The following is a 288,358-nucleotide window of genomic DNA, read 5'->3' as shown; positions in this document are numbered from 1 at the left end:
AATTTCCGGACTATAAAGCGCACCCATATATAAGCCGCACCCACTGAATTTGATATATATATATATATATATATATATATATATATATATATATATATATATATATATATATATATATATATATATATACAGTATGAAAGGAACATTCGAGGAAAGGAAAAGACATCGAGACAGAGGGCAGAAAGAAACCTATAGGTGAGTTTGTGGCACATAACAGTGAAGACTTTGAATATCTTGCCATTTACAGTGCATACTAACATTCTGAGAATCTGAAGAAATCTCTGTGTGCATGGGACAACATGAAATCATTATTGGATATTTGTGATCTTTAGGCCCTCAGGTGCCACTGCATTATAAACAGACATGATTCTGTAATGGAAATCACTGCATGGGCTCAGAAACACCTCCAGAAATCATTTTCTGTGAACACAGTTTGCCCTGCTATCCACAAATTCTGAATAAAGCTCTATTTTCCAAAAATGCCTTATGTGAATATGATACAGAAATGCTGCTGTCTTTTCAGGGCTAAAGCTTACTTAAAATGGACTAATGCCACACTTAATTTTTTTAATTTGCGATTGTTGCTTGTTAGACTGTACGAACATGATCCCCATGCCACACTGTAGAATCTCAATAGAGGACCATCCAGCTTGGTATCAGCATTCAGTACAAAAGCCTGCATCTCTGATAGTATGGATGTGCATTTGTAACTATGGAATGGGAAGCTTGCATATTTGTAAAGGCACCATAAATGCTTAAAGGTAAATACTGGTTTATACATATGGTTCCATCCAGATAATTTTTCTTTTTCATGGATGGATGGATGGATGGATGGATGGATGGATGGATGGATGGATGGATGGATGGATGGATGGATGGATGGATGGATGGATGGATGGATGGATGGATGGATGGATAGATAGATAGATAGATAGATAGATAGATAGATAGATAGATAGATAGATAGATAGATAGATAGATAGATAGATAGATAGATAGAAAAAACGTTATTCTCATTGCATAGTACAGATATACTGCAAAGAAATGCAGTTTGGCACCTACCAGAAGTGCAAATAGTAGCAATTGTGCAAATAGACAAGTGCAGATAAATGTGTTGCATATGTACAATATGTAATATATATGTACAGTGAATAATTACAGTTACATATATATACATATACAAGAATGTGAAATATCCGGCAGAATGTACAGTAAGGTGTATATATAGAAATACAGTATGTAATATGTACAGTGTATGTATGTACAGAAGTTATATACCGTGTTTTTTTTTTTTTTTTTTTTTTTTTACCGTGATCTAACGTTGTACTGTAGAGTTCACTAGAGTAATGGTGCATGGAAAAAAGCTGTCGCTGAACCTGCTGGTTCTGGTGCGTATGCTCCTGTATTTCTGATGGAAGGAGATTAAACAGTTTGTGACTGGGATGTAAGGAGTCCTTGATGATATTGTGAGCTCTTTGCAGACATTTGCTGTGGTGAAGGTATTTTGGTTAGTATTTGGGTGCCAGTGATGCATCGGGCGATTTTGACCACACTTTGCAAGGCTTTACGTTCACAAACAGTGGAGCCTCTGTACCATACAGTGACAAAGTTGGTCAGGATGCCCCTCAATGATGCAGCGGTAGAAACTCATTAAAATCCCTGGGGACAGATAAGCTTTCTTAAGACTCCTCAAGAAGTACAGGTGTTGTTGTTCCTTCCTAACCAGAGCTGCAGTGTTCTGGTGCCAGGACAGATCCTCAGGTATTTTAACTCTGAATTCTGAAAGTCCACAATGAACTCTTTAGTCTTCATAGGGTGAGGGTCAGGTTATTGATGGCACACTACGCTGTCAAGCTACGGATCTTTTCCCTGTCGGTTGATTTATCGTTGTTGTTGATCTGGCTGACCACGGTGGTGTCATCTGCATACTTGATGAATATGTGGTTATAAGATAAGATAAACCTTTTTACCTATACAGAGGAGCACAGTCATGGGTGAACAGGAAGTAGAGTAGTGGGCTCAGAACACAACCCTGTGGGATGCCAGTGTTCAGAATGAGGGTTGAGGATACCTGTTTGCCAGATTGAGGTCTGTTGGTGAGAAAGTCCAGTATCCATCTGCAAATGGAGGTGCAGATATCCAGGTCACTGAGCTTAGTGATCAGAACAGTGGGGATGACTGTACTGAACCAAGAGCTAAAAGTTAAAGAACTGCATTCTGCTGTAGGTGTTGTTTTTATCCAGGTGGGTGAGGGCTGAATGAAGAGCTTGGAAATCCTGTGTTGACCTGTTTGGGTGATAGGCAAACTGGTGTGGGTCCAGTGTAGGTGGTAGGCCCGCAGTGAGGTGATTTAGAACCAGTTTCTCAAAGCACTTCATAACGATAGGGGAGAAAGGTCATTCAGGTATTCGGCAGCTAAGTGCTTATTGATAGTGAAAGTGAACTGTGAGCAGTAGAAGAGTCAGCGATTGAGGTGAAATGTCCTAGGCCTTGATCAAAACGAATAAAAAAAACTGATTCAGTTTGTCCAGTCGGATGGCACGGATTTCAGCAAGACAATGCCTAATCGCATACTTCACCTAATAAAACAGTAGTTATTGAGTCTGGGTGCATAACTGGCCTGCCTGCATTCCAGACCTTTTACCTTTGAAAACATTTAGTGCTTCATGAAGGGAAAAATACAACAAAAAAGACCCAGGTTTGTTGACCAGGTAGGATCCTGTGTCAGATATGAATGGAACTAAATTCCTCTCCTAAAACTCTAGCAACTGTTCTCCTCAGTTCCCAGACTGTTGAAAAAAGAAGAGGGGCTGTTACACAGATGTACACATAGCCCTGTCACAAAATATTTGAGATTCCGGGCATCAAATTCAAAATTACCTTATTTTTGCTTTCAAATTGTACATTTCCTCAGTTTTCTATTTTTGATTGTCAGTAAAATAATGGTTTATGAGTTTAGTAAATAATTGCATTCTGTGAATATTTATATTTTACCCAGCAACTATTTTGCATTCAGAATGCAAGTGCACAGAATACAGTAGACTGTACACAATAATTAAAAGTGCACCCTATAAATCAGTAACTGTATACTGTATAGGACTGTCTTTATCATCAATAACATCAACAAAAAGTAAATGTTTTTCATAAGAGCTTGTCAGTCTCTCTCATCGCTACGAAGAAATTTTGTCCAGTCTGTTTTTTTTTTACAATGTTGATTCAGTTCATTGATGTTTGAGGGCATTTGTTTATGCAAAAAAAATTGCAAAAAAATGCAAAAAAAAAAACCAAACAAGGTGTATTGGTCAAGTCCAAAACATACTAACCATGTATGTTTTGGACTTGACCAATACACCTTGTTTGGGGTTTTTTTTGTTTTTTTTTACTTTAGAGGTAGATTTGCTGGTGTGTTTGGGATTGTTGTGCTGTTATTTGTTTTTGGACTAAATTAGCTGCTGGACAGATGGCCTCACATTTGTCTAAGAATATTGTAACGTTTAGTTCACATTTGTCCCAACGACTGCAAGTTTCTCAGGTCCTGTTCCTGACAGTTGATATGAGGTTTCTGACAAACATTGTATGTGCATGTTGAGCAAACATCTCTACCCTGGTCTCATCAGTCTGAAGAACATTATTGCAGAGGGCTTGTTCAGATGCACTTTTAAAAGTCTTTTTTGCCATATTCTCATAGAGAATTTTTTTTTAAAGACACCGTTCTATTAAAGTCATACTTTTCTTACCATTTTCTAATTGTGCTGTCATAAACAAAAAAAAAAGGGCCATACTAATCTTTTACAATTGGTAAAACCTACTGTAACTGCTACTGTCTCTAATTGGAAGTAGGAATGGTGTACTTATTTGATCCAATTCGGTTTGTGAACATTGGCTAAATAATTGGGCTAGGACCACACAATTCTAACAGCATTTGGCAGATGCCCTTATCCAGAGCGGCTTACAATTATCTTATTTATACAACCGAGCAGTTGTGGGTTAAAGGCCTTGTTGCAGAGCCCAGCACTGGCAGCTTGACAGTGTTTGGATTTAAACTCATGACCTAATGATTAGAAGTAAATTGCCTTAATACTGAGCTACCACTTCCTTGTTGATCGAACTGTTATTTATGCCCTGATAAATAAAAACCTGAAACTAAAGTAGGTTGCAGCTTCATTTTCCCATGATTGCAGATTTTGGTGGGGAAGGACGACATTAATAACAAAAGCCACAAAGAAATTCAAACAGAAGGAGCTGTTCTGGAAGCCTGTTCCCCGAGATATTCAACCTCTCCCTGAAACAGTCTGTTGTCCCCTCATGCTTCAAAGAGTCCACCATTGTTTCTGTCCCGAAGAAGCCCCAGCCTGCCTGCCACAACGACTACTGGCCTGTAGCCCTGACCTCAGTAGTGTTTTGAAAGACTGGTCAGAGACTTTATCACTGCATCACTACCAGACACATTATACCACACCATACTGCACATGGACACTTTGAGGACAATCAAACTGAAAATAACTTTAATTTGTACTCTGTCAATATCTGCCATACTCATCCATCCCTTTCAGGAATTTATACATATATGTATATACATATATTTTTCTATACGTTATACTTTTTAAAAATGTATTTACTTTCTTTTTTCTATCCTTATATTTCTTTTTTCATGTTTAAATGTTGGCAGTCATAAAAAGCATTTCACTGCATGCCGTACTCTGTATGTATGTACCGTATTTTTCGGACTATAAGCCGCTACTTTTTCCCACGTTTTAAACCGCGGCTTAAACAACGAAGCGGCTTATTTATGAATTTTTCCTGGGTTTTTCCCGGTTTCACAAACTTCAAGCCAAAAAACTGAACCCCATAACATTAGACCAATGAAATTTCCAAAGGGAAACAAAAAAAACGCACCTCACCTGTGTTCTGAGCTGCATGGCATCGGGAGAAAAAAAAGTTTTTTTTTAAACGCACGACGATGCCAAAAGATAAACTCCCGAGAGAAATAGTTCTAAAAGGAAGGAGGAAGACAGTGAACAATGACTTTCTTGGTAGGCTACTGTTTAGATACAAGCCGTTGCAACGCGTTGAGTCTGGGTGAAGGGAGAGCTCACTAACTCCAGTTGCAACAGAAATCATATAAGCACAGACAGGTTTCCAAAACTCGTGCTTTTTTATTTTTCTTGGCAACAAAGTTACGGGTTAGTCAAAGAAACTTAGAACTGAGCATCAGAAAATAATAAGGACATATTCCTCGTCTTGCACACACGCAGTAATACCGAAAAAAATGCGACGGCAGGCTATTCGCAAAATACCGCTATGCTCCTAAAGGAAGCGCAACATATTTTACCTGTTACCTGTCTTTCGTTAAAACCTGTGTAAAGTTAATTAGTTTCAGTGTAGACACCTGCGGCTTATAGACATTATAGACAGGTGCGGCTTATTTATGTTCAAAATAAAAATATTTGTCAAATTCAGTGGGTGCGGCTTATACATAGGTGCGCTTTATAGCCCGGAAATTACGGTAAATGTGACAAATAAAATTTAAATTTGATTGAGCAATGACGGATGCTTTAGGCTACTATCGAGTGCATTTTAGATAAGAGTTAGTTGAGAGATGACAACATAATCATGCAGCATACAGCAGGTTCCTTTTCTCAGCCTTTTGTGTGGGTAAAAAGGTCACTGCATTCTACCTGTATTTCTGAGGTACATACATTGTCCACTTCAAAATCTGCATTTCTCTCTGCTAATTTTTTTTTAATCTTAAAATAAAAATAATACAACCTAGACACACTGTCTGGACTGTAATATTTATAACATGCAATTCCAGTGACTGTGCAACTAAAAGATGAGCAATTCAATGGAACATCAGTTTATGTCAGTCAAAAGAGGCAATTAGTATTTTAGAAAAACATGCATGTTACTGTGGACTGGAGATTAATGTTTGTTGACTGGAGATATATATGATGAGGCCCTGCACAACTTGCCCATATTACAAAAAAACACTAGTTTTAATGGAAGTTTGTTCGGGGACATATTTGCTCAGTTTAAAACAGTATTTTAGTGCTTTGTGTGCCTTGCAGTTATTTCCTTTCTGCTGTAGTTGGATTGTGATTGATGTAATAAACACTGCATCCAGCTCTGTGCCATCATCTCATATGACTTCTCATATGATATTTCATGAAAAGCCCCCACTATGGAGCTGTGTATTTGTGCAGACATGAATATGTCATGATGGATTCTGGCTGTGAAAATCCTTTTGTGCATTCACTCATTAAATTAAATCAGACAAAAGGTGATCTATCACTCAGAAAATCCTGCGATTGGCCCACCACTCCAAAGAAAACAAGTTTGCACTTGCTTATTAAAACATATCCTGAGGGGATGCATCTAGTTTGCTTTCAGAATTTGCCCCTCGTTTTATAAACACATAAAGCCGAAAATGCAGCACAGTGAATCGATGTCTTTATTCAGTCTTGCTTTCTCTAGCTTTATCTCCTTTCATGTGTCTCACTCTGCAGTAGACTGACCACAGGTAGAATGAGGGTCAATCTGATGTGTAGGAAAAGATGGGATGAGAAGAGGTGAGAAAATCTCAGGAAGGAAGCTAATGGAAAAGCAAGATGAGGAAATTGGGGACATAAGAAAGCGTGAAGGAGGAAATGTGTGTGACATGAATGGATTTTGAAATGAGTATTGGATACACATACAGTATCTCACAATAGTAAATACACCCCTCACATTTAGCAACCATTTTATTATATATTCTCAAGGGACAATACTATAGAAATTAAAATTGGTTATATTTTAGAGTAGTCAGTGTATAGCTTGAATAGCAGTACAGAATTGATGTCCTCAACATGCAGCCATTAGTATCAAAATAACTGCCAACAAAAGTGAATATAGTGGTCGACGTTCTAAAACACCCTGTGAGTTCCGGAAATCCACAAATTTTGGACACCACCCCCCCGCAGTACCCCCTGGTTTTAAAAATGTGTATAAAATTTGTTGGTGAAAACATAGTTTAAAATGTTACTCCTAACGTTTCAGAACATTTGGTCCCGCTGCAGACTCCCCAAGTGAACATGTCAAAACTGTGTCCAATATGTTAATATTTTGTGTGAGCACCACTGTTATCCAGCACTACCTCAATCCTCCTGGGCATTAAATTCACCAGAGCTGCACAGATTGTTGCTGATATCCTCGTCCACTCCTCTATAATGACATCACGGATCTGCTAGATGTTAGACACGTGGTCCTTCTCCACCTTCCACTTGAGGATGCCCCACAAGTGCTCAATAGGATTCAGGTCTGGAGACATACTTGGCCACTCCATCACCTTCACCTTCCTTAGCAAGGCAATTGTCATCTTGGCAGTTTGTTTTTAGGTATTATGATGAAAAACGTAGTTCGGCCCAGTTTCTGAAGGGAGGGCATCATGTTCTGCTTCAGAATGTCACAGTACATATTGGAATTCATGTTTTCCTCAATGAACCACAGATCTCCAGTACCAGCAGCTCTCATGCAACCACCACCATGCTTGACTGTAGGCAATTTTCTTGGTACTCCTCACCAGGGTGTCACCACACCTGCTGGACACTATGTAAGACAAACAAGTTTACCTTCAGACCACAGGACATGATTTCAGTAATTCATGATCTTTAACAGGTTGTCTCCAGCAAACTGAATGCAGGCTTTCTTGTGAGGCAGCTTCAGAAAAGGCTTCCTTCTGGGAAAACGGCCATGCAAAGAAGCATAGAAGAGAGTTCTATGCCATGAGGTGCCATGTCGAACATCCAGTGGTCAGTATGAGGGAATTGTACTTAAAGCACCAAAAGTAACTGCTCTAATACAAGATACACACATTTGTATGGTCCTGTCAAGCAGACAAAAACATTAATGGTTGCACGGCATACAGCTGTTATCACTTAGGATGTACTAACATTTGTTGCCAGCTATTTTGACAATACTGCTGTATTTTTTATTATTTATAGAGGACAGTAAATCTGTACTGCTATACAAGCTGCAGATTGACTACTCTAAAGTATATCCAAGTTTTATTTCTATAGTATTGTCCCTTGAGACGATCTACTAAAATGGTTGCTGAAATGTGAGGGGTGTACTAACTTTCATGAGATACTGTACATCAAAATGTCCTGTAATAAATTATATGGTCAATAATTGAATTGTACTATGCTCAGGGTATTAATACTTATTTCCACATGAACACCATGTTTGTGAGTATTTTGTACTCATCTTTGACAACTTAGACAGCATATACACTATAATAATCTTCTTCTTCTTCATCTTTCGGTTGCTCCCATTAGGGGTCGCCACAGCGGATCATCAGTCTCCATACCACCCTGTCCTCTACATCTGCCTCTTTCACACCAACCACCTGCATGTCTTCCCTCACCACATCCATGAACCTCCTCCTTGGCCTTCCTCTTTTCCTCCTTCCTGGTGGCTCCATCCTCAGCATTCTCCTGACCAATATAACTCATGTCCCTTCTCTGCACATGTCCAAACCATCTCAATCTCGCCTCCCTCACCTTGTCTCCAAAACGTCCAACATACACTGTCTCTCTAATAAACTCATTTCTAATCTTGTCCATCCCCGTCACTCCCAACAAAAACCTTAACATCTTCAGCTCTGCTACCTCCAGCTCCAGCTCCTGTCTTTTACTCAGTGCCACTGTCTCTAAACCATACAACATTGCAGGTCTCACCACAGTCCTATAAACTTTCCCTTTTACTCTTGCAGATACCCTACTATCACAAATCACTCCTGTCACTCTTCTCCACCCACTCCACCCTGCCTGCACTCTTTTCTTTACTTCCCTAACACACTCTCCATTACTTTGCACTGTTGACACCAGGTACCTGAACTTCACCACCTTCTCCACCTCTACTCCCTGCAACCACACCATTCCACTGCCCCTTCCTCTCATTTACCCACATGTACTCTGTCTTACTTCTGCTGACTTTCATTCCACTTCTCTCCAGCACGTACCTCCACCTCTCCAGGCTCTTCTCAACCTGTTCACTACTCTTACCACAAATCCAATTAAATTCAATTTCAATTAATTTTTATTTGTATAGCACTTTTAACAATGAACATTGTCTCAAAGCAGCTTTACACAGAAAATGTGGTGATTAAAAGGGAATATGTTCTTTATAAGTAAGTTTGTCCCTGATGAGCGAGCCGGTGGCGACTGTGGCAAGGAAAAATTCCCAGAGATGGCATAAGAAAGAAACCTTGAGAGGAACCAGACTCAAGAGGGAACCCATCCTCATCTGGGTTGTACCAAATGTCCATTTTGTGGCAGATATACGATGTTGCGGGGTACAGTGATGATGATCACAAGCGAAAAGTAGTCCAGAGTCATTGTAGCAGACTGTTGACATTAACTACAGTCCAATCCATCCTTAAAGTGCCCGTTCTTACTCCAGAATTTCATGGAACTACCCAAGGCATTGATGAGAAACCGTCCCAAGCTGCATAGAGTGGCCTCCAGTCGAAGAGAACACAATTCAGAGGCAGGCCTGGACGAGAGAGAGAGAGAGAGAAGAGGGGGACAGGAAAAGAATGATACGGATTATTAAGTGTCCTTATTGTTGTATGAAAGTTAATATCACTGTGCAGTTTGGACTCCAGCAAGACTCGCTATGGCAGCATAACTACATAGGAGAACCAGAAGGTAACACAGACATGAGGGATCTCTGGGATAAGAGACGACCCACCACACCACCGTCAACGAACCGGAGTGAACGTGTGAATGTGAGGGGACGACAGCATACAAATATCCCAGTTCACCAAACACTCTATATCCATGTTCCCTCCAGATCTCCTTTACCTAAAAAAAAATATATTTTTTGATCAAAGGCTTGACTAAATAAATGTGGTTTCAACCTCGACTTGAACACTGAGACTGTGTCTGAGTCCCAAACACTGATTGGAAGGCTGTTCCATAATTGTGGGGCTTTATAAGAGAAAGATCTGCCCCCTGCTGTAGTCTTCGTTATTTGAGAAACCAACAAATAGCCTGCACCTTTTGATCTAAGAAGGCGTGGAGGATCATACTGGTACAGAAGTTCACACAGATACTGTGGTGCGAGACCGTTGAGTGCTTTATACGTCAGTAGTAGTATTTTATAATCAATGTGAGATTTGATTGGGAGCCAGTGTAGACTGATTAAAACAGGAGTGATGTTGTCATATTTCCTAGATCTAGTGAGGACTCTTGCTGCTGCATTCTGAACTAACTGAAGCTTATTTATGCACTTACTCGCACACCCAGACAGTAAAGCGTTACAGTAGTCTAATCTAGAAGTAACAAAAGCATGAACTAGTTTTTCTGCATCCTGTAACGACATCATATTTCTAATTTTAGCAATATTTCTAAGGTAAAAGAAGGCGATCCTGGTGATATTATTCACGTGAGCCTCAAAGGAAAGACTAGGGTCAATAATAACACCAAGGTCTTTGACTGCTGTACACGCTGAAACAGAAACACCATCCAAAGATGCTTCGTAATCGGAAAGTTTGCTTCTAGCAGCATGTGGTCTAATGTCCTTTACACGCTTCTCAACATTGTTAAGCTGATCGCTCTCATCTGGCTTTGCTGAAATATACAACTGTATATCATCAGCATAGCAGTGGAAGCGAATACCATGTTTATGTATAATTTCACCAAGAGGCAGCATATATAAAGAGAAAAGCATTGGGCCTAAGACAGATCCTTGAGGAACACCAAACTTTACCGCAGAGAGTGTGGAGAACTCACCATTTACATCAACAAACTGATAGCGATCAGTCAAATAAGACCTGAGCCAAAAGAGAGCTGTTCCCTTTATTCCAACAACATTCTCAAGTCTAGCAAGCAGTATAGTGTGATCAATGGTGTCAAAAGCTGCACTAAGGTCGAGCAAAACAAGTAAAGAGACAAAACCCTAATCAGAGGCCAATAACAGGTCATTTACCACCTTAACTAGCGCCGTCTCTGTGCTATGATGAGGCCGAAATCCTGACTGATACATTTCAAAAATGTTATTCATAAGTAGATGTGAGCATAACTGCTGTGCTACAACCTTTTCTAAAATTTTGGATTTAAAGGGGAGATTTGATATTGGCCTGTAGTTGGACAGCTGACATGGGTCAAGGTCAGGTTTCTTAATAAGGGGGTGGATAACTGCCAGTTTGAAGGATTTAGGTACATAACCAGTGTTAATGGAAGAGTTTATTATTTATAAAACAGGTTCAATTACCTCTGGAATTATCTGTTTGAGGAAACTTGTAGGCAAGGGATCGAGAATGCAGGTTGATGGTTTTGATGAGGAAATTAATGAAATTAAGTAATTCTCATTAATAGGAGTGAAGCTTTGTAATTGATTGTCTGTTATAATTACACTGCTGTCTACAGGGTTACTTGTAAAATAATTTGGATTTATATTAATCGTCTGGATTTCTTGCCTGATGTTTTCAATTTTATTATTAAAAAAGTTAATGAAATCATTACTACCTAATGATGATGTGCATGTTAGTGCAGTGCTTTTATTTCCTGTTAATTTGGCTACCGTGCTGAATAAAAATCTAGGATTATGCTTGTTATTTTCTATGAGGGTGGAGAAATATGCTGATTTAGCAGCACTAAGAGATTTTCTATAATTTAGGAGGCTCTCCTTCCATGCTATTTGAAATACTGTTAATTTAGTTTGACGCCATTTACGTTCTAATTTTCGAGTGGTCTGTTTTAAGGTGTGCGTATGATCATTATACCACTGTGCTAATTTTTTCTCCCTGATCATTTTGGTCTTAAGGGGAGCTACATCATCTAGAGTATAACGTAAAGTTGATTCTAGGTATTCAGTGGCCCAGTCGAGCTCTGCAGGGTCAGACGGAGATCTATTTAATATTGTAATTTCTTGAAGATTATTGATAAAACGCTCTGCTTTAGCTGACGTGAATGTACGCTTAACACGATAACGTGGTGAGGTAGTAATGCAATGACTGAGGCAGATTTTAAAAGTAATGAGATAATGGTCTGAAATAGCTTCAGACTGTGGAATTACGACTAAGTTTTTTTATTTTTTATCCAAATCTTCTTCTTCTTCTTCTTTCGGCTGCTCCCATTAGGGGTCGCCACAGCGGATCATCCGTCTCCATACCACCCTGTCCTCTATATCTGCCTCTTTTACACCAACTACCTGCATGTCTTCCCTCACCACATCCATGAACCTCCTCCTTGGCCTTCCTCTTTTCCTCCTACCTGGTGGCTCCATCTTCAGCATTTTTCTACCAATATAATTCATGTCCCTTCTCTGCACATGTCCAAACCATCTCAATCTCGCCTCCCTCACCTTGTCACCAAAACATCCTACATGTGCTGTCCCTCTAATAAACTCATTTCTAATCTTGTCCATCCTCGTCACTCCCAATGAAAACCTTAACATCTTCAGCTCTGCTACCTCCAGCTCCACCTCCTGTCTTTTACTCAATGCCACTGTCTCTAATCCATACAACATCGCAGGTCTCACCACAGTCCTATAAACTTTCCCTTTCATTCTTGCAGATACTCTTCTATCACAAATCACTCCTGTCACTCTTCTCCACCCACTCCACCCTGCCTGCACTCTTTTCTTTACTTCCCTAACACACTCTCCATTACTTTGCACTGTTGACCCCAGGTACCTGAACTCCTCCACCTTCTCCACCTCTTCTCCCTGCAACCGCATCACTCCACTGCCCTCCCTCTCATTCACACACATGTACTCTGTCTTACTCCTACTGACTTTCATTCCCCTTCTCTCCAGCGCATATCTCCACCTCTCCAGGCTCTTCTCAACCTGCTCTCTACTCTCACCACAAATCACAATATCATCTGCAAAAATCATAGTCCAGGGAGACTCCTGTCTGACCTCGTCCATCAACCTGTCCATCACCACTGCAAACAGGAAAGGGCTCAGGGCCGATCCTTGATGCAGTCCAACCTTCACCCTGAACCAGTCTGTCGTACCTACTGCACACTTTACTGCCGTCACACTGTCCTCATACATGTCCTGCACCACCCTCACATACTTCTCTGACACACCTGACTTCCTCATACAATACCACAACTCCTCTCTCGGCACCCTGTCGTACGCTTTCTCTAAATCCACAAATACACAATGCAGCTCCTTCTGTCCTTCTCTATACTTCTTCATCAACATCCTTAAAGCAAATAAGGCATCTGTGGTGCTCTTCCTCGGCATGAAACCATACTGTTGCTCACAGATGGTCACCTCTTCTCTCAACCTGGCTTCCACTACTCTTTCCCATAACTTCATGGTGTGACTGATCAACTTAATTCCCCTGTAGTTACTGCAGGTCTGCACATCGCCCTTATGCTTAAAGATCGGTACCAGCACACTCCTTCTCCATTCCTCAGGCATCCTCTCCCCTTCCAGAATCCTGTTAAACAATCTGGTTAAAAACTCCACTGCCATCTCTCCTAAACATCTCAACGCTTCTACCGGTATGTCATCTGGTCCAACCGACTTTCCATTCTTCATCCTCTTAATCGCTGCTCTCACTTCCTCCTTACTAATCCTATCTACATCCTGCTTCACCAACTCCACATCCTCCAACCTTCTCTCTCTCTGATTTTCCTCATTCATCAGCTGCTCAAAATACTCCCTCCATCTTCTCAACACACTCTCCTCACTAGTCAACACATTTCCCTCTCCATCCTTTATTGCTCTAACTTGCAGTACATCCTTCCCAGCTCGGTCCCTCTGCTTGGCCAATCGGTATAAATCCTTTTCTCCTTCCTTAGTGTCCAACCTCTTATACAGTTCCTCATATGCCTTTTCCTTGGCTTTCGCCACATCCCTTTTAACCTGCTGCCGCATCTCCTTGTACTCCTGCCTACTTTTCTCATCACTCTGTCGATCCCACTTCTGTTTTGCCAACCTCTTTCCCCTAATGCTCTCCTGCACTTCCTCATTCCACCACCACGTCTCCTTGTCTTGCTTTCTATTTCCAGATGTTACACCAAGTACTTTTCTAGCTGCCTCCCTCATCACTCCTGCAGTAGTTGCCCAATCATCCGGCACCTCTTCACCACCACCGAGCCCCTGTCTGACCTCTTCCCTGAACCTCACACTACACTCTTCCTCCTTCAGTTTCCACCATCTTATTCTTCTTTCAAACCTTACTTTCCTCCTCTTCTTCTTCGCCTCCAAAACCATCCTACAGACCACCATCCGATGCTGTCTAGCTACACTGTCCCCCGCCAACACCTTACAGTCTCCAGTCTCCTTCAGGTTGCATCTCCTACACAGAAGATAATCCACCTGTGTGCACCTTCCTCCACTCTTATACGTCACCCTATGATCCTCCTTCTTCTTAAAATACGTGTTCACCACTGCCATTTCCATCCTTTTAGCAAAATCTACCACCATCTGCCCTTCCACATTCCTCTCCTTAAAACCATACCTACCCATCACCTCCTCATCACCTCTGTTCCCTTCACCTACATGCCCATTAAAGTCTGCGCCAATCACCAATCGTTCTTTCCTAGGTACACCATCTACCACTTCATCTAATTCACTCCAGAATCTTTCTTTCTCCTCCATCTCACAGCCAACTTGTGGAGCATAGGCACTGATGACATTTATCATCATCCCTTCAACTTCCACCTTCACGATCATCACCCTATCAGAAACTCTCTTCACCTCCACTACACTCTTACTGTACGCTTCCTTCAGAATCACCCCTACACCATTTCTCTTCCCATCCACACCATGATAAAACAGTTTAAACCCACCTCCAATGTTCCTGGCCTTACTCCCGTTCCACTTGGTCTCCTGAACACACAACACATCTACCTTTCTCCTCTCCATCATATCAGCTATCTCTCTCCCTTTACCCGTCATAGTACCAACATTTAAAGTACCAACCCGAACCTCTACTCTCCTACACTGCTCCTTTTCCTGCCGTCTCTGTAGACGTCTTCCTCCTCTCCTTCTCCTCCTTCGGCCAACAGTAGCCCAATTTCCACCGGTACCCTGTCGGCTAACGATACCTGTGGCGGTCGTTGTTAACCCGGGCCTCGACCGATCCGGTATGAAATTCTCATTTGTGATCCGCATATTTGATTTGGCACATGTTTTACGCTGGATGCCCTTCCTAACGCAACCCTCCCCATTTACCCGGGCTTGGGACCGGCACTAAGAGTACACTGGCTTGTGCCCCCCTAATGGCTGGGTTTTATTTTTTATCCAAATGTTAACAACAAATCAAGAGTGTGTCCACCACTATGAGTGGGTCCTATAACATTCTGATTTATTCCAACTGAATCTAGAATGGACACAACTGCTGCTCTTAAGGAGTCTTCCTGATTATCAAAATGAATATTAATGTCGGCAATAATTAATGCTTTGTCTAAAGAAGTAGCTAAATTTGTGATGAAATCTGCAAATTTTATGAGAAAATCAGAGCCTGATATAGACCCTGGGGGTCTATATAATAATTAGTGAAATTGACTGACTGGACCTGCTTTTGGACACTGAATGTTTTATGTTGGTGTAAAGAACTTAAATGTTTTACATTTGTGTTTAGTCTTTTGTGTGATGTTTAGATTATTATTATAAATAGCTGCGACTCCGCCTTCTCTGCCATTTAGACGGGGTTGGTGTATGTAACTATACCCAGGAGGACTCGCTTCATTTAATGCTACATATTCATTCGGTTTAATCCATGTTTCTGTCAAACACATTATATTAAACTCCTTTTTGGTAATAATTTTGTTTATAGTAAGCGCTTTTGATGTAAGAGATCTAATATTCAGCAATCCTATCTTTAGATCAGAGGTGCTGGCTGTGCGTTCAGTCCCATATAATTTAATGTTAATCAGGTTACTAAAACAGACTTTCTGAGAATTCCTTTATTTTGGTTCCGCTCGGGGGAGAGACACAGTCTCAATTTGGTGGATCCTGAGTGACAACTCTGTGCAGCTAGCAGACGGTCGGTTTAGCCTGTCTGTCTGCTCCCTGGCCTTGGCTCTAGACAGTCACTTGTTAACTAGTGCTGTTGACTAGACTATGACCTATACTACAAGAACCTGCAAATCACAATATCATCTGCAAACATCATAGTCCAGGGAGACTCCTGTCTGACCTCGTCCGTCAACCTGTCCATCACCACTACAAACAGGAAAGGGCTCAGGGCCAATCCTTGATGCAATCCAACCTTCACCTTGAACCAGTCTGTCGTTCCTACTGCACACGTCACTGCTGTCACACTGTCCTCATTCATGTCCTGCACCACCCTCACATACTTCTCTGACACACCTGACTTCATACAATACCACAACTCCTCTCTTGGCACCCTGTCGATGCTTTCTCTAAATCCACAATTACACAATGCAATTCCTTCTGACCTTCTCTATACTTCTCCATCAACATTCTCAAAGCAAATAAGGCGTCTGTGGTGCTCTTCCTCGGGATGAAACCATACTGTTGCTCACAGATGGTCACCTCTTCCCTCAGCCTGGCTTCCACTACTCTTACCCATAACTTCATGGTGTGACTGATCAACTTTATTCCCCTGTAGTTACTGCAGGTCTGTACATCTCCCTTATGCTTAAAGATTGGTACCACCACACTTCTTTCATTCCTTAGGCATCCTCTCACCTTCCAGAATCTTGTTAAACAATCTGGTTAAAAACTCCACTGCCATCTCTCCTAAACATCTCCATGCTTCTACCGGTATGTCATCTGGTCCAACCGACTTTCCACTCTTCATCCTCTTAATCGCTGCTCTCACTTCCTCCTTACTAATCCTATCCAATTCCTGCTTTACTAACTCCACATCATCCAACCTTCTCTCTCTCTCATTTTCCTCGTTCATCAGCTGCTCAAAATACTCCCTCCACCTTCTCAACACACTCTCCTCACTAGTCAACACATTTCCATCTCCATCCTTTATTGCTCTTACTTGCAACACATCCTTTCCAGCTCGGTTCCTCTGCCTGGCCAATCCGTACAAATCCTTTTCTCTTTCCTTAGTGTTTAACCTCTCATACAACTCCTCGAATGCCTTTTTCTTGGCTTTCGCCACATCCCTCTTCACCTGCTGCCGCATCTCCTTGTACTCCTGCTTACTTTTCTCATCACCCTGTCGATCCCACTTCTGTTTTGTTAACCTCTTTCCCCTAATGCTCTCCTGCACTTCTTCATTCCACCACCACGTCTCTTTGTCTTCCTTTCTATTTCCAGATGTCACACCAAGTACTTTTCTAGCTGCCTCCCTCATCACTCCTGCAGTAGTTTCCCAATCATCCAGCACCTCTTCACCACTACCGAGTCTCTGCCTGACCTCTTCCCTGAACCTCACACTACACTCTTCCTCCTTCAGTTTCCACAATCTTATTCTTCTGTGGGGGAGTGGTGGCTCCAGCGGTTAAGGCGCTGGGTTGCCGATCGGAAGGTCTGGGGTTCAAGCCCCGGTATCGCCAGGCTGCCACTCTTGGGCCCTTGAGCAAGGCCCTTAACCCTCTATGCTCCGGGGGTCCCTTACGAGGGAAATATCAAGGTCTGTGACGTCGGAGTGACGTGGGGCCGCCTTCCCGTGGGCTCACCACCTGCAGGAGGGACCGTAAGGGACGGTGCTGTGAGGATTGGGCAGCAGTCGAAGGCGGGGGCCTGTTTAGACTGCTGCCCCCGCGACCCGGATTGCGGATAAGCGGGAGAAAATGAATGAATGAATGAATGAATTATTCTTCTGTCAGTCCTCACTCTCCTCCTCTTCTTCGCCTCCAAAACCACCCTACAGAACACCATCCGATGCTGTCTAGCTACACTGTCCCCTGCCAAACTTTACAATCTCCAATCTCCTTCAGTTTGCATCTCCTACATAAAACATAATCCACCTGTGTGCACCTTCCTCCACTCTTATACGCCACCCTATGATCCTCCTTCTTCTTAAAATAAGTATTCACCACTGCCATTTCCATTCTTTTAGTAAAATCTACCACCATCTGCCCTTCCACATTCCTTTCCTTTAGGCCATACCTACCCATAACTTTCTCATCACCTCTGTTCTCTTCACCTACATGTCCATTAAAGTCTGCCCCATTCACCAATCGTTCATTTCTAGGTCCACCATCTACCACTTCATGTTATTCACTCCAGAATTTTTCTTTTTCCTCTATCTCACAGCCAACTTGTGGAGCATAGACACTGATGACATTTATCATCATCCCTTCAACTTCCAGCTTCACGTTCATCACCCTATCAGAAACTTCACCTCCACTACACTCTTACTGTACTCTTCCTTCAGAATCACCCCTGCATCATTTCTCTTTCCATCCACACCATGATAAAACAGTTTAAACCCACCTCCAATGTTCCTGGCCTTACTCTTTCCACTTGGTCTCCTAAACACACAGCATATCTACCTTTCTCCTCTCCATCATATCAGCTACCTCTCTCCCTTTACCAGTCATAGTGCCAACATTTAAAGTACCAACCCGAACCTCCACTCTCCTACACTTCTCTTTTTCCTGCCGTCTCTGTAGATGTGTTCCTGCTCTCCTTCTCCTCCTTCGGCCAACAGTAGCCCAATTTCCACCGGTACCCTGTTGGCTAACGATACCTGTGGCGGTCGTTGGTAACCCGGGCCTCGACCGATCCAGTATGAATTTCTTTATCGTGACCCGCATATTCGATTTGGCACATGTTTTACGCTGGATGCCCTTCCTAATGCAACCCTTCCCATTTATCCGGGCTTGGGACCGGCACTAAGAGTGCACTGGCTTGTGTCCCTCTAATGGCTGGGTTATACATTATAATAATATAAAAATATTATTATTTTGGGTATAAAGATTTAAAGTGTTGCATCTTTTTGATCACTGTCATCCGATTAACTGGTTTTATAAAAGATAAATAGCTTATACATGAGTCACTCCTCACACATGATATTCCATCTGCTGCTAAGAGAATTCGTACCATCTTTTCCAGGCATGTTCCAAATGACTCCTGTTTCCCTGCCTACCTTAAGTGCACCGTCTGTAGCATAAAATAATGCTAAGAGTAAACTGAGATGAACTGGCTGAAGTTACATTACTAATCACACTCTGCCTATTGATTAACTAAACACAAAAAAACAATATGGAAATGCTGAGCTTCATGATGGTTCAGAGTGAGACCATCCATTACAGATAATAAATGAATGAATTATTTAATTCTAATGAATTTATGAATTAATTATTCAATCGTTGTCCCACTACCTTCCCTAGAAAAGAATCTGACTCGATTACAGTAAAAAGTAAAAGGCCAAAATTTCTGGATTTGAGATGTTAGGATTCAATATCTGATAAGAGCTTAGATATGTCCCAAAGCTAATATTTACCACACACACATGGGCCAGAGATTTATGGCATTGTTCATTTATGTGGCTCATAAAACAGCAAACCACTTCACTCCACCAGGGCTTAGCAGATCATAGTGCAGCTTTAAAAAGAGAATGCTCGATCCCTCTTTCTGTGTGTGTCTAAAAAGCCACAACTGATTCTGCTTCATCACCATATTATAATTGTAATCATTTTTTAACACATAGTTGAGAGTAGTCCCTGGATGTGTCTCTGTGGAAATTACAAGAGGAAACTGTAGGCTTACCAACGCTGTGAATACCTAGAACAGTGATGAATAATCAGAGGGAGGGGGATTAAAAAACTACACATGCCTTCACAAAACGAAAAAAGAATCAGTTGTATATAGTGTGCAATAATAATGTATTATTCAGCTAAGGAAATTCGCATTCATAATAATAATAATAATGGCACTTGTATTTAATTTCAATCATTTAATGGGGCTAGTAAAAGGGCTAAAACTGGTTAAAAGGGCACCTGGGTGCTAGTTGTAGTCTCTTAAATCCTATAGAAGCAGTAAAGATGTACTTTGCTTTTCCACACATGACTTTTCCATTTTGTAAAATAAATAAGGACACAATGCCATGCCATTTGTTGTTCATCTGAGGCTGTATTTAATTATGTACTGATCCTAAATTAAAAGAGTTGTACTTTTAATTTCAGTTTATATACACACATTATAAACTGCTCAAGGCTAACAGGAAACCATTCTTGATTTTACATTTGTTTTCCATGATAAAACATTCTAGTTGTTTCCTAAAAGTAAAAAAATAATTACCTGCATCATTAAAGCAAGGTTGTATGATTGTGTACTGAAGGACACTAAAATAATTTCTTTCTAAAACATCTGTTTATAGCAAAAAGATGACATTCATGTCCAGGGAAAAAAATACATGCAGCAACATCTATTTTGCCAATAGGGTCCAAGTTGTTAAGCAGTTTATTTGTTTCTATTTATAATCAAAGTCGTTTGTGTCATATTCAGCAATTCATTATAGAATTTCTCTCTATACTTCGAGTGGGTGGGGTATTTTAGGTAGCAAGTAAAAATGTTGTCCTCAAAGTTGATGTGTTAGAAGCAGGAAAAATGGGCATGTGTAAGGATTTGAGTTTAACAAGGGCTAAATTGTGATGGCTATTGTGCACTAGCTAGCCAGGGCTATCAGTGAGTGCACAGTAATTTGGCCTTGGCTACAGTTATTTATTGTAGAACACTCGGTGTCTCCTCTCATATCGGATTTCTTATAGATTTCACACACACACGATCAAAGCAGAGATTTAAGTTTGTCCCAGTGAAATACAAGCATTGCCTTCAGAACAGTAATGCAGTGGAGTGGAAATGTGAAACTGGATAGAAAGGGTGTCCCTCATGAAAAAGTTCCAAGGTGCCTGTGTATCTCTGTCTCGTCTTGGGAATCACTGGGCCATTGGAGATGCTTTGAAACAAGAGTGGGTTAGGAATAGCAATGCCACAAAGAGATGTGTTCAGAATTTTAGCTACAAATAATTTGACAAAAGATTACGTAGCAAGTTGTCCACCCTGACAGAGATATGAAAGAGAAAATGCTTTGTAGAGCTGGCACATGAGATAATCCTCCAAATATTTGGAAATATTACATTCAGAGTTGTCCTGAAAGTGAGCAGAGCTTTGAAGGGGGAATTAAACAGGGAATTGGGAAATTAGACTTTTTCCACACATAAGACTTTCATCAAGAGAGCCTAGAGACTCAGATCAGCGTCAAACACAAATCCACTGCAGACTTTTCAAATTTCAGAACAGCTATAGATCTCAGTGTACTGTTCAGAGAGCTAGTCTGGACAGGCCCCACAGGCCAAGACTGATTATCATGAGAATAATTGAGAGAGAGAGAGGAAGAGAGAGAGGAAGAGTCAGTGCGGCTTTTAATAGAGCCACTTCTATCTTCATGCTGATAAATAATGTACACCAGTCAGCAAATTTGGATTTAACAGATGGTATTGACCTTTTTGGGTGGATAGAAGGGAGATGAGGCAAGGGGGAGGGGGCAGAGAAAGAGACAGAGAGAAAGAATGAGTGAGAGAAGCATAAAAAGTGTAGGCACCAGAATTATAGAGGGGCCTTAAAGACTAATCCATCCATCATGCCTGTTGATTTGTTTTGCAGATTGTTTTACACCTGCTGTGCGACACAGATTACTGCATAAGGAAGTGAATAAATGACAAACCTCATATTAAGGGAAGAATCCTGCAGTATGGCATTTGGACCTTGAGCCCAGAGCCTCCTACTATCCTCCTGCAGTATGCACTCATAAACAGACCAGAGAGACTAGCTGTCTATTAAACCTTTGGTCAACTGTGCATTTCCATTCCGTTATCCCCTTGCTCCTTATACTCTTACTCAAACACTTTATCTTATCTAATTCAGAGTAGGTCCATCAGAGAGTCGGTGTCCTTTACAGGCTCCAGATGGCTGTCACCAAGTCTATAACTTAACATTTCATTTGGCATTTCCACACTGCATTCATAAGCAGCACTACATCATTCTATTGCCCTATTCAAATTCGCCACAGACTTATTCAGAGCTGCATTTGGGATGAAGCCATTGTTCGGCAGAGGGGAAAGAGAGGACTTGCAGTATTCATTATAACACCTGCAATGTACGCTGGAGCACCACATGGGACACCAGCAAAAAAAAAAGTATAATAATAAAAGAAAAACACAAACCACCAGTGAAAAGACAAGTGACCAACCAGAAATGTCTGCCAGGATATAAACACAGACATTAAAATTCTTTTAGCTGTTGTTCTGTTAAGAGAATGTCAAAGTGCGCACAATTGTGTAGCAACACTTGTACTATCACTTTACAGTGGAAGCAAGTTTCACAATAAAATGTAATTATACAAATATATTCCACATGGGTTCCTAGTTTAAAGCCACTTACATGACAGATTTCAGATTCAGAATTTGTATTTTTAAGCCTATCTGCAATCAGTGTATGCACATTTGGGGTGTGTGTGTGTGTGTGTGTGTATGTTTTGTTTGCTTCAGTGGTAAAACAAAAGAGCTTGAGAGAACGCTGCAGTTCGTGGTCTGAAACAGTAGAACAGTGACATCTAGTGGTTTTATCCATCCAGTGACAGATAAACTAATAAGAAATATTATTGAACGTATTCAAACGTTTAAAAGCAGAGGTGCTCAAACTGTTTCCTATTAAACTTCATTAAGGGCCGTGAAATAACCAAACTGTATTATATTAAACTCAAATTTACCATGGTTCCCCTCATTTATAATTTTATAACACAACCCGAATGGGTGAGACGTTGTTTCAATTAGAATAAAATGAAAACGAAAAGACTTTCAAATCAAATGCGACAATATTTTCTTCACAATAGAACATAGAGAACATAAATGTTAAAACTGAGAAATTTGATTACTTTTAGGCAGAAAATGAGCTCATTTTAAATTAGATGCCTGCTACAGGCATGGGGGCAATAAAGGGCTGAAAAAAACAGAAATGTTGAAAATGTTCAGCTGGAAGAACATCTAGTATTTATTCAAGATTATTGACATCAGGTCTGTAACATGATTCGCTATAAAAGGGATGTCTTATAGTGGCAGAGTCTCTCAGAAGTAAAGATGGGCAGAGGCTCTCCAATCTGTGAACTAGTCCTTAAAAAGATTGTGGAATACTTTAAAAACAACATGTCTCAACGTCAAATTGCAAAGGCTGTGCAAATCTCATACAGTACAAAACATCATCTAAAGGTTCAGAGAGAAATCTCGGTGCATAAGGGACAAGGCTAAGGACCTTTGTTTACCTTCAGACAATACTGCATCACTCATCGGCATGATTGTGTCATTGACATTATTAAACGGGTCCAGAAATACTTCCAGAAACCACAAAAAGTGTTCTATGGCCGGACAAGTTCAATTTGACGTTCTTGTTGAAAATCACAAACGCCGTGTCCTCTGGGCTAAAGAGCAGGGAGATCTACCAGCGTGTTTTCAGCGTTCGGTTCAAAAGCCAGCATCTCTGATAGTATGGGGGTTTGTTAGAAGGCACTATAAATGCTATAAGGTATAAAAAGGTATTAGAGCAACATATGCTCCCTTCCATACGACGTCTATTTCAGCAGGATGATGCAAAACCACATACTGCAGCTATTACAACAGCAGGGCTTCATAGTAGAAGAGTCTGGGTGCTGAATTGGCCTGACTGCAGTCCAGATCCTTCACCTATAGAGAACATTTGGCGCATCATTAAACGATAAATACGCCAAAGACCACCACAAACTCTTCAGCAGCTGTACATCCACAAATAAGTTTCTTATGGCAGTGCTTAAAGTAATTCAAACATGAGGCATGAAATACACACACATTCATTTACTTTCCTCCATAAATATAAATTATATTAATTAACAATATTTTTCCCCTTTAATTTAATTTCTCAAAACACATTTTGGTTTGTTTTTAAATATATCTGGGACCCACTAAACTAATTAAATCAAATAGTCAGAGATTCTTGTTTAGTTCTCACACAGACACCAAGATATGAATTCATGATGCCCCCACAAGCAAAAGCAACATCTGTTGCACTGACTGAAACAAACACGATTAAAATAAAGTGAAGTATAACAAGACAAGTAATATGTGGAAGAAAGAAAATGAATGGCGTAAACATTGCATCGTATATATAACAGATATACTGTAAAATGGCTCAGGAGAGAGAAGATATAAAGAACGTGCAAAAATACATATAGAATCTTGTAATATGATAAATGATAACATGCATGCTGTATACCGGGTTGTGAATTTGATTGCACTTATTTGGAAGCGTCATTACAATGCCATTAAAAGTGCATAATTGTTACTTTGGCCACTTTGAGAGGAGGACAATGTGTTAATATGCTGTGAGAGTAATACTGTAGGTCAAGACGACTGCAATCAATTATCTTGATTTAGACATGATGCATTTACACATTTTAATAATTTCATCAGTGTAATGGGATCTAGGAATAGGTATATTTCTATGCGAATAGGCATGGCTTTTAAACTCAAACACATTTATCTTCTCATCCCAGGGGCCTTCATCAAATTTAGTTGTTTATACTTAACATTACAGATATTTAAAATGACCAGGGTGACTCAACACACCATGCAAACCCCCAACCACACAAAGTTTGGCCAGTGCGCAGAGGGAAACGATTCATCCAGCAAAGCTTCTCTTAAAGCCTGAATTATCATTCTGCTGGAAGCCATACAGCTCACAGGAACTCTGAGGGTCTCACAGTACTGTCTAACAAGTTTTCTTGGGCTCTCAGCAGCATGGGTTTGAGCAACACTGCATACCTCAGCTGAAGCCTGCAACCAAGCAAGGGCAATCAAATGATTTTAACAAAATAAGAGTAATGTAGAAACTAAAAGATAAAATAAAAGATATGTAGAAACCTAAGAAAAAAGAGGGAAGAAGAAAGGAGAAAAGGAGGATATTGACAGTGATCCTTTCTGAAACCCAAGTACAATTCAGGGTCAACAAATGTTTATTTTTACACACACACACACACACATATATATATATATATATATATATATATATATATATATATATATATATATATATATATATATATATATATATAAACATATATTTTTAATATTTTAAATTATTAGATGTTTTACAACCCCCAGGGATTACACTGTGTGATTGTAAATGTATTGCTCGCTTCTCTTTGACAGCAACTGACTTTCTTCGAGTTTACACACAGACACACACACCCACAGAATGAAAATTGACTTCATATTGACTTCTTATAAAATTGACGTGTATATATATATATATATATATATATATATATATATATATATATATATATAAAATGTGTATGAAATCAATTTTCATTCTAACAAAGTTGTTTTACACCCCCCCCCCCCCTTCCCTTACACACACACACACACACACACTGTGTTTTAAAAGTTTTTTCTGCTTCTCTGAAAGTTTATTCTCTTTGACCGAAACTGATGTTCTTCAAGTTTATTGCTCTAACAATGTTCATCTTTATTTCAGAAGTCTTGCAGTTTCCCCTGTGACAGTAATGTACCTCCTCTGTCTGCCGCTATCGGCCATGTTGACTGCTTCTGGCTTCACTGTAGTTGTTGCAGGGGTCGAAACAAGCCGAACTCCTCCAAAAGAGAAAAAAAACTCCGTGTACGGGGGAGAAGGTGCTTCTGCTCTGAAAACAAGACATTACATAGTCAAGGTCTGAACAAGTTCGTGTGTGTTTCTTCAGTTCCTCGTGTGTGTGTGTTAGAGAGAGTTTAAGGATGAGTTTGAAGAGGAGGAAAGTTGGAGAAAAGCTGCGGTGATAAAATGGAGAGAGGAGCTGAGAGTGGGTTGAGGAGCCTGGCGGCGCTGGAGACCTCCACAATCCTGCCCTTTTACTCCCTGCGTCGAGTGCAGCACAAACAGCGATAAGGTGACGTTTACACTAAACCAATACGTTTTTAATCTTCATATATTTCTCATAGAATACATTTATTTGTCAATAGAATTGGGTTGAAATAAATCCAGCTCTTTTAGCGCGTAACCGTGTACCTTTTAGTCCAGGCCTCGGGGAAACAGTGAGGTGGTGCGGGAGCTGTGCGACATCACCGCACACACAAGTCTTTACACTGCGGAGAAATACTTATACATGTATATCGAGTTTTCTGCTCGCTCACTTTTAAACTTCCTAGAATTTTTACTTCAGAAATGTTACTGTTTATTGTGTATGACTCTTTACTTCAATCCTAAATAAAGTTAGGTAAATTTTTTGGGCTACATTCCTTTCACTCGGGTTACCGTCCACAGCCGCCACCAGCACCGTACAGCGCCGTGTGCTGTTTTCAGCGCCATGTTCCCTGTCTGTACTGCTGTTTTACTCTTTTACGTCCTGTCATTTTATTTGGTCCTCTTAGCCTGGAGCAGGTTTCCCAACTTCACACCGGGAACGCCCTGCCCCTACCATGCCCCTGCCCCTACCATGCCCCTGCCCCTACCATAAACCCTGTCTCTGCCCCTGCCCTACCATGCCCCTACCCCTGCCTTATCATGCCCCTGCCCCTACCATAAACCATGCCCCTGCCCCTACCATAAACCATGCCCCTGCCCCTACCCTACCATAAATCCTGTCCCTACCCCTGCCCTACCATGCCCATGCCACTGCCCCTACCCCTGCCCTACCATGCCCCTGCCCCTACTATAAACCCTGTCTCTGCCCCTGCCCTACCATGCCCCTACCCCTGCCTTACCATGCCCCTGCCCATACCATGCCTCTGTCCCTACCATAAACCCTGTTCCTACCCCTGCTCTACCATGCCCCTGCCCATACCATGCCCCTGCCCATACCCCTGCCCTACCATGCCCCTGCCCAGCCCATTAATGACTCACTACCACACCTGAAACAAAATGTGGCCATATTAAACTGGGCAAACACACTTAAAAGGGGACATACACACACCCGAAACAGTGTCGAGTCAAGTTTATTTCGTTTCCACTTTTCACAACAGCCCTTGTCTCAAAGCAGCTTTACAGAATTGAACAGTTAAGGTTAATGATGTGTATTTATCCTTGATGATCAGCCATGGCGACTGTGGCAGGGAAAAACTCCCTTAGATGTTATGAGGAAGAAACCTTAAGAGAAACCAGACTCAAAAAGGGGAAGCCATCCTCATTTGGGTGACATCAAGAGTGCGATTATAGTCTTTAAACAATACAAAACACTGGACATTGAGAACTAACATGAGCCGGAACCGGAATGTGTGATTATAAGTAATGTTCTTTCTACAGTCTTCTACAGTCAGTTGAGGTTATGGAACCAGGAGCTACTGATCAACTCATAAAATAGCTCAACATTTGCGAACATCACAGATCCAACACCCAACAGTGTGTGGCTGTATGAAACTGGACAAACACACCACAACAGTCTATATGACCATATCGGCCAGCAGTTAGGACCTTAGACTTCTGATCAGAAGGTTGTGAGTTCAAATCCCCCCACCACTAAGCTGCCACTGCTACTGCTAAAAACATGGTCTGACAGGCCACAGCTCAGCATATGTTAATCTAGAGAGGATAATCTATGTGAATCTTATATTTTGAACTCTTCTTTAATCATTCCTAAGTTTGACCGTATCTGAGTACATTAACCACATCTATTGCTTTGATAAAAATGAAAATATTACAGAAAAAGTATTTAATTTCTTGCTTGAAATGACTGGAAAATAACATTTCATGACTTAAGGCTTAATGTGTACATTTATGAGATTTCTAATTTCAGTTATTTTTATTTTTTTCCTTCATTATTTCAGGTAGACTGCATTCACCTCTTACCTGAGGAGAAGATCGTTCTTATGTAGAACGTGATTGTGATCCTTTATCATCCTTGACTTTTGTGGTGTCGAAAGCTTTTGTCAGTGCCTTTGGCTGGAACGGGTTATGAGGATGTGCCGCCCGTATCGGGTGCGAAGGATCCTGACGTGATGGGGTGCAGGACAAGCAAGGTCCTCCCAGAACCACCAGCAGACGTGCAGCTAGATCTAGTCAAGAAGGTCGATTCTCAGCAAACTGATGTCTATAAGAACTTTATTCGTGTGGATGACAGTGACAAAAAAAACGACTCTCCCTCCCCTCAGGGTCAAAGCCAAGCTACAGGTGCTGCCACTAATCCCCTTATGGCAGGAAAAGGCCAGCTGGAGCCCTCTGAACCACGGCGAAACAAAGTGGCCAAGTACCGGGCCAAGTTTGACCCTCGGGTGACGGCTAAGTATGAGATTAAGGCGCTTATTGGTCGCGGCAGCTTCAGCCGGGTGGTGCGGGTCGAGCACAAGGGTACACGGCAGCCATATGCCATCAAGATGATCGAGACTCGATGGCGTGAAGGTCGCGAGGTGTGCGAGTCGGAGCTGCGGGTCTTGCGGCGTGTGCGCCATACGAATATTATCCAGCTGATGGAGGTTTTTGAGACGGCCGAGCGTGTGTACATGGTGATGGAGCTGGCCACAGGAGGTGAGCTCTTTGACCGCATCATCGCACGTGGTTCCTTCACTGAGCGAGATGCCACACGTGTTCTCCGCATGGTACTGGATGGGGTGCGCTACCTGCACATGCTGGGCATCACTCACCGTGACCTTAAGCCTGAGAACCTGCTCTACTACCACCCTGGTGCGGACTCCAAGATCATGATCACAGACTTTGGTCTAGCGAGTACACGCAAAAAGGGGGATGAATGCCTTATGAAAACCACTTGTGGCACACCTGAATACATCGCACCTGAAATCCTAGTACGCAAGCCTTACACCAATGCTGTGGACATGTGGGCGCTGGGGGTTATCTCCTACATCCTGCTCAGTGGTACCATGCCCTTTGAGGATGACAACCGCATGCGCCTCTATCGGCAGATCCTGAAGGGGAAGTACAGCTTCTCTGGGGAGGTGGGAATCAATTATTATTAACTTTATTTCTTGTCTCATGCATATTTTAGCTGCCAGCTGAGCTGAAGAAGTGAAAGAGGTTGTAAACATGTTTATTTTTATTTTTTGTATAAGTTGGCATAGGAAACTTGAGTAAAGGTTTACATTAAGATTCTCCTGCGTAACATTTATATAGTGTGTGTTTTACATTTTAAAATGGATCCACGGTTATTGTAGTAGTTATTTTATTCTCTTCTGGTCAGAGACCTTAAAGAAAACATCTGGGAAACTGTTAAGTCAAAACACAGCAGGCTAAGAAGAATAGCAGCATTCTGCATAATGTTTTGGAGGTATTGTTTAGAAATCATTTCTACAGTGAGTCTTTCGGATGATTTATGGCTCATGCATCTATGGACTTGGGGATAAAGTGTTCATTTAATACAGTACTTTTGCAATGGTTTTGCACTAGATGCAGATGTCAAATGTAGGTATAAATGTATCAGATGTGTCTCATTGCTGTCACCCAAATCGTTTAGAATAACTGCACTTTTTTAAAATAGTAATTACACTTTTTAATGACAGTTTTTCCATGGTTACGCTGCTCTGTGCTGTTATGTGTTCAGTGCCCACCAGTGTTTTTTTGTGGTATAGAATAAAGCCTCTGACAGCCTGTTATAAAGCTGCATGAGGACATGCAGACATTTACCCTGTCCATTCACAATCTGCATTCCTAAGCAGAAATATACCCCAGAAGGCCACTGTCACGACACCAAAAACAACAATACCCCATGAACGTCTGGCCCCTTATTCCTCTGATACAAACTTTATTATAAACCTCCTTTACTGATTCACTTTAATGCTCTCTTGATGAATGAATTGCTTCATTGTCCAATACCAAAATTTGTGGTTTTGCTGTTGGAGTTATTTGGGTTGTGGATTCTGTGTTTGTGTCTTTGTGTGTATGAGTTCTGACTGGATGGTAACCAGAACGTTCCTGTGATCACAAATCCCACACCAAACTTTTGCTGCAGTGTTGATTTTTGCTGCTTACACAAAAAAATCTATGGGCTTTTAAGAAAATGTGTCATACAAAGCAACAAGAGCATGAATTCTGTTCTCTATGGCATGTGAGATGTAAACAGTAAGGTTAAGCATTAATGGAGAATTTAATCCGTCATATTAGTCAGGTTAAATGTTTACAGAACCTATTAGTTCTCCTTCTTCAGTGAACAAACCCATTTTCCAAAAATGACCATCTCATGTGGGCAGTAACTCTGGCTAAAAATACATTGTTGGTTATGGGTAATAGATGCAGAGTACATACAATTCTGTGTGGAAATGGTTTTTATTGGACATATTTACTTCGGGGTTATATCTGATTATATCTAACTTAAAGCATTAAGCCATATTTTATAAACGTCAAAGTAAAACATCTTGTCTGCTGGAGGCAATGTTTGTGCCTTACTGTTATTTAGTTAATTCCAGGCCATATACATAATGATAAATGGTAATATCAGACTCCAGGGCAAAAAAAAAGCCAAAATCTCCCAAAAAATAAAAAAAGGTTTTTATTGATCTTGACAACAAATCGTTAGTTGTTAAAGTATTGAACGTTTGATTTGGTGTAGTAGGTCAAAAAGGTCTGACATACTTCTGAAAATACACTTCTGGAAACAATACATATACAGTACCAAAGTTTTATATTTCAGATTCTCCAAAGTAGCCACCTTTTGATGACAGCTGTCTCAGTCAGCTTCATGAAGCAGCCACCTGGAATAGAACAATCTTGAGGAGTTGCCAAAGGAGCTCAGTGGAGCTTGTTGGCTGCTTTTCCTTCATTCTCTGGTCCAACTGATCCCAAACCATCTCCACTGGATTTCACACTTTTTTCTTTAAACAAACTAGTTCTTACAAAACCTCGAGATGTGTTTGGGGTCAGTGTCCTTTTAAAAAACTAATTATGGCCCCACTATACATTCAGGAATCACCCATTCACCCTCTAGTCGAACAAAGACATGGCAATTGGAACCAAAAATCTTACATTTGGACCAATCAGTCTTAAGGACAGTTTTCCACTGATCTAATGTCTATTCCTTTGTGTTTTTTGGCCCAAGCAAGTTTCTTGTGCTTGTTGTTCTTCTGAAGTAATAGTTTCTTCGCTGCAGTTCGACCATGAAGGCCTGACTCTCACAGTTTCCTCTGAACAGTGGATCTTGAAATATGTCTACCACTTGAACTCTGAGAAACATTTAGGCAAATTGGCTGTTTCTGAGGCTGGTAATGCTAATAAATGTATTTGCAGAAGAGGTACTGCTTGGTTTCTTCTTTTCACGAGAGCCTATTTCACCAGTTTGATGGTTTTTGCCGACTGCACTTGGAAATACATTTAAAGTTCAATGTAAATGAGTGTTTCTGGCCATGATGTAGATTTGTACAGTAGTTGTAGTAGAGCTAATAGAGCTATTTACTCTGTACACTCCCTTCTTCTGCACAAGACAACTAATGGTCTATAACACATTAAGAAATCACAAATGAACTATTAACAAGGCATTCCTGTGAAATTAAAACCATTCCAGGTGACAATCATGAATCTGATGAATGTTATTTTTAATATTAAAAATATTAAGATCTATAATATAACACATTCTTGGTGTTTAACACTGTTTGTTTGCTACATAATTCTGAACATGTTCTTTTATAGTTTGGATTTCTTCAGTATTCACATACAATGCTGAAAATAATACAAATAAAGAAAAACCACTAGAGGAGGTGTGTCCAAACTTTTTACTTAAAAATGTGATTTGTTCAGAATGACTGATCTGTTGCCATTTTCTTGCTCTCCTTCCTCCCAGCCGTGGCCGAGTGTGTCCAACTTGGCGAAGGACTTCATTGACCGCGTGCTCACTGTGGACCCGGGCGAGAGGTTGACCGCTGGCCAGGCGCTCAAGCACCCTTGGATTGTTAGCATGGCTGCTTCATCTTCAATGAAGAACCTACAGCGCTGCATCTCTCAGAACCTGCTCAAGAGGGCGTCGTCGCGCTGCCAAAGCACAAAGTCAGCACAGTCGACGCGCTCCAGCCGCTCGAGCAAGTCAGGTAGAGCACGGCGTGTCCGAGAGAAGGAGCTGAGAGAGCTGAACCGCCGCTACCAGCAGCAATACAACGGCTGAGGAACACAGCCTGCGGTCACACTGCACACGCTGGTACCGACACTCTGGGACCCACTAGACATGTGCCGATGAACTTTTCTATGATCTTTTACAAACCTATTTCAGAGTTCTGTCACTGTTCCTGAATTCTATTCAAAAGGCAGCCTGAGATTTAAAGGCCTCTTCACATGAAGGTGATCCCATAATCCTGTTCACCAAATACGGAATTAATAATAATCTGGTTTTCTGTGACTCCATAATCCTTTTTTTAGTCCTTTTTCAACTATCCTTATACCTTGTAAGAAATTATATCATGAGGGGAAAAACAAAGCGATTACCTCGATATAAATCGGCACATGCCTAGGACCCACATGCTGTAAGCAGAGGAGGTGACGCACTTTTAAGTCTGATGCAAGAACTCTGAGACGTCACCATTGCTAACCACAGAGCCAATTAGCAAAGTATATCTCACTCATTCTCCAGTCCGTTTCTGTGCTGGTGTTTTTTTTTTACTTTATGTTCATGTTATTTTGTGTCATTTCCCCCTTATTTATTTATTGGTAATGTTTTTTTTCCTTTCATTGTTATTGTCTGATTACACCTTTTACCTGATTGTATTATCTGTTGAACAGAATTTGACATAACGAAGTTGCAGGAAGGACTACTAAATCTGTGTTCGCTGTTTTCAGACCTTCCTGATTTTTGCTGTGAATTATTTTTTTAACCGTTATAGTTATTCTCTGTGAGGTGATATCGATGCTGTTAAAGGTTTCCCGTTGATCAAAGTTTATTGCACCAAAATTAATTGAAAATCGTGAAGGTTCTGCGTTGCCAATTCTTTCTCTACGAAACCACTTAGGCAAAGTTATTTTATATGGTAACTCTTTACAATGAGTTCTCTAATGATACTCCTTCAACAGTCATGTAATCCCCATCACTAAGCAATTAGATCTACAATATGTAACATCAAGTGACAGGATGTTTTTATCTTTACATGAAATGAACACTATAAGCTTTCGAACTAATATGTCATAGAATTGTTTTGTATGTTTTGTATGTTATATTACTGTGAACAAATCATTCCGCCCATTACACCAGCTAACATATGGGATTTTAAGTACTTTGGATTTGTTACAAGGTGAATGTGCATATTTTGTTACACGGATTAGTTTGGTATCCTGTCTTAATTTTGCCGCACTTGGGAAACATTCCTCTGATATTTATTAGTAACCATTACAGCCGTATTCATTTAGAAAATGAAAGCTGTTTGTTTCTGCTCCCCATTGGAAGAAATCTAAATTTGAAGCAATTAGAGCATCATAGCTTTCAACCTATTGAAAAATAATGACCATATTGTTCGCATACTTATCTGCTAGACCTTTCTCATTCAAATCTGAAACTTGTTTATCAATTGAGACAAGAATTTGGGAGGGGGCATGAAATTCTACTTTTTTTTGTTTTTGTTGGGAAAACCACTGTTTTATAATTTTGTTTCAACTGAATAGAAAGTTTTTTTTAAGGAAGGAAATATAATTGAACCTACATGAGTTTATTAATCAAATGTATAGTTTGCCAAATTGTCAAAATGAAACACCAAAAAAACTAAAGGAAAAGAAGTAGCAAGTTCCTGAATTTCTCAAGATGTACAGTATGCAGAGCTCAGTTTTTTGTGTAAACTTAGTTTGATAAATGTTTGTTTTCCTCCTTTGGTGAATCTGATACAACACTGCCTCTTGAAGGAATAGTGTAAATATCTATTGTATTTTATGTTTATGCCTTAATGAAGATTAATGGTGGATCATGTACTATACCCCCCCCCCCCCTCAAATGTCTGAATGAAAGCGTTCAATATAAAATGTTTTACATGATTGTTCTGCTGCAGTTCTGTTTTTTCTCCTGTTATTTTAACAGCATGCCTGTAATCATCTGTTATCCAATACTATCTCATCTTATCCAGACCTGACAATTGGGATCTTTGTATCCAACATGAAAATAATCAAGAGAAAGCACTTGAAAAAGCTTTTTTTTTCATGGATGGAATAGGAGATTTCTATTTTTTATTTTTTTATTTTTATTTTACTGAACCTCATTTATGTAGTATTTGTCCTCTTATGACTACATTGAAGACCTTTTGAGTGCCATCTTGTGGTCATAACGCGAATCACATGCAGATCTTTATTTCTGCTATAATTATTTCAGGTTAATGCTATACAAGAGAATGTGATGTGTAATTAACGCTTTTTTTTATTCAGACTGATTATAAATGTATTACACTACAGAAATGAAGAGTACATAAATATAATACACACAATAGCCCTGCAATATATTGTTTGCAGTTCAGTGTTCCGCACTGTACTACATACACAGCAGCACTGCTAGACATGAAGAAAATAGACCCCGCCTCCTGGCACACATCTGATTGGCCAACGCTTGCGTCGCTCACCGCCGTACTCAGCGTATCTGTTGGTGATTGGCTATCCCGCTGTCTGACTCAGGATACTGGAGCAAAGCAAACAGCATTGAGGAACCAGCTATGTCTGTTAGCAAGCTGGAGCCAAACATACCATCTAACAAAGAGACGCTTTACACGGGATTCATGAATTCGCATTAAATTGTCGAAACAATGGAGGATAACTGGTGTGAATGAGTAAGTACTATTTCTAAGCTGCTGTAGAGAACTGAGATGATGTTCACCTGAGAACTGATTGTTAGCTGTCTTCAGCTAGTTTGGGCAGCATGTCTCAATCTGTACGCATGTTAAATACTTCTATAGAAGAGACTGACTTGACTTTCTGTTCATGTATTATATAACTAGAACTATACATCGACTCTACTTTACTGCAGTTAAAGAAGGGAAAGACGAAAAGACAACTTTCCAGCCATGTTAGCTGTGCAGAAGAGGTCGTAAGATTCTTACTATTTGCTTAACCCACAGGATGTTAATAATAGTGATAACACTAATCTAAATGATCACAAAAATGAGATTAATAGTAGAAATAATAGAATATTGCCATGCTGTAGCCTTTACACCTCGAAAGCAGCTGTTGTAAAGAACAGACTCAAAGCGAGCTGCATTCAGATAAATCGGGTAAATTCAGCCTTTTGTTTTGTTCACCAACTTTCTACACTCACTTGGACTTGACTCGACACACCACAAGTGCTTGACTTCTTTATTCGTAAGCGGATGTTAAATAATAAAATAACCATAAATAAAAATAAACCTGAATTGCCGATCAACTTTTCTCATAGTAGATTATCTTGAATCTGATTATCCATAAAACACCTTTATTTACTTTATTATTTTCCTTTTTAAGGGGAAAAACCCCTGTATAAATATAAAGCATTCTTTTTTTTTTTAAGTTTGTTGATTTTTAGAAGCAACTACAACAAAACTTCACTAACATGTTTACAGATTATTTTGCTATATAATAATATTTATTATTAGGAAGCACAGGCCAATCTCCTGTTCACATTGTGCTCTGTGTGCTTTTATTTCAGGATGTAAGTCAGACATACCATCATATCACTTTGAAACTTCTTTGCATTTTAAATCGGCTAGTGGTAAGGATAAAAAAATCTGTCCCGGACAATATAATGGTTGTAATTATATACAACCATTATACAATCATTATACAAACCCCCCACCCCCCCGGACTGCCTAAGGAACACCATAAGATTCGTGTGCAGGCAAGCACTTAGAAACCATAAACACCCATGTGGAAGTACTTCCTTTGGATTGCTTTAGGATTGCAGTTGCTACGAACCAACATAGAGTCCGTTTCCGCTGATCATCTCTGTACTAAATGTGTTGCACTGCTCTGAGTTACTGCTTACATTAATGACGTTTAGCAGATGCCTTTATCCAGACTTTCAAAAGTGCTTGGAAATCTCTATCAGTGAATAAATCAACACTGGTTCACTGGGTCGCAAACAGGATACCATCAGCTTAAAACTCTGTTGGGAGGAATGATTGCTTTTTTTCCTCCCTTTTTCTATTTTTTTTAACAGAAAAAGGCGAAACAAACAATGAGCGCTAGTGCAAGTGTTTCAGGAAGAGGAAGGTTTTCATCTGTCTTTTGAAGATAGGTAGTGACCATAGCTTTTCGGACCTCTCGTTCATTCCACCACCACGGTGCCTGAACAGAAAAAAGTACTGACGTATACCTACCTCTCACCCTGAGAGATGGTGGGAGCAGTCGAGCAGTGCTATAAGAGCTTGTTTTCCTTTTTCCCCCTTTCAAATAGTTTTTTTTAATGATTTTTGGTATTTGTGTGTACATGTGTGAAAACGCACACAAAAAGGTATTGCTGGGCCTCATTTATACCCTTTCTTACTGAACACCATCACAAATTCACCCCTTGTGCTACTTTACCCAAGACTTTTAAAGGGAAACATTAATGCACTGAAGTCATCATCAATGAACAGTTGAACATTTCGACATAATAAACTTAAAAAGAGAATTTAAAAATGGCTCTAATGCTCATACTTATAATTAGTTTTCTATAAAGCACATGTTTATAGTGGAGATATTTTTTAATCCGAATTTAAAATCCTGTATCCCCCAGATGAGGACGGGTTTTGAGTCTGCTTTCTTCATGTTGTCTCTGAGGTTTTTCTTTGTTCGTCAGATCTCATTTGCTTATTAGGGATACAATTTGTTTACAATTTATCTGTGAAATTAATTTCTTCAAAGCTGCTTTATGACGGTGTCCATTGTGAAAAGCGCTACACAAATCCAGTTGAATTGAATTGCATAATGAACTGCCTGCTCAAACAGATCCTGTTACTGCTGTCTTCACCATCACGCCCCGAAATCTTAAAGGGACCTGTCTAGCCGAGTCGAGTTTGCGATGTAACTCGGCTCAAGTGTGTCCTACAGCTGCAATAGAGTCCAGTGTTGAATTGAGTTGAATTGAATAATAAATCAGCTGCCCAAACAGATCCTGTTACTGCTGTCTTCACCATCACACCCGGGATCTCAGACAGTCCTGTCTAGCCGAGTCGAGTTTGCGATGTAACTGGGCCCAAGTGTGTCCTACAGCTGCCATAGAGTCCAGTGTTTGCAGCCTTCACTACTTCTGAGTTAAATTTCTCATTTCATATAAAGATGTGGTAGCTCAAGGAACTTCTAATCAGAAGGTTCTGAGCTCAAAACCCAGTAATAACAAGCTGCTTCTGCTGGGCACTTAAGCAAGGCCCTTAAATCTTAACTGCTCAGTTGCATAAATAAGATCATTGTAAATCACTCTGGATAAGGGCGTGTGCCAGATACCGTACATGTAAGCATTGAACATTAGTGGGAAATGGTGACTGAGGGGGAAAATGGTCTTGGTTTGTTTTTAGGAGTGAAATCTGACATTAATACCTCATGGTTGAGTTTGTCTGCATGATTTTATGTTTTACTTTTTCTCTCCCATTACACACTTGTACCTGTGCCGGTAGGCATCGGCTCAGGACTACTGCTAACTTCTGAGTTTAAGCAAAAACACAGCAAGTCGTCAACAAATGAATCCTGGAATTAAAATCAATATTTTGAGCATGTTTACTGTGTTTCAGGGTCGGCTATTTCTCCTTTAAACAATTTTCCTCAGAATTACTGCCGTTCAATTATGTTTTAAGTTGTACATGACCTTGAGTATATCATGGCATTGTTGTGGTCCCTCTCTGCTCAAGTCTGAATTGTCTTTTGATTTAGCTGTAGATGCTCTTAATGGATATCATACTGTTTTATTTCCATCAACTTACCATTTCTATTCTAAATGCTGTTTTTTTTTTATTGTGCTTCTGTAGGAGAAGATTGGAGGCTCATCTAGATTCGGCACTGAGAATTATTTGACTTCTTTATCTGCTTTAATACTCGTTCACTGTGTGGAATGATGGCACCCCTCATTCTTTCTGTGCTGCATCATTAATCATCTCCGCTGGGATTCGAAAATGGAGAGGAAACGCAGAAAGAAATAAAAGCATAAGCCATGAGTTACACAGGCTTCTCAGCGTTCTGGATCTAAAGCAACCTGCAATCTTCTGCACTGTTTCTTCATTTCATCCGTTGATTCCAGCCACATTTCTACAGTGATCTATGAAGCACAGACACTTTTAAGCTTCTTTTAATGGTTATGAACTGAACTGGAGCGTCGACACCATGACACTAACAGCAGTGTGGCTCATTGTGGTCTTAGCCATGCTGGCCGGGGATGTGCCCCTGGCTGGCACCGAGGAAGATCGAGCCACCTTCAGCTCTTCTTTCTCCTCGGATGGGTTCGCGATCACCAACTGCTCTCAACTCACCCTCAAGTTAGACTTTTCCTCCAAAGTAGTGGAGCATGGTAAGTGGAGTCACTTTCTTTTGTGGAAGGTACTGATGTGTCTAATCAATGTTTCAATTATTTGGATACACTGTATGAAACTGTGGACACCTGACCACACGATTTACATTTTTCGCTTTTTGACCATCCGTCCCAATTCCACATTTATCCTTATGTGAAGATGTTCCATTAGGTTTTGGAGTGTGGTTGTGAAGAGTTGTGCTCATTCAATCAAAATGTAGGGTGAGGAGCAAACAAATAAATAAAACAAGCTTATAAATAATTTGTCTACATAGGAATTATTACATTCAAGGGTTTTTTAAAAACATTTTATGGTGCTTTTTTTTTTTTTTTTTTCCTTTTCATTTTATAAAAGCATAAGTGTGGCAGACATCTTCCCTGAAAGTCTTAGAGTTTTAATCTCAGTAATGTCACCATCATGTGTATGTGCTTACACATGGTACAAAGCAGGAGATGTCAAGGTTTCAGCATTCAGGGACACTTTCCATAGTAAAAAAAATTCCAAGGCCCTTTGCAGCAAGAAAAGAGAACAATATTTATACTTGTTTAGCTGTTAAGATGTGTGGTATAATCTATTAAAAGTCTTCGTCGATCCTGACTGAGTTCATGAATAGTAAATCTAAAATGTGTGGAAATCTTTAACAGTTAATCAGTGACATTTTTTACCCAGCTCTGTAAAAATTATTCGCATTCAGAGAATTATACCACCTCGTGTTAGACATAATTGACAGTATATTTTTGAGGTTAGAGTTAAATATCTCCTCAGCACGTTCGTGCAACTGATTTATATACAAGTTGTTTGAAAGTTGCTTTTGGCTCTTCGAGGTCTTGCAATTTCTCTGACTGTAAAGCAATGCTTTGGGTTTTAAAGTTTCATGACAGTAAAAACTGTGTCAACTCCTTCTGAATCTTTTCAAAGCTAACAGTTTAACCAGCATGATCATTTCCTGTGTTTCGGGGCTCTTGGTTTATTGGTCGTCCTCTGCAGCTCTGGCCTCGGGCTCTATGTGCTGAAAAGACCCAGTGTTGTGCACGTGTCTAAAGGCCAGAGCATAACATGATCTTTATTGTGTCGTGGTGGTGGGTCTGTGAATGTGAGCTTTGTGCAAAGCCCCAAATATTTTATTCACTCACTCCTTCTTAACCTGGACAAGCACATTATGCAACTTGGGTTTATCATAGTAGAGCCCCAGGGTTTGCTTTTCTTTCTACACACAAAATCTGGTTTGTGAAGTGAATGTGGTTTAAAAAACTGAACTGTACTTATTTACTTTATTTTGGGAAATTAAGGCCCTAAGAACTTTCAATTCTACTTTCATTCTTGTAAATCTCCTGGAGTATGGGGAAGAAGTTTCTCCTTACGATCTATTGTATTTTTCAGGTGGTAATGAAATTCTTTCAAATTTATTTTCAAAAAAATTTTTTTTAGAACTATTTAATTTTAGAAGTCCAGGATCGCTTTTTACCCTGAGGCATTCTGTTGAACTGAATTATTTCCAAACTTTCTTGAAATTATCTACTTTCAAACTATAAATGAGAACCAGGAAGGGTGGGCACTTTAGACATTGACTGTTTATTGAGTTGCATAAACAGCTAGTGGAGGAACATGAGTGTTTTTTTTTTTTATAACCTACCCAGACAAGTCAGCTCTAGTTTCAGTGGAACCATATGCTTGTTAGTTCACTTGTGCCATAAACATTAAAGTAAAAAACCTCCCCCTCACTTTACATATCTCAGCTTAGCTGCTTGAGGGCTGAACGCTCAACCGGATTTGTATTGAATCGTGATTCAAGTGTAATTTTCAAATAACCAGCTTCAAATTGATGTACCACTAGCATTATTGTTGATATTTATTAGCCTCTTATGTCTTTACATGGGAACATTTTGTAAAGAAACAAGTGCATGTGAACTGCCTATAGATCTTCTTCTTCTTCTTTCAGCTGCTCCCATTAGGGGTCGCCACAGCGGATCATCCGTCTCCATACCACCCTGTCCTCTACATCTGCCTCTTTCACACCAACTACCTGCATGTCTTCCCTCACCACATCCATGAACCTCCTTCTTGGTCTTCCTCTTTTCCTCCTTCCTGGTGGCTCCATCCTCAGCATTCTTCTACCAATATAATTCATGTCCCTCTTTTGCACATGTCCAAACCATCTCAATCTCGCCCCCCCTCACCTTGTCACCAAAACATCCTACATGCGCTGTCCCTCTAATAAACTTATTTCTAATCTTGTCCATCCTCGTCACTCCCAACGAAAACATTAACATCTTCAGCTCTGCTACCTCCAGCTCCACCTCCTGTCTTTTACTCAATGCCACTGTCTCTAAACCATACAACATTGCAGGTCTCAACACACTCCTATAAACTTTCCCTTTCATTCTTGCAGATACCCTACTATCACAAATCACTCCTGTCACTCTTCTCCACCCACTCCACCCTGCCTGCACTCTTTTCTTTACTTCTCTAATACACTCTCCATTACTTTGCACTGTTGACCCCAGGTACCTGAACTCCTCCACCTTCTCCAGCTCTTCTCCCTGCAACCGCATCACTCCACTGCCCTCCCTCTCATTCACACACATGTATTCTGTCTTACTCCTACTTAGTTTCATTCCCCTTCTCTCCAGCGCATATCTCCACCTCTCCAGGCTCCTCTCAACCTACTCCGTACTCTCACCACAAATCACAATATCATCCGCAAACATCATAGTTCAGGGAGACTCCTGTCTGTCCTCGTCCGTCATCCTGTCCATCACCACTGCAAACAGGAAAGGGCTCAGGGCCGATCCTTGATGCAGTCCAACCTTCACCCTGAACCAGTCTGTCGTACCTACTGCACACTTCACTGCCGTCACACTGTCCTCATGCATGTCCTGCACCACCCTCACATACTTCTCTGACACACCTGACTTCCTCATACAATACCACAACTCCTCTCTTGGCACTCTGTCGTATGCTTTCTCTAAATCCACAAATAAACAATGCAATTCCTTCTGTCCTTCTCTTTACTTCTCCATCCACATTCTCAAAGCAAATAAGGCATCTGTGGTGCTCTTCCTCGGCATGAAATCATACTGTTGCTCACAGATGGTCACCTCTTCTCTTAGCCTGGCTTCCACTACTCTTTCCCATAACTTCATGGTGTGACTGATTAACTTAATTCCCCTGTGGTTACTGCAAGACTGCACATCTCCTTTATGCTTAAAGATCGGTACCAGCACACTTCTTCTCCATTCCTCAGGCATCCTCTCACCTTCCAGAATCCTGTTAAACAATCTGGTCAAAAACTCCACTGCCATCTCTCCTAAACATCTCCACACTTCTACCAGTATGTCATCTGGTCCAACTGACTTTCCACTCTTCATCCTCTTAATCGCTGCTCTCACTTCCTCCTTACTAATCCTATCCACATCCTTCTTCACCAACTACACATCATCCAACCTTCTCTCTCTCTGATTTTCCTCATTCATCAGCTGCTCAAAATACTCCCTCCATCTTCTCAACACACTCTCCTCACTAGTCAACACATTTCCCCCTCCATCCTTTATTGCTCTAACTTGCAGTACATCCTTCCCAGCTCGGTCCCTCTGCCTGGCCAATTGGTATAAATCCTTTTCTCCTTCCTTAGTGTTCAACTTCTCATACAGCTCCTCATATGCCTTTTCCTTGGCTTTTGCCACATCCCTCTTTACCTGCTGCCGCATCTCCTTGTACTCCTGCCTACTTTTCTCATCACTCTGTCATCCCACTTCTGTTTTGCCAACCTCTTTCTTCTTATGCTCTCCTGCACTTCTTCATTCCACCACCACGTCTTCTTGTCTTGCTTTCTATTTCCAGATGTCACACAAGTACTTTTCTAACTGCCTCCCTCATCACTCCTGCAGTAGTTGCCCAATCATCCAACACCTCTTCAACACCACCGAGCCTCTGGCTGACCTGTTCCCTGAACCTCACCCTACACTCTTCCTCCTTCAGTTTCCACCATCTTATTCTTCTTTCAGTCCTCACTCTCCTCCTCTTCTTCTTTGCCTCTAAAACCATCCTACAGACCACTATCCGATGCTGTCTAGCTACACTGTCCCCTGGCAACACCTTACTGTCTCCAATCTCCTTCAGGTTGCATCTCCCGCATAGCACATATTCCACCTGTGTGCACCTTCCTCCACTCTTATACGTCACCCTATAATCCTCCTTCTTCTTAAAATACGTGTTCATCACTGCCATTTCCATCCTTTTAGCAAAATCTACCACCATCTGCCCTTCCACATTCCTCTCCTTAAAACCATACCTACCCATCACCTCCTCATCACCTCTGTTCCCTTCACCTACATGCCCATTAAAGTCTGCCCCAATCACCAACCGTTCTTTCCTAGGTACACCATCTACCACTTCATCTAATTCACTCCAGAATCTTTCCTTCTCCTCTATCTCACAGCCAACTTGTGGAGCATAGGCACTGATGACATTTATCATCATCCCTTCAACTTCCACCTTCACGATCATCACCCTATCAGAAACTCTCTTCACCTCCACTACACTCTTACTGTACTCTTCCTTCAGAATCACCCCTACACCATTTCTCTTTCCATCCACACCATGATAAAACAGTTTAAATCCACCTCCAATGTTCCTGGCCTTACTCCCTTTCCCCTTGGTCTCCTGAACACACAGCATATCTACCTTTCTCCTCTCCATCATATCAGCTATCTCTCTCCCTTTACCAGTCATAGTGCCAACATTTAAAGTACCAACCCGAACCTCCACTCTCCTACACTTCTCCTTTTCCTGCTGTCTCTGTAGACGTCTTCCTCCTCTCCTTCTCCTCCTTCGGCCAACAGTAGCCCAATTTCCACCGGTACCCTGTCGGCTAACGATACCTGTGGCGGTCGTTGTTAACCCGGGCCTCGACCAATCCGGTATGAAATTCTCATTTGTAATCCGCATATTTGATTTGGCACGCTTTTACGCTGGATGCCTTTCCTAACGCAACCCTCCCCATTTACCCGGGCTTGGGACCGGCACTAATAGTGCACTGGCTTGTGCATCCATAATGGCTGGGTTGTGAACTGCCTGTAGATGACTTTTAGAAATTAAGGATTACCATGTGTGCTGCACATGAAGACAAAATAGGTGCCAAAAAAACAACTATGCAACGAGCAGCTGGATATTAGCAAAAAATTAGAAATCAGAAATAGCACTTCATTTTTAGAGTATTTTGGTTTCAGAAAAAAAAAGAGCACTGTGCTGTCGTTTAGCAAGGCAACATTAAAAACCTATAGTTTAAAAGCATCGTATAAAAAGTAGGTTTGTGGAACACACAGGAGCACTGGTGTGCACACCTCCCAAGTTCTAACAGTGGCTCTCTTTCTAAAAGTGTGTATACAGTGTAGTGTCACTCAGCCTTCAGGCAACTTCTGACAGATTGAGGTGGTGTGGAATGTTCATTAGCACACCCAGAAATGTTCTTATCATAGGTTTAGTGGTAATATAATGTCTCATAATTGAATATTTGGCATTGCCCCAAAGCAGATCTGTAATGAGTATCTAGAAAGTGTACCCGTGCAGCAAGATAAGAGAAAGAGAGGCTGTTTTATATCGATAAAACATTCATTCAGTTCAAATTGTTGAATCTGCTAATCATTCTCTTTTAATGCATTAAATGTGCATCTTTAATCTTTAAATTATTTTGATTAAGCAGAAGAATTGAACATTTCCCAACTGACTTGGTTGACTTGAATATCTAAAATTGAATTTTTATTGATTTAGAACATGGTAGCTAAGTAAATAACTGATCTGCTTCTTCTTCATTCACACTGGGGTGAAATGTGAGGCTTTTATTTATTAGGATTTTTTTTCTTTCCATTTGCTGCTCCTTAAAGTTCACATGTTTGTATTACAAACAAGTTATGATTGGTGTAATATGTTTAGCTCTCTGCAAATGATCTTTGACATACTTTCAAATACTTGGCTGTATAAACCAGGGCTTAACTGTGAGGCAGAGCAACAACAACAAAAAAAAGTCAACTGTCTTGAATATCTTTCAGTGAATACCGAAGAGTACTTGTTTTTCAGGGTAACTACTGCAATAGTGATAAGGAGGCAGCTAGAAAGGTACTTGGTGTGAAATCTGGAAAGACAAAGGAAGACAAAGAGACATGGTGGTGGAATGAGGAAGTGCAAGAAAGAATAAGGAGAAAGAGGTTGGATGAGAAATATGAGAAAAGTATGCAGGAGTACAAGATGTGGCAGTAGGTGAAGAGGGATGTGACTAAAGCCAAGGAAAAGGCATACGAGGAGCTGTATGAGAGGTGGAACACTAAGGAAGGAGAAACGGATTTGTACCGATTGGCCAGGCAGAGTGGCCGAGCTGGGAAGGATGTACTGCAAGTAAGAGCAAATAAAGGACGGAGATGGAAATGTGTTGACTAGTGAGGAGAGTGTGTTGAGATGATGGAGGGAGTATTTTGAGCAGCTGATGAATGAGGAAAATCAGAGAGAGAGAAGGTTGGATGATGTGGAGATAGTGTAGCAGGAAGTGGATAGGATTATTAGTAAGGAGGAAGTGAGAGCAGTGATTAAGAGGATGAAGAGTGGAATGTCGGTTGGACCAGATGACATACTGGTAGAAGCGTGGAGATGCTTAGGAGAGATGGCAGTGGAGTTTTTATCCAGATTGTTTACCAAGATTCTGGAAGGTGAGAGGATGCCTGAGGAATGGAGAAGGAGTGTGCTGGTACCGATCTTTAAGCATAAGGGAGATGTGCAGACCTGCAGTAACTACAGGGGAATTAAGTTGATCAGTCACACCATGAAGTTATGGGAAAGAGTAGTGGAAGCCAGACTGAGAGAAGAGGTGACCATCTGTGAGCAGCAGTATGGTTTCATGCTGAGGAGGAGCACCACAGATGCCTAATTTGCTTTGAGAATGTTGATGGAGAAGTATAGAGATGGACAGAAGAAATTGCATTGTGGATTTGTGGATTTAGAGAAAGCGTACGACAGAGTGCCGAGAGAGCAGTTGTGGTATTGTATGAGGAAGTCAGATGTGTCAGAGAAGTATGTGAGGGTGGTGCAGGACATGTATGAGGACAGTGTGACAGCAGTGAAGTGTGCAGTAGGTACGACAGACTGGTTCAAGGTGAAGGTTGGACTGCATCAAGGATCGGCCCTGAGCCCTTTTCTGTTAGCAGTGGTGATGGACAGGTTGACGGACGAGGTCAGACAGGAGTCTCCCTGGACTATGATGTTTGCAGATGATATTGTGATTTGTGGTGAGAGTAGTGAGCAGGTTGAAAAGAGCCTGGAGCGGTGGAGATATGCACGGAGAGAAGGGGAATGAAAGTCATTAGGAGTAAGACAGAGTACATGAAAACGAGGGCAGTGGAGTGGTGCGGTTGCAGAGAGAAGAGGTGGAGAAGGTGGAGGAGTTCAGGTACCTGGGGTCAACAGTGCAAAGTAATGGAGAGTGTGTAAGAGAAGTGAAGAAAAGATTGCAGAAGAGTGACAGGAGTGATTTGTGATAGAAGAGTATCTGCAAGAATGAAAGGGAAAGTTTATAGGAGTGTGTTGAGACCTGCGATGTTGTATGGTTTAGAGACAGTGGCATTGAGTAAAAGACAGGAGGTGGAGCTGGAGGTAGCAGAGCTGAAGATGTTAATGTTTTCGTTGGGAGTGACAAAGATGGACAGGATTAGAAATGAGTTTATTAGAGGGACAGCCCATGTAGGATGTTTTGGTGACAAGGTGAGGGAGGCGAGATTGAGATGGTTTGCAAAGGAGGGACATGAATTGGTAGAAGAATGCTGAGGATGGAGCCACCAGGAAGGAGGAAAAGAGGAAGACCAAGGAGGAGGTTCATGGATGTGGTGAGGCAAGACATGCAGGTAGTTGGTGTGAAAGAGGCAGATGTAGAGGACAGGGTGGTATGGAGACGGATGATCCGCTGTGGCGACCCCTAATGGGAGCAGCTGAAAGAAGAAGAAAAAGATGATTACCACATTATCTGTGTAAAGCTGCTTTGAGACAATGTTAAAAGGGGAGACATGCAGGTAGTTGGTTTGAAAGAGGCAGATGTAGAAAACGGGGGGGTATGGAGACGGTTGATCCGCTGTGGAGACCCCTAATAGGAGCAGCTGAAAGAAGAAGACAACTTGTTTTTCAGAGAATGTTATACACCATGTCGATGTATTAACCAGTCAACAATGCTTAAAAAATGACATTTAAGCTGATTATTGGCAGTGTTTTTGTAGTAACTGTGACAAACTGACAAAGGACAAGTCTTTGGCGTATCTTCTCGATGTACACGTTTGTAATAGTGAGGATCCCATATTGTATTTTTGCAAGCCCTTTATTGTAGTGGCTTGCTATCTATCCATCTTTGGATTGGGTCTCTGTGTAAATCAAACTTTGCCACTGGTTTTTCATCAACTTTTATCAACTTTCAGATAAGTGACTCTTCTGTGTTTAATACATTGTATTCAATTGTTCTGCATTTTTAAACTTTCAACCCCCATTGCCATTGTAAGATGTAATGTAGAGCAACTGTGTAAAATGTATTTCCATCTGCTCTTTCTGTAGTTTATTTAAAAAGAAAAAATCAAACAGTAAGTGACAAATGTCTGATCATAAAATATGACTAGCGGTTAAACTAGCTTTGCTTGAACAAAAAGAAAAGTATCTAGAATCTGAAGGCAGATTATTCCTTCTTGCGGATATTTAAATCTTTTGAATACTACCAAATAACAGCAAAAGAAGTTCTAATTTAAATGAGTGAATTGTCTAATATTGAGTATATGAAAGTGTGGTAAAAGTGTTGGAAAACGGAATGATATGCACACGATTTTGATCTACTCTTATAGCTGAAGTTTTGTTTTGACAGCATCTCAGTTCCTTGTTACTCTCGCACAGAAACTGTTTAAAGCAGCGCTGTCTAGTCTAATTTAGATCAAATGCGCCTACAGGCAATTTATAAATTACCCCTAAGCCAGCAATAGTCCTTATGGTTACTGACTGTGTAGTTTACAGCATCACTTAATAATCCCACTTTATAGCTTACATTTAGGAGAAAATGGCAACCAGAATTGATTTTGTGTTCCTGCTGTGCTAAAAAGCATCTATCGTATCAGTGTAGTTAACAAATAAATGTGCATTTCAACATTACAGTAATGTGATTTCAGTAATTCAGACATTTTTCGCTCTTCCTCTTCTAGAGTATATAGTAGCGTTTAATGGATACTTCACGGCGAAGGCACGCAGTCACTTCATCAGCAGCGCCCTGCAGAATGCCAAGGCAGTGAACTGGAGAATTGTGCATCGTGAAAACCCGGCCAGTGATTACCCCAGCGACTTCGAGGTGGTGCAAATTCGACAGGATGCCCAAAGCAGTCTTCTCACGCTGCAGGACCACCCCTACATCAAGAGAGTCACGCCCCAACGCAAGGTCTTCCGCACACTCAAACTGCTTAATGGTATGTTCGGGTTTCCATGTAGCCATTAATCTGCACACTTCAGGGCACATCATATCACCTAACAGACTCACCACTGCTAGTCAAACACACTTCGTTATGGCAGGAAGAGCCTGAACAGAATTAGAGCTCGATGTACAAGAATGTTGTAGCTTTCTGTTTATTGACATGGCCAATAATGCACATGTAATCAAATTTGGATTGTGAATTTTTGTTGTTACAGTTATGTTCAAAATAATAGCAGTACAATGTGACTAACCAGAATAATCCAGGTTTTTAGTATATTTTTTATTGCTACGTGACAAACAAGTTACCAGTAGGTGCAGTAGATTCTCAGATAATAAACAAGACCCATCATTCATGATATGCACGCTCGTAAGGCTGTGCAATTGGGCAATTAGTTGAAAGGGGTGTGTTCAAAAAAAATAGCAGTGTGGCATTCAATCACTGAGGTCATCAATTTTGTGAAAAAACAGGTGTGAATCAGGTGGCCCCTATTTAAGGATGAAGCCAGCAATAACAGGCAAATTGAAAGCCTGAGGAAAATGGGTCGTTCAAGACATTGTTCAGAAGAACAGCGTACTTTGATTAAAAAGTTGATTGGAGAGGGGAAAACCTATAAAGAGGTGCAAAAAATTATAGGCTGTTCAGCTAAAATAATCTCCTCCAATGCCTTAAAATGGAGAGCAAAACCAGAGCAACGTGGAAGAAAACGGAAGACAACCATCAAAATGGATCGAAGAATCGCCAGAATGGCAAAGGCTCAGCCAATAATCAGCTCCAGGATGATCAAAGACAGTCTGGAGTTACATGTAAGTACTGTGACAGTTAAAAGACGTCTGTGTGAAGCTAATCTATTTTCAAGAATCCCCTGCAAAAAAGGCATGTGCAGAAGAGGTTACAATTTGCCAAAGAACACATCAACTGGCCTAAAGAGAAATGGAGGAACATTTTGTGGACTGATGAGAGTAAAATTGTTCTTTTTGGGTCCAAGGGCCACAGACAGTTTGTGAGACGACCCCCAAACTCTGAATTCAAGCCACACTACACAGTGAAGCATGGTGGCTCATGATATGGGCATGTTTCTCCTACTATGGTGTTGGGCCTATTTATCGCATACCAGGGATCATGGATCAGTTTGCATATGTCAAAATACTTGAAGAGGTCATGTTGCCTTATGCTAAAGAGGACATGCCCTTGAAATGGTTGTTTCAACAAGACAATGACCCCAAACACACTAGTAAACAAGCAAAGTCTTGGTTCCAAACCAACAAAATTAATGTTATGGAGTGGCCAGCCCAATCCCCAGACCTTAATCCAAACAAGAACATGTGGGGTGATATCAAAAATGCTGTTTCTGAAGCAAAACCAAGAAATGTAAATGAATTGTGGAATGTTGTTAAAGAATCATGGAGTAGAATAACAGTATATTAGTTTAGTGATTCACAGGATTGCTAAATCCTAGAAATAAAAATTTTTGTACAAAATAGTTTTGAGTTTGTACAGTCAACGGCATACACTGCTATTTTTTTGAACACACCCCTTTCAACTAATTGCCCAATTGCACAGCCTTACGAGTGTGCATATCATGAATGATGGGTCTTGTTTGTTTTCTGAGAATCTACTGCACCTACTGGTAACTTGTTTGTCACGTAGCAATAAAAAATATACTAAAAACCTGGATTATTCTGGTTAGTCACATTGTACTGCTATTATTTTGAACATAACTGTATATAGCAATTTGCTCATTGTTTTATTGCTGCATTTTGAGATTATGAATCTATTATGTGCAAAGAAAAACACAATTTACTCTTGCCTCATTTGCTAATTTGAACCAAATGCAGTGACTAGAATTGCTCTCTGTAAGGGGACTATTACCCCCTGGGGGGAGAAAGCAGCAGATGACTCTGAGAACAGCAGTCATTTATGCCTGGGTTGAGTGAGTGTGGAAACAGAACCCCAGGGGAGTGAGCAGAGAAAGAATTCTGTGTTTTTGAAACACACACACACAAACCAACACCTAGATTAACACAAGTCATGCTAACATGTCGCCATTTATAAAGTCCTTGTTCAGACCTGGTATCAACATCTGGATCTGGTGATCATGATAAGTAAATAGAACTAAGTTTAGGTAAGAACAGAGGTTAATGCGTTATTGCTTTTCAATAACTAAAAACGTTTATAGAGGTAGTCAGGGTCTAGGGTATTTATGACCTATGATTAGGTCTAAAAAGGCTTCACTAAAATGTGTACAGTTTTCGTATTGGACTACATGTTTATCAAGCAAACCTCGGTCACTTGACGCATTTCAGACAAGATTTGAATGTCGCCGAGGGCCTTGAAAGTTTTTTTTCATTTGCCAATGCCTACCAACAGTCATACTCGGGTTCAGTAAAAATCCATATGTAGTGAAAATCACTAGAACGGTGTAGGATCCAGAGTCTAGTTTGATATTAATTCAATATGAAGAGTAAAAATACATCTGTGTCCAGAGAACTCGTCTGAGAAAAACTGCATTATGTCATGGCTAGCTTCCCGTTACGCAGTCTGAAGTGCACTCCCACACACATCCCACTTTACTTATCAAACCTTGCAGCTGGTCACACAAGTTCAGTAAGAATATGCTGAAGAAATGATTAATTGCCTGCCAGTCAGACATGGTAGGTGTTTGAGTGGCATATAAGTAGGGCTACAACTACTCAGTGTTTGCCTTAGATATATACTTCTACAGCACTAATTATCACTACATTTCACCAGGGCCTTGTCTGTAAGAGCCAGCATGGGTGCAAAAAAAGAATCTTATTTTAGTATGTGGAGGAGGACTTGGGGCAAGTTTAAAAAAAAAAAAACCCTCATCAGGGTCCCTGGAAATGATTAGAGTGGAATGCCTACTTTCCATCTTTGGATTGCATCTCTGCATAAATAAAGCTTTCTGTGCCTCTAAATAGAATTAATAATCTTCACAATTTAATAATGGCCATGCCTACCAAGATGCAACACGTCAGCTAAGTGACTTCTGTTTTTTTTTTCTTTTTTCTTTGTATTTATACCCTCTCAGCATTTTACTACACCTGTATATCTATTTAAACAAATTGTCTAATTTATCAATCAGGTAATTAGGTGGCATCAATACCACAACTCCTCTCGGCACCCTGTAGCTTTCTTTAGATTGACAAACACACAATGCATCTCCTTCTGACCTTTTCTATACTTCTCTATCAACATTCTCAAAGTATTTATTGCATCCATAATGCTCTTTCTCAGCATGAAACCATACTGTTACTCACAGATGGTCACCTCTTCTCTCAGCCTGGCTTCCACTACTCTTTCCCATAACGTCATGGTGTGATCAACTTAATTCCCCTGTAGTTACTGCAGGTCTGCACATCTCCCTTATTCTTAAAGATCGGTACCAGCAATCTCCTTCTCCATTCCTCAGGCATCCTCTCACCTTCCAAAATCTTGTTGTGTTCTAAACATCTCCATGCTTCTACCTGTATGTCATCTGGTCCTACCGACTTTCCACTCTTCATCCTCTTAATCACTGTTCTCACATCCTCCTATCCACTTCCTGTTTCACCATCTCCACATCATCCACCCTTCTCTCGCTCTCCTATTTTCCTCATTCATCAGCTGCTCAACACACACTTTTCTCACTAGTCAACACATTTCCATCTGCATCCTTTATTGCTCTAACTTGCAGCACATCCTTCCCAGCTCGGTCCCTCTGCCTGGCCAATCAGTACAAATCCCTTTCTCCTTCCTTAGTGTTCCTAACCCTAGTGTTAACCTCTCATACAGCTCCTCATATGCCTTTTCCTTGGCTTTCAGCACATCCCTCTTTACCTGCATCACCTTGTGCTCCTGCCTACTTTTCTCATCACTCTGTCGATTCCAATTCTTTTTTGCCAACCTCTTTCTCCTTATGCTCTCCTGCACTTCCTCATTCCACCACTGTCTCTTTGTCCACCTTTCTCTTTCCAGATGTCACACCAAGTATCTTTCCAGCTGTCTTTCTTATTACTTCTGAAGTAGTTGCCCAATCATCCAGCACCTCCTCACCACCACAGAGCCCCTGTCTGACCTCTTCCCTGAACCTCACACTACAGTCTTCCTCCTTTAGATTCAGTGCACCTTCCTCTACTCTTATGTCACCCTATGCTCCTCCTTCTTCTTAAAATAAGAGGTCAAAACTGCCATTTCCATCCTTTTAGCAAAATCTACCACCATCTGCCTTTTCACATTCCTCTCCTTAAAGCCATACCTACCCATCACCTCCTCATCACCTCTGTTCCCTTCACCAACATACCCATTAAAGTCTGCCCCAATCACCTATCGTTCATTCCTAGGTACACCGTCTACCACTTCATCTAACTCAATCCAGAATTTTTCCTTCTTCTCCATCTCACAGCCAATTTGTGGAGCATAAGTGCTGATGACCATTACCTCTTCAGCTTCCCTTCGCAACCCTTCCTATTTATCCATGCTTGGGACCGGCACTAAATGCACTGGCTTGTGCAAAACTAATGGCTGGGTTCATCAGTGCATTGCATGAAAGATATATACGATTACTTGAAGCTGCTGGTTCATATTTATGTACACATCAGTCTATCATAACAAGGGAAAATTTTATATTTGTGATTTTGCCTGTGCATGATTGTTGATAATAGAGGTCAAAGGAGAATGGCCTGAATAATGGTAGCTGAAAAGTCTAAATTGACTCTGATAACCACTCTGTACAGTTCTGTCATCCATGAACAGAAAACTGGAAAAACATGTAATTTTATGTACACCTAATTTAGCATAGGTATTATATATATTTGAATATCGCATATTACAATTTGTATGAAACCGATTGTGTGTCTCGTGATTTTTATTTAATTTTTTCCCTTCAAATATTTTTGTATCTTTTAAAAAAAAAATTTCTCTTTGCTCAGCCGGAGGTGAGGGCAGCTCCTCCTGTAATGACACACGCTGGACACAGAAGTGGCAGTCATGGCAGTCCTCTCGGCCACTGAGGAGGACTAGTCTGTCTCTGGGCTCGGGGTTCTGGCATGCTACGGGTCGCCATTCGAGCCGTCGCTTGCTGAGGGCAATTCCACGCCATGTGGCCCAAATCCTGCAGGCTGATGTGCTGTGGCAAATGGGCCACACAGGTGTGTAATTACTCCATGGACTTACTGTTGACACAAATTTTTATAGAAACATATACAGTATTTTAATTCTTATCGAAATTAGAAATTTTAAACATTGCAGTATTTTCTTGATGCATGACTTAGAAGACTGTAGAGGAATGAGTGATATGTTCCTATAAAAAAAGTTATACACAGTAAGATGAGAACTAAAAATTAAGTGGAGCATTCTTCTCGGGAAAAGCAGAAAAGTTACTTCTCAAACTGTGAAGTTCTCAGTGTTTGATCTATTAGAAAATGTTTGGATTTCTCATGAACATCCATGTGTGATGTATGTCAACCTGTTTACTGGCTGCTGATTGCGTGCTATGGTGTGTCTTGCTTTTGTCAGTTACTGACCCATTAGTGGAGCTGAGAACATTCATAATCAACACATGATCACATCCTGTTAAGAAATTGAATAAAAAATTTTATAAAAATAAACTAAACAATTCAAATGTAGTCCATGTGGCTTTGGTATTACAGGTTTTGTATCCAGGTCAGAATTGAGATTTATGATTTTTTTTTCTGGCTTTTTTTTTTTTTAAGGCTCGGGAGTGAAGGTGGCTGTATTTGACACTGGACTTAGTGAAAAGCACCCACATTTTAAGAATGTTAAGGAGCGGACTAACTGGACCAACGAGAAGACACTGGATGATGGTAAAAAGTTCAAAAGAACTGCAGTCAGTCTAAATTCGCTCTGTTAATTTTGAACGTATTTACAACATGACTCATTCCCTGAACCTCTAAACCAGGCTTCTGTTGTACTGCTTTTGAAGAAGGACAAAGATCCTATAGTTCCTATAGTCCTCCATCAATGCAAAATGTAGATGCAAAGATACTGGCTAATGTATTGGCTGATCGAATTGAAAGGATTAGTGCTGGGCGATAAATCGATTTTATCGATTAACCCGATGTGTAGTTTACATCGATATGTTTTAATAAAAATCGGTTTTCTCTTTAATGTCCGCCGACGCTCCCCTCTGGGCTCCCATAGTTTCGAACGAACTCAGCCCCCCTTGGCTTGTTGTTTCTGATTGCACTTTAACCCATTTAATAAAGTTAAAACTTTTTTTTTAACATTTTCTTTGTCATATGCAGGTTGATTTTAAGCAGGGGGTGAGACAGATGTTTTTAATTGGTACTAGGGCTGTAACTAACGATCATTTTGATAATATATTAATTGTAAGATAAATCAGATTTTTTTTAAAACCCCGATTCAGACTATTTATGTATGAAAGTGTACTCAAAAAAATAAAATAAATAAATAAATTTATTTGCAAATGCTAAAAAGTTTAACTATCTTTAATTTTTAGATTTTTTTTTTTATATAAAGCCTTTAGTGGCTGCTTGTTGAGGAGTGCACGGGGGATTTCTCCTTGAACAAATTCACTCATTCTGGGTTGTTTTTCTGTTCTGATTTTTTAATAATTGCAAATGGCAAGTTAACAACCATGCTTTAAAATTCAATATAAAATATGATACACCATTGTTTTGACAAGTTTTGAAATTGTGTATATGGGAAAAAAAAGACTTTGCAAAAAAAAATTTTGTATAATAATTAAATGATATATGCATAAATTAAATATACAAACATAGAAAAAAAACCTTTTGAACGTAGTAAAGTCGCAGTAAATCACGTTTGAAAATAGGTAAGTTACTGATGTAGTAGACAAATGCTATACAAAGACCCTGGAACGCATTAAACGCAGCAAACTAACAGACTTATTAAAAATAAAACATATGCATTGGTGTACAAATGCATAATCATTTGCTAAAAACCACAACATGTGACTAAAAATGTAACCGTTTACTGCTCCCGTCATTTGCTGCTTTTTTATTTAGTGTTTGTTCGCACCGTTTTAATTGAATCCATCATTATGTCACGAATTGCGCAACCTGATGCTAGCGATGCCCTTTAAAATTTTTTATGGAAAGGTGTTATGGCTTGCCAAAACAATACTTTAGAGATATAACTTGCAGTACCAAATTTCTAGTTATATTATAGGGCTGCTCATATTTATAAAATATGTGTAATCAACCAGAATTTTGGTGGGTTTGGTCGCAAACTCAGTCTGTTACTAAATCATCTTTATTTTTTTTATTTCTACCCAGCAAGCCCTCTATCTTTACAACCAATTCTGTGGTGCTGTCGACACTCTGATTTCTGAATTGATACTATATTCTAAGTTTACTTCTTAGAATCTTTTAGCCCCAATTATTGATCATTATCTATTTCCCCCCGTCTTATCTAGATCCTACTTTTAGATAGTGGCAGAATGCGGGTGTCTCTTCAAGATCTGTATAAAGACGGCATTTTTTTTTGTGAACATGTGGATTTTAAGGAGTAAAATATATCTTTTTGACAATTTTTTTTAAACATCCAAAAAGTGCTGGGAGGACCTGTTACTTTTGGGTCTCCAGCAGAAGTCTTTAATATCAAAAATGTATAATCAGCTTCCCCCTGTTGATAAACTTACAATTGACAGAACTAAAGCAAAATGGGGGGATGAATTGGTTAATTCATGTCATCGTGTTTACAAAGCTGTGGTGGGAAAGGGCAATAGATGGAATCCATTCAAGTTCTATATGTGCTTAGCTTACTCTTGTACAATTAAAAGTTTTTTACAGAGTTCATTTTTCAAAAGCTAGGCTAGCCAAACTTTACACAAGTATTAGCGACAGCTGTGATAGATTGCAAGGTGAATGATCCATGTTACGTTCTTCTTTTGTTAAATGGGTTCTGGTGTGATTACATCAAAACTATCTGCAATTCTTAACTTTAATATTGATGTTTGTTCTGGTGTTGCAATTTTTGGGGTGCTGTTGGATTTATCCCATTACAACAAAAACAATTCGATATTTTGACCTTCACATCTTTGATAGTCAGGCACCGTCTTTTAATCTTTTGGAAATCACCTAGACCACTGGTCCCCAACCCCCATTGGCAATTGGTACGGGGCCACACAGAAAGAATACATAACTTACATTATTTCCGTTTTATTTCACTCTTGATGCATGTCATGATGCCTCGGTCACATGTCTTACCTCCATCCGCTACCTTCTTAAAGGGGCTGCTCCGGCCGCTATCACATAATACATTACCGCTAAAGTGAAACCCCCAAGCGAGCAAAATTAACAAAAAAAAACACAGTGGATTTACGTTTATTATTATAATTAGAAAATACCAGTTTTTATGCTGGTCATATCATTTTATTTTGTTGTATTTATCCACCACACCTTAAAGGCCGGTCCGTGAAATTATTGTTTGACATTAAACCGGTCTGTGAAAATATTGTCCGACGTTAATCTGGTTCGTGGCACAAAAAAGGTTGAGGTTGACCACTGCTCTAGTCCACCAACTACACCTCAGTGGCTTAAAGACAATGTCCTTTTTAAAATGTAGAAAAAAATAAGATGTTCTATTAGCGGTGGAATATTTACCAGTATAAGGCAACCATTTTTTGTGTACTTTAATACTTTGCAGTGTCTACCCCCCTGTCTAAACCCCTTGAATTTGTATCTATGTATTATTATTATTATTATTATTATTATTATTATTATTATTTAACTTTTTTTTTTTTTTTTTACTTACTCATCTATTTTATTTTTTATTTTTTTTCTCTTGTTCTCTATCAGATTTGTTTTGTTTTGGTAGAGTTGTGATATGGTTATGCGTGTACAATTAGAATTGCTTTTCCAAATAAAAAAAAATGTACTAAAAAAGGACAGCAAGCTACAGATTACATTACAGCATTGTTGCCGTGAATGTACATGTAATTGTCTTTTCTGTGTACTACATTACATTTGTGTTCATAGGTTTGGGCCATGGCACCTTTGTGGCTGGAGTTATAGCCAGCATGAGGGAGTGTCAGGGCTTTGCTCCTGATTCTGAGTTGCACATTTTCAGAGTCTTCACCAACAGTCAGGTATGGTTCTTTTATATAAAGGTGTTTAAATGATTGTGGTGGATCTATGATGTTTGAACACATGGCTGCTTGCTTTATCATATCAATTATTTGCTGCACCCTAGACTCTTCACTATTTAGTCTTTAAAGAGATTATTGATTAGTTTTCCTGTGGATGTTGACTGGTGTTTAATTTTTAAAGCTCCAATTCAGCTTTGCACATAAGGAGTCCTCAGAGTGATATAATCATCATGATGCTGAGGCTTTTGCTCAACTATGCACGAACAGTCACACAATAGGATGACGGTCTATAATATTTCCCTCAGGTGTCCTACACGTCTTGGTTCCTGGATGCCTTCAACTATGCCATCCTGAAGAAGATCAATGTTTTGAACCTCAGCATTGGTGGGCCGGACTTCATGGACCATCCATTTGTGGATAAGGTGCTCTTAGTATCTATTTTTGTCATCTCAATAATCTTATGATTTTGACACACAGATGTTTGTATGTATTTGTTTTGCAGGTAGTTTCACTTATTAAACGGAGCAAAATGATTGTGCAACTCAGTACAAACTTGATACTTTGGGTTTATTTGATTTGGTTTCATACAGCATGTAATTAAGGAAACAGAAAAAGTCACACATCACTCAAACATGGGCAAAGCAAAGCTAGTGTTTAGAAAATTATATATATGTTAGTAATGTGAATCAAATCTAATTTTTATTTCTCTTATTGTTAGGGCTGCAACTAACAATTATGATAATCGATTAATCAGACGATTTTTTTTCTGTTTATGATTAATCAGATTAAAGAATTAAATTATAAAATGTAGTGTTTTGCTTATAATTATAGAAAACAAATTTATGGTAATTATATATAAAGTTATACTTTAAAAATGCAAAAGCATTAAGAGGTTAAATATCTTTGGTTTAGGAGTGCATGGGGAATTTCTCCTTTGAACAAATTCACCCATGCTGGGTTTTTTCTTTTTGTTAAAAAAAAAAAAAAAAAAAAAAGGAAAGGAAAGGAAAAATGCATTTAAGTATGCAAGATAAAGCAATTTGTGTAAATTAACATTTGTGTTGTAGATGTATTATACATTTTGCAGATGGCAAGTTGACAACCATGTTTAAAAAAAAAAATAAAAATATAACAGCTTTGAAATAAAAGAAATACACATTTTATTCATTTGTGAAGATATAAGCATCTAAAATATAGAATTAATTTTTTTTTTTTATAATAGCTAAATATGTATAAATTTAATATACAGACATTGCAAACGAGAATTCAAACCGATTAAATATGAGCCTGGGAGAAATAAAGGTGTGGATATGGAAGCATCTTTAAAATATACGGCTACAATCAATGTCGTTTGAAACTTGTGCATTCAGATTCCTAAAATGAAACCCAAATGCACTGTATTGTCTACATGTAGCTAAGCTGATATCAGTTAACCTTCGCAGCCTAAGGCAGAATGAGAAAACGGGGCCAACAAGAACTGGAACAGGAATGCAACACATTAACATAGTAAAAGCTGGGAATGAAATCTGGCTATTTATATATTCACACACAGTTTGACTATGTATATAATAGTGTACAATCGGTAACTCTTTCCTGGCTTTACCTCAGGTTTGGGAGCTCACTGCAAATGGAGTTATTATGGTGTCTGCTATTGGGAATGACGGCCCTCTTTATGGGTAAGAGTCAAAGCTAATAAATAAATGCAATACATTTTTAAAATCTAGGCTTTGTCTTTTTTGTGACTTATCTACCGGTGTATGTGTAACATTACAGCACTCTAAATAATCCTGCTGATCAAATGGATGTAATTGGGGTCGGAGGAATTGATTTTGAGGACAACATTGCCCGGTTTTCCTCTCGGGGCATGACGACATGGGTACGTCCTGTTTCATAGCAACACCACCGAACTGTTCTTTTCACCTGAAAGCTCATGTCCAAGGATTTTGTGTTGACCTAGAAAGCCAGACACATTCTACTTAGCATCTGAATTGTAGCGCTGGTGTTTTAGTCTGCTCACCCTCAGGAAGAACACCGATTCCTGATCCATTAATTCTGTCTGGGAGCAAAAGGCACTGAATCGTACTTGAGCTGGTGCTCAAACTTAATGTTCAACTTTTCTATCTGTTCCTAATGAGAGATCTTTTGAAGTTTTTTGGCATACAAAACAATAAGCATGTTTTGTATTTTATTCTGACATGGGCATATTATGTGATAATTTCATTATGTAATATCCAGTTTTGCAACAGTTCAGAATAACTTATTGACCCTGTATGATGATGGCGGTTCAGTGTAAAGTTATAATAATGGTTTGTGTACTTTCTGTCTACAGGAGCTGCCGGGTGGTTATGGCAGGGTGAAGCCTGATATTGTGACCTATGGCTCTGGAGTTCGCGGCTCTGGGCTGAAAGAGGGCTGTCGCTCTCTGTCTGGCACCAGTGTAGCCTCTCCGGTGGTGGCCGGCGCAGTCACTCTTCTTGCCAGGTAAGACATTCCGACACAAATATGCTTCCTCTTAGACTTCCTGTTTTGAGCCAGTATTGCAGTAGACTGTTTCCAAAAGATTTAGTCTCTAATTGGTATATTTAGAACAAAAGAATAAAAAAAAAAAAAAGATGCAAGACTTGAACTCTATTAAGATTTTTGCTCCTTTTCTAGTAAAGATCGCGGTGCTGATATCAGAGCCAAGTTGTGAGGATTAAAGGATTTTTAATGACTGTCTGTAGCTCTTCCATTATGCTTTCATCCTGTATTGCTTTAAAGCCAGTTTGCATTATGTTCCACTATTTATGTCACATGATCTATATCCTGTTACTACGTTATGCCTTTGTCTGTTGTTTTATAGGGAAAACGTACCCATTTTTAGAAAAACACAAAGATAATGGCCTTTCCAAAGCAAAAGTTTGTGGTTACCATGAATGCTGCTGTATTTTTATTTATTACTTTTTTAAAGCACTGATTTATTAATTTGCAATATTCTTTAAATAGAGTTTTTATTTTTAATCCAGTGTGTATAACAGTGCTTGAGAGAGTCAAACAGAGAGTTTGATAAAAATGCAAAAGAGCAAGACAATATGTTCATTTGGATGAATCTTTTGTGCCCACACTCTCCTGTGTCACTGAAGCATTCCATTTGGGCTGCTGATGTAAAAAAAAAAGGTGAATTAAAAGTATCAATCTCCTCTTCCTTAGAGAGAAACTTCAGATACTCTTTGTCTTTTGCTGCCTTTTGTTGTGCAGGTATGAAATGGATTGCAGCAATCCGTGAGTCTTTTTTTTTTTTTGGTTAATAATTTTGTTATCTCTATTTTCATGCTCGCTGTACTTCAGTACGGTGTTGAATCGAGAGCTGGTTAACCCAGCCAGTATGAAGCAGGCCCTGATCGCATCGGCTCGCAGGCTCCCTGGAGTCAACATGTTTGAACAGGGCCACGGGAAACTGGACCTGCTCCGAGCTTACCAGATCCTCAACAGCTACAGGCCTCAAGCCAGGTAAGACACACAGAGAATACCCATTATCCATACTCACTCTTGTCCACTGTAACTTCATAGATCAAGCTCTTGAGAAGATATAGACAGTGGTCCTTGATATAATATAGTTACAGCACTAAATAAAAAAATCAGGAATTCAGGAATCAAGAAATGTTTTAGGAAAATGCTAACAAAGTTATATTATCCATTTATCAAAGAAGATAAAAACTAAGATGAGTGTTAAGATAACGGAGACCATTTGCTCAAGTTGTTAACTGAATTTGTCAACAACTCAACTAATACTGTCTAATGCATCATGTTTCAGTCTCAGTCCAAGCTACATAGACCTGACAGAATGTCCCTATATGTGGCCCTACTGCTCCCAGCCCATCTACTATGGCGGAATGCCAACGATCGTCAATGTAACCATCCTGAATGGCATGGGAGTGACTGGCAGGATTGTGGACAAGGTAAAAAAAATATCTACTTAATTACAAGTAATTGATGATGTGAACTATTTTGCTATTTTATGAAGGTGCTGTGATGCATCAATACTAAATTGCATCCATTATGATGTGTGATGAAAACCTAATGTCAAACTAAGGAACTACAGCATCTTTCTACAATAAAGTAACCTGATAAAACATCTTAACTTGTTTGAGTAACAAGTGCAAGGGTCTGAGTTAGCAGCGCTATTTCAGTAAGCATGATGCTTAAAAACAAACAAGAAGTGAATTGCGCGCACACACACACACACACACACACACACACACACACACACACACACACACACACACACACACAAAGATGCTGAGAAACTGTCATGGATTAGAGCATGTCATTGTGATGATCACTAAGATACAGTGTTCCGTTCACCAGGATGCAAATAAAGAACAATTCATGACACTGATTTAAGTTCATTTCAGTGTCTGTATTATTATTATTATTATTTTATAAGAAATAAAAACCAATCGTAATCGTCTAAAGAAACTGTATAGAGGCACCCATAATTTGTTTATTCTATTCAATTTAAAATATGTGCCTCTCGATAACTAACTGTATGTTTCTTCAATAGCCAATATGGCAGCCTTATCTGCCCCAGAATGGGGATCATATTGATGTGGCTGTGTCTTACTCGTCTGTGCTGTGGCCATGGGCTGGCTACCTGGCTGTCTCTATATCCGTGGCTAAGAAAGCCGCGTCCTGGGAAGGAATTGCTCAGGGCCATGTGATGCTCACTGTGGCCTCACCTGCAGAGAATGATGTGAGTAAATCTTTTAAAATGTCAGTCCAATCCCCAAAAACGTATTTGTTCTGAGATTTCCAGTCTAACTTTGTGTGAACATTTTTGTTGTGTGTAGTCTGCAGTAGGAGGGGAAATAACCTCCACAGTGAAACTGCCAGTGAAGGTCAAGATCGTTCCCACTCCTCCTCGTAGCAAGAGGGTGTTATGGGACCAGTATCATAACTTGCGCTACCCACCTGGGTATTTCCCCCGGGATAACCTGCGAATGAAGAATGACCCGCTGGACTGGTAGTTTCATAACACATTATTTTATATAATGGTTATTCTATATTGTTATTCTTTTTTTTTTGTAATTGTCTTTAATTGTGTTTGTTTCTGTAGGAATGGTGATCATATCCATACCAACTTTAGAGACATGTACCAGCACCTCAGAAGTATGGGATACTTTATTGAAGTTTTGGGTTCACCCATTACGTGTTTTGATGCCAGTCAGTATGGTAAGGGTACAGATTATGACTTTACAGTCTTAAATATAAAATCCACAATACTTTGTATTAGTTCAATAAGACGTGTTTAAATGCAGGTACGCTGCTGATGGTGGACAGTGAGGAGGAGTATTTCCCAGAAGAGATCACCAAACTGCGAAGGGACATAGATAATGGCCTGTCACTCATCATCTTCAGTGATTGGTACAACACCTCGGTTATGAGAAAAGTGAAGTTCTACGATGAGAACACCAGGTATCATTGCTTGCCATGTCTCAGTCCAGATATCCACTAATAAATATTCAGTTATCTGTCGTGGTGTAAAATTCAGACCGTATCATTTGGATTAGTGTCCACATAACATGGTGCTACAATCCCATAATTAATAAGTACCATCAGAACAATATAGATATTGCTCGAAAAAATGCTGCAAATTAGCTTTGCCTGCTTTGGAGGAAGCATGTGATGGCCTTCACCCTCACTAGTTGGTAGCTGTTGTTTGATGGGGAGCGCTTGATTGGTGGGAATTGGCAGTCACTAAGCAAATTAAGATCTCTTATTGTGCACTGGCAAGCAACGTTTATCTTTCGCAAGTCGTTGCCGCTCTGCACACCGGGGAAAAGCAGCAGACGGAACAGGATTTCCGTTCCACACTTACTTGACAGTTACCTCTCATGTACCACTAAATATTGCAAAGCTCTTGGCTAAGAAAAGTGATTATTAAGGCACTGTTCTGTTTTTAATGAACATGGGTTTTACTGGTTTGTTTTGTCTGGCCAGCTACATTTTCTTGCCATTTATATGAAAAAGTATTATTGATGATTAATTATTTTAGCTCCTAACCATATATTGTAATAACTTATAATTTGTTTTGGCTGTGTAAATGGACTTGTATTTGCTTTTGTAGGCAATGGTGGATGCCAGACACAGGGGGCGCCAATGTTCCAGCTCTGAATGACCTCATCTCTGTATGGGATATGGCCTTTAGTGATGGACTGTACGAGGGAGACTTCACAATGGCAGACCATGACAGTAAGATTATAACATGGTGTTTATCTTTACTACATTAAGAAGGATATGGTCATTGTAAACTGTTTACAACTGTACATGGGTAACAAGTATACAAGCACAGTACACAATCTGTTCTCTTAAACCACAAAGCTTTTGTGGAACACAAGTCTGCATTTGTAATATAAACTCTAAAGCTTCAGGGGACAAGTCTGTTTTATTATGTTGATAAAATAACTATTCAGCTCATGACCATAAAATTAGTTTAAGGCAGCTGAGGCATTAATAATTACTTAGCCTCAAACAAAGCTAAGTAGAAGATTATTGCAATTAATTTACTCCATGGGCTACTTCTAGAGTGATCATGCAACCATGAACAACATAATTATCCAGCATGCAGTATAGCAGCTGGTTTTGAGCTGTTTTAAATGTACATTTTTCATAGCTGTGCTCGATGCAGCAGGTGCATCTGCAATGCCATTAACCGTGATAGAATTTAGCAAAAGATTTATCACATCTACACAAAGAAATCAACTTAAAGAATCCAGTCATTGGAAAAGAGAAACACATTTTCTCAGTGTTTGCATGGGAAATAAGATCAGGGTGTGGTACATGCTTTTCTGATGTTTGGACACAATCCCCCTTATAAATCTGTGTGCTTTCAGTCAGGTTATTATATATATACTTTATTGTCATTTCAATTATGTACATATGGTACAGTTTACAGTGAGACATAATGTTGGTATTTCATGGTGCTAGATAAAACAATACAGAACTACACGAGGACACGCTCAACTAAAACTGCTTCAGATTCTGTCAGTAATCCCGGAGTAGAGCATTTTAAAATGGGAGCTGGGCTTTTCTTACCCTTTACAGAAAGTAGGCTTTCTTGGCTATTAGTGCTGCACGATTAATCATTCAGTTTTTTAATAAACTTGTGCGATTATATGACAGAAAATGGTGCGATTTAATGCAATAAATAAGAGCATGTGTGGACACACGCTTTCTGAGAACAGTTTGCATATTTTCTGTGCCGCTAACAAAACAAAAAAGAACAGATTGTCTCGGTTTAGGCAGTGCACGTGTGGCATGTGTGGTTACATGAATTTCTTTCATGCCTTCTTTTTGGAACCCTGGGGGTGATTCCATAAAAAAGTTAAACACATTTAATAATAACTGCAAAATTGCCTGAATTTAAGTATGTAAACATACTGCATCTTAAACTTCAGCAGAAAAACAGGTAAATAATTTAATTGGTTTATTTTACTTAGCTGTTGCTTTTGAGAAATTTTTTTTTTACATTAATGCAAATGTTATTTCATTTTGTAAAAAAAATTATAATTTTGCAAGCCTTAATAGTTTTACAAATACACATTTTAGCATTATGACTAATCTGTGTGCAATTTCCTTCAAACCAATCAAGTGGACAAGTTATTATATCTCTATCGCAATATTGACCACAATAATCGCAACATGAAATTTTTCCCTAAATCGTGCAGCCCTATTGGCTATGGATCTTGTGTTGAGGGCCCAGTCGAGGAATGTGAACTCCGCCATGTGAACACCAAGGAATTTTGTGCTCTTGACAATCTCTACAGAACAGCAAACATCAAGTGAAGACTTTTACTCTTCAAGTCAGCATCCACGTGTTTTGTTTTGTTCACATTAAAGACAAGTTCTTGGCTCTGCACCAGTTTGTTAGCTATTGCACCTCCTCTCTGTATGCTGATTCTCGTTCTTGCTGATCTGACAGACCATGGTTGTGTCATCTGCAACTTGATGGTGTGATTCGAGCAGTGCATTGCTGCACATCATGAGTCAGCAGAGTGAGCAGTGAGCACTTTCATCATACAGTAGAATGGGAAATCCTATACGCAGCTTCTTCAGCACTCAAATTTTTTTCACGTCTTGATATCAGTTTGCCAAGTGTGCGCCAGGAGAGGGTCGGTATAATTCATTTATACATTCACAACATTGTTTTCCATGTAAAAAATGCAAAATGTTAAGAACGTAAGTAAAATTAAGTATATTCTTAAAAAAAAGGTAGGTACCTTACAGTCTTTTGTGAAGAAATCTGTAAAGAAAAATTATAGATTTTTTGAAGTTTCAAGTAACTATATAAGCAATTAATGTTTTTATTTATATTTATATATATATATATATATATATATATATATATATGTATATGTGTGTGTGTGTGTGTGTGTGTGCGTGCGTATATATATATATATATATATATATATATATATATATATATATATATATATATATATATATATACGCACGCACACACACACACACACACACACACTCACCAGCCACTTTATTAGGTACACCTGTCCAACTGCTTGTTAACGCAAATTTCTAATCAGCCAATCACATGGCAGCAACTCAATTGCATTTAGGCATGTAGACATGGTCAAGACGGTTTGCTGCATTTCAAACCGAGCGTCAGAATGGGGAAGAAAGGTGATTTAAGTGCCTTTGAACGTGGCATTGTTGGTGCCAGACGGGCTGGTCTGAGTATTTCAGAAACTGCTGATCTACTGGGATTTTCACGCACAACCATCTCTAGGGTTTACAGAGAATGGTCTGAAAAAGAGAAAATATCCAGTGAGCAGCAGTTCTGTGGGTGCAAATGCCTTGTTGATGCCAGAGGTCAGAGGAGAATGGCCAGACTGTTTCGAGCTGATAGAAAGGCAACAGTAACTCAAATAACCACTCGTTACAACTGAGGTATACAGAAGAGCATCTCTGAATGCACAACACATCGAACCTTGAGGTGGATAGGCTACAGCAGCAGAAGACCACACAGGGTGCCACTCCTGACAGCTAAGAACAGAAAACCGAGGCTACAACTCGCACAGGATCACCAAAATTGGACAATAGAAAATTGGAAAAACGTTGCCTGGTCTGATGAGTCTCGATTTCTGCTGCGACATTCGGATGGTAGGGTCAGAATTTGGCGTCAACAACATGAAAGCATGGATTCATCCTGCCTTATATCAACAGTTCAGGCTGGTGGTGGTGTGGGGGATATTTTCTTGGCACACTTTGGGCCCATTAGTACCATTTGAGCATCGTGTCACACCACAGCCTACCTGAGTATTGTTGCTGACCATGTCCATCCCTTTATGACCACAGTGTACCCATCTTCTGATGGCTACTTTCAGCAGGATAACGCGCCATGCCATAAAGAATCATCTCAGACTGGTTTCTTAAACATGACAATGAGTTCACTGTATTCAAATGGCCTCCACAGTCACCAGATCTCAATCCAATAGAGCACCTTTGGGATGTGGTGGAACGGGAGATTCGCATCATGGATGTGCAGCCGACAAATCTGCAGCAACTGCGTGATGCTATCATGTCAATATGGACCAAAATCTCTGAGGAATGTTTCCAGTACCTTGTTGGCTTTATGCCATGATGGATTAAGGCAGTTCTGAAGGCAAAAGGGGGTCCAACCCGGTACTAGTAAGGTGTACCTAATAAAGTGGCGTGTGTGTGTGTGTGTGCGCGCGCGCGCGCGTGTGTGTGTGTGTGTGTAAAGACTTGAATTCAGTAAATTACCAAAAGTGGACAGAAAACCATCCCACAGTACCGGGTCAGGTCTGAAGTTTAATATGAAAGCTTAATTTTAGTGGAAAAGACCAAGTAAAACAGAAACAATAGGTTGCATTGCAGTTTCATCAGAAAATTTTGTGTGAAACTTATGGTGTGACCAACAGAAGCCACCTAATTAGTGGAAGAAAGTTGAAGTCTGTGTGTGACAAAAAATTATACATTCTGGAAAAAACCTAGTTTGTTAACGAACATACTTAAGCATTCACCATACTGGTAATCAAGGTTATCAAAACAAGCCTGAGGCAGATTTCTGGAAATTTATCAATCAAAGTCTGGCTATAAAAAACCCCCACAAAAATCATGGTTTACCATTAAGTTCATTATCAAAGAAAGCAAAAAACTGTTGTCAAGAAGCATACAGATATGCAAGTTCCAGAGAGTTCTGAAAAGTTTCTAAAATGTATAAAAGGCTCTATACACTATATACTTTTATTTAATGTTGGGTGATTGAGCCAAAGGCGTTGTTCTGTTTTGACTGTTTGTGAATAGATTTGTTAGTTTTCACTGACCACTTGTGATAAATATGCCAAAAACTTAGACATATGACCAGGCCTGGTGTAAATAGGATCTAAATAAAGATGAGCTTATGGTTATTCTAATTAGACACTGCTGGGTGTCATGAGTATTTATTGTTGGAAACTGGGTGTGTGTGTTGTTATTTTTTTTATGTTAACACAATATTTTCTGTATATTTTCCTTTCCCTCGTTAGTGTACTACGCCTCAGGCTGTAGCATTTCACGTTTTCCAGAAGATGGGCTTGTTATCGCACAAACCCTAAAGGATCAAGGTAAAAGCACCCAGTCCTGTGGCACAATCCTGCCACAGCCTCACTCTTGTTGCCATGGCTACCTGTGATTTGCTGTCATTCTTTTGTTCTCTGAGTCTCGAACACAATGCACAGACAAACCCAAGCCGTGCTTTTTTTCCTTTATATCTGTTTCTAGGACTAGAGGTGTTAAAACAAGAGACTGCTGTGGTGGAGAACGTTCCAGTGCTTGGATTATACCAGACACCTTCAGAAGGAGGAGGTCGCATTGCTCTGTATGGAGACTCTAACTGCATAGACGACAGCCACAGGCAGAAAGGTGGCGTGAAATTGTCTTTAAAATGTTCTTTGTAGTTCTGAAAGTAAACTCCGAGAGAATATTCTGGGGACGTCGCCGTTTTATAGTTTTACCGATGTGATGGTAAATTACGACCGTTTTTATGAAGCATACTGTTTGCAGGGTATTACTAATACATCCTAAACATGGTCTTTAGTATTTTTCTTTTTATTCTTTATGGCTTGATGTTGTTGTGTTTAGACTGCTTCTGGCTTCTTGATGCCCTGCTGCAGTACACATCCTATGGGGTGACTCCACCTAGCTTCCTTCACTCACAGAACAAAGTTCCAGCTCCAGCAGGCAATTACAGATCGCTGCCTCAGAGACTGGAGGGTAAGACTAACACTGGAGATCAGTCTCTTGTTGTTTCAGACTATTCTACATTTCATTCACGTTTTTGCTGTAAAACATTTAGCAGGTTACTCTTTCTGTGACCTGACATTGGAATTGGTAAAATAAAATTATGATGATGATGATAAAAGTGAATAATATCTCGTTTTTCTACTTTTTTGCAGGTAATCACCTCTACCGCTACTCAAAAGTGCTAGAGGCCCACCTGGGTGATCCTAAGCCACGCCCTCTACCCGCATGCCCTCACTTGTCTTGGGCCAAACCTCAGCCACTCAATGAAACCGCTCCGAGGTCAGTGCCTGCACAACCTTACTATTTCCATCAGGGTCTCAAGCATTGTATTTAACTTTGTTTTCTCTGCAGTAATCTGTGGAAGCACCAGAAGCTGCTTTCTGTGGACATGGACAAGGTGGTGCTACCCAATGTAAGGCCATATCGACCCCAGGTCAGACCTCTATCACCAGGGGAGAGTGAAACCTGGGACATTCCTGGAGGTGAGATAAGCTTAAGGCCAGATAAGTTTTGGGCAAAACATATCACAGCTTTTTTATAAACAAGAATGTCTTTTGACGCATTTTTAGACACCGTAGTGAGTTACATTTTGAGTATCTACATGATAAAAAATTGTCAAAGACAAAGTGAATACTTAGTAGTAAGAAGTAAGATCAGGTGGTTGGATGTACACCATTTTTTGTGTAAAGATACAGATAGCTAATTAATTACAGTAGCAATACAGCTTACAATCTGCTAGGCATCTGTCTGTAATAACACACTTTCAACAATTCCACTGTTATAGAAATGTAATTCATATCATTTTAGAGTCTGACACACTGAGGAAATTGTAGCTATTTGGCAATCTGATTAAAATCCCTCATTGAATGAAACTTGAAATCTGTTTATTGTATTTTTTTTTTTTTAGGCATAATGCCGGGCCGTTATAATCAGGAAGTGGGTCAGACCATTCCTATGTTTGCGTTTCTTGGTGCCATGGTTGTGCTGTCCTTCTTTGTGGTGCAGCTGACCAAGTCCAGAAGCAAACCAAAGCGCAGGAAACCCCGAATTAAAAGACCCACTTATCTCCAACAACAGCAGCAGCAGCAGCTCCCTCAAACAGGCAAAAACCCTACAGTGTGACATTTCCTAGCTCTGAAACCTTGACACACAGAGACTTTGAGGTGTGGGATTAAATGTGCTACAGACATGTCATGTGACGCACGACGCTTATGAAACTGCCATGTTGACCTCCATTTGTGAGGATTTCTTATGAACATGAATGTTCTTTTCTCCAAATGAACCTTTCATTCCCAAATGAGTTTTTAATTTATTAAAAATGTTTGATTGATGAGTCAGCCCTATGTCAAAATGGACAACCATTAAACACAAAAAAAACAATTTAGTACACAATGTGCAAAGTCCTGGATATTTTTTAATATCTTTTTCATACTTCTTTGCCTTCATAGTCAAAATTTGGGATTGAGTCGTCATTTTGTTCTTTGTGTCCGGTTTATGTTTTTATATAATGTGCTTCTGATAATTTTGTAAATAGCAATCATGATTTTTTCAGTTTTTTTGTTGGTGGGCTAGCATATCAAATGTTGTCTGCAATAAAGCATTTCACCTGCCTCTGCTTTCCTTTTTTTATTAAGGTGAGGCTTTCTAATCCAAGGTTACAACACCAATTTAATGTGCACCTGTCGAAAGAGTGTATGTACACACTATAGGTCTTGTTTATTAAGCGAACATGATTAAAGAGATTTCACGCCCTTCTTACTTTAAGGGGCTTCATCTATACGATAATCAGTCAAATGTCTGTCATATATTTATGTTTACTTGGGTGTATTAATTCTGTAAGCGGTCTAACACCCTCAATTAGCGAAATGGTTGAGGAAACACAAAGATCAATGTAAGGATAGTAATCCCTGGATGTAAATACTGCAGAATTCAAGGAGTTTGATTTTAGAGTTTAGCTTAAATACTTAAACAGGGATTTAAAGAAAGCTTTAAAAGTTGCTCATTTCCCAGGATCAATTTACAGTTGTCATCACTTAGCTGTTACTGGATCAGACTGGAAAAAAACAGTTTAGCAAGTAAAATATTTTTAGAAAAATGTTTAATATTTCGCATCACAAGTGAATAAAATTTCGCTTGTCTGTTCAGAACGCCCCGCAAGTGTTCTATTTGGTTGAGATCTGGTGATATGCTTGTCTACTGAATCACTTTTACCCTGTTCTTTCTCAGAAATGAACCATGAACGTAACCTTAGATGTATGTTTTGGGTTGTTATCGTGTTGAAAAAGTGCCTGGTGACCTAGGGCATAGACTCATGGTAGCATCTTCTCTTTAAGTATTTCACAATATGTCTATAGGTTTATGCTGCCATCTATGAAATGCAACCTTACAAAAGAACACTGCCACCACCAGGCTTTTCTGTTGGATTCATACATTTTTCATTGTACTCATCACCCTTGGGATGCCAGACATTTCAGAACCCATCTGAGCCAAAACGTTAAGCTTTGTCTTGTCACTCCAAAGTATAAAGTCCCAATAATCATCACCTTTGTCAACATGAGCTCTGGCAAATTCTGGATAGACTTTTTGTGCATTGGCTTCAGCAATGGCTCCCCATTAGTCCATCATTTTTTTTTTTTGTTCAAACCTTTTAGCAATGCTCTATAAATCTTTTTATAAGCTTGACCTTTTTCTGAATAAATGTATTTCTTTTTCAGGCCTTGTGCCATTTCTTTTCCAAGTGGTGCCATTTTGTCAGCATTATAGGGGACTGGATTTTCTCTCTTAAATACCACTTTTAATGGTCCGTTATCCTGTGGCCACCCGTGATTGATTTGACTCGTATGCTGGTGAATTCCTGTTAATTCATTCATTTATTAATTTTCTCCCGCTTATCCGTAATTCGGGTCGCGGGGGCAGCAGTCCAAGCAGGCCCCCTCCTTCGACTGCTGCCCAATCCTCACAGCACCGTCCCGCACCGTCCCTCCTGCAGGTGGTGAGCCCACGGGAAGGCGGCCGCACGTCACTCCGACGATATTTCCCTCGTAAGGGACCCCCGGAGCATAGAGGGTTAAGGGCCTTGATCAAGGGCCCAAGAGTGGCAGCCTGGATTCCTGTTAATTAAAATTTTATTTGATAGTTTTATTGATTGCTCCTGATTTATTGATTGCAGTGTACTCATTTTTGCTCCATGATCTCAAATTATTTGGTGAAAATAGTTTACATTTTGCCTTTGGTACTGACCAATCGAATTTAAAAATAATAAACCGTGTGTGTGTATATATATGTGTGTATATATATGTATGTGTGTGTGTGTGTGTGTGTGTGTGTGTATATATATATATATATATATATATATATATATATATATATATATATATATATATATATATATATATATAAAATAGTTTACATTTTGCCTTTGGTACTGACCAATCCAATTTAAAACCAATAAACCGTGTGTGTGTGTGTGTGTGTGTGTGTGTGTGTGTATATATATATATATATATATATATATATATATATATATATATATATATATATATATATATATACAGTACAGACCAAAAGTTTGGACACACCTTCTCATTCTTTTCTTTATTTTCATGACTGTGAAAATTGTAGATTCACACTGAAGGCATCAACACTATGAATTAACACATGTGGAATTATATATGGAATTATATACATAACAAAAAAGTGTGAAACAACTGAAAATATGTCATATTCTAGGTTCTTCAAAGTAGCCACCTTTTGCTTTGATTACTGCTTTGCACACTCTTGACATTCTCTTGATGAGCTTCAAGAGGTAGTCACCTGAAATGGTCTTCCAACAGTCTTGAAGGAGTTCCCTGAGAGATGCTTGGCACTTGTTGGCCCTTTTGCCTTCACTCTGCGGTCCAGCTCACCCCAAACCATCTCGATTGGGTTCAGGTCCGGTGACTGTGGAGGCCAGGTCATCTGGCGCAGCACCCCATCACTCTCCTTCTTGGTCAAATAGCCCTTGATGCCTTCAGTGTGAGACTACAATTTTCATAGTCATGAAAATAAAGAAAACTCTTTGAATGAGAAGGTGTGTCCAAACTTTTGGTCTGTACTGTATATATATATATATATATATATATATATATATATATATATATATATATATATATATATATATATATAACACACACACACACACACACACACACACACACAAATATGGATTTTCTGTGCAGAAAGGTTAATATATATATATATATATATATTAGAATCCGGAAGACAATACTGTGTTATTAAAGTGCAGGTTATTTCATTTTATTTCAGCCTGGTGTTGGGGGTAGCAGGATGTTCAAGAACCTGGCTACCATGGAGAAGGAGCTGATTTTTTGTAGTGTGAAGTCATGTGGGTCTTTACTGCTAAGACATGTTGTTTTGAGGCATTGCAGGTTCTAAGTAATTACTAAGTGGGAATTCCCAGGATTGGTGTTTTAGTCCAAGTCTGGTGACAGAAAATTACCTGATGATCTCCATCCACATGTGGTTTGCTGGCAGTGGAAGCAAAAACCAAGGGTGGGAAATTCATGCTTAACGTGATTTAGGAAATTCACTGAGGCACAAATAAATGTTCACAGGGTCAGTTCCCAGGTTCTTCATGTAATTAACCTCCATTGTGGGCCATCATCCTGAGGGGTCAGTGACATTTTCACAGGCTATTCTGCCCCATTAAAAGTGGATCAGGGCACAAGTTCTAGAGGCAAAAGCCTACCCCTTTCACCTTTAATGAAATCAGTCCACTTCACAGCAGGCTTGGCCAACTGCATGGGTGTTTAGAGCTCTTTGTGTGGTGAAGGTGGAATGAATTCAGACTAATTGCAGGGCAAAAAAAAAAGAAAAACTTACAACTTCCATTCCACTTCCAAATCTCAACATTTGTTTTTCATTTTGAAAGGGTATATATACAAACAAATTTTTTGTCATCAGTTTAAGTCACTTCACTGATACTAGATGGTACAACCTTTTTCTTTAAAAATCACATTTTCTTAATTGGTTTTGACATGTCAAATTGTTTTGACTAATGGACACTGCTGTCTAATACTGTCTAACAACGTACACCTTGGGTTGATCTAGTGATCCTTCTCTATCAGGAGACATGTGGATCCAAAGCATGGCAATGAAATCTATGTTTGTATATCTCTATGCTGAAGGCCTCTGTACTCTTTCTGATTATTATTTACATTTTTTTAATGTCTTTCATGCAGTTTGTTCGTGGGCTTCTTCTGCCTACTCTGAATTGGGGTTCTCCATCTAAATCTTCATCAGAACTGAGTACCACATTATTCTCTTGCCCTGCCACCTACTCTTCAACTTTATTTAGAGCTTATTAGGTCTAAGGCTCTCTGAGTGAAAGATCTTTGTATCAACTTCTCTGACTTTTTGTTTGGATTATTTTGGCAACCTACCCACACACAGATATTTATCATACAATACATCCATCAGAAAATATTAATGGATGGAATACTCTACCACTAAATGAAAAAAGAAAAAGGATGGGTAAAGGTTGGTAATATAGTTATAGAAGGGAAAAGACTGTTGCTTAAATGATTGAAACTTTCTTTTGCTTTGGGCTTTTTAGATCTAACAATATTCATTAAACTATTTTGAAATTGTGTAGTGTCCAGCAGAGTAGTGACTCATAACACTTGCTCTCATGTCCTCCTGCCAGCGTGTGAGTTTCAGATTTACTGATGAAAATGAAAGATTGCAAATATAACAACCCATAAACCACTACTATTGATAATACCTTACTGGATTGGAAATACATAATCAATATAAGTGAATAAGTAATAATTTTTTTTTTTGTTGCCTCATCTTTTAAAGGAACCAAATATTGGACAAATGGAGGCTCAGATGTTTCAATAAACAGGTACATGATAATCCCTTATTATTTCTCTTACAATGAAAGGAGCACATACAAGGCAAATGCCTGTGAAGCAAACCCTTTTTAGGCTTGACTTTTCTTTTAACAAAATCCCACCAGAAAGACAGCAAAAAAAAATTTTAATACATGAAACATTTGTGAGTTTCTGCTTAAGAAATACAGTATCTCAAAAAAGTGAGTACACCCCTCACATTTCAGCAACTATTTTATTATATGTTCTTAAGGGACAATACTATAGAAATAAAATGGATATATTTGAGAGTAGTCAGTGTGCAGCTTGTATAGCAGTACAGATTTACTGTCTGAAAAGAACACAACATACAGCCATTATTGTCAAAATAGCTGGCAACAAAGGTGAGCACACCCTAGGTAAACATGTCAAAACTGTGTCCAAAGTGATAATATATTGAATATTTTGTGTGAGCACCATTGTGTGAGCACCAGCACTGCATTAATCCTCCTGTCCATGGACTTGACCAGAGCTGCACAGGTTGTTGCTGGGATCCTCTTCCACTGCTCCATAATGACATCAGCTGCTGGATGTTAGACGTTGGGCACTTTTTCACCTTTCACTTGAAAATGCCCCACAGGTGCTTAATAGGGTTCAGGTCTGGAGACATATTTGGCCACTCCATCACCTTCACCTTCAGCCTTCCAGTCTATAAATTGTGCAACAATATCAGAATATTGTTCCTCAACATAAAATGTAAAAACTTTGAATGTCTTATCATCTACAGTACATAATATCATCAAGGGTTTTTAAGACTCTGAAAATCACTGTGCACAATGGCCAAGGGCAAAAATTGATATTGGAAGACCTTAAAGTTTTATGTTCAGTTTTATTTGTATAAGACTTTTACCAATTGCCATTGTGCCACAGCAGCTTTATAGGTACAAAGTGGTTATATATTGTTTATATGTTAGTGCCTGTAAGTTTAACCCTAATGAGCAAGCCATTTGCGAGAGTGGCAAAGAAAAACTCCCTAGGATGGTACAAGGAAGAAACCTTGAAAGGAACCAGACTCAAAAGTGAAGCCATCCTTATCTGGAAGCCACCAGATTACCATTCATTACAGTTTTATCATTGTTGAGGTGTACTGTTCAGTGAATTGTACATTGATAGGTGCTTAAATGCAATTAAAATGAACTGTTATTGCAAACTGCTGTCCACTGTAGCAGGCTGGTAATATTAATTGCAGTCCAAATCCATCCTCATAGTTCTTGAGTTGCTCAGTAACATCATGAATCTTTAGGCTGTTTATGTGGCAGCTGCACATTTAGAATAAGAAAGAAACATTCCTCAGGAATGTTTTTTTTTACACATTTATTCATTGTCAAAACCTGACTATGCATAACAAACATAGTGGGAAAACAGATACAATCAAAAATTACTAGAACACACATGAAAACAAGAAATTTGGGAAACCATTGCTCAGAAGAGAGAGAGAGAGAGAGAGAGAGAGAGAGAGAGAGAGAGAGAGAGAGAGAGAGAGAGAGAGAGAGAGAGAGAGAGAGAGAGAGAGAGAGTAAAGGTGTAACAGAAGAGAGAAACAAGGATGATTAAGTATCCTTATTTCTACATTAAAGTTAAAGACACTTTACAGTGTTATCAGGGGGCACTAGGGACTCTGGCAAGACAAGCTATAGCACGATAACTAAAAGGAAGAGCCAGAAGGTAACACAAACATGAGAGAGCTCTGGGATAAGCGACGTTCCACAACACCACCATCAACAATCCTTAGTGAATGTGTGAGAGTGGGGGGACAACATTAACCAAACATCCCAGTTCACTAAAACACTACATGTCCACGATCCCTCCATATCTGCTCCTTTACCTAAGGAAAACCTACTGACAAAAGGCTTAAATACATGTTTTCAACCTAGACTTGAAAACTAAGACGGTCTGAGTCCCGAACCCTAATTGAAAGGCTTTTGCATAGCTGTGGGGCTTTGGAAGTGAAAGCTCTTTTCCTTGAAGTATTCTTCATTATTTGAGGTACCAACAAATTGAAGATTGAAGTAGGCGTGCTGGATCATAATGGAGCAAAATTTCGCTAATACACTGTTGTGTGAAACTGTTCAGTGCTTTATACTGAAACAGAACCCTCACACCCAGACACCTTAATACAAACTTTGTACAGACAATAACACAAAGTAAATTATACCAATGAAACAGATTTATTATAGAGTCATTTAACTGCTGAGTTGTGCACGTTGCTATGCTAACACAGTCAGTGGTCACGTAGTGACGTCAGCGTCAGGGCCCACCTGGGTCAAGGCAAGCTCCGCCCCTGGACCTGCCCGTTTATTCTATTAACTAAAGATCAAACTCGCGCATTTCCTGCGTGCAAGAGCGTTGAGTTGCTGGATGCAGGTATGGAGGTGCAGGCAGGAGAAAGCCCAAGTTTTTTAAACAAGCCAACAGTGAACCCAGATAGAGCGAGGCTGGGCTTCTGCGGCGCGGTGTTCATCATGCTGAAGTCCGCTCTGGGTGCTGGACTGCTCAACTTCCCCTGGGCTTTCTCTCGAGCTGGAGGAGTTCAGTCTGCACTCACAGTGGAGATCGTGAGTAACGGTCGTTATAACCAACAGGCTAAAAACACTTATCTTCAGCTAGAGTCGAGAAATAAAGCTTTAATGAATATGAATTTAAGAAAGATTTATGTTTTTTTTATAGCACTTTTCACAATGGACATTGTTTTAAAGCAGCTTTACAGAACGTTAGAATTATAGAAGAAAACAAATATTTAATATAAGTGATTTATGCATATTTATCCCCAATGAGCAAGACTGTGGCTAGGAAAAACTTCCTTAGATTCTATGAGCAAGAAACCTTGAGAGGAACCCGACTCAAAAGGGGAACCCATCCTCATTTGAGTGACACCCAGTGTTAAAAATCCTAAAAACATTACAAACACCAGAGAGTAAGAAATATCATGAGCATGCAAGACATGAATAATAAAAAATTATGTGATAAATAAAAAAATAAAAAAAATAATAAACATGATTTTTGGATAAAACGTTTCAATATCCACCACAGTGATATAAATATATCTGAACCCTTGGCTTTAGTCCAAATGAGGTCTAAACTGTGACCAGTATTGGGATGACAACGTAATTATTTTTGTTAATTCTCTATTTTGACGTAGAGGATACTATGCCTTTGAGTAGTAGATTTATAAAGTTTAGAGTCATGGACAGTCAGGATATAATGTTTTACCTCTCTCATTTATCTGTCATTTTCCCCTGCTAGTTTTCTCTCATATTCCTCATTAGTGGACTGGTGATCCTGGGCTACTCTTCTTCCATCAGTGGCCAGAGCACATACCAGGCTGTGGTGGGTCATCTCTGTGGGCCTGCTATCGGCAAACTGTGTGAGCTCTGCTTCGTCTTCAATGTCTTCATGATCTGTGTGGCCTTTCTGGTTATACTGGCAGACCAGCTCAAGAAATGTAAATAACATTCATAATGTTCATGTTGTTTCACCTCAAGGTTTCCTAATTGTCATTTAATAGTGGAGTCAGCAAAGTATAATTTTAAATAATTTTGCAATAATTTCCTAACAGCAGTAAATCATATATTTGAATGAAGGAATTACACAGGGCAGTGCGATGCCCCAAGCTCTTAAACTGGGGAAAAAATGTATGTGACCCACTAGCATCCAACCAATCAGTATTATCAGCATCTCTAATGATCTGATAGTAAGGTTGAATGTAAATTTGGGATGCTTTTCTTCTTCCACTACGACTCAAGACTTTCAGAATGTTCAGTGCTTGAGGATACCCTCCTCATTTATCATTTATATGATTTATATTTATTTATGATTTATATTATATATAGAAATATATTTTTATTAATATTTATTATTTTATTATTCTATTTTAATTAAACAAATTGAGTGTAGGTTTTTGGGATTCAGCTTCAGATAAATTTCACTTCCAGTTACTTTCTCAGCATATATAGGTAGCAGAGGAGAATTAAGAGTGTCCAATATAATGAAAATGTAAATATTACTCAACTAATTATGTGCAAATACATAGTACTGACAATTGTAATGCCTTAATAATGCCTTTTCTTATTTGTCTCTCTTTGTGTTGACTGTATGTTAGTGAGTCTTTCCATGTATGAGCTAATCACAGGTTCAGCTGGAAATGCGATGCCTCATCATTGGTACACAGACCAGAGGTTTACTCTTTTCCTTGTGTGTCTCTTTGTTATTCTTCCTCTCTCAGTTCCTAAAGACATTTGGATACAGAAGTATACCAGGTGAGAAACTGTCATAGGTTTTCTATAATTAAGAAAGTAAACAAAAAACAGTCAGAAACCATGGCACAAACATGAATGAAGACAATTTGCTACTACTAAATCCAGTGATCAAGCTTAGATATTGATAGCATTTTTTATGGTGACATTTATAGTACACAAGCTTTAACATTCAAATCTCTTATTGCACCACTATGTGCGATTAGCACAAATGACTGTAACTAAAGATTTTGTTAATTAACTAATCTCTTATATTTTAGATTAATCCGTTATGTGGATTGCTACATAATTATCAAATACCAAAAGAAAAAACATTGCAGTCCATGAATGCCACTACAGAACAAAGTACATTTACATTTATTACACTTGCAATATGCCCTTATCCAAATCAGCTTACAAGCAGTAGAAGGTTAAGGGCTTTGCTCAGGGGCTTAGCAGTGTCAGCTTGGTGGTGGTGGTATTTGAACTTACAACCTTCCGATCAGCAGTCCAATATCTTATCCAGAAGTTATTGTATTACATGCATTTTTCCTGGTTCTGCACCTTTTGTACCTGTGTTTTCAATTCTATCTATCCAAATTCAACCTGAAAGCCACAATCCACTGTCCTTATTGCTACCTGAAACACGGAAATTCACTTTTTCAATCATGTTTGTGCAAAGTGAGTAATCTTTGGGACAAAAAAACTGTATTTATACACTGAAAATAGACACAATTTGCGATCGACTCCAGAGAATCAGTGAACCTAGAGAAACCCCCGTGGACGAGGGGAGAATAATGGAGCTCCATGCAGAAAATAATCTCATAGATATGATTGTAATGGTTTTTGAAGTCGTTATATGGCTGTGTGTATTTTATACATTTATTGGTGGAATGCAGTAAGTGCCCATCCATTATATAAATGAGTTTCAATTGACTGGGTTTTCTCAGTAGGCAGTTTTTTTTGTTGCCAATTTACTCCGTAATCACACATCAGATAAAAAAACAGTAGACAGAAATTATATTGACATGATAAAGTACTTTATTATTGCTTGATATCCAAATCGCCAAGCAGTAAATAATAAGCATTACTGTGCACATGTCTCGGAATTATTTAACAAATAATTTTTCCTTTGTGTTATGTCATCTATAGCGCGTTAGGCACAGTAGCTGCCACCTATTTGACTGTAGCCATTCTTGTAAGATATTACACAAGAACAATCCCTGAGGGCGTCCCATCCCCTTCATATAAAACTTGGTAGGTATTTGCTTATTTACATTTTTTTAATAAGCCTATGTGAGTATTTACTAGAAAAATAGAGATACTCGATTCCTCTCATGTGTGTTGACTTTCTAAGAAATATAATAAATAAGGGGCATTGTGCCAATAAATAAAATTTCAGAAAATACTTTCCTATGAACTGCTAGGGATAAGTGCAGTTAAACCAACCTTTTTCTTTATATGCACTGTAATATTAGTCCTGTTAGTCTTGCCATAGTCCACGCTCTTTTCAAGTCAAAACAGTATGGGAAATCCATACTTAAATATCCATCCACACTTTTTTATAGGATGGGCTTTTGGGCTTCCATTTTCAGTGTCATCCCCACTATCTGCTTCGGCTTTCAGGTAAATGTCTTATTCATCATTTGTTATGTAGTGGGACTAGCAGTTATTGCAATTTTCCATGCTGCTATTTAACCTTGGATTTTTACCATACTCATAGCTTATGCTACCCATTTTCACTGCAACAATCATTATGTTTGAGTGAAATGTTAGATTTTTGAAATCCCATGTATTGCTTTTTGGATGAAAAAACCCCCACAGTGGATGTGCACAAAGTCAAGTGGGAGGATCCATGATCCTTCAACAACCATGGAGTATTTCAGTTCGCAGAAAAATTGCCCTCTCTGATCCATATTAGTTTATGAGATGATCATTTTGAGATATACAGTAATTTTTTTTTGCAGAAAACCTGCCTATATGGAGGTATGCAGAGGTATACTAGTCATCCCTGCTTTATAACTTTTATATGCTGCTGCTTAGTTGAGATCCAGAAAGAGTTCCCTGTGGCACTACAAACTCAATACATTGTTTTAGTGGTTTTATTGAATGTTTTTTTTTAGTGTTGTTAAAGTTTCAGAGAGCATAATTTATGCGAACAACAGCAAAGCCATAATCTCAGCCAAAATGATGTAATTAGTTAAAAGTGTATGGTTATTGTGGGAAAACACTGCATTTCTATTGCTTTCAGTTTTGTTGTTCTTTATCCAGTGTCATGAGTGCTCTGTTGCCATCTACAGCAGTTTGGAGAATAAGAAGCTCTCCAACTGGGTTATGATCTCATTATTGTCTATGTTCATCTGCTTTATTATCTACACACTAACTGGTGAGGTTACACCTTTAATTTTTATGTAATAGCAAATAAATAATTTTATGAGATCATTCCCTTGCAATTTATTGTAAATCAAATTCATGATTTTCCTTGTTACAGTTTGTGATATGTGGCTCTTTTTGAGTGTTTACTGCCCCTTATAAATAATTTCTACTTTGATTTATTTTGATTTTTTTTTTATTTAGGGGTCTATGGGTATCTCACTTTTGGGAGGAATGTTGCTGCTGATGTTCTGATGTCATACAGTGGACACGATGTCCTTATGATCATTGCACGATTACTTTTTGGGGTCTCTATTATCACCATCTACCCCATTGCTCTTTTACTTGGAAGGTAGCATATTACAACATAAATGTTATAATAGAGTGTTGTAGCTTTATAGATTTAATTGATGTGATAAGTACATAAATGTTTTTTATGGTGCTTTTGGACTTCAGTACAGGGTTCCACCTTAAAGATGTAGGGGAAAAACATTTTTAGGTACATTTCCTGGTAATATATACCCTTTCATTTTTCAGACATTTGCACAACAAAAAGTGTTTGGAAACTATAATAAAAAGCTTAACATTATTTATCAAATTTACATTGTCAAGCCATTAAACATGAATGGAACAACCTACAGAGCCATTTTTAAGACTTTTAACTTTTGTACATGACCCTTTCACTAGATTTGATTCATAATTTTGAGGTGGGATATTCAAGAAACAATTAATCTTTACTGGACAGGTGCAGTACACAATCTTTCAAAGCAGACTCTCAGCCTAATGATAAGTAAGGGAAGAGACAGCAATCACTGAAACATTTATAGAAAGACCTAAAAGCAGCAGGATCAAGAGTTACACAGAGATCAATAAGCAGTGAACTGCACTGTAATCACCTCTATTTCTACATCCAACACACACAGTGGTGGACGAAGTAAACAACGCATGTATTTTAGTAAATGAGATACAGTAGGTAAAATATTACTACAGGAAAAATAAAAGTGCTCTATTTAAACTTTCACTTGAGTAAAAGTGTATTCAAATGTCCCAAATACTATTATTTATTATGACTATAATGTCCTATTATAATGTTTATCACAAGACTCTTATTTAACTCTTATTAACTTACTTTATATAAAGGAATCTAATGTTACTTTTACACCCATCTATTATTAGAATGATATTAATGAGTCAAACGCTGATCAATATCCAATTATCATGAGCCCAAAACTTTTTCAATGACTGCTCATATGCCATGGGTGTAGTGGCAAGTTCTGCTTGGTGTTGAACTGACAGTTCTAGCTCCAATGACCCCCGGGTAAATCACGTCATGACCTAACGTCTCCCCCATTGATAAGTTTTAGTTTCAGAAACTAGAATGAATGGACATTTGGTGTCACCCAGTTGAGAATTGGTTCCCATTTTGGTTCCAGACATCTGGTTTGTCTCATGTTTACTTCCTCATACCATCTATAGGGAGTTTTCCCTGCCACCTTTGCAACTGGCTCTCATCAGGGATAAACTTATAGGAACAAATTGATTTTAGAATTTATTTTCTAATCTCTTTATTTTTACATAGGGTTTTTTCATTGTTAAAAGTGCTTTAGAAGTAACATTGAAATAACATTGACTACCAATGTTAATTTTATTAGTGCATAACTTTTCGCCATTGTATGTTTTATAGGTTAGTGATTCAGGATCCATTACTGCGGCACAGACAGATACAGTCTTCTGAGACCTGCATCAGAGTTGCCTTGACTGCAGTGTGGATCATCATCACTCTTTTTATTGCTCTGTTTGTTCCAGATATCAGCAAAGTCATCAGCATTATTGGTGGCATTAGTGCATTTTTCATCTTTGTCTTCCCAGGTTAGTCTGCATTCAGTACGTTTTATACTGCACTTATTAGTGCATCATACTGCATGACGTAGCTGAATTTGCCGTGTGATATTATATGACTTTACTAAGAGGAGAAATGGCATTTTCAGTATGCTTTAAGATTTCTGGAGATTTACTGGACAATTTGTTTGACAGTGTACTGAGTAAATTACTTTCCTCAGACTTGGAATGTTTTGATTATTTTATAATTATTGTTATTATTACATTATTATATTGTCATTTTTCGCTTGCAGGGCTTTGTTTAATATTTGCCATGCAATCTCAGTCAATATCAGGAAGACTAAGGTGAGACTGGTGACAGACTGCCTTCGTTGTTTTGATTACAATTTGCAGTTTCAACTTGTCCAATATGCTCACTTTTTGTACTTTTTTTTGCAGGTGGATTTTAACTGCATGGGGAATGATCACAATTTTATGTGGCACATTCATTTTTGGCCAAAGCATTTTCTTTGCCATTATGCAGGTCTTTCATAAGCTATGATTTCTGCTAGCATTTGAAATGCTACCTCTAAACAGAAATCTTCTGTTTTCAAATAACTGTACAAAAGGCGCAATTAACCTAATTTTACAATGCATTGCTCAATGGTGTTCATTTCTCAATGTAAGGTATTGTATTAAGCCTCAGTCTTTTGTAACTATCAATGTTTTTGTCTTTTTTTACCCTTCTTTTAACCAGGGATAGGCAGTATTTATGGTACATGCACGTATTTCAATTATAAAATAGGATTTTGTCATTTGTATTTGATAGGGTTGATGAAAATGGCTTTACATTTTTCTATTGTAATACTTCATACTTTTTTTAGTTTTATAGTTTTTATAGATTTATAGTTTTACTGTAAAATACTTTGTAAGAAGTCTACATGATAACATCATAAAAATGCAGCCTCAGATTGGTGCCTACTCAGTAGTTTGCCCAGAACAGTAAATGTATCCATATGGAAGAAGGTATTCAAGGTAAAAAAAGTTCATTTAATCATTGTTGAAATGCTAAAATGTTTGTTTTCAACTTCCAAATAGGTGTCCAATGACTGATAAATAAATATTTGATTGCTGAATATTGTACCCTAATTGAAGTGATTGCTTACCATTGCATGAACTTGATTGCTTATCATTGCATGAATGACCGAATGACACATAATATATGAATATATTTATGATTAACAATCAAATGATTAATAGTTAGAAACTAGTTGCTATGAATACTGGTGCCATCAGTTGTTTTTTTTTTTATTATTATTTTTTTTTATGAATGACCTGTTTGTCATTGAGTCAGTGTTGCTGATGCAAAGTAGAACTTTGTTAACAAACACCAAGTAAATCAGGATACAATTATGAGTCATTTGCAAACAGTTAAACTGTTGGATACTTTAAAACTAACCATCATTTAGTAGATCATAGGGATATGAATGTGAATTTTTGATCTGTTAACTGGTTGCATATGTCTGAATCAGTATAATTGTGAAGGGATTGATCAAATTATTGCAACAATCAATTGATGGAAGGTTGCAAAGAAATGTCATTCCACCTTGTAAAAGTATTTTTTTTTTTTATACAAAAATACAGCAGTTTACTTTGATACATAGTGTGGCTGCTGTATTGTGTAATTTATTATAACACACTTAAAGTTAAGGTGTTTGGTATTTTATTTAAAAATACATTTTGATCTTTCCCGAAACCTGTTTGAAACCTTTCTTCCCCATAGTTACAAAAACCTGTTCATATTTGTATGTTGTGAAATTATATTGTGAAATTGTGGCAGTGCTCCCATTGTTGATTTTTAGATCAGAGTCCCATATAAAGTGAAAATATTTAAGATCTGGCAAATATAAATTTGCTTGTAACCCTGACAAAGTTTAAGAATTAATGATTAAATTAATGACTGTATATACACACCGGCAGTCAGATGAGTTTACTTCAATTGAATCACTATTATTATAATGCCCTAAACCAAAATATACATAATAATATTCTCATTGCTCTGAGATCATAACCAGATTCTAAATGAGTGCTGTATATTGCTGTAATTAACTGTAAAATGTAAATATATGGTATGCTTTGATTCTTATTTAGCTTTTCTAATTAGTTCTAGATTGTCTCAATAAAAGGCATTGTAACATTTTTTAATATACATTCAGTTATCAAATTCCTAAGATATAAAATATAAGGTGTTTGAAACGTTTTGGTGAGCAGTGTATACACACTCATCAAGTTCATGAGCAGGTGTTCCTGTTTTTCCTAATAGGAATACCTGTATCCTATCTTGCCAACTAAATGTGGCAGCCGCATGATGCATATAATCATGCCTAAACAGGTTGGCACTTGACAATGTTCACAACAAATATCGGAACGTGGGGAAGGGTGGTAGCATTACAGTGGCTTTAACTGTGGCATTTGTGGCTTTAACTGTTGGTTGAAAGTTACCTTTCAACCAACTGTGGTGAGCAGAAAAAAGTTTTATGAGCAACAACAATAGGAGACCACTTTGTGCTTCATGTCTTTCAGCCAAGAACAGAAATCTGTTCTGCATGAAATAAGCTTGCTGACCATAAACCTTGATGAATTCACTGCCACAAAATCTACAATTATAGACCTGGATGTAATCCTTAATTCTGTCATTTTAGTTCTACAGTGCTAACATATATAAAATGTAATAGTATCACAAAAAATATATATATTTCTAATTAAGAGTGAACTAATATATGATTATATTTAACTATTGAAATTAATTTCCAGCTCCCCTTTTTAAGCTTAAGGTCCATGAGGTAATGTCTCATATTGCCTCCAACACATTTTTCACATTTATATCAACACTCCTATTTCAATAATTAATCTTAAATCATGCAGGCTATTTAGTGTTGAGTCACTCATCACACTGATTGCCCAAAGTGTGGTAAGATTTTCACACTGCCATTCATTTATGTTAATGGATTAATTCTTAAAGTTAACAGTTAGCCTTTTAAAAAAACATTTCTGTGGTTTATTTGAAACAAAATGTGTAAAGACCGCAAAAGGAGACCGTTTTCATTCACGTTAAACCTTTAATTCTGTTGAATTACATCACTACATAATCTAGGTTAACAAAGTTAAGACAAATATAATATTTGCATCCCTGCAATAAGTCTCTACAATCAATTTCAAGAGAGAAAGCTATTTCTTTACGGAAACATACACAGGTATAAGAATTAGTGTTCTGTTAAACAATGCCATAAAAGTGCCTGTTCATACATGATTTCTAGTGTTTTTTATGTATTTCTCAGTTCCGGTGTTTTTAATTTAAGTAATATAAAATTAAGAAATGCACAAAATCCATTGAAAGTAGCATATCTAAATACTACAGCGAATAAGTTACTGGACATTCATTGAAACATGCACTCACGTGAGGGATGGGGAAAGTGAAGCCAAGTTTCATGGGGAAGAAAACGGTTAGGAATGTACCACAGCATTGTGGACATTTGCTTCACCTCAGACCAGTTCACATCATACGGGAGCCCAAGCAATTTGACAAATTTCCATTCACAAATACATAAAACCTGCATGCCATAATTAGTACAAAGGATGTTTGGTTAGAGGTGGTAAGATTCTAATTGTTAATAATTAATAAGGATTAACAGTTCATTTTCAAATCGTGTTGTATAAGTCTCTTTGTAAACAGTAAACCGCTCATTAAATTATGTAATGAAATGCACAACAAAAGATTTAAGGGATTTAGTGTTAGAGGACATGAGTTCATTCGACTCAGTATAAACGTTCAACAACCAATATATTTACTATCAATAAACAATCCATATACTGTGGTTCTGTTTTAAGCTAAAATATTTTAAGACCATTTTTCTCTCAGCATGTCAGATTTTGACTAGATCTGTAAACTTCATGTAAGTAAACATTTATTACACAACATTCTTTGCTGCTGCTGTTCTGCGTCTCTGGTTGTGTACCTTCCCCCAGTAGATTAAAATTGTTTTGGCTGAAAAAAGCAGCTCAACTGGCCATTAAATCCTGACAGATCTTCGCGTCCATAACATGTAAAAGTCCTCAGCTGCTGGACAATTTCAAGAAAAGCAGACTATAGACATTAAATTTACTTAGTTTTCTGTTACTCTAACTCTTATTACAACCAGAGACTACTGATAGGTACATTTTCTTTTCACTGTTTTGATCCACCCAGAAGACACAAAGCAGTCCAGAGAATATTTTATACGATTCCTGAAAGCAACCTGAATAGCTTTAGGGAGGTGTTTTATGATGTATCACATTCTCCGCAGTCAATCCAACAGCATGTAAACAGTAGATACAAAAGAGAAGGGGAAAGGGCAGAAGAGATAGAGAGAGCTTTGAGAGATCATGGGAAATATGGAGGCTTAAGGAGAGGGGTATATATGTAGGGAAGGCGTGTGGCTATTCAGCTGTAAGACGAGGCCTTCCTCCCTGGCCGTCCACACTGGCTCTGTTCCATTCAGTCTCTGCTAACGCTGCACCAGGCGGCTAGAAATAGCAAGAACAGAATGTATCAGAATCATTGTGGTCAGACTTAATATTATGAGATTATATGATACACATCATGAATTACATTTAAATGTATTTGTATTGTAATTTCTAACAATGAACATTGTCACAGTACAGTTTACAATAATATTTAGGTTTAAAAGTTTAATGAATGAATGAAATGTATTCCTTTAAATATAAGTGTTTTAGTAAAATGCATTTATGTCCTATTGAAAAACTTCAATGTAGCAGTCAACCTTACAGTATCTTACAAAAGTGAGTACACCCCTCACATTTCAGCAACCATTTTAGTAGATCTTATCAAGGCAACAAAAGTGAGTACACCCGAAGTGAACATGTCAAAACTCTGTCCAATGTGTCAATATTTTGTGTGAGCACCACTGTTATCCAGCACTGCCTTAATCATCCTGGGCATGGAATTCACCAGAGCTGCACAAGATTGTTGCTTTAATCCTCTTCCACTCCTCCATAATGAAATCATGGATCTGCTGGATGTTACACATAGCACTTCTCCACCTTCTGCTTGAGGATGCCCCACAGGTGCTCAATAGGGTTCAGGTCTGGAGACATTCTTGGCCACTTCATCACCTTCAGCTTCCTCAGCAGTTGGAATCTTGGCTGTGTGTTTGGGGTCATTATTATGTTGGTACAGGGCGTCACCTCACATGCTGGACACCATTTGAGCCAAACAAATTTATCTTAGTCTCATCGGACCACAGGACATAGTAACAGTAATTCTTGCTCTTGGACAGGTTGTCTTCAGCAAACTGTTGTCAAGAAACACGGGTGATTGGGTGGACCCAAATTCAGGATGCGACAGGGTAAGGAGAAAACAGGCTTTAATGGGGAACAGGCAAACAACAAAGACAACAGAAAGGGTAATGGGTCAAAGGCAAAAAACAAAGTCCAAAAAAAACAGTCCAGGGTCTAAACAGGGCAATGCAGGCAGAGACTAAACCAGATCCCCCCTAAAAAAAAAACAGTCCAATAGAGCCTGCAAACAGAACAATGAAGACAGAGCAAAAAACACAAACCAAAAACCAAGTCCAAAGTCAAAAACAGAGCAGAGCAAACCCGGGGTCAGGAACAGGAGCGGAAGCAGGAAGAGGAGCAGGAGCAGAAACCAGAGCAGGCAGGGTGGCAATAATATTCTCGGGGGCTAGGAAACCAGTAAGATAATCTGCCCTGAGCTAATGTCTTGGGTGTCCTGAAATACGGGGAGGCGCGGTCAAAACGGCAAGATGGTTCCTTCTGGGATGATGGCCATGCAAACTGACTTGTTGCAGTATGGTCTAAGCACTGACAAACTGACCTTCTGCAACCTCTAGAGCAATGCTGGCAGCACTCGTGTCTGTTTTTTGAAGCAGCTTCTGCACCTGATGCATAGCACGAGGACTCAATTTCTTTGATCGACCCTTGCGGGGCCTGTTCCAAATGTGTTTCAAGGTGTTACTGACCTCCTTATAGTCTAGGCCATCTTTGTGAAGAGCAACAATTCTAATTCTCAAATTCTCAGATAGTTCTTTGCCATGAGGTGCCATGTTAAAGATCCAGTGTTCAGTATGAGAGAATTGTAATCAAAGCACCAAATTTAACTGCTCTAATACAAGACACACAAATGTGTATGGTCCTGTCAAGCAGACAAACACATGATTAATAGGACACATAGTTGTATGAAGTACAGCTGTTCCTACTTAGGGTGTACTCACTTTGTTTGGCAGTTATTTAGACAATAATTGCTGTATGATGAGTTATTTTCAGAGGACAGTAAATCTGTACTGCTATACAAGCTGCACATTAACTACTCTAAAATACATCCAAATTTTATTTCTATAGTATTGTCTCTTGGGAAGATAAATTAAAATGATTGCTGAAATGTGAGGGGTGTACTCACTTTTTTGAGCTACTGTATATGTATTTTGCGTAATCATGGAAAGATTGTGGTATTATGTATGTGTAGTTAAGAAAGTATGATTTCTTAAGCAGTGTAGTGATATTCTTTTATTAAATTAAAGTTATGAGCACATTCAGTAAGTAAGTTGCAAAGATGTAGTCATGGCTTTAGATTATTATACTGGTGTTTGTATAAAAATAAAGCATTTTTTTTCCAGGATACAGTAATTAGGAATATTTGGTAATTAAAGATTTTATTTAGTTTAAACTTATTGGAAAATAATATTATATTATATTATATTATATTATATTATATTATATTATATTATATTATATTATATTATTGTCAGAAATCCACCAGCCAGACCTTTCACTCCAAGCAGCTCTCCTACCTACTAATCCTCTGCACCTGGCACTCATCAGCCCCCTTGCTATATAACCTCTGTTCACACACCAGCTCATTGTCTGTTCTACAGTTTAGGCTGATGAACATTGCTGGACTACACAAGCTACAGACACTACGTTTCTGGTTTGGTTACTCTTTGTTTGCGGGACTCTGTTAGTTCTCAGAACTTTCTGGTCATAGCTTTCACCAGGTTTAGTAAACCTGTAGTTTTCGTTCTGGTTGCCGTTTTCTGCCTTGCCCGTTTGTTCTTCATTAAAAACCTCCGTGAATACTTTACAGTATGAATCTATGTACACTTAGGTCAAGTATTTAAAGAGTTACACAATATTAATTTATTTATACCACCACAATGGATTTGAAGTGAAACGGTGAAGATGTGTACAAGTATAAACTTTCCATATTTAATTCAAGAGTTGCAACACAAAATTTACAGCCATTTTTACAAATGGAAGGATTATTTGTTACTTACTGTACATTATTTGTTTATTCTAAACATCTGCATTTAACCAGCAGTACTGGTACCAACCATGCCACAGTTAAAGTCACAGAGATCACACTGTTTAATATGAATATTAATTAAATCTTTTGATCTGTATTTGCATAGTTTTATGAACTGTGCTGCTGAAACATAAATGCCTGAAATGATAACTACAAATAAGCCAGATTTTTCTTCACATTTTAAAATAACTTCTTACACCATTTGTTTCTCTGAAAGCCACCTGGGTAACATAAAAATACTGCACTACAAATAGCATCAGTGTTCAGTCAGATTACAATCTGCCTCACCTGGCACAGCCACAGTGGACATGACCTCAGGCTGGCACAATGTGTCCACTTTCACATGCTGGAAGGCCTTGCATGCTGCACTCTGGAGGTGTCTGATGAAAAAGCAGATACAGATAAACAAATAGTGGGTGTAAAAAATGACAATTGAATTCTAAAGAGATAGATAGAAAGATAGATAGATAGATAGATAGATAGATAGATAGATAGATAGATAGATAGATAGATAGATAGATAGATAGATAGATAGATAGATAGATAGTATTATATGTAAAACAATAACACAATATAAAATCAGTCAAGCTTTGCACTCACAATTGAGGCTATTGCTTTATAACATTTGGTACCAAATTTAACCATCAGCTTCCGGTACTCAATCTGCCAAAATCTATGTTTGATTAAATTATTAATAAAGCACCTGCTGCTGGTGAGAACATTACTTTCACAGCAAATCCCCTGAAGCATCAATAAGTCATAAACCCCTAATCTATAGTACAGTAGGTAAGCACTGCAGATATCACCACACAACAGCGGGGCAGTGAAGCCAGTTCAGACTTTCGATTATTATGGACAGTAGTACAAGGTGATGGACAAAAGAGCACATGCAAAAAGCAAGCTGAGAAACCTTTTCCATTCCTCCTCCCCATCCCAGAACTCATACACAACAAAAGAGAGGCCGTCAGGAAGCCGCACTGCAGTCACGCTGAAAAGAGAGAGAGAGAGAGAGAGAGAGAGAGAGAGAGAGAGGAAACAGAGCATAAGAAAACAAGGCACATAAGTAGAGTGTAAAAAACAATTCATTTTCCTGCTAGGATTTAATGTACTGGAACAAAACAGTTGTTATTATTTCAGTGAAGGAACTTAGAAATTAAATTCTTCACTGTACTGACACAAAGTCATAATTCAGAGACCAAGACTCCACTGGATGGCAGTAGTTCTTTGTATTGCATGCAGCTTACATCATATGTGTAGATAAACCTAACAATGTGTATTGACCGCCTCACCGCTTTCATTAGAGGCAGTAATCCTGCGGCTAGTGCTTACAGCTCTGTTAATAAAGCACTGCACTACTTTATTGAACACACCACCCAGTGAATGTCCTAAATTAACTTTATCAGACAACACCTGCTTAGAGTGAAAACTACTGGACTGGAAACGCTTTTGTCTCTGTGTGTGTTTTCATTTGGGCAACTAAAAATTCCTTCTCAGGTATACAAGAATGTGACTGATTTTAATAGAACATCCTACCCAAACACACACTTATGTAAGTAAATGTAAATAGGAAGAAAAAGATACTGGAAAAAAACTAAGCGGCAGTATGTATAAAAGGAGAAAGTGCCAGGAAATGAATTAAATGTCAATTCTTGAGTAATGGGAACTATTCAGAACCTGAACATTGCACTCCATCCATTATTTAGAAACCTCACATGCATCATGATGGCAGTAAAACATTCTGTCAAAAACTGTAAGGCTCTTCATTAGACCCGATCCCTGTGGATAGCCTTTGACAAATGGTACAAATGAACTATCCCAAACATAAATATACTTCTATATCTTTCAATAGATATATTTTTTAGACAGGATGATTAAGATGCACACACTGTTCAATTTCTGCTTTTGATCACTACTGTCACTACCGTGTAAGCTGTTCAGTGGATTTTCCTTTCTGCAGATGCCTCAAAATGTTCAATATTCATTCCATAATTTAAATAAAAGTGCACACTGTCTTAGCAAATCCTACCTGTCTTAGCAAAGACATCTCACCACAAACATACTTTATTAGAAAAGGTATTCTGGGTTGAGACATTCTTTATGAGATCCCTTTTTATCAAAGAAATACAGAAATTTCTGTGATTATGTGTAGTGCACAGTAGACCCCCTGTGCAAAATAAAGGCTTTGAAGCTTTGGTGTATTACGTCTGTGATTTTTTAAAAATGTGTTCCAACATTTAATCTTCAAATATTAATGACATTTTACCAAGATTGATTTAATATAAGAATAAATTATTTGCTTCAAATTCATACTGCATAAATTTTAAGGTTTTAAAACCATATCAAGGTCACAGAATTACTTATTTATTCCCCCTTGTTTTAATCATTAATTCATGAGCTAAAATAACATCTGGCCAAACAGGTTTGTCTTTGGTTCCTGGGCAGCCAGATTCACTGGAGTCTTTCCTTTGAATCAAAGGTAATAACACAGTAGAATAAATAATATCTGAAAATGACACACACCATAATTTGGTCATGGACTGCTTAAAGATTATAGGCAGTTAAAAAAAAATTAAAGTAGTATACACAAGAATGGCTCCAACCATTAATACATGCATAAACACACACAAACGCGTGTGCACACACACACACACACACACACACACACACACACACACACACACACACACACACACACACACACACACACACACTCACTGGAAACAGTCCCTCTGGGCAGAGACATTCTTCAGATACTGCTTCAGAGCCTCACAGAACTCTCCCAGCTGCTTCTGCGATACCTTCATCTCTTGGCGAATCAGGTGGAGGGACTGCAGGATGAAAGCGAGAGAGATAATAAGGAAACATATTAAAGAAATCAGTAGCACAGTGTTGGAGAAACAGACAAGATATGGAGACTCAAATTGGTTAATGAGTGCCATCTTAAACCCCTGGCAATAATAACTATGCTCCCTGGGGATGAAGTTTTATTAGTCATCATCTTTCAATTGGTCTAGAATCTTGTTTTTAATCTTGTTCTTTAATGACATTTGTTTATATAAAATTGTAACCACACCTCTCGTATTGTCCAGAGAAAAAAACTGTGAAAACGCAAAGTGCATATAATCACAAACGTTCTATAAAATTAATTAATTAAATTAATTATTTACTTTACTGTTGAGAACAAGGAGACGCTGAAATTTTTGAGAAACCCATTAAGATCTTGGCAGGGAGATCATTAGAATGTGAACTTGTTATATTCCAATGAGAAGACAAAGGTTTTGGTGCCACCTGGGAGTCACAAATTGATTCTTAAAAAGAAATTCAAATCTGCTTGATACAGCATGTGCAGTTTTTGTCAACTGAAAACTCATAAACAAGATAACTCAATAAATATGCATTGGGGAAACATCATTCCTGGACCAATGGAGGTCTATTAATACCCAGTAGACAACTCATATAAACATTTCTAAACTCTATGAAGCTAAATGGCTTAATGAGAATGCTTTCCAGTGATTGTACAGCATCCCAAACTGTGACCAATTCAGGGGTCACTCAAATGAAGTGGAAATTATTCTTTTAGAGTTGCAAAAGTAGGATGTTATGAAAACTAACATTTGTTAAATCACTGATAAATGCTAAGCAGTTGAAGGTGAAGTAAATTATCTCATTCTATTGACACCTACCAAGAGATGGGATATATTAGACACCAAGTGAATGGACAGTTCTTGTTAGTTTTTCAGAAGCAGGAAAAATGGGCATAGGTAAAGATCAAAGAGTTTCTGACAAGGGCCAATGTATGGCTAGACAATTGGGTCAGGGAATCTCAAAAAGAGCAGATCATAAGGAGTATTTGCAGTCTGAATGGTTAGTACCTACCAAAAGTGGTACAAGGAAGGACAACTAGTGAACCGTTGACAGACTTAAGGGTGCCAGGCTCACTGATGCATGTAAGAACTGAAGGCTAGCCTGCCTGATCTGATCCCACTGAAAAGCTATCCAGCAAACAGTGCTGAAAAATTTAATGCTGACTATAACGAAATGTGTCAGAACACACACCGCATTAAAGCTTGCTGCATATGGGACTAAGCAGCAGCAGGCCGATTAGAGAACCCATGCTGACCCCTTCCTGAATTGTGTATGTGTTTGAGCTCTCCCTGACCTGTGATATATAGACACCCCACTACTGTGTATAATAATTTGAATAGTTCACCAATCAAGGTTTTTTTATTTGTTAGGATGATGATTTTTATAGTTTGATGACTTGCAATCTTTTATGCAAATAATGTTTTTAAGTGTATCATCGATTATCTAACTTTTCATCCAGGGAGGAGTAATAAGGAGTAATTACAAGTATGAGAGACTTCCATTTTATGGCTCAATTATGTAGGCTAGTTTCCCCAAGGCCTGGACAAGAAACAACATGATTCCTGTTCATAAACCCTGAACTATATCAATAGCACCATCAACACACTTTAAAATGCAATTAGGAAAACTCGCTTACTGACCCACGCCCACTCTCAGTCACAATAACATGTCCCCCTGTTGTTGTTTTTTTAAGTAAGAAGAAGTTCAGTTTAATCTTTAGTACAACAATTTATTTGTGATTTCTCCTAGATATATAACCACAGAGTTATTCTGAAAGGGCTCAATTTGGATTGTATTAGTTTGTTAGTTTTCTTGCACAGCATGTAGTCGTCAAAGGCTTGGCTAAACCGCAGTGTGCTTGTCGGACTGGGTGGAAGATGCCTCATAAAATAACTATAAACAATCACTGTGCTCAATGGGAGATTTTTGTAGTCTGTTAAAACCCTGAAGGCTAGCAAATTACAGTTCACAATATTTTGCACATATTTCATATTCTTTGCTCTATTTCTATAGCACTTCCTTATTGAATTATCTGACTGCTGTTTGTATTTACTCCCGATTTGCGTGTTGCATAAATTGTAACGTGTCATGCTTTATTCAGTACAGTTTCAAACAAACAATCAGTCTTGAGCATTAAGTAATGGGAGATTTTTTAGTATTTCCCCTCCTCAGAGTATGAGGCATGCCTTTGCTATCTGCCGTCAAAACCTATATTGTATTTATAAGTATAAAAGGTTTATGAGACTACAGCGAGTTTTTGTTGTGTTTTAATAATGCATGAAATTGAGCTGTCTGAAAATGTCTATTCAAGCTTTGAGCTCTCTTGCTAGTAGAATATCCTGTGGGTCTGTACTGTGATGTGTATTCTGTAGTGTGTAAGTGGAACGAGGTACTACTGTGTGAGATAGGGTAGGACAGAGGGATGAAACCTCAAAAAAGGAGTATGGAAATTTCAGTTTCCATGGAAACTGGGGAATACCATCCTCCCTTTTTTGCTGTCTCTCCTGCATTCCACCCATCTCTCCTGCTCCCAGAACGGTGTTTAAATTACAGGTTCATTTCTCCCCTCATAATCATTTGCATATATTTAAATATTGAGCTCCTCTTAAACAGGATTAAAGGGACTAGGCTTGGAGAACAGAATTGTTTGAGCACTGATACAGTAAGCTTGCATCTTAGGCGATGTATGTGCTCTTTCTGCAACCCTCTCCATGATAATGGCCCTAAATGAGCAGGATGGCTTTCAGATAAGCTGTTATGTATTTCCCTTCAGGGTTTTCAATTTCTCTCTCCTTCTCACTTGCTCTCCTGCCAACCTTTGCCAAGCTCTTTATATCTCTCTCCTCCTGTCGCTTCTTTTCTTTTTTCATTTCGACAATCCAGATGATGCATAGTCCTACACGCTGGTCTTGAAAAGGCATGCATGGGGATTATTAAAGCCAGTGAAAGTTAGAATACTGCATAATGAAGCCTTAAAAATCCACTGAGAGAAACTGTAACAGAATACCTACTTATCATGTAGTTTTAGGACTGGCATTGACAGAGTGTCTAATTAAAAGAAGGGCTATTATAATCTGGATTTTTAGTAAACCTTCTTAATGCTAGAAACAGGAACATGAGGTACAATTTGGGTTCTGAAACTTTAGGTGTGAGCACAACTCTGTGCTTTGGCATTTTCTGTACGGCCTTCAGTAAGTCACAGGTCTCCACTATCTCTATCTGTTAAATCCTCCAAATATCTTCAAGTATTTTCCTCACTTTCAGTAAACACCTTATCCTGTTTAGGATTGAGGTAGATTCTGAGCCTATTCCTGTTATACTGGGTGTAAGGAGGGAATGAGATGAGATGCTAGCCCATCATGAGGCACTCATCTGGACATAAATACACATACTTATTTACACCTAAGGGCAATTAAAAGAGACTGACTACCTTTCACCTTCTGGTATATTTTTAAAAGGTAGGAGTAAACCAGAGAACCCAGAGGAAACACATAAAAACATGACTGTTCACATGCCTGAGCTCAGGATTAAACAATGAACCTGGAGCTGTGATTTAGCAACACTACCTGCTGTTTTAATTAAAGGTGAATCCTATCATTATGCCCCTGGAAATGCTGGACAAAACACATTAATACAAGAACAAAACTCATGACTGGTAACTTAAAATAATGTATTTACTAAATCAGGGACCTAAAGTTTGAAGCCACTTAATAATAAGATTTACTGTAGTAACTGAACAGATGATCACAATTTACTTTAACTCTGAGACATGGTGCTTCCACTGGTCCTGTCAACATCATTCCTGTATGACTTTCAGTAAAATTTCCTTTTAGCGAAGATGAAGAATGAGGAAAGGCAGTAACGTGTCACTGTACAAAGTGTATGGTATGTGCAGTCAATATAAATGGCAGCCATATAACTATCACTTTTGCGAATTTCGAGCCAGTTTGTATAGCAATCTGAGATTTTTCAAACAGTGCTTGGGTCAGGTTAATGGAGAAACAAACAAACAAACATACAGACAAACTCCCAAACCAGCAGGTTGCCTCATATTCTTATATGTATGTATTTTGTATTTGTTCACCATCTGTCCTTTCTGAATGATTTATTCATATTTAATCCCATCTACACTGAAATATAATTAAAATATTTCTTAAATTTAAATTTTATGCTGGAGTAAACACAATGAAATGTAATAAATGCATGCAAATATATTTCAAGTAGCCAGTGACAGCTGCTATGAATGATGTGGCATTTATGTCGGATAACAGCCCAAAGTGCCAAAGGGCTATAATTAAACAACCATTGAAACTACAATCATGAAAGTGATAAAAATCAGCAAAAGAATTTTTTAATGACACAGTTTAACTCAGTTTAGGACATGGGTCCTTGTACTATATTTTATGATATACACCATAAAATAACAGGAAGTTTTTTATTTTGTCTTGTAAGTTCACAAATTAATGACACTAAGTAAAGTTTTTTCTGCAAATGCTGTCGTTGTTCCATGCTCTGTGCTTTAACGCATATATCATCAGTCTCACTTTTTGATTCAGATGATTATAAACTCTCAGATGTAAATACGAAAGCATCTTTGTTGAAAAAAAAATAGCAAAAATAGTCCTTCGGTTTTGAAAACCCTACAACATGCATATGCATATAAACACACACACACACACCTAGAGCCCTCAAGCAGAGCTTGTACTAATTCTATTTGTGCTGTGACAACTGAGTGTAAAAACTAACAACAATCAATAGAGGTAAAGGAAGCGTGATTCAATTTCCTTTCAGCCCTTCATGCACCACACGCATCTTTGTGCAAATCAGAGACAGAATGCAGATAAGCTCACTTCACATGGATCTCAGACCTCTAGCATGGGTGGGGGAGCAGAAGTGCAGTTGCAGTGCTGCTCCATTAACATGTATTTTTCATCAGAAACTTTGCATAGTGCTCCCATGGTGCTCATAGCTCTCTACCATGAAAACCCTGACATCCCAAAGAGCATCAGTTCTCAAACAATCTATCATTTCTGACACATGGAGCACATTCGCTGCAAATGCAAAAAAAAATATTCACATGTAAATTATTTAACAGAAGTCAATGTATAAACTGTGAAGGTTTGAGATTTATTGGGATTTCATTTCCCATTCTTCATTTTATAAAAATGTAAGTCATTAGTTTTATGCAATTCTAACAATCACACAACCTCTGACAATTATTAGGCCTACTCAAGACCCAAATGCCTATGCATTTCTCTTCCTCTAAAAAGGATAAAAGACTCCTTTGGGACAAAAATGCAATTAAAGCTTGATGGAAAGCTCTTTCTGACGACCGCAAAAGCAGCCTTTTGCCCAGCACTTAGAAGGTTGGACTGATAATGTACCAGGCTGTTTATGGCTCTCATGCTTGCGGGCCAAAAAGAAAATGAATGTCTGAGCATGCTGTGGTTGTATGAATGGAGACCGAGCTTATTTCCTTAGATGTGGCAGGTCAGGTGCTGTTGTGTGACACTGCAGGACAGGAGTTGCTGTGTATTATCTTAAAAATAATCTGTCATGCTCATCAAGCTACCATCAAAAGCAGGGTCTTACAAATCTCATGCAGCCAATTAAGAAAAATCCACGATTAAACATCCACATAATGGATGGATGGCATGTTCTACATGCATGAGGTTTGCCCCAGTACTTACTGCGCTAGCTGTACCATCAGTGTCGGTTAGCCGCTGATGCAGGTCAAACCAGACTGTCTGTAACAGGAATAAAGACAGAAGAACCACTCGTAAAATCAGTTTTACTTCGATGTTTTCGGCTACAGCTACTTATCCACACAGACTCTGAGGTCAGAGAGATAAGTGCATGCACAAGCACAAGCTTTCTCAGTCTGGTCACAGAAACGAATTAACTAAATAGCTTCTCTGAATACAAGCGTCCTTGCTACCAGGTGATCTTCTGTCTATATTGCCTGCATACACTTTACCCACTGAAAGGTTTAAATTTTTGATGTTTTTACTTACATTTTTACTGTTTTAGGGATGATTATGAGAAACAACTGGATATAATTTATATGAAAGCATGCTATGCAAATTACATTTATTATATTACTTATATTACATTTATATTATATAAATATATTATATATTATATATATACATTTATATTACATTTATTATATAAATTAGTATTAAATACGAATTTAATACTTATAGAAATATTATTATATATATGTAACTATCAAACAAAACTACCAATTAGTGGTATCTGGAAAATAGAAATTAGTCCCATGTCATCATTGGTCAGTTTCAGACTATACTGTTCAACCTGGATTTTTTCAAATGCATACAATAATGCGGCATGGTTAACCTATCTGTCAATCTCCGTTTCAAACACCACACACAAAACGACTTTATTATTGTACTTATTATAAACATTATTATGTATTATGAATAGGAACACCTTGGTTTGGAAGCAAAATAATATGAATCCCCCCTTAATAATGCTACTTATTCATATTCATGCATTATGGTATAATTCATGAATTATGAATTCCATAAAGATAATGCACAGTTTCAACCTAATAAATAATTTGATTATCTTTTCATGAATGTTTAAGCATTTACAATGTTAAATGTTTATATCAAACATGTTTTGAACATGGATAACATTATGCAGATTTTTATGCCTAGCTAGAGACCAGATAGGACACATACAACAACTGACAGAAAGAATCGGCATTAATTACAGCTAAATCTCTATATACGTTGACAGTTCACTTCCCCAGTTGAAATGCTTGCCTGATTACTGTTGTGTTTAGCGATTCATGCAGGAGGAGCAAAGCAGATGTACTGCTCACTCAAGCACAGTAACAGCTTAAGCCAAAATGTTGCCTAAATAGACACATCTGGATGACCTGACCTTTTCCTCAGCGAGGTATCTAGAAGCATGAATTTGGAAGCATGAAATCAGATGGCAGGAAAGCATTACTTATATCAAGCTAAACATTAAATAAGGTTTATTTGAGAGGAGCACATAAGTAAATGTAAAAGCAAAAATGCTGACAATGTTTATGCAAAACATATGCATGTAAAAAATCCAGCTTTGTCTACTTTCTCATCATAAAAAGCATCTTCATACCATTAAATGAATGAGATAGATGTGGATGGTGGCTGAGATCTAGCGTCAGCACTCTCCACTTGGCTGAAAGAGCTGAATGCATAATGGTTGCTAATGATGCTATACATCTGCAGAGATCTCCTGTAGAGGCCGGAGATGATGGCTTATCTATCATGTGGTGAATGAGTTGGGATGGCTGTCACTTGGGGGGAGTGAATGGCAGGAGCTCTAGAGATTGAGGTCTTAAGGATGCCACTGCAGGATGTGAAGGAAATGCATTTTCCCTGAATAGTAGGACTGCATTATACAGATAACAAGAGCGCTGTGATGAGAGTGATGCCTCATTCAGCTGTGAGCCCAAGCTGGTCAGGCTGTTCCTCTCTAACTCACTGGTTTGTACACCATCACCTACTATGATCACCATTGCAAAAGATAGATGGGCATTTTGCTGTATCCATTTATGTATCATCAGCATGTGTTGATGATTTAGCTCCATTTTAGCCTCATAAGCTCATTTATTTTTATTCTTACCAAAGCATATTATTTATAATGTTCTGCAATTTGATTAAAAGGAAAGATATGCAGTTGGTACGGCAATATAGATTGCCATCTAAGATTATTGATTAACACAAAATTAAATTAGGAAAATGGCAGGTTTCTAAAAAGATAGAAAGCTAACAGTCATGGACTAAACTATAAAAAAACACTGTGGGGATATAGTGAATTTACAAACTTAACAATTAAGATAAATAAACTTACCAAAGATATTCATGGAAAAATGTTGACATGGGCATATTATGCAACACAGATATATTCACAGAAATGATTACACAAATAGACAAAAAAAAAGTATAGTACAAATATGTTTGGGAATGATTTAGAGGATGAAAATCAGCAAACAATACACATATCCATGTGTGTATGCATAAAAATTGCAAATGTTTTACAATAAAAGAACACTGTAAACAAATGATTAAAAGAATATCGTATCTACAGTAAACTGCATTGTCTCTGTCATCTCTCCACACTATAACACTTATCTACATAGCAACATCCATGTCTGTTCTATTTTTACTAGAGGAACTTGCAGAGGAATAATACAGTGAGCTTTCCAAAGTCAATGAATAATGGGGAATAGACTGGATTCTTCAGTGCAGCTTCAGAATTAACTTTTGGAAGGAGATTTTATTTTTTTTTTGTGGGTGAATCATTTGCCTCATTAGTTTGTTGGATTTTCAGTATACGTAGTAAAAATTAACATTCTATAGAATGGTCTTTTATTTATTTCTGTTAAGCTGCTTTGGAATAATGTAAAATAATAAAATAAAACAATGTAAATTATTTAAAAATGTTTATCAATTTGTATATTTTTAATGTACTAAATCCACTGGAAAAAAAACTGCAATTTAAATATTAGAGAAAAATCACTAGTTCAGTAGTTCTCAGACTAATGTTTAAAATGATATTTTCCATGATTTAATAAAAAAAATCTTTATTGAAAACAACCACTGCCTTAGGCTTAGAAAATTCGTTGTGCCTACATCAGTTACAAACAATGATTTTCTAATTTGATAAGTACTTAAATAGCCTATTATGTATCCTTGCCCAAAATGCTTCCTTTAACTGTTTGTTACACAGATAAATTAATACCGTTATTATTTAAATAGCTCTATTTAAGTACTGAAGAATTTTAATAAAACTAAATCTTCTGCTTTAATACAATGATTAAGAACAAAAAATTGTGTAAAGCCTTAAATATTTTGATGAAAATATACTTGAATGTTTATAAATGAAATACATATGTGAGTAGGGCATTTATAGAGATTTACAGCATGAAATTCTAATTAAATTATTTCTGCTTTGTGGTGTGTTTATCAATGTTCTCTGCTGACTTGATCTCAATGTTCTCGGCTGACTTGATCTCAATGTTCTCGGCTGACTTAATCTCAGTGTTCAGGATGCTGAATTGATGTCGTACTTTCAGACTGCTGCAGTGAATATAAAATTAGCTTTGTCTGATCTCTCAACATGAGTGAATGTCTGGTTATTTTTAGCATTGGAAAGAAACTGCTATGTCAGAAATCATAGGATTAATCAGGAACCAGATTAGAAATGGTGCAAAATGCATACATTCTCTGAGAACCTTAGCTCCACCCTATCACCCTTTTATTATTATTATTATGCTCATTTTTAACATGTTGTCACTGGCCATGCTTTGTTAGCTGGTCAAAATATTGGCATGCAATTGAACATAAAGGAATCTATGTTTAGGATTTGATCTTTTACGATGATTGGAATTTAAGTCCTACCTTGTTCTCCAAGCGTCCAATCAGCTCAGCCAGACGGTTGATCTGCATTTCCAGGCCTTCTTTCCTCACCTCAGGAGGTCCTGATAAGAATATACAGTCAATCCCATGTACTGAGTAAAGGTGTACATAATAAATGATTTGTCTCACTTGTCTTCCTGTAAAAGCAGTTTCACAGTGGGGGTATGCAACCTTCATTTATTCCACTAGACATTAAAAACAGTCATGGCTTTTCAAAAATAATGCCTATAGTTAAATATAAATATAATGAAAGCCTGATTAGTTTTTTATACAACCAATGATAGTTTCAACTTACGGTTAATAAAGTGCACAGCAATAAATCAACACAAAAAAGATACAGAGCCTAAACAAGCAATCATTAATACAATTTCCATGACAAAAAAAACATTAATGACTTTAAATCAGCACCACCTCAGATGACACACAACATTGACTGATGTGCAGGACTGAGAGGAATAAAAATCAACGCAGTCATAACAATAAGGTGACTGTGGTCCCTTTATAGACAGTCATGTATGGACTATTCGATGCAATTGAACTGAACTGTCCCTGCAGGTCAGATACTTTGTCTTATGGGTGGTTTCATAGTCTTGATTGCTGACCCAAGTGCTACTGAATCTCTTAGTGGTTTTACAAGTAGCCTCAGTTTTAGGCAGTTTAAATCAATCATTAATTATCGTTTAATGGTTTTAGAGAGTTTCAGAGAAATAAAGTTCATTATGGCAAGCCAGTGATATTTTAGGTATAAAGCATAACAGAAGACAGTGACAAAGGAAAGAGTAATAGATTCCAATATATAACCAGGTTAAAATAATAATAAAACAGGAAGGTTTATCTATATTTACTGTATGTTTCAATCACATAAAAAGAGGTGACTCACAAACAGGAAAGCAGCATCATGTATGCCATGTATAATCAGTAAGATGTGTCGAACTTGTCATTGCTTAATCTGAAATTTGAGTTTGAAGAAGCTGCTCTAACTTTAGCTTCTTTTCAGGCTGTTCTCCGTAACAGACTTGTTACTGCAAGTCAGCCATGCTGATGACAGCCGTCACTGTGCCTAGCTGCAGTAACATACGGTCAGACACACAACAGATGGAAAATCTGCACACTCATTTTCTCACACTATGCTTTAGGCATGCCGCAAAATATTAAAGAACACACAAATGCCATTAATTAACGCACCATGTCGAAACCAAAACTGGAAGGATTTAATACAGGATTCGGCTGTCACAATTAGGTGTCATCATGCTTTAAGATGAAGAACACAACTGAGAAATGATATTCAAGCCTGACAAAAAAACATAAATAACTATAGAATTTGGAGCTTATTGTCTGAGCTTTTGTTATGTATTGGTGCATCGGAAAACGCCATCATGGACATGTGGGTAAAGTAAGAGCTCTGGCAGGAATCAACATTTATCAGAATTAAACACTAATCGGCACTAATTATCATCGACTAAAATAGCTAAACTGTCCCTTCAGCTCACCAATCTGAAGCAGTCTAAAGATTTCGCTTTACTCTTAACAACCATAGAGAGATTGTCAGTCTTACAGAATGCTTTGAAAAGAAAATGTGTGATGCACAATGGTTCATTATGGCATGCCAGTTCAACCGTTTCGCTACAAGCAACGACTCCAAAACATTTCAGATGTTCAGCTAGGCTTTTATATTCATTTTTCAGGATATTGTGCCTTAAAATGAAAAGCACAGATTTAAATTTAGCTGCTCAAATGCTGTCTGATCAGTGAAAAGAGGGAAAGAGAAAATGAATACAAGAATACTTGTCATAATGAGATGATACTGAGCAGAGAGAAAGAAACTTGGATAAAAATAGACAAATTGAGTTGAGAAACAAAAATGACATGAAGACAGGAGAACGGCGAATCTGCACTGAATGGAAGACAAGGCAGGTTGAACAAAGTTTTCCCTGAGGAGCAAACAGCTGCATAAACAGCTATTACCAAAGTCAACAGACACATGTGTCTGGGGGAAATTCAAACCTCCAGCTATCCTTCATTGGTGTTAAAGGGACTATTAAATATGTCATCTCATGAGTGCTAAATTGCTGAGCTTGACAGCTTTACAAAAAAAAAAAAGAAGAAGCAAGTAACTGAACCAGGTCACAATAAATGACTATCCAAAATCACTTCAAAGAACATTACTTCTTTCAGTGTTTGCCTTAATAGGTCCCTTCTTAGCAATATCATATACACATTTGGTGTCAGTAGCTAAAATGCTGAACTACAAAATTCCAGTAAAATATATAAGCAGTGGATGATCAAGATATATCAGTCAATCCTCTAAATACCACGTTCCCAATGACCCAATGACTTGAGTGCTTGTGCTATAATAAAATAAAAATAGAAGATAAAACCTTCAGAGTATGTTTCAAATATATAGTATTATTATTATTATTCCATTGTTTTCTTGCTGGTTGGGAATTTGGATTAAATATAATTATAAATATAATTAATTATAATAAAAAAAAATTCCAAAAAGTTGTTTAAAAAACAAGACAGAGCCCTCTGCAAAATAGATTATATTGCATTACCCTTTTAAAGAAAGGAATAATCTTAATTGCTCTATATGCATATTACAGTGCATACTGAATGTTTGCTGAACCCACCGAAAATGCTGAAGTGATGCAAACACATACTGTGTTGCTGTGGACTGCTAAAACTGCAGCACTACTCCAAAGCAGAAAGTGTGACAAGTGTGGATACTGAAAACAAGACTGTGGAGATGATGGGCTTTATCGACATCCAAAGCTAATGTGGTTGTTAAAAAAGCACTCAGTTTGAGAATGTAGACAGAGACAGGCAGACCGATAGATCACGTATAGATGCTGGTGTTCTCAAAGTCTCAAAATCCTAGAGTCAGAAAACCAGACCGAGGAGCTATCAAACCAAGTCTAAGAATAAATGCTGGAGAACTATTCATGAGGCTTTGGTTATCAAATTAATAAAAAAAAGATAATGATTCAACTTTAACTCTGCTTAGAGGAAACCACAAGTCACAGAAGAAACCAGGATGCACAAGGGTAACTCTAAGGGAGCTGAAGATCAGAGGGGAGAAGCAGTTCCCAAGACATTTATAACCAAACACTCTCCAAATATCTGAGATTTATAAGAGTAGTGAAAAGAGAACAAAAGAAAACATTTTGAGTCTCAGCTAAGTCAAAAAAGTTTCTCTGCTACATTTGGTGGAATCCCAACACCGCTAACCACCCTGTAAAGACCCTCTCTGCAGGGAAGCATGCTAGTAAAAGCATCTTTATGAAGTGAAAGAATGCTTTATAAACTGAAAATATGGATAAATTTGAGGGCAAGTTGGGTGGAGCTATATACAGGCAGGTCGATAAGAAAATCTGTTGGGTGATGTGAAAGCCTGATAAACACACATACCATGTCTGCTTTTTTTTTTCTAAACCTTTAATTAACTGCTTGAGACAGCACTAGAATATGATTATGTAAGTTGAAGGCTGCAAGTGAGTTATGTATAGAACAGTTCCATTTCAAATGAGTCTTACATAAAAAGGATTCAATAATTCAATAATTGTGTTTTTCTATCCCGAAGCAACTATAAAACTTTTCAGACTCCAAGTCAATTTCTTTCTACCTGTGATCAAATAATTGAGACTGCATTAAATGGGAATAAATGATGTGGCTAGGGAAAGCATTGCATTTTTATTTTGTATTCAGTTTGATTTATGGGTGAGAAGCTAATCTTCATGCTAATCCCAAACATTGCAGTGATGTATGTCTGACATGACACGTTTAAAGATTTCTTCTCATTATTGACATTTCTGCTGACAAAGGATTATATGGTTGAATAGCTCCAGCCTCAGAGGATTTTAACTGACATAGCTATATCAGTTCAAAAACACAGCAAAACTCACAAAATATGCCACAACCTTGAACCTGCATTTAAATGTTTAAATAAAACAGAAACACATGAACACTGGCGTAATTAGCGGTGATTTAAAAAAAATATATTAGTTTTAACCAATTATTATATGTATATATTATACGTTGTCAATTTGTATGTAAAATGCTAGACATCACTGTCCTACCTGTGGCCACATTAAGATTCCTCATGCTGTCCTTGGCACTAACTCTGTTATTGGGTGGGTAGTCTGGAACTGGAGCTTCATAGTGCCTTTCAGGAACACGTGGACTGGTCTTACTGGGGTAAGATCTAGGGTAAAGGAAGAAAAAATTATTATTCATGGAAATAAAACAAGCAAAAAAAGAAGTTGGTTGTACCAGCTTATAGTGGCTGTTACTGCACTGAACAGCACCATCCATAACTCATATTATTATTACTGCACCTTCTGTACATGAATCACTCTCACCCTAATAAACAAGCTTCAGTTAGTTCAGAATGCCGCAGCAAGAGTTCTTACTAGGTCAAGAAAATACGATCATATAACCCCAATCTTATCGTCCCTACATTGGCTTCCTATTAAGTTTCGAATAGACTACAAACTACTGCTACTCACTTATAAAGCACTAAATGGTTTGGCTCCCATGTATCTATCCAGTCTCGTAACACGCTACAATCCGTCACGCTCCCTGAGATCTCAAAACTCTGGGCTTCTAGTAGTTCCTAGAATAGCAAAGTCCACTAAAGGCGGTAGAGCATTTTCACATTTAGCTCCTAAACTCTGGAATAGTCTTCCTGACAGTGTTCGGGGTTCAGATACACTCTCCCAGTTTAAGTGTAGATTAAAAACATATCTTTTTAGCAAAGCCTACACATAACACACATCACACACATCACATCACAACCTTGTGCTCCAGAACATCTGATCACATGCACATTATCAACTTGTGCTGTTAATATCATGAACAGCAGCTACGCTAATTCCTCTCCACTGCTTCTCTTTCTCTCCCCATCCCGAGGCTTCCTGAGGTTTGGCCAGCTCCAGTCACGTCCCACCTCGTGAAGATTATGGACCTATGGATGATCATGGAGAAGTAGATGCCGAGTGTTTAAAGGCCCTGGCATGGAGAAGCTGATGCTGGATCTATGATGATCACAAATTGTTCTGTATTGTTGAAAGATTTATGACCAAACTTTTGATGTCACCCATATGAGGATGGGTTCCCCTTTGAGTCTGGTTCCTCTCAAGGTTTCTTCCTCATATCATCTAAGGGAGTTTTTCCTTGCCACTGTCGCCACGGCTGCTCATCAGGGACAAACGCACACCATTCACCTTCACTGTTGTTTTCTGTAAAGCTGCTTTGAGACAATGTCTGTTGTGAAAAGCGCTATACAAATAAACTTGACTTGACTTGACTTGACCCTTGGATCTAATCTAATGACAATTTACAGACATCACCAGATGCCTAACTACATACTAGACTTTAGGCATGTCTAACAATGAATGAGTGTACTAATCTTTTTAATTGATGGAAAACAACAAATTACTGCAAACATTTCATTCATGAAAAGAAAAGTTTGTAATTTACCCTGATTTAATTTACTGCTAAAGCAAGTATTCAACAGTGTCATGACACCTGCAGTCTGATGAAACCCAAAGAGAGTATCTGGCACTGATGCACTACATTGATTAATTACATTAAATATTATTATTATAATTGTTATTATTATTATTATTATTATTATTATTATTATTATTATTATAAAGACTGGATGATTCACTATTTCAATGCTGTGACAAGTTTAAGGGTGAAGGATGCAATCATCTCAACATGAACAAGAATCTCAATGAAATGTTTCCAACACCATGGAATTTCATAGAGAGTGGAGTCCATACCACAAACAATTAAGTTTGATTTGTTTCTACCTAGTATTAGGTATAGTGCTCTTAATAAATTGGCTGGTCGAGTGTGTGTATGTGTGTGTGTGTGTGTGTGTGTGTGTGTGTGTGTGTGTGTGTGTGTGTGTGTGTGTGTGTGTGCGTGTGTGTGTGTGTGAAATATAATGAATTAAGCTCTACAAGTATGTAGGCAGAAAAGCAAAAATTGTCATCAGTGTACCTAATGAGATCTGTACCTACAGTACATGTCCAGTGAATTATTCACTGCAGGAGTTTTCTCTTCTGCATAAGATGCAATCAGCTGTACATTGGAGGAGCCATGAGAAACTGTCTGATCATTTTGCCCAAATGAATGATAACTCTCATTCACTGGTGAGACACTTCAGCAGCAACAGATACAATATTACTGACATAGCTGCAGTTGCAATTGTTACTGTCTTCGGGAGCAGTGAAGTAAGATTAAAGAAAAAAGCTCATTTATGCTATCAAAACCTTAGAATTCCATAGAGGTTTAAATTGGTAAATATCCCAATGCTAACAGAATCAACCATCCCCATGCCATGCACATCACACGTTGCCAAACTATTTTTAGCTTGTTGCAATTCTATCACATTTTAAAGCATGTAATACCATTTAGAAATATAGAAATGCTTTTACTTACAGCAAACTAGTAAAAATAACTATTAAAAAAGTTACAAATAGTAAAATTCTATAAATGATGATAGAAGTTCATCCATCATAAGTCAAAAAACTATAGACCAGTCTGAACTGGATTTGAAGTATACAATTTCTAAATCCACACACAATAAAATTTCTGGTATATTTCCCAAAAACTGTCTTTTGTGATGACAGGTTTGTTGTTCAGCAGGTAATCATGTTGAAAAAAACCCACTTTTAAATATAAAAAAAGGGAGAACTCAAATCTCCAAAGCTTGCAGTCAAGTTCACAATTTCTGATTGGATCAGTTGGATCTATGTGAACCTTCTGACATAACGGTACAGGTAATTTCAGATAAATTATTTTCTTCTCAGTGTACACAGCCTCACCAGATACAGTTATCTAATCTCACAGCTTCTGGTACCAATGCTATGTTAATGGAAGCAAATTACATATAGCCTTCCTGTTCAAAGATCATCTTGGAATCAGCATGCATTTTAGTATTCCTCAGACATCTCAGTCAGAAAGAGAGATTGGCAGATTTAAAATAGCATAATGAAGGCAGAACATTTCATCCTAGCATGTTCTGTGATTCGACAAAGCATGACTGTTAAGCTCAGTCAGATAATTGCAATGATCTCTATATTTCATGGCTTTTAATCTGGATACGCTTAGGAAAATCAGACAATACCTGCCAGAAAAAGCTTATCTATGCATTAACTGTTTCATGGCAACTCCGAATGCAACTCTCTGCTGTCCAGCATTTCAGCATCCATTGGTAACCATGGATAATCTAAGACACAAGCAGCAAATCTGGTGTGCCTCTTACTTCCAACTTAATCTCCTTTCACTGGCTTTGTTGCTGTTCACATTTAATGTGGCAGCATCAGCCTAATATGTAGGTGGAGTTACTCATTATGGCCTACATTCCATTATCAATAATAATGATGATCTCCAAGTGAATGATGCACTGTAATAGAAAAAGAAAAAGATGGAAGGAAAAATAAAATCTGCAAATATTCCAGCTTGTTAGGATACAGTCATATCACAGAGTCAGCCATGATAAAGGGGGTTAAGGGTCCAACATTGGCAGCTTAAAGATGCTGGGATTTGAAGCACTGACCTTGTGATCAGTAACCAGAGACAAATATTGAGTGCTCACTGGCAATGGTATCAATTTTTAAACCCTGTTTTTCGTAATGGTGAAAATAATTGTCCACTTTGTATGCCCTAAACATTGCCACACATATTACAAGAAACAAACATGAACTGATCTAGAAACAAACCCATGCACTATCTATCAAAGACCCTTATTATTTTTATTATTATTATTATACAGATTTTTTTTATTTAGTTACTGTATATTGTATTCTTCACGGTTACTTTATTATTGTTATTGCATTTGTACTGGGTATTACCATTATAACACAATTTATTCCCTAGTAGGGTCATCTGCCAACATCCACCCATTACAGTCATCACACTGCAGTGACAACAACCAACAGTGTAATGTAAAGGCTCATACCCAGATGCGTCTTTTCAAACTGCAGCTTATGCTGCATTACAGGGCAGTGCAACACTTGGAAGACAGATTTATCAACTGTCTTTGACATGAATAAGTGCACAGATACTGAAAAGTGGCTAGAGTTACTGTGCTTGATATGGGGACAGAGTATGCCGTCCCTTGAAATCATAATGTTTTGACAATTAGGCAAATTATTATCTGTTCTACCGCTCACAAGCCTAGTCTGAATGCTTCTGAATAATTAACTTATAGCTCTTTCACTTCTTTATACAATATTTTAATTTTTTCCCATTAAATATATATAAAAGATATATTTAATTGGTCCAATTCAATTGCTTTTTAGTATTTTAACATAATGGTAAACCTTAATTTTTTTCTAAAACTACCATAAGACAGAGATTAATAACTCACCCTGGAGGGCAATGCTGTTCATCAATAGCATCCACTGCACTCTCCACAGAGTTAAGCAAGGACTGTATTTGATTGGCTGATTCCTTCAACAGGAAGCGAGTCACAAATTGCTCAATATTAGTTCCTCTTTCATACACCTGTAAAAACAAGAGAGCGAGAGAGAGTAAATTAAAAAGAGTGAGTGGGAAAAGCAAACAGCAGCAATATCAGCACTTTGCAGGCTGCCTTATGAAAGCATGCATACCTAATGAGACCTTGCCTGAGTCCCACCAAGCTCATCAGCGAGTTGCCTTGCAGCAGAAGGCTTTTAACATAAACCATATAACTGAATGCAGACTTTGTCAAAGTCGGGTACAGCAGATGGTGAAATAATTGAACTATTTTTACAATTAGGAAAATACAAAAAGTTACCCAAGTATTGTAAAAGCAAGAAATATAAATGAGATAAAAATAATGTGATATTTAATGAATATAATTGATTTTATGATTGTTATAGTGCGTCATAAGTCACGGATTATTTTACATATTAAAAGGAAAGAGGAATTTATTTTTTTTATAGAACTAACTGGACCTTAAACTAAATGAGGTTTCTTGGCTTGCTACTTGTGATTATACGTTTATACTGTGTTTCAATCGCTTGATTGTCACAGAGAACTATACATGGTATAATGCTATAAAATGCCAAAAAACAGCAAATAGATTTATAGATAACTTTACATGGAACACACACTTATAATAATAGATTTGTTTACTTATAAAATTGTACAGAAAAATCTATAATATAAACAACATAAGGCTCTTATTTCAGGATTATTGATAATATTCGTTCTTTTAACCACGAGTTTCTATTCTCACATTCAATAATACCCACAAGAAGGATATCACATTTCACTGTCCCACTCGGCTAGACAGAGACTGCAAAACATCTGACAGTGAAAAAGTAGTGGCAGTTTTTATTTGCAACTCATGGCTATATAGCACAATGTTGAAGTGCATGATGTAAAGGGCACTGAACAGACTGGCACATCAGATGACTTATAGTGCAGTGCTATGCAGACTCATGCTGACCATGTTTTATTACATGAAAAAATGAAGACGAAATGAGGAAAAACGTGGATAACCGAAGTCGAGGACACCTGCTAGATAAAGAGTCAGAATGTGTGTGTGTGTATGTGGTTGTCTCTCTTTCTCTCTCTCTCTCTTTTTCTCTGCAATGGGGGTCAAAAAGATTAATGTTTGCGACAGGCCAGGTCAGCAGTTCTGCATTGCATTTTACTACTGCTGAAGATTTCACATACATCAGCAAGAAGTAAAGCAATGACTGGTGATAAAGCTAAATGCCGATTCTTTAAGGAAAAAAAAACCTTTAAGATAAATTTAATGGGTCGCAATGATTACAGAGACAGTATTATGGTTTTAATGCTTGAAAATGTTTAATGCAATAGCTTTACTGCAACGGATTAATAAAGTAGATGAGCATTAGAAATATTTGCAAAAAATACAACCAGCACCAAGGTCATCAACGCATTGATGGGAGTGGTGTTTGTTCAAGTTGCTGATAAAAACCCAGGATAAATGCTGCCATAGGAGAGAAACCTGTGGTACCTGTCTCAGACTAGAAGTTATTTCACCTGATTTTAACCCATTCAGACTGTCATGCATTACATAGATCTTTTACTTATATTTCACATATATGTATGTGTATTTATAAATACCTTACATACATCCTGCCTAATATTTTACACACACAGACACACACACAAATTGTTTTACTGCCATCTATTATTCTTGAAGCTCTTAGCATGCTGAGATATTTGCAGTGTTAACAGGCATTCCTGTTTTGTAAATGTTTAGTTTCCGTGAGCATTCATCTGATGTTACCAAGCCTCTTTTGTCTGCTCTTGATATTCGGGTAGGACTTTATTCCCTTGGTTTATGTGTTCTGCCTTGCCTTCTACAGCCTGTTTGATGATCACCTGATCTAAGCATGTTTTGACCCTAAAATCATCTCTTGTTTTGAATTTATCTGCCTGTCTCTCCAATAAGAGTTTCTGCAGTTGCAAACATCAGTTTTCCATTACATGACACAAACCTTTCATCGTATTCTGTTTCACATACTACTTATTGTGACCTGTTTCCCAGTCCTCCCTGTCATGGATATTGTATAAATATTAGAAAATATCCTTATTTGCATCGTTTAACATCTGACATCAATAAGATGTGGTAAGATTAAAATGTTAAAAGTGTGTAAAGAGAATTCTCAAGAGCAAAAATAACTTGTACATATTAGCATGTACTGTATTTCCCAGTATGTTATAATGCTGTATGCAGGCATGATCACTTTTTATTATTTTTGAGCACATGTATGCCCAAAAGAATTTCAGTTAAATTTTAATATAACACACAATGTCATAATTTAAATATTATATTTGGAAAACATATACTATCAAATCAATTATAGTCAATATGAGATCTTTAAATTAAGCTATTTATATACATAGACAAAAAAGGACAAAACATGAGGATGTCTGTATAACCAAAGACAGACTTAATTACAAATGGAACATATGGATCTGAATAATACTGTAGTGTACACATGTAGCCACCTGTCACTTCTAGAGCAAAATATTTACAATCTTCCAATGTTTGTTATAATTTGGAAGAATTACTAAATAACAGTGCCAAGATAAGCCAAACACACACACACACACACACACACACACACACACACACACACACACACACACACACACACACACTTGTGTTAGACGGAATTTAATGACTGGTGCTCTTTGCAAAGGAAATAGGTTCATCGATTATAAATAACTTCTGCACGTGTGTGATAAATACTACAGAAATAGCAGCAATGTCTTTGGGGAAATATAGTTCGCTGCTTTATTATGAATGGAGCTCTGTTTTCATTATAAGGGCTAAGCCAGAGGAGACAAATGGTATAATTCTAACATTGTTACATGAAAATGGTCTAACTACATTAAAGGTTAGACCAAAAAGAAGATGAATTATCAGATGTTCTGTTCACTTGAAATCTTCCAAGACCTGAATAGGTTTTTGACATTATGAAGTATGATGCTACTTCAGGCTTATATCTCCTCATGAAACAGCTTTTGCTGAGCTAAGAGTAAGCTGTTCAACACATCCAGGGCTCTGAAAGGTGTCGTAATTTGAGAGGGGAACTGTATGCATCTGTGTGAAAAAAGAAATTGATCTATAGGACCTGCCTTTTCATACATAATGCAGAAATAGCTGTTAAACTAGCTGTTAACACAAGAGAAGCAGATAGAGAGACTAAACACTCATAACAAAGAAGTCCAAACTTAATGTAATATTTTATTGGTTAAAAATGTCTCGGTAGCCTGAATTAGCTTTATGATTAATGCTATTAACTTGCAACATACCAGGGATCAACCTGCACATAATACGATGTGTGAAATACGCTGAATGTATGATTTCTGCGCAGGCCTCTCTAAAAGCAGTTTCTACATATCACCAAATGGTGTTGCTAAGAAACATATTGACTCCTGTTGCTAGGATACAATTAATTGGTTCATGTCTGAACATCTATGTGCCATCTAAGGACCAAGAGGATCTGTGGCTTAATATAGATGAGACACCACAGATATGCTTGCATATCTATTTAAAACAATGGCACACCTGCATTTTATTGTTGAGCTAACATTCATATGTGCTGTGCCCCAGAATTGTGCAAGATGCGATTGTTTGCACTTTCTTTCTGAAGTTGAATCTGAACAAGCTGTTCAGCTCAACAGGGTTGATTTTTTTCAAGGATCATCAGTATTTTATTTATTGGACCACTATAAATAAAACACTAACCCTCACATTTGTGAATTAATGCTCATTGTTTTTAGGATGATTCGTATTATTAGAGACAAAGGGTTCTTTAAAGTAGACTTTAAATGGTGCGCAATTGTGTCACAAAAAGAGACATTGATTAATTACTGAGCACTATTAAAAAAAAGTTGAAGGAAGACAGGAAATGTAAACCTGTAGCTCAGGCCAGTAAGGAAAAGCTTCAGAAAAATAAGAAGACTCAATCCTAATCACATTATGTAGCCTGAAAGATGGAGTCATGGCATAATGTGGTTATTCAGCCCAAGACACATCTATTCACATGCTGGGATCAGAGCTGCTTGAAGCTTTACAGGCTGGAATTAAAATTAGGGTTTCGTTTTCTGTGTGTGTGTGTGTGTGTGTGTGTGTGTGTGTGTGTGTGTGTGTGTGTCCTACAAGAATAAAATAAGTTATTCGCTTTTAAATGGAGTGTGAAGTATATGAAGTTGTGAATGAGGGTTTGACGATGTTGTCAATTTAAACAGATGATATAACTGGTGTTATTACATTTGTTAAAACACCGGCCACAACAGCCCAAAGCCACATCTGCCCTAGAGGGAAAAACAGCACTGAATCTTTTTAGATAATAGCACTTGTAGTAGCATATTTGTCCAGTGCTCCATAAATAACATTTAAGCTTGTTTATATCACTGTTCACTTCAATTCAGACCACAGGCTTTCAGAACGACATTGATCAAAATCAGACATTGATTTAGTGTCCCTTTAACCATTTGTTTTGATCTGAAAGTATATTAAGCTCATCTGATTAAAACCTTTATCCAGGACCATATTTGAACCTCCTGGAAGAGGCATCCAGGTTTTGAAACTGAAATATCCTGATACACAGCAGGATTCATGATGAAATTACTTTATTTAATAGGGGCCCCTGAGCCATCAGCCACAAAACACCCCAAATCAATGACTATAAATAAATTGTTCTAGTTATTTTTTCTATTAACTCTTAGATGAGTAAAATCTTCAATTTGTGTACACTATTGTTTTTTTATTTTATAAAGGACACTAATAATTGTAGAGGTTACTGTATGTGTTTATTTTGTTTTAAAGCCTGCGTGTGTTCTTCAGAATGCGTATTAACACTTGGAGCCTGTCCTGGAGGTCTGTGTAGCTTCATTTATTTTAGTGTGAGTACTAGTTTTTCTACGACAGCTTGGACACCTTTCATTTGTAATCGCATCCATTTTTCACATCTCTTCTGCTCATTCACACAGTGTTCTGTGGCAATTTTTCCTGACAAGATGTGGTACAGCTTTAGTGAGAAGTGACTAAAGCAAATGTACCCATTCATTGATAACAGAAGTACATAAATTTTTTTTTAATTAAGTATGTAATTCACAAGTTAAATTTCAATATTACAACTATGATCCCCCTTCTCAGACAATCATAAAATGATATAATATATATGATATTAAATGTTAAATTAAGCAAACCATAGAAATTCAGGGCTTAGCGTGCTTGTTAGATGGTTCTTGAATCTTTTCTCACTTCTATGCCCTAGCTTTGACCAGCACCATCTGTGGAAAGATCCTACGCAGTCACAGTTGGTAAAGTTTCATGGTAACAGATGGTGGAATTAAATGAAAAGAAACAAAACAACACCAAACAGACAGAGCAACTCTTTTCAGTAGGAATAATAAACTAGTTTGCACTCGGAATGGTGATTATAACATACAAAACCTATATGTCCCTGTGATATCTTCATCAGCACTGGTTAGTTTATACCCCTTTTTGTGGATACCAGCTAAAGTTCATTCAGTGTGGACCATATCAACCATTAGTCTTTCCCCGCCATTTAAAAGAGAAACACCAAAAACAAACAATTATGTTTTTTTTTTTCATTTAACTAACAGTGCTAGTGTAAAAGAAGGACAATATAGTCTGAATTTCAGAATAGCAGTATAGTTAATACCATATGGTCACATGATAGAACATACTGTATGAAGATCTTTTACTGTGATCCGTAACTTCCACATTAGCATATGGGAAAGTTAAGAATAAGCACCCTAGATACTTATCAATCTTGAGCCAATATACTTGCAAGAAATGATCAATTCTTAACAAGCAATATACAGTATTTCGCTAAAGTAAGTTCACTTCTCACATTTAAGCAACAATTTTAGTGTTAATCTTCTTTTCTTTTAATCTTCTTCAAGGGACAATACTACAGAAATAAAACTTGCATATATTTTAGAGTAGTCAATGTGCAGCTTGTATAGAAGTACAGATTTACTGTCCTCTGAAAATAAATAAAAATACCATGATTATTGTCTAAATAGCTGGCAACAGTGAGTACACCACAAGTTATAATAGCTATACATCGTATGCATGTTCTATTCATCATGTTCATGTTTTGTCTGCTTGGCAGGACCAAACAAATTTGTGTATCTTGTATTAGAGCAGTTAAAATTTGGTGCTTTGAGTACAATTCTCTCATACTGGCCACTGGATCTTCAACATGGCACCACGTGACAAAGAACTTTCTGAGGATGTGAGAAATACAATTGTTGCTCTGCACAAAGATGGCCGAGGCTATAAGAAGGTCAGTAACACCCTGAAACTGAGTTACAGTACAGTGTCCAAGGTCATACAGAGGTTTTACAAGGGTCCATTAAAGAAGTTGTGTCCTCTTGCTGTGCATAAGGTACGAAAGCTTTAAAAAAAAAAAAAAACGCATGAGTGCTGCTAGTATTGCTTTAGGGGTTGCAGAAATACAAGGTCCACTTGTCAGTGCTCAGACAATACATGCACACTGCAATAAGTCGGTTTGTATGGCTATCGTCTCAGAAGGAAGCTTTTTCTTAAGCTGGCTCACTAAAAAGCCCGCAAACAATTTGCTAAAGAAAACCTGTCCAAGAGCATGATTTACTGGAACCTTAATGTCTTAAGGTCTTATGTGTCCAGTATGTATGGCGACGACCTGGTGAGGAAAACTTGCCTATAGTCAAGCATAGTGGTGGTTGCATCATGGTCTGGGGCTGCATGAGTGATGCTGGTACCTCGGAGCTGCATTTTCCCCTTCATTGAGGGAAAAATGGATTTCAACATGCACTGTGACATTCTGAAGCAGAACATGATGCCCTCTCTCCTTAGAAAATGGGCCAAACAGCAGTTTTTTTAACAAGTAGCCAAGTATGTCTTCAGACCTGAACCCTACTGAGCAGCTGTGGGCCATCCTGAAGCAGAAGGTGGAGAAACGCCATGTGTCTAACATCCAGCAGCTCCATTATGTGATCATGGAGGAGTAGATGAGGATTCCAGCAACAATCTGTGCAACTCTGGTGAATTCCATGCACAGGAGGATTGAAGCAGTGCTGGATAACAGTGGTGCTCACACAAAATATTGACACTTTAGACACAGTTTTGACATGTTAACTTTGGGTGTACTCACTTTTGTTGCCAGATATTTAGACAATAATGGCTGTATGTTGAGTATTTTTTGGGGACAAGTAAATCTGTACTGCCATACAAGCTGCATATTGACTACTCTAAAATATCCAAGTTTTATTTCTCTTGTATTGTCTCTTCAGAAGATATACTAAAATGGTTGCTGAAATGTGAGAGGTGTACAGGTGGTCCTCTACTTACGATGGAGATAATTTACAACGTCCCCATCGTAAGTAAAAAATATTGTAAGTCAAAGATGGTACTATAAATGTGACTGTGTTCCTACTTCATGCTGATATATCATTTTCATTTTCTGCTCTAAACTGATGGCTTTTTCTCTTTTTTTCCCCACTACAAGCAGGAGACATACTTTGGCGATTGGAAGAAATGCTTTTATGACTAAAATTGCTGTTTGAAACTGTTTGACAAAAAATAAATACACACTGAGACAACTTTTCTCTGTCGACCGCTAGCGAGAGTGGGGCATCTCACAGGGTGAGAGATAGGTATACAACATATCGTACATCGTACGCTGCTGCCTGTTGTGCAAAATTGTGGATATTTTTCTTACAATTTTGTCGTATCGCTATCGTCATCGTAAGATAGAAAAATCTTAAGTTGAACCATCGTAATTCATGGACCATCTGTACTTACTTTTGTAAGATACAGTAATATACCTAGAATGCCTAAATACAACTTGCTACATTCTCTTCTCTTGTCTGCATTATTCTAAACAGCAGCACTTTCATTGCTGTTCATCTCTGTTTGAGGTTAAGAGTAAATGCTAGAGACTCAAAGCACTTTTGTACGTCACTCTGGACAAGGGCGTCTGCTAAATGCCGCAAATGTAAACGTAAATGTAGGAGAATTCAAAAAAATGCATCTTGAGAGATTAGTCTCCACAAATAAGAAGTTCAGTAGTTTAGAGGTATCTATATATACATGAACAGTGACGGTGAACTACTACTATTAATATAACTATAAAATCAAACCAGCAATAAAGCAGGAAGCAGTGAACAATATTTTGCCTGTGCACAAGTCAGCACAAAAAAAAATCTTCGATGTACAGTACATAACTCCTATACATTGAAGCCATTTATATTCATGCAAGATTATCTAGTGTAATTACAATCATAAAGGGTCGGAATTCTGTAACAATGATACAGCTTTTGCTTAGACTAAAAAGGAAAGCAAGGCAACAAATCTGTTTTAAAGCAGGAGCTTTTTGTAGCTCCTTGTTTGAGATAACAATTATGGAACTGACAAATTCATGCAACACTATTCCATAGAGCTATGCCATTGAGAAGAGGTTAAGTTGAGATTTTGTACAGTAGGTGGGGAAGCCCTGCATATATGCGAGTGCCAACTATGTAGGAAGATTTGAACATTGAAATCATATTTAGTGTAACTGTTTCTGGGGCTTAATATAGCTAACAACTGGGTGGTTAGACCAAAGGTCCACATGATGTCCTGTTTATTGTCTATTTTAGGTTGACAATACCCTAATGAACACATAAATGATCATGCCTCAGTTTACTAAATAAATACTTGACTTAAGAAAATTTATTTATGTAATTTAAAAATGAAATCATTATTTAAAGAATTATCATCACACCAAAGTAAGATATACATTTTGTTAATTTTGCTCAAGATATACATATTGAATCTTCGCTCTGCTTGTCATTAACAGTATATACAGAAGCTCCACTGCATTGTTTACTCCACTCATAATGTAATTCCTCCTGGTATTATTTGGAACGTACACAAGACTATGAACATACAAATATAAAACATATTTCTTATACCTAAAACAAATGTTAATCAGGTTTATTAAAACATACATATTCATCTATTATGCTTTTAAAAGATGTTTGTATATACACTATATGCCTATATGTATGTGGACATCTTAAGGTCATAATCATCCCATTCCAGAGTTTGCAAATCTTAGAAATCAAGTACTTGCTTCTTTCGGAAAGTAGCTTTGTATGGATGACAAGAAGGCAAATTTCCACTAAGTTCATTATGAGAACATCTTCCTCAGGAGGAAGTGCTCCATAAAATCAGTCTTCTATAAATGCAGCATTTTATGGAGGCAGCCATTCATGAAGTCAGTTTTTTAATGAGACAGCATTCAGTGAAGTAAAATCTCTACGTAATTGACTTTTATCGAGGCTACCTTAAAGCTTCAGATTAAGGCAACTTTCCACCAAAGGCAGATTGTAGGTTTCTCTTCACACAGTTCACAATGAACACTAGTTTCAAAAAAACATGTGCATGAAAACAGAATGCAATGACTTCCAAATCTCATAAACCCATATTTCATTCACAACAGCACATAAAACATCTAAAATGTTTAACTAAGAAAATGTAAAATTTTAAGAAACATATAGTGTAATGTAGACTTTTATGGCCACAACATGTCTTAAAAAAGTTGGGACAGGTCCAAGATCACCACTGTGTAGCATCCACTCGTCTTTTAACAACAGTCTGTGTATGTCTTAGAACTGAGGAGACCAGCCACTGGAGTTTTGGGAGTTCTTCGTTATGAAATTAGGATCATGGCATTTTGGCTAGGGTTAGGCTTAGGGTTATGGGTGTTTACTGGGTGCTGATTTTACATAGAACTACTGTTTTTGCCTAAAACGTTAATATGTGAAAAGAAAAAAGCTTTTAATAAATACATTTTATAATGTTCGTGAATAAATCCAACCAACCCTATGACAGATAAGGGTTAGTAGTAAGTTACTTACTATAGTAGTAAAGTAAGTTTTACTTTCCACTGACACAGGAGCATCTTAGTGGCAGGGATTAAAATTTTTAACAATGTCTGTGAGATTCTGTAAAGGTATAATCTGTCCTAATTGATTATGTAAATTATTGTAAAAATGTTTCTGTGTGCTGTGTGTGAAAGAAAACTAAAGATGTCTTATCCACCTATTGACTACCTGGTGCCCCCCTAAAACACACACACACACACACACACACACACACACACACACACACACACACACACACACACACACACACTTTAAACTTTTTTTATTTAGAGGTGGTACAATAAGCAACAAACTGGCTACAAACTTAAGAACCAGACAACAAAACTTGAAGCTCTAAAGAGTTACTTACAGTTCCACATTGTAAAAAAACAATGAAAAAGGCATCAATGTGTCCACAATTATTTTTAATCTAAGTATAAATGCATACTTAACAATGTTGACAAAAACATAACATTTTCTATATACCAGTTGGAAAGTATGAATTTATTTGCAGTAGAATTGCTGACCTAAATATATGCAAGATATTTGCAGATACATGTATGTTCACATCACTGGGTTTAGTCTTAAAAGAAAAAAACTTGATAAATTGTGAAAGCTTGTGGTGAGCAGTTGAATAAAGATCAATAAGAACATACCTGTATAGCATTTATTTACTTTATATGACAGAATACAAACCCATGCAATCATAACAACTGCTAATTAAATTTTCTTAAAGCACAAATATATTAAAATATTTACCTTTTGACCTACGGCTAGAGTTTTGGGTCAACTGATAATGAATATAAACCGCACATATACCACACAAATGCACATACATTTGCTCCAAATGGTGTTTATCGAAACTGCTACAACACACTGTGTTTGATTTGATACAAAGTGGCAGGGCTTTCTAAAAGCAATTAAAGGACAAGTGACAGTTTTGGATGATAAGCCAAGCTCATTAGTGATGAGAATTACACAGCGACTGCATAACATAGACAGAGACTTCTAACGAAACAACTGTATATAGCCTCATGAGTAGAGTACAAAAGAAGTGGGTTGAGCACTGAAAAATAAATTTAATTGGCATGGGTAGAAATGTGTCTGCTTATTTATACAGATTATTTGGCTTAATCCCTACATCCAGAACCGGCTGCTTAAAACAAAAATGTGCGACACATTCTCAGTAAAGAATGTGTAAAAAAAAAGTTTAACATGAACATTGGTCCTGTCTTAAACCTTTAGAACAAAAAAAACATTATGCCACCCCTTTCCATCTGATTCAGCGGGAAGTGGCATTTACAGACAGGCAAATCAGGAATAGTAACACCTGCTGAACCAATCACTTAGAAATAATTTATCACAGCATGCACCAAAAACTGCCACATGAAAAAATGGTTTAAAGCAGCAGAGGTACAAGATTGAAACCGTAGAGTGGAACAGTGACACATTTCAGGGGATCTAAATAAGCTGCTGGTCAACAGATGTACATGCACACACACAGAAACACACACACACACAGAAACACACACACACACACACACACACACACACACACACACACACACACACACACACACACACACACACACACACACACACACACAAAATCCAGAATTGGCACTTCAAGAGAGTGAGCAAAATGTTTCAAATAAGCATTTGCACACAGTTGTTTTAGATTTTTTACTCAACAACTGAAGTCACTACTTACAGTCGACTCAACATTTATCTGATCAATGACACAGTTTTGCCTCTGTACACAACCACCACAATGGATATGAAATAAATAAATACTTTTGATTTAAAAAATATTGTATTAACCATTTAGTAAATTCTAGCCATTTTTCACTAGTCCCTCCATTTTTACAGGCTCAAAAGTCATTGGACAATCAACTCATAAGCCATTTAAAGTTCAAAAGAGGAACCAATTTACTGGCTTAATGACTAGATGAATTCACTAAGGTACCATAGGGGCTCTGGGGGTGCAAATTCCAGGGGACCACTGTTGTCTATTTTTAAGATATTTAAATGCTTATAATTAATCATCACCACCCCCCAGAAGAACAAGCCATTTTGGAAACTGGTATAGAAAAAAAGTTACTATTAGCAGATAAGTCTAAAATGCTTTTGTTTATGCACACCATCAGCATGTTTGGTAAAAAATAGGCATTGCATACAATGAAAAGCACCTGATACCCATTAAGAGATACTCATGGTTTGCTGGTCCATTGGCATTTGTGGTTTGATGAAATGAAATCCACTAAATGCCAGGATAGATTAACTCAAAACTGGCTGGTTGTTTTAGTCAGAATGTACAGACTTTCACATATGATATTTAGTATATAGATATATTTGGTGATTAAGGAAGAAATGTAATTACAGTAAATTTAAGTCGAGTTAAGTTTATTTCTTTTGCACTTTTCACAACAGACATTGTCTCAAAGCAGCTTTACAGAATTTAAGAGTTAAGGTGAATGGTGTGTATTTATTCCTAATGAGCAGCCATGGCGACTGTGGCAGGAAAAACTACCTTAGATGTTATGAGGAAGAAACCTTGAGAGGAACCAGACTCAAAAGGGGAACCAATCCTCATTTGGGTGACATCAAGAGTGCGATTATACTCTTTAAACAATACAGAACCCTGAAGAGTGAGAACTAACATGAGCAACAGAATGTAAGATTGTGAGTAATGTGCTTTCTACAGTCTTATACAGTCAGTTGAGGTTATGAAACCAGGAGATCCTAAGCAACTAATAAAATAGCTCAACGTTTGCGATCATTACAGATCCAACACAGGCTTCTCCATGCCAGAGCCTTTAAACATTTAAAGAGGTTCAATGTCCAAACTCCACATGAGGTGGAATCCAAATGGTGCTGGTACGTCTCTAGATGGTTCGGGATGTTTGCGGGGTCAGCATCTACTTCTTTAAAGATCCATAATCTTCATGAGGTGGAACGTGACAAATGACTTACTGGTGCTATTTTATGCATTATATTTTAAGTAGTTTGATGGGTAACCCTATCTTCACTACTGAATCTCCAACAAATCAGAAGTAGACACACAGAACATAGTTATGTAAAAAGCCACAGAATGGTATAGAAGGCTCAGTGAATGGAGGTTTTTTAAAATGAAAATTATTTATTGAATCCTCCTGTGCTAAAATAAAATGCAAGACTCACCTGTTTTTTCCTATTTGTAACTTACTGAGTACAAATACAATGCTTAATGTTAAGTGCATTTTTTGTGCTATGAAGAAATAAGATTAACTGCAGAAGAATAATCTTTTAGTGTCTTTAATGAAACTTGAAAAATGTGAACCAACAACTTTGACACTTTTGCAAATGGAAGTCATAAACGATTTTTCACGAACACATAGTTTCCATGGAAACAAGGTAACTGAGTAACCAAAAGTGACAGTTTTGCATGTAGGCCTTTAATAATCCTATTCAATCCTATTTAGTCTTGGGTTCAAAGACATGCAGTTAACTAAGCAACAAATGCACCTGAAATGTTGCAATATTTATGACACAGACAGAGGTACCTTTGAGGTAAATTCCTGTAATAGGACAATTCATTTTAAAGCTGTGCGCATACAGCATATAAACATATGTATGTTCTCATTACTGCAAATTCATATAAAAAGGCAATGGCCAAATCTTTATTAATCTTGCTCAAAGCTATGCTCAGGATGCATTGGGCCAGTTCCAAATCTGATGCTCTCTACTCACTTGTCTCAGCTCAGTCCTACTCAGCTTCCAGTACTCAGGATGCATGTCACAGTCCAGTGTGAAAGCCCACACTGGGATTACAGAGGATCAGAGCTGACAGGTAGTATTGCTATAAAGCCTTTGAGACATGGCCCAATGCCACCCACTACATCATTCTATGTATTGCTAATAATCTCTACAGGTATAGAGGAAAGCAATAAATAAGCAACAAAGCTTCAATCTAATATACTCAGCCTCAGTGTAGATTCATGAATATCAACCTCCGGAATCAAACAAAGAACTTCAAAGTGCAGCACAAATCAGCAATTCCAACTTGCACTCCAATGGGTATCTACATTTTTGGTCTTGCATCTTTTTTTTTTACCTTCAAGTGCAGTAACAAATAAGAATGTTAATACCAAAAGTAGCAGGATTTTTTAGCCTAGTAAATTGTGTATTATCAAACCAAACACAGTACAAACATAACATCTAAATCAAACTCTTAATGATTATACTGAAATTTCAAGGGGAGACAGTTGACAGAAGAGGAGAATTTGGAAGATGGAAATGAATAGAACAGTAGATTTAGAATGATATAACATTTTTTATATATTTTATATATTTTATATATTAGAAATGCAGCTGTCTTGTCTGGGACACATCTAATTTAAAATGCACTGAGACAAAGAGGAAAACTGTTCTGTGTTTTGGCAATTCGATATTTGTTTTGCCTTGTTTGCTTCATCATCTGACCACTGCATTTACATACCTACTTTGACTTTAATTCATGATAGCTTCATGATGAAGAAAACAGCACCTGTAACTGTATCTGTAAATATTTCGCCCTTCAGAAATCAGGCTTTAGAAAAGTACCAAGGACAGTTCAAACAGCTGAAAGGATTGTTGCTGCTCCTCTGCCCACTCTTTAAGAACTGTATATATCCAAAGTAAGAAAAAGGGCTCAGAAAATCACACTGGATCCCTCACATCCAAGCCATATGCTTTTTAAACTTTTGCACTCTGGCTGACACTACAGAGCAACGAACACCAGGACAGCCAGGCACAAGAGAAGTTTTTTCAACTGTAAACTTCTGTCACCAAAACGAATTCATTGTAAGTGCAAACATACTTGGCAATAAAGCTATTTCTGATTCTGGTTTTGATTATTTCAGTCCACCATTAACCATGTTCTAAAAACTATTAACATTAACATAATAGCCTACAATATTTTTCATGAAAATTCCTGTGGTGGACTGGCATCCCATCTAGAGTGTATTCCTGCCTCTCACCAGTGTTCCCAGAATAGGTTTTTTGACCCTGGCCAAGATATGTGGGGACATAAGTAAGTGAGTTTTATGAAAACACAAAAACAACTATATATAGTTTTTACGCGTAGGATTTTCTTGGTTGTTGTGCAGTATTTTTAAACTAGCCCAATCTGGCAACCCTTTCATTATCTGTTCTGGTTGCTGCTCCTCTAGAGCAAGCATATGTCAGCATGAATCCTATCCCACTGGGCCTCTATTAGTACTTGATGCAGTTCCTTTTTATGAACACTCGATGCAATAATAAGTCGATGGAGCTAAATGAGCACAGTCCCCCTTTACTGTGAAATCTTTCAAAAACTACAGAAATCAGTCTATATCTTTTAAAAATTTACATTTTCGGTCACCAAAAACATGTAATTAGAATTTGCACATAATATTTTATGTATAAGCTTGTGAATGAGTAGTTTGTTAAAACTGGTTGTACATGAATGAACGATAATAAAAGGGGATTTTCCTTCGGAGCAATAACCCTTCTCCTCCTCCTCTCCTCCTCATCTCCCTCATACCAGCCTCGACTCTTCTCAAGGGTACAGTAAACATCATGTTTATTTGTTTTTATTTAGATTATTATTGTTACAAAATAAGTAATACAATAACATTACTTATAAATGTATTATTATACTTTATTACTGTATGCAATACTGTATGTTTATTTTTATATGAATAATTTTGGGTGTCTGAAACACTAACTGAATTTACATTTTCTTATGGAAAAACTCGTATTGAGGGTTCACAAGATTCACCTTTGACCTATTTTAAAGAACTAGTTGATCGTTGATTTTGATGCTATACACTCTCTTTCATAAGTGAAATCAAGATTCATCTGCACAATTCATCACGTTTACAAAAAACTATTTTAATAGAAATGTGACAAAGTTAAGCTTGACAGATTATGACAACTGGTTTAACCATTTACATTCAATGACTTATGCAATGAACTAATGCTTAGATGTTTTGGGTGTTAAGACAGGTGTGTTATTCAGGTGAAAACCAGTATAATGTATTTTGATCAACAGACCATTGTATACAATCAATTAAATGAATGTACCAAAGCATTCGCAATTTGTTTAATAAAACAAGAAATGTATTATATGATGTGCACAAGCAACTGCATTATGTAAAGGTTGAACAAGTTGTTTTGAAAATTTCACTTCTGATCAGAGAAACATTCCAAGCAACTGAGAAAAACTGTAATTGGAATGTGCACAATTAACTGTTCACTATGCACACAAGTCTCTGCTTTTAGCCCAGAAATTTGGGCAAGTATTCTCTACCCTGAAATTACTGTGATTGTGATCTGATTGTGCCTTGTCATATGAACACCGTGTCCTCTTTAAGTAGTGTAGTTTAGCTTTTGAGCTAAATAACGTTTTCTCTTTAACCCCTCATTACACACCAGTGCCACAGCTTCTGTTGAGGGTTAGCAGTAATTATTAATGCAAATGTGATATTTTCATACCACTTATAAAATATTCATGCTTTGACAGGCTCAGCATTAATTAGTAGGGCTACTGTATTTGTAGCTTGTATTTTCCGATGTGTTATTGTGTGGAAGAGCTGGCTTTATTTAAACCAGAAAAAATAAGCTTACGGGTTTGATAAGTTTTGAAAAACTTTTTTAATTTCAGTTGAACTTTTTAGCCAATAAAGTCTACTGCATTGTAAATCCTTTTCAGTAAGTCTTTAGCTATTCCACAGATGTTACGGGCATCAATAGATTTCAGACAGACAGACAGACAGACAGAGATAGATAGATAGATAGATAGATAGATAGATAGATAGATAGATAGATAGATAGATAGATAGATAGATAGATAGATAGATAGATAGATAGATAGATAGATAGATAGATAGATAGATAGATAGATAGATAGATAGATAGTTTAACTTCTTTAAACTACAGTATGACTCATTTTATTGTTTTAATTATGCATGACTATTGTGACCTTTTTGTTAACAATTTTTGTATAAAATAGCTATGTAGTTATTACCCCACTATTTTGGCCTTTCTACTTTACTTACCTATGTTTCTGTGACTAGGAGAGAAGTATGATTATAGATCATCAGCTAAGGGTGGGCTCTCACCCTTAAACCTTTCTGTGTGTCTTTATTACTAATTAAAATACTAGTAATTATTATATAAATACATTTTACTTCTTCGTAGACCGTTGTCTGCATAAAATGTCTCAGTAAGAGATTGCTAATGTCAGAATTAAGGACACTTCCCTACCTTCTGTTTAAGCAAAAGAGCAAGATTGGAGCATTTAAATGAGACAAAGAGGGAAACATTCCCTGTCCTGCTGCCAGTATTCTGTAATCACATGTGCAGGCTGTCAGCCGCATCCACCCTGTTTATTCAAAAAAGAAAAGGGTACAACCCTTATCTTCTCTTCTAGTTAGTCACAATGTCTCATAAATTCTTGCAGCACTTTTGTTGGTTGAGTCAATGTGATTAAAGACAAGTCCAAACCCTGTTTCTTTGGCTGTTCAGAAGACTGAAGATGATATTGAGGTGTGCTACATTGTATTTATGTTTGATTCACAGGCAGGGAACCAACTCAGCCACAAGCTATTGTGCTCTCAGGGCCAGTTGCAAGTCTGAATAAAATAGGAAGGTTCAATCAGCAAGGGCATCCAGTGTAAAAAAACAAGTGTCAAATCAAATTTGCGGTCCAATGATCTGCTGTGTTAATGCAAGTGATATGGAAAAGAAAACCAATGATGGCAGCTGAATAAAAGCAACAAGAATCTACTGATGTCAGAATGACATTCACCCTAATGAGTGGCTTTATTTCATTTACGCTTTTTTGATTCATGAAAATTTTTTGAGTGACATGAATCTCTTTCTTTTTTCTCACTTTTAATCACGAATCTCCTTAGCGTCTTTCAATTACAGGGTTCTTCTTCATGGGAGACATTGCTTCACTATTACAGTAATCACTACACTTTTTAACAACTAAACAGTACGCAAAATACACTGCTTTACCCACACACGTGGTCACAGTAAGAATACAGTACAGTACGTATGGTAAAGAAAACTTTTTACTGATTCTTTTAACGGTTGCTTTCAATACGGTAGCTGAGGGCAAATACTCTACACGGGTAGCTGACTTGGGTATGCGAACAGAACCAACAGCTCGCCGCATGTGATTGCTTTCCGTCGAAAAATCTTTCTCGCTCGACCCCCGTATATCATATTTTCGCTCGCAATCCAATGCAAATTTTAACAAAAATGTTTGCTCATATTACAAAACACTAGTAATCCACTTTACTCGCAAACCGAGGTTCTACTGTACTTACTTTTGAGATGAGAGATGAACTAAGAATTTTGAGAAAAGTACAGGCTTTTGCAAGAAAAATGTGTTGTGCTGTTTGTACAAATTGTTTGTACAAATTGTTTTGAGAAATGCACTTACTGGATTCCAAATATTAAGAATGATTCAAGAAATGCTCCAAAGCAACTGAGTAAAAAATGTAAGATCCTACAACATAAATACGGACTTGTAGTATAAGATGCTCAGAAATTGCATATATCATGATCTAAATCTTTCATGTCTCCGTTATGGGAGATTTTAAACTCTGCTTCTGCAAAATTGAGGGTGGAGTAGAGTGGAGCAGTATTTTGGTTGGTGCCACTGTGTGAGAGATTGATGTAACCCTAGTATGTCATTCTGATATTTTTTGGCATGCACTCAACAACTGTTGAACAATCCAACAACAAATTTTTCCATGCATCCATATGCTATTGCATATAAAAACATTTTTGTCAGTTGTGTGCTTTCTACTTTGTAACAATATTTTGGGGAAAAGCCACATACAGTGTGATGGTCAGGTGTCATCAAACTTTTGCACATATAACGATAAATATACTAGGGCTGTATATTCTATCAATAAAATAGATAATAATAGATAATGAAATTCGTTGTTGACAATTGCCATTATCGATTAGTTGGGCTGCTCACATTACGAGTTAGTGTGACCGCAAGATAACAAGGCCTTATGCAAAATGGTGGAGAGTACAGGGTCAACCAGCAGCACGAAAAGAAAACACAGTGGTGAAACATCGGCACGGTAAAAAACTAAAACTGTAGAATCCTCATCATCTAAAAATGGTATAGTTTAATGAAGTGCTATTGTGTAAACAAATTTGCTAAATGACTCGTGAGCATCAGGTTGCGCAACCTCGCTCGCAATATAGGGATTGATTCAGTTAAAACGTGTTGTGCCTGTTGTTTTACCTTCTTTATCATAAAAAAAGACATTAAATAAGATTCTGAACCGCACCACCAAAATGTTTGGGGGTGCAACCTGCAGCACCAAGTAAATCCATGGCCATTACAAATGTAGCCTAGGTTGCATTAAAGATTGCTTTTTAGTGTAGCATCAGATGTAGAATAAGTGCTAAATTCTTTATTAGGACTTTTCTTTCATTAGTATTCCTTTATGTTGTTGGCTAGGCAATGTCACAAAAAAATACCTGCTTTATCAACACTGCTCTCCACAATATCATCATTATGATCGCCAACAGTTACAAAAAAAAAAGATTAAAGAGAGTTGATTTTTTCAACACAATATTTTCTTGCACCTTTTTTCTCAGTACCTCATAATCAAAACATAATGACAGGAACCAATTATAATAGCATTCTGGTGGTGGCCAGCTACACAGTCACCTGTCATCTGTCAAAGAGCATGTGTCAGAGAGAGGGGAATGCACAAAAATAAATAAATAAAAATCTATTTAGCCCATGTACAGCAAGATGGAAGAGAAAAATTATTTAAAAGCTTGCGTATAGGACAAGCATTCAAATAATTTTTCTCTTCCATCACTACGAGGCATGAATTATATGTATTTCATATAAATAATCTAAATGTGCCTTAAACCCTGGCAATAATTGTATCTTAACACATCTTTTCCAAGATGCTGTATATTTTGACACAAGTTTTGAACTTAAGCTGCTATAATTGACTTTGAAGACTGTTGGTACATAGAACAGGATTTAGAAATCTTTAAAGGGTGCAAATTAGATTTTCTGTCATACAGTAGCCATATAGAACATGGTAGAGACATTCAATGCGAAATTAAACAAATTTCCTTCAATTTATTTAATTATCAGTTCAAGAAAGGGAACCCTTTTGGGAATCTACAATTAGTTTATGAATTATTTCTCATCAAAACATTTAATAAACCCAAATGCACATTTATTAAATGTAATTAAATCTAGGTATTTAACTAGCATTCAATGATTGAGTGCACACATAAATGAATCGAAGATACATTGGATTTATGACCAAGGTAAGATGGATCAGATGGCATAAGTGGCTATAGGAATGACACATTGGGAGACGCTGAGAGCTATATCAGATTTATCCCCCATTGCGCTCACATGCAAGACAACACAATCTGTCTCTTTATAATTTGTCTTACTCTCCATCCTCATTTGAAATGTACAGTCATGATAGAAAGATTTTCATTCTGTGTGCAGGTTGGTGCATTTTTATTAAATTCTAAACCCAGCTAAGCTCCAGCTATTCCTCTTAAAAACAACAGCATTAGAAACAGAAATGTCTTCATTACAAATAAATGAATGGCATAAAACCTTAGAAAATCACAAATGTCTATTTACCCACTCTTTTACAGTACACATCACTGCATCATGGACTGAGGTATCAGTTCAAACCAAAAAGATGTAAATATATTTTTTGTGTCCTGAAAATCAAACCATCTGCTTCAAAAAGAAAGCGGTGTCTGACTTGTGTTTTCTGTAGCTAAAGCAAAGCAGTGTACTGAGGTATCACACTGAGTGCCAGCTTGCACTAATGAGGAGCAAATACCAAACAGAATATTCAAGTAAAACGATAAAACTATGTGTTATATTTAGCAGAGTGAAAGCGACTGCTATGCCGCCACGCGTGGTTACACAAAAGCAGGAACCAAAAAAGATCTGAAAAAATATTGACTTCCTTCAGAAAACAAAGGTGCAGGTAAGTCAAAACAAAATAAAGTGCACATAAAGAACTCATACATTAATTAGCACTTGCTACACTAACCTTCTTGGTGAAATCCATGGCTTTGAGGATAGAAAGGTTGAGTGTCTCCAGGGATGCAAGCACACCTTCATAGTCGCCCATGTGTTTGGCAAAGTAGTCTGGATAATAAGGCAAGCGTAGGGTAAAGAAGGGAAGATGCCTTTTAAGAGATCATTTTATTTTAAAATGGAAAATTATTAAAATCAAAAACATCTATTGTTTAATAGTATAGTCCTAGTGAGCAGGCAGTCAAATATAAAGCTCATTCAAACATATTTTTAACATGACTGTTTTGGGTGCTGGCATAGAATTAAATGACATTTTCAACAACTTGAAAATCTATCTTGGTCATAGGTATAGTGCACTAAATAACACCTTTATATATAATTTATTAATGTTAAAGTTAATAAATAGCAATATTGTGCACAAGAGCAAACAATAATAATAACTGTGGGAGAAAACAAGTCTTGTAGATGGGAGCGAGATTTAAAAAATACCTTCACTACAAACCACCTATAGACTGTCTACCGACTGTCAGGTAACAATCAAATAATTCCACACCGTTGTCATTGTTTATGGCTGTTGATATTTAGTAGATACCCTAAATATCAGTTGATTTGAATAGCCTAACCTATAGCTTTTGATGTTTAGTGGATTATGTACAGAATAAATCAGATTCAGTACTTAGCGAGAATTCTTCTTGATATATTTTATGACAGTGGTGAAAGGCAGTTAAACATAATGTGATGCATTTTATTAGAATCAGTAGATTGGCAGACCAGTCTATATAGTTTGTAGAGTGTTTATATTATATTTATGTATCCATTCACCCATCAATATCCTTTTACACATTCATTATCCCCATGCAGATGGATCTACAAAGCTCCTGTGCATTTTTTGGACATTTCTGGAGTGACATGGTGGAGTTGGAAACCAGTATGGTGAATTTCACCAAATTATTCATGCAAAATAGTGTGCATCATTATGCATCCTCTATCCCACTGAACCAAGACACACACATACAGGCAGATCTTTTGATACTTACCACAAAGTTCCTTGGTGTCAACATTACTAATGCATCGTTGAAAAGATGGTGGCATATTTAGGGATAGAAAAGGAAAGGCAAGATGAGAGTGGGATAAGAGACACGGAAGAATTCATACATGCAGATAAATCACAGGGATAAAGATTGAATTACTAGGCAGTTACACACATTCACCTACACTGATCTTTAATGCACTCATTATTATCACTGAAATATACGCTCAAGTTTATGTGATGTCGGTGATGTGTAGACAAAATAAACCTCCTCAATAAAGCAATTTCTAAATAAAAAGGGGCTTAATGTGCAAATCAGAGCAAATCAATTACCAAAAAACAACACAAAAAGACAAGTATACTGGTGGCAGAGGTGAGAGAACATTTTAAATTAAACGTGTATACAAGTGTGTATGTACTAGAGAGCTGTCACACTCACAAAAACCAATTCATCTGAAACACAGACTGTCATCTACCAGCCTGCACTGGAAAGAAAAAAAGAAGAAACTTTTGGAATGATCGGCAGGTGTAATTCTACAATGACAGCTGTCAGCTTGTGTTCTATTTCAAATGTGTTCATCTCATAACGGTAAGCAGCACATCTGAACACCTAGAAAAGAAAAAGCAGAGAGCGAGAGAGAGAGAGAGAGAGAGAGAGAGAGAGAGAGAGAGACAGAGAGAGAGAGAGAAGGGAAAGGAAGATAATGAAAATACCACAGCCAATAAAGACTGTAGAGGACAGCACTTCACTTGTCCTTTCACCTATCCATCTGCCTCTTTCATCAGTGCCTGCTTCCATTTTTCCAACCCCACTTTTGATTTTTTTTTTATTATTATTATTCCTTTGCCCTCAACTTAAAATAGAAGCACTATCAACAAAGAAATGTAAAGAGGCACCTCATCCACCTCCACCTAAAAAAGAGCATAAAAAATAGACATGACATTTGTGGGTGACAGATGAGGATTGACAATAACCTGCTACTCTCTTTTCTGTGACTCTTGAAGTTCATCTATCTCTGCTAGCCCTTTTTAATGATGAAGCTTTGACCATGAATGGTCAATGTCGGTCAGCCACAAGAAATGTAATATAAATACCATTTAAAAACCGTAACAGAATAAGAATATTGTAATTGTACCATGGCTATATATACAATAACCATAGATATATACAGTGAGGAAAATAAGTATTTGAACACCCTGCTATTTTGCAAGTTCTCCCACTTAGAAATCATGGAGAGGTCTGAAATTGTCATCGTAGGTGCATGTCCACTGTGAGAGACATAATCCAAAAAAAAAATCCAGAAATCACAATATATGATTTTTAAACTATTTATTTGTATGATACAGCTGCAAATAAGTATTTGAACACCTGTCTATCAGCTAGAATTCTGACCCTCAAAGACCTGTTAGTCTGCCTTTAAAATGTCCACCTCCATTACATTTATTATCCTAAATTAGATGCACCTGTTTGAGGTCGTTAGCTGCATAAAGACACCTGTCCACCCCATACAATCAGTAAGAATCCAACTACTAACATGGCCAAGACCAAAGAGCTGTCCAAAGACACTAGAGACAAAATTGTACACCTCCACAAGGCTGGAAAGGGCTACGGGGAAATTGCCAAGCAGCTTGGTGAAAAAAGGTCCACTGTTGGAGCAATCATTAGAAAATGGAAGAAGCTAAACATGACTGTCAATCTCCCTCGGACTGGAGCTCCATGCAAGCTCTCACCTCGTGGGGTCTCAATGATCCTAAGGAAGGTGAGAAATCAGCCCAGAACTACAGGAGCTGGTCAATGGTTTGAAATCATGCATGGCACGGAAGGTTCCCCTGCTTAAACCAGCACATGTCCCGGCACGTCTTAAGTTTGCCAATGACCATTTGGATGATCCAGAGGAGTCATGGGAGAAAGTCATGTGGTCAGATGAGACCAAAATAGAACTTTTGGGTCATAATTCCACTAAACGTGTTTGGAGGAAGAAGAATGATGAGTACCATCCCAAGAACACCATCCCTACTGTGAAGCATGAGGGTGGTAGCATCATGCTTTGGGGGTGTTTTTCTGCACATGAGACAGGGCGACTGCACTGTATTAAGGAGAGGATGACCGGGGCCATGTATTGCGAGATTTTGGGGAACAACCTCCTCCCCTCAGTTAGAGCATTAAAGATGGGTCGAGGCTGGGTCTTCCAACATGACAATGACCCGAAGCACACAGCCAGGATAACCAAGGAGTGGCTCTGTAAGAAGCATATGAAGGTTCTGGTGTGGCCTAGCCAGTCTCCAGACCTAAACCCAATAGAGAATCTTTGGAGGGAGCTCAAACTCTGTGTTTCTCAGCGACAGGCCAGAAACCTGACTGATCTAGAGAAGATCTGTGTGGAGGTGTGGGCCAAAATCCCTCCTGCAGTGTGTGCAAACCTGGTGAAAAACTACAGGAAACGTTTGACCTCTGTAATTGCAAACAAAGGCTACTGTACCAAATATTAACATTGACTTTCTCAGGTGTTCAAATACTTATTTGCAGCTGTATCATACAAATAAATAGTTAAAAAATCATACATTGTGATTTCTGGATTTTTTTTTTTTAGATTATGTCTCGCACAGTGGACATGCACCTATAATTTCAGACCCCTCCATGATTTCTAAGTGGGAGAACTTGCAAAATAGCAGGGTGTTCAAATACTTATTTTCCTCACTATATATATATATATATATAGTGCAAGAAACACGTTGCAAGAAACACATTACCAAACCCGAAAACACAACGACAATTCAGACAAACCGGAAAAGGTAGGTATAGTTTGTGAATGAAAACTTTGAAACGATCATTGGACGAGACACTTGTCATTCACCTGGATATCTTGACTGACAGGTGTCTTGTCCAATGATCGGTAAGTTTCCATTCACAAACTATACCTACCTTTTCCGGTTTGTCTGAATTGTCGTTGTGTTTTCGGGTTTGGTAATGTGTTTCTTGCAACGATTCACTATTATATATATATATATTCTTTTTGTTTATACTAAAAGAAAATTCCCTAAAATTCGATTACCATTCTGACAGCAAAATGGTACACCAGTATACAAGAAAGGGTTAATTCAAATTCTGAGCAATACTAAAAAAAAACTAAATAATCAAACAGTATTCTGGTATGCTCATTTCCAAAATAATCAAAAATTCTGAAATACTTTTTTTCTCCTTTCTTTCCTTTCCTATTCTCCCTATAATTTCTTGCTTGTCAACATTTTTCTCTTTAACCCTCCCCCACGACACACTTCCCCCTCTACACCTCTTCTATGCTTATCTTTTTTATTGTGTGTTCATTGTCTTCTTTTCTGCCCTGTTTGCCTTCAGGCTCTAGAGGTTCATTATTTCTTAGGAAATGTGCTCTGGAATTGGAGCACATGTAGCACAGAGCACCAACACACACTCCAATTTTACATAATTCATTATGAAATGTGATTAAAGACAATGTACACAGTGGAGCATCCCTGCCACTGAAGACGTATAGAAACACACAGACACACACAAATGTGTCTGCAAAGGCTGAGAAATAAAGGACATGTGTACAGTAAACATATGATGGAAGAACAACGCAAAAGTAGCTGGTAAGGTGGACCAGGAATAAAGAGAAACAGAAAAAACAGACAGCAAGGCAAAGACAGCACATCTAGTCTATTCAGCTTCATATGTGTACATAATAAACTAGTTTAACATGATGTGGGTGCTCAAAGCTTCTTCTCATTTTAGCTGCTACAGACTCTCCCTTCTGCACAAATGTTCATTCTGTCTGTCAGCTTGACTCCTTTTCACTTCTGTTCGTGAATGTGTTCCATTATCACATTGTTTTACCATCCTCTTCACTGCGATAAAACTGGACATTCACCTGGTGTTATCAGAATCAATTGTGTGGAAAAGATTCTCCAGTTCCTCCTCATTCAAGGTCCCATCAGAGAAGAAGGCCTGGAACTCATCCAGGGAAAGCTTTCCATCATCTGCAAAAAGACAGAGTGAAAGTAGGAGAAAAGGATTTCAGCTACATGCCTTGAATTTCAGTATTGCATACTGGGACAGACAGATGTTTGTATTTGGATTCAGACAGGCGTTATATTAAGTACATGCCCACAGGAGACAACAGATGCCATAGCCTCCTGATTAATGTACAAACATTGATGGAAAAAATACACCCCCCTTTAAGTATATGTTTTATTTATCAGCATAAATAACAAATGGGTTGTCGCCACCAACATCTACGGACAAAAAAAAAATCTCAAGCGACAACAAAAAAAACATTTAAAAAAAAAAAAAAGAACATTTGCTGTTATGATCTTCACTCTTGGAATGTGGTTGTGGAGATTTTTGCTCATTCAGAACAAGGGCATTAATAAAGTCAGGTACTGATGAGGGGTATGGAGGCCTGGGATGCATTCAGCATTCCAAGTTATTCCAAATGTTTTCAATAGGGTTGAGATCAGAGCTCTGTAGCAGACTACTTAAGGTTTGCTTGAACCCATATAAAGCTTCATGGTGCAGGGTTTGTACAAAATGGCATTGTCATAATGAAACAGTTTTAGGCTGCCTAGTTCAAATGATGAGAATATTTAATGCTCTCACATCCAAAGAGAGTTTGGTAACACTTTGGAAAAGAACCACATTTGCCTGGAAAAGTCGGTTGTCCCTATACTTTTGTCTATATAGTAGTATTTTACAGTTTGATAATTGACTGATAAGCAGTTTTGACCAGTTGTGACCCGATTCATCATTTAATTAAAGAGCTAAACAATTCTAACTTGATTCCAAGTGTTACATTTGCATTTGATAGCTGTTCATGGAAATATATTCTCTCTGTAGCTGTTCTCTCAATTTTTTTAAGTTTTAAAGAGGTGAGAAAGAAGCTATCATGATGCTAAAAGAATAAAACAGAACTATTAGAGAGAATGCAGGTACAGGTGAACCCAGCTATTTTGAATGGGCAAACATATATATATATATATATATATATATATATATATATATATATATATATATATATATATATATATTGTCACATTGTCACATTGTAATTGTCAGTCATATATATACATAGTGCTTTGCTCGGATCCTGCAAAACCGATTTTGCACTTCACAGTACAGATGACTAATGACCTGAAATATACAGAGAAAGCAACATTAAGAATTTTTAATGCAATAAGTGCTTTATAAAGTCTGAAAATGCATCTCAAAGGAGTAAAAAATTGCATTTGGGAACATCAAAATATAATATAGTCATCTATGTACAATAAATCACTTCTAAATTTGTAATTATATTACTTTGTCCAATTACATTTGTGAAAATGAAGGAAATCTGTAAAAAAGTCATTCCTAAACTTTTGTTGGACTATTTTTGTCTTAAAGTTGATATTTTACAGTTTTTCATATCAAAACAGTGAAGTCACTGGTGTAAAGAGGCAACATTTTAAAAGACAGTGTAAGTATGCAAATACTTATGCACCTGATTATATATGCTCAGCAGCCCGTAGTTGTCATTACCCAGCCTTTTCTTCTAATTTTGCTTCTGGTTTCTGTTTGTTTTTTGCCCATAATCCTGTCGATTTTATGTTGTTTGCCTGACCTTTCAATTATGATTCTGTCTAATACTTTTGGATTTATCTGCCAATTACAATCTGTAATTTCAGTACACTTCAGTTAATTGCAATTAAATCCATTGTTGCTGTGTGAATATTATTGACTACACAGGTATAAACAATATGGATCAAGAAATTGAGTGAACGGAAAATACTATTTATATAGAACATTTCCAGAAAAATGTCTGATTTATACACTGAAGTAGATTGTAATTATAATCAGTTTACACAGCATTAAGTGTGTTCTGTGTAAAAATGTCATATTTGTAGACAAATATAACTTGCAATTACTTACCTAAAACTTTGCTTATTACAAAGTTTTACAAAATGCACAAATATTTTTTTATTTAGTCTGTATCTTTTATTAATACATTTATTCATTTAAAGTTTTAATAACATTTATTGTTTTTTGATATATATATATATATATATATATATATATATATATATATATATATATATATATATATATATATATATATATATTGAGTTTGTACCTTTATAATCATGTTCTTTCTGTCTTTACACTTTGACCTTGCCACCAATTTGGTATAATTAATATAATACAAAATACATCATGCAGATGCACTGGGACACCAGTGATGCATTCTGGGGTCATTGGTTTGTTTTGAGTCTTTCAATATCAGACACTCTCATCCAGGCGACATAGCCGGGGTTGATCAGACCCCGGCCTGTGTCCCAGTAGCAATTGCAAATGATCACATCTTGACAAAGTTGTGTAGATGTGATTCTGATAGGGATCTTCAGCCATTTATCTAGATCCACCTGCAATTGCCAGTCTGTAGCAGAAGTAAGAAAACCAGACTTTACTCTGGATTGTGGGTAGGCCTCCTTTCATGCTCTTAAAATTACACTGATACGCCCAAATGGTGGACGCATAGACTTTAATGGTGGACGGAGCCAACACTTTTGTGAAATGTCCCTGCAGGAACTCTAGCACTGAACCAACTGCACAGTGGACTGGGTCAAATTGGTGCTGAGCCACACAGTGAACAGTGAATACAACCTCCATGTGGAAGCAGCTCTGGATTTGAGAATAGTCTCTACTACCACGGTCGAGAGATCAGAACCTCAGAGCTGTGCAACTTTAAGGGCCACAGCCACAGCCTCCATAGCTCCGATCGGGGGTGGATTATTGTGTCCCCTGATTGACTGTGATCCCTCCTCAGTGGAATCTCCCATGGAGGGTGCTCGAGGAGGGCCCACTGGAGGATCTGGTGCGCCAGCCTGTACAGAGGGCACGAGCGGAGACCCCCCTGGTGGTTGATATATGAGACCACAGAGGTATTGTCCGAGTGGATCATAGCCTCTGTGCATAGTCGGCAAATCCCATATGACGCCGAGATAGGTGGTTCTCTGTGATGGAGAAAGCACACTCCCTGGCATTTAGCCGAAACCCCACCTTTAGATCTACTGTGACAAACCAGTCCTCGGATCTGCTCTGAGACACAACCTGCTTGAGGGTCAGCATTTTGAACCGGAGCCTCATCAGAGAGCGGTTCAGCTGACGTAGATCTAGAATAGGATACAACCCACTGTCTGTCCTTTTTAGGAACTATGAAGTACCGGCTGTAGAACCTGGAATCTCTGTCTGATGGAGGGACCACCTCGATGGCCTTCCTCCTCAGAAGAGTGTCTACTTCTTGTTCCATGACTAGAGCCGGCTTGCCTTCCACCAGGGTGGGACTGAGGCCGTTGAACCAGGGCGGACAAGACCCGAACTGAATCGTAAAGCATTGCTCTACAATGATGATAAACACAGCCGATGTGTTGTTTGCTTAGCTTAGGAGCATGCTTAGTCGGCTCTCAAGGGAGTCGACTGTTGGCATTTTTAGCTGTGTGGCTATGCAATTTCTCACAGCTCAGGTCCCACTCTCGCCGAGACAAAGCGTCGCCAAAGGTCGCCTGTGCTGTTCGAGGAGCTCCTGGAGGTAGTGACGCAGGCCATCGCTAGATAGAGATAGTTTGTCCCGATTATAAGTGGAAGCAACGCGTTCCCAGCAAGCTGGATGAGGGTTTCCTGCGTCCCACGGCACAGCCTCCGCCCTGGGGCCTACCGTTCTTTCCCGACCTACACACCAAGGTATCTAGGTCCTGGGAGACCCCATATGCGGCCCATACGTTTGCCCCACATTCGCTATATGTGAATATAGTAGGGTTCCGGTATTGCCTACAAAAGTTACTTCAGCTCTAGTAGGTAGGGACGGCCGGGCAGCGTAAAGCCCAAAAGCACAAATCGAAAGTGTCGGCCAACCTGAGGGTGGTCCTCTCCTCAAACAAACAGGCAGTGGTGCAGCAGCCCTGAAAATCAGAGCAGCCTATTTCGGGGAGGGTGGTTTACACCTTATTATACAGTGCCGGTACCTCCTCAACACCACCAGGAGGCCAGACTGTTAGCTTTCCCACAAGATGTGCCTCAGAGCATTTCCTACGTGGCACCTGGAGGCTGAGGCCCGGGATACGACCCAGAGTGCCTGTGTGGGACTTGGCCGTTGTGCTGGTGGCTCTATCTGAGCCCCCCTTTGAGCCCTTGGCCGAGGTGACCCTTAGGTATCTGTCGGTTAAGACCGCCTTTCTCCTGGCAATTTCCTCCCTTAAGAGGGTTGGGGACCTACAGGCTCTTTTCGTGGCCCTGTCTTTACTGGAGTTTGCCCCAGGCATGGCCAGCGCTTTTCTCTACTCTAAACCGGGGTATGTGCCTAAGATGCCTGCGGCTTCCTCACGACCTGTCATTCTGCAGGCATTCTGTCATTCTGACGAGTCCGTGGAGCAAGTCAGAGCAGCTGTTTGTCTGCTATGGCCCTCATAGGAAAGGTTTTCCAGCTAATAAGCAGACGCTCAGCAGATGGATTGTGAAGGCCATTTCTTCATGTTATCAGTCCTCTGGTCTTCCCACTCCCTTCGGAGTCAAGGCTCATTTCAGCCGGGTATGGCGGCCTCTATGGCCTGGTCCGCTGGAGTTTTTCTCCAGGACATTTTTAACACTGCGGGCTGGTCCACCCTGCTGACCTTTGTCAGGTTTTACGACCTGTACATCAGAGCCACTCCCGGCTCCTCTGTCCTGCATGCCGGTTGTGCTCAGACACACTAGGCAGGGACTGGTCAGTATGGCGCGATTGGATACTCGTTTCCAAAGCGTTTCGATGCAGCTCCAGTTCCTGAAAGGGAATGTCACTAGGTTACGTATGTAAACCTAGTTCCCTAAGAGAACGAGAGCTGCATCAACAGGCCATAATCCCTGCATCCCTGCAGCGCTTGCCTTCTCTTTTTTCAGTTGCTAATGTCACTACCAACGCCATTTTGTAGCTTCCTGGATTACGCTATGTCGCATGCCTATGACGTCACGACTGCCTATCAGTCGGATTTTACACAGGAACAACGCAAAGCGTTCCCAAAGCGTTTTGACGCAGCTCTCGTTCCCTCAGGGAACTAGGGTTACCTATGTAACCTATTGACGTTTGTCTCACTATAGTCTCATATTGGTGTTTTGATCTCAAACCCAAATCTATAGCATAAACAAAAACACATCTGAAGGCGACTCTACAGTACATTAGATCATTTTTACTAATCAATTTATATAAGTTTAAATACAACATAATCTTTCCAGAAGCAGGAACACACAGTCCGTAAAAAATTACTGGCGGGACTAGAGACAAACCAGTAATAATTACATTACCCCACCTCCCCATGTAAAACTAATCCAATCTGAAAAGGGCTTTAGAGGAACCTTGCTATGAGAAAGATCAATGAAATTTGCAGTACTGCTTTTCCCCAGTTAGAAGACAGGATCTTCTGCTCAATAAATGTTACAGGAGTCTGTGCAGTCATTAAGTGTAAAACATAAGCTGGTCAGTAGAACCTAAAGTTTATGGACTTCACAGAAGTTTATCACTGGAAAATTTGAAAAAACGTCCACTAGCTTTAACAATTAATTATCATTGTAGACAATCACAACAGACAAAACATGATGAATGATGGATAGATCTATTCTTCCATTCTAGATGATTAAAAAAAAAAGATAAAAAAAAAAGATAAATGATGGAGCGTTATAGCAATTACACAAATTATATACTCTTTTTATAGACCATGTTATAACAGGGTAGACAGGTTGTTTGGTAGTTTGACAGAAAATGCTGATTCCACTATTGTACCTTTTATTGTAATGCCACTACTATTGATTCAGTAGATGCAATTCCCTTGGTGGAAGACTACCCCATCCCCCAAATCTCTCTCTCTCTCTCTCTCTCTCTCTCTCTCTCTCTCTCTCTCTCTCTCTCTCTCTCTCTCTCTCACACACACACACACACACACACACACACACACACACACACACACACACACACACACGCACACATACACAAACACACACACATACATACATATTTATATATTCATGTACACTAAGGGCAATTTACAGTCACAAATCGACCAGTCAATTGTTTCCTCTGGTTGTCTGAAGGAAACTCGAGACCCCAAAGAAAACCCATGCAGACAAGGGGAGAACACCCACAGAGACAGTAACCCAAGCTTAAGATCGACCAAGGAACTCTAAAGCTGTGAAGCTGCAATACTACCTGTCCTGATGATAACCTTTCGATTTTACATCCTGAAGCTATTGACAGTAGTGGTTAAAAAAAAGTTTTTTTCTCCTTCTGATTGGCCAGCATAGTGCTTAAAACACACACACACACACACACACACACACACACACACACACACACACACACACACACACATATATATATATATATATATATATATATATATATATATATATATATATATATATATATATATATATATATATATATATATATATATACACATTTATAGCGAGAGAGAGAGCGAGAGAGAGAGAGAGAGAGAGAGAGAGAGTAAAGGTGTAACAGAAGAGAGAAGCTGCTCTTTTTCCTGACAGTTTTTACTTAGCGAGTAAATGTTTAGGAACCTACTTTGTGCTTCACTGTAAAAGCAGAGCAAAGCAATCCCTTATAATCTCACCACTGTTCTGACTGGTGGTTCTGTTTCAAGGGGATCAAGGGTAGACCTTGATGACACAAGCCCTTGCTAGTGTCTTTTCATGGGCAGACAAAATGGGTAAAACATTTGAATAATCTCAGGAACAGCGGCCAAGCTTTCCTGCCCAGATCTCTAAACTTCCCTTTATTCCAGCATGAATACAGGTTGATTACAGAGCCTTATTAATGATGTCTTTTACTGCACAGAGAGAGACTAAAGGACACTACAGGTTTTTTTTTATCCTTTAATGAATGCTTGTTCTATTCTATTTTGTGTTGTGTTACAATAGTTGATATTAAATATTTCACTTAAATGGTGCTAGTAGGTTAGATGACTGAAAGGAGTGTGTGTTTTGTATGTGTGTGTGTGTCTAGGCAGCAGATTGCAAGGGGCACAGACGTTATGCTTTCTACAAAAGGGAGGCAATTAACACTTTCCAATCTCAGCTGCAGCCGTCCATATCAAAGCCTCCTAACAGAAGTAACAAGCAGAGCGTTCCCTTTTCTCCCCCCTTATCTACCAACTCATAATATTTTCGGGAGAACAGGAGGAAGGGGAAGGGCGGCTGGTTGCTGTGGCAACCAAGCACTGAGAAGCTGACCCTTTTCAGAATGTTCTCTGAGATCACTTTTTCACCCTCTATGTCCTTTTTTATTCTAGTTCCCTACTTTCTTCTTTATTGATTATTTCATCTTTTAATTGTATATGGTTTTATTTATAAACATAGTTTTAAAATGGTTGGAAAGAGATTTTCCTGATTGGCAAGATACAATTATAAAGAAACTGATAATTAGTACTGTAACTTAATGATGTTGCCTACAGCATTACACTTTTTTTTACTATAATATATACTGTATAACAAACAGGATTACCATGGAAACCTTTCTAAGGTGGCTACAGGTATAACCACATATAATTTTAAACTTTGAAAAAGGCACCATGAAAAAGAAGCTTGATTTTTACACCTTGTTAATAATTTGTCTAATGACTAATTTGATTACACATTCTGTAAATTCAGTATCTATTTTCTGGCAATTACAACAATAATAATAATAATAATAATAATAATAATAATAATAATAATAATAATAATAATAATAATAATTTAAAACCAACAGTTTAAAGTTGCGCATACTGGCATAAACAATATACAGTCCATATCCCAAGAGTCAATGCATATGTATACAGACACAGAGATAGCTAATAAATAAATGAAAAATTAAGCTAATGCATTTCAGTTGGTCTATACCAGGAGTGCCAGAGCCACACAGGGGAGGAGTTATGTGGAGTTTAATGCAAGCCTGCCTCAGCATCCAGTGGCACCAGAGTCATTAAATGCACAATATAAGCAATCTGATTAAATTAGAGTTCACACAAATGATTCAGCAGTCCTAGACTTTCAACGTCTCACAAGAATTACGAAGGGGTGAGCAAGTGTGAGAGTCTCTCCATATTAGAGACTCCAACAGCATAAACATATCTTGAAAAAATCAGGCAGCATCTCATAATAAGTGTCTGACAAATATACTAAATATGTAGTAACCGGAGAATTAAGCTAAACGATAATTAAGATATTATAAGATTTACTGGTGAGAAAGTTAAGACTGCCTGCCATTTCAAGCTTACTGTGTAGTACAGAAGCTTGAAATGGCAGGCAGTCTCAACTTTGCAACATATTTGTTGTGTGAAGAATGTTAAGCATTATAATTGCCTCAAGTGCCAGGGTTGTTAAAATTTGTAAAGTTTAATCAGAACATGATCATAGTGTGGATATGCCCGAGTAGCAGTACACAATTTAAATGTTAAGAGCATTAGTAAGGTCAGGCATGTCTGTTGGGCGAGAAAGAATCGGGTGCAGTTGGTGTTTCAGTTCATACTAATATGTATTCAGTCAAAGTTTTTACAGATCAAGCTATTATTGTGTATAATAACAGGGATGTACATTACATTCAACTTTACAGAATATAGCCTACTGTAATATATCATTTTATTTTCACTGTATGTAGAAGAAATCAGCAAAGTCTGTTTTCAAATCAACATCATTATCTCTTATTTATAATAATGAAAGCAAGTGTATCTTTTCTGACAAACACCTCAGTTAATTTGATGGCATATGTGCCAAACAGGATACCAATACCCTGCCTTAATCGTCTACTGCAAGGATTTAAAAATATAGTCAGATAAATGCAGCCTGCTAATTCTTGGTAGTGAAGATTAATGGCAGTGAAGGTGAGCAAAATTAGAGAGGTCAATAAACAGTACAGCTAGTCTGCAATTAAATGTAATTGCATGTTTTTAGAATGGAATAATCAACATCGATTTAAATGAACATTCAGTTTTGTTTGCCAAACTCGAGTCCTTTGAGTGTCCTCTGATTAGTTCTGTTTGTTATAACAGATAAGTCTTTAACATTTTACACCCCCTCATTGTGCTTATACTGTCACTTTATTATTTCCAGTAGCGAAAAAAAAGCAATTTAACTTTCACTTTGTCATGTGTGAGATTGAAAGTGAAATATGAGATGCAAGAATAAAGTGATACATTTCTGTATTCATTTCTAGACTCTTGCTTGAACACACTATTCAGTGTCTAATCCTTTTGTTTTGTGGCCAAACCCCCCCTTAAGCACCAGCCGGGGTTGAGAACGCCATGGCAACACCATCAGGACCTAATTGTGAGGAGGAGCTGCTGTAACCAGGGGGAATGTGCGAAGTAAGGTGGGGAATGAAGAGGGAATGTCTCAAAATTAATAGTGAAACCTAGATCTGGAGTAGTTTAAAAATACTTTTTGTGATGTCTTTGAATAATTACTCTAATTTGCGTAAAAGGAAGTGCAAACTGCTTCTAGGAGTTTAAATGAAAGACTTTAAAGAATTTATGGAAAACAAAAATCATTATCAGGGACAGTGATCTCATTGAGTCTTGAATAATGGAGATTTATGTTATTTATACCATGAGTAAATGGCTCCTTGTCATAGACCAACCCATTTTTCATGTCAACGTATTGACTGCAATTGGTTTATGGGCAGAAAGCTGCTGCTGCAGCACTATATTTACTTTGCTTGTGCATTCTTGGACCTGCAAGTAGATAGATATAGCTGGACATGTACATTGAGCGTTGGTCTTTACAACTGACAAATAGCTATAGCACAATTCAGGATGCAGGCTGGGCTTTTGATCGAGACAAGATGAAACACTATGAGTGGGTTGTAAACAAATCAGTGGAGCATTAGCATTCCTACTCCATTAAGAAAGTCTTTCACTGGCAAGTTGTGAGGTGCACACACAGATACACAGATAAACACATAGGCATGCACATTGACATCTAATTAATTGACATCTAAATGTCACCCGGACTGAGACCCCAGAGAGCACCGGCAAAATATCCGCAGGATCAGACCAGGATAACACCAGCCTAACCTACACTCATTAAGGAGGAAAGGGAAAGGCCACACATTCACACATGCACAGAGATTACATGAGTACAAAGGAGTACAAAGAACTAAAGGTTTATTTTAGCACAAATATTGCATCAATCTCTGTCAACCAAATTGTTTCCATCTTCCTCAGAAATAATTCAGTGAAGGTATACTAATAACATGTTACTGTGCATATCTTCGTATGTTAAACTGAAATAAGTGTAGTGCATTTTTTAGCTTTTTATCATTAAATAGTTTTTAAAAAAATCCTCAAAACAAATTACACTGTCATAAAATGTATGTTTTCAGTGTCTAGATTATGTCACTTGATATCTTTTAGGGTTTGGGTTCACAAGGCTTTTTACAAAGAGGACCTTACAGCGGGAATGTAAAATATATGGAAATGTTACAGAGCTGATCTCATGTAAATTTCCAGATGATTATTTGTAGCATCAGTATTCTAAAATCTGAATATGACAAAACGGTGTTGATGGTATGTTAAATTTTTTATAATGATCATATAACAATTAGCAAAATAATTAGCTTAAATTTAAGGCTATAATCATGCATCTTACCAAAGTTTAAGGGTTTTCACAGCAACATATGATTTATATGACAATTTTATTTGTGAATAACTATAAATTATAAACTCTACTGAGAACAGTACTTGACATACATTTACAATTAATCTGTTTCAGTTCCAGGTTGTACACTACAAAATAAGGATTTGAGCAGGGCAAAATCTTTGATAATAAATGTTAATTGGTTTTGTATTTTAAAAATGTTCAGTCTGTTAATTAATAATGTACCTTTAAATAAGAAAAAATTGTTTTTGATAGGATTTTGATCCACTCCACTGATTTTCAGTCCAGCGACTTGACATTGAAGTACAGGTAAAATGACATATAACCAGTATTTCTCTCTTGTCCTGGCTATATTTGGGCAATAAGGTCACCGTAGACTCTGCACATATCAGCAAGCTTGTGTTATATAGTGGTTTTTAATTTTTTTTATTTAATTTTAAATGTTTGAGGTCTAACTATGAACACAGAGGAGTTTGAGCAAAAAGGTCAAATCAATGATTTACTCTTGTTCTTTTTTGTTTTCTTGACTAAATACTGTTTGGTTGACAGTTCATGTATTTTTTTATTTTTTGAATAGAAGATTCAGGTATATATATATATATATATATATATACAGCATTTCACAAAAGTGAGTACACCCCTTCAATCAAGAAGATCAAGAAGAAGGAAAAGGCCTAGAACGAGTCAATTGAGTCAATCAAAGAAGTTGAGTCCTCGTGTTGTGCGTCAGGTGCAGAAGCTGGCTTCAAAAAACAGCCGCATAAATGTGCTGCCAGCATTGCTCTAGAGGTTGCAGAAACGGAAGGTCTGCTTGTCAGTGATCAGAATATACGCTGCACACTGCAACAAGTCGGTTTGCATGTTCGTCAACCCAGAAGAAAGCCTGTTCTGAAGCTGGCTCACAAAAAAGGCTACAAACAATTTGCTAAAGTCAACCTGTTCAAGAGAATGGATTACTGAAACAATGCCCTGTGGTCTGATATGACTAAGATAAACTTGTTTGAATAGGATGGTGTCCACCATGTGTGGCGCACCAAGGAGGAGCACCAAGAAAATTGTCCTGCATACAGTCAAGCATGGTGGTGGTATATACCGTATATATATATATATATATATATATATATATATATATATATATATATATATATATATATATATATATATATATATATATATATATATATATATATATATATATATATAAAATACACACTCTGTTAGACAAAGTATCCAAACATATCTTGCTAATGTTCTGCTTGCAATATCTCTGGACATGATGTATTGTATATCTGTTGAGCTTCAGCACAATGTCTCCTTCTTTAGGTACCTTGCGGAAAACAGCGAAAAGTAAAGTTGCTCTGAGCTGTCAGTGGATAGGGGTGAGTACAGCATGCTTCCAACTCAAATTTCTGATGAGATACATTGTTCCAAGGGTTCCAGTGCCATCGCGGCAGCACATAATCTGGGTGCTGAAGTGCCAGCGTGCTATTTCCCAAATTTGGACAAAAGCAAGGCTCATCAGCAACAATGAACTTGTAAAATACACTACTATAGCTGTAAAAGTAAAGGAAAGCCTACATGCTTTTAGAGTTTTCAGTGAAAAATACTAAAGTAAAAAAGAAAGTTCCATCACACCTCCAGCAGAAAGACTTTTCCGTGTTGAATAACATCAAGTTTACAATTTCTTTTCTGACCCTGAGGCTGAGTCAGCATCTCAAGGAGAAGTTATATTAGTTTAAAAACTGTGAAGGGTAAAAGTAAAGAATATATATTCACAAATATTCATGCTATAACCTATTTATAAACCATTATAAACAATACTAGAAATATAGGTTTATTATGAATTCTAATTTCTTAACATAATAAATTATCATTTGGGTTGTTGTTTTTTTTTATCAATTTTGCAGTGTTATCACAAAAACACAGTAATCATAAGACAATAATACATTTATTATAACGTAATAATAATAATTTTTAAGTATGTTTTAAAGATATGCGATTTGATAACTTTCCTATTTCCACATTTAGTCCCCATTTACTGTTGTATTAGTCTTCACTATTTTGGGAAGATGTTCCACTAGATCTTAAAGTGTGGTTGTGGAGATTTGTGCTCATTCAGCAACAAGGACAATAGTAAAGTCAGGTACTGATGTAGGGTGAGGAGGCCCGGGGTGCAGTCAAAATTTCAGCTCATTCAAAAGGTCTTTAATAGAGTTGAGGTCAGAGCTTTGTAGCCAGTCACTCAAGATCTCCCACTGGAACCAATAACAACCATATCTTCATGAAACTTGCTATGTACACAGGGGCATTGTTAGAACAGTTGTAGATCTTCTAGTTTAAATGAAGGGAAATAGGTTTTATGAATGTTTTAAGCCTTATACATGTGACATTTACATGTCACTCATTTATATTAACAGACCAGGGCATCACTCTTCAAATGATCAGAACCCTTAAGGACCCTTTAGTTGTCCTTCTGAAGAATCGTTAAAGATTGTGTAGTACTGCGCAAAAGCCTTTGGCATATATTAAAAATTTTCTAATCAAAACTTAAAAAATTAAATACAAATAAATTTTTTCATAAAAAAACAGAAAACAGCACTAAACTAAAAAAGCAGGTTTTTAGAAATTCATCAATAATCTCAAGGACATTTTATGCAGCTGCTGGTTAATAAACCTCTTTGAGAAATTTTGCATTGTCTATCACACTTGCTTCTGTTTGTTGTTTTTGTTTTTTTTGCCATATAATTCCTAAGAGCCAGCATTCTGGTGGTCTATTACATATTTTTATTGACACTGATTTTTCTGTTACATTTTATTTGAAAGTAATAATAAAAAAAAAAAAGCAAACTTTTTTTTTTTTTACTGAACGAATAACGCAGAAGTCATACAATTAGCTCTATAAATAACAATGTCTATAAAAAAATCCAAATAGAACCCATTTTATGTTAAGAACCCTTATTTGTCATATAAACGTAAAAAGATGCCCTAAAAAACTGATTTGAAGAGTACCTGTGTGCTCTTCAGATACATATGTATTCCTCTTGTTAATAAAGCCTCAGCTATAAATAAATCATAAATTGCTATAAATAATACAAACCATAATTCTAAATGCGTTAGATGAATTATGAAAAGAAACCAAATGTAAAGACTTAATTTTGTTCACCTGGTTGGCAAACAAATTTTGCATAGGAAATAAAGTGCTACAATAATCAATCCAGGAAGCTATATAAAAGTATTAATATCAGCAAGTCAAGCAGGCAGCCAGACACCTCCTACACTATGTTCTTGTGTGAAGAATGCCAGAGCTGATGGTGCCTGCAGAGCTGTTGGCAGTTTATTCAGCAATAAGTGGTCTCCCTGAGGAATAATGATGGGACAGGCAGCATATTGTACACAGTCTGAAGCTCAAAAAACAAATGTCATTAACTTTCATCAGCAATGTAGCAATGCCAGGTATGCCCATCATACAACAGGACTTACATTAAGAGTTGTTTGGTTAAGTTAGTGTATGAAGTTGGATCTCTATAGAAAGGTTAAAGCACAACTGCACTACTGCCTCCTGCTTTAGAGTTCTATTTAGTGAAGAAATGTTCAAGGAAAGAAGCTCTCATACAATACCTGTATATTTTCTTTGCATAGGAAAACTGTGGATAAGAGAAACTTAGATCTAATTACAAATATTAGATGTAATAAATCATTATATATGACTATATACTGAATTAATAAGCTTTCAGAACAATTATACAAGTAGTAATAACAAAGGTTGTCTTGCATATTTATAAGACTTTTTGAAGAGATTATGAAAGCATAAGGGTTTGAATCAGGTCTCAGTTAAACCAGTGGCACTTTGAAGTAGAGACAGCAAAAATAAGTAGAATTGTCTCTGCCTGAAGAAGGCTATCTCCCAAAGAGCAAACTCTATTTTATTTTCAGGCAGGAATTCTCTGCTACCTTTTCCTACAGAGCTTTGCTAAAGCCGGTCTGTTCAGGTTAGACAGACTTGTTAGCTGGACTTGATTGATTTTTTTTGCTTCAAATAGTTCTGATTTGACAGAAGTGTTATAAACACCACATACCATAGCCAATATTTTCTTTTAACATGCAGCTTTTCAGCGAACCACACACGTTTATCTTATTAATTAAGCTGGAATTAGAATTAAGGCAAGGTTTTGGACTGAATTTGTCGACAGGGGCAGGGGAGCAGGACAATGGAAAAATGAGAACAAAATTTCTTTGCTGGAGGCCAGAAGTGTGTTTTAATTAGCTGGGCTCCTAGGAGTTTCGAGCTGCAGGCACCCAAACCAATTTCAAATACCTTTTGAAATGGTTCCCTGTAGACTCTTTTTTTTATTATTATTCTTTTGCTACTGCATAATCACTTAAAAAAAATCTTTTTTGGAGTTTGTCCCAGTTACATGTTCTTTATACATGTAACCAACCTTTAATTTCAGTCATATGCATATTATGTGGAAAGTAAGAAATTTACTAAAACTTCTGAGTTAAAATAAAGCTTACATTTAGAACCTATTTAATATGTAAATGGTAATTTTTAAATATAAGTAGTAATGAGTGTACCAAACACATGAGCAAAATAGAAGAGTCACATACATTAAATTATTTAAATGACACACTAACATGTTGAATCTCCACAGTTATTTTGTCCAGTGATGAAAGAGATACCTCATGTAGCCAGAGTCCCTAACAGGTGCTACTGTGGCTAGAGTTGGTAGAAGTCTTATAAAATGCAGAAACCAAAAAAGGCCAAGGACAAGAAATCTAAAAGATCATAGAGAATGATGTAAAGAAAAAACTTTCTGGTGATGTTTTTTTGTCACATTCATCAGGACCACTGTCTTTAAAGTGACAACGCTTTTTCAGACAATATGTCTCTAATATCTAAGAGCTCATATTTAAATGCATCTGTCTTATTCAGCACACTTTTCTGTGCTGTTGAATGAGACAACATAATCATTCCAACTTTCTAGACAAGAGCTGAAAATTACAGATACTGCCTGTTCTAAAGAGCTGGCCTGACAAAGAGCACTCAACAATATTACTAATTTCAGTAGAAGAGCAAAAATATAACACTGGCTGCTACATTTTGCAAAATTTTGTTCCTTAAAGCATCAGATGTAATTTAAGGTCACTATTCTACTGAGGCACTTTATACATGCTCAACTCAACAGGCTTTGTGCTGAATAAATCACGAGTGTTCAGAAATCTGTAAATGGGTTTGGTTAAATTATGGAAGCTGTGACGGCACAGGCTTAAAAGACCAACTATAGGAACACATTTACACATGGATGTGGCATTTGCTCAAGTTCTTTAACCAGTTCTTTAACCTTCCTTAAACTAGTTTTTGTGTAACCAGTGTTTACCTTCTCTGTGACTATGCATATACTATTTCAGAAAATTAATCATTTTAAAATCAGTCATAATGTTTTAACACACATGAAGAGAAAGCAAGGGTCTTTTGCTGCCAAACCCCCATTTATACACACATTCAGGGTCAATAAAGATATTTAAATGCTTGTTGCATCTATGTCTTACATGAGTGACAATAATTACCTCAACTTTAATGAGTCAGTCATTCATCAAAAGTAATAAAAATTACAAATAAAAAATCTGAGCCTTGAACAGGCAAATGGGGGACACTAGAGAAAGATGGACGTCCCCATTACTTTACTAGTCGAAAACATCATGCTGCAATGCCCAGATTTCACTTATAATGGAAAAGAGAGGAATTTATCTTATTGGAGCATGGGCAACCTCTCAGTAATGTATTCATTTAAATTAAGCACCTGTTTACATTTATGTGGCTCTGTAATCAGATGTGTGTCTATATATATATATATATAGATAGATAGATAGATAGATAGATAGATAGATAGATAGATAGATAGATAGATAGATAGATAGATAAAATTATGAGACATGGTCTTGAAGCTTATGATGCTTTAGATAGAAATTATCATTAAAAATAGCACTAGTCATTTCTACAAGGGACAAGATTTGTTTTAAACTTTTGTTTCCAAAGCATCAAATTAAGAAATGCGAGTTAACATAGTTTGGGGTTAAATTTTTTTTGATTATTTATTTAATTATTGAGTCACATCTTTAATGACTTTGGCTTTGGCCACACAAGACTTAAACACTGGTGTATGCAGTTCAGGCTCAATTTGAAACAAAGAATATCTGTGGAAAACTACCAGATTCACAGAAAAGAATAGATAATTGTAGTGCATTTTTGTATGAACAAATAGTTGTTTTGCTAAACTGTTATACTGAGACTTAGACTTTTGTGCTTGCACATATACATGGGTGCGTCTGTCAAATCTTTGACTTGCTCCTAGGAGTGCCATGCTTTAAAATGGCCGTCCATTGCACACACACACACAGAGGCACTGCAGCTGAGGCCTCTAGTTAGAACAGAATGGCTCAAATGACAGCCCTGAAGAGGTTGAATAATACATAACCCTGTCTACAGCTAAGCAAAGAACTGCAAAGAGCAGCACACCAGGTATTTATACCTCCACTGTTGAATTGTGTGTGTATACAGTAAGTGTTACATACACTACATAACAAAGTATAACTATACTTACTTATTAAAGGACCATTTTCTTGAATAATTTAAGTAATGACCACACACACACACACACACACACACACACACACACACACACACACACACACACACATATATATATATATATATATATATATATATATATATATATATACAGTGAGGAAAATAAGTATTTGAACACCCTGCTATTTTGCAAGTTCTCCTACTTATAAATCATGGAGGGGTCTGAAATTGTCATCGTGGGTGCATGTCCACTGTGAGAGACATAATCTAAAAAAAAAATCCAGAAATCATAATATATGATTTTTAAACTATTTATTTGTATGTTACAGCTGCAAATAAGTATTTGAACACCTGTCTATCAGCTAGAATTCTGGAGCAATCATTAGAAAATGGAAGAAGCTAAACATGACTGTCTATCTCCCTCGGACTGGGGCTCCATGCAAGATCTCACCTCATGGGGTCTCAATGATCCTAAGGAAGATGAGAAATCAGCCCAGAACTACAAGGGAGGAGCTGGTCAATAACCTGAAAAGAGCTGGGACCAACGTTTCCAAGGTTACTGTTGGTAATACACTAAGACGTCATGGTTTGAAATCATGCATGGCATGGAAGGTTCCCCTGCTTAAACCAGCACATGTACAGGCACATCTTAAGTTTGCCAATGACCATTTGGATGAACCAGAGGAGTCATGGGAGAAAGTCATGTGATCAGATGAGACCAAAATTGAATTTTTGGGTCATAATTCCACTAAACGTGTTTGGAGGAAGAAGAATGATGAGTACCATCCCAAGAACACCATCCCTACTGTGAAGCATGGGGGTGGTAGCATCATGCTTTAGGGGTTTTTCTGCACATGGGACAGGGCGACTGCACTGTATTAAGGAGAGGATGACCGGGGCCATGTATTGTGAGATTTTGGGGAACAACCTCCTTCCCTCAGTTAGAGCATTGAAGATGGATCGAGGCTGGGTCTTCCTACATGACAATGACCTGAAGCACACAGCCAGGATAACCAAGGAGTGGCTCTGTAAGAAGCATATCAAGGTTCTGGTGTGGCCTAGCCAGTCTCCAGACCTAAACCCAATAGAGAATCTTTGGAGGGAGCTCAAACTCTGTGTTTCTCAGTGACAGGCCAGAACCCTGACTGATCTAGAGAAGATCTGTGTGGAGGAGTGGGCCAAAATCCCTCCTGCAGTGTGTGCAAACCTGGTGAAAAACTACAGAAAACATTTGACCTCTGTAATTGCAAACAGAGGCTACTGTACCAAATATTAACATTGACTTTCTCAGGTGTTCAAATACTTATTTGCAGCTGTATCATACAAATAAATAGTTAAAAAATCATATATTGTGATTTCTGGATTTTTTTTCAGATTATGTCTCTCACAGTGGACATGCACCTACGATGACAATTTCAGACCCCTCTATGATTTCTAAGTGGGAGAACTTGCAAAATAGCAGGGTGTTTAAATACTTATTTTCCTCACTGTATATATATATATATATATATATATATATATATATATATATATATATATATATATATATATATATATATATATATAAATATATATATATATATACAATTTATTTATTTTTATGTAAAAAATGTTAATACCAGGAAGCTAGTTCTGTTTCACTTTTACGAATGAATTTGTCAAGCCCAGCAAGTCCTATTTCAAAGACTCTCCATATCCCAAGTGCCATTTAATCTGAGACTGAGAGTATAATTAGCTTGTGAAATAAACGGCAAAGCCTAGAAGTTGTCAGTGTGTGAGTTAACAAGGAAGACTGTGAATGATCAGAAACCTTCAAGAATTATATTGAGGAGAAGGACAGACTATTAAGAATGGACAAAGGTGTCTCTTTCGTGAGATCAGCATATACCTATATATAATTTTTTAGAATTTGGTTAAGAAAATTATGTATAAGTACCACCTTCAAAATAAATCAAAATAAAAAGCACAAGAGTTACTTTTTTGTGGATTTATAAGTTTTTTTCCTAACTACGACTCTAACCATCACAAACAATAAATGAGTCTTAGCTAAGACAACACATAACCACACACCAGGTCTTTCATCATACATCAGTGTTTCATGCCAATGCTCAGCTTGCCCCTCCAAAGGTTGTCCACTTGTGCTGCAAATATGTTTCTATATGCAAATTCAGAACCTCATTTTCGAGGCATCTTCTACCACAGGTAATGACATATAAGCTATGAAGGAAGGGTGCTATGTTGTATTAACATTGTGAACAAGGCTATTCTCAACCTGTTTACTTGTCACTGAAAGCGCATGCAAACACTTATTTGTTGCCAGTGAAAGCCTGTGAATACAAAACACAGAGATCCTTGCGTGTGTGTGTGTGTGTGTGTGTGTGTGTGTGTGTGTGTGTGTGTGTGTGTGTGTGTGTGTGTGTAAGAGAGCCCTCAAGCACAAAATAAGGATTTATCTATAAGCTTAAACAGGATAATTAGGTAATAGTCACAAATAAAGTAAACACACAAAGCCAGATGTTATGCTGCATTTTGTAGGACTAAAAGATTAATGAAGAACTAAAGGACACATGCAATAGGATGACAACTCACATTGGAAAGAACAGAATTTCAAAGAGGGAAGAATTACACTTCCATTACCACCCACTTCTCTATAATTATCTGTAACCCTCTCCTACACAAGAGCTCCATTTAAGAAGGTGCAATACTGAAGAGGGGGAACTATTATAAGTGTGATGCTGGGTCAATGCCACAAGGCCACTGGTGTCACATTTCTCCTGGATTCTGTGCTAACGCTTGACAAACTGGTTCAAAGGAAAAAACTGTGGAGCCAACTTAAAAACTTTCTTTTTTTCTTTCTTTTTTTCTAACGCAACCCTCCCACAATTTATCCGGGCTTGGGACCGGCACTAAGAGTGGCTGGGGATGGTTCCCTGACCGGGAATCGAACCCGGGTCGCAGCGGTGGGAGCGCTGCATCTTAACCACTAGACCGCCAACTGACCTCCATAATTACTTTAAATGAGTCCTCGGGTGTTTAAATGGGTTTGATTGTGTTGATTGTGTGTGATGTGGAGTTTAGGATGAAAGTATATAAAAACATAAGATGTATTTACTCCTGTAAATTGTTTACAGACATACAGCTATACTTAAGAATTTGTGCAGTCTGAACAGTTTTAATAGTTGCATCATTAGAGAAAATAAAACATATATGTGCAATTTTCTTCTTTGTGCATCCAAAAATGTAAATTAGCATCATAGCTCTCAGTTGATTAATTTTTCAATGAATTGCAAACTAATACCAAGTTAGGATTGGAAAAAATATATAGAAGACCTAATAATGGTTTCATCATGAGCATTGTATTATTGTATTGCATATTCCATTACAAAGGAATTTAACTAAAATAAAATACAGCAACAAAGTAAACCTGATTAATTTTTTTAGAGTCTTGACCACATGGCCATAAGGCTGGTGCAACTTAAGGATCAACATAAGGAAAAATAATTTTGTGTAAGAAAGAAAAGGTTTAGAACAAATTAAATTTATAAGAAAATACAGCTTGTCGCCGCTACTCTGATTTAGAGCAAATGTCTAGAACAGCCTGGCATCCATCACCTGCCGTCCTCCACATCTCCTCCTCTCTCTTTCCTTTTCCTTCTCATTAAAACATACAGCAAGTTGCTCTCAGGAGAGGTTTAAACATCACTGTGTGCTAGTACCACACATCAAATAGCAATTTCTTTTAAGAGGAAGCTTTTTTATTTATTTATAGCAAACTGTCTCTTATACACAGATACCACAGAGAGGGGTGTGAATATTTTTCACACCCATACTGTACCTACAAATAAACAACAAATTCATGCTTATGTTTTTTATATCAAACACAGTCTGTCTGTGTGCTTTGATATAAAAAAAAAACCTAGACTGCTGTGAGTCAAGCAAGCCAGGAATTTTTGCTTATGATAATCCAGAATATAAAATAATGAAAATGCATGAAATGTATTTACCCATGAATGCTTTACAGATTTTATAACTTGCTATAGTTGGTTTCTCATAATGATGGTTGATCTAAAGGGCAAGGAATATGCATGAGGATAAAAGGGTCTATTTGCATAATGAGACTTATCTCAAATGAAGTAGCAAGTACATCTGCAATTATGGCTCCAACTTAATAAGCATAAAAATATCCATCAATCAATTTAAGGCCATGACTGTTCATTTAAACACTAAAAAAAATTCAAATTAAAAGACCAATGTGAAAAAGAAGCAGAATTTGACATGGGCAACATTAAGTTGAATCATATGTATAAAATCAGGATGAGAACCATGAAGATGTAATTTGTTCCATTTAAATGTGATTTTTTTAGTTTCTAGATGCCATGCCTCTCTTACCTGTAGCAAAAGTAATGCAACAAATATAGAAGCCCCAGAAAGAGGCAGATCCCCGAGTCAATTTCATAACCTCTAGTTTGGAAGTAGTAATAAAAGGAGAATTATGTATTGCTGCTTTGTAGAATCATCGGAGGTTCTGAGAGTAAATGCCCCTTACAGACAAGCATAAAATTCTGATGTCACGACGGTCCTTAACTTCAATACCTTAACAACAACCCTCTTCAATCATATGTACAACACTTAGGTAAATTGAATCCGAAGGGGTTAGCGAGTAGAGCAGACAGAAGAGTTGGCTCTTGTTTTGTGTAATTATGAGGATATACTGCATGTGATAGCAAATTTCACCTGTTACAGTTTGTGTGTCAAATATAATACATTCTTTTAATACTTTTAAGAGCAAAGTATAAGACTAACCAGAGCATACAGTTGGGGCCAAAAGCTTACATGTAATGGGTCAAAAATAATGATTTATGAAATATAAGTTACGAAATATTTTAAATGAATTTACTGTAATTAAAATAATGGTTTTCTTATGGTCACTATATCACTTTTAATTTGTTGTCTTTAAACCATTGAGTTATAAATTTAAAGGTATGTTTGCCCTGCTGGAAGACCCAAGCAAAAGCTTTCCGGTTGATGTCTTGACATATTGATGCAGTATTTATAGATAATCTAAATTTCCTGAAGTAGGCTAGTTCCATTTTCAGATTAAAAGCCCCCCTTTTTTTCCACGCTGTGCTGTAATGATCATTATGGCCAAATGTTTTCATTTTTGTTTCATCTGGCTAGAGAACACTGTTCTGAAAACCTAGGTCTTCACCTTAGTCATCATCTAAAATATCAGTCTGGCTTAAAAAAAAATGCTTTTATAGAGGCTTATTTCTTGTGTGACAAGAAAGTGCAATTATGGATTTACATACTTTGGTACATAAAGCCCCTAACTCCTTCATCAGTTCCTTTGTTGAATTATTGTCTTAATATCCTAAATGTTTTGTCGATGTGTTCCAAAGATTTTTATTTATGCATACAATACAAAAGTTTTTTGTTTTATCTCAATAAAATTGCGAAGGGCCACAGCTTTTGAGATCTTAGATAAGTTGCTTGGATTTCATAAAAAAAAGTTTTTAAAGGTAGACCCTTAAACACATAGTTGGATTACCGAACAGTTGCAATGTTCCAGACTGAAGAAAGAGTACAATTTTGATCCATTGGAATTCTGATAAAGTGAATTAAAGTTTAAATAAATCTGTCTCTACCGCAGTTGTGGATGTGTAAATTCACAAGTTACTTGCAAATGTCATATGCATTTGTGAAATACTGGGAATTAATATCTTAAGCTTATGTGTACTGTATGTAAACATGTAAACTGCAGCTTTAATTACAAGTGACAGGATATTATATATTTCTCTGAGGAGACAAAATCTAATCATGATGCTATAGCGCTGAAAATTGCATATGCATAACAGCACTAAAATTCCATCTCAAATTTACCACCGCCTTGTATGTTTCTCAAACATTACATTCTAATTAGCTGGACTATTAGCAAAATACACTGCCAACCTTCCCAGCATAAGTTTAAAGGGAAATCTGCCAATTTATAGGTATCTCATCTTCATCCAATCACCTCAGCAGAATTGTTCATACTCATCCTTTCCTTATGTCTACTTATAAAATACAGGATTAATGTAACATATCTTTCTGAATAACAATTCAATTGATTCAGAAACATTTGTTATGACTAGATACATACTCACCATCCTTATCGGCTCTCCGAAATATCTGTAAAGAAACCAAAAACAGACTTTGTTATTGCATGTTAAATTATTCCTGTAGTCAAAAGAAACAAACATTTCAAATTGTTCAAATTGGTGTCTATTTGATTATTTATACATATCATTACTGTATATATTGCATATAAAATGACAAAGTCAAGGACTGTGGGTCAATGAAGTTAACCGGTATAGAGATAGTTGGAGAATTGGTACTAAAATTACTGTACTGCCTGAAGTCTTTCAGATGGGTAAAGAAAATATATGTTATTTCAGAAAATGAAATTACACACTGGGTAATCAATTTATGTTTCCATGTGAAATGATGTGTGTTGCATCATTGTGCAGGCTTGCATACATAATGGATACAAGATGCTATATTTTAGGAATACAAAGATGCTATATTGAAAAGCTATAAACAGTGACAAACATTTGAGTCAAAGGTATGGTAATGGTAGCCTAATGCTTTTTTTAATATTCTTTAAAAATTCCTCTCTGTTATAATTGACACAACTTTTCGCCAACCATTCCTTTACAGAATAACTTATTGTTGGTCAACACAATGAGAAGCAATACAGTTACAAAAAGCGTTAAGTGACATTTACATCTGATATTTACTCCATTTGCCATTTCATTCTCTGGTGAACACATTTTCATCCACCAGAAGACAAAGCAGCAATCAGGCTCAGTATAACAAACTTTATATTACATTTATATAACAAGGTACATTAGTAAGTGTTTTCCACAAAGGAAAAAGTTGTTGACACTGAAGACGTTTTAAATCACATTTTGTGCCAGTATCAAAAAAGAAGGACAGGTTCAAAAAATTTTCCTAAAACCTTTGGTTTCAATGGTCTGTGTCTTTACCTTGTGTAAGATATTTAATAATGGAAAGATTAGGAAAACTATGCACATTGGGTAAGAGCTGAAACAGGAGACAGCAACTGTAGCATGGATACCAAATGCTATAAAAGTAACACAAGAAGGAATCTATCATTCTGACTCATCCAACAAGATATGTACTATGGCAACTGACCTGACACATTCAGAAGCTAGAGCTGCAAGTGACTGCTAAAAGGTAAATGAAATTGGGTGCCAGCATGGGGAGGCTAGACTAATCAAGTATTTCTCCAGTCTAACACTGTTAAGTCAAATAATGTAGGTGACCTACTTTAGCTTTACTTCAGAAGAGCAATATCCATGTGACAGCAAAAGGGGGACAGTAACCCAAAAGTGAAAGGCATAAAATGCCCTCCAGATTTATAAGCAAAATATATACAAATATATTGAATGAATAGCTTGCAATAAATAATCTTAAGAAGTGAAATTATTGTATAGATTGTGTACCATGGTCTGCTGCTTAACAATTAAAATATTTTATAATGCCTTACCTGGAAAGAAAAAGAGAACTGCATCTATTCCTAAAACTTCTAGCAAGGATAGAAAGACACTAATAAAGATATTCAGATTTTTTCAGATCTGGAAAATGTTTGAGAACCTTAATGCATAGGTTGTTGTATGTGGCTTTATCTCTAGATTTCAGACAACAGGTTTCATGAAAATTCAGATGGTGACTGGAAATGATTTAATTTGCTTTTTTAAAAAAACTAAAATTTTCTTTGTTGATTGAAGGTATGTTTGACTAGAGTCAAGTCTAATCCTGTAAGAAAAGGCCATCGAGTTTTGCTGATATTGTAGAAATTTCAGTTTCTGAGCCACTAAACACAAAAGCTTTAAAATGTAATTTTAAGGTAAATGTAAATCTACCAGTGGCCCTATCAAAATATTAGTTAAATAATTTTTTGGGTTTATTTTAAATATTATTTTGCCCTTATTAGTCATTATTTTGAAGGGTGTAGTATATGTGATGAAAAAGTATTTATTTCCAAAACAAACATGTCAGTTGGATCATGTGTTATCTTCATAAAACTAATCTTATTAAAAATAACTTGATCTTTTTTGAAAATTAATAATAAGAAAAAGATTTAACAAATGTCAACAGGGCATCGAGACATTGAACATGATTATTCAAGTAAGACCTAAGTCTAGCCCTGATACAGGACTTCTCATTATATGTTCCAGCAGTGCTGTTATAAATACCCTTGTTAGAATGGCCAGTCAGAAAGTCAGGAATGGTCAAAATTGGAGAAATTACATGCCTGTCTACTGAAAGGTACAATGGTTGGATCTAACACAGCTACAGGAAATGAAAAAATGTTGATTGTATTTCCTCAAACATTTGCCTATGATTTTAGATACTTATTTTCATAGATTTTCTGTGGTTGGCACAGTACATTCAGCCAATTTACTAATCAATGCTATTAATATTTTAACGTTCAAACATGTATTCATGGGCAGTCACTAATTAATCCTAACTGATAGAAATATGAAAGTTAAAACAAAATTTGTTTAAGCGTTCCAGTTTACAATGATCAACACAAAATATCAACCTTTATTTAACAGAAATGTAATCCTTAAACCTAAACATTTCATCTGAAAAAGCTTGTATTGTGTTTCAGGTTGCCCTTGAATTCAATATTAACTCTTATTTATTGTCGTTTTAAATGAAAAATAAATACACATGTTAGACGTGTACTTTCAATAAATGTTAATTAGTGTCATTGATGTTTTATGCCTGCCATACTTCTAATCCTATTAGTATTTGAACACAAGGTGATTTCCACTCAAAAAGAAATTAATCAGGAATTACTGCCTGAAGTCTTGAACCTATAGACATCACCAAGTGCTCACTTTCTTCACTGGTGATATTTTGCCAGGTCTTTACTGCAGTTATTTTCAGTTCCTGCTTTTTCTTCGGGTGTCTCACCTTCAGCTTTGCCTTCAGCAAGTAATCTGATCTTCCTGTTTATAAGGCTTTCCAATGGATTATATATTGTGATAAACCTTCTGTATTTACTCTGGCAAAGATTTCACTTGGTTGTTGATTTTGAAGCAGATATAGATACCTCATGGGGGTGTTTTAATTCTGGCCAACTGTTATAAGTGGGTGTGCTTTGAAAGGAAAATAAATATTCTATGCTTCTCCAGAGTGATTTTCTGTCGTCTAGTGTGTTCTTCATATAGAAAAAAGTGCTGGTATTCTTATTGTATCATCCAATTTAATGGTAAACCCTCAAATTAAAGAAGAAATTCAGTATGTTGATTATTCATTAGTTAATATTCATTATTATTCATTATTTAATATGTAACTCTAATATACTCTGTGCCACTAGGCAATTGCCTGAGAGTGCCCTTAGTTGAAATTTAAGCCACTTCAAATTTGCTGTTCAATCTGTTTAAAAAAACAAAAAACAAATGCACTCTTGGAGACATCTTTTTTGTTCATCTGATAAAAAATAGTCTACTGTTTACTGACCTAGAGATTTGCCCTGACTATGGTTAACCCGGCCCTTTCAATGATTCCTATTTTGTGTTTTGCCCTTGAATGTGTTCATTAATATATTTGATCTTGTTATATCAACCCTGTCTGGCTTGATTTTCTCCTCAATAAATCCTTGTGCACATGGATCCATATTCTGCATCTTCTAGGGCCCCGTTCAGTTACCTGAACTAAGGTCAATTCATGGCTGATTATGAACACAGATGGCCAGTGTTAGGGAAGAGCTACTCAAACCAAAAATAATCAGTGAGTTACTGCTACAATTTATCAATGTGTCTGCATAGGTATGCATCCAAAAGTACATCTATTAATCCGTTGTGATACAAAAATGTGTATTTTTTGTGGATAAGACAGTTAAGATAAGAGTTTCTGAGCACATTCATGGGAAACCACTACATTTAGCCTAGCACAGCTGAATTCTCTATATGTGAACAGAAGTTTTAAAATCATCCACGAATAGATGCTAGAGAAATGTTGTTCATGCTGAAACAGGAAAAGGAAGTCTGCTGCAGAGATATCTTTTTTGTACACTCTTCAACCAAAGAGAACAGCTGGAACAAATCAGCCTTAAAGATCATTATGTAGCAAGGCCAGCTTTTGACAAACTGTGCTATCTGGTCGAGATGACAGACTAACCATAAACCACTTTTTCCAGGTTGCTATTTGCATGTATTTAATGATTTATAAGTCCACAGGCCCAAACTGACTTCATTTTAAACCAAGTTAAAATCTATGTCAGTGTCTCACAACAGTCTACCTGGTGAAGAGAAATAACATGTTTTGACTGCATTTTACTGCAAAAACAAAGACACAATGCCACGACCAGGTGAATCAAAGACACCCGTCATGACCAGGTGCGCATAAACATAAAACCTATGGTAGAAAGTAGACATATGTCTTTACTTGAGAAGATATCTTCATGTTCAGAAAAAACATCCCTACATTCTGGTGCTGCAGAAAACGTATCACTGTCATAGTTTGTCTATAGCTGTCTGTCCAAGACAGAAGGTACTCATCTCCTGGGATGCTTCCTGTTTTAATCACTGTCTATCTCTCTCCTGACATTCTACCCACATAGAGTGCACTGAGACTCATACTGAAGTGATGATCCTTACACAGGATTTAAAAAAGCTAAGGTATCCAGGCTGCCTCCTTACAGACCAAGGGATGGCTCCATTGAACTTCTGGTGACTTCAATTCCCCCTAGGGTATGTGTATCCCCTGTCGCTCCCTGAAAACCCAATCCATGAAGGAATATCTCACAGATTTTACACATACTACAGTCTGGGCCCAAGGCATTATGAATACCTGGTGATACGCTATGGGCACATAAATGCTCCTTTTGTGTTCCAAGCCTTCATTAATATGGTGCTAGAGAAATTTTTAAATGATTGTTTCATAACTTATATAGATGACATTCCACAATACTCCTGGATAGACACTGAACACATAGCCCAACTTAATGCTGTTCTATGTTGAGTCTTTAATCACAATTGCTGTGTTAAGCTGAAAAATAAGGTTTTCAGAAGGTCTCGGAACTCAGTAAATGTCCTAGGTTATAACACAAATGAATATGGTTGAAAAGAATTAAAAACAAGTGAAAACTGCCTCAACCACAGACAATTAAAAACCTGCAACAGAGTTCTTCTAGTAATACATTTGGTAGTGTACAATCCCCACTTACATTTCTTTTAAATGGCAAACCCAAGCAACTAAATGATTGAAGATAAACAGTGCTACAGAGATATATGGTCTTTAAAGAAAAGATTTAAAACTGCTCCCATTTTCCCCATCAAGGTCTCATGTTTTTTATGGGGTAAAAGCGCAAACTCTTCATCCCAAGTCAAGGTAAACCATCCAAAGCTTACTAGTTTGCCTTATATTTCAGAAAACTCTCCCCAGTGATAATTAATCATGATGTGGAAAACTGGGAGTTACTGCCTATTAAAGAAGCCCTAGATTGTGTTAGAGAAGAGAGGAAAAAAGTACAGGCAGGGTGGAGTGGGTGGAGAAGAGTGGCAGGAGTGATTTGTGATAGAAAGTTTATAGGACTGTGGTGAGACCTGTGATGTTGTATGGTTTAGAGACAGTGTCATTGAGTAAAAGACAGGAGGTGGAGCTGGAGGTAGCAGAGCTGAAGATGTTAAGATTTTCATTGGGAGTGACGAGGATGGACAGGATTAGAAATGAGTTTATAAGAGGGGCAGCGCATGTAGGACGTTTTGGAGACAAGATGAGGGAGATGGTTTGGACATGTGCAGAGAAGGGACAAGGGGTATATCATTAGGAGAATGCTGAGGATGGAGCCACCAAGAAGGAGGAAAAGTGGAAGGCCATGGAGGAGGTTTATAGATGTGGTGAGGGAAGACATGCAGGAAGTTGGGTTGAAAGCGGCAGATGTAGAGGACAGAGTGGTAAAGAGACGGATGATCCGCTGTGGTGACCCCTAATGTGAGAAGCCAGAAGAAGAAGAAGAAAATGAAGAAGAAGAAGAAAGAAGCCCTAGATGAATGAAGACATTAATGGAAGGAGCCAGGCATTTCTTTGTGGTGATCACTGACCACAAAGATGTGGAGTTTATGAAGAAGGCCATGAGATTGAACCCCTATCAAGCCTGTTTTGAAGATATTGGAATGCCCTCTGCAACTGCAGTCCATCAGCCTAGCACCTTTAACAGAAGCTGATCCTGGACCATTTTTACTTCAGGGCCCACCAGTTTTACTGTGCTTCTGTCTACAGTGAAACAAATTGATTCAATTAAAGCACTAGTGTTGATACAGACACTGAGTATGAGCATTGTTTTTTTTTTATGTAAGACTTCCTGCCAGCAGGCCCTATTGTCCATGGAGTTAGGGGAACACTTTAATAGAAGGGGGATAGGGGAAATAACTCTGCCTGTTAAGTGATCACATGAGACAGGCAGAACTTGGGTGTTGGAACATAGAACTAGGCTGTGGTGTGGCAGTTCGATATTATTATGGTCTATTTTGTGTAGATTTATAACATAATTCTAGTGACATATAGAGCAGTATATTCTGCAGTGCTTTTGTCAAATTCAGATTCTAAATCAAGGTCTAATCTGCCACCTCGGCATACCATGTCTGCATCACTGCACAGTCAACACAAGGGATATATGAAGCGTTAATGGCCGCCTTAAGATGGTCAATGCCAACTCAGAGAGTGCATAAGTGATGCTTGTCTTTGGCTTTCAGGGTCTGCAGAATGTGGATGTATGGCATGCAAGTGTTGCAGTATGGCTTGTTAGCAAAGCCCTGTCAAGAGAAGCATGATATAGCCACAGGCCGGCTAATTTGTGGGTTGTTGCAGCAGGGAGAACGGATGGAAAGTACATGTGCACAAAATATGTGCACAATGTAAGTCTCCTCTCTTGGGGGTTTGGAGAGGTGAAATACAACTGTCGATGTTGTAATCCAGCCTAACTGTGAAAAGATGTTATTACTATATTTCGGTAAACCAGTAAAAGACCCGTTATTCTTGAGCAAGTGTTTAACAACATTTGTAAAACATGTAAAAAAAAAAACCATGTAAAAATAATAATAATAATAATAATAATAATAATAATAATAATAATAATAATAATAATAATAATAATAATAATAATAATAACAATTCTAATAATAATAATAATAATAAACTTTATAATAATCATAATTATGTGCAACAAAAGTTACAAAACAACACAATCAAGCTTAATTGATAGATGAAAGTTTTAGCAAAAAATGTATCTATTTATCTCATCAATCTACCTTTAGCTATTGCAGATTACTTTACAATAAACATGGCCCTACAAAACACTGGTGTTGTAAGCACTAAGTATTTACCATTTACTATAATATATAACTAAAAATATAGTGCAAACTAAATAAAAGGTTTTGCTTTAATCTGTTTGTGAATAGCATCTAAATACTGCACAATTGGCTGGATTTTTCAAGCCAATGAACAGCTAAAGTTACAGTTCTCTTTCATCATCTCATGCTCATCATCTCAGATTGCCTATGGCAGGTATATCTGTAGCTGACTGCTGTACAATATTCAAATTGTGAGGGTCAACTTAAGTTTGAGTTGACCCTCAATTAATTAAATAGCCAAGAATATTTCTCCATAAGGAGTTCTGCTTGCTTCTCCAAAGACTGGAAGGAAGATAATACCATTGCCTGCCCAAAAAAGACACCACGCCATCTCAACTGTTAGGTGGCTCAATGGTACCAGTACCCCAGTAGACTGCTAATAATGTGGCTGTATAAAAATACTAAAATTATGCCACATGAGCTCGTGGATGCAAAGAGCAACATTGTCAGCAGTTTTACCTTGGGTATGATTGAATGGTCAGATATAAAGCTTGGGTTCCACTCAACTGTTTGGATGACGTCTTTTCATTTATTGCATAAAAAGTTTTGAAAAGATTATCATAGAGCACCATATTAAAGTGATGTGATTATTGCAGATTTACCCTAGTTAAATATTGTAATTTTCTTACTTAGACATTCAGACACCTTTGGTGCATTCTTGCTTAATTGTTGATGTGTAAGCTTGGCATACAATAGGATACACACACAAAAGAAATCTGATCTCCCCTGTCAAGTGTGCTGGAGAACTTTAGGTTTTGTGTTAAAGTTGTTCTTTCATATACCCTTTGTAGCTTTTAAGTAGATATATTTTATATATATATATATATAAAAAAAAAATCATGTTTCAGCTTGCTAAATAAAGGTTTACGATGATGTTCTGTGTTCCATTAATAAAAGAATGGTCTATTAACTTTTAGATTAACCGTAACCATGTCTTCACAACCTGGCCACCTGTCCAGGCATCACACGAGTAATGGAATCCACCTGCCAGCAAGAAGGGACATTGATTCCCAGAAAGCAAGTGTGCTTCTCAATGTGTGTCCCTGCTTTTCACTTCTCTCTCCCCTCTCCTTCCCTCTCTCCGTTTTCATACCAAACTCTGCATCCTGGCTCCTGCACCATTTGTCATTCTCCTTTTCCCCCGTCTGTCTGGTTTCTGGTATAATATTGTGCCCTAAGTTTTTATTTTAATGAGTTTTCTTAGTTTAATTAGTTGTATGCACCATTTAAATATATGTGTATGTCTTGCTTTATCTGGGACTTGTACTGAACTACTTTTCACTTGCAAAAGCCTTAAAGCAATCTGTGTATTGAGACATGATTATGTATAACATGCAATTATCGACCACAGATGGAACACAGTGAAGCAACACTTTGACCTACTAAATCAATAATGCTGAGACCTCGCCCTTGCAGAAATGCATGAATCCTAAATGCCTGGTTTCAGTAAAGTAATAATAATAAAAGGGGGAAAGAAAAATCAATTATTCAAGTAGGGTGTGCTTGTCATACACACAGAGTCTATTTATAGCCATGCCAAATGAGTACAGAAATACAGACTAGCACACGAGTTTATCAGCGTTATACATATGTAGTTGAGTAATAGTAGAACCGTATTGCTGCTACATTGTCTTTCGATTCATCTCATTTTGCAGATGCTGTTTATACGGGTTGCCAGATTGGACTGTTTCCACCCTACGCACGGTTTAAAAGCGAGCCAATTTACTGCAGACGACTACAAACTGTAATTACATAATATGTTTCCTAAAACACGGCAACCATCCCCTCACATAAAGTGCCTAACGGTGCATGCCAAAACCAAATTCAAACCGGTCGCAGACCAATCTGGCAACATCGGGTTTTTTTATACTATTGGCGAGAGCGCGCTTATTTGATCCAGCGGTTCCGCTTTATTCCGCTTTGGATTTAGGACACAAGAACCCAGCCCTGCTGCTGAAAACCCCCTGGACATTTAAGTAATTCCTCCTTTTCTAACACCCCTTTTAAACTATTCAGTTAATAAACAGCCCTTTCTAAGTTTAAGTGTGTTCAAGAATGTAAAACACCTAAATCAAAAGCAGGATGTAAATGCGCGTAATAGTGCTATAGGAGTATAATTATCATGGAATAAGATTAGTTTATAATATTCTCTATTGTTAAAAATATATTGAACATATCACGTTTATTTAGTGGCACAAGTGAGCTGAGCCTGTGCGCTCCTCCCTCGCAACTCATCAGCGGGAATAAAGTGCAGTTCGCTCAGCTCGCTGAATGAACAGAAAGCCGCTTACGTCCAGGATGACTGAAATGCCTTTGCGCGGCTCGGGGGCGAAGAATTGCTCTTGCGCCACGGCCGCTTCCTCCTTGCCGTACTCGCGCGTCGAGATGCTCTTGTTGTCGCTCATCTTGGTGACGATCCAGCGCACAAGCCCGTCTATGGCGCCGGGCTGTGAGCCGCCGTTCCCGGGCTGCGCGGCCGTCGCGGTCTCGCTACTCTGCGCTGGGAAGCTGGTCTGCTCGCCGCTGTCCTGCGCCCGCAGTTTGGCTTGGTCTTTGTGGAGCAGCTTGTGGACTCCGTCCCTGCAGTAGCGCGCCGCTTGCTCGCACATCCTCTTTGCCGCGCTGCGTTCATGCTGCGCGCTATGGGGGCGATGCCCTCCCCCCGCTCTGACATCAGAGCTCACGGCACACACACACATACACACACATACACAGGTTTGGCCACATTGATTTGTCATATTAAATAACTCATACCAACCAAAAACAAAACTGCATTTTCAACGAAATGCAGTGTGCTTAAATTCTAATTAGTCAGATTGGATTTTTTTTGTCCATTTATGAAAACAAATCAGGACTTAATACAAAGTGCCTAGCACAATGTAGTCAATTTCAGTGTATTTCATTTATTTCAGTAATTGGACAAATGCAAAATCAGACTAACATTTAACTTAAAATATGAAATTTCGAAACACAACAATAAGAAGGCGAGCAAAGTCTCAGACACTATTTATTCATTTATTATATGTTTCTAGATGTTTTTTACATTTTTGTTAGATTCATTCACAAGTGAGCTTCACTGTTTGTTTTCTTCTCTGTCCTTGATGTAGTCACCCCTTAGAGAACAACAGCAGTACTCCAGTCATATAGATAATTCTGGATTACTTATTCTTGAATCAAAATGTTTTACATAAAAATATGATTTCTTCAAATTTTATTCAACCCTTTTAACCTGTGTTTTTAGTTTAGTTTTTTTGTTGTTGTTGTTGTTTTTTTGTTTTTTTAAATAGGTGTATGTAAGTTGTTGCATACGGAGGTGATAATGATTTTACTGCAGGGGGTGCTGTAAAACACATTTTCATTTTTTTGGAAGCCCCTAGTGTTAATATTTAGCTGGATTTTTGGGGCAGATTAAGAACCAAAACAAGAATATTTACAAAATTACTTGTGTACAGTCTGTACACCACTAAGTGTTAGATATAATAAAACATTGAAGTGTACCAAGCAACTGCCAAAGTACTGCCCAAAATGTATCACTAAACCATTAACAATGCCAACAGGTTTACGAGGTCCAACCAAGGTCCTTCTTGGACCAAATGCATGACCTTGCCAGACGATCTTCAACATTTTGGCAAGAAGTTTGAGACAGTGATCAAGTGCCTTAAGGGCAAACAGTCTTTAGAAAGGACAAGCATTCACTGAGAATACTGATAGAAGCCTTTGGCAATTTCATTATCTAAAAGCAGTAAGAGTTCTGAACCAAATAGCTCAGTTCAGTGTAAGCCTTGAAGCATACACATTTAAAATGTCAGAGTTGTTGAAAGGTGTTACTGACAACCACAGGCCCTTTACATAAAAGCTGTTTGTATATAGACTAATCATTTCCTCAAACTCTTGCAGCCAGTTATTTACCAACAAAAAACATCATTATATAACATGGTGTTATTATTAACTTCATTTGCATTGCAATGGTTTTTAATCTCTTAATCACTGCAGAGACTACTGCAGAAACTGGTGTACACTCAGCAAAGCTGAATAACAAATATTATTTAATTGTAGTAAGAAGTCACTCACAGCAATCAGAGTAAGGTAACATTAGCATTGATGATGAGTATCTACATATGCAAATGAATCATATTGTGTTGTTGAATATTTCACACTTTTGTTCATTCCATCTACGAAATAAAAATAATTTAAGATATTGTATTTACTTATCTATTAGCTAGCAATAAATAGTTAATTAAGCAGTGAGGACATTTTTTATATCTTCAATGTCAAATCCAGTCGACATCAATGTAATTGTTAGTCCTAAATGGCTGATATGGAACGAAGAGCCACACAAACCTGAGTTTGGCTTGGGGTTCTGTCAGATTAACCTTGCAAAGAAGTTCTACTCATTATATTCAAAGAAGTTCTTCTCACTGCACTTGCAGTTTATGATATTTTAAGCTTTTAGCTATTATTGATTTCTCGTGTTTGTTGATAACCCCTTTGTTTGCTCTGCTGTTCATCTTTATTAGAAAGCTACAATATGAAGACGTTTTTGTTAAATGTCGATCACGAAAATGTTTTCCAAATATGGTCAAATGAATGCCACTTCTTGCATGGGTGGAACATGTGAATATTAAAACAAAAAGGTTTAAAAGATTGTTTGAGCTATCTAGCCTGCTTCATTTGATAGCTATTAAAATGAAACCATGCTGGGATTTATTACAGTGAAAAAAGTAGAGACCCAAGGGAGATGTGGAAAACTGTCACCTCCTCTAGTGATGCAAATAACAGCACCAGGGTAGGAAACTAATTGTCAGGCATGCCACTAAGATGGTATAAAGAACAGAATTAATCATTTAAGGGGCCACTGAGCTAAACAAGGGCCAGTAAACTTGGATTTTTTACACATTTTAACAGACGTTAGATTTAGGGTTTGGTGAAATACCCAGTAAATATGAGTGTAAACAGTACCCAAAACCTTGGTGTAGTTTTTGGGCAACCAGTCATCATTTCTTTCCATAAAGGCCACTCAGGTGCATGGTTAGTGCCTTGTCGTCTTGAAATGGTTCAAATCTTTTCATGCATACATGAAGCCCTGCAGCTGATCTAGAATCACTTCCTGTTTATATTGTTTGGTTTCTTAATGCATATATAATTAATATATACTTAGAAAAAATAAAAACTATATACAATTCATTAATTATTGATGTGCATCTCCATAACTGAGGCTGTTGCATTTCCATTTATGTTTTTGTTTGCATTTATTTGTTTGGTTAAAATTTAAAGTGCCTTCTGAATTCTAACGCATGGCCCTTTGACAAACAGGCCTTTGTAGTGCATAAAAAAAAGGAAAAAAAAAACCATTAATCCAGCCATTCTGTTCTCGTTTTGTCTGGAAGATGCAGTTCTACCTCTGCCATGTTAATCTATATTCTATATGACTCTAAGGACACGCCTCAAAGTGTTGTGATATGTCATATTCACGTAGCAGCAGTGGTGCTGAAAGAACATGCTTGAGAAATAGAGTCAGGAGAAATCTATCTATATAAAAAATATTTCTCACAAATTATTGCCCACTTTATAAATAATAAAAGTATAGCTCATCTCTAAATAATAAAACATTAACAAATTGTTTTTTAACTATGCAAATATGTTAAAAATGATGCAGCATGATAACAATGCTGACTTGTGTTCGATGCACACTTTTTTAAATCGATGCATAACATCGTTAGCCTTTATGGAGATACACTGATACGAATAAATATATATATATATTCCTATGAGTTCATTTATTAGATACATGAAAGAACAAAGAAATACCAGGTAATTACTTCTCTTTCTTTTTAACAGACAAGCCTGTTTATATTATCAGATGAATAATATATATAAAAATACTTTGGTGCTTAATTTGAGACTTGAAGCATCAGTATAACAAATGCTTAGTGATTATTTTTAGGTGGAGTTTATTATTTTTTGTTTATATCTAAGCAAAGAAGGTACATCATGGATAAATGTGTGTTGTGTTGAAAATTTTCATTTTGCCTCTTTTATATTAATTTATATTTGTAATATAAATTGTTCGAACAAAAATGTGTGCTGCATTAATTGCGTGTTAATAAAATTATTGCAGTTAAAATGAATTTGTTGTTAATTTTAACAGCCTTGTGAATAAAATACTTTTCTGCAACTTATCCTAGATGGAGGCATCCTCCAAAACCTGTTCCGGTCCACTGACCCTCAATTCAGTGTCCAGTGTCTTTAGTATGAAGACCAAGAGAGTCATGGATAAACTTATGACATGGAGATTCAATGTACAACCAATTTATACATAAACAAAATATTTATATTTGGATGGATAAATAGATTTCCTTGAATAGAAAAGAAAATGTACACTGATTTGAAAGTCTATTAAGTGTATGTTTTATGTCCAACATATAACTGTGAGGACAGCAGTAACTGGCATGGAAGCTAATACTGAGGTGGAAATAGCGATTAAGGATATATCTCTGTAGAAGGCATCGACAAGCTTCACATCCACCCATGGGCCACATTGATCCTTATCAAGTAGCCTTTAGAGGGTTGACAATGACTATTTTCCTTTGATACACGTCTTGAAAAAGATTTCAGCACGACACAGGAAGCCGGGGATGTCAATAAAAAGAACAGTTCTAAATAGGCTTGAATCAGGGAGGTTTCATTTGCTGCTCTGAGCTTATGTCTCTCTTGGTTTTAAATATTTAATTTTACATGTACATTTATAAATAAACATTAACTATTTACATATGTAAATATAGTTATATATACATAATGATATCAACCCTGTATGCAAATGAAAATTGTTTCGCATATATTACCAGGATAGTTTCTGCATGTAAAAATGCAGGTCCAAGCTAATAAGGCTTTTTATATATCTCACTGCTGCTGTTGTTTTTTTTTGTTTCCCTATTTTAGCAGGTCAAATAACTTTCTAATAATCTCTTCTATCTAATTTCTACTTGGTGGCTATATTCTTTCCACACATGGAATAACACAAGATACAAGCATGAAGCATGTATAATAAAGTTTTCTGTAAAAAGAACATTTATCAATGACTTTTCCACTGGCACAGGTAATTACATTATTCGTGCTAAAGGGTCCTGTGATTTGATTGCCCCTAAGAAGCACGCTCTCACAAATGGCCACAGTCTGAGATCATATAAGAAAGCATTCAAGAGGAAAATATGGCTCGTGCATGATTGGCAGTAAAACATTTCCTGCTTTTTGCTCCAGATGTTGGGCGTAGCTGATTTTGACAAGCTGTAATCTTTTATCTTTGCTGGAGTCGGGGACATACACCCCCACTGTTGCAGCACAGTGGTGTGCCTATGGAGACAAGAAAGCCCTTAACTAAAGTGGTTGCTCTGGATATCAGTGCTATAGGCTCATCAGCCCCTTGCTGTGGCTTTGTAACACACTGTTGGGCATATCTCGTGCACACTAAAAGATGGACGGTTTGGCATTCAGCCCCACTGGAGCTGCTGTCCGACAGAGCTTTCACTGAAAGAGCCATTTCATCTTGATTGCTCTGAAAATGGCTTATGAGCGCAAGCAGGCACATGTAGAGCCATCACATGCAACTCAAGCTTCGTTATCAGACTATTACTTAAACACACACACACACACACACACACACACACACACACACATATATATATATATATATATATATATATATATATATATATATATATATATATATATATATATATATATATATTAATATTGTCATATTGCCAATTGACCTGCTGGAGCTCAAAAGAATGTTTGGAAAAGAGGGTGCATTGAGCAAATTGAAAAACTGAGAGCCAATTTAAACTGTGCCCCTATGAGGACTACTGCTTAATGTCATGCTGCCCTTGCTTTAGCTCTCTTCACCCACTCTCTCATTAAAGTACTCCCACACTCTATGAAGTGTCTTGCCAGACTATTGAAACCATTTAAATATCTCATACTGAATAAACTGGAGACAAGCTAGGTCAGGTTTAGTACTCAAATTCATATTGCATATACAATAAAGGAAGACAAAAACCCTATATATGGAAATTTTTACTTTTAAAAATTATTTTATAAGTGAAATCTAAGTCTGCTTATATTACTTCCAGTAAAACGATTACATTTTTTCTGGGTTTGAAATAACTATACACGGCATAAATAAAAAAAATATATAAATATTAATTTCTTTAATTGCATGTGATTCATGATTTTGTAAAAATGAACATGCATAAGTTTTCTTCTCTGGACCTTGGCAGCATTTTATGACATCTTCTCTCTGTGAGGCTGCTCTGGGGATATGCCCTTCAGATAATATACCCAGGAAAGACCCTGGCCATGGCCTTCTGTGCGTGGGCTGGTTATAATAAGTTTTCCTGTGCAGGGAGTCTTGGAGGTTGGTTGCGGGCTCTCAAAGCTCACGAGTATATGGTGAGTCTTCTTTGAGCGAATGGTGTCCATGCCCTTGATAGTGAAGGCCGGATTGTCCACGTGGCAAGAAAAGGCTGTCGTCTCCATGAAGACATTCTTGAATGGGATTGAGACGTTGGATCCAGCACGGATGGTCACAGGGCCCTGGGGTTTGGGCGGTGTGCATGTTCCATAAAGAGGGAATACATAATCCCCTCCAGTGATGGATGATACAGTCAGTAGACCTCGCACCTCTCCCAATTGGCAGGGCTCAAAATAGACCTCCACACTGACATCAGTGCTTGCTGGAGAGCTTGCTGACACGAAAACATTTTTTTCCACAATAAAGTCTGGATGGTCTGTCTAAAAAATTATTTAAGAGGATAAAATTTAGTTTATATTGTTACTGATTCTGATTTTGAAAAAATAAATAAACAAAACATGATTAGGAATTCTTCTAATTTTTGAGTGACAGGAACTATAGTAATCTTTTTTTCTCCATATTTGTACATCCAGCATTTCTCAAAAAAAATAAAAATAAATAAAAAAATAAATAAATATTTCCATTTCATTTCACTCTAAAATGACAAAATATAAATTCCGAAATGCAACAATGTTTAGAATTAAAGCATTAATGTTAATTTACTATTTTAGCACAATTGGGTAATTTTGGCAAAAACCAGCAAAATAGATTAAGATCAATCCAACTTTATAATATAGTTAAACACACTGTCTAAACAACAATAGCATTTGATTTGTTTGACTTAATTATGGAATATACAATCTAAACATAGAAAGTTCAATAAAGCTGTACCTTGCAGGTGTATTCGGCCTTGACACGGGAGAAGCTGGTGAACTTGGCAGTGAGGTATTGCCCGCTCCCCAATGCTGCCCTGAAGTAAAGGGGTTTCTCAGGAGGAGCAGGATGTGCACGAAGCAAAAGCTCATAGGGGAAATAACCTAGTTCATTGTTATACAGGATTAGCCGTGCTGTAGTCTCACATGAACGCAGAGGCTGGTACTCAATCTTTAAAGTTTCCTGGGAAAGAAAATAAAAAAATAAGTAAGGAAGAAAGAGAGAGAGAGAGAGAGAGAGAGAGAGAGAGAGAGAGAGAGAGAGAGAGAGAGAGAGAGAGAGAGCGCCAAAAAGAGAGAGAAAGCATTAACAATATTATTTTAAAAATAGTCTTTTGAAACCTTCACAACAAAGTGGTAACAAAGGAATTCTATAGGCCCTCACTCAGTGGTCTAATATTGTGAGGATACAATCACTTAAAAAATTTGGAGGAAGACAAGTGTACCATAGAGAGTGCAGGCACTGAGAACTGAGGTTGCACATTGATCTCAGTACTGCGACACTCAGTTGTGAACAACAGGTTCGTGGGTAACGGATTTTCCAAGTTCACAAAGCTTGAAGTCGTCTGCCTAGTCACTGCCACCATCTCAATTGTGCTTATCACTCCTGAAGGTGTGGCCTTGAAGTTGAGGTAGTAGAACTGATATTCCCCAGTGGCTTCATTTTTAAAGGTCAGCTGTGAAATGAAGAGGTGTGTATAGGTAAATAATTTCAAACAAGCCTAATAATGTTTGACAAATGAACAACAAAACAGTAAGTAAACAGTTAACTTTTACTATTACTGTATATTGCCAAGAATTACCATAGAAATCTTATTGACTTGCATATTCATAAGAATTAAGTAGAATTAGTAGAAAAAATTACTTTGGCATTGTAGTGACACTCCTTGTAGCTGTAAAACGAGATTTTGTAGTCCCATTTACTCAAAGCTGGCACATCCACATAATCAAGCCCCTTCAGTGAAACTGTGATGTCAGGACGTTCTGGTTTAATCACCTCCACTATAGCACGAAATCTGCACAGCAAGAGCACAGCAAACAATAAACAACTCTATAAGAAGATCCTGTTAAAGCTGGGTTATTATTGGTACTATATTTAAATACAATACAATACTAAATACAATAAGTATGTGTATGTGAGTTTGTGTTTGGTACCTCTGAGGTTTGGACAACCAGTTATGAACTGGTACAATTTCTGTGTAGGATGTTTTGGAAGGTACTTCACGGTTGATTGTGCTCACAGCTTTAGGTGGCTCTGCAGTGCCCTGTAGGGTGTACAATGTGCCCGAGCCATCAGGGAAAGAGAAAAACACGGAGCCCTAGACAAACATAAAAACAGCATTTTGCATTTAGCTCCTTGAAAATAAAGGTCTCTAAAGGCAGATGTGCTTTATTTTGGAGGGGGGTTTTATGCATGCTTTAATCTATACAAGTAAAATTGAAGGTTAATGATTTTTCTAATTGCACAAATTCACAAATTGTGTGAAGCACATTTAAACAAAAATTCAAAGACAACTGACGTTAAAACACGTAATTCTATTTCAGTATTAGACTTCATATTGCTTAAGAAAAAATAAATAAATAAATAAACATTAATTTAAATTAAATAGTTGCTAATTAAACTGTCAGAAAAGTTTTTAATTTTTATTTGTATAGCGTTTTTAACAATCAACATTGTCTCTGGTGGAAACCGATTTACCTGGTGCTTTTTGCCTTCTGTGGTCATGGTCATGGGTTTATAGGTGATCTCATAGACTTTATTTTGCTGGTAAGGCTCAATGACAAGAGAGAGTAAAGCGCTCCAATATTCACCCTCAATCACTGGCTTCAGGTGCCAGCGCTGGTTCGAATTATTAGACAGTTTTACTGACTGAGTGCACTGACTACGAACTTGACACATAAAATTCAGCACCTGAAAATGTAAAAATAGACAGTATAAGCACATAGGCCACATATATAAGACAATTAATTTCCTTGATAATCACACAAAGACCATGTTTCACCTGATGGGAAACTGGGAGAACAATGCAGGAGCCCACAAGAGTAAGGGTTATAGGCTTGCCTTCCTCTATAGAGCATAACAGGTTATCATAACACAGGTCCTGCTTGACCTCCTTAGGTGCAAAGGTCACCAGCAAAGGCACCTCCATTCCTGGGCAGATATAACCTTCAGCAGGACAGATACTGAAGTCTGGAGCAAAAGCCTTTGCATCCCACTTAAACCTGATACAAAAATATACACAAGGTATTAAAAAAGGTTGTGCAAAGTAAGAATCCAATTCCTGATTTCACAAAAGCATACTAATTAGAACAAAATAATCATTTAAATCACAACACCACATAAAATAAGTTACACAAGAAAAAAAACAAATTGGAATTGATATACTAGCATGTAGTTAATAAAGCAAATGACAGAACTTTGGTGAATATAAACATATCATGATTGAGCACAAAAAAGAGCAGTGAATAAAGAGTAGCTCTTTTCTATGGTGGGAGTTTCAGATTCCAATACTGTTTTCTTCTTCAACTTCTTTACCATTAAGAAATGTTGCCATGTTTTGTCTACTTCCAACAAATGCCTCATGAGTAGAATCTGTAACTTTCAGAAAAGGTCTATTACCGAATACCATCCAGAAAAAGAAATGTTAAATCAACCACCTTTCAGGATTGGAGTCTGAAACCCCTGCTCAAGAGCATTTCATGCACAAGTTGCTGGATATTAATATATATTTATGCATATATTCACCTAGCCCCAATGTCTCCTGTATTTTGCAGTATAATATTCCGTTTGGATTGGCAATGCTGGGCCACAGCTCCAAAGGACAAGTAGTTCTGGTCCAGTGTGACCTCTACACCCTGACAGCAACCTTTCAGCACCAGTAAGGGGCGCATGCTGCCCAAACAGTTCAGTTGCACCTCCTCGCTGAAAGGGGCCATGCGTTGCTGTGGGCTGAAGAGCACCTCCACAACACATTTTCCACCTTCACCCTTCAGTGTCACCTCCCTACTTGGATTCACAGAGAGGACCTGAAAAAGATAAACAATGGAATAGCATCACATATTTTTGTCGGTGTGAAGCATGCTTGAACTGTTGTATACATTGTATATATAATTTTTTATTTAATCTTTAATTGCTTTTTTACATTAAAACATTCATTAAAAGTGACTTTGAATATTTTGTGAGTCATATTATTATTATTATTATTATTATTATTATTATTATTATTATTATTATTTTACAAGTTTGTGTCCCACCTTTGATTTGACTAGTGCCAGAGTAAAGGGTGTAAAGATGAGAGAAAATGTCAAGGGAGATGAACTGTTGTTGATCAAAGGGATGAGCTTCTTGCTTCTCTGGCCCACTTGCAGAGCTCCAAGCTTCACAGTCTTTAATTTTGGGTCTTCTACATCGATCTAGGAAAACCAGAGCCTGATAAGAATACTATCTAAAAAATCTAAACAATAAAAAAAAAAATGTTTGATGACATGTAGACCACTGACAGTGCATCATAAATTTCCTCTATCTCACCTTCATCTCAGTTCCTTGCCCCATGATCTCCACTACATGCCTGGAACACTGGTTTATCTCAAAGATCACCTTTTCATGGTATCGAATTGCTTCTCGTGGGTAGAACGTGATAGGCACCTCCATGGTACTATTAGGGAGCAGAATATCACCCAAAAAGCTCACTTCCAGAAAAGGGGTGTTGGAGAATAAACAGTTGACCCTATAATAAACACAGAGGGATACATGATTAAAAATATTAACTATAACTATAAAAAATTATGGTTATAGTTCCTGCATTATGAGCTGCACCAATTACCTGATTCCTCTTTCTTCTTTGTTGCTGATGAGCAGTGTGCAAGTGGCAGGCACCATGCCAGCAGAGTAAATGAAGGTTTTTCCAAAGTTGTACTTGAGGAAAGAAAACTCCAGGTCCAAGCTGGTGGTAGATCCCACTAGGGTGCATTGGAAAACTTGGCCGTCCTTTACCTACAGAGTATCAGAAATCAAACATCAATAATCAATATATAAAAAATAACAAATAAAAATATTTTAAAGAATAAAAGACAATGAAAAAAAAAAAACCTTGCCTTGATTAAGAAGCTTATATCTTTAAGTTCACACTTCTGCAGAGGGAAGAATTTAAGAATGCAGCGACTTTGGTTTCCCACTGGCACCACTGCTGCAGTGGGCTCCACCTGCAGATGGCAATGCAGCTCTTCTGGGCCTGTTATCTCATACTGTACATCAGCATTGAACCTCCCTGGGTTGGACACCACAAAGGCACATGTGGACTTACCACCCAGCTCCACCTGTCCAAAAAAGATACACATTTAATATTAACTGCTTCCTCAAACAATCCAGGTTTAAAGAATTTACTGCAATATACAACATACTAATAGAAGAATAGATCTAAAAAACATGTTACAATAAAATTAAATGCACTACCTACTAAAATGTACAAAATCTTCCAGAGCCTATCTCAAGCTGGCTTGCGGAGCTCTTTCAGATAAATATGCCGATTCTATAGCTTATAATTATACACCATAGCTCACCTGTTTGAAATCTACAAGATGACTATCAGCAGCAGAGAGTTCAGCCATTGTCCCTTCTGGACTTTCATATTGGACACAGACATTAATATTGTATCCATCTGCTTTGACGTTTATGGTCAGTGGCTGAGCTTTTCCTCTAATTAACATGCGTATGTTAAACGTCACCACACCCTCATGTGTAGGTGTGAAGGATATTGCCAATGGGAACCTGAGAAAGAAACATATACATAATTAGTCATTATTTCTCCTTATTAGCATTGTTCATGGTTTTCATTATTGGTGATTGGACTGTGGTTCCTTTTAAACAAATATGATGCAAAGAGTTTCTTACTTGTCTCTGGGAGGTATTGTCCCTTGCATGGGCTTTAGTTTCAGGCTGCCTCTGAAGGACTCTGAGTGTCGAGAGACCTCCTCAATGGCAAAGTGGAAGGGCTGATCTTCTCCATTTACCACATACACAGTTTTATGGGCCTCACAACCTAGATGTGTGAACACATAATATTTAATAGGATAATGTATTCTAATTATTATTTTTATGATTCTACTATAACCACAGTGTTATTTAGGAACATATACAGTGACTGGCAAAAGTTTGGGAACAACTAGCCTTTTGTGAGACACAGGTGCTTCTTTTTTTATATGCAATAAACTAGATAAACAGCAAAAACACATATTGGAAGTTGGAACTTTCTGTAAACAGATGAGTCCAAATTTGGCATTTTTAGCTCTAACAGAAGAACTTATGTTAGACAGGGAACAGTAGAGATAATGCATTTGTACTCTTATATTACATTTCTAACATAAAACTGCCTGTTATTCCTATTGCTCCTGTTTTCAATTCTACAAAACATTATAATGTTGTTAATGTAATAAACTCTTACCAATTAGTATACAGCCAAAATTAAGATGAGCATGATCAATATAAACCACTGGATCTTTTGCTTTGCCTACAAGCAGGAAGGGCACAAAGAAATTGTGCTCTGGGATTAAGAAGGTCCAAGACGATTCCACCAAATCTAGCTCTTGGGCATGGTATTTAAATGAGACCTGAGGAAGTAGATTTTTTTTAGGTTAAATAAACAATTAAATTCAGGCTAGTATATGCATTTCCTGACATGATGTACTACACAATTCCAAAAAAGTTGGGATTCTGTGTAAAATATAAAAAAACTCTCTCTCTCTTCTCATTAGTCCAGAACACGTGGCCATGGTTCAATTCAATTCAATTCAATTCAATTCAATTCATTTTTATTTGTATGGCGCTTTTAACAATGAACATTGTCTCAAAGCAGCTTTACACAGACAATGTGGTGATTAAAAGTAAATATGTTCTTAATAAGTAAGTTTGTCCCTGATGAGCAAGCCGGTGGCAACTGTGGCAAGGAAAAACTCCCCGAGATGGCGATAGGAAGAAACCTTGAGAGGAACCAGTTGACGTTTCTTTTTCGTAACACTTACGTTTAAAGCCTTTTGTTTTCCAGTTCCAACTTTTTTGAGATGTGTTGCACCCATCAAATTCAAATTAACCCTATATTTTCCGTAAATGTTGTAGATTTCTTCAGTTTTAAGTTTAAAGGGGTATTTTTTGCTAAATATAATATGCATTTATTTAATCTATTATACCTCTACTTTCTTGCCAGGCTGAATTAAATCCTTTGGTGTGAGGCAAGTGAAGGGTTTAACCTCAGAGTCTTCACATCTCCACAAAAATGAGTAGGGTTTATCAGTGGGATTTACAACACTGAAGGTCCTAGAGAATCAATAAAGGATGCAAATTATCAACACAATTACATAATAACAAAATGTCAGTAATGATCAAAAGATATATATGTAATTGATTTATCACCTGCAAATGGATGTGCCAACCCCTGTAGATGTGAATTCTATAACTTTGGTGTTGGGATCCAAGGTACCCTGCAGTGTTGACCCCTGGGAGCCAGGCACCCCAAAGTTTTGTCTGTTATCAATAAGGTATCCTGAGTCTTCCAGCTGGAAATGGCAGTACGGCATCATACTGTGTCCGGTCATTACTATCTCAGGACCTTGCTTGTCTTTTAGATTGGGAATGCTGCCAACAATCAATGCAGATTACATTAATGAGAAACAACTTAAAGGAGTTTTATGAGCAATTCATAGAAACACTGCATTTTGGTAAATGCAGTTAACAAACTTTAGTTAGGTTTGGTTAAGATAACTGAAATCCATTGTAATTATACATGTATAAAGCTTCATTTTGGACTTAAAGATAAAAGAGTTGATAATTTAATTGTGATAAATCCACATATAATGAGACAGTATTTCAATACAAAGATACATTTCATTAATAAAAACTAGCAGTTGTGTTTGATTTTACATACCTGCAGACTAGCCTGGCCTCAAAGTGAGCTACTTCTAGAGGGGTGAAGCGGATATGAAATATCTGGCAGGTTCCAGATGGAATAGTCCCTATACTGGGCTCCACAGTGAAAGGAGGAAGCTCTGGATCTCCTAACAGCAGAGTGGACAAACTCCTCAAATTGCTGGCTGGCCTCAGATCTATATGATTCTTCTTGGCAGAAGTTGAGGTAGAGTCTGTACACATGTAATGAAACAAGATAATTACTCAATTACTATAATATTACTCAATTAAATTTTTTTTCAAAGCTAGCACATTTCTATAGCTAGTAAGCAAATATCTAGCAAAAAATATACTGATGTTAGATTTTATGTCTCACATATATTGATTTCTATGCTAGTGTTAGATGCAGACTCAAGAATTACCTCCATGATTTAAGCACAATGTCTTCTTCAAGTTCTCCATTATAACCTGCCAGGAGTACTCAAGCTCCACAGTGCCTTTGTTGTCCATCTGCATTCTGGAGGCAGCAAATAAGACACGTATTATAATCAATCAATTACATTTATGCATTAATGAAATACCTCAGAACATTATACAATAGAAATTATACATTATTTAAAGCTTTTATTAACTGTTATTTAAGTATAGTATTGAACAATATTTAGTCGTACGTACTGGAAGACTCTGGTTTGAAATAGCATGGTGTCTTTAAAATGGATCGGTTCAGCATCACACTTAAACTTGGCATAATCACAGGTGGCACTAATTCTCAGTTCTAGCTCCCTATATGAGTTTTCTTCCACACAATGGGCAGGCTCTGTATCGGTCTCTACCACCTAGACACAAAACACAACAACAGTTACTATTAAATATTTCCCATGTGTATCCAATGCTGGCTTCTAAATGTTATGTTTTCAGGCTATAAGAGACAGTATGATTTGTTTGTTAATTCGCAAATATGAGCTTTTTGAATAGTGCTGTCATTATTAGAGTAGCCTATTTAGATTCATACAATTAGCAGACTTGGTATAACTGTACTTTTTAAAGCAATGAAAAATTTCAAACATTATTTAAAGATTTATATATAGTTTTTATACATTTTTTTCTTGGCTATTTGCCTTTGAGAGTCAACTTGGTCTTTTTCACAACCCACTTACCTTTTTCTTGACTGGTGTCTGAGCTGGATTTTTAACATCCACCCACTTGACAGTCCTGTGGCGGTCATCCCAATCTGGCACTTGGTCCACTGACTGCTGAAAGGTTATCTGGCAGAGTTTACATTTCATCATCTCTGCATTCAGCACTATGGGGTGCTCTGAGCTGAAGCTTACTGTCACCTCCTTTGAGCAACTGGCATGGAGGTGACCTATTTGAGGTGAGAAATGCAGTTGTGGTACATCCTGAGGCCATTGAAAGCGCAGAGCCACTGAGTTGCTGTGGTTGATCATGGTGAAAGTCTTGTGATAAAGCCGACCCACGTGACAGTCTCCAAAGTTCACAATATCACATTTGCCTGTAGGTGATGCATAGAAAAGAGCACAATGATGTGAGACATAAGAAATGCATTTTGTATCAAATGTATCAAAATGCTAACAATGGTTATGAATCACTGCAAGAAGATATTGGTTAAAACTCGTAATATATAACCATTCAACATTGTTTCATTATTATAGTGTAATCTTTGTAAAACTTTGTCTTCACCTTCGATGCTGTCCTGGTCTTGAGGAACCTTGCTGCTGATATTGTCCAAAGAGATGATGTCACGGTAGCCCTCTCCTAGGAGCTGTAACAGGGTCTTTTCATACTGGTTGTCTTTTACCAACAGCTGCAAAGTGGCTTCAAAACTCTGAGGTACTTCTGGATGAAACTCCACCTCAAACTCTGCTTGCTGTCTAGCCATTAGATTTAGTGAGGCCAAATGAGCCATCCGTTTTTCTTCTGTGAAGAATTTTACATTTTTATACATTGAAGAATGGTTAGCAATTAAAATGACAGTGTGCTTGATTAAATGCTATGTTTTATTACTTTTAACAATGTATTCTTAGGTAAAGCCAGTCACTACTCTTAATGCACAATGTGTGTGAACAGAAAGGAGGTAAAAGCTAATATGCTTTCATAAAACTTTCATGAAACAGGAGTGAAAACTGAAGCCTGCCACTGTATAGGTTTATGGTTAATCATGTTAAACAGATAGTCTAAACAATAGATCCATACAGTCTATGCATACACTATATGGACAAAAGTATTGGGACACCTAACTTTCTCAGTAATATGTGGTTCCATTACGATTATATTAAGTTTATAGATGGTTTGTATGGTATCTAATGGATTGCCAGCTGCTGTGGTATATAAACTTTATATGTACTGTATCATGTTCACCGTATTTTCCGGACTATAAGCCGCTACCTTTTTCCCACGCTTTGAACCCCGTGGCTTAAACAATGAAGCGGCTAATTTATTGATTTTTCCTGGGTTTTCCCGGTTTCACAAACTTCAAGCCAAAAAACTGAGCCCCATAACATTAGACAAATGAAATTGCCGAACGGGTTCAGGTAAACCAATGAAACTCTTTATATCAAATCAGATGCGCTCCCACTGAATCGGGCCGCACCACATCATAAATATGGATGAGGTTCCTCTGATGTTTGACCTGCCGCTCACTCGGACTGTCAACAGGAAAGGAGAATCATTCATCACGCTGAAAACAACCGGGCATGAAAAAACGCACTTCACCTGTGTTCTGAGCTGCACGGCATCAGGAGAAAAACTTCACCGATGGTGATTTTTAAACGCACGACGAGGCCAAAAGATAAACTCTCGAGAGAAATTGTTGTGAAAGGAAGGAGGAAGACAGTGAACAATGACTTTCTTGGTAGGTTACTGTTTAGATACAAGCCGTTGTAACGCGTTTAGTCAGGGACATGGGATAGCTTGCTAACTCCAGTTGCAACAGAAATCATATAAGCACAGACAGGTTTCCAAAACTCATGCTTTTTTATTTTTCTTTGCAACAGCATTACGGGTTAGTCAACGGAACTTAGAAATGAGCATCAGAAAATAATAAGGACATATTCCTTGGTCTTGCACACGTGCAGTAATACCGGTAAAATGTGGCGGCATGCTATTCCCAAAATGCCGCTCTTCTCTTAAAGGAGCCACAACATATTTCACCTGTTACACCGTGTAACAGACCCTTTCTTTTGTTAAAGCCTGTGTAAAGTTCATTAGTTTCAGTGTAGACACCTGCAGCTTATAGACAGGTGCGGCTTATTTATGTTCAAAATAAAAATCTTTGTAAAATTCAGTGGGTGCGGCTTATATTTGGGTGCGCTTAATAAATGACATATATATTATATATTGGTTGCAATGGCAAATCAATAAATAGTATGAAAAATAGGGAACATGGTAGGAATAAAGATTTCATAATTGTGCTATTTTTTACTAGCATTTGCTAACCTGAAAGCTATCTTTTTTTACCTATTTCAAATTTAGCAGCTTGCATAATAGCACTTTTTATACACTATTAATCAAGGTTATTAAACGATATTTGAATAGTGCTTAAGTGTGTAGTTAAAATGTGAACAATTATATTCTTATTTACACTTAGCTAGTAATCAGGATTTAGTACTGACCTGTTCCAGGCACACTGGCTATGTGTGAAGAAGAGATGTCGCTGCATAGAGTTCCAGGAGCTGCCCTTAAACTAAAGACTCCCATCTTGTCAAGCAGATCAATGCTAACCTATAAAAGTCATAAATCTGGTGAGGCAAAGCAACACCCTACAAATGATAGTGTTTACATGATTTATTCTTCATCTTACCTGTGCAGGTACATTGCTAATGTTCTTGATGACCAGAGGAAGAATTTGTCTCTTGTTCACCAGCAGTCGCTTGAACTGCAGAACTGGTTGACCATGTTTGGTCCTCTGGACTGGTTTTAGAATAGTTACACAGGGTAAATTGCCCTCTCCCACCAAATCAAACACCAGCACCCTGCTTCTGCCCAAAAGAAAAAAATAACAGTTAAATATGATTGTACCAAACCAACAGGTCCTGCATAAAATGTACAAGAAAATACATGCAAAGTCCAGGCAGTTTACCATTTTTACTATGACCCTGAACAACATCTGTTTTTTATGAAAATAATTATACTGAATTGCAATTTATACATATTCATTGCATATTCTACAAGCCATTATCTTAGCCAAATGATGTATAATACAAAAAAACAACAACTGGCCTGCATTAATTTTTATGATTAATTAGTTTCATACCATTGCTATAGTTACAAAACAGCCACATAAACATAACTGGGTCTTATTATTCTGAATGCTCATACTATTAAATAAAGTGCTCATTTGAATGTGTGCTTAACTTTCTCTGCATAAATATTTATGTAACTTTTAATCGAAACATCTGAACATTGCCTATGAGGTTTAATAAAGGAGAAGTCACGTTTAAACATTAGGCTTTTTTAAAATACTTTTTCAATGGATTAATGTGATCTGATATACAGTGGATAGAACATGATTGAAAACTCCAAAACATCCACCTTGCTCTAAGAAAGATTTGCATGATAGATTTGCCCTTATTCTTGGAACCCTGCTGGAATTTTCCATTCTGCCAGATTTTGGCAGACTCTGGGTGTCATCTTGCACTATCCACCTCTTAATCATGAACATAACAGTGCTTCAGGGTACATTCAAAGCTTTGGAAATCCTGTTATAACCCGCACCTTATTGTATTGGGATTGTTTTGAGGTGTCTTTGTAATGTATGCACATATATATATATATATATATATATATATATATATATATATATATATATATATATATATATATATATATATATATATATATATATATATAAAACACTTACCCAGTTGCTCCTTCTACAGAGGCTTCAAACACCCCAAGGTAGGTCTGCATGTTCTGGGGAGTGAAGGTAATTGTAGCAAAGGCGTGTGAGTGACTGGGGATAGTCATTTTAGTAGGGCTCAGCTCAAACACCTCCAAGCTACGCATGGACATCTAAAACAGCCAAATTAAAAAAACACAATCAATGTCTTAAAATATCGCTAGTTCACAGTAGCAGGCAGCAGTTATACCTTTGAACATACCCTGTTGAAGACAGCTTTCACCTGCAAACTAAGTTTACAGGGTATTTTGCCAGTGTTGGTAAGACGGAAGCGAGCTTTGGCTGTCTGGTTGACCAGCACATTGTTGAAGACAAACTTGTTCTCATCCTGGATATAGATGCCCATGGCTTCCTGATACTGCTCACATTGGAGCATGTTACTGTTTTTGCACAATCTGTGTTCTTCAAAGATGGAAGCAATATCTTCATGGGCTATTCCTGCAGCGAAATAAGTGACATACTAATCAATGATATTGCCACTGCCAAAAAATTATTGTACAGAAGAAACTATTAAATAAGCGCACCAAATCTATTTTTAGAAGTGTACTTCTGTGTTACCCCTGTGTTACCCCAATTTACCACATCTTACCACACACAAACATTTTAACAGGCTTCCCTGAAACTATACAAAACTCCTCTGATTTGAGATAACATACATTAAAGCTTTAAGGTTTAAAGATTAAAGGTGGCCCCTAAGACAAATATAAACACAAGTAGCAATTTAAAGACTTGTGCTTTGCTGTGGGTGGCCCATGCTTTGGGTCCAATTATCAGCTTAGAGGGAAGTGGGACTGCTTAGAGACACTATCATTTTATCAGCAAATATTTCTGTCCATCTCAATCCTCATTTTTGTAGGTGTTTGGGTGTTAAACCACATTAATACAAATTAAAAAAACAATTCTAGACAGCAAATGTTTTTGGGAACGCACAAACCTGGCATGCAGACCTCTGCTAACAGCTTGTAGAGAATCCCTCCTGGATTGTCAGAAGGGTCTCGATCAGTGATGTCCACCACCAGGCACTCCTCCCAGCAACCTACCTGCTCTGCCACACAGTCCACAGTTACCACCAGCTGGGCACCGGGTAGAAGGACACCAACGCATGGAGACAAAGAGAACAACCCCACAGCCAAACGAGTCTGCAAAATTGAAAATAAAAGGAAGATACAATAAAGGATGTACTTTATTTATTTTCCTTCCTTACTTTTTCCACATATTAAATGCTTGTAAGTGTTTTATCCAGTGTCAATTTCTACTGTAGAAAGTACTTTACTGTATACAATGTATATAAATAGTCCTGTTATAATTGCAGGTTTTGTGATATGAAAGAAAAAAAAAACATCAAAGATAAAACATCAAAACCAGCAATTAATAATTGTTAATTATTATAATTATAATGTAGTTTGGAAACATACAAAGGCCCTCTATTACCTGAGAAGGTATGATGTCCCTTAAAGGGTCCTTCAGGATAGAGTCAGCCTGACGTAGTTTAATGGCAGAGGATAATCGTCTTGCAGAGTTACTCTCTCTTGAAATTCTCTTGCCTATGCTATAAAAGGTAAAGCGTTCAGATAGAGAAGCACATTCATGAAAGAAAATGCTGATATTTTAATATGTGTGGATCGTGTTTGTACCCTTTTTTCTGTTGACACACTGGGAGATTTTTCGACATTTTGGAGATGGTGAAATAGAATTGAAATTCACCGCTGTTCTCCAAAGTAATTGTCTGTGTGATACGGGAACCATGAACTACTGAGCCAAAGTTGATGTCATGTGCAGGGTGGATGCTGTACTTGGAATAGAGACACTGCACAGAGACTTTGAGGGGCACGATTTTAACGGTTTCTCTACCATTATAAATATTCGGTTCGTGGACCTAAAAAAAAGCAATCACCAAAGTAATTTTTAACATGAAGCAGAAATTGAGCAAAATCTATGTTTTTAGATTTCTATAATTTTAGATCTAGATTTGCGCCTGACCTGGCATTGTAAAATTGGTTGTTGTTTGATAGACAACTCCTTGTTGAAACAGAAGATGGCTTGGGCACATGTGGGTCGGTCAGTGGGATGAAGAGATCCTTTTTGAGGTGTAATAGTGAAGGCTGAATCGAGGTTCGGCATTCCGGGTTCAGTAGGCTCCAGAATGAATCTTTAACAGAAATAGCATTGCACATTTGTAATTGTATTTCTATTCACTGGAATACTGATCATATATATTGGATGCTGATGTAGAGTATGTGGGTGTGAACATACCTGTAGGCAATGTCATGTTTGCCTTTGTTTTTCAAGTTAATAGATATCTTCACTTCTTCTGACACTCTGATGACGCCAAAGTCCAGACAATTGTCCGTACCTGAAATATTTGTAAAAAAAAAAAAATGAAAATAATTTGTTATTTATGGATATATAAATACTTGGATGGACATAAATGAGGAATTACAATTACCTTTGGGAAATGTAATTTCCAGGGCTACATCATAAGCCTCTGCCACAATATTAATGTTCTCTGTCTGGACAACACCCAGAATATTCTCCACATCTGACACCTAAACAGCACACACACACACACACACACACACACACACACACACACACACACACACACACACACACACACACACACACACACAATTTAGCTGCAAAAATCAATTTAACAGCAAACCTTGCATGCTCTGATTATTCATGACCAAAGGTTACCTATCACTTTAAAGCAGATTATGCTTAATAAATGAAGATCTGTGCTACATTTGAGCTATTGGACAGCAACCTACCTCTAATCGTATTGTTTTCTTCAGGCTAACCGGTCTTATGGCATGGAAATGTATGAACAAGGAAAACTCAGAGCGGGCCATTATGATGCCACTGTCCTGGGAAATGCTGAACTCCTCACCCAACCCCTCAAAGCCAATCACCCTCCAGGCGACTGGCAGTGCAGTAGGGTTATACAAACACAACCTGCGTGTCTCCTTCCTGAAGGACCACAGAAATTAAAAAGATGGTCATACTGTACTATATTAGCTTTACTACAGGGTAATAGAATATGAATGCTAGAACCCCAGGTTTCTCAGCAGCATATTACCCAGAGCATTATACTGCCTCTGATGTACTTCTGCTTTTTTGTTGTTTTTTTTTGTTTAACTGGAAATATTATACAATATATTTTGATAATTTTTATGCAGATTATCAATAATTTTGCAGGGCACTGCCATGATATGTTATAAACACAACTGGAAAGAACAAAAGTAAAGATTAATTTCTTCACAACTTTTTTCCTCAAAAACAAGACTCTACTGGAACCCACATTAAATATTAAGATGAGAATCATAGTCCTGACCTGTCCAGGAAAATCTTATCAAAATTAAGATGTTTGCGCTCCAATTCCAGCTCAGGCCGCACTCCTCTGCAAGAAATGGGGAAGATGGCAGGTTCCGGGTTCTCCTTAATACAGCACACAACACTGTCTTCTATAAGACCTTGGGTGGTTGGGTATGCTCCTACTCTGAGCTCCTGCAAAAAAAAAAAATGTTTAAGTGAGATTACTTTATACCTCTATACAGTGCAGTTCTCAGTGCATTAATCTAGCCTTCTATTAGAAATTTAGACAATGCCGGCTTTAGACGCTAGATGAAGACATTCTGCCTATTTTTTTCTTGTTAAACTTCTTTATTGTTTTCACCTGTCTCTGAATTGACTCCATGTATTTGCTTAGTCACTGGATTCCTTGTGTGAGTGTTGTCACTCTCTTTGTCTTTTATCACAAGTGCTTTATCTTTTGCTGCCTGCTTTTTTTTATTTTGAGACCTTTTATGATTTTTGCTTTTTAAAATTATTGTATTGATTCCTAGTGTTTAATGTTGTAATTTAGCCTGAATGTTTGTTTTCATACTTTAGTACTACATCTTTTTTTATTTAATGGTTTAATTATTGGATTGTTTGAAGTAAACAAATAAATACATACAAACATTTATGTACTGTTCAAACATACCTTTCTCTCATTGGGCCTAAGTACCATATTTAGAGGGTCCAGGTTAAATGTGGAGGATTTGGTGTCCTGGTGGAGGAAGAAATTAACCTCTGCCTCCATGGGGGAGTTGTTGTGTATTATTAGTCTTTCTATGTTTTCTGGGCAATTTCTTTCCTTGTACCTGTGTAAAGTAAATATTATATTATGTAATTCATTATATAACATTTCTCTTATTAACATAATGATGTTTGTTGCTTGCCTGTCATTTGTTTTTCCACAAGGCAGAGGCCCAAATTCATACAGGCTTGAGCGGATGATGTATGTCTTCTTTAAGCCATTCTCTTTCTGCATGACCTTTTTACAGTGGCCAAAGACAGTTCTATAGCGCACACAAACACAAAACACCATCAGAATACCAATATGAACAAACAGTTGTGGGTTCTGTTCATGAGCCTACTGCCTGTTCTCCAGACCTGCAAGTAATACTCACTTATGATCTTTGCTAATGGATGGAAAGGCACAGATGCCTCTGCAATAGAGCTGATAGCAGCGCTTGGTCCCCGTCAATTCAAATTCCATATTGTGTTTAAAATCACCAGGCACAGATGAGTGAAACCACAGTTTCAGGGTCACTTGGCCACCTGCCTGTACAACCCAGCGAAAATGGGTGAGCCTTTATGAGAACCAAAGAAAAAACATTAACAAACAGCAACAAAAAGGCAAATAATTGCGCATGAGAAGTACTTATATTAATCCTCATGTTTGCATCCCATTCCAACTTATAAATAACTTATAATTAATAAATGCAGATCATGTGGTAAAGATTAAAACAAGATTATTCTTATTGTTTTCACCTCTGACGGTGTTCTGTAAGACAATCTTCCAAAGACTTGGTGTGATCAGTTTCAGATGAAGGGGTGGCCGTGTTCAATGGAGGTGAACGCGAGTCTATGCTTTTTCTTCCTTTTTTTGCAGGAACTCGCTGCTTGTCTTTTAGGGTCCCTTTGACTGATTCCTCTTTCACTGGAACCTTCTTCCCTTTGCCTTTGTACAGTGTTGTAGCATCCTCCTGAGCAGACAAAGCAAATAACAGGGTTTCTAATTCTAATTTCTAATTCTAATTCTAATTCATTAATTCATTTCTAATTCTAATATCTAATTCATTAATTATAATTACACAGTTATAAAACTATTTAAAAGAAATTGTTAAGCCAAAATATTTCTTCCATTTGGTAACCCTGTGATGTTTCCCAAATAATAATTATGTAAAAAAAGCAAAAACAAACAAACAAACAAAAACATTTATGGTAAAGTGTCTAATTACTTTTGCAGACATAGAGGGACTTAGTGATACTGTCTCCAAGTCAACCTCCAGTTTCTCTTCAGCTGAGTCTTCCAAAAATGAGGGCATCAAGAAAGTGAAGCAGCCAGGAGTGGAATAGGAGCTGGACACCTCTCTCTTTTTGGGATATGATACTACTGAGAACAGCATGGGTGGAGGAATAGGTGGACCTAACCCATTCAAAACCTATGGACAACATCAGAGAATGAAATTACAATATAAACCAACTGAAGTTTGGACTTTCCAGGCTTTAACTAAACTAGCCATTTCCTTATTGAGGTATAATACATTCTTTCAATACAAATTCACATTTAAGTCTTCCAGTACCTCATCTAATGGTGGCAGCTTCATGCTGTCGAGCAGATTGCCTATGCTTGCCTCCTCTTTCTTGTGGATAGGGATGCAGATGTGCGGGATAAACTCAATTGCGAGCTTATTCTCTGAACCCTCTCTGCCATTTGGCATCAAGTGAGTCTGGCTGGGGGTTGGGGACCGCAGCTTAGAATCAGTGTCTATTTTCGTTCTTTCTTTCTCCCGCTCTTTCTTGACCTTCTTACTAGGTATCTTATGTTCTGACAAATCTTCTGACAAAGGAGAATCAAGCAGGAGGCCCTGAGTCCTATCCCAGTTCTGCAGCATGTGCCGGATTATTGGCTCGCTCTGCTCGTACAGATTGAAGCGGGAAATCAGCTGCATTTCAGTCTCTGGTATCTGGAAACATTACACCCCGAGAGATAAAATTAGGACAAAAGTTTGCATGCTGTATTCAAAATCCTGCAATACCATTTATATTAAGGTAAGAAAAGAGATTAGGCTTTGTATTACTCAGTTACAGTTAAAGTATTTTACATGGCTTAATAACATAAACTGTATTTACTTTGATAATTAGTATGTATGTAGCACAAGCCCAAACTGACCTGCTCTTTTTCAAGTTCATCCGGTGGCTGTAAAGACTTATCATCACCATTTGGCTTGCTGGCTTTGCCATTTTTGGCTTTCTTTTTGCCTCCTTCATCACCCTCCAAAAGTGCGTCTTTGGGTTCTATACAAGATGACAGCTTTCTGCCCCCTTTGACCTGCTGTTCTTGTTCAGTGTCAGAAGGCAGTGCAGACTATACAAAGGAAGCATATCAAATCAATCATTAATGATCTTATTTCTTGCAACAGCGTGCATGTTTGTATTATACATTTACTGTAGCTTTACCTGGGCAGCTCCCAGTTGACTTTTCCTTTCTGTTAAATTTTCTGCTTCCTTTTTTACTCTCTTGTTTTTTTTCTTCATGTCCTCCTCCTCTCTCTGCTTCTCCAACTGCTCCTTTGTCTCCTGTGTCCTCTTGCTATTGCAATTATAAAATCACATATGTTTTTATAAAATCATCATTATGTCTCTTGTTAAAATCAAGAGTCAGTTTCTAAGATTTACTTATAAGCTTTAAAATGGTTACTCACCCAGTACCTATATACTTATACAAATGTATACACTTTTATTAGTAAATTTCCATGGAGCAAATGATTACCTGTCGATAAGATCCTTTAGCATGTACAAGTGAGGGTCTGCACTTGATTTGACTTCCTCAAATACAGTTTCATACACATCCTCAACTAGTTGGTGCACATCCAGCTTTTCACCTGCAGTCTCTTCTACTACTTGCATAGTATCTGAATACATACAAAACAGGATCTTTTAAGACAGGATAAAACAGGTTTTATCTCATGTATGCATCAATTTAGTACTCTATTACTCTGTATATTATTGTATTTTCCTGGGGTATTATACACTTGTCTCTTTTCACAATTATTGTCTCTTAGCTTAACTTCTATCTTTTTCATTTCCAGTCATTATCTTATTCTCTCTTGTTCCATTATTTTCTCTTAACCATCACCTGTCAATTCCGGTTGAGCTTTCTCTCTGGATTTGAATTCAGCGTAGCTGTCAGTAAGGTTGATAAAGTAGATGTGCTGGCGATTGTTGAAGGCTTTGATGATGACATGGAGCGCAGTGCTTGGGAAACGGCAGTACAGTGTCTCCAAACCATCAATCACGACACCTCGGTTGCAGTCGCTAAGCTACGGGACATTAGAAATGCATAAATGGCACATTATTAAATCTAAGAAACTTTTTTTCTGCAACAAAAAACATATTGAAAATTATTGTTCAACATAAAGAATGATAAATAATGGATTCAAATCATTTTGTTAGTGATTTTATAGTGGCCATAAACATTGAAGCAGTTGTTACCTGTAGTCTCTCTGACAGTATCTCTACCAGAAGATCATCAGGCAGTAAACTGGTCCTGCCTCCCAGCTCACCCACCTGACTTACACTCTCACTAGGGAGCCTGTGAGTCTGACCAGCCTGCACATAATAAATACACTGTAATTACACTCACCCCAAATCCAATCTAATTTATACAGATACTGTAAAAACTGGGTTATTATGAGTATCATATAATTATAGATTATAGTCCAATGCAATCCAATGTACAAAAAAGAAAGCAATATTTTTACTTATTCAATACAATGTGATTAAGCCATGTTTCTATATAATACAATGTGTTTTAAATATGATACCATGCATTTACATTAAGATTAAATATAAATGCTACACTGTACTACACTATACTTTACGGACTGCAAAAATAATGTTCTAAAAGTACATTAATCAGAAACTCTCCCAATTTAGTATTTTTAAGTTCCTTAAAAACATTCCTTTAACCCATTCAGAAATTTGTGATTGTCTCTAATTAGTAATATTAATTAAGTTTAAAAAAAATTTATTTATGATATTCTGCCCAAAACTATTTGCAATTTGTTAAATCAGTGTACCTGTTCAGTAAGCATTTAGTTTAGTGCAGCAGTTAAGTACGAGTTTATAAGATAAGATATATAATTTTATTTGTCCCACAGTGGGGAAATTTCTCTGTTACAGCAGCAAAAAAAATAAATAAATGCAACTATATAAAAGAATAGACACATACTATAGTATACAGTATATACACAACACAATGTATAAATACAAATAAGGAAAAAAAAGAGACCACTAGTAAGGTTGTGTGTAATATATTATACGGTATATATATCTATATATCTACGGTAATATATCTACTGAGAATTGATTACCAATGAAGCAGTGAGATTGGAGTCATCATTTTTCTTTGGTCCATTGTTGTTTGTCTTGTTTGTTGAGAGAGTGGATGCAGGGTCTTTGAGGTCAGTGTCCTGAACACCCTCAGCAGTGTGTTTGGCTAATGCCTCAACGCTGAGAATGCCTGTGGCTTGACTAGCCATAGCTGGTGTTAAAAACACAGATGCACAAAGATATGGAAAAAATTATTCTTTTTATAAAATGAATAGAATAGAAATGGAAAAATATCCAGGAACATGTATATTCACCAATATTTTCTTCTTTGCTTGACACAGGCTTCATGGTATCTCTAAACAGCTCTCTGGCCTGCTTGCTTGCAGAGCTGGTCCCAGATGTCACAGCCTCTTGCACCACAGAGTCTATGTTCAGACATGCAGCACCGTAGTACCTTGCTAAGCTCACTGCTAAAGCTGTCTTACCTGTACATACATACAAACAATCATTTGACCAATAGAACAGGCAAAACCATAGACATGGTGACATTAATCTTTATATACTTGTTTTATATTTCCACTTATAGACTTGCAAGTGTGACCTTATAGCACACTGCAATTGCTGAATATTAATTAGGGCTGATAACCAATTAAAATGTTAAATCGTGATTAATTACATGATTGTCATGAGTTAACTCATGATTAATCGCAACTTAATTGCACATTTTAATCTGTTTTATATAAATCTTAAATTAATACTTTTTTAAGTTTTTAATAATCTAATCAACATGTCATGGACAAATGTTGATGTTTTATGCAAATGTATGTTTATTATTAGTGAAACCATAATCAATAAAATAGTCTTGTAAGGCAATTACTGTGTATTAAATTACATAAATCATCAGGAAACCAAGTGAATATTTTTCCTATGTTTCCACACGGAAGGTTTTAATTGCCGGATGTATGCACTATGGCAGTATTTTGGTCTGGGGAATAGGGTTATACTGTAAGTCTCTGATCCATTACCACAGTAGATGGCGGTAATGCTCTACTTAAAAAAAGCGAACCGCCAATAAAGAAACAGAAGAAGAAGAAGCAGAAGCAGAATCATGGCAGATTTTGGTGCTTGATTTAGGACTATGTTTACTGAGACTATGTTTATTGATTAAAAAAATGTTTTTCTTGCTGGATTATTATTATTATTATTATTAATAATAATAATATTATTATTATTACATCTGAGTGAAAAAAGGATGTCGTGAATAAGTGTGTGTTGTGTTGAAGGTTTTAATTTTGCCTCTTTTATATTTATTTATTTATATTCTTAATCAAAAAGTTAAAACAGAAATACGCGCTGATGCGCTGATAAAACGTGCCGTTAAAATTAGTCGGCGTTAACGTGTTATTAATTAATTCGGTAATTTCGACAGCCCTAATATTATAAAATATTTAGAAAGTTAAGCACAAAAAACTTTGAATAGTCATATTACATTACTCACTTAAAATACTTGAAAAAAAATAAATAAATATATATATATATATTGTGCTTTCTAAACACCTCATTCCACATTTGCTGTTATGTAAATATTTTACCAAGCGGTCCAAGGATTAGCAGTCTACCTGAGAGTGGAGCACCATGAACTACAATCCCAATGCCTCTGCAAATGTGAGGAGCTTGTTCTTCTGGTGATAAATAAACACCAATGTAGTTAGCAATAGCTTTAGAAACAGGGTTCACTTCTAGATCACCCATCTTATTGGTCCTGGTGTTGTCTTTGACCCTGTCTGTAAGGAAAAAACAGCATCCTCAAAATACAAATTTCTTTAACTTTTACTTATACTTTTTTGCTACCGTATTACATGTTAAGTTATAAACATTCAGCACTAAAAAGGCACATTTAATATTAACATAATGCAAGCATACCTGCACCAGTGGAGGTCCTATATTTGGATGGTACAGATGTTACACCTGCCTCACCCTCCTCCAGAGAGCCCTGTTCAACATTTGATAAGGTATCCTCTCGCCCTGCACACTTTTTCTTCTCCCCGATGTCGGAAGATTCAACCTCTTTATGAGAGCCAGTGTTGAATGCTAAAGCACAAGGAACATGTTGATTTTGCCCAGGTTTAGAACTAACTTTAAAGTTTATTCCAGCAAAGAACAACCGCTTGTTACTTCAGCGTGATATATAGTATATAATCTCTGATTGAGTTTGTTCATAGATTTAACTGCCTCTGTCAGCAATCTGTGTGACACAAGCAAGCTGTATACACTTTATCTGTCAGTGTGGAAGCCCAGTTTTATAAAAACACAAATCTACACCCAAATCATGGTATTTAATCATGCTGATTACGCTAGTTGCTATAGATTATTGGAAAACCACAGATCCAATGATTTATCTCACAAATCACTATTACTTTTGGACTGACTGCACAACTACATCTGCTTGACTAAAAACTAAATTTTTGATTGGACCACTACAAATGTAATTGGTGATATTTTAGTCAAACAAAACCTGATTAAGTGACTGCATAGTGTCACTTTGGACCAAAGATAAATGCAACAAAACATGATCAGTATTATACAGCTCTTTTAAAATAAATCACAGACATAACTACTACTAATTTATAATTTGCAGGGGGGAAATTGGCAAAATCAAGACCTGGAATTGGTATCAAAAATGGTAAGTGATAAAAAGTAAAACTTCTTTTAATTAAAGCAGTAAGAGGTCATGTTACCTGGTTCAAGATTCTGAGACTTGTATTCTTGGTAGTAGTCCAGAAGCTCAGTAGGCAGATGCTCACCAGGGGCTCGAGGGGGCAGCAGCAATATATTACGTGCATCATATCCTTTCATCAGTCGCAAGATCTGGGGAGATGGATGGATTAAGTTTATATAGCACAGAAAAGGTCCGAGAAGAGCTGACTGGTTCAATAAATTGACATTATTAAGAATTTGTAAGAAACTGGATGCAGAGTTTCCTGCTGGACTACAAGGTAATGTTTTATAATGACACATTATTATGCACACATTACAAGCAACTTCTCAGTAAAAACATGATCTAATCATTCAATATAACATTTAGAAGTATATTTCAGGAAATGTACATAGGTACAAGGTTAATAATAGTGGTAAAAATTAGGGAAAATGTCGCTAACTACAAAGAATCCTTAAATGAAAGGTCAATCCTTTGGGCAATGATGGCTGAACAGTTTATTCTCTGGGAGGCTGTTCAGATGGACAGTGGTTCAAGCCACAGCCTTGCCAAGCTAGCACTTTCAGCCCCTTGAGCAAGGCCCTTTTGTGGTGGGGCACTGAACCATGGTTCAGCTCATTACCCAGTTTCTAAGTAAATAATAAGTGAAGAAAATAATTTATCTGTGCTTCAATGTATATGTAATAAATAAAGCTATTTGTTTTGCTGTTCGACCAATTATCATTTTGATTGTCTGCAGTGAAATTCTGTTGGCTTAAAGAGGAAAGAAATTCTGGCCTAGTTTTAAAAATCAAAATAGTTTTCGGTTATGTTTTTGCAAGCAGGAGACGTGGCTGACATCAGACTCGAATCACTAGTGAATCATGATTAATAATGATCAACCACTTCTTCATCACAGTGTCAGCTAATGAGAACTATAACATAGTGAAAATGAACATATACTGTATGAGTCAGTGCATAAACTCTGATCGTCTGAGCATGGTGGATATTTAATCACTCATCTAATCACTCTGTAAACATACAGTGAACATTTTAGGTTGGCATGAACAGTTGTTTCATTTTTAACTATTGTTTGGTAAGGTGTTTTAATAGCCATTTGGTTTTTAATGCACAGTTTCATCTTCTGTTTAAAAATGGTGTACAGAACACTCACATTTTCCTCTTCCAGGTACTGCTTGTCAAAATCCAGTGAGTAGAACTCAATGGGGAAAGGGCAAGGGTTGCGGACTAACACCTCAACCTCCTCTCCATTGCTGCATGGCAGCAGAGGCCCCAGGTTGATTTTTGGGGTGGAAAACTCCAGCTGTGGCTCCAGTCCCTGACCCTGGGCTATCAGTAGAATACGCTGGGTGCTCTGAGCCACTGCTATCAGCAGCCTCTCTCTGTACATTCTCTACAAAACACACAGTCAATTCCAGAATTAATGGCACTTTAATTTAAAACTGCATACTTTCTTACATAATCATTATAGTAAATTGTAAAAGTCTCAAACAAGATGTCTGAAACAACTCTTCAGAACTTTTTTTAACATTTTATATTTGCTATTGCTAATGTTGCTAGACATAAATATGTAGATGCCTGATAGTGTATGAACCCATTCTTTTTTATTGCTTAGCCCAGCCTTGAAGTTCTGCATAAAGCTCGCTCTACAAATGGAAGCTATTAAAAGTGTCTCTAGATCAGGTCTGTGATGTGTATCATATAGGTTATATAAAAAAAATCTGGAAGCAAACATGTTGCTTCTGTGCTTTGATCCAAAGCAAAGAAGAGTTCTGGTTATAGGATCAAACCCCAGCAGTTTGTAATTCTTACCTCTTCAGCTGGACTGAATTTGACCTGTATGTTGACCCTGTCATCAGGATACAGTATGCCACTGGATGGCAATATCTCAAAAATCAGTGGAGTAGTCAACTTCTCTAATCGAACCTTCTGTTTCAGGTGAAGTGGGATGTGCTTAACACCAAAAAAAAAAAAAAAACATATCCAAAGTGGTTACTTTCCTTTTTTTTTTTTAACCATTAGCATCTTCAATTACTTCAGAACGGGATTAAAACATCTTTACATCTGGTAAATTTCATATACATTTGTAAATAAAGATTTTCTTTGCTTGTTATTAAATGCCTTTGTTATCTGCCCTACTGAGCACTTTGTGTTGTGTTAAGTTTAAAACACTATAAATGTGCTAACATGTGATAACATGCCCAGTATTATTTATATTATTATTAATTATACAAATGCCTTTGTCCAGGGTAACTTGCAGAACGTAAACATTCTGTGTTTACACGGTGTACATGAGCCATATTCATTTTCTTAAAGTTAATTCACCTTCCTCTTGATCTGCTCCTCCTCTTTGATGCTCCACTTGCAGGGCACTGGCTCAGGGTTGTGTAACTGCACTGAAGCCACTTTGCACATGCCGCAAATAACACTGTCAAACTGTAACATTTTTGTAGAGATGTTTAATGAGGGCATTACGACCACTGCACGTAGACGGACTTGAACTGTAGGACCCCCCAACACCTATACAAAACAAAAAGCTTGGTATTAAAGAAGTCCCAACAACATTTTCCTATATAACAGGAAAGCATTACAAAGCTACAATCAAATGAAGGGGAGATTTTTATGCGTTTAACTGCATGTATATTGTAATCTAGATGAACATTTCTAAACCAGTGTCAGGGGAGATCTATGGTTCTGTTGTTAAGCAACATTTTGGAAAATGTTGTCCTCTTATACATTAACTATATTGGTTTGATGTGGCCATTTATTACATTTCCTATACAAGCACCAAACATTGGATAAACATTAGTTTGAATACATTTGTAATAATTCATCAAATATATCCATCATCAGATATAATCATAATTATTATCAGTGGGTAGATTTTCTTTTCCACTGTTTTTTTAGGAAAATATTTCTAGCAGAGAAAAAGCAGAGACCTGCAAGGACTGTTCATTTAAGACTTGTTTAATAGAATTAAACAAGTCTTCAATAGATTTAGGTAAAGACTAAATAATGAATGGGCTTAGAAGGCTTGTTCATTATATTAGCAATTGCCAGGGGCCTTTATGGGGACGTTTTATGCAGTTGTTACTTGTGGGGAATAAATAATTAGCATAAAAATAATTATGGTACTTCTCACAACTTTTCGAAATGTTTATTTGCAAAATACATTAACAAAGACACAGTAATTACTTTAAATAATCGTTTTTTATAACTCTCCACTTATCAGGCATCACTGCAGGAGTGTTATGCCTCTACTAAAAGAAATGCAATTCACTATTCATCAGAAAACAGAAAACAAAAGCACACTGACAGATCATGTCATTTTACCAAAGGAATGAAGTATTTCTCCTTTCCATCAGTAACAAAAACAACAGCATATAATCTAATGTTTCCAGGGGAGCACTGTGAAATGTCATGGTAATGTTTGTCAAGTGTAAACAAGAAACAGTCATCATAGTTTGAAGCACACTAACAAAAATAGACAGGCTTTTGGCAGTGAAATCTATATCAAAAACCTCCATGAGAAAAAATGGTGTAAAGAGCACAAAGCCCTAGACTTCTATATGTCATATATGAATTAGAGATTCATAAGTCAGTTCTCACATTTCCTACATGTAGATAAATTAACATTTGGAAAAAGCCCAAAAATGGCACAAATATTTGGTTATGTGGCCTTTACTTTATGTAAAATTGGGGATAAATAATGGTAGCATGCATGTTCGTATAATAGGCAACCATGGCCACCATGGAGAAGACACCACAAAGCCCATGCCACAAAGTATTCACTAAGTATATTATTGCCTGATGTTAGCAAGATTTATATCACTTTTGATGTTATTCAGTCTATTTAGCTTCTGATTCACGTGCCTTGGCTGATTTAGACTGTCCCTTGCCTGTCTGTGACTACAATCTTGCCTCATGTGTATTTGTTTACCAGCTTTTTAATAAGGCATTCTAACCACAACTACCACCATCTCTGCCCCAAAACACACAGACACTTTCTTTATAATTTCACTTTATCCTAGAATAATAATACTCTTACATATTTTCTATACATTCAAGAGAAGTAATAAATACTAGGAATCAGTCAGTGCTTTCCATGGTCACCATAGTCATTAGATTTAAATGTCATTGAAACTCGAGGGAAAATGCTGAAGCAAAAACAGATAAGTAAATCTTATCCTTCACTCCTTCAGTGGCTCAATATCCAACCACAAACTGTGCAGGACTATGACAGCAATCAAATAAGGCTTAAGGCTCTTCTGCATAAAGGTCTTTCATTCTGATATATTGTCACATTTTTCTGATATAGATATATTTACTTGAAGTTTAGCCTTTTAGTATTATATTCTTCTAGTGTCATCAAAGACAGCTATTTTTCAGTATGAAAAACTAGTATTTCTTTCTAATAATAAGTAACAATAAATACCATCAATAATATTCAAGAGACATATAATATGGCTTGTAGTAGTGTTATGAAAACTAAGCCACCTGAAATTCTTGGATTACATTTGTTCGCCACTACTGTACATACCAATGCCTTTAAACACTATTGCAAACCTACTTGTATAGGCATGACGATGCTCATCTCCCCAAGCTTCAGATTTGCACCTTGTGGATCAAACTTCATCTCAAATGTCTCTGTCTCACAGTAGGGAAGATTCTTCACCCTATCCAACTCTGTACTAAATCCTAAAAAGATATGAACCAATTTCTGAATGCATTGTTCTAAAAATGTCACTCTATCATAAAAAATACTTTTCTGAGGCAGTACCCCGAAAAGCTGTAAGCTGCATGAACCAACCTGTGCCTGCCAGAGACTTTCGTTCAGCTCTAAAGGACACTGGGAGAGGCCCAGTGTTTGTCACTTTGACAATGTGGGTAGACACAGTGCCGTGAATCACACAACCAAAGTCCAGAAAGTACTCAGGCAAAATAAACCTATAAAGAGTGTATATTACAAAATCAGGTTTCTCATGAACAAAAACAAGAATTTAAAGTATTTTTATTATGTGATGTTACCTGCTGAGCTTTTTGCACCACATGCTAGAAATGGATCCAGGCGTTTCACTTTGCGCAGATTCGCTTTCGGATTTGATAGTAGTTACACAATGTTCCTTAACTAGGAGCCTCTCAACTTCCATCTGTAGCAGAGCATCATACTGCACATACACACACAATGTTTGTTTTTAGTAGCCTTACTCTGCATATATCCTAAAATGTTTTTTGTAGTGGAGCAATGTACATAGCAATAAAATGTAAAAACAAATTTAAACATGTTTCTAAATGAAAATACTTCAATTATGTATATATTTATTTCCCATCTGATTTCTGATTGCTGGTTTACTTTATGGGAAAAATAAATACATATTAGTACAGTAGCACAGAGCAGGGCTGTATATAAACACACTGTCCATTTTTAAAAAGAAAATGTAAAAAAACTGCATATTAATTCTATTTTCCTATCAGCTAATCGTGTGGCAGCAATTCAATGAATGAAATCATGCAGATACAGGCCAAAATTAAGTTAAAACAAAGATTAGAAAGTCCTTCTCTGTCCTATTCCTATCTTAAGTTCTATTCTTGGCTGATGACAGGTATAATAATCGATTGGAAAAAAAAAACATTTGACAGTAAACTTTGTCTTCAATGTTCAGAGGTATACTTACTCTAGGAATGTGGTCCTCTTCACAAAGTTCACCAAACTCTGTACTGGGTCTGCTTAGAATGTCATCTCTTAGGGGTTCTTTCTCAATTGCCTTCTTTGCCTCCATCAGCACTAAACTATATTGTTTATCTACAAAAAAAAATTTAAAATTAAGTTGTTAAATGCTTGACAAATAGATTTATTTAAAATGTAGGTTTTGCTAAACATGTCATAATAGGAATTCTGTTACTGGACTGCTTTAAAATAGAAAGTTTAAAGGAGAAGGAATTGTATTCACCACCCCCACTGCCATCATTATGATCCTGTCATCAGTGCTACATCATAGTGCAAAGCTTATCCACACTGCTGTTGTCTCCAAGGATTAGCTGTAATTTCCTTCCAATAACTGTTGGATACTTTTTAAAATGTACTTTTTAAACTTAAACAGAGCTTTTTCTTTAGTTTAAAACTGTTTTAAAGGCTATAGCCATATGAACTTAGAAGACATTTAAGCAACAAATTTAACCTAAAAACTTATGCAGATGTGCATGTCCTTGACTTTGACCTCACGGCTCAACAATATTCATGTTCTACACAAGTCCTGGATTGTTTTACATACCTTTACATACCTTTACATTTCTGATTGCAGAAGGGGAAACATGTATTTCTTTTTATTAGTCCAGTTAATGTTTCTATAACTGTTGTGTTCTTTATGTAATGATATTTCTTTACTTGCTTGACACTTAATAAATTGTTGAGTTTCTTGCTAAATTTGCTGCTTGTTTTATTCAATTAAATTTTTCTTGTTTTCTAATTACTTTTTCTCAAAAACATTTACTGACATTTTAACTTATAGGCATGTTCCAAAGATTATTGAATTACTTTTATCAATAGGAAGATCTGTGAACTTCTGCCCTATAGTGGGTGATTTAAGGCTGGCACACAACAGGCAGATAGATAGATAGATAGATAGATAGATAGATAGATAGATAGATAGATAGATAGATAGATAGATAGATAGATAGATAGATAGATAGATAGATAGATAGATAGATAGATAGAGAGAGAGAGAGAGAGAGAGAGAGAGAGAGAGAGAGAGAGAGAGAGAGAGAGACCCAAACCTGTTATGCATTACAAAGCCTCTGTTCATAAAGCAAACTCCATGAACATTTTTCCTGGGTTAAGTGGAAGATCCCCTGCTATAGAGTACTGACCTCAACTCTATTGAACACCTTTAGGATGAATTGGAACACTGACTACACCACAGGCCCCTTTTACCAGATCTACATCACTACCTGACTTTACCGAAACCTGTTATGTCTGTTAACACCTCTTGTGTCTAAATGAGCACAAATCTCCACAAGCACACTCCAAAATCTAGTGGAACATCTTTCCAGAAGAGTGGAGGAAGTTTTAAAACCAAATTGGGACTAAAAATGGAATACAATGCTCAAAAAGCACATACCATACTTATGACCAGGTATCCGCAAACTAATATAGTGTATGTCTCTATATAATGTGTGTATACATACATACATACAGACATACAGACATACATACATACATACATACATACATACATACATATATAGGGAAATATTTATGTGTATTTATATTCAGTGAGCTCTTACTTAGGTCTCTGGGAAGGTCCAGGTACACTCTAGGAAATACGCCCTCTCCCCTTATTATAATGCTTTCTGTCTTAACGTCTTCCACCTGTAGTTGGACCATCTTCGTAAAAACCTCTGGAATTCCAGGAAGGTAACACACAGAGGCTCTCATTTCCTCATTTCCCTTTATGAAACCCTTCAAACAAGATATGAAAAAGCAGAGAAGGAGGTATATATTTTTTTGTAGTTTCAATCATAATATACCATACATTGCAAAATGTAAGGACAAATTAAATATATTTAAAGTATAGCACTCTGATACAGTATGTTAAATATTTGAAATTATTTGCATGTACATGGTCCAAATCTAAAAATTAGTTTATAAGAATCTAATTAATTATACAGTAATTTTGTATTTGTTTTTGGTAATGATTTAATTAATTGTTTATTATTTCATGAGTGATGCTAGAATTCCAGGGAAGTACAGTTACTATATGTGGTAGAATATGGTGTCCAATCTTATCCATAATAGCCACATACGTTTGACTGATTTAAACAGCTGGAATCGAGTGTGGGTCATGCTTGGCTCGAATTAAAACCTCAACTGGGCCTCTTGTAGATAAGATTGAACACCCCTTTGGTAGAACATCATTTGATATATACATTGTCATAATCTCACCATGCTGGGAATAACAAGCGGTTGTCCAGGTAAGATGTCTTTAGTAAAAACATCCTGATCTGCCTGCAACTTAAAGCTAAAGCCAGCCTTCCCTGTGTTTCTTACAATGATCTCTGCTTCTGCCACACGGTCAAACATCTAAGAAAAAAATTAAAAGACCTTGACTGACTTATCACATATAGTATTACAAATGACTTGCATGTTATAAAGGATATCTGTAGTACCTGAGGACCAAAGTTGATCTCAGGTGTATCCAATGTATAGGTGACCTGAGAAGACTCTCCTTTTAGAGTAACCTCATATGTTGGGCCTCCCTCCACCAGGCACACGGCTTGCATTTGAACACTGGCATCATGTTTACCCATGAATGAGACTACCACTGGCTCACTCTCACCAGGCTGCAGAACTCCAGAATTTAGTGAAAGTTCAAATATCTGTGAGACAAGAAACAAGATGAAGAGAGAAGAAATACAGAAGCAGACAGTAAACAGCATCTGGGTATGGTAACACAAATTATTATAATACAGTCTAACAAATATACAGTACTCTAGAGTATTCAGTTGTTGCATTTGGTCTTCAGAACAATTAATATATAATTGTAATTAAACCCATTTAAATGTGTGGCTCTGTCAGACATATAGTATAATTGTATTTTACAATTACTGATGCAGAAAAAAATGTGCCATACTTGTAAAAGGGGTTGGATTAAAATAAACAAGGGTGGTAAATCCAACCTGATTTATTCCTCTTGTTCCCATAAAAAAAAATACAGTATATAAAAAAATAGAAGCCAAAAAGAAAATCAAGAATTTATATTAATCTGCTAGTTCTTATTCATTATAACTTTTTTTCAGTAACAACTCATTCACTGGGACTTGCATAGCACATAACCAGTTTTAAAAATGTGTTAGTGGTTTAAGAGTTTTCTGTCACAGGAAAGTTTTCAGGACAAATAATTTTGTGTTTCTTGGCAACAAGCTGCATTTATTTCTCTTATTAAGTTCAAATTAATGTGAGGAATAGTTTAGAGTAGCTGTCATGTAAGTAATAACCAGGACTAATTTTTCTTACAGGCTTTTTCACATGACTAATTGTTCAATTTCACTTCATTAAACCAACAAAGATAAATATAAAAAATACATGTCATTCTTCAATAAAATGTTGGATGTGCAGTGTGCTGCATTACATCATACTGTCATGTAACAGAACACCCTCATAGTTGGGTTTAACAGCTTACATTTAATGGGGCTAATAAACATAACACATCTCGACCCAGGACCATGGGTTTTGTTATAATACCAGATCGTGAGAGATAGTAAAGTAATTTTGGACCTAAACTTGGATAACAAACAATACTTTGTCAGCAAATTTCAGATTTACACCCAATGTTGTGCCACTCCATTCATGTTAGACACAATAAATTCTGGCCAATGAAAAATAAACACACACACACACACACACACACACACACACATACACACACACACACACACACACACACACACACACACACACACACACACACACACACACACACACACACACACACACAAAGATGCACTCAATGATGCACTCAATGCACAAGCATTGTACCATTATGTAATGTTTGGAATGCAACAAAATACCAAAAATAGAAAAAATATATAAAACTAATACAACATACATTCACTCTACTTGGTGTCGCTCGATCTTCCAGGCTGGTTGTGCTGTATATCCCACCTGGTCCAAGAACGTTCAGCTCAGTTGTTGACATCTTTTTTTTTGAGTCTCTTCTCGTTTTAGTACCAAAATCTGTGTTTATTATCTTACTGACCCCTTTTTCTTCTTGCTGAGGTTTAGAGATCCTATGATAAAACATATAAAACAAAAAGCATTTAATGACTAATCAATATGCATCAAAGTCCCATGATCAACCAGAATGAAACTGCCACACCTTCTGGTCCTTCCAATGGATTACAAGGTAAAACAAAGAGAAATTAATAAAGTCAGTCATTAAAGAATAAAGGCTTATTAAGAGAATTAGGGTCATTTATCAAATGTGTCCATAAGCATCCTTACAAAAAAGTAGATATTTCAAAGGCGAATAAAAATTTGCATTAAATTGCATTAGTGCTGTGTCATTCATGAATAAAATGCCCCAGCATGACTACTGCTCATTGAATATGTGGTCATGTGTTTGTAGTGCTTAATTTCTCATTTTCCAGTGATTTAAATAGGTTTAAGAAAATGCAGTGCAGTGTTGCAATTTTGTTACATAAAAGTTACCAATTTGGCCACTTGCCATTTCCGATCTTCAAGCTAGCTCTCCCATATTACACACATGCTATACAATTATTATTACAAATAACAAATGGAATTCTGAATGATGAGTGAAGTTAGCAATCTCAGACAAAATTCATATTTATCAACAAAGTTTCCCTCACATGGCAGGCAGTAAGTAGAAGAGAAGTTTGGGGCAAACATTCAGATTTTCATATTTTGATGTGACAGTCCTGCTACTGTCAAAAAGAACAGTTCTATGCTTTCTGTGAGGAAGCAACAGGGGGCAGTGTTGTGTATGGAATTAAGCTCATAAACACCCTCCCCTGTCATGTCGGGTAGAATGTCTTTAAAATAAATAATCCTTTTTAATACTCTTTTTTTAGAGCAATTATCCATGACACATTGTCCTTACATTTCGCAAAATATAAATGTAAACATTTACCACTGTCTTTTCCCACTGCACTTGTTTTGGTGCCAACTTATTCTAATCTCAGGGAATGTCTGTGTACACAGCAAATATTTCAATTAAACAGAGCTCCTCGTGGCTATCATTTCCTCTACATGGTCCCATTGAGAGTATATTCCTGTTTCACAACCAATGCTAGTAAGACAGAGACCAGATAAACCGTAGCCCAAACCAGGATAAAAAGTGATTACTAGAAATAAATGATTGATTGAATGATTGAAGGAAGGAAGGAAGGAAGGAAGGAAGGAAGGAAGGAAGGAAGAAAGGAAGGAAGGAAAAAAGAAAACTTTAGGCAAAGAATTCATTATTTATGTAATTATTCATTATTTACATATTTATTATGATATCTAATTAACCCTGCAATGTTTGTATATATATATATATATATATATATATATATATATATATATATATATATATATATATATATATATATATATATTGTAAATGAATGAAAGTGGAAAATGCCCAGCACCCAATGTTCTTGCAAATGTGGCCTTACTTTGCTTTACAAGTTTCATTGCTGGCTACTTGCACCCCCTTGAAAAAAGAAAGAATTGACAGTTCCCAAAACTTTTTGTTGCGTTTGTTGTTCAATTTCAGTCTCTTATGAAAAACAAACAAGTCCTAGTGGGCACCACATTTCTCCTTTGTGAGTACAACCACATTATTCCTAGCCTTTTCTTTACTTTCAGCACAGTGAAAGTAAAACTATCAAACTTCTTATCAGCCATAGATAATGAGTATTAGATAATGAATGAAGGTAGCTAACTCAGAAAAAATCCAAATTTATCAGCACAGGGTCCCTTACATGGCAGGCAGAGACAAACACCTCAGTAAAACGCTACCTACCACTGCTTTAATTACCAGTAGGCTTTTAATTAGCAGGTAGGACAATGCACACTGAACGTTTGCCAGTATTGACAGGAAAGGTCAGGCCATTATTAGATGGCTTTGCTGATGGGTGGCTGAGGAGAGGAGGGAGAGTGATTAATTTTCGCTAGCAAGCAATCTAGTCCCTGCATGCTATTGATTTGTTCAAGATGGGACATGGCAGCTGCTGAAGTACAATTTAAAAACTATAAAAACTGTAGTCCATGCAACCTGGAGCTGCCCTCCTATTGACAGCTGAGATTTAACACAGCACATTGTGCTCTGCATGCTGCTATGGGCAGCCACTGTGTATAAGTGTGTGCAGGAGTAATGACTCTGCAGAGCTCTGTAGGTCATTTACACATTTCCATTAGTTGCTTTGCAAGTAACATCTAAAGCCAAGTTTACTTTCCAACATTGAAGAAACGTTTGAACAGTGATTACAGACTCTTCTTTCAAAGGAAAATCATGGTAATCAATGAACACAAGTACAGCTGAACATGAGCAGAAAGAAGGCTGCTGACAGCTTCATTCTCAGATAAGCCATCAAAAGCTTATTCATCCATGACAGTTTATTCAATCTTTACTAATGATCCGTGAGGCTTGACTGAAGCTGATTCTGGCTCTTATCAAAAGGGATAAACATTTTCTCATAGGGATATGATCCCTGCCAACGAATTGCTCAACACTGCACTGAGATTCATTCTTGGCAACAAGCAAGGGTCATGAAGAATATAGTCCTCTGGTTATAATGAGAAATTAATGCATGCTGTCCAGACTGAAGTCCGATTTCATGTGCTTCGGTAAAATAGGTATGGTGAGCTACAATGAGAACTGTCAGTGAATAGGCAATTAAATATATTTTTAGCAAAAATAAACAATACAGTAAAAATACTATTATGTTTAGACTATTGGAGAATATCAGAGAAACAAGTCCTAAATGTCCAGTGTCATAGATGCGTTATGATTTTGTCACAGTGTTTGCACTGGATATGCTGTATGTACATACTAATCCACCTCGTATCACACACACCACAGAATCCTTATATAAGGGACATAGCAACTGGTATACATTTCACAAGACAGTAGATAAAGACTATAATACAAGCTCTAAAACCATGAATAATACAATAAAACTTGTAGATTTTATGGATGGAGTAGCAGCTAGGCTTCCTTTCTGGTGACTGTGTTTCCTAGGAAGGATGGTTAAGGCCAAACAGTACAAATTATTAAGTATAATCTTAAGGACACACATGAGCATAAGGTCAGACCAATGCTAATGTGGCTAACTTTCATAGACCAGTGAACACCAGAGTCTAATTTACATAATGCTGTCTTGCATAATGCAAACTCTAATAGATTTCAATCTTTATGAACATGAACAGTGTTTTCTCGTCCAGGAAAATTCTATATTATGAACGTTTTGGCTTACTGCTAATTTGAGTTTTTTCCTGAACTTAAGTAACATTAGTAGATTTTACTGAACTATAATTTCATAACAATAAAAGATGTCTCTTACCAGATAGGATAAATCTGTTGTTGGTCCTTTGCTAATTCCCATTTGTAGTAGACGGGGAATGGACTGGGGTTGGTCATAATAAACCTCTCTTGGACCTCTCTGCCGTTGGGGACACAGCCAAAGTCCAACTCTTGGCTAGAAAGGTGCAGGTTGGGAAAGTGTACCTCTCCTCGTAGAGCCACAGTGTCCCGTTGAGGATGCTCACTGTAGCTCACCTCCAGCACTTCCTCAGCCACGTAGCTTACTAAATCCAGATTGTACGAAGGGTCAAAGCGCACCCACAGATCTGCTTTAGCATCATTACCCATCACCAGACTCTTTGTACACAAACACAGAAGACACAAGATTGACAGTGAGATTAATTAATGCCTACATTGATGCTTAAAAAATAATTTATTACTCATAGAATGCAATTACACGTGATAAATATGCCTAAAAACTGATAGGTTAAGATCATGTACAATTATTTAAAAAAATTAAAAGATATTACTTTGCTGTTGTGTTCTATCAAAAAGCAGGTTCTTTCAGTATGCCCTTAGAATTTTATCTTACTGCCTAATTAAAAGGGGGGGGACAACTCCTATACTTTTGGAATGAGACTTTACACTTCACACTTCCTGTGTATCACAACACATTCTGCAACATTAAGTATAGTTAATTCATATAAATAACTATACAATTAAATATAATTAATACATGGACTATACTATACTATACTATACTATACTATACTATACTATACTATACTATACTATACTATACTATACTATTAGAGTTATCTTGATTGATAATCTGAATTGGAGCCCAAATCTGTTTAACCATGAGAACACACCTGTGCATAAAACAATTTTAAAAAATACATGGTTTACCAAAGTTGTTGTGCAAGAAGTTGAGTGGCCTGAGGTCAGAGCCCTGACCTCACACCACTGATCACTTTTTGATGAATTGGAATGCTGACTGTGCACCAGGTCTCCTTCCCTGACATTAGTCTTTGACCTCACTAATACTCTTGTTGCAGAGCATGGGCACAATTCCCCAAAGCCACACTCCAAAAACTAGTGGAGCTCCTTCCGCGAATATTGAACGCTTTATACTAGCAAATAAAATGTTAAAATAACAGTGTGCATTTGTATGTACTGTAGTATACTAAAATGGATATATGTATAATAAATAGTATGTATATTGTATAATGCACTTGGTTACAATTGTAATTGTGAGTTCTGTAAAATAAATCTAGATAAAGGTTTGCAAGATCACATAATAGCCAAGGATTATAATGCACCAGCTTCATAATTTTGTGATGTTTAGTGGTGAATGTAATTATGTTTAAATATTTAAAATTTTCTAGTACAATGAAATGTATATATCAAAGCTAATAACTCAATAAACTAAGTAAGCTTTTTAACCTTGATAGTCATGTGTCTCATTTACATTTTGGGTGCTCAATACAGGTGCATGCAATGCTATTCTTTTCTAATAATATCCCACCCCTTTCACTCACTAATCTTCTGCCAAACCCTTCCTGAAAGTTGGCATCCCTGCCAAAAAACACTTTTTGAAGAGATGTACCTTTGAGGAAGTGAATGAGTCATCACTGGTACAGTCAGAGAGTCCAAAAGGCTCAGGCAGGGTGAGCTCCAGAGAGAGCGGCAATTTAGAGACATTCTTCAGATAGAGCCTCTCATACAGGGGCACGAGGGACATGCATGGAACCTGGAAAGTATAGAACAAATTCATCAAACTCTAAAAACACACAAAAACAATGTGGACCACAACCACCCTGTGGAGTGTATGATTGTGAAAAAGACCGTTGTAGGTCTATACAAATTATATATGAAACAAATATAATGAGCCACTTCCTTAGTAGCAGTAATCACTGAGAATATATAAATTAAGAAGTCTGTTTTAATCTGTTTATCTTTTTCCATTATTATAAGCTATATTTCTGCAAAATATGATACATATTACCTATTGTAATAATTTTTTAATTGTATCTAACATTATATTATACAATGGCATAAAATGATTCTTATATACAGTAAATATTTTGTCAAAATAAAATAAAAAAAAACTTCTACACATGCCATACAGAGCCAAGATACAACAGAACATAATCTAACTTGACTATACGTAATCACATGAAATATTTACATATGATTAATGACAACTAGCATTTCCTCAGTGATTTTCCCCTAAGTACACAGAATCTAATAATTTGTTACTCATGGATGACTGCCCACAGTAATAATATTTTCTAGACTGCTACTAGTTCTGTAAGATCAGTGGCAATTTGTAGAAACCAAATTCATTTTTCTTTTTTCATCTAATTCAGTATGTGAGCTCTTCTGCCGTCTCTTCCACCTCTCCTTCTCATTAATTGCTTAAGTCTTTCAGGCCCTTGTGTGGGAACTGTCTGTAAATCTAGCATGAGCTGTCAACACATAGACATATGGGACTGAACCAGATAAAAGAATGCTCTCAAACCAACTTAGCATTTTAAGTTCTGAAAATGCTGCCTGGCAATGGAACTTGAAAGCAGTTGTCAGAATATCATGAAGATCTATGAAAACCACTAAAGCTGAAGCTCACAGTGTTTGTGTGTGTTTGTGTGTGTGTGTGTGTGTGTGTGTGTGTGTGTGTGTGTGTGTGTGTGTGTGTGTTTGTGTGTGTGTGTGTGTGTGTGTGTGTGTATGTGATAATAAAAGCAATATATAGCAGACAGAAAATCTGTTTCATTATAATGATGATTCCTCCTGAGCTTACAGTGAGTATTCTTTAGCTGTTTTTAACTACAGGAGCAGTAGTTATACTGTATGCCGTATGATCAGCCTGTTTTCTACACTATAGCATACCAAAGTCACCTAACAATTTACACCAAGTTATATTTTATTAAATAAACATTTTTTTAGTTTTGTGCAAAGAAAATGCACAGTCCCCAGTGTCAGCCATTTATGTTTAATGAATTAAACTGTAATTCTACTCTAAAGTAATTTCTCCACATTGAACTGACCTTAATATTGATTTATTGATCGAAAAAAAAATTGACTGCAGCACTTTCATGTCCATTATCTTCTCTACGGACTAAGCAAAACAACAAACAATTCAATGCAGAGGAAGAGGTAATTGCCATAATACAAGCATGTGGAAGAGACTGATGCCCTCACAGTATAATAAGAATAAACAAGAATAAATAAATAAAAAAGCTTTACCGCAACTGGATTCCAAACATGACATGCAACATAAATAATGCTCTCACACAATACAGAGTTATGCCTAGTGCCAAATGTGGCCTTATTTGTATGACAGAATGGCCGTATAATGAAGAGCATCCAATTACAGAGTGTTAAAGCAAAAAGTTATTTATGAGCACACAGGTTTCAGCCAGTAAGACACAAAATCTTAAGACACACAAACCTTTTCTACATAGAAGTTGATCTGCTGAGGGGAGATATTCAAGACCGGGGCAATGAATTGACATGTGATATCTGCCGTCATGATGTGCTCCTTCAGATTCTGATTCTCCAAGAAGGCATGGCATACCAGCCTTTCTCTTACCACCTACACACACACACACACACACACACACACACACACACACACACACACACACACACACACACACACACACACACACACACACACACACACACACACACACACAAAAACTCTTTTAAACTTCACATATTCAAAGCCTAAGCTGTGAGAATATGTGCCCCTTATTCATATTCACCTTATTCATATTCTTAGACAAGCCTGGCAGTACTGATCTGAAATACGGCCATGCTCTGTCAGGACTGAGCCTCAGCATACTGATATATGCCGTAAGCGGAATGGGTTTATCTCTGTGCTTCACCCACCCTCCTTTGTCACTGCCTATTCAATCAGTAGAGGCTCCAGGCAAAAGTGCCTGAGAAAGCAGGCAATACATTGCTTGGTGCAGCTTGGTGCATTTCTAACATTATTTTAGTGCGTATTCTATGTATCAGGAAATGCAATAAATGTTAATTGCTTTGGAGATATATTGTCAAACATTGTGGACAGATTACCAAAATATTTATGTGTTTTTTTTAAACATCCAATACCCACATTTAGTTCCCATTGCTGTTATAATAAACTCCAATCTTATGGGAAGATAATCCACTACATTTTGGCGTGTGGATGTGAACATTCCAATTTATCCCAAAGGGGTTTAATATAGTTTATGCTATAGGTCATTGCACCATAGCAGGCCACCCATGAGCCTCCACTCCAACCCATGTAAACTATATCTTTATGCTTACATGTTTACATATGAAAATTTATTAATATTTACATTTAATAACTAGAGCATCGTTCATCGATTATAATTTTAGGCTTTACCTGTACAATTCAGCCAAGTAAAAGAAATGTTTACCTTTGGTGTATCACTAGAAGCCTCCAGCAGCATGTCAGCTGACTGACCTGGACCAAGCTCCAACCATACGGGTGTCAGAGAGAAAACAGGTTCAGCCAAAGTCGAAGGTGCCACTGGACTTTTGAATTTGTCTTCCCTAGAGATAGTGAGTGTTTTGTGTTTTGTGATTAGTGTGCCCCTGTGTCGGAAGTGGGGAAAGCCTTCAGTGGTCCAGAGAAGCTTGTGTAACCGTTGACCTTTATTAATTATCCTAAAGTGATACTGACATGGACCAGAGCTGTAGAGTAGAAACAAAAAGGTTTTAATTCCAGTTAAATTTTTAGATTTATATAAGAATAAAGTAAATAAATACTATAAAATTATAGCTAAAAAATGACATGCCAGAAAATAAACACTGAAAAAATACAAATATATATTGCATTTAACACCATACCTAAAGTGGGTTCCAAGGTCCAAATGGGGAGCAAAGGGCCGGTCAGTGACGATGGTGGTGCCCTTTCCTGTGGCCCACAAGGGTATTGTGTGGGTTTGGCTGTCACGGATGACCAGCTGCAATTTGTCTTGAAAGGGCAGAGTATCATCTAGATGGGCCACTACTGTCATTTGTAGTTGCCCCTCTGGCGGGATCTCCCCTTCTGCTGGCTCCACCCGCCACAGAGAGTTACTCTTAGCCTGATATGAAACAAATGTGTGTTAAAATGACATAGAATTTACTTTTATGCTTTATTAACTTGTATGAATAGCTCTGGCTTAATTTTGAAGTGCTAAAGCCTATGTAGGGCACTTCAAATTATGACTCTGGCAGGCATTTGTGGGGTTGTTCCAAGTTAGACAACATACTTCTATAGATCTGATGGATTATATGACACTAAATGTGCAAATAATAAAAATACTGCAAATAGACTTTTTTGGTTTTATGTTTCCATCACCACCCACCTATTTGTATTTGTTTGAGTGAAAAAAATTTACAAATAATATTGGCATGTTTCAAATGGCTGTTCATACATGTGTATTTGTGTATTCTCTTGACAGAGTCCATTAATCTAAGGAAGCTCTTAGGAGAATGGATGCAAGGAGCAAAAGAGGACAGCATGAGAAGGAAGAGGAAATTTTGTAGACAGACAGTTAATCTATCAAGTTGTAGACAGAGGGCTAATCTATCAGATTGAGAACGGGCGCAGGCAATCAGTGTTCTGCTTCTGTTATACAAGTTTTGGGACCCCGGCACCTAGAGTGAAGGATTTTGACAGAACATAACTTAACAGGCCAGATGCTTCATGTTTATTTTTTATTTTGATCCCTGCAGATTTTCACCTTTTTTTTTTTTTTTTTTTTTTTTTTTACACAGCACCCTCCATCTTCATCCTCAAAGCAGTTTTATCTATCTGAAAGGCAGATTAAAATCAATTCCCATAATGTGCAATGCTGAGTGACATCTCTTGGATAAGGTTTTAATTGGGAATTTCAAAGTAAGAGAGAAGGGCTTTGTGGGTGTTATGCTGATTAGTAGTGTATTATTTATCTTTTTGTGCATGGCTCATGCAGATACTTGTATTCATCACATCCCACCTACATCGCTTGTTTCATTCAACTATTGTGAAATAGAAAGCTAGCTAGACCAAATCCAGTGACAGAGCTTCTACTTATCTCAATCGCATGCTGTGATGTGGAAGTACACAAACTTAATTAAATATTTAGTGACAAACTTTTTTTGGTTCAAATTCCTTCCCAGTGTAATAGATACTGTATGAATGCAGAAGCAAACTTTTGATTTAGATCTTATTGATTTTGCAATGTTAATAACCACATGAATTGATTTTCATTTAACAATTCAATATAACAGGTAAACCATTTGACTTTGTTCAATGAAGTTTCTAGTTGTGTAAGCTTTTTTTTTTTTTTTTAATGGGTTAATAGTAATCATAGTGTACATTCCTAAAGATTTGTCATAATGTGGCAGGACTATTAAGCGTAGCTTAAGCGTAAATGCAATAAACAGTTAGAGAGTATCACTGCACTGGTTGACTAAAAAGGTAATATTTCGTGTTTTGCTTACAATAATAACAAAATGGCGTAAAGTTGAAGATTGGCAGGTGCATAGCAAAACTGTCAGAAAATGTATCATGTAAAAATAGGTGAAATTAATTACGACTTTATTATAGAATACTAGAATTAGAATTGTGCAATTTTATTATCCAGCAGCAACTCTTCCAAGTTTCTTAAAGTTGCTGTGCTTAAGCCAGAATTTTACAAACTGCTTAAAAGGCACCAATTTACAGTCTGTTTGCTCTCCAGTATCACATTGGCACTTGTCTCTGCCAATGAGGAGGACGAATGGAGGGCATTGAAACTCAGAACCAGAGCCTTCACCCTGGGCAACAGTGTGAATCAAACTGTGGGCAAAGTAATAAATGTTCTTGCAAGTCATTGAGTCTAGTTTTACAGCCTCAAGCCTGTTGTCAACTCCTTAGTACTCAGAACAAAAAGGAATGGAGCCTGTAGTGCAACACAGTCAGTGATACAAACAGCTACAGAGAGTGCCCTTGGAGCAGGGAAAAATGGCATGCACACTATTCTCTGCAATGAATATGGCACTCAGCAGAGGAGACAAATCATTTCAGCCATGTGAGAATACAGAGGAATCATCAGGGAGTCATAGATCACTATGACTACTATCCCTGACTACTATCAGTCAGAGAGACAGAGAGAGAAAGAGAACGAGAGCGAGATTAGAGAGAAAAAGAAAGAAGAGAGAAAGGTAGTCAATAGGGGACTGAATCAAAAATGCGATGACGTTCCCTTGATAGAAGAATCCAAGCGAACAGCAAGAGGTTTGATATTTCAATAATGCATGCATTAGCAATGTTTAACACCATTGATTGCTTTGAAACTCATCCCACTGGAGAGGTTTGAAATGGAAATGAATCTCCTAACACTTACATTGCAGCAGTATAAAGGATCATTATAAGCACTTGATTCTGATATTACAAAAATAAAAATACATTGTGATTCGAGCTGAAAAATACTTTATTCTCCTGCTTTACATGTCGTGAGCCCTGAGATGGGGGAGCTGGGGTAACTTTCAGAATGACAAAAAGTCTACAACCAAGGACACGTGAGGTTGCCTGTATGCACATGCTTGCAAATCTTCTAAAACAGGGAAAATCTGATCTCAGGGACGATTCTTTCATTCTCTCATCAACAAGGCATTTCTGCCCAGCAAACTGCCACTCCAAACTGTTTTTTTATATATATATTTTTTTTTTTTGCTTATAGTGAACTCTAGTGATTGTTAGGTCAGCAGGTATTGAAATACTCAAATCAGCCCATCTTGCACTAATGACCATATCACTGTCAGAGTCACAATTTGTTCTGCTCTGAACATTTACTGAAGCTCTTGCCCAGTAACTGCATACTTTTATGCATTGTACAGCGGACACAATTCCAATAAGCACGGATATAGGTGTTCATATTAAAGTCACCAGCAAGTTTACATGAACTACCCTTTATATAAAAAAAAAATAGACACAGTTGGTTAGACTTTATCCTAAGGTTTATGTAGACCTGTTGTTTGGCAATTGAACCCCCAAAATCAATAACATTTTTGTAGGGGAACCTACAATAAGGATATGATAGCATGGCCTGAAAAAACTGTTCGATATAAAAGAAAAGAGCAACAATCAATGTGCAGTTGGTGAGAGCCAATTAACTACAAAGCCAACAAATCACTTAGCCAATCACCCAAATGATTGTATGCTTGATTAAGCTAAGAAATGATTAAGAGTGAATTTTAACTAGCTGTGGGCGAAAGAAAGAAAACAGACTAGTATAAAAAGAAAGAATACCTGTAACTTCTTGTTACACTTTGACTATGATTTAAATTGTGCTAAACCTACCATTTGTGCGAAGAACCGGGCAGGGATGGGGGACTGGTTGAACAACTGCAACGTCCTTGGGATATCAGTGAGCACTGGGATGTTGCCAAAGTGTAGCTCAGTGGCAGAGAGGGAAACAGCTGGACCCTTGCCAATGCAGCACAAAAGCAACTTCTGTGGGAGACAGAGAAGAACAGGAGGAGCAAGATGTCATAGTAAAAAAATTACAGCTGATTCAATATGATTACTGAAAGAGTTAAATACAGTGAGCATGAAACCAGACACTGATCAAGTCACTTTGCCTGTATCTTTGTCCAATACTTGTATTCACACATATACATGTATGCTCACCATCAAATCCTTTTGTCCTAAAATTGCAATGATAGCAGTGAGCTGCAATTTGCCCACGGTTTTAGCCTGGAGAACCAGAGGAATCTGCTCAGTACTGTATGGCTGGATCACTCCTCGTGCATGAGTAGTAGAGTACAGTAGAGGTGGATTATCCTCATACTCCTGCATATACACAGACACAGTGTTTGTTTACATGCTGGTCAAAGTGACATATTATATAAGCAGAAATATCCAATTCAGCCTCTTTAATTGTGCGGTGCTTTGATAAAAAGAGCTTTAATCCTTCTCTTGGTTATGTTTATATGATTTCCTATACTTTTCACAAGATAATGGATTCTAGTCATTTTACCTGGGATAGGAGGCCATAGCAGGCAGGAAGGTTTGTGTCATTAATCAGCCTGATTGGCTGCTCATATGGATAACCTATGAAGCAGTCGTGGAACTGAAGCATAGATCTCTCCAGGTGCACTTCAGGAACAACACAGCTGTAAAGAGAGTTGTCATCAAATAAATAACCTTTATATACATACATTTTGAAAAAAAAAAATAAAGTGACTAGCATGTGTACACATAAATGTCATACTTAGCCTTAATTGGGAGAGCTAAAACCTCTTCCCCAACTCCATCCACATCCACCACCAATGCCAGACTGTATTGCTGCACTGTATTGGAACACAAGGTCACCTGCAACACACACAGTCATAGTTATATTTACAGTACATATTATGTTACTCTTTTTCACACTACTGACCTCCAGATGTACCCAATGGGGAAAAAACATCAGTAAGCAGTATCAAGGATACTGAATTTGTTTGAATGTCATTTTTAAAATTATTGGAACTAGTCAAAAATCCAGAATTGTTTTTAAATACAGCTGTTCTTTTCTGCGTCATTCTACCACTAACCACACTAGAAGTAAACCACAGAAATACACTGGTCACTTTAGAGTTCTTTAGTTAGCATCTCCTAGTCTAGGGCAGCTGACATTAAGAGGTAAATATTAATCCTAGAATAAAGTTGAGAATATAGTATATTAACCAACTTTGATAGATTTTGTTATAATAGAAAATTGATGTACAGTATGTGTAGAACAAGTTTCGTGATCAGTGTTGCCAGATGTGTGTGACATTAGCAGCCCAATCAACAAGCAGTGACATTTCTTACATTTTGCATTAAAATATTGTCATAAGAATAATGTCCTAAGAATTAATGACATAATAATTGTGAGGATAAGTAAAATATCATGAATATTTAAACAAAAGTATTATAAGGAAAAAAATTACATAATTTGAATAATGAATGAATGAATGAATGAACAAACAAACAAACAAAAAAACAAAAAAACAGTCAATATACAGTACATCTGGGAACTGAGGAGACCAGCTGATAATATTTTGGAAGAGGAATGCAGTCCCTTTCGTGTCTGATACACGCAGATTTCACAGATTGGCATACCTCTTTCCATCTTTAATTCTGAGAGACTTTGACTCTCCAAGATACTCTTTTTATGCCTAATCCTATTACTGATCTGCTGCAAAGTAACCTAATTAGTTGTTCTCCCGCTGTTTCTTTTTAATAATGCTTACTTTTTCAGCCTTTTGTTTAACCTTTTCCAACTTTTTTGAGACATGTTACAGCAAATTAAAATCCTGATTAATTTCCTGATTTTTACATTTGATATGTTTTCTATGTTCTATTGTGAATAATAACTGGGTTTATAAAATTTGCAAATCATTGCATTTTGTTTTTTATTTGCAGGAACATTTTTCCAAACATTTTTGGAATTGGGGTTATGATTTACACCTGTTTTTTGGCCAAAAAACATGAATGAATAAATAACGAGGAACATAATTAAGAATCTCCCATATCACCACATATATTCCTAGACTTCTCATAGGTGGCAATTTTAAATAAAATGTATAAGAGCATGCAGATATTTTGCATGTTACCTCATACATGGTGCACTTAGACCCATATGCCATTTTTTCACCCAAGGACGCAAGGCCTAGCTGCTGATCCCTTAAACAGACCTTTCTGAACCACCAGGCTTCATTTACACAGTTCACACAGTTGACAGAACAATTAAAGAATAAGACAAGGACATTTTGCATACTGACAGAAGACATCCCAATCTAAGAACAGTCCACAGACACCCAGACAAAGCCAGCAGATTAGTCCTTTAAAAGTATATGACAGCTACTGCTGATGGAAAAGGACCACTGGCTGACAGGTACACATAGTAAAAGAAGCTGGGGATGAAGGTGATGGGGCGAGAGGTAAGAGAGCTATTTGAGCTTTTTTTGTCTGTTCATTCACTTTTTGTTTTAAACGGCAAACCTTTAGATATTTTGCCGCTGTCTTAAGATGATTAGGGATTAGAGGGTTGTTCTTTTGTTAATACATTTTACATTTTGAGACCTGCTTCTTCAATCTTGAAGGCAAAAGATTTGAAAAAAAAAAATTTAAATTAGGTTTTTTTTATCTCTTAGGAGAGTATATTGTTAAAAAGGCCAGACAAGACAGTCTAGCTGAAGAGATTCAAGCTAACCTTTGCATAGTGAAATAAATTCTAATTTGTCTCAAATATGCAGTGGGAGCATGCACTGAAGGGTCAAAAAGCAACACGTCATAAAGCAACACGTCCTACCTTGATGTGCATTTGGCTCTGAGCCCGGACGGTGCCTGAACTGGGTGTCACTCTGAATTCTCGGGACCTCTCAGATGCCCTGTCTTCAAGCTTCCAGTCATTCCTGTCCAGCTCTGTTACCTGTTCTGTACTGGTCACACTGTCCCTCCTCATTCCATCTCCGGGGATCCGCAGGTGAAAGCTCATTGGTACCAATGAGGTATTGGTAAGTAAGCAGGTCAATGTGTGACGAAAACCTTTTGGGGTCAATGCAAAAAGCAGCGATAATAAACAGGAAGTGGTCCTAAAGTTTTTGGTAAGCAGGTGATTTACGGATATTTTGAATACAAAGTTCATTTACCGAAGGACACCTCTCCAAAGTTGAGCTCAGGAATATCAAAATGAAACGTTGGGCCCATTACACACCCCCTGCAACAAATAGCAAAGAGCTTTGAAACTTAATCCAGTGAAAAACATGAGGAATTTATTGCATTAATTCATTATTTGATTATAATTTAATAACCAACAGGCAACATAAAAACTGAGAGAAAGATAGATTATGACAAAAAGAACAAAATAAATTGATCCATTTGTAAGATGACAGTAAAGAGTGGTGCTCTTATAATTTCTACTAAATTATACTTTCATAATTTTCAACAGTAATTAATCTTTATCTGAAAGAAGTGGCAAAAGTGACAAATGAACTATAGACCTTTCACCAAATATAGGTGAAACTATTGTGCATTTCTTTTATCAGCTTAACAAAAGGCTAGAACATACATTACAGTGCAAGCAAGTGTTTAAAATAGTATGTGGTGTGGCATGTCCAAAACCAGCAGAACAATGGAAAAAATCAGACAAACAATAAGACATCTACCTGAATGTGAGGATGAGAGGCTGGGGATTCCCCAAAACAGTGAAATAAAATTCCTCTGAAAAGGTGCCCAGTTTGTCAGAGGAGAAGTGGACCTCCAGAGCATGGCAGGCCCCAGGAGGCACAACGCCCTCAGGAGGAATGAAGGAAAAGCACAAACCCATAGCTGTAGTTGGAGGCATGAGTCTATACGGAGCATCGATAAGTCCCTTATTGCCCACAAGCACCTTGGGTAAAGGTAAAAGCAGAGCACAGAATTACAATCTGTTGCTAATAGTGTTGGTTGAAAAAGCACAGTGAGCCAAGCAGAATGCCTGCTATCCATCATCATGCTTGCTAACCCCCTGGATGTCTAATAGTTATTGCTTAGTGTTGTGATTAGATTAAAATAAAATAAAAAATTTGATTTAAACATTTTATATACTTGTGCCATTTTCAAACATAAATAAACTTTCAAAATATATATGTTTTTACCCTAAATAGCAGCAATATGTGGTTTCCTACATTGATTATCTTTTTTTTTTTTTTTTTTTACTGTTCTAAAGATTTACATGGCTTCACTTTAATTAAAAAGTAAAATCAACTTAGGGGCATCTGTCTATTGCTAGTGATGACTTTAATAAGGACAATAGTGTAGTTATTCATACCTCATAGCTGTGCTTGGAGCCAATAAAAACATTGCCAATGTCCAGTAGATCAAAGTTAAACTGCAGTTTGGGTCCTATACCTTCTCCCTTTATACGCAGTGGCAAACGAGATTCTCTGCCTGCATAAGAGCATTTGTTAAACATCATTGGCTTTATTTGCTGGAGCAATGCAGTGGATTAGCAAAAAAAAATAGATAACACATTGCAGTATGTATTTGTTCAACTACATCTTACTCTTGATGGTTTGATTGAATGACATACGCTATCTCTTTATTAAAAGATTAACTAAGCTTACAAAAGAACATAATTAAAAGTTCCCAACATTTAATTTTATATGATAAATGCAACCAACTGTTAAACAAGACAGGGTATCATAAAGTGCTTCAAGGAAATACATTTAGAACTAAGGAGCTGTGGTCTATAGATCAAAGCATTTTTTTAGCAAAAACATAGACAAATGAGTTTCTCTTAGGTTAAGAATGGGAGGACAAGGCAAAACAATAATTGACAGTATCTATGAATTTCATTTGTGAACCACAGATCCCAAAAGACAGACATTTTCTTTGGTTGCTATGCTTTCTTAAAAAAAACTAATGCAAATGTGATGTCTTCTTTGACAGATGGGCTTAAATACACACATGCAAAACTACTCAACAATTGGCTTAAAAATTTGTAGAAAGGTTTATGATGTTTAAAAAATAATTAATTTTAACTACACCATTATCAGACTTCTTTGTACCTGTGACATCGCAGTAAATTGTGTGCTGGTAAAGTCTGGCTTCTTGGGGTTTGAAGATGATGCTGATTTCTGCTGTGCAGTTTGGCCAGACATCCCCTTCCTGTAAACAATACACAGTGACGCTAAGTCAATTAAAATATTCTTTCCACTCTACTTAAAACTACACTACCAGGCACTTCAATTGCTTTTGGATGCATGAGAAGACCTGCAGGAGGGACCGTAAGGGACGGTGCTGTGAGGATTGGGCAGCGGTCGAAGGCGGGGGCCTGCTTAGACTGCTGCCCCCGCGACCCGAATTACGGATAAGCGGGAGAAAATGAATGAATGAATGAATGAATGCATGAGAAGACAATGCTGTTTTGACTGAATAATGTAAAGAGGGTAGTGCTGTACAATAACAATACATGCACATCAAACTTACTTAAATATGAATTAATGATGAGTTAAGTTGTCTAATGTACTAATCATGAAGAAAGTCATGTGTGGATAAAAGTGCACAATATACACAAAAGTACATGATAGTACATGTCTATACTTATATGAAGCTGCATTTCTTCAAAGAAAAAAATGTATTCAAAAAGTGCACATCAGACAATTTTTCACAAATAAAAAGATATTTGGAGAAGGGAACATTAACAAAATAACTTTAGCATAAGAATGTGTTTTTAGAGGTAGTATTATAAATCGTAGGCATGGGTTAATGTGCTTAATGTGCAGCCTTTAGATTAGATTTAGATAGCCGTGTTGGACCACTAAGGACAGATTCATAAATAACCTGCACCTTGGTATAATAGTCATAAGCATGCCCTCAAGAGAACAGCCCGTAATCTGGAGAGAAAATGGAGGAAAACTAAATTGGAGGTATTTAGAATTGCGTATAAAGACAGTATGCTCAGCTACAGACAGGCGCTAAAAGCTGCTAGAGCTGAACATCTGAGCAAACTCATAGAAAACAACAAAAACAATCCCAGGTTCCTTTTCAATACAGTAGCTAAACTAACTACAAATCAGGGATCTAAAAAATGTGTTCCATCACAGTTTAGTAGTGAGGACTTTATGAATTTCTTCACTGAAAAAATAGATAACATTAGAAAAACAATTGTGGCAGTTCAACCTTTGAGACCATCTCCTGAGACAGTGTTACCTTCAACTCCACAACTCCACTGTTTTACATGTATAGTACAGGAAGAGCTGTATGATGTTATTATCAAAGCTAAATCAACATGTCAGTTAGATCCAATTCCAACAAATCTACTAAAGGAAGTGTTATATACAGCTGGTGACCATCTTCTAAATATTATTAACTCCTCATTATCTTTAGGTCACGTCCCTAAATCCCTCAAGCTAGCAGTTATTAAGCCCCTCATTAAAAAACCTAATCTGGATTCAAACACGCTATCGAATTACAGACCAATTTCAAATCTGCCATTTATGTCTAAGATTTTAGAAAAGATTGTCGCTGCCCAGTTATGTTCCCACTTGCAAGAGAATAATATCTTTGAGGAGCTTCAGTCAGGTTTTAGGCCCCATCATAGCACAGAAACTGCCCTAGTTAAAATCACTAATGACCTGTTTTTAGCCATAGACTAAGGCTTCATCTCGCTGTTAGTTTTACTAGATCTTAGTGCTGCATTCGACACTATAGATCATGATCTTCTCCTAGATCGCTTACAGAATTACATTGGCATTCAGGGACAGACATTAAACTGGTTTAAATCCTACCTGTCCGATCGGTACCATTTTGTAGATTTAAATGGAGAGCTATCTAGGGTAATGCTAGTGAACTATGGCGTGCCACAAGGTTCAGTTCTAGGACCCCTGCTCTTCACAATATACATGCTTCCCTTAGGGAATATTATTAGGAGGCATGGAATTAGCTTCCATTGTTATGCTGACGATACCCAACCATATATCTCATCTAAACCAGGCGATACAGCTCAATTAACTGTTAAGTAAATAAGAGATTGGATGACCCATAACTTTCTACTTTTAAATTCTGATAAGACGGAGATTTTGCTCATCGGCCCAAAAACTAGTATACAGAAGCACCAGCATCTCAACCTGCATTTAGATGGATGTTCTGTAACCACTAGTTCAACAGTAAAAGACCTGGGAGTTATTTTAGACAGCAACTTATCTTTTAAAAATCATATCAACCAAGTTACAAAAACAGCCTTCTTTCACCTTAGAAATATTTCTAAGCTAAGAAATATATTGTCTATATCCGATGCAGAGAAGCTCATCCTACTGTAATGCGTTACTAGGTGGATGTCCTGCGTCATTAATAAACAAGCTTCAGTTAGTTTAGAATGCAGCAGCAAGAGTTCTTACTAGGTCAAGAAAATATGACCACATAACCCAAAATCTTATCGTCCCTACATTGGCTTCCGGTTAAGTTTTGAATAGACTACAAACTACTGATACTCACTTATAAAGCACTAAATGGTTTGGCTCCCATGTATCTCTCCAGTCTTTTAACACGCTACAATCCATCACGCTCCCTGAGATCTCAAAACTCTGGGCTTCTAGTAGTTCCTAGAATAGCAAAGTCCACTAAAGGTGGTAGAGCATTTTCACATTTAGCTCCTAAACTCTGGAATAGTCTTCCTGACAGTGTTCGGGGCTCAGACACATTCTCCCAGTTTAAGTGTAGATTAAAAACTTATCTTTTTAGCAAAGCCTACAAATAACATACATCTCACATTATAACCTTGTGCTCCAGAACATCTGATCACACGCACATTATCAACTTGTGCTGTTAATATCATGAACAGCAGCTACGTTAATTCCTCTCCACTGCTTCTTTTTCTCTCCCCATCCCGAGGCTTCCTGAGGTTTGGCCAGCTCCAGTCACGTCCCACCTCATGAAGATTATGGACTTTAAAGAAGAAGATGCCAAACTTGCAAACATCCTGAACCATCTAGAGACGTACCAGTGCCAATTGGATCCCACTGCATGTGTGGAGTTTGACATTGGACCTCCTGGAGTGTTTAAAGGCTCTGGCATAAAGAAGCTGATGCTGGATCTGTGATGATCACAAATGTTGAGCTCAGTAGCTCCTAGTTTTATACCAAAGACTATAGAAAGAACATTTACTTATAATCTTATACTCCAGTGCTCATGTTAGTCCTCACTCTCCAGTGTTCTGTACTGTTGAAAGATTTATGATCACACTCTTGATGTCACCCAAATGAGGATGGGTTTCCCTTTTGAGTCTGGTTCCTCTCAAGGTTTCTTCCTCATAACATCTAAGGGACTTTTTCCTTGGCACAGTTGCCATGGCTTGCTCATCAGGGATAAATGCACACCATTCACCTTGACTGTTGATTTCTGTAAAGCTGCTTTGAGACAATGTCTGTTGTGAAAAGCGCTATACAAATAAACTTGACTTGACATGACTTAACCTTTTCGTGCATGAAAGTTAACCTCAGGATCATGAAAATGTTGAGTAAAAATGTAAGACCATATTGTTTAACTGGTATAATGCCTCCTGACTTTTTTCCCAAATATATAATTGTTATGGGTAGAGTGAACAGAGGAGACAGGGAATATGATTAATCAAAGTGCTGAGCTGGTATCTTGTGGAGCAAAGTAAACCACTGAGACAGATCTGTCTCTGTCACCCAGGAAAGGTGCTCTGAATGGATGAGAAAATGAAAAGACAGGCATTTGTTCCAAACCACAGCAAACAAAACCATTGACTCACCCATCCATAACAAAGCCACAAAAAGCAATCCGCATGATGCTTTAAAGTATGGTGGTGGCCAGATGAGATAAATTAAGTATTTCAGAAGCACAGTATTACAGAAGCATCAATGGACACAGTCTCACACAAATCAGACAGTGTAGAATTTGACATTTCCACTCAAAACTGTCTGGTCATTCCTTTCTGATCTTTTAAATGTATAAGGTGTTTTGCTCATGAGATGTTTTTTTTTTCCTTTTTGCAACATTCAGAAATAAACTTTAGAGACTGTTGTTTGTAGAAATTCAAATGGATCAGTGGTTTCTGAAATACTTCAACCATGAACTGTGCCACCAATATGAAAAGTCACAGAGATCACACTTTTTTTCATTCTTATGTTTGATGTGAACATTACCCAAAGCTCAAACTGCAAATCAAACTGATAATGTTGCACGATGCTAACCGAACACTAAATTTAAGGGTATGGCATAAGACAAACCAATGTTATTTGTAAAGATTATTTGAAATCAAATTCAAATCAGAAATGCTGCAGATTTATTTCAGCAGAAACACTAGGTAGAATTGGAACAATGCAAAACCACAGAGCTATAAAAAAAAAAAAAAGACTATTGAAACTCTTGTTAAATGAAAGTTAATATTAACTGCAGTGTTTTTTAATATTCACTGCAACATTTTCTTTTATGAGGGGGAATGTAAAAATGTGATATATGCAATATACATACCAGATTGCATAACAATAATTGGTTTTCTAAAAAAAAACGGCATGCTTGTGTTCTCTCCACACACCAGAGTACAGCAGTATTTGGAGATATGCACTGATGTACTTAACATTAAAGTCCCCTCACATTCTGGCAATTATCTTAAAAAAGGTTTTATAAAAGAAACTGCACTTTTGTGCAATCTGTACTGTAAATATATACATAGATACATAGATAAAATGTAGTTGATTCAACCAATCAGTACAAGGAGGAGTCTCTATTTGCCTGTCAGATTAGTAAGCACCCCCTTAAGCATTAGCATTCAAGTGTACTTGCCTAGGCAGCACAAGTGCATTTGCTTTGGGGGCATGTCTTTGAAAGGAACACCAACAGAGGACCTTGCACTATTTGTTTGAATTTTGAATTTCAAAATAGATTCTTCTTTAGCTAACCTCTGCAAACCTATCTGCCTGCAACTTCGATTAATGATAATGGTTGCAGTAACTTATACTGGTTACTACAGTATTATAGCATTAATGTCACTCTGGAATGTATTGTGTGTGTGTTAATGGCACACTGGAATGTATTGTGTGTGTGTGTGTGTGTGTGTGTGTGTGTGTGTGTGTGTGTGTGTGTGTGTGTGTGTGTGTGTGTGTGTGTTTTCATTGAACACCTGTGGCTCTATGATGATGTGTTGGTCACTGAAAGCCAGGCTGTCCAGATTAAGCTGCTTGCGTCTATACTGGAAGGTGCGCGAGAGCACTGTGAGCCGGTCTCGCAGAGTGGGGTCAGCATCACACTCTGTTAAAAACTGTTCCATCTCATTATTTTCCTCCTGCTGCAGTTCAGAACAGGCCCTAGATATATAAAAAGGCATTGACAATGGAACAAAAAGGTAGAGGGTCAGATTTAAATGTTAAATCCTTTGTATTCATGACTGCTTCTACAAAGAAGAACATCTCAGGCCTGTTGAGTGGGGTAGCATTCTGATAGATGTAATTTAACGTTTTTTTTAAGTAGTGTAATTTTTATTATCATTTAATTCACAAGCCCACAAGCCCTGTTTTAACCCTTAAATCCCAGGACTATTTATAATTACTAGACTTTCTTATTAATTTCTCTCTATTTACCGAAAAAAAATAAATAAATAAAAAATCACTTAAACAAAAATGTTTAGAAATTAAAAATATTCTTTAGAAAGATTTAATATTCTGGAGATTTCCCATACGTTTAAACCTTTCTCAGCTTCTGTTAGATTTTAGCTAACCTGTATACCAAAAATATTACTGATCATCTTATCTAATCTTATTTGGATAACAGGGATTCATATGGATAACATAGACTGGATATCAGGCTAACATAGGCTCCTATATACTGCTGCTGTAATCATAAAGTCTATGATTGATTATATAATGTTAATTACAATCTGAATTAATTCCTCTGGGTATTTAAGGGGTTACATTTTAACAGGAAGGAATTTCTAGAGTTCTGAATTTAAATTAACAATTAGGTAAGCAAAATAGACCTTATTCTATGCTTTTCCTCCTCTTCCTCACTGGCAAAGCCCTTCCACTGAAAATGCACTATGGAGTCACTTCTGTTCAAGATAGACACCGTGCGCTGATTGGCCATGAAGATATAGGTCTTTTCCACCCACAGTGAGTTCTTTTCCAGCCTCACATTGATATCTGTGGAGGCTCCATACAAACTGATGTAAACATCTTCTCCTGTAAATGGACAAAAAAAGATAATGTGATATTTAGCATTCAGGTAATGGTTGATTTTGATAAATTAATTATGATTTGTCCTCAGCAGACTTTGTTTATGTAAAAATCAAAATCAATTGCTCTAAATGGACAAACGATTAAGCGACGGACAAGTACAGTTGTAAACGGACACCAAGGTGGCACTGTTGGACTGCTGAGTTGGCACTTATCTATTTAAACAAGTGCTCTCCAGGGTCATGCAGTCACATGATTCTAAAGCAACCAACAACATAAATAAATGTGATTCAAAACAAGGGCCTAGGTCAGGAGCAGAGTATGTAAATTATTCCAGCATTTTGACTGATTTTTGTTCATTTGGCTACAGTCAAAGCAGCAGCTTCATGCCCCACCAGGTATCCTGACCTAGCAAAAACAACGACTGAAAACACACTCACAGCTCAGCACACAAAGTGGAGAGTATTCAAATAAAAAAGCACAGGGGAGGGTTTTGGTTTGTACCGACATAACATCTAAAATAATTAATCATAAATGAACAATAAAATATTTCCAATAAGACCTCATATAGTGTAATAGTGTATTGGTGAGTATGCTGAGCATATATATATTTTTTCATATTTTTATACAGTCGGGTAAACTGTATTTTAGTAGAAGTGAAGCTTTAACGCTCAGAGGCACATTTGCAAAAAAAAACTACAAAAGAAAGGTTTAAAAACACACTCATAATAAAAAATACCTTTTTGATTTTACTATAAACTCAGAGCTCTGCAGTTTAAACACTATTTTTACACTGTCCAATTTCTTTTCCAATAAACAGATTATGGATGAACTCTGCAGAACAAATACAGTGCTTTTTTTTTTGGTCTTTCACAAATTGTTGCGTTTTAGTAAGTGTTGCGTGCATTCTTCAAGGAATACATCTATTTTTCTCATTATGAAATCAATAAAAAATCACCATGGTTCTTTCTCTTGACTGCATTCTACAGAGGCCTAGATGCAAACAGTCAGGTCACCAGAGGCTTGGAAGATGATCACTTGACACCCACTTGGGATGGTTTGGTATCAATTGCAATCTCACCCATAATAACCTCACCCTTGTGTGCCTGTTTTTCCCTCTCATTTATAATAGCAGTCCAAACAGCACTGTAAAGTTGTTTGTATTTAGGATATGTATGAATTTTGCCCTTATCCATTGCACACAGAGATTTCTCCAGATTCTCAGAATCTTTTTATATTATGCAATGTAGATCATGAGATATGCAAAATATTCACAATTTTATGTTGAGGGACATTATTCTGGAATTGTCCCACAATTTGTAGAAGCGTTTTTTTGGGGTTTTTTGGGGGGTTTTTTGCAGATTGGTGAACCTCTGCCCATCTTTATTTTTAAAAGACTCTGCATTAATAAGATACACATTTCTGACCTGTTGTTAATTTAGCTAATAATTTGAAAAATGTTCCTTTCGCTGTTTCTTTTTAGTAACACGTATTTCTCCAGCCATTTGTTGCCCTGTCCCAAATTATTATTTTTTTTAAAATATGTTGCAGCCAACAAATTCAAAATTATAAGATTGCAATACTTTGACCAACATTACCCAACATAGTTACTGTGAATTTGTTTAAATGGTTCATGTAGTGTCCACAGTACAAATATATAGCTAGCCAGATTAATGCAATTACAATTACAAAGTGTTTATATGCTATAACTGTATGGCCTGCTCTGTTCACTTCAAATATCTCTTTACTGACACTAATCCACTGCACTAAACAGCCAATAAGAGAATTCTTTTTCAATGTTAGCCACAGGGCCATATTCACAGGTGAGTTAAGAGAGCAAAGTAAATTAATGCTCAAATAGCCCAGAAATCTGCAATCAAAAAGCAATACTGAAACAATGCACAGCACATATCTTCCCAAAAACTGCATGAGATATCTTATAGACATAAGTAGAGCTGGGTTAAGAGTTTTTTTATTTTTATTTTGGTTGCCTCACTAATATTACACATACAGTGTGCACCAAAAAGCATTTGGTGCAATTTGGTTGATTGCAGCACCTCAAAAAGAGTATAAGCCCATTTAATAAGTATGTGGAAGCAATCATCCTGCTTTTAAGCAACTGAAAGGAAAGCATTATTGGAGCAGCCCTATGACATATGTTTTTCTTTTGTTTCGTTATGGTCTAATCTGTGAAAACCCACCAACTTTTTTTATTTATTTATAACTATGTAGCTGTTTTCTTTTATTAGTTATCCCTGTCTAAGTCTTGACATTTATCCACTGTTTAAGTGCCTGTAGCTCCCTTGGCCACCGCGTCCCCGAACACTGTAATGAGATTTCACTACATTGAGAACAGCGTTAATGGCAAAGGAGCTGTCAGTAATGCCCCAGACTTAATTCATAATAGAAAAAAAATTACTAAATGAGATATGCGTGTTACTTTGAATATAAGAAACTATTTGTTATAGCAAACTTGGAAATATGCGTTAATTTATTTATAGCATCAATTTGTAAAACACATTACAAGGTAATTTAGAGGTAAGGAACTTGGGGTGTTGGTAAAAGGATGGGGGAGGATTGCTAAAGTTTCTTAAATAGTGAATGTGAAGTAGCTCTTACTCTAAAAAGAGCAGTCATATTCAAGACTAACTGGTGCTGGTATGATGAGCAATGGAGCATAAAGAGACATGGTGCGTCTTTATTTCTCATACATATTTTACTGCAGCAAGCAAGCAGTCAGTTAAGTTAGAACCTAGGAGCGTACAATGGATCAACTGTCTCAACCCTGGTCAGAGCACAGACAGCCTATAACGGCTACAAATTAGCAATAAAGAATCTTCCAGAAAAACTGCAATGTCATATTCTTTAAGATCACTGCACAGCTAAGATGTAGAATGCAAATGAGGCATTAAATGATTATAGAGCTTGGTAATTTATACCAGCTAGTTTGAGACTATGGTGTGTCCTTATACAATGCTGTTTACAAGCAATGCAATTACAAGACCAATCAAGCAGACCCCTTAAAATTTAATATTGACTTTTTTATGTTTATTTGTTGCTCTTGTATATGCTATACGAGAGAAAACAAAAGCAATTAGAGTGGACATGACTACTCCAACCCATTTTCCTGCCCCCTGGCTGCAGGTCTGCTGTCTTGTTAGACTACAAATAGAGATAGCTATAGTTAAGTCAGGTAATAAAGTGGATAACCACTGTGTTATATCTAAATTCAGTCGACAGATCCAGTCATGCTCTATGTGATATTGGGAAAGCCATGAAATGGCAGCTTAATGTGAAAGCTAAAATCAGACGATATCGTAAGGTCCTAAATAAAAAAAATGAAACTCTCCTGACTGCTCAAAGTGATGGTTTTAGAAATGTGCAAATTATAAAATGCTAATAGCATTTTGCCTTTAGCAGTCTGAGACTGCTCAGCCATATTTAGCAGCGAATGTGCATTCTGTATACATACACATTTAGTGTTTTGCAAATATATTGTATGCAAAAAACAAGCACAAATCTGTCTCCTTATTCTTATTAAAGAAGAGTAATCATCTGGCTAATAGGCAGGGCTTTGCACCTACAGCTTTTGCACCATCAGCTAAATTTCATCGACTTTTAAACTCCCAAGTGCCATTTATAAAGGTCATATTTTAATGCATACAACCTGCATCTCAAAGTTGCTAACATTACTGTGATAGAAGACATTACAAGTAAGTGTTCTTTTTAAATAGCTTTTCTTTTCATTAAGCAGTCTATAAAAAATAATGTGTACCAAACATTATCAGAATTACAAATCTATGTTTATGTTGGTTGCAGAACTGATTTGGTGTGTTTTACCACAATTAACTGGTAAAGAGAATTGAAGAGAAATACCTTTGTAATTCCATGATACCAATCAAAAACAGATGGATTATGAAATTAGTTCAGTCCAACTTCAGCAGATTCAGAATTTTCAGACTTATGAATTACTTTGTATAAAATCAGCTCATGCAGTCTAAATTGTTTACCTGATTATGTGTTCGTCAGGAATATAATTTTATCATATCTGTTTGTAATTGTGGAAATACAGTATTTGCACTGAAATAGAGCAGCATTAATGGCAAGGTACAAGTGTAAATATCAAACCTGTATTGTAGTGTAGAAGCAGTTGTTGGCTGTGGTCTCCTGTAGTTTTGGGTAAAAAATCAACAGTAACCTGCATGCTCTCGCCAACTGTAAGCGTCCCCACTGAAGGTTCCACAGAAAATGGCCTATGGGGGGAATACATGTATAAACATTTACATGTATAAGCAAATAAAAACATGAAGCAAGAACAGTTTTTTCATTAAAAATGTGTGCTTACTTCTCTGTGCTGAGCTGAAATTTGGCTTCGCCTTTTCCAATATTGCGCACCAGGAGAGTTTTCTGAGTTAAACACTTGACAGGACACAAAGAAAAGTGCAGCTCATCTGGGAAGTCCAGGATGGCACGAGGCCCTATTGCCCGGATGGGCACCTCAAACTTCTCTCTCTCCGTCATACAGATTACTCTGTGGGTATAGTCCTATCAAGAAACAAAGTTACATAATTTTTTTATATAACATGACATAACATCAAATAACTTTAAATCACATAAGCCTGTGTTTACAAAATGAACACTATAAAATACAGTGCTATCATATACAATTTCCTCTAACATCACACAGAAGCTTCAGGATTATTCAATTATTCATGCTATTGCCATGGCCTGATTTAAAATAGAAAAGTTTCACTTTCTATTGAAGCTACACAATTGTTTTGAAAAAACTGCACAACTTGGACAGCTGTGTTTATGGTAAGGCATCATCATTTACACATATCCATATATTAGTTTTAGGTTGGAACTACTATTCTTAAACCTGGCCTCTTTTGACATTCAGCTTTTTGAAAATGTATGTAATCTGTAATTTCATATTCCATAATAGGCTCTTGCCCTGTGATTGACTGGCAATCTTTCTGAGGGGTCCAATCCATTGTACACATTGTACACATTGATACTTTCTACTTTCAAGTCACATTCCAACAGAGGTTAAACTGGTCACATTCTACAAAACATTCTTTTAGTTTTATTGTTCTTCTGTACTATATGGAATAAAAATAACATTAGTCAATCAATATTAGCCCCTTGATGTTTCCTGTTGAAAGTGAGCAGTTTTGAATGTTTAATGATTGACTGCAATGTGTCTTGCATTAGGGAGACTCTTTTCATAGTGGGACTATGCTACAATCAGTATTAAAGTGCCTGCATGCAAAAGCAAATTAGTCCCCTATATAATAGATTGTAGAAATACAGCAAATGAGAAGAGAGTGGTTGGTAGATGAAAACAGAATATCTCACATGCCACATCCTCTCATTGCAATGCAATGCAGCAACCCCTTAACAAGCCTGGACATGCTATGTGTGATTAACATATGTCGGGCGACTGTATAACGTAACAATTGGTATTGATCACTCTGCAAAACAACAGAATCTTTTAGACATTAGCATGTTGTTTTTATATCAGGTCTCATTACAACCATTAACCCCTTTAACTTAATATGTACAACCCCAATTCCAAACAAAGAATGCAATAATGTGCAAATCGCATAAATTAACATTTTATTCACAATAGAAAATAGAAATCATATCAACTGTTTAAACTGAGGAAACTCAGGGGAAAAGGTTCATTTTCAATTTGATGGCTACAGCAGGTGTCAAATAAGTTTGGACAGGGCCAGGTTTACCACTGTTTAGCTCCTACTTTTAACAACAGTATGTATGCATCTGGAAACTGCACCAAATGAAAGGTCTGGACTGCAGGCAGGGCAGTACAGCACCAAAATATGTGGCTTGTTTCTTTGCATTGTAGATTTTCTTCCTGAATTTTTTTAATGGCACAGTGAACTGTGTTCACAGACAGTGATTCCTGGAGGTGTTTCTAAACCCATGCAGTGATTTCCATTAAACAATCATGCCTGTTCTTTTTTACCTTTGAATTTTTTTAATTTTTTTCATAAAATGTTTCCACAGTTTAAACAATTAATGTTTTCTATATTAAAATATGGGATTATGAGATTTACAAATCATTGCTTTCTTTTATTTATTTTTTTACATTTTACTTTGCTTTCCAACTCTTTTTGGAGTTGGGGTTGTATACACACCATCTATTCATTAGGAACACCTGCATATTAATGCAGAAAAATGCTCACTCGAAACATCAGAATAAAAAAATGTTGGCAACAGATGGGCTGGTTTGACAATTTCAGAAATTGCTGATCTTCTGGGAATTTCACACAAAGCAAGTCTCTAGAGTTTACATAGAATGGTGCAAAACATATTGTTGTGTGTGAAAATCAGCAGTTTTTAAAATACTCGCACAAGCCCATCTGGTACAAACATCTATTCTATAGTTACATTCCCAGAGATCACACCCTTTCGATTTTTGATGTGAACATTAACACTGATATCTAGACACACAAATCTGAGCAAAAGCAGCAGTAAATTCTTAGCACGTCTTTCTGTTAAACTGCCTTTCTACAAAGTATTATTTAAAACCTGGCTTTAAAAATTTTTCATTTTAGGTGGTGTTATACATGTTCATACAGTCACCTGAAGGTATAAGTTCAAGTAAAGTGTACCTTGTTCTCTTGTGGGGTGAAAAGTACTGTGAAAGTGGATGCCATGCCCGGGGCCACTTTGTTGGATACATCTACTGGGCTCACCACTGTGAAATACAGGGAGTCATCTTCAACCACTTTCACCAGGTGAGGCATCTGTTGGAATTAGAAGAACCCACATAAAGTCACATCATTGGATATGACCAAATGTCTACTTGTGGTATGCATATGCCATCTGAAATGTTGCTCTATATATATATATATATATATATATATATATATATATATATATATATATATATATATATATATATAATTCATTATAGTAAGTATTTTTAGTTCTAGTGCTTAAGGCCTGCACAGTTTAAATTATTTTATTTATTTTATTACTTTGTTCTAACAAGTCAGGTTTGTCCGTTTAACCAGACTAGCTGGGTATGTAGTTCTCAATTAATGATCTGAATGTGATCAGTATCAAAATCCCATGATTAGCTATTTTAGGATTGAACTGTCTGTAAAAAATTTTATTTGTATTGGATGTATTTGCTGTCTGCTATAAATAGAATAGAAATTTTGATTACTTAAGTCAGCTGTTGTTTTGCTGTCCTGTGTAGTTTTAGTTTAAAAACTATTCAATTCATCAGATTTTATATTATTTAATGAAAAACTAAAGAATTTCAGCTTTAAGAAAATTGGTTGTCAGTTTTGGGACTATGCAATGTGGTTAAAAAAATCCACTGGCACTGCACATACTGTATACTATTAAACCTTATGTGCAATTAAATGTGCAAAAATTTTAAATAAAGGCATAACTATAGCTACTGCAGCTTTAGCTCTAATTGACTTCATTACATACATTCATACATATTGAGGAAAAAGTCTACAGAACAATAATAGTGAAAATGCACTAGACAGCTTCCTTTTATTTCCTTTGATATCAGTGACTGATTATTTAGCATATATGTAGGTTATTGTTTTCGGTAGAGGAACATACAGGTGCACCTTGGAGTAATTATGTTTCATATCTTATTTTTTTGTTTAAAATGTAAAGAAACATTCCAGTATTTTATATGTTGTTTTCTGGAGTTCTTACATTTACATTACATGCATTTAATATTTTTTGTAAGTGAGTGAAATGAGTTTGGGTTCATGTATTGAGTTTGGATATTCATGTACAGATCAACACACAGTGGATTATTCTAGTGCTGATATCCATTTGCGGTTATGGCCCTAAGTAGAATAATACATTCCACTTGCAAATAACTCTCCTTTAAAGTAATTATGAATTTCTGGCACTTGCATGTTATGTTGTACCTATAGAAACTATTTTAAAAATATATATTAACTGTTCTTATTGCAGTGGATACACTGGGCATACAGTGTACTACACTAGGCATGTAGTGTACAGTGTATTTATATAAAGGCACATGGAGAGCTGAGCCCTTGTTAAAGTCACCTTGTCATTATTTCGCAACACCAGTTGCACTTCATACGTCTCAGAGGCCACATAGTTCTGGAACACAATCTCAGATGGGTAAGGCTGGAAAAAAGGCTGGTCCACATCAGCAGCAGAAAACTGGAAACAAATCATACAGCCAATCAGCACTAAAATGTGAACAGCGAAAGGTAATTTTTTTCTAAGACCTCCATTTACCCACAACCTTCCCCTTAATATGAATTATTTGGCATCAATTACATATTAAGTCAGAAAAGCTGACTAAAAGGAAACAGTGGTACTTATTGGCAAGATATATGCATTCAACCTGCATAAATTTCGCCTGCATATGTTGACCAAACCTGGTCGATATCTCATGAAAAAAACATTCCATTCAGCTAAAAGCTTTCTGTTTATTTTAAAGAATAAATGTATTATTTCAGCCAAGTCTCACAACATAAAGACATTAGAGTTAATAATTATTACTACAGTTTTACCTTGTGGTGTGTGGTCTCACTCATATCTAAAAGCTCCAGAATGCGAGGTGGGTACATCTTGCATGTGTTAGCTAATCTTTCCTCTGTAGACTGAGACATTTCATATGCATATTCAGATGGAGATAGCTGTAATGAAAAAAACCTAAATTAATTCCTTCATGAACAGTAAGTACATCTATTAATGCTGGCATCATTATAACAGTATCTACTGTAAGTGCATCTGGGAAAACATTAGCAATGCAGTAACAACATTCAGTAACACTTTGTAATGTTAATACATTCCATGTCTTCAATGCACACACGTACACATGCAGGGTACACAGTTGGATTACTGCAAAATGTACTTATTAGTCTGCAACACTAAAAATGCAATAATTAGACAAGCAATGACCAAATTGAAATAGTTGACTAAAAAAAATTTAGTTATACAGTAAGTGTTAAAAAATGTTGGGGTCTTATATATTAATCTTTTAGTAAATGTTTTACACCAGATTTATAAAAGTTCAGTAAGGCCAATTTTTTTCGTATTTAGGTGCGTATGTTAATCACCCATAACATGCAAAGCAGCTCATTTACATGTAATAATGCCCACAAAACTCCACAGTGTTCAAGTGTAAAAAGACAGCTGGGAGCACAAAATGAAAATAAAAGTACAGGCTATAAAAAAATAAGTGGACACTATTTTACCTCATTAAACCAATAAATATCTTTCATATCATATTATATTTATTATAAAATGTCAGCAGTAAATTTCCTGTCAGTTGAGGCATTTGTTTATAGTTTACATCAATGTGGAGACAGAGCGGCCCATCCTTCATTTATACAACATTACTTTAGTCAGATTTTAATCATCTTTTTTAATGTATTATTTTTCTTAATTGATGAACTCGTCTTGGCTTGCTTCTGTATTGCTTGTGTCATTGGAGGTTACTTTCTCACCTTTCTGACTTTGTCCTCATGTTTATCCAGCTTGGGAATTCTTGGTGTTGCTCCTTTAGTCTTGGGTGGTTCTGGCAGCTTTAGAGGCAAGCTTTGCAAAGCTGAGTAGGAAGGCTGATTTTTAGAAATCGGCATCATGAAATCACTTGTTCTTTACCTGATGAATAAAATGCAGACAGATAGGCCAATGACATAGGTAAATGACATATTCCTGTAGTAATCAAGTATACTATATACTAATATACTAATACAGTATATCTATAAAATAAAATACAGTCAAACACCGATAATTCACGTTTCGGAAAATTTGCGCGTTCTCATTTGGACTCTAACTGACAGCAAGTTGCGGATTATCTTCAAATTCGCGGGAATCCGCAGCGGGACCAAATATTCAGGATCGTTAGGGTAAAAAAAACAGAGTTAAACTATGTTTTCACTAACAAATTTCATAAAATAATTTTAATAAAGCATTTATGTCTATTACTTTAAATTTTCTGCTGAGTAGGCATTAAAAAATAAACCAATTTACTGTCGTAATGTCCAGATGAATTAAATACGGTACCATAGGGTGGGGGCGGGGGGGGGGGGCGTGGGGGCGGGGGGGGGGGGGCGTGGGGGCGTCCAAAATTCGCGAAAATAATGCCTAACCTTTCTTAAACAAAATGTTTAATTAGTCATTTTCAAACCAATATGTGTTAAAATGTTATAATAAAATGTTATAATATTATATAAATATTATATAATAAAAAATATGTTATAATATTTGAAATCATAAAATCATAAAATCGGCACTTACAAGTAAACCGTGATCAACTTGGGCACGTTTCTCACACACGCTGTGTGGTGGTTGCTATGACAGCAGACTAGTCCGCGGTTCTACAACACAGCATCTGATTCGCTCAGATTGAGAGCGGCCTGTGCTGATTGGACATCAGGTTTGATACGTGACGTAGCGGAGTGTGCGGTACCATAGCAACACAGAACACAACACTGAGTGGGACTCTATTTGGGAGTAGGGAGCGAGAGTGGAGAGGTGGTGTGTGTGTGCGCGCGCGCGCTGTTGCCGTGGCGCATGCGCATACTCAATTTGCTGATTAAATTCTCAAAACATTTCACAAAATGTCCCGTTTGAATCGTTTTTTTTGTTTGTTTGGTTTTTTTTTTTTAAGAATCTGATCCAACATACTGTATTCACCAAGAGGAGCAATACCAATTGTCTTAATGTTTTTGTGTAAAGGATCCCTTTACTTACTAAAAGAAAATCTTCATAGACTTCTTCATAAACCTTTCTTTAAGTATTTATTACAGTTTTCTCAAATGCCAATTCAGGCTTTTACTGTCATTCCAACAAAATACACAGCCAAAACAAAACAACTAAGACTAAGGTGCTTCATAAGAAAACATAAATTAACAAGAAATAGCACAAAACCTATAACTAGACAAAACTATTTCGGACAAACACTACATTAAGAGCATGTGTGCAACATTTAGTGCAAAAATAACATGAGACAATAAGATGGTAGACACAGTGACACTGCATCACTGACTGGTACAGAGATTTGTGATAGTGCAAATTAATTGTTTACATAATAATAAATACTCTACATATAAACACTGAATGTTAAGCACCAAATGTGTACAATAATGAATTTGTGCACAATAATACATTCAGTCACTGACACATTTTATGACAGTTGTGACAGGCCTTTTGACTTGAATGTTATAATAATAAATATGACTTTGATAATAATCATTGGTCTAGAGCAGGGGTGCCCAATATGTCGATCGCGATCTATTGGTCGATCGCAAAGGTAGTGTGGGTAGATCGCATGACATAAAAAAATACATATTTATTTATGCATTTTTATAGTAGGTAGATCATTTTGACTTGATCATTTTATAAGTAGCTCACACGCTGAAAAAGTGTGTGCACCCCTGGTCTAGAGCATTGCACCAACATTGTGGACAACCAGTCTCACCCTTTATATACAGTAAACCTTACACCATTTTTTGGGATGAACAGGAACATCTGTGTCACCACCAGCAAACTCTGCAACTGTTTCTTCCTTTATGTAGTTAGATTACTAGTAGAACACTCTACTAGCTCTCCAAAACTCACTTGTGACAGTCAAACCCATAGCCTAGTAGCACTCAATACCTCTGTTTACAAAGCTGCATCAGACACTTTATGGAACATTTTACTTATTGCTGCTGCACTACCAAAAGTTTACAGTTTACAAACAACGTTGTCTGTCAATTTACTGAGTATTGTCCTGTCAGTTGCTAATCTACTCAAGACTGTCATGTGTTTCCATGGGTTAAGTTTAGGGCTCCAATTCCAAAAAAGTTAAAATTTTGTCTAAAATGTAAATTAAAAACAGAATGCAATGATTTGCCAATCTCATAAACCCTTATTTAATTCAGAATAGAACATAGAAAACATGTCAAATTTAGGGGAATCTACTGTTCTAAAGGAAAATAAAGTAATGAAATAATTTTGAATATGATGGCCTCAGCACATCCTAGAAAAGTTGGGTAGGGGCAACATTAAGACTGGGAAATAAGCTCTTACACAAAAAGAAACCCAAAAAAAAAAAAAAAAAAACATTTTGTTCACTGGCCACATTAGTATATGTTAAAAAAGAACATACTGTTACTAATACTAATAGTGCCACCCTTTGCTTTCAGAACAGACTCAGTCCTTCGTGGCATATATTCCACATGGTGTTGGAAACATTCCTTTGAGATTTTGGTCCATGTTGACATGATTGCATCACATAATTGCTGCAGCTTTGTCAGCTACACATTTATGCTGTGAATTTGCTGTTCTGGCACATCCCAAAAGTGCTCTATTGGATCCAGGTCTGGTGATCAGCGAGGTCACCGATGTACACTGAACTCACCGTCATGTTCATGGAACCATTTTGTTAAAAAATGTTTTGCTCCAGACATTAAAGTAAACAACACTAAACTATCTAATTGTTAAATGTCATTGGGAATTTATTTAGAAACAATTTGTATATGACCTATTTTTTTTTTTTACAGGCAATGTAACAATAGAGAGGCTGTAAGCTATTTTTTATGAAATGACAAGCTTTTTGTTATTGGTTTAAACTCAGGGCAAATAACTGTGTAATCATTTGTTTATTACTTAATCAAGAATATCAGGTTACTGTCACTGCAGCTCTCCACATGTTCTTAATGTGATCTTGTCAATTTTCTCCAGATTTCCTTTAAGAGGTAAGTGTAATGGCTGTGCTACATTGCCCTTAAGTGAAAGAGGGAGTGTGCATGCATGGTGTTCTGAGCTGGGCTGGTGTCCCACCTGGGGTGAATTCTCAAATCTCATGCTTCATGCACATTGAGCAATCTAGATCCATCATGGGTCTGACCAATGTAAAGTGGTTTCAGAGGAGGAAAATTAAGCAATATGGTACACCCTTTCAACCTGTTATAAATTAACAACCTTTTCAAGGGATATTCAGCGACGTAAAAGCAACGAGGTTCCTTTATGCAGAGGAAGTCGATTACCAAACCTCTTGTCATACAACCTATACCAGTGTATTAGATAGTACGCTTGGCATTATTATTAACACCAAGGGAACTTCGAATGAACTCTCACTGCTTTTTCCCAGTTCTCACTCCGATCTGCCTCCAGGTCAGTGAGCGTCTCAGTCTCTTAGATAACCGGATTATCCCTGACCCACTTTTTAAAGAACCCGCCGAGCTCTGTGACTCCACCTCCAGCACGCCATTGCCTCGACGGTATCGCGTTTGTTACCCGTCTCTTGGTCTCAATTATTCTAACTGTAAACCGGACATGTCCGCATCCAACCAGTGCAGGTAAGATGATTTGGGGAATCGAGCCGATTTCGATAATTACCCGTCATAATTCACCTTCTGATGATAAGAGAAAGGTCTCAAGAATGCGGATAAAACATAGCCTAGATTGCATTGATGATGGAGATAGCAAACGATTCAAAATTCATTAACCTCTGATGAAGATTATTTTTTCAGTGCCATTTCCGCTTTAATCAATAACTCCTTTAATCATGAAATAAATGTAAGCTGGCGTTTGAAATGTCCAGGTCCTGCATCTACATCGTGAATAAAATAATAATAATAATATTTTTGTATGTCAGTTTCATGGTATATTAATGCCAAATGTATTATAATCACATAGAACTCTAGGAGTTAATGTATTCTCCTGACCATGGTTGTCTATATTGCAGTATATGACAGAGATCAATGCTGCTCTATCCAGTGTGTCAGTGTGGCTCTTAAAGGAGCCTATGCACCGAATGAACACTGACGGATTCAGTGCACGGTTGCTCGCATCCAACAACTTTTAAAAGCTGCCAACGAGGCGCTCTATTGTGCGTTCTCTGTGAGCTTTCCAGAGCCCCATAGTAACATGGCCAGAAGTATTGAGCCTTATGCAAAAGAGCTAATCCCACAAAGCGCGCGCGCGCGCGCGCGTGCGTGCGTGTGTGTGTGTGTGTGTGTGTGTATGTGTGGTTTTCTGTCTGTGTACTGCAGCACCACGGACAGCGTTCTCTTCCCCCAGTACGCGACGTTCACGTCATGAGCCAGTCACAGACATGCACTTCCTGAAACCTGGCCAAGGTTAAAGTTGTACCTGCGGCCCTCTCGGTTCTAGTTATATTTAAATTTGCCGTATAAAACTGCAAATAAACATTTATGATCGCTGAAATGTTATGCTTAGTAAATGAAACGGCCGTTTTTAAGAACAAAACAAAAAGTAGAGCAACTTTTTTTATGAGAAGTACAAACATTACACTCATACTAGTCAAACGATTAGCTTATTACTTATTATTGAGAACTTTTTTCATGTTACCAATTACACATTTTAATGTATTACCACAAGTAAAGTTATTATAGATATGTTTATTATTGTTATTTTAATTCACAATAGTAAAATAAAACATTTGGTCAACCTTAATGTAGTAAAAGAAAAACCAGGAATTGTGTGTGTGTGTGTGTGTGTGTGTGTGTGTGTGTGTGTGTGTGTGTGTGTGTGTGTTTCTTATACTTTTAACACATTTATAGCGTTCTGTTAGCTGTGATCACTTATAAACAGAATAACTTCAATCTGTGACCTGGTAAGAACAGCACTTAACAGCATGGTTATTGTTTAAGGGAGACTTCATTGTGAGGCATGAATACATGACTTATCTAGTGTTCCTAGCAGCTTTCTCAAATAAAACTGGATAAACAAGGTTAAATATTTGTACATGTGAAAAACATATATAAATTATGTTCATCCATAAACCCTGTGGTTTTCAGTGTTATATCTCAAACTATTCTTCATATCTGTGAAACTGCCAAGGTAACTTGATAAGGGTTACTGCAGATGGCAGTTCATTTCATTGTAGAGTTCATGATGGTGTATCTAAATGAAAGAAGTAAAGGTAGTCCAAAGCAGATGTTACTGACAGCTATGTTTTGTGCTTTTTATAAACCAGTCAGTCAGCTACAGATGAAATGTTCACTTACCTCAATAGTCACTTCAGTCTTCATAGGGTGTGTGTATCCTGATTGTAATGAGCACAGCAATTACTGCAATTTAGACCACGGCCCAAACAGTGAAAACATTTTACAGGTTCAAGATGAATAACAGAAACAATGCTTTCTCTGGCTTTAGGTACAAATATGAGCAGTGCAAAGAGACAGTAGACTGGTTGTTGGCTCAAACAAACATCCGGCCAAAAGTGGCCATTATTTGTGGATCAGGTCTTGGTGGTCTGTCAGACCTGCTGAACAACAGGACTGTATTTCCTTATAAAGATATCCCGCATTTCCCCCACAGTACAGGTAGGTATACTTCATGAGATCATGATTCCTAGTAACTAATGTGATTAAAATAAAAACATTTATTTGACTAAAAGACAAATGTTGCACTAATTTACCAGACACACTGAGATATTTGTAAAAAAAAAAAAAAAAGTAGAAAAGAACCATGACTAAATAAACATCCACACTCAAATAAGCATGGGCAAATGTTTATACTTATAAGTACCACAACACTGGCAACATGTCAGGCTGTCAAACTATTAGTGCTACATTCTTGCCAATTAAAAAAGTCTATCTTAAAATTAAACAGAAATTATCATACAAATACAGGAAAGGTATATCACTAGAGTTGCTCTATCTGCAGCATTAAAAAATCAGAGTTGTGACAAGTCAAAAACAACTATAATTATGCTTTCACATTATTGTCTGTCTTTATTAACTACTAAGATTTGCAAAGAAAAATAATCTCCCTCTCTCTTCCCTGCTCTCTGTTTCTCTCTGTTTCTCTGCGTTTCTCTGTGTTTCTCTCTGTTTCTCTCTCTCTCTGTTTCTCTCTCTCTCTCTCTCTCTCTCTCTCTCTCTCTCTCTCTCTCTCTCTCTCTCTCTCTCTTTCTTATTCACTCACAGTAGAAGGACATGCGGGTCAGCTGGTGTTTGGGGAGCTGAAAGGAAAGCAATGTGTTTGCATGCAAGGCCGCTTTCACTTCTATGAGGGCTATGACACTGCGATGGTGAGAATCATCTTCAGTTATAGAAAGTAGAGTTTGATTTAAAAAAGAACATGCTCTATTAGCAAATATTCCATCTATTTACCTGTTTAAAAAAAAGTGCCAAAACAGAAACAGAGAACTTGACACATATTATTATAAAATAGAAATGTAATGAAACAAGAATATGTATAAAGAAATACATAAAGCAAGCATACATCACACCTACAAGTGTACATTAACTGCCCACTTTAATTTAATCATCTGCATACCTACTAATTTATGCAGTTATTTCAGCCACTGATGATCTCCTGAACACCTTGCTAATAAGAGATATGAGAGGGGAATGACTGGTTTGAGGTTGATCTGAGATTGCCTATACAATGATAATGGATAATCTGTGTACTACAATGTAATTTCCTTAAATACCCTTGATACTGGCACCTGGGTGCCTTCTTATTTAGTGTGTGTGTCCTGCATCACTGAATCACTATTCTTGTTAAGCCAAAAAATATGGATAGGACAGTGCCGGACTCGTTGACCTTCTATCTATTACTTGGCCGAAGAATAAATCCTGAGGGCAATCCCCATGGAGAAACAGTACACCCCTTCCCAAGTGTATAGGCTTTGGCACCACCATATTCAACACAGAAAATTCCACATACTACAACAGAATCTATCTACTAGCATACATTCTAAAAAACCCATGAGCTTTTGGACAAAATCATTGAATGGGTAGGATGACTGAATTTGGAAGGACTGACTACTGTCTCTGATTCATCCCTTTGTTTGTGAATTTGAACATTGACAATATGATGACTCATACTCATGGATACGGTGGAGGGATGGTCCAGAGTATAGAAGGTTTGGGATTCAGGGAAGATTGGACCCAATTTGATGAACCCACTAGGAATCATGTGACAAACTGCTCCATCACCATGGTGTCATCAATACCTTTGATGCTATGCTTGTGGATGATTGCTGTCCTCAAATCACAGCACTACAGCTAATTTCCTACCGAGAACCACGCAGTTAAAAGAGAAATAGATTTTTTTGCCCACCGAGACACTACTTCAAAATGCAAAAAGAGCTCGTTGATTCCAGTTTATTTTCAGCCATCACCTTCGTGAGTATGATGCTCATATGAAATTTAGAAGCATTAGATACAGGCACCTCACTTAAGATGTTGGGGTTTACGTTGGGAGTGACGAGGATGGACAGGATTAGAAATTAGTTTATTAGAGGGACAGCTCATGTAGGATGTTTTGGAGATAAGTTGAGGGAGGCGAGATTGAGATGGTTTGGAAATGTGCAGAGGAGGGAAATGGAGTATATTGGTAGCAGAATGCTGAGGATGGAGCCACCGGGAAGGAGGAAAAGACGAAGGCCAAGGAGGAGGTTTATGGATGTGGTGAGGGAGGACATGCAGGTAGTTGGGGTGAAAGAGGCAGATATAGAGGACAGGGGTGTATGGAGACGGATGATCCACTGTGGTGACCCCTAATGGGAGAAGAAGAAGAAGAAGAAGAAGAAGAAGTTACAGGCACCTCACAATTCAGTAATGTTGCTCTTTTGAGACTTGGCACCTTATAATTCATTCTCCAGAACTATGAGCTGGAGCATGAGTCTACAAAGCCGGTTCCAAAAAGGTTGGGACACTAAACAAATTGTGAATATTTTATTCACAATAGAATATGGATAACATATCAAATGTTGAAAGTGAGACATTTTAAAATGTCATGCCAAATATTGGCTCATTTTGGATTTCATGAGAGCTACACATTCCATAAAAGTTGGAACAGGTAGCAATAAGAGGCCAGAAAAGTTTAATGTACATATAAGGAACAGCTGGAGGACCAATTTGCAACTTATTAGGACAATTGGCCACATGATTGGGTATAAAAAGAGCCTCTCAGAGTGGCAGTGTCTCTCATCTACAGTGCATAATATCATCCAAAGATTCAAAGAATCTGGAACAATCTCTGTGTGTAAAGGTCAAGGCCGGAAAACCATACTGGATGCCCGTGATCTTCGGGCCCTTAGACGGCACTGCATCACATACAGGAATGCTACTGTAATGGAAATCAGGAATACTTCCAGAAAACATTGTCGGTGAACACAATCCACCGTGCCATTCGCCGTTGCCAGCTAAAACTCTATAGGTCAAAAAAGAAGCCATATCTAAACATGATCCAGAAGCACAGGCTTTTTCAAGAGGCTCATTTAAAATGGACTGTGGCAAAGTGGAAAACTGTTCTGTGGTCAGACGAATGAAAATTTGAAGAAAACTGGGATGCCATGCCATCCGGACTAAAGAGGATAAGGACAACCCAAGTTGTTATCAGCGCTCAGTTCAGAAACCTGCATCTCTGATGGTATAGGGTTGCATGAGTGCGTGTGGCATGGGCAGCTTACACATATGGAAAGGCACCATCAATGCTGAAAGGCATATCTAAGTTCTAGAACAACATATGCTCCCATCCAGACGTCATCTTTTTCAGGGAAGACCTAGCATTTTCCAACATGACAATGCCAGACCACATATTGCATCAATTAGAACATCATGGCTGCGTAGAAAAAGGATCCGGGTACTGAAATGGCCAGCCTGCAGTCCAGATCTTTTACCCATAGAAAACATTTGGCGCATCATAAAGAGGAAGATGTGACAAAGAAGACCTAAGACAGTTGAGCAACTAGAAGCCTGTATTAGACAAGAATTCGAAAGATTCCTATTCCTAAACTTGAGCAACTTGTCTCTTCAGTCCCCAGACATTTGCAGACTGTTATAAAAAGAAGAGGGGATGCCACACTGTGGTAAACATGGCCTTGTCCCAACTTTTTAAAGATGTGTTGATGCCATGAAATTTAAAATCAAATTATTTTTCCCTTAAAATAATAAATTTTCTTAGTTTGAACATTTGATTTGTCATCAATGTTGTATTCTGAATAAAATATTGAAATTTGAAACGTCCACATAATTGCATTCTGTTTTTATTCACAATTTGTACAGTGTCCCAACTTTTTTGGAATCGGGTTTGTATATTTAAACCTAAATTATTTGCAATTTAGTTAAAAAGAATGGCAAGGAAACAAAGAGATCAAGGGTTTACTCTTCATTTTTGACTCCCTCTGAGCTACAGTTCGTGTCCTTAATAGGATATGCTGGTTTATGACTCATTCTTTGAACAAGATAATGGAATAGAAGGTAGTTTGTATTTTACAGATTTATACATAATTATGAATGTAACTACATTTATGTGAATTGCATAGAGAATTTTTAAATGTAAAAGCAAATATTCTACATAAAGCATGTATTTACAGTGAGGAAAATAAGTATTTGTACACCCTGCTATTTTGCAAGTTCTCCCACTTAGAAATCATGGAGGGGTCTGAAATTGTCATCGTAGGTGCATGTCCACTGTGAGAGACATAATCTAAAAAGAAAATCCAGAAATCACAATGTATGATTTTTTAACTATTTATTTGTATGATACAGCTGCAAATAAGTATTTGAACACCTAAGAAAGTCAATGTTAATATTTGGTACACTAGCCTTTGTTTGCAATTACAGAGGTCAAATGTTTCCTGTAGTTTTTCACCAGGTTAGCACACACTGCAGGAGGGATTTTGGCCCACTCCTCCACACAGATCTTCTCTAGATCAGTCAGGTTTCTGGCCTGTCGCTGAGAAACACGGAGTTTGAGCTCCCTCCAAAGATTCTCTATTGGGTTTAGGTCTGGAGACTGGCTAGGCCACACCAGAACCTTGATATGCTTCTTACAGAGCCATCTTCTTGGTTATCCAGGCTGTGTGCTTCGGGTCATTGTCATGTTGGAAGACCCAGCCTCGATCCATCTTCAATGCTCTAACTGAGGGAAGGAGGTTGTTACCCAAAATTTCGCAATACATGGCCCCGGTCATCCTCTCCTTAATACAGTGCAGTCGCCCTGTCCCATGTGCAGAAAAACACCCCCAAAGCATGATGCTACCACCCCCATGCTTCACAGTAGGGATGGTGTTCTTGGGATGGTACTCATCATTCTTCTTCCTCCAAACACGTTTAGTGGAATTATGACCCGAAAGTTCTATTTTGGTCTCATTGACCACATGACTTTCTCCCATGACTCCTCTGGTTCATCCAAATGGTCATTGACAAACTTAAGACGTGCCTGGACATGTGCTGGTTTAAGCAGGGGAACCTTCTGTGCCAGTAACAGTGGACCTTTTTTCACCAAGCTGCTTGGCAATTTCCCCGTAGCCCTTTCCAGCCTTGTGGAGGTGTACAATTTTGTCTCTAGTGTCTTTGGACAGCTCTTTGGTCTTGGCCATGTTAGTAGTTGGATTCTTACTGATTGTATGGGGTGGACAGGTGTCTTTATGCAGCTAACGACCTCAAACAGGTGCATCTAATTTAGTATAATAAATGTAGTGGAGGTGGACATTTTAAAGGCAGACTAACAGGTCTTTGAGGGTCAGAATTCTAGCTGATAGACAGGTGTTCAAATACTTATTTGCAGCTGTATCATACAAATAAATAGTTTAAAAATCATATATTGTGATTTCTGGATTTTTTATTTTTTTTAGATTATGTCTCTCACAGTGGACATGCACCTACGATGACAATTTCCGACCCCTCCATGATTTCTAAGTGGAAGAACTTGAAAAATAGCAGGGTGTTCAAATACTTATTTTCCTCACTGTATGTGTCAGGGTTATGCTAAAACACTGAACTTCCCTACACCAAGTCACATGTTTGTTTCTGAATCACATTATTTATTAGCATTTGTACATAGATTTAGTGCTCTCTATGTTTCAGATTTTTTTGTCTTTCTTTCTTTGATTGTTAGTTTTTTTGTGTTTGTTTTATTGTGTTTGCTTCTGTAACAAAGTGTGTGCAGTGAGCATGTGACATGCAATGGCTTGTAGGTACTGCAGTCCAGAGCCATATGTATTAGCACTACCAGGACATGTTTTCTGTCCACACAGGTCACATACCCAGTACGTGTCTTTTTCCTTCTTGGAGTTAAGACCTTGATTGTAACAAATGCTGCAGGAGGGTTGAACTCCAATTTTAAGGTGGGAGACATAATGATGATCAAGGACCACATCAATTTTCCTGGCTTTGCAGGTCAGAATCCTCTGTGTGGCCCCAATGATGAGAGGTGAGTTAATGGTTTATATCTGTAGTAAGTTTTCAATAATAATAATTATATAATTTGATACAAAAGATATAAAAGAAGGCTGGCTTTTGTACAATCCTAGTCTATGTTTGCTTATTAACCAACAGTGTAAAACTTCATATTAATAATGTTTCATCATTAGAAATAATTGATGAATCAGACATACAGTGTATTGAGAAACCTATTTTTCTTTTGTCATATTGCATAATATCCCAAGAGTGCAAAAAGAACATAGTTCTGTCTCATCAATGATGATCTGAATTCTTTAACTTTAATGGCTTAAGCCATTTAAAACCCGTTTTCAACCTCATTATATGGGTGCTTCAACAGCAGTGGGGAAAATTGCCCATTCTGTTCAATGAACTAAAATAAATCAGGCAGGACATTCTTAATGTTTTGAATCCATGAGTTCTGCTATTGCTCTGCAAATATTCAATTTTGCTCTTATGTCCTAAAAGCACAGTATTCTAATGGCTCTGCACGTGGCTGGATAACTATCTTTGATTCAGTTGGTAGATTCTTTTTTTCAATGCAACTTAAAATCAAGGCAAACTACAATCTCAACTTATCTCAACATAGCTCCATCCCCCTCCTTTTGCCTAAAATTAGTTTTCATTTGTCATGTATATGTTGCAGGTTTGGTAAACGCTTTCCCTGCATGTCAGATGCATATGATAAAGACTTGGTCCAGCTGGCCAGGCAGATAGCTGAGGAACAGGACTGTGCAAAATACCTCCAACAGGGAGTATACTGTATGTTGGCTGGACCCACTTACGAGACCATAGCTGAGTGTAAAATGCTTCAGTTACTTGGGGCTGATGCTGTAGGTGAGTAGAAAACCCACATGATCACTACTCAAACATGGTATGAGCTAACATGTTTACTATGATTTGTAGATCTCAAACTATTACAACAATTATAATTTTTAAAGATATTTCTTTGAAATGCTGTAAATGTATTCATTATACACAGTTATTTAGAAAAAGTTAACAAACTACTACTGTAAGTTCAAGAGTACAATGGAAGTCTGTACCAATTTCAAATCAAATTATTTTATAAATTTGAATTTTAAAACTAGCAAATGATCTCTGTGTACTGTGTGTTTAATAGAATTAACAATTAAAAAAGTATATTGTTATATGTATAAATCAGTGCACTGCATGCATTTGCCAATTTAATTAAAATGCCAACAAACCTGGAGTAACATTAACTTCTGTGAACCCAGGGTGAGATGTGGCCTTTGTTCTTGTTTAACTCTTTTGCAGGAATGAGCACGGTACCTGAGGTGTTGGTGGCACGTCACTGTGGCCTGCGTGTCTTTGGCCTCTCCCTCATAACCAACAAGGTGGTGTCTGACTATAGCAGTGAGGAGTGCACCAACCATGAGGAGGTTCTTGAGACTACACGCATTCGTACTCAAGATGTTCAGCGCTTGGTCAGTCATCTTGTGGAAAAGATTTAAAGTCATTCTTTCCAGTGACCAGGCAACTCAACCTACCTAGCCCTAAAGATGATTTAACCAAAGGAATATCTAAACGTCTAAAATGCTATAGTGAAATTAATGTACTTATAATGAATTTTGAGATTATATTAGTAGTAGTAAAGAGTCATTTATAATAGCGTTTTACTTAGACAAATGCACTAGCAATGTGACACTTTATGACTAAATCCAGCAATAGGGGTGTAACGGTACACAAAATTCAAAGTTTGGTATGTACATCAGTTTTTAAATCACGGTTTGGTTCGAATTTTGGAACTGTTAGGGGGAAAAATTGCAAAATATTAAATTGCTTGTCATTTATTTATTTTGAATCTTGAATCCATAGCGTTAGCTACTTCTTGTTTGGTGGCTAACGCTAGAGCCATTGATTATTTATTGTTTTCATGCATGCACAAAATAAATCTGGTTTCTGGTACAGAGTGAGTAGCCACAGTGACACTGCGCTAACTCTAGTTTTGTTTTCAATTCAATTCAATTCAATTCATTTTTATTTGTATAGCGCTTTTAACAATGAACATTGTCTCAAAGCAGCTTTACACAGATAATGCGGTGATTAAAAATGAATATGTTCTTTATGAGTAAGTTTGTCCCTGATGAGCAAGCCGGGGCGACTGTGGCAAGGAAACACTTCCCGAGATGGCAAAGGAAGAAACCTTGAGAGGAACCAGACTCAAGAGGGAACCCATCCTCATCTGGGTTACACCGAATGTCCATTTGTGGCAGGTATACAATGTTACGGGGTGCAGTGATGATGATCACAAGCGAAAAACCATCCTCAAAGCTCCCGTTCTTACTCCGGAATTTCATGGAACCACCCAAGGCGTTGATGACAAACCTTCCCCAGCTGCACAGAGTGGCCTCCAGTCAAACAGAACACTATCCAGAGACAGGCCTGGACGAAGATCCACGGAGGGGAGAGGGGCAGGAACAGTGGTCACTGGAGCCTCAGGAGCATGTTTAACTCGACCGAGAGAGAGAGAGAGAGAGAGAGAGAGAGAGAGAGAGAGAGAGAGAGAGAGAGAGAGAGAGAGAAGAGGGTGACAGGAAAAGAAGGATATGGATTATTAAGTGTACCTATTGTTGCATGAGAGTTAAAGTCACTGTGCAGTTTGGACTCCGGCAAGACTTGCTATGGCAGCATAACTAAAAGGGAGAACCAGAAGGCAACACAGACATGAGGGATCTCTGGGATAAGAGACGACCCACCACACCACAATCAACAAACCTGAGTGAACGCGTGAATGTGAGGGGATGACAGCATACAAATATCCCAGTTCACCAAACACTCTATATCAATGTTCCCTCATGATCTGAGCCTTTACCTGAGAAAAAATCTACTGATTAAAGGCTTGACTGAATAAATATGTTTTCAACCTCGACTTAAACACTGAGACTGTGTCTGAGTCCCGAACACTGATAGGAAGGCTGTTCCATAACTGCGGGGCTTAATAAGAGAAAGATCTGCCCCCTGCTGTAATCTTCATTATTGGAGGAACCAACAGATAGCCAGCACCTTTTGATCTAAGTAGGCGTGGAGGATCATACTGGTACAGAAGTTCACTCAGATACTGCGGTGCGAGACCGTTAAGTGCTTTATATGTCAGTAGTAGAATTTTATAATCAATGCGAGATTTGATTGGGAGCCAGTGTAGACTGATTAATACAGGGGTGATGTGGTCATATTTCCTAGATCTAGTGAGGACTCTTGCTACTGCATTCTGAACTAACTGAAGCTTATTTATGCACTTACTCGCACACCCAGACAGTAAAGCGTTACAGTAGTCTAATCTAGAAGTAACAAAAGCATGAACTAGTTTTTCTGCATCCTGTAACGACATCATATTTCAAATTTTAGCAATATTTCAAAGGTAAAAGAAGGCGATCCTGGTAATATTATTCACGTGAGCCTCAAAGGAAAGACTCGGGTCAATAATCACACCAAGGTCTTTGACAGCCATACACACTGAAACAGAAACACCATCCAGAGATGCTACGTAATCGGAAAGTTTGCTTCTAGCTGCATGTGGTCCTAGTAAAAGTACTTCCGTCTTATCTGAGTTTAGCAGAAGAAAGTTATCGAGCATCCACTGTCTAATGTCTTTTACACATTTTTCAACATTGTTAAGCTGATCTCTCTCATCTGGCTTTGCTAGAATATACAGCTGTGTATCATCAGCATAGCAATGGAATCTAATACCATGTTTATGAATAATTTCTCCAAGAGGCAGCATATATAAAGAGAAAAGCAGAGGGCCTAAGACAGATCCTTGAGGAACACCAAACTTTACCTCAGAGAGTGTGGAGAACTCACCATTTACATCAACAAACTGATAGCGATCAGTCAAATAAGACCTGAGCCAAGAGAGAGCGGTCCCCCTTATTCCAACAACGTTCTCAAGTCTAGCAAATAGTATAGTGTGATCAATGGTGTCAAAAGCTGCACTAAGGTCGAGCAAAACAAGTAAGGAGACAAAACCCTGATCAAAGGCCAATAACAGGTCATTTTCCACCTTAACTAGCGCCGTCTCTGTGCTATGATGAGGCCGAAATCCTGACTGATACATTTCAAAAATGTTATTCACAAGTAGGTGTGAGCATAACTGCTGTGCTACAACCTTTTCTAAAAATTTGGATATAAAGGGGAGATTTGATATTGGTCTGTAGTTGGACAGCTGACATGGGTCAAGGTCAGGTTTCTTAATTAGGGGGTGAATAACTGCCAATTTAAAGGATTTTGGTACAAAACCAGTGCTAATGGAAGAGTTTATTATTTTTAAAACAATTACCTCTGGAATTATCTGTTTAAAGAAACTTGTAGGCATGGGATCGAGAATGCAGGTTGATGATTTTGATGAGGAAATTAATGAAATTAAGTCATTCTTGTCAATAGGAGTAAAACTTTGTAATTGATTGTCTGTTATAATTACACTGCTGTCTACAGGGTTACTTGTAAAATAATTTGGATTTATATTAACCGTCTGGATTTTTTGAAGTTCATGAAATCATTACTACCTATTGATGGTGTGCATGTGAGTGCAGTGCTTTTATTCCCTGTTAATTTTGCTACTGTGCTGAATAGAAATCTAGGATTATGCTTGTTATTTTCTATAAGGGGTGGAGAAATATGCTGATCTAGCAGCACTAAGAGATTTTCTATAAATTAGGAGGCTCTCTTTCCATGCTATTTGAAATACTGTTAATTTTGTTTGACGCCATTTACGTTCTAATTTTCGAGTGGTCTGTTTTAAGGTGCGTGCATGATCATTATACCACTGTGCTAATTTTTTCTCCCTGATCATTTTGGAATTGTGGCTACGTTTTTTATTTTTAATCCAAATGTTAACAACAAATCGAGAGTGTGTCCACCACTATGAGTGGGTCCTATAACATTCTGATTAATTCCAACTGAATCTAGAATGGACACAACAGCTGCTCTTAAGGAGTCTTCCTGATTATCAAAATGAATGTTAAAATCACCAACAATTAATGCTTTGTCTAAAGAAGTAGCTAAATTTGTGATGAAATCTGCAAATTCTATGAGAAAATCAGAGTAGGGCCCTGGGGGTCTATAAATAATAATTAGTGGAATTGACTTACTGGACCTGCTTTTGGACACTGAATATTTTATGCTGGTGTAAAGAACTTCAAATGTTTTACATTTGTGTTTAGTCTTTTGTGTGACGCTTAGATTATTATTATAAATAGCTGTGACTCCGCCTTCTCTGCCATTTAGACGGGGTTGGTGTATGTAGCTATACCCAGGAGGACGCGCTTCATTTAATGCTAAATATTCATTCGGTTTAATCCATGTTTCTGTTAAACACATTATTTTAAACTGCTGGTCGTGATAATTTCGTTTATAGTAAGCGCTTTAGACGTGAGAGATCTAATATTCAGCAATCCTATCTTTAGATCAGAGGTGCTGGCTGTGCGTTCAGTCCTATTTATTTTATGTTAATCAGGTTACTAAAACAGACTTTCTGAGAATTCCTATATTTTGGTTTCGCTCGGGGGACAGACACAGTCTCAATTTGGTGGATCCTGAGTGACGACTCTGTGCAGCTAGCAGACGGTCGGTTTAGCCTGTCTGTCTGCTCCCTGGCCTTGGCTCTAGACAGTCACTTGTTAACTAGTGCTGTTCTGAGACTATGACCTATACTACAAGAAATGAGAGCAGCACCTTCCCGAGTGGGATGGACACCGTCCCGCCCTAACAGGCCAGCCTTGCCCTCAAAAATGCTCCAATTATTAATGAAGCCCACATTGTTTTTGGTGCACCACTCGGATATCCAGCAGTTCAGCGACCATAACCTGCTGTAGGCTGCATCGCCACCTCGCATTGGGATGAGGCCAGAGCATGTTACTGCATCGGACATTCCCTTTGCTAATTTACACACCTCTATAATATTACTCTTAGTAACCTCTGACTGTCGAAGGCGTATATCATTAGCTCCTATGTGAAAAACTATCTTAGAGAACCTGTGCTTTCCTAAGAATCTAAGCTGACCTGCTATGTTATACACATAACCTGTGCTGCTGGTGCCCCTAAAGGTCTAGCTAATTTCACGTGCCTCAGAATGGAGTCTCCTAAAACCAGAGCTCTTTCAGGTTTCTCAGCGGGTGCTTCACTGAGGAGAGCAAACCTGTTGGACACGTGAAGCGGAGAGGAATGGTGCTCCCGTGGGTGAGCCTTAGCGTTAGCTTTGGCTTTGCGAGTATGCCGCTGAGTCGTCACCCATCCGCCTCCGGAGTCGGGGGAATATTAACTTCACTTAAACCCCTGGCATTGTTGTGTATGTTTTCAAGCTTGAAATTATTTTTAAAAAATGCGCAAAGTGCGTGGTGAAGACTAAACAAACTAGGGGCCCGGCATTTTATACATTCCTGAGAAAACTCTGATTTTAACTACCTTCCGCGAGTAAACGTTAAAAAAAAATTCTGAATGAATACGTGTACCGTTTCAACCCCACCTAGCAACATTAAACATTTTGTAGACTGCTATATTGAAAAAAAAAAATCTATTTACACATAACTCATATATACTACTGTACTTGATTGACACTTTTTTATATTGATTCTTCACAATGAAACATGTATTCGCTTAAATTACAGCCTGCAGTCTACACTAGAGAGTAATATCATAAGCTTGATACTCTGGAGACAAGAGACTGTGGATGTTTATTTAGCAGTGGTAGAATTGTGTATGTAACAGTGTGCCTATTTGCATGTACAATCCCAAATCCAAAACATTATAAAATTAAAAATGCAAGTTAAAACAGAATGCAATGATTTACAGTGCCAATCTCATAAACTCATTTTATTCACAGTCAAACATGGAAACCATATAACATGTTTAAATTAATATAATGTACCATTTTAAGGAAACAAAAAAGAAACATTCAATTTGATGACTGCAACACATCAAAATAAAATAAAAGAAATGGGACAGGGGCAAAGGCTGAAAAAGTTAGTGTTACTAAAAATAACAGCTTGAAGACTATTTTGCAACTGTTTAGGTTAATTGCTAACAGGTATCTCAGAAGTAAAGCTGAGCAAAGCTTCACCAATCTGTAAAAAACTGTGTTTAATAACTGTGAAATAACTTCAGAATAATGCTTCTCAAAATAAATTGTGAAGATATTGAATATCTCATTATCTATTATACATAATATCGTGACAAGATTTAGAAAGTCTGGAGAAATATTTACAAGGGACAAGGGTAAAAATCAATGTTGGAGGCCCATGACCTTTGGGCCCTCAGGCGAACACTGTATTAAAAACAAGTATGATTCTGTAATGAACATCAATTTATAGACTGAGAACACTTCAGAAATCATTGTCTATGAAGACAGTTTGCTGTGTCATCCACTGCAGGTTAAACTTTATTATGCAAAAAGTAAACCATATGTGAACATGACCAAGAAACAGAGGAAGGGGGGGGCAGCTTATCATCAGCACTCAGTTCAAAAACCTGCATCTTTGGTGGTATAGGGTGCATTAGTTGCTTTTTTCCTCAAAATAATAATCTTTTTTTATTTTAAACATTTGGTACATTTTCTATTCTGAATTAAATTTGGCTATATGAGATCTGCAAATCATTGCATACATTTATTTGTATGTATTTTTTTTCTTTTTTTGGAATTGGGGTTGTATTTATGTATTGAATGTTTCTTATTCTGCACAATTTGATAATATGCTCAACATATTAGGAAAATCATGTCAGCCTTAAATACATATTTATAAATATGCCATTAGAACTGCAGTAAGCTGATTGATACTGTGTTTATTTGAAACCCATAGCCCATGTATTAAACTTAAATGGCTTACCTCATAATTCTAAAGCCTTAGTGCAAATATGGCTGTACTTGATTTTATTTTAGTATTCACAATGCATTGCTACATATACATTTTATCCAACAAACACTGATTTGTGAGTATCCAATTACTCCTTCAGGAGACGAATGCTTGTGAAAAAAGTATTGAAAACAAAAGTGTTGATCATTAATATTTTACAAAGTGCAACCAAGAAAAGAAGAAAATTATTCTTCTCAGATAAGTGACATTTAAAACAGCCATCATTTGAATTATTTTATAGCCATACATGCTTCTCTTATTTAAAAGAAGTGTTGTAGAACAAATTAGTGCACATTTAAATTTACACCGATTAGCAAAATAATGCTAGTAAATAACTGTAATGTATCACAACCACACTATGTAACACAGGGTGTCACATAATAATCTTGTGATCAATTCTTACTCTTTTTGTCTTTGGGAGTTTCAATACAATACAAAGTTTTGAATTAATTTAATTACGGTAAATTCAAGCATACAGAGATCAGACATTTAAAAAACAAAAAACAAACAAAAAAACTTTACAAAGCCTTTTATATACTTTCTTTTGAGTGTCAAATGTGCTTCCTCTAAGATAAGTTTCTTTTCGGCTTCTCCCGTTAGGGGTCGCCACAGCGGATCCTCCGCACGTTTGATTTGGCACATGTTTTACGCTGGATGCCCTTCCTAACGCAACCCTCCCCAATTTATCCGGGCTTGGGACCGGCACTAAGAGTGGCTGGGGATGGTTCCCTGACCGGGAATCGAACCCGGGTCGCAGCGGTGGGAGCGCTGCATCTTAACCACTAGACCACCATATGGTACTAATTTCTTTTTTGACACTAAATAATCTGCTTTAATCTGTTTGAAAGGAGTACCGCATTTTTCGGACTATAAGCCGTTTAAACAACGAAGCGGCTAATTTATGGATTTTTCCTGGGTTTTTCCCGGTTTCACAAACTTCAAGCCAAAAAACTGAGCGACATAACATTAGACCAATGAAATTTCCGAATGGAAATGAAAAAATGCACTTCACCTGTGTTCTGAGCTGCACAGCATCGGGAGAAAAAACTTCCACCGGTGGCGCACGACGATGACAAAAGATAAACTCCCGAGAGAAATACAGTGGTACCTTGACCTATTAGTTTAATTCGTTCCGTGGACGAGCTCGTATCTCAATTTGCTCACACATCAAATCAGTTTTCCATATTGAAAATACTCAAAATGGCATTAATCCGTTCCAACCCTCAAAATGACACCCCGTTTTTATGTTTCATGTTATTAAATTGAAAAATACATTTCTAAATAACAAATCTTGTATAAAAACTTAATGAAAAAGAGTATTTAAAGATATAATAAGGTTTTATTCAGTGTATTTTCCTTGGAGATGAGACGACTTTAGCTAACGAAAACGCCGGTGGGGTGTGTGTGTGTGTGTGTGTGTGTGTGTGTGTGTGTGGAGGGGGGGTCGAGGCGATAAGCGGAGGCGGAGGAAAAAACTCGTTTTTTACTATCACTCCTGTACACTACGTATCCATAAACTTTAACATTTTTACTTTTTCTTCTTTGCTTATCTTAATTTTCGCCACAATCTTCGCTTTCTGGCTTCGCTGCACCATCTAGCAGCGGCGTCTCGAGCTCTTACCTTAATTTTTTGCTCGCGTAACAAAGCAAAAAAATCGACCGAGTGACCGCTCGTACCTCGGAAAACTCGTACATTAATGCACTCGTAGGTCGAGGTACCACTGTAGTTGTGAAAGGAAGGAGGAAGACAGTGAACAATTACTTTCTTGGTCGGCTACTGTTTAGATACAAGCCGTTGTAACGTGTTGAGTCTGGGTGAAGGGAGAGCTCACTAACTCCAGTTGCAACAGAAATCATATAAGCACAGACAGGTTTCCAAAACTCGTGCTTTTTTATTTTTCTTGGCAACAGTGTTATGGATTAGTCAAAGAAACTTAGAAATGAGCATCAGAAAATAAAAAGGATATAATCCTTGGTCTCCACACAGTAATACCGGTAGAATGCAGTGGCAGGCTATTCCCAAAATAGCGCTATGCTCCTAATAGAAGCACAACATATTGCATTTAGTGTCTTTCATTAAAGCCTGTGTAAAGTTCATTAGTTTCAATGTAGACGTGGCTTATAGACAGGTGCGGCTTATTTATGTTAAAAATTAAAATCTTTGTCAAATTCAGTGGCTTATATATGGGTGCGCTTTATAGTCCGGAAATTACGGTATGTGTTTCTAAACTTTTAACTGTCAAAATGAATCAGAAATGCTAAACACAGAAAGGTGCTATATTTACTCTATTTGTTTTTATTAAAATGCATATATGCATATTAAACATTTGAAAATCAGTGTAAAGATAACCTCTCAATAAAAATATGAAAAATTTAAATATTTGTATTTTTCTTTTACTTATACAAACATGATACATTTATATTGTTTTAACAAAATGATGATTTTATTATTATTATTGTTATCATTATTATTATTATTATTATTATTATTATTAGTAGTAGTAGTAGTAGTAGTAGTAGTAGTAGTAGTAGTAGTAGTAGTAGTATTAGTAGTAGTTGCCATTATGTGTATACTATGGTTCAGAGTAATACCATATAGTCTTACTGTATAACCAACACAACTAGAACACATGCACACATACACACAGTCACGTACTTTTTTTAATATTCCATGGAACCAATAGGAATATTTAATTTTGTAGCAAAAAAATAGACCATTAATTGTTCTATTTACCTAGACAAACATACATATACATATACATATACAAGTAATTACAGATGAGAACAAACTAATACAAAACATAAATGCATCTGTGGACATTTGAAGGGAAAAAAAGCAAAGTGTAATTTTTCATAAATGTTACTTGGATTTGCAGCTGTATGTATGTAAATCTCCCAGATATAAACGTCAAATTATTATATACCAGTTTTTCAAAAATTGTTGATTTAAGTCATTAATCAGTGCTTCAAAAATTTGTGAAGCGCCTTTAGTAACACAGAAAATCTAGTATATAGGTATATAGTAAGTCTTTATGACATGAAGTGTCTTTATCTTATCGTCAATATGAGCTGATTTATTAGTAATTACAAGAATATGATTTATGTAATTGACTTTCACAAAGTTGCTCATCAACTTACACTCACACTGAATGACAGATGATTAGTAGTAACAAGCAGCAGACACTCTATTGTGTACTTAGATTATATATACAGTACAGACCAAAAGTTTGGACACACCTTCTCATTCAGAGAGTTTTCTTTATTTTCATGACTATGAAAATTGTAGAGTCACACTGAAGGCATCAAAACTATGAATTAACACATGTGGAATTATATACATAACAAAAAAGTGTGAAACAACTGAAAATGTCATATTGTAGGTTCTTCAAAGTAGCCAACTTTTGCTTAGATTACTGCTTTGCACACTCTTGCCATTCTCTTGATGCCTACTTTAAAGAACCTTCAATATGACATCTTTTCAGTTGTTTCACACTTTTTTGTTATGTATATAATTCCACATGTGTTCATATGTCATGTCATGTCATCATATAGCAAAAAACATGTTTGCATTTATTCTAATATTTAATAGCATGTAGGTTTTAAATAGCATGTTTTAAAGCAAATAAATTTTGGTATTATTAATCTTTGCAAAATAGTTTGGACTTTTTCATTTGTCTAAAATTTTTAATTTATCTATTTTGTAATTTATAAACTGTTTTAAAAGTGTTTTTAAAGTGAGCCTTTTAAAAACATTTGCTGATGACCATATCAAACTTTATGGATGATTTTTTTATGGATTAAACAGTAAATATGTCAATTGTAATCAATGGGCTGAGGCACAATGAAGAAGACTTATAAATAAGTAATATAAAGCAAAATGTCCTAAGAAGCACCAACAGCTTCATTATTTTTAAGAAACATTGCCCAGCCAAACATAATTCACTCATGAGGAGTAAACCACTCCACTTTCTTTAGGCTGATTTTTCACCATCCATTATGTGCAATAAACAGCTCTCTGTGATTGTACCAATGGTATACACAGGTTTAAAGTTTAAAGTTGAATTTTAAAATAAAAAAAAATCTAAATAGTAATAATAAAGGAAAGGTGATATTCAATTATATTGATTTAACCTTTTAACATTGAAACATGTATGTGAGTAAAGTAACAATAGTACACATAGTTTGCTATTATCACTATTAGTGAATACCTTCATAGAGAGTGAAACAGTGAACTGAATTGGCCTATAACACAGTAATCCTTTGGGATGTTTGATTGCTCTTTATGTCATTCGTACAACCATCCCTGAGGACTATTAATTTGTTAAGTATGTCTATGAATGATGCTTTCACTAAAGGAGGTCATTGAAAGTATATTACATTTGACCAGGCAGTATCCTTGCTTGCTCTCTGAAGAATTTGTATTGGTAATGCTATTACTGGTGAAAGCATAATGGGACATGGTAGACAGATTTATGCTTTTCATTTGATGTTACAGTAAGTTTGGTACAATTGTTATTGTCAAGGTGTATATTCCACAGTAGTCTCAGCAATATTGTTTCATGATCATGATCACAATCATGATTATTGTTCTCCTCTGCCAACTTCAGCACTACAAAACATTAACTGGTGTGGTAGAAAAATCTTTGCTGTGTTGCTGTGGTTTCAAGTGATCAAATCAATCAATCCAAAGCTCTCAGGGTTTTGATGCCAAAGAATGACTTACTTGAAAGAAGTAATGCTGAGATAGACCATTGAAAAATTCTAAAACACACTCTTAGCAAATTTTTTTAAATACATTTTGAGCATCACTCGTTTTTTTTTTTTACTTTGTCGCAAATGACCAACAGTTTTCAATCTCGTTATCTCCTTATCTTCTATTTCAGTTGTTTGTTATACATAATACATACCATTCTCATTTCTAACTAACGCACATCTTTTATCTCAAATTCATACATAATGGTTATTTACTTAATAATAAAAATGAATTTATTAAATCATGTTTAAAATGGTTCACTTAATCATAACTTTCTTTCGGCTTCTCCCGTTAGGGGTCGCAACAGCGGATCCTCCACACGTTTGATTTGGCACATGTTTTACGCTGGATGCCCTTCCTAACGCAACCCTCCCCAATTTACCCTCCCCAATTTATCCGGGCTTGGGACCGGCACTGAGAGTGGCTGGGGATGGTTCACTGACCGGGAATCGAACCCGGGTCGCAGCGGTGAGAGCGCTGCATCTTAACCACTAGACCACCAGGGGACCTTTAAAAAAAAGTGGTTCACTTAATCATAATCTGAATTATTCATAAACGATGTTCCTATAATGCACATTGGATTAAATTATTTGAGCAGATAAAAAACAGACTCAGGACACACTATGGGTATCTGATCCTCTCAGCTGATGAGGCACTTCTGTTATTTATGCTTTATGAAGGTTGGACTTTCAGTCCACTAAAGTCCAATAATCTTTTGTCTTGCATGATATCTTTTTATCAAACTGTTATGACAGATATCTGCTATCAATTTAGCTGTGTCTTTACAATGATTTCTCTGAAACATAGTGCTACTCTAGTTTTTTCATTCAGTCAGCTTCTATTATCAAATCAATTGACAGTCAGGAAGAACGGTTGTGCAATGGGCAGTTATCTGATATCATCTACAGGACAAAAATGCCAGTCAGTGTGTTCTGAAAGTGACAGTAAGTTAATATGATGCGTGAGGGACACTGAGTTAATAGCCCATCTGGCAGCCCCATTGCATGCCTCTTGGCTGGGCACCACTAAGGTGACGGGTGAGATGAAGAGTGTAGAAAGTCAATGTTCAGCACTCATGTCAAAGTTTATTTCCTTGGCTGCTTTTGTGACTGTAAAATCAATCACTCTGAGAAGTTTATTGAGGAGGCAAGGATAAATGGATTATCATTTTAAAATGTGATGCATTACCATGGGTAATGAAAGTAAGACATCGACCCCTGCAGTGGATCCACACTTCAGGTTTTTTCTATTCTTGCCTTTGCCTCTAGATAGAGGGGGTATTGTCTGTCAATCTGCTCATCTATCCATCTGGCATGTTGGCTGTAAAGTTGGTCTAAAGGGTTGGTCTAAAGTTATACCTAATTTCTCCTGAATCCCATCTTTCTCTACAATAATAATATGTTCTCTTGCTTTATCTGTGTTTTGCAGTCTAGATAAGTTACTCTAATGTACTATAGAAAAGATTGTTAATTTAATTTTGTGCCTACAGTGTATTTAATTCAGTGTTGCAGGCTATGCTGGATAAAGGGATTTTCCTGTGAAGTTTATGAATGCTTAATGCAGCTTTGTCTCTTGTGCTGTCTCTTCCTTTTCTCCTTTTTCTTGTGCTGCCTGTTCCATATATAGGCGGGCGTTTTTTTTATAAGTAGCAAGGATTGGATTAGTACAAGATGAAAAAGAAAAAAAAGGCCTGTGTTTTGGGAGCATAAAAGGAAACAATGTACTATTTGCAGAGAAGAGGAGCAAAAGAGCTCCTTCCTTTATCTAAAAATTTATTTCAGTGATGTTTGTCTCTGTGTGTGTGTGTGTGTGTGTGTGTGTGTGTGTGTGTGTGTGTGTGTGTGTGTGTGTGTGTGTGTGTGTGAGTGTTGTGTGCATTACTAAAGTACAACTCTTAAAATGATCCAACCTCCCCCTTTAACACTTTTATTTCTCATATTTTTTTAATATCTGATATTCTTACATTTATTACACTACATGCACTGATGCCCAAATCTTCGCATGACATCAAGAATGCTGCCTGATCTGGACCACACATGGATCAGTTTATAGCTTGAGACAGCCCAAAGAACAAAAAAAATAAAATAAGTCCCATTATGAGCATCTACACTTATAATAAATAAATGCAAGTCATTCAATATGATTTTTTAGCATAACATAAAAAAGCATGGTGTTTTAAAAACATGTTATTCGGAATAACATTAGGTTTGGTGGTCTGAATTTAATTCATTTTACTTATTTAAAAATATTTAATTTAAATATATATCAAAGTGGGCAATTAACTATTAAGCTATTAAAAGTCCTTAAACATATTTATTTTTATTTAATCAATTATTTTGAAATTTCATGAGTTTACTGAATTGTCATGAATTGAAACACATGCATGGTAAAGATCAAGTACATGTGTAAAAATAAACATGTATGGTAATATTCAGGCAAGGGACACAGATCAGGTAATTACATACAGTATATTAAAATCAGTGTTTTCTGGGTTTACAAAAGGAAAGCACATGAGAAAGAAACTTGATGTACCATTGTATTTTATGGTCAAACAAGTAAAAGCTGAAGACATCTGCAATACGCTAAAGCTTGCCACTAAATGTCAAACATTCTGACATTAGAAGTAGGTTCCCCTTTTTTGCTGGTTTAATCTCATGCTTTTACACCTGCATAATTCAGCATGCAGCTGGCCTTCTGCAATCTGCAGCACTCACTACCAGTCATTAGTAGCGCACAGCAACCACCATGTTTCTGTCCCCCTAAATGAAAAGGTGTGCTTAAACAGCTAGTGATGAGATATACTTCCAGTTAGCTCAATTGTAATAATGTCAGATGTAGAGCAATGTAAGAAATATGGGAAAGCTGCATATTTTGATAATAAGAAAATAACAAATGTAAACTATAAATTGTTTGGTTTTTAATAGATGAACTTTCACCTTTTGTACTACAGTCTTCTTCTATTCAAAACATTTTTTCTTTCTAGAAATTTGTTAAAGTTTTGCATTTTATATATTTTATATATATATATATATATATATATATATATATATATATATATATATATATATATATATATATATATATATATATATATATATATATATATATATATCAGGTCACTTAATACAACTGCTCCAACGAGTCATTGCTGATTTTCAAGTAGGACCATGTATATATAGTACTACACAAGTGCCACACAATCAGCTAACCAGAAAAGTCTCTTTGAGCAGGATTTGGTGTGCTGTAAGCGGAAAAAGAGTTACTGCTGCAGGGCCTCTTTAATTGGATATGCAATATACTTTACATACAATAGCTGCATCAATCAATCAAACTTTATTTATAAAGTTTGATTGATTGATGATTATTCATGATTATTGAGCATGATTATGTTCCTCCAAGTCAAATACAATTCATTGGTATAATGTCATTATTTAACACTTTATTTGATCCAAAAATGTATTACATTTGGTTTAATTGTATGTAAAGGTTCTTAAGGTGACCTATGTCAGAGATACTCTCCAATTCAACTCACATTTCTTTAAAATTCCACAATAAAATTGCAAATGCATATCAGATCATTTTAGAATAACTAAAACCTTTTATTGACACCACACAGGCTATAGTCATTTTTATTTGCTTCCCCTTTTACTTCATCACTGAGATCATAAATACACCACATTTGTTTAATTTAAACTATATTAAAAAGAAATTGCATTTTCAGTCAACCAAAAAATATTCTGCCACTTCTTTTGGAGGCAATTTGACTATGTTAATTCATTATTTAAGTCATTACCCCAAGAATTTCACCTAATTTGTATAGATCAACTGTCATTTCTTTCCTAAGGGTTTTCATGTGTCAAAAACGTATATTTTCCATTTTTTTTATCCTGATCCTGGTCTGAGCCCTGAACAAAAAGCTTAGATTCTAGATTCATGTCAACTTAATATTGTGAACCTAAAGTAGATTCTCCTCAGCCAGGGCTTGTGAAATTGTGTAATTAGTCTGGCCTTGCATGAGTCAGTGCAGGAAAATGCTTGTAATTGGCGTTAAAACTTTTGAAGCAACACGTGCCATTTTTCAGTTCTCTTTCAGCAGCAAGCGCTCTGTAATTACTACCAAGCTGTCACAGTCCCTGTGGTAGAAGAGCTTTGGGCTACTTCTCCCATGGTATGCTCCCTGCCACCAAGGCTCTGTTTAATGGAAGGTGCTGTAATCTACATGCATGAGTGCAATGGAATAATTAGCCCCTGATGCTGCAGACTCCACAGGGACTGATGCTTTTCTTACCATATCTGTAAACATCTCATAAGGTATTCAATGGTCAAAACACCCATCTTCTCAAATTTGTGCACTATTTGTCCTGAAGATTGTGGACACATTACTGTACAATCATACCCATATGTGCTTGTAGTATATCCCAATTAGGTTCCCTTTTGTGATAATAATAACCTCCAGTCTTCTGGGAAGGATTTCAAATACATTTTAAAATATGGCTGCAGGGACCTGCTTATTCAGCTACATGAGTATTAGTGAGGACAGGTTCTGATTTTGAGTAAAAAAGTCTGGGTAGCAGTCAGTTTTCCAGGTCATCAGAAATGTGTTCATTGGGGGTTGAGGTCAGGGCTCTGTTCTTCCACTCCAACCTAGGCAACCTATTTGTATCATGCAAAACATGGTGTATGTTCCATGCTGGGATTTTGGACTCCTTAGTTCAACGTGAAGGGAAGATCTTAAAGCTACAACATTCGAAGACATTTTAGTGCTTTCAACTTTGTGCTAACAAATAAGGCAAGGCTGAAATATGGCTGACATAATCAGACATCTGCAAAACCTTTAGTCATATTCTCTCTCTCTCTCTCTCTCTCTCTCTCTCTCTCTCTCTCTCTCTCTCTCTCTCTCTCTCTCTCTCTCTCTCTCTCTCTCTCTCTCTCTCTCTCTCTGTCTGTCTGTCTGTCTGTCTGTCTTTGTCCTGCACACACACACTATAACAAATCATTTTCCCTTAAATTCATACTCCAGAGGAATGCATGATAACCTTCATGCTACAAATAAACTGGATTGGTTTCCATAAATTAAATTTAAAGCCCCATGCAATGGCATTTCCTATACTTTCATATGCAATTAAAAATGCATAATAAACAAACAAACAAAGCAAACATTGATTTTGTAGAATTATAAACTTATCTCAATTATATATTGCAAGGATAATTACACACGCACACCGGCACAAACATAAACATACAGAACACGATCACATTCCTTCTAATGAGCCATGCTTACATTTCTTTATATATATATATATATATATATATATATATATATATATATATATATATATATATATATATATATATATGTGTGTGTGTGTGTGTGTGTGTGTGTGTGTGTGTGTGTGTGTGTGTGTGAACTAACAAACGCGAATGACATCATACTGGATGTGCATCACGATCTAGCACTCTATGGTGCGCTAGGGTAATGCATCAGTGTGTGATTGTGCAGCCCTGATTGTTGTGGGGGACAGTGCGCCACCCGGCCGCCTGCGGTGGCACTGCAGCCTGTAGCGCTCATTTAAAAGCTGCGGCGCGCATGGGGAGGGGGGAGAACCAGAATTGACTGTTGGACGAAGTAGAAGTTCGCCAGGGATTTGTCTTTCTTGAGAGCAGCAAAGAGAAGCAAAAAACATGGCACAGCCTCCTTATCTTCACTTGGCGGAACTGACGGCATCCCAGTTCCTTGACACCTGGAAACATTTTGATGTTGATGGTAAGTACAAGATGAGTTCGTGGAGACTTTGATAAGATGCTCAGGATTAGATACAGTATAACCGGGGTTTCGGTGTTATGTGGGGAAGGAAAACAGGACGGACACGCCGGTATATATCCAAGTACAGTGAATTTCTGTCTTTTCCACCGAGACTGGTTATGCTTGTGTTTTCTATTAAAACCAACATATAATGCATTTTAACGTTAATTTCGAGGAATTTCCTTGGTATTGTTTGCTAGAGCTATTTATCAGGTTAAGATATGATTGGCTTATTGCCATTATTTAACAGTAATTATTTTTATGTCTGTTATTCATTAATTTTAATATACTTTATGATCCATCCCATTTTAGTAAATGACAACTTGCAGATTCATTGAAAACACCAACCGGATAATTAACTGGAAAAATAAAAAAATGTACATTAAATTATATTTATACACAAGAATAACATGAATTAGGTTTTCTGTGTACATCAGTGCAAAGTGTGTGTGGTCTCTCAGCTGTAGACACTGAGCCAGGTCTGAAATTCTGCATAATACAGGTGCTGTCACACGGCTGCACTGCGAGAGCTGACAAAGTTGTAATTATTTTTTCATCATTTTAAAATGTGGATGCTTGCTAAAATGGTGTCTTATTGTTTTATGCTTTTTGTACACACCACAGAGAAAGAGAGATAGGTTCCTCTTGAGATATTAATTTTCATGTCTGCGAATGTCACTGTTGTCAGACAAATAAACTGACATCCTCATCAAGATCCCACATGGAAATATGATGTATTATGTATTAGCATAAACCGAATGAAAATGCTCTCTTAAGCATCTAGCTGCAAATCAATCCTTTGTAAAAAAATAGAATCCCCCCCAAAACCCCTCAACCTAAAAAAAAAAAATTACAATTAAAAATAACATCCCTTCTACAGCAAGGCGCTTAATCATTCCAAAATCAGAAAGATAAACATTCAAAGCATGATTGGGAGAACAGCTGTCAAGATTTTTTAATTAGGTTCTGTTGTTGCTCTGATTTTGGGGCCAGTCAAAAACTATTTAAAGTTAACAAGCATTGTAGATAGGACATCATCCAGAGAAATAAACATCTTCATGCAAATTTCATGTAGTCCTGTAATATAAATCCTAAATGCTTGTGTAATACTGATCTCCTACAGGTAATGGCTACATTGAGGGCAAGGAGCTTGAAAACTTCATTACTCAGCTGGAGATTGCACGAAAAGGAGCAGGTGTGGTAAGTAAACGAAGGAAATAGCAATGGATTTGAATTCGTAAAAGTCGCAATATGAAATCTGTCAAAATATTAAACATCTAGCCGAAACAAAAATAGGTTCAGTGCTGTAAACCAAACACACTGAAAGAAATGAACAGGAACCACTTTTTTTCTAAGCAATAAAAAAAGATTAAGCAAGCAGACAGATGGGATACTGTGAAATCTTTATTGCCATCCATTAGCAAATATAACCTAAAACATAAAAACCCATTTAAAACATTGGGTGGGTGGGGTGATGGCACAGAGACTAAAGCAACACTAAACCAATTCAGTACTGAAAAACCAGGAGGTTTAAAATCGATGACTTTGGAAAAACAAGTGGTAGCGGATACAGCATTGGTAGTGACAGAAATTTCAAGGATAAATGTTAAGAATTCTGTTGCAAAGGTGTGACAAATTAAAAAGTAAAAAGAAAATTTTTCCTAAATGACTGAGCATATGGTATTTATTTAGAGGATCTGGCAAAAAAGCATTTATTTCCCTGCATGTCATATAGTTAAAAGCCAGGATTCATGTGAACCCCTGGACTATGTTCTGGAATGTAATTTATACATAGACTTATGTAATCAGTACCTATTTTATAGGGGATTTTCCCTATTAACAGTGAAGAGACTACCGATGTACTTGATGTGGCACAATTATATTCATTTAACATTAGTAATGTGAATAAAGGTCAATGGTGTTAGCGGAGATCTAAGGCTAGATCTGGACCAAAGCCCTCTTGGTATGCTTGTCTCTTTCAGGACCCCTCAAATGCATCTTTCAGAGACAAAATGGCAGAGTTCATGCAGAAATTCGACAAGAACAATGATGGGAGGATTGAGCTGTCAGAGGTAAGAAATTGCATTGCGATTGTCTGTCGCCAGTGCACTTGATGAGGTCAGACTACGAATCGCCTTCAAAATTGCAGATATTTAGATCCAACCTGCCTATTTTCAGTGTTTAAAAATGAGAGCAATTTAGTGTCACTTTAATTTTCACACTTGTCATTTAGATTCTAGAAGCATTCATTCTCATGTTATCTATGTCACAGCTGGCCCAGATTCTGCCAACAGAAGAGAACTTCCTGCTTTGCTTCAGACAGTTTTTAGGCTCCAGCTCTGAGTTTATGGCGGTAAGAGATCATACAGACAAATTTCCACAGTACATCTTAGCAGCTTCGCTTAATGTTTGATTTGATCATTTTTTTTTGTATTCCACTTACTGAATACACTGACTAGTTATAAAGGGAAATGGTACAACAGATAGAGATATACGTTCCAATCAGTCATATCACCTGATAATTAAAAAAATTAGAACAAATACAGCAGCAACACCAGCCATAGACTAGTAAAGGTGCACGTACTGTCATACAGGCATATATATTACAAAATATGTTTACAGTTAGTTATGGATAAGTGTGATCACCAAATAAAACAATCGGTATCAGACAGCTGAATGTGAGTGGAAAAGCAAACTGATTGTATGAATTCCTTTGTCAGGAGTGCTTGGTTTGAAACAATGTGAAGTGCTTGAACTCTAGTCCTGTTGTAACCTCAGTGTGCTGATGCACTTTTCCTACTCATTCTGCCACAGTAATAGCAAGTAAAGTATGACATATTTGAAAGCCAATTTTAATCCTAATTTCCCCATAGTTCACATGACAATCAATATGGGTAATCATCAATCTGACCTTTCTGTGCAGACATTGCTGCCACAAGCAATTTTATTGTAGACCCTGAAACAGACACTTTTATTTGAAGCCCCTAAATATTGCAGAATAAATGATAAAGCAATTATACCCCGAGTGTTTCACATAGTTTGCATACAGTTGATGTGTAGATGCAGCATGTAGATGACCCTTTATGCTAGTGACGGGATACTGGAGTCACTCTTATTCAGAAGGGAGACAGTCTAAGACCCATATTTCTTCATGTATGTGGTCTACTGTAACTAAGTGACCTGTTTACCCTCACTATAAGTGAGTTTACTCTCTGTTCAGAAACATTCACTTTGCTTCAGGTGTATTGATACTGAAATAACTTATACTGATTAACATCCTTTTTTTATACTTTACTTTTTTTTTTTGTATGCATTGTTTTTTTGGATAATTTCCTGGTAACATTTGCCATTATGATATGGCTGATTTCTGAGGTTCTGAATGAATAAACGTCTGTGATTTAAGCTCTTATGTATTTTCAGATGTGCCTCTCTACCTTTCAATTAATCAAGTTCAAGAAGCATGTTCATGCTCTGATTTTACAATAATCATTCTTTAATTGAATCAAGTGAGTCAATAATTCGAACAAATCAGTATTGGACACTGAGTTCAAATACTGTTCTGGTTCATTCAGTACACCCTGTAGATTTCCAGTACTTTAGGGGTGTAATTGTAGAGTTGGCTGCATGATCAGACTGCACATTTGGGCAAAGTGTAATTGAATGTATCATTAGACTGAACAGAATCAATTAACTTGAATCAGAATTTCAAATTACTTCTAGGTGTAAATGTATGTATACATGCAGAAATGAAGTGGAGCCATTTGTTTCAAGGATAGGTTCAAGATCTGACCTCGTTCCGGAAATGGTTACCAAAGATGAATGCATGCATGGATGGATGGATGGATGGATGGATGGATGGATGGATGGATGGATGGATGGATGGATGGATAGAAAGATGAATGAATGGATGGATGGATGGATGGATGGATGGATGGATGGATGGATGGATGGATAGATGGATGGATAAAAAAATGGATGGATGGATGGATGGATGGATGGATGGATGGATGGATGGATGGATGGATGGATGGATGGATGGATGGATGGATAAAAAAATGGATGGATGGATGGATGGATGGATGGATGGATGGATGGATGGATGGATGGATGGATGGATGGATGAATTAATGAATCCTTAAATGTGAAAAGTCCATTAAAGGCTTATAGTAAAATGAGATGTAAACACTTCTAATTTCTGAGTAGTACATTAGGGAAGGGCCACATAAACTCTCTACAGATATGAAAAGACTGGTCGGAGAATTTATCTATGTGCTCTCTAAGCTGAGCTGAATAGAAGATAGGGTTAATAAATTAAATAATGATAGGGGATAATGATGGGGTTAATAAATGAAAAAGTTTAGTAAGCTTACTGCATTGACACTTGCATGGCTCCCAACAGATTTTGCTCCTTTGCACCTTTCATTCTGAAAGGGAATAATAAAAGCCTAAAAATGGAAACTGATCATTCTTAATTATGCTTTTTTTGTTTTCTACAAAATATAAATGTAAAATTTTAAGTGGAACTTGACAAAATCAATAAGGTGAACAGATTAGTATTGGAGACTAAGTTACTGTACAGGCTCCTTTAGTTCAAGCTGTAGATTTCCAGCACTTTAGGATACATTATGGATAAAATGATGCATATGATGATGCAAAGGATGCATTATGGATAGAATGATGCATATAGGCTACACATATGGGCAAACTGTAATTGAACATATCATTTTACTTCACGAACAGATTCAAGAATTTTAACTTTACTGGTAAAGTAAAGGTAGCCTAATGCTACTTTTGTCATGACATTTATACGATATCATTTTAACTGACAATTTTATCATGGGCAGGAAATTGTTGTGATTAAATAAAATGATTAACTTTTTTTAACTGTAATGCTTTGTTTTGTGGAAATTTGTCAATTTGTAGGCCTGGAGAAGGTATGACACAGACCGCAGTGGCTTCATTGAAACAAATGAACTCAAGGTAAAATAATTGTTTTTATATACACTATATGAACAAAGGTTTGTGGACACCTGACCATATGTTATGTGTTTTTTAATCATCCCATTCCACATTTGGTCCCCATTAGCTGTTATAATAGACTCCACTTTTTAGTAGGTCTACAGAGCTCTACAGCAGGACTCTCAAGATCTTTCACTTTAACACATGTAAACTATATCTTCTTTGATATCTTCTATCTTCTCTCGCTTTGTGCATAGGGACATTGTCATGTTGGAACAGGTTTCAGTCTCTAAGTTCGAGTAAAAGGAAAATGTAATTCTAAAGGCATCCATGTGAAGAACCACAAATTAGTAGAATAGTCAGCAAAACCAAAATGTTTGTATTTATAGTGTAAAATATCAATCTAAATTTATTTCTAAAAAATTATGCAATTCATTAGAATGCAATGTACAGTGGTATAGTGTATATACGTTGATCAGTGTGAGTTATTGTTCTAGTCTGGGTTGTTTGACAGATTTCAACCTGAGTGAAATCTGTCTAATCTTTGCTCGTTAAACAAAATGAAAGCACGCAAATCATGCTGGCCAAAGCAACTGCCAGTTATAAGAAATATTCAAATCACTGCACAGGTTCATAAAGTACAACCCTGTAATTACATGCTGGAAATCAATTTTCACCATAGTTATAACAGTGTGCAAATTTTACACTGTCAGCCAGATACTTTTTTTAGGATGGCAGTGGATCCTTGAGAGGATCAGGCATTTTGTTAGACATAGAGAATAATATTTTAAAAGTAAATTAAACCATTTTCTTTCTAAATTTTTTTTTTTTTTTTTTTTTTTAGAACTTTCTCTCAGACCTTCTGAAAAAGGTGAACAGGCAATATGATGACCAAAAATTGCAGGAATATACACAGACAATTGTAAGTATGTCATTAGGAAATGTTCATGTTGCTATAATAATAGAATAACTTCTGTAAAACCATCTGTTACTTAGACTGATACATTAGTGGCTATACTCCGTGCTCTTATTAGCATGGTGTACAATTGAACTTTTTACGAGGACTCTATCAGATGACTGTACATCTTGTACACTGCAACATCTTGTCATAATACTACTTAGTACTACTTATGTTATCTTGACAAAAGAACTACAGCTGTGTTATAATTTATAAGACTAATTACACTTAATAACAACTCAATCCTACTCCAACGTACTCAATTTGTTTGCATTTGTGACACAAAATATGAAATGACAGCAAGAAAAGTAAACATTGGTCCCATTTTTTTGATCTATTATTTTACTTTCAGCTGAAGATGTTTGATCTGAATGGTGATGGGAAGCTGGGGCTCTCTGAAATGGCAAGGTGGGCTTAAATATTTTCCACAGGTAATTAGATAGCTCATTCTTTCTTTAATATATTGTGCTGATGGACTGTTGCTTGTTTACATTGAAGGCTTCTACCAGTTCAGGAAAATTTCTTACTGAAATTCCAGGTGAGTTATGTTCACAATTTGTTCCGAAATTCTAAAGGAATGAATTGCAATCTAAATATTGATTTGTCTGTACTGTGTTGCAGGGCATCAAGCTGACCGCTGACCAGTTCAATAGCATCTTCACATATTATGACAAGGTAGTGTGCATTGTTACACTAAAATAAGCATGAAATGCAAGCGCCTGTAATTCAGATGTGACTGCAGAGAAATACACTGCAGTATTTTTAGACCAAAGGACTACGCTTCATTTATAATTAAGTATCTACCCCAGTTCTCATAACAAGCTTTCTTGAAGATAGTATGTGCAAATAGATCACATCAATATCTAGCTTTGGTAAAAACAGTTTATTCATTTTTTTTATCTGGTTTTTTTTTTTAGACCATTTCAAGTAAACTAATGTATCATTTTTAGATTTGCTCAATAAAAGGGTGTCTTCTCAAAACTATGAAATCACAATACTCAATAGCAATAATGGTGCAAAAGGTCTTCTGCAGGTGACAGTTTCGATTAGCTCAGCAAATGAAGAAGAGTGAATTTGCTCATCTTTTTTTTTTTGTACATCTGATTTCCCTCACTCTCGTGAATCCCTTTTGCATGCAGATGAGTACATTTTCCATTCACCTGAGCAAGTAAATAACCACGAACATGCACCTGCTGTTAAAACATTTGACTAACAATTTGGGAGATGCGCCACTAGAGGGTGTGGTTGAAATTCTCAAACAAGATATATTAATTTATTTAGTTTTTTAATTCGTATAATAATGCATAAGCTTGGTGTAAAAAAAATTACATAGTTTTAAATTGTATGCTTTTTTTCTGTACTGCTTTCTTGCCCTAAACCAAATTATATGAACACTCCCTAAATGTATGCTTTTGTATTTGAGCAGTAATATTTTTACCAAGCCCAGTTTTGTTCATCAGGATGGCTGCATGAGTCCAGTCCTGCCAGTCTGCAGAAGAAATCATGGACAACTTAACAAAAAGTTTTTTTATTAAACAAAGTTTAGATTGACAGTATATCTTCTTGCATGACATTCTTGCTATGAGAACTAGATGCAGATACAGTGCTGGTAATAAATGAACTGTAGCCTTTCAATCTAAAATTTCTGCAGTGTATTTCCCTGGTATCATAGCCCTCCTCCAGTCAGATGCAGTCGCATTTGAATCATAGGTATTTCCAGTTGCCACAATGAAGTCATGTGTAAATAAATAATAGCATGAGTGGAAGGCACACCAGGTCAACTAAAAACTGACACACCTCACAGTGCCTGAACAGGATGCGCTGAGCTTTGAAAGAATGCAAATTGTCTGGCAACATGCAAAGCAAAGCAACTCACCCAAAGATGCAAAAGAACTAACAAGTACCTCCTCTCCTCTGCATTGTTTTAGAGTTATGACCTCATCCAAACCCTACAAATAAATAGACTATAGAATCCTATGAAATGAAAAATAAGAAGGCAATCCACTGTGTAAAGCCAATACACTCCCTGATTTAAGTCCAATATAGACAGGGGTAATTCAGTATAACCTCTTTCTGTGTTTTAAAGGATGGAAATGGCTACATTGATGAGATGGAGTTGGACTACCTTCTGAAGGACCTTTATCAGGTGAGAAAAGAAAACCAATAGCTTTAAGTGGGTGTAATTTGAGGTAATTAATAATAATTAACGATGCTCTATGTGATTATTTTCTTGACTTTAGGAGGCTGCAACACAGGATTTAGCTGGCTATAAAAAGAGCATCATGGCCTTGTCAGATGGGGGTAAACTGTACCGCACAGAACTGGAAATCGTACTGTGCCGGGAGCCCATTGTACTGTGATTATACTGTGCTAGGAGCTCTGAATCACATTTCTCTTTCTGCTGCCTGACTACTGTAACCATATGCATGTGCCAGGCACTACCACTTTCATTTATGTGTGTTTTGAATGAATGTGCACTACAAAGCACAAAAAAAAAAAAATCTTCATTTTTTCATTTTCCGCCTCATCCCTTTAATCCCTCCTGCTTTATGGCACATTGCTCAGCTAAGGTGTTGACCTCTGCTAAATTTTTAAACAGCACATTTTAAATTAATCTTATTGAATCTTGCTGATAGAGAAATATCAGTAGTATGAATATGCGGATGATGCTATTATTTATTCATTTGTACTGTCTATTTATTTATCTATATTTTCATTAATTTAATTGGGTCCCTCTGCATCCCCTGGTATTCTGTCAGGTTTTCTTTTTCTCTTTGGTTTGATTATCTCGCTATTGTTACATTACAACTGTTTTAGGTAATGGCGTTTTATTTCTTAGGCTGATACTGTTAGAGGATATTACTGAGAGAATTAATAAAAGACTAGGTTATGTGAAGAATATGGTGTTTTTATTAATCTAATTATTTGTTTATTCATTTGAGGAATTATTTAATTAACTGGAATCGGGGTTAATAAAAGTTGGATGGAAAATAAACCCATTGGTCTCTTGGTCCGAATTGGTAAAGATTGGTTTAAAGGCTATAAACGGCTATGTTGGTGTTTACTTTGCATAATCTTACACTGAAAACACAATGGAATGATAAAGTCTAAGTAAAACATGTTGTAAAACTTAGGTTGCTAGTAAACTACTGTTCATTTTACAGTACACAACTAAAGAAACATTTACAGTAAAGTAATATAGTGCCTTAATGTTGTACAAAATAACACATAACCCAGCATACACATGCTTATTCGGCTGATACAGGATGCAGGAGGGCTGAAGATCAGCTACCATATGAGAGCTTGGACAAGCTGGGATTTGAATACCTTCAGATCAGTTACTCAAAGCCTTAACCACTGATCCACCATAATTATATCACATCAACACCACAACTAGCTTGTACTGATTCCATTAATTCTACCACTAAATTAATACCACTAAAAGATAGCATTGCATCAATGTAAGATAATTAGGATAGCTGTGGCACAGATAATAAGGTCATGTGTTAAAAATCACTGCCTTGATTAGGTTTCTTGTGGTTAGTCGTGTTCTTCATTGTGCAAATGTATTGGGTTATATTCTACTATGTACTTTAAAGTTGGGTACTGTATTCTATAGCACTTTTTTTGGAAACCCAAGTTGCAGTAAAATACTGTAAATTTAACAGGGTTTTTTACAGTGTAAATGTAGAGTTTAAAAGAAAAATCAAAAAGTGTTTTTAACTATGTGTTTCAATTATTTGCACCCTTTTATTAAGTTCAGTGTATAATATAGAAAAGGGTATAGTGTAGTGTTTTGTAGAATACTTAATAGAATACAAATCAAGGAATTTAAAAACACACCTCTCAATCTAAAATCTCTCATAAGCTTATTAGATCACTTGCCTTCTCCATTGGACTGCTCCTGTTTAGTGTACCTCACAAAGAGGTTTTCCAGTCCCCTGAGCTAAAACAAAATTGAATTGAATGTCAAAAGTTTGATTCTGTGGTTACTGAACCACTCGTCTCATTGCCTTCCTGAATATTTAAATTGTAACCTGGTGAAAAAGGCAGCAAAACATTTTAGAATCCCCTGATATGTTATAATGTCTAGGATGGTATCTATCTTCCTATGGCTAGACAAAACAGCTATACTATTATAGATTTGAATTCTTTCTTTCTCTTTTCGCCAAAGCATCATTTAAGTAGTGTCTAGTGAGCTACAAACATTTATATTTGTGGCTAGATTAAAAAGAATTCTTCTCAAGGTATTCCAAACAATTGTTTTACATAGAGGTCATAGGTAATTGCAGATCTGTAGACTGTGTTGCCATAGAAAACATCTGCAAATTTACAACCATTAAAAATAGATTGATTTTTCACTGTATAGGCATTTTCAGGCTTGAAACCATTATTTTTTTTTATTCATTACCTGATTACAAAAAACTAATAACAGCTAATGCATCCATATTATGAATATATTATAAAATATAAATATATATTATATTATGACATATTTACAGTATGAATAAATTTGGAACATTTTGAAGGTTCAACAAAATAAAAAATAAATCATGAAATTTGGAAAGTAAAGCAAATTTATTCTGTAATTTTATTCTTTATATTTCATTACTGGAATGCATAACATGAACCACCTGTCAAGTTTTCCATTGCAAGTTTTTTAATCAGCTATGATTAAAAATAATAATCAGCATTTTAACATTAAAATAGTGCGGTTTGGTTTAAAGCTTTGAAATAAAGTGTTTGATCAGTGTCCAGTATTATGATGCCACATATCCGCCACCTGCCAAGCCAGTATCGTGTTACTTTCATACAGAAGCAACTGCCATCCACAGATTAGAGTATTAAAGAGTTATGATGCAAATACCAAGCTGGTGCGTATTACCAAGGTATTTGAAAAGACAAGAAGAGACAGTTGTTTGCACGTATACAACAGAATTATATGAGCGTGCATGACATGATAAATAAAACAAAATGTGGATCAATGCATTGGAAAGAAGTACTTTTACAAAAAATTTGAAACTATTACTTCTACATGTTACTAAACATAAGAATGATGCCAAGATTTAAATTGAACAAAACGGAATGCAATGATGTGAAAATCTCAAAAAATTCAAATGTTATTTACAATAGAACATACAAAACATACTGAATGTTTGAACTAAGGAAATGTACTATTTTAGAGAAAGCATAAGTTAATTTTGAATTTAGTGGCTGTAACATATCTCAAAAAATTTGGGAGAAAGGCACTTTTGCCATTCTGAAACATCCCCTCTCCTTTTAACAACAATCCAGATGCATCTTGGACCTGAGGAGAGTTTTGGGAGAGGAATATTGTCTCATTCATTTCTCAAACAGGATTCTACATGCTCAAAAAAAGTTTTCAAATGTTTCCAATAGGTGAAAGGTCTGGGCTGCAGGCAGACCAGTTCTGCACCCGGACTCTTCTACTATAACTCAATGCTGTTGTAATAGATGCAGTTTGTCGTGAAGCATCGTCTTGCTGAAATATGCAAGGGCTTCCCTAAAAAAAGTATTTGTGGAGCTACATTGCCACCAAGTGGTTAATTTGTGCTTTTACACAATTTCAAAAAAGCTAAATGCAGTGTATTTATAGGGTTGTGCAGCTTTAGATCTTCAGAAAACGACAAAAGAGAGAGAGGTTAGCACAGCGGCACATAAAAAGAAATATTGTGGCATTTGTTCCACGGGTTTAATTAAATTTATAGAAACATTGTTTAATTAACAGTAATATTATGCACTACAATGGTAAACTATGTATATCAAATTATTGCTGACAAGAAATGTAGGGTAGTTGAGCTGCCCTAAAAAGATTCAAATCGACATATGGATTTCCTTTTCTACATGATTTGGCAAATTTGGGTTTGGTTGTGTTTCCTAGAAGAAATATTATCTGTCTAGCTACCCTACTCCATATACCAGACATACGTAAAATACAAGAGATCATACAGAGAATGAACAGTACTTGTCAGATATTTCTACAGCTCATTTAATGTTGCTGTAGGTTTTTTTGGCAACACCTTTAATATGTTTTGACGTGTCCTTTTATCAATTTGAAAGCAACATCCTGTTTTGTTGGTTTCACTCAAGTGCATCTGTTTTCTCTATTTTCTTGATGATGGCCTCCACAGTGTTCCAGGGCACATCAATGTTTTGCAAATCTCCTCTCCTGATAAATATGTTTTGACAATAAAATGTATTCTCTGTAAGCTCTTTTTAGACACTTGATTAAACAGTTGAATGTAAACTAAGAAGATGACAATTAACTTGAAACCTTGTCTTTGTCATGATAAATATGAATGTAACTGTTTTATTCTGAGGACAGTTACATGTCAAATTGGTTAATTTGCCATATTAAAGGTAAAAAAAAAAAAACAATCTGACATTTTTGTTTAGCACAGTATCTTGCTAGTAGTAGTATGTAGACTTTTAATATTCACTTTTTAAATCCACATATGTCCTGTTCTCAGTGGTGGACAGAAACAAATTATTATTCGTTCCTCTAACAATAAACAACTCCTTAATTAAAAAGGATTTGATGTGTTGGAGAATAGAACACTGAATTATTTTTCTTTCTTTCTTTCTTTCTTTCTTTCTTTCTTTCTTTCTTTCTTTCTTTCTTTCTTTCTTTCTTTCTTTCTTTCTTTCATGAATCAATTAATTAATGGACAGTAAGGAAGGTGTGTGTGTGTGTGTGTGTGTGTGTGTGTGTGTGTGTGTGTGTGTGTGTGTGTGTGTGTGAGTTCCATTTCAGTTCTGTGTATTGAGTGGAAAAAGCAGGAAAAAGCTGTTACATAGTCTGGATGTGACGGCCCAGAACCGCTTTCCTGATGGCAGGAGGGTGAAGAGTGTGGTTGACGGGTGTGTGTGTGGTTGTCCACAATGCTGTTGGCTTTGCGGATGCAGCATGTGCTGTAAATGTCCATGATAGAGGGGAGAGATACGTCGATAATCTTCTCAGCTGTCCTCACTATCCTCTGTAGGTTCTTGTGTTCCCAAACCAGGTAGGGATGCAGCTGCTCAGGATGCTCTCAATGGTCCCTCTGTAGAACATGGTCAGGATCGGGGGAGGGAGATGAGCTTTTCTAAGCCTTCTCAGTAAGTAGAGACGCTGCTGGGTTTTCTTGGTGATAGAGCTGGTGTTGAGTGACCAGGTGAGGTTATCCACCAGAAACCGTCCACCGTTCTCCATTAAGTCCTTGCATCAGTCCGAGCCAGCACGGGGATCTGAACAGATCAGACTTCTGTGCCCATACTGTGACAGTACCGAACATTACTTATGCCAGTGTACCACTTTCCAGGCATTTAGTACAATTCAGATGATCAACTGGATCAAATACAACAAGCGTTGTTGGAAATGTGGACGATCACACTTAGCTAAAGATTGTACCCTAAAGAGGCCCTGTCGTCTGTGCAGTGGGAAACATCTTCAAATCATTCATGAGGTTAATAGCTGACCTCAAAAGGAGAGTACCTTTCTAGTGAGTTCTATGAACATAACCCTGTATCTAGATAGGCCAGAAGATTCCAAGAATGTTGGAAAGTGATCCCCATTGTATTACAACACAATAATCAAACCCTAAACACTTATGCAGTAGATTTTACATAAAGAACTATTCGACAAGATGCCAAGAAACTCAATGGGGCAGCGGTTTCCTTTAGAGTACGCTCTATATTGCAGCCCCAAAGAAGTTTCTGGATCCAGAATGCCTTTACCTCTGAACACTTAGGTTTGGCTGACCACTCTTATCCCATTGCAACACTTCAACAGAGATACCAACACATGAAAGGCATTCCTTTACAGTCCATTGACAAAGCACAACCCCTTTCAATAGGAGCGGATCATCCCAACCTTATAACACCTATTGCGCCTGTATGCCAAGAGCCCCCTGGAGGTCCAGCAGCTTTTAGAACTAGACTTGGTTGGACATTACAAGGCCCAACACGCTTTCTGCAGCTACAGCCTCTGGAAAGCAATACGAACAACTAAAGTCTGGTAAGCCTGTATCCGTTACAAGTAGATTTCTCTTGTTTGTTTGATAAAGCCAGTCAGCTTATACGGGTTGGATGGCATCTACGTTGTGCTGAAGGCTTAGAACTTCAGACAGCTCACCCCATTATCCTAGATCCTCAACATCGAGCCACCAAACTATTTATTCAGGACTATGATAGTAAGCTGTGTCACCCAGGACCGGAAATGAGGAGTGTCTGGATACTAAGAGGTCGTGAAGCAATTCGAGAAAAATCCCAACATAACTGCATGGAATGTCGTACATGGAAGGCTAAACCTGAGACCCCTAAAATGTCTGATCTTCTCCTAGCAGGCTTGAGACTTCACAAACCACCCTTTTACAGTACTGGTATGGATTGTTTTGGGCCTTTTTTAAATCATAATAAGAAGACACCTGGAGAAAAGATGGGGAATAATCTTTAAGTGTCTCACAACTCGATGTGTACACATTGAGCTACTTACAGCTATAGACACTGATTCCTTCCTCATGGCTCTGAGGAGATTTATAGCACGCAGAGGCACCCCCTCAGAACTGATATCTGACCAGGGCACTAACTTTCAGGGTGGAGAGAGAGAGTTAAGAGATGCCTTAATGAATTGCATTCAAGTTCTCACTGATCAGTTTTGGTCAAGCTTCCTGAGACACTAATTACCCAATCTCCAGCTACGACACAAATGGCATGCAGAGACTAAAACCCTTGCAGTTGGGTCTGTTGTAATGATGGTTGATTCCCAGCTACCACAAGCCCTTTGGTTGACTGGGAGAGTGATAAGGACATTTCCTGGAGCAGATGGACAACTAAGGTCTGCAGAGGTTAATGTTAAGGGTTGATTATACACACGGCCAGTTACCCTGTCTCATTAATCTACCATAGATAGCTGATGAGGACGACACCAAGATTAAGTTAAGTTTAAGTTAAGTTTATTTATTTGTATAGCGCTTTTCACAACAGACATTGTCTCAAAGCAGCTTTACAGAAAACAACAGTGAAGGTGAATGGTGTGCGTTTGTCCCTGATGAGCAGCCGTGGCGACAGTGGCAAGGAAAAACTCCCTTAGATGATATGAGGAAGAAACCTTGAGAGGAACCAGACTCAAAGGGGAACCCATCCTCATATGGGTGACATCAAAAGTTTGGTCATAAATCTTTCAACAATACAGAACAATTTGTGATCATCATAGATCCAGCATCAGCTTCTCCATGCCAGGGCCTTTAAACACTCGGCATCTACTTCTCCATGATCATCCATAGGTCCATAATCTTCACGAGGTGGGACGTGACTGGAGCTGGCCAAACCTCAGGATGCCTCAGGATGGGGAGAGAAAGAGAAGCAGTGGAGAGGAATTAGCGTAGCTGCTGTTCATGATATTAACAGCACAAGTTGATAATGTGCATGTGATCAGATGTTCTGGAGCACAAGGTTGTGATGTGATGTGTGTGATGTGTGTTATGTGTAGGCTTTGCTAAAAAGATATGTTTTTAATCTGCACTTAAACTGGGAGAGTGTATCTGAACCCCGAACACTGTCAGGAAGACTATTCCAGAGTTTAGGAGCTAAATGTGAAAATGCTCTACCGCCTTTAGTGGACTTTGCTATTCTAGGAACTACTAGAAGCCCAGAGTTTTGAGATCTCAGGGAGCGTGACGGATTGTAGCGTGTTAAGAGACTGGATAGATACATGGGAGCCAAACCATTTAGTGCTTTATAAGTGAGTAGCAGTAGTTTGTAGTCTATTCGAAACTTAATAGGAAGCCAATGTAGGGACGATAAGATTGGGGTTATATGATCGTATTTTCTTGACCTAGTAAGAACTCTTGCTGCGGCATTCTGAACTAACTGAAGCTTGTTTATTAATGATGCAGGACATCCACCTAGTAATGCATTACAGTAGTCTATTCTAGAGGTCATAAACGCATGGACGAGCTTCTCTGCATCAGATATAGATAACATATTTCTTAGCTTAGAAATATTTCTAAGGTGAAAGAAGGCTGTTTTTGTAACTTGATTGATGTGATTTTTAAAAGATAAGTTGCTGTCTAAAATAACTCCCAGGTCTTTTACCGTTGAACTAGTAGTTACAGAACAACCGTCTAAATGCAGGCTGAGATGCTGGAGCTTCTGTGTACTATTTTTTGGGCCGATGAGCAAAATCTCCGTTTTATCAGGATTTAATAGCAGAAAGTTATGGGTCATCCAATCTCTTATTTCTTCAACACACTCAGTTATGCGAGCTAATTGAGCTGTATCGCCTGGTTTGGATGAAATATATAGCTGGGTATCATCAGCATAACAATGGAAGCTAATTTCATGCCTTCTAATAATATTTCCTAATGGAAGCATGTATATTGTAAAAAGCAGGGGTCCCAGAACTGACCCTTGTGGCACGCCATAATTTACTAGCATTATCCTGGATAGCTCTCCATTTAAATCTACGAAATGGTAACGATTGGACAGGTAGGATTTAAACCAGCTTAATGCCTGTCCCTGAATACCGATGTAATTCTGTAAGCGA

The 288,358-nt window shown here is 37.2% G+C and overlaps 7 protein-coding genes across 13 annotated transcripts; 5 read left to right on the top strand and 2 right to left on the bottom strand.

The window, feature by feature from the left end:
- Positions 1-25,321: 25,321 nt before the first annotated feature.
- On the top strand, positions 25,322-33,840 carry pskh1 (protein serine kinase H1). Of its 2 annotated transcripts, none has more exons than XM_083552706.1 (3): positions 25,322-25,849; positions 27,727-28,844; positions 31,676-33,840. In XM_083552706.1, the coding sequence occupies exons 2-3, from the start codon at positions 27,894-27,896 to the stop codon at positions 31,991-31,993; spliced, it is 1,269 nt and encodes a 422-aa protein (XP_083408832.1). In that variant the 5' UTR covers positions 25,322-25,849; positions 27,727-27,893; the 3' UTR covers positions 31,994-33,840. The 2 variants fall into 2 exon arrangements, with proteins under 2 accessions (XP_083408832.1, XP_083408831.1); XM_083552705.1 differs by having other exon boundaries at positions 27,723-28,844.
- A 599-nt stretch (positions 33,841-34,439) lies between these two features.
- Positions 34,440-69,778, top strand: mbtps1 (membrane-bound transcription factor peptidase, site 1). The gene is made up of 23 exons (XM_083552644.1): positions 34,440-34,619; positions 37,764-38,299; positions 47,513-47,770; positions 52,705-52,923; positions 53,488-53,598; positions 56,758-56,867; positions 57,173-57,289; positions 58,476-58,543; positions 58,641-58,743; positions 59,197-59,348; positions 60,195-60,356; positions 60,661-60,805; positions 61,411-61,599; positions 61,697-61,869; positions 61,963-62,078; positions 62,165-62,321; positions 62,974-63,098; positions 67,412-67,489; positions 67,647-67,787; positions 68,007-68,138; positions 68,321-68,447; positions 68,520-68,650; positions 69,076-69,778. Exons 2-23 carry the CDS (start codon positions 38,116-38,118, stop codon positions 69,288-69,290), a joined length of 3,213 nt encoding a protein of 1,070 aa, XP_083408770.1. The 5' UTR covers positions 34,440-34,619; positions 37,764-38,115; the 3' UTR covers positions 69,291-69,778.
- A 6,633-nt stretch (positions 69,779-76,411) lies between these two features.
- Positions 76,412-84,397, top strand: slc38a8a (solute carrier family 38 member 8a). 4 transcript variants are annotated; one of them, XR_014535439.1, is made up of 10 exons: positions 76,412-76,653; positions 77,342-77,540; positions 78,198-78,354; positions 79,483-79,587; positions 79,899-79,956; positions 80,602-80,716; positions 80,908-81,055; positions 82,510-82,572; positions 82,836-82,887; positions 82,981-83,047. XR_014535439.1 is itself a non-coding variant. In XM_083552699.1 (10 exons), the coding sequence occupies exons 1-10, from the start codon at positions 76,465-76,467 to the stop codon at positions 83,081-83,083; spliced, it is 1,188 nt and encodes a 395-aa protein (XP_083408825.1). In that variant the 5' UTR covers positions 76,412-76,464; the 3' UTR covers positions 83,084-84,397. The 4 variants fall into 4 exon arrangements, 3 of the variants coding, with proteins under 3 accessions (XP_083408825.1, XP_083408824.1, XP_083408826.1); XM_083552699.1 differs by having other exon boundaries at positions 78,321-78,354; positions 82,388-82,572; positions 82,981-84,397; XM_083552698.1 differs by having other exon boundaries at positions 82,388-82,572; positions 82,981-84,397.
- A 1,223-nt stretch (positions 84,398-85,620) lies between these two features.
- necab2 (N-terminal EF-hand calcium binding protein 2) lies at positions 85,621-170,111 on the bottom strand. Of its 2 annotated transcripts, XM_083552703.1 has the most exons (13): positions 169,695-170,111; positions 160,120-160,144; positions 136,607-136,715; positions 132,727-132,752; positions 131,703-131,800; positions 110,588-110,724; positions 106,281-106,405; positions 102,187-102,266; positions 98,458-98,514; positions 92,618-92,730; positions 90,813-90,890; positions 90,191-90,282; positions 85,621-87,084 (listed from the first exon to the last, which is right to left on the bottom strand). In XM_083552703.1, the coding sequence occupies exons 1-13, from the start codon at positions 170,100-170,102 to the stop codon at positions 87,056-87,058; spliced, it is 1,377 nt and encodes a 458-aa protein (XP_083408829.1). In that variant the 5' UTR covers positions 170,103-170,111; the 3' UTR covers positions 85,621-87,055. The 2 variants fall into 2 exon arrangements, with proteins under 2 accessions (XP_083408829.1, XP_083408830.1); XM_083552704.1 differs by lacking the exon at positions 98,458-98,514 and having other exon boundaries at positions 169,695-170,066.
- Positions 170,112-175,541: 5,430 nt separating this feature from the next.
- On the bottom strand, positions 175,542-242,647 carry hydin (HYDIN axonemal central pair apparatus protein). Its single transcript, XM_083552559.1, has 84 exons — positions 242,580-242,647; positions 241,784-241,940; positions 240,845-240,970; positions 240,369-240,488; positions 238,934-239,068; positions 236,641-236,840; positions 236,424-236,548; positions 232,100-232,301; positions 231,248-231,431; positions 226,170-226,269; positions 225,431-225,549; positions 224,787-225,010; positions 224,271-224,338; positions 223,931-224,166; positions 221,867-221,967; positions 221,633-221,768; positions 221,284-221,445; positions 220,954-221,106; positions 217,491-217,729; positions 217,058-217,334; positions 216,079-216,222; positions 214,234-214,377; positions 212,665-212,981; positions 209,208-209,388; positions 207,769-207,978; positions 207,545-207,682; positions 206,887-207,061; positions 205,278-205,405; positions 204,631-204,770; positions 204,413-204,549; positions 204,173-204,300; positions 201,928-202,122; positions 201,415-201,555; positions 200,756-200,995; positions 199,625-199,754; positions 198,810-198,977; positions 198,506-198,670; positions 197,201-197,371; positions 196,928-197,097; positions 196,047-196,163; positions 195,691-195,874; positions 195,325-195,466; positions 195,012-195,144; positions 194,725-194,919; positions 194,135-194,518; positions 193,790-193,993; positions 193,320-193,534; positions 192,956-193,138; positions 192,725-192,844; positions 192,487-192,646; positions 191,836-192,008; positions 191,273-191,471; positions 190,948-191,047; positions 190,755-190,854; positions 190,482-190,650; positions 190,136-190,377; positions 189,933-190,050; positions 189,436-189,640; positions 188,704-188,939; positions 188,463-188,614; positions 187,404-187,581; positions 187,216-187,324; positions 185,285-185,521; positions 184,741-185,096; positions 184,259-184,419; positions 184,006-184,100; positions 183,603-183,816; positions 183,092-183,313; positions 182,869-182,995; positions 182,127-182,292; positions 181,577-181,724; positions 181,246-181,453; positions 180,781-181,002; positions 180,510-180,679; positions 180,215-180,413; positions 179,941-180,099; positions 179,432-179,712; positions 178,689-178,908; positions 178,385-178,597; positions 177,841-178,004; positions 177,551-177,701; positions 177,132-177,362; positions 176,645-176,869; positions 175,542-176,193 (listed from the first exon to the last, which is right to left on the bottom strand). Exons 2-84 carry the CDS (start codon positions 241,919-241,921, stop codon positions 175,684-175,686), a joined length of 14,964 nt encoding a protein of 4,987 aa, XP_083408685.1. The 5' UTR covers positions 241,922-241,940; positions 242,580-242,647; the 3' UTR covers positions 175,542-175,683.
- Positions 242,648-245,603: 2,956 nt separating this feature from the next.
- On the top strand, positions 245,604-255,444 carry pnp6 (purine nucleoside phosphorylase 6; the record flags this gene model as incomplete). Of its 2 annotated transcripts, none has more annotated exons than XM_083552558.1 (6): positions 245,604-245,626; positions 247,449-247,618; positions 248,228-248,328; positions 253,291-253,466; positions 254,121-254,311; positions 254,750-255,444. In XM_083552558.1, 6 exons carry the CDS (start codon positions 245,604-245,606, stop codon positions 254,944-254,946), a joined length of 858 nt encoding a protein of 285 aa, XP_083408684.1. In that variant the 3' UTR covers positions 254,947-255,444. The 2 variants fall into 2 exon arrangements, with proteins under 2 accessions (XP_083408684.1, XP_083408683.1); XM_083552557.1 differs by having other exon boundaries at positions 248,225-248,328.
- Positions 255,445-271,676: 16,232 nt separating this feature from the next.
- Positions 271,677-280,807, top strand: calb2a (calbindin 2a). Its single transcript, XM_083553351.1, has 11 exons — positions 271,677-271,856; positions 273,019-273,095; positions 273,878-273,967; positions 274,168-274,248; positions 276,819-276,875; positions 277,699-277,776; positions 278,165-278,220; positions 278,311-278,350; positions 278,434-278,487; positions 279,899-279,958; positions 280,053-280,807. The coding sequence occupies exons 1-11, from the start codon at positions 271,775-271,777 to the stop codon at positions 280,170-280,172; spliced, it is 795 nt and encodes a 264-aa protein (XP_083409477.1). The 5' UTR covers positions 271,677-271,774; the 3' UTR covers positions 280,173-280,807.
- The last annotated feature ends 7,551 nt before the right edge of the window (positions 280,808-288,358 follow it).

The sequence above is a fragment of the Silurus aristotelis genome, assembly GCF_946808225.1.
Source record: "Silurus aristotelis genome assembly, chromosome: 10".
In the NCBI taxonomy this organism is placed as follows: Eukaryota; Metazoa; Chordata; class Actinopteri; order Siluriformes; family Siluridae; genus Silurus; species Silurus aristotelis.
Note: the sequence above shows the minus strand (reverse complement) of the source record. Positions and strands in the feature narration are given on the sequence as shown.

Coding starts and splice junctions, on each gene's coding strand:
- pskh1 (XM_083552706.1), top strand. CDS start 27,894: ATGGGGTGCAGGACAAGCAAGGTCCTCCCAGAACCACCAGCAGACGTG. Junction 28,845..31,675: donor AGTACAGCTTCTCTGGGGAG/GTGGGAATCAAT, acceptor CCTTCCTCCCAG/CCGTGGCCGAGTGTGTCCAA.
- mbtps1 (XM_083552644.1), top strand. CDS start 38,116: ATGACACTAACAGCAGTGTGGCTCATTGTGGTCTTAGCCATGCTGGCC. Junction 47,771..52,704: donor CACACTCAAACTGCTTAATG/GTATGTTCGGGT, acceptor CTCTTTGCTCAG/CCGGAGGTGAGGGCAGCTCC. Junction 60,357..60,660: donor AGCTACAGGCCTCAAGCCAG/GTAAGACACACA, acceptor ATCATGTTTCAG/TCTCAGTCCAAGCTACATAG.
- slc38a8a (XM_083552698.1), top strand. CDS start 76,465: ATGGAGGTGCAGGCAGGAGAAAGCCCAAGTTTTTTAAACAAGCCAACA. Junction 79,957..80,601: donor CTATCTGCTTCGGCTTTCAG/GTAAATGTCTTA, acceptor TTCTTTATCCAG/TGTCATGAGTGCTCTGTTGC. Junction 82,573..82,835: donor TTTCATCTTTGTCTTCCCAG/GTTAGTCTGCAT, acceptor TTTCGCTTGCAG/GGCTTTGTTTAATATTTGCC.
- necab2 (XM_083552703.1), bottom strand. CDS start 170,102: ATGTGTGTGTGTGCCGTGAGCTCTGATGTCAGAGCGGGGGGAGGGCAT. Junction 160,145..169,694: donor GCATTTCAGTCATCCTGGAC/GTAAGCGGCTTT, acceptor GTTTCTTTACAG/ATATTTCGGAGAGCCGATAA. Junction 98,515..102,186: donor TTGGACGCTTGGAGAACAAG/GTAGGACTTAAA, acceptor TTCCTGTTACAG/ACAGTCTGGTTTGACCTGCA.
- hydin (XM_083552559.1), bottom strand. CDS start 241,921: ATGATGCCGATTTCTAAAAATCAGCCTTCCTACTCAGCTTTGCAAAGC. Junction 231,432..232,099: donor GAGGAAAAGCATAGAATAAG/GTCTATTTTGCT, acceptor TTATATATCTAG/GGCCTGTTCTGAACTGCAGC. Junction 195,875..196,046: donor TACTGTCAGAGAGACTACAG/GTAACAACTGCT, acceptor AATGTCCCGTAG/CTTAGCGACTGCAACCGAGG.
- calb2a (XM_083553351.1), top strand. CDS start 271,775: ATGGCACAGCCTCCTTATCTTCACTTGGCGGAACTGACGGCATCCCAG. Junction 273,968..274,167: donor GGAGGATTGAGCTGTCAGAG/GTAAGAAATTGC, acceptor TCTATGTCACAG/CTGGCCCAGATTCTGCCAAC. Junction 278,221..278,310: donor GGGCTCTCTGAAATGGCAAG/GTGGGCTTAAAT, acceptor TTTACATTGAAG/GCTTCTACCAGTTCAGGAAA.